Raw genomic sequence first — 288,358 nt, 5'->3', positions numbered from 1 at the left:
GAGAGAGCAACCTGCAAGTGAAAAAGTCACATTGGCAGCTGTAAGCCTTTTGGTCAGCGCCTCCATTTTTTAAAAGCAATTCCTTCAAAACATACTGTTCCTGGATTCCTTTTTATGAGCTCTGTTATCAGTTATTATGTTGGTATGTTCCCCGCTCTTTGTGAGCAGCAAGTGGGGAGAATATAAACCAAAGTGCTGCTTCTGAGCCCCTGCCCTTAGTCAATCAGTTTTTTACATCAGTTTTCTGCCTATTCACTTTCAGGTCTTTTTTTTCTAAAAGAGTATCTTGCTACAGCTCACACTAAAAAATTCACTGTTCCATTGCTGGTGCTTTGGCACAGCCTCCAGCCTCCTGCAGTGAATTGTGTCTGATGCAGCTTCGATCCACAATATATCTCCTATTTTCCTTCAGTTGCTCTCCACTCTCTTTTAAGCTGTGAGCCAATAATCACAATTCTTGGAAGGACTTTTACACACATGCTAAAAGTATGCTTTTAACCAGGGACTTCTCTCTGCATGTGTCGTGAAAGACAGTGAAAAGGGGGACAGGGAAACACGGTGGGAATTTTCTCTCCCTTTTGAATGTGCTGCTTTGGAGAGATAGTACTGCCCAGTATTGAGGGAGTGTGTTGGGTTGGATGGGGGGGGGGTGTGTGTGTCTGTATGCAAACAAAGATGCTCCCCTTCCTTTGGCAGCTGTCTAGTAAGGAATCCAGCCACCACTGCCAATGGCACTGCCATCAGATCATTTTTATACAAGATGCAGGTAGGGGAAGGGTAAAACCACATTATCTCTGTAGACTGTAATTGCATCAGTTTTGTAGTTGCTTTAAGTTGCACAAGTATGCAATCTCATTTAAATCCTTTATACTTATCCACATGTGCTGCTTCTGAAGACACTACTGCTGCCTCTTACTGTGTCATAAAATTGCATTTATCTTAAAATAGAAATTCAAATTTTGTTCTAAGCACCTTTGCAGGTGTTAAAATTGGTGTTTTAAATACCAATTCATCAAGTATTGAAAAGTCTGCCTCTCCTAACCAGCATGTTATGAGGATTGTGAGCCACTTGGAGGGATTTGTGGGAGGTGTGTGGTGTTTTGAGCATGTGCAAAATTATATGAGAGATTTGGGGCAGCATTTCCTTTTTACTGCCCGGACCCACAACACTTTGGTATCCTGTTGGCTGCCTTCAAGTCTTGCACCAAGTAACTCCCTACAGTGAAAGCTGATGTTGGGGGAGATAATAACAAGCTAGGGCACTCTTTATACTCTTGGGTATACTCTTTATACTCATCCTTCTGAGGATGAGATTTTTTTATTTCCCAGGACTTTTCTGGATGGTTCTCAGCTAGAGACATGATTGTTTAGCAGTAAAGACCCAAACTGTGCATAAGGACACTCCCACCTGGAGCTTGTGCTCTCTCTGTTTGTCCAAAATGAAGAGAATAGCCAAAACAATTGTTTTGAAAGATTTAGGATCTTTAGTACTGTGCTGAGCTTGACAGGCCATTTCCATCCCATGTAAATATAAACACTCATCATATATGGAAAAATATGCAAGGACTACAGATTAGGAACATAAACTGTTAACTTGTTTGGTTTCATGTCCCCCCTCTCCAACAGAGAAGGAAGAGCCATATAATGGATGTGAACAAAGTAAATGTCAAGTAAAGGGAGAAAAATGAGTGCATGAATATTTGCATATGTACAGGAGAGAAAATCTTGGGCAATTTTCTTATGGCATTTCTTTGCTCTTGAGATGAATTTCAAATAACAGGAACTAATTCCTTCTAGGGTTTTCCATAAATGATGATTTATATAATTTTGCCTCAAAGCAATTCCTGTGATATATAGATAAAAAATATATCAATATTTGTGCAGATATATCTGCTTTAGATGAGTCATGTTTCTTCAATTAAAAAAGTATTCTTGATTCAAACATTTTCTAAAAGTTGTCATGTTCTTCCATTCATCTACCGTTGCATCCTCCAGTTTTCCTACACTTAAAAAGTTATTTTTGTTAAAAGAAAACGTTTGCAAATGTCCTGCAGATTTTTGTTAAGTAATTAAGAGATTTATTGAAGATCTGCACCCTTTCCTTCATGGGAGGGATTTGTGGTAAAGAAGAGCAATCCTATTCATAACACAGTGCACCTATTCCATTTCCATACATCTGTGCTATTGAAAGCAAATCCGCTGTTCCTCTTTAGTGGGACACACAGCCAGTCTGGAATGAAATGATGTCTTATAGAAATCTGGCAGGAATCTGTAAATATACTTTTAATGCCCTAAATCTAAAGAGGACATTATTCAACTCTACAGCTAAATATGAGAATAGGTTGATCAGTGGCTCCCACCTTTGGTATTTGTTTGTACTTTTGGCCATTGTTCTTGAAGTATATTCTTGCATTTTCTTGACTTTCTGTATGCTTTAAAATCAGGTACATACATAATTCAGACTCAGAAAAACACAGGCTGACTAGGATCAAAGAATAATAAATTTCTAAGGATTTCTCAAGCTCATAGCAATTTCCTCAAATGAATGCATAGCATAAACAGAGAGGTTAAAAAACCTTACATGTTTTGATTACAAGAGGCTGGATGTTGTACAACCTTTTTTGCTGGTGTTTTCAAGTGACTTTGAAAAATTTTCGTTCACTAAAATTGGGTTTTTTATCAGGAATATTTTAGTTTATTTGAAAGTAAAGCTTGGGGAAATTGATGAGAAGCCTACATACTATCCCAGAAAATAAAACAATAAACCATTGGAAATATTCAAATTTCAGTCTTTCATACAAAGCTGTTTTCTGAACACACTGCATTCTGTCTTTCTGTTTCCCTTGTCTTTTTATAGATCACCATATTATGCTTCTGTGTAGAGTTAAAATATTTACTTCTCACTCTTGTGTGATAAATAAAAGAATCAGCTTCCTACTTCCATTAATTCTGCTTCCTCAGTAATTTCCAACTGTTAATTAATGAGTGCAACCAAATAATTTCTGTGGCATTACTTTAAGCCATTGCTCAGTGTAATTTTGAACTCAGAAGTCATACTAGTTCTGCAGCAACCCATCAGATGGATGCTGAAGGGATTGGGTCACTCAGAGATAATCCCTGTTGTCACCACGAGTCCCTGTTGTCACCATGAGTCCCTGTCAACAGAGCACAGTTGGTCACACCAGCTCCTTGCTAAACTAGAGAGTAAAACAAGGATCATGGAAAAGGAGTGAAACCCTGGTAGAAATAAAGTAAAACATCATTAAAACCTTGTAAGCCTCTGTTTCTTCTGGGTGTTGCTAATGGGAATTTTACTCACTGTGACAAATGACCCTGCCAGTGAGGTAAGGCAGGGTCATTGTGCCTCCTGCCCAGCTGTGCTGCTGGAGCAGACAGGCTGCAGACAGCTCCTGGCCAGCCAGGATCCTGGGCTGTCCATCAGATGGTGTCTGAAGGGATGAGTTTGCCAAGTGTTTTGGGAAGGAGTCATTGGAAGGAATGGGGCATTCAGTTCTCAAAGGACAGGGTTTGTGACTTACGAAGTTTCTCGCTATTACAGATAATCATGAGTTTTAGTTTCTTTTCTTTCCAAGGTAACTTAGGAAGAGCTAAAATGCACCATAAATTGAAATAAGGAGCATGTCTCCAGGTTCTTCACAGGATAGATATTGCTGTTGTGCACAGGATAGAATGCGCTGTACTTTCCCTTTTCTCCTTCCATGAGCCTTTGGTGATGAACAGACATATATCTTAAAACTATTGCCTTTGCTTCAGTAAAGCTAGATGTAGTGATACCAGAAATGGGTACTGCAGGCTGTTGAACAGATTCTTCATTGAAACTGGCAGTCACATTGGGAACCAGCTGTTGGATGTAGGTAGATAATTTTAAAGTATTTTTGAAAAAGCTAGAGCATAATTCTAAATTTCTATAGCACAAGCCAAGATAATTCCCTGAGCAGTCTAACCAAGAAAATTGCACAGGTTCTTGACACAGTACTACCAGATTTGATACAGCTTGTTCTCTGTGATCCCTTGTACTGGAGAATTAAAGAAAATGTAATGAATTCTGTGTGGGTATTGTAATTGGTACGCAGGGTGTGAAGGAAAAGAATATATAGAGTATGTTCTGTTACAGTCTCAGGAAATAGTAAAAGCTCCCTGGTATATAGAGCCTGTAAAGGTGCTCTACTGCAGCTGGCCATCATAATAATAAAATACATTTTATGTGATCACAGGCAAGTTCTCCCCGTGTGTTGAGCAAATCCCTCTGAGCTTCTACTTTATAGATACAGTTGTATTTATCTACATTAAAGGTTGCTCAGAGACTTTGAGGTCTTTGTGTGAAACTTGTTATTGTAGAAAGTCAAAATAGTATTATGCAATCTTAAGAATAAAACCTAACTTCCAACTCCCAGGGTGTTACTAGCTGAGAGAACTTTACCCAGGTGAGTGACATTGAGGTGTTGTGAATACAATTTTGCTGATAAAGTAAATAAGCTACCCCCTTTGCGGTTTAAGAAGGATTTAAACAAGTAAGGTGCCAGCTTCTCATATTCCAATCAGCTTAACAGGAAAGCAGAAGCTGCTCCCCACCTTTCAGGAAAGTCAAAGTATATTATATAGTGTGTTTTGAGTCACAATTATTCACAGCTTTGGCAAATACAAATAGGGTAGCCATAATTTTGTATGAAACATGTTCCAAGTAAATACTAATCTTATTGTTAGAAATTTCTTTGCTTGGCCTTTCTCGTAGATGTCTACTTCTTGTACGTGACTAAGACACAGAATTTTCAAAAATTAATATTAAAATAGCTGTATGTTTTGGAATAATAAATTAGGATCTATGGTATAATATAATAAAAATAGTCTTCATTTGCATGTGCTAATTAATTTCTACTTTATTACATCAACATTTGGGAGTAGTAGCCTTATTAACAGGAATGAGTTTGCTTATAGTCTGAAACTAAACACTGAACAAACTCAGTGAAGGTGACCCTTTTTCCTTTCAATTATCAAGGTTAATTATAAAATTAATTAGGTCATTTTTTTACCTTTGATTAGGAGACTTTACCTTCTTTTAGCTTTGAGACAGAATCTGGATCTGCAGTGAAAGATTTTGCCTTCTGTACTTAACTCAGTAGTTTTGTGACATTCTTTTTAAAAACTCTTCCATGGTTTTGCTGCTCAGATGATGTCAGATTACTGAACTCAAATTAGAGACTGTGTATTTGTTTTATCTTGTCATTATTCTTTTCCTGGTCTAATTCAATAATGAAATCTGCTTTTATGAAATAGTTTAACAATTTAACAGGAAACAGATTAAAAATTAATTGGTTTCTGTTCTTTTCATGTACTGCCCCTTAGAGTTGCAGTTATAATCTAGAGCACAGACATGAGTCATCAGTAGAATATTACCTTTATTTCTGATTTGCTTTTCCCCATAATTAGCCTGATTTCTGTTCTTTGGCTCTTATAAATATAATGAGGAATAGCTGAGGACATAAATTTTGCTCAAATATTCTGTTGCTGTCTGGCACATTCTAAAAGCATTAACTATGGTTTAATCTTGAATGGCACAAAGGCCCCAACATCATAGATGTGCTCAGGCTGAGCACAGGCATTCTCCTCTAGAGCTTGCAGGCTAAATAAACATGGGTTAATTGGCAAATACAAAAAGGTCTGGAGAACAAATAATTATCTCATTTACTGGTGGGTAACAGAAATTTTAATTGATTTGCCCTCCGTGACAAATCTGGGCCTGGATCAATAGTTTAATCTGAGTCTGAAATTTATTGCCTTAATGAGAAGGACATCTTATTTCAGCTGTAATATGACCCTGTCCTGATTAAGCAGACTGAGAAAGCATTAGTAGTTAACTTCTGCAACCTGCTGCCTCTTAGCAATTAACAGAGGGACTAATTCTGCAAGGTAAGGAAGCCTTTCTGGGTGGTGGCAAATATTTCTTCTTCATTGCCAAGGAATTTGAAGTTTTGATAATTAATAATACAGAAATTCTGATGTATTGTCTGCTTAAACATGAGAAGTGAAAGTGGAAAGGATTAGGAATGGTTTGCATCCAGATCATAAAAGATAATTAAGCAGCTGGGCTCTACTTTGTCATTGGAGGGTATAAAGATGTCCTGATGGGACACCTTCCAATGGACAGTTCTGCTTGGTCTCCTTTTACTCTGATGATTCCACTTGTTTTCTCTGCTTGCACACTTTCACTGTTCCCACATTTTATATTTCTTCTCATTATTATTTCAGACACAGGCCTCCTTTATGTGTTTCTGTTTCCAAAGCATTTCAGATGGCCTCTGTCAGGAGTACACCAACAGTGCATTTGTAACCCTGTCTCCCTGTTCTGTGCAGCTCCAGCCTCCAGGGCCTTACTGGTGCTTTACTGCAGGTGCTTCACACTCATCATCGGCCTAAAGGGGTGTGTGCCACTTCTCAATATTTCCCACAGAAGCACTTCTCAGCTGCACCTTTTACAAGTGTGATAATCAGCCCCCTACATCAGAAACTAGTTCAGAGAAGGAAAATGGACCCTGTTCTCCTCATGTGACTGGGAGCATGTGACTCCAAAACCAAAGTCTGTGTCTGCAAGGGTCTCATTCCTTGGTGAGTAGCTCCTTTTGTTTAACCTGTCATAGTCATTTCAGGGGCAGAATGGCCTTTTTTATTTTAGCATGACTGACAGGCAGCCAGCATGCTCATCAGCCTCAGTGAACTCTGCTTCTAAATGAAGATCCATTTGACATCAACCATGAACTCTTTCAGCATAACAAAAGTCACTAAAATATTTTACCCTCTGCCTATAGTGGGAGGGGCCATCCAGAAAGCACCAACATTGCTGCTGGGCTTAATGGAAAATAGATCCAACTAAATATGATTGTTTTCCTTATCTCAAGGCTATCAGACACAGGGATCTTTAGTCATCATAATTATCCTATAAGCAGTTAGAAGAGGAGAATTAGGAGGATTATATATATATAAAGAAAGTTGCAACAAAAGTCTAAATAGAACTCTTAAAATTTCCTTTTCCCCTTTTCTTATCAGTGTTTGCCATATAAAGAAATATTATTTTTTAAAAAATTAAAGGATCATCAAAATCTCCTTTCCCACTCTAATTATCACATCTTAGCTGGCTTTTAGCTATTGAGCAATCTGTTTTTCCTTTATCTACTAGTTTGCACCTTCATATTATTTCCTGCTTTCATGTCATCACTCATATTTGCACTCCTGTGCGTTCCTGTGGTTTCTCAATGTCATATATTCAACACAAGAATATCCACTGGCTTTCTCCTTGTCTGTTATAAACTCCATATGTAATTCCCTTTGAGTATTAAAAGCAGGGGTGTAATAAATTTCAAATATTTGTTACTTCATTGGAGATGAAGACCAAATAAATACCTCCATAACTATGCCCTTACATTTCATTGCCCATAGCTATGGGCAGTAAAAAAAGATAGAGCAAGTTGTTTTCTTTTGTGAGCAATAGTCAAGAAAGTCACACTCAGTAAAACGCTGCAAACTGGCAGGTAGTTGCTTGGAATTTCATTGGGAAGTATCTCAGATGCAGCTTTCTTTACAGTGAGGTGAGAGCCTGTCTGCCCTGTGCCTCAAGCTCAAGCAGCCTGCAGGTGTTATGTGAGGAATTCCAGCTGAGGAGGCTCCGCACAGCTTTGGTGCCACTGGTTCTGGTCACCTGCTTCCTTTTGCTGCAGGAGATCAGGGTACACTGCACACCATGTAACCACAGGGCTCTGTCTGTGCACTACAAGCCACAGGAAAGGAGCTTACATTTTTCTTTTAATAAGTCCAACTTGTTTAAGCATGTGCAGTCCCAGCTTGTCAGCTCCCTGATGCTGTGGCTTAGCTCTTGTGCCTTGCCTCATCCTCAGATGAGTCCCAAAGATCCCTTGCCTACACCTCAAGCAAATGTTTTACCTGTTTATTAGCAGAAGTGGAACAGCTCTGCTGAACTGCTGTGAACCCTAAAAATGGAGCTAGAGGTAATCAAATAATGATAATTTCAGTCACTGTTTTACCCTTGCACTGAGCATTTAGCAAGAACTTTGAGGCTTGGAAATATTCTTGCCAAGACAGTCACTTCTTGCCATATTAAAAACATTTTTGAATGCAGTAAACAAAACACTTCCAAAAGCATTCTAAAAACTCAGAGGAAATAAACATTTACTTTTATTTATGAAATTGCAATGGGTATATTCCATTTTCCCCATCTACAGATGTAGAAAGTGATGATCACAGTAATACTGGTATGGGTCAAATATTTGTGTATTGACAAGAGAAGGGGAGCCTCCAGCATCAATGTATAGTGACCAAACCTGGGAACAGATTTGGGTATGATTTGGAGTGAAGATGAACCCAGTGGCCTGGGCACCACTGCCTAACTCTACCAACACAACTGAATTAAGGTGGAGGGAGCTGTAGGATCAACAGTACATGGACAACACTAAAATGAACACATTCATATATAAGCCTCCCAATCATAGCCAACGTTTTTTTCCCCCTGTAATTAAACCTTTGTTTTATGGTTTAACTCACCATGCCCACAGAGAGGTGCTTTAGAAGGAAAAGCCACCAAGAATTACAACTGTGTGACGAGAGTGCATTTTTAAAATAGAAGTCAAGGTAATTTTGCAAATGGACAGTGCCTTCTCATTGAAAATTTAATCACCCTGTACATGGGGTTGATGGCAGAGCTAATGTCTCCATTCATTTATCCTTTCATCTTGGGAGGTTGTGGCTCAGTATGGAAGAGCAGCAGAAACCAGTGCGGTGACTTTGGCAATTATCACAGTATTTACTGTGCTTCATGTGAACGAAGCTGATTTATATGGCCTGCAGGTAGCCTGAAGGAATGGTCATTCAATTTCCTTTCCCCTGATTCAAGTTCAGGATCAATGCAGCAGACAAAGGGACTTCTACTACCCCAGTACCCTGCATTCATTCTTCAGCAGACTGAAGCTCCAGTTTGCTTCAGGGTACCAAAGAGCTGGCAGCAGGTACTGCACTAGAACAGTGTTCACGAACTCAGTCAAGTTTCCTTTTTTGCTGGATTTCTCTGAGAAATGATGACCCAGAAGTAGCGATGAAGATTTTCTCTATCCAGTGAATATTCCCTGTTCCTTTGGATATGTATTTTAAAGTCAGAAGTTAATAGGAAATTTTACAGCATTTTCCTTAAATTGCCTTGTCTTAAATCTGAAAGAATGCTTCACCATGTGAGCTACATTGCAAAATCACAGGCACTTGCATGACATTCAGTGTTCTTTTTACTATCTCTTCTTGGCTGACTGCATTTACCTAGTTTTATTTATGACTACTAGAAGGTTCAGACATTTTATCACTTCACTTCCAGTCTAAGATCCCTTTTTTTTTTCCAACTCATAGTAATTGTGTGAAACGGCTTTCCATTCACTTTTATCATGAGATGAGGCCCTGCTGGGGCAGCAGCAGATCAGCAACATGAGTGATCTCTCTGGCCTCTGCTCCTCATGCCCTCATCCTTCAACTCAGTCAAAGGGGGACAGCAGAAAACTCCACTAATACACAAATACAGCTTGTTCATCCTGGAGAGTGGAGCTTGCTTGTGGTTTATTGTTGTTGTTGCTGTTGTTTTGAAAGGCAAAACAAAGCAACACAGCCTGAGGGAGCACCAGAATTCAAATGCAGAATTCTTGTCAATTAGCCCCCCTTGGAGCAATGCACAGCAATTTGTTTCTTTAGTGAGATCCTACTAGTTTTGAGGAATCTTAGCTAAGAGAATGGCCTCATTTTTGTGTAGCAACACATCCAGGAAGGAAAGTTGTATTGCAAATACAGTAGAGTGATACCTCATGAGTGACAAGCCTGGACAACCTGAGTCTCTGCATGAGAGAGGGAAAGATGAAGAGACAAACACAAAGTCACCCTGAGCCTGTAGAAAGCTGGCTATAATCTGGTCAGACAAGTCTGTGCATAGGTGGACAAATTTGGCAGAAAAATTAATGTACTTAATCTAAAGACTAGGAGTCCTTAAAGAGAACTAGATATCTTCATTAGGGAAGAAAAACATTCCTGAAAATGTTTAATGGGCACATCGAGAGACTGGAATTATAAAACATTTCTGACTAACTCACCAGGATATTGAGAAGAATTTGTATTCTGCAACAGAACTCAGGACAAATTGTGCTGCTTTCTTGTAATAAGACACCATAAAGAAAGAAATGGTAATTATGTACACTTTCTTTATATGCAGCATATAGACATCTTTAAGTACTGCAACAGCTTGCTAATGTACCCCTAGTATTTGAATAAATACCTGAAGTAAAATACGATGATGAAACCTCTCATAAACTGCCAGGTGGGTAAGGGGCTATTATGAAAGTACCGTAACTTGCTCAGTTTTTTCTTTGTACCAGCTGTTCCTGGGCAGGTCTGTAGGTGACAGGGTCAGAGATCACAGGCAGACACAGAGGTTCAAGGAAAACCGCAATTAAGTCACGATGAAAATCCACATAGGCTGTACCAGAATATGAAGACCAAATACACCAAGGTAAATTCCTGTGAGCTGCAATTTAGTTTTCAGTAATTAATCTGGGACTACTAAAACTATAACCTTCCTCACCAATTTCCTTGGAGGTCATTTGGAGACCAACCTGAAGAACTATTTGTTGCTAACTCAAATACCTAAATGTGGAAGTCTTACCATTCAGTTTTACATGATTAAAAGGTACTGCTATCAATCAGAGGACAAATTTCATAATTTAAAAAAAATCCCATGGTGAAACCTATAAATGATTTGCAATTGTATGAAGTAATTCTCAGGGCAGACAGCATGCTAGAGCAGACTATGCTGTATTTCTCCTATCTCCTAAGGGAGCCAGCACCGAACTGAGCACCTTTTGCATTCTAGGTTTCTCAGAAATTCAACAATGATCCTAATCTGATTTATTTTCTTCCTCTCCACTCCCCTCCCCTCCCACCCCACCTCCCCCAAACATCATAGCAATCTTACAATTTAATGTCTCAAAGCCTCATTATTCTTCTGAGAGAGTGACAATTTTCCCATGTCATGGTAACTTACAAGGCTGATTGTTTCCTTGGAGGGGACGGGCACCCAGACTTGGCAGGGCAACATGCTCAGGTAACTTTGTCAGTGACAGGGTGGCTGGAGGAGCAAGAACCACGTGGCAGTGCAGCTTCTCCTTCTCCTAATGTGCCATCTCCAAGGTCTTTTCCCATGGATCCAGCCCCAGCATTCTAGATCTGAGAGAGCAGTCAAAATAGCACTCAGTTTTCCTTCAGAGGTATGATTTTCACTCCTCATCTGCTGATTAAACATTTTTGTAATGTTATTTATTTAAAGTACTTTTTCCTGGCACGAGATGTTTGTTTGTTATCTAAATGCAAGTGGAGCTGTGGATGCTCTCAAAAGAACACTGACCTTTAAGCATATGCACAACATCTGTAGGAAACAGCTGGAAAACCTATCATGTGCTTCTCCAGGTAAAAGTGCAAAGTAGTGCTCCTGCAAAGCTTTTCTCAAAGCCCTTCTTTTCACATCCTGCATCACACAGCAGTGCTATTCATTAAAAGCTGAACAAAAAAAAAAAAAAAAAAAAATCCTCTCTTGGCCTGAATATTCTAACACAGAAGGTAAGGTGCCCATAGGTGAAATTGGTAGTGCAAAAAAGAAAAACACCCAATGAACCTTTTTTTCCTTTACTTTTAGCTTTCAAGCACTCATTTGCTAAATAACCTCCTTTTTAGCAACCATTTTCCTCCCTGCTAAATATGTGCCACTAAAATGACTCCACCTGGCTAATCATTCCTCAAGCATTTAAACACATTAGCTAATTGGTTTGCAGGGGTCAAAATAAGTGGTTGGTAAACCTCAGATAATGCTGGCAACATTCCGAGATTCAGATGATTATCCAAAATTTACCCAAATTCATCTCAGCCTCCTCTGGCTAAAAGCTCAGTGAGGATTGCCATTTTTTATCATTTCAGGTTGGCCATAAAAAGCAGCATTTTGCTTCTGTTGCTGCCTTCTAGTTTTTCTTTAAGACACTTCCTATATAGACAAACATTTCCTTCATACATTTCAGATTATATGGGTGAAAAATCTACCTGAATGAATGGCAGATTGAAAATGGCTTAGGGTCCTGGGTTTAGGGCATCATATTCTGGACTTGCTTATGCAACTGTGTCATGTGGCCATGGCAAGGCACCCATGGGTGTGCACACTGTCACAAGTTCCTGACCTTGAGGGCAGCCACTGTAAGAGCACCCACTCAATGCTGGTGCCTGGGCTTATAGATATTTTCCTTGCAGGAAATAGCTTGTGACACGTGAGCCCTGCATGGGGACTAAACCAGGCGAGTCTTAGGCCAGGAGAAAGTTCTAAAGATTTGAATAAAAGGACAAGCCCTGAGCCTCTTCAGCTCCCATTTTCTCTGGTATGTTCTTTTGGCTGGGCTGAATATCCAGAAAATGTAAGCATGGCTCAAAGCACAGAGCGTGGGTCACACTCCACGTCTTGCACTCACACCCTTTGCCCCTGCTGCTAAAGTGGGGCTAAAAGACTCTAAAGGATTTGACTGCCCCCTTTGGAAATAGGTGAGCACTCTCCCCCCTTCCCCTCTCCCCCAGGCTCTGGGATGGTATTTCACTATCTGAGCGATCATAGAAAGTTTAACCTGCAAAAATTATGCACTGTAAATGACAACCATTTTACTCTCAAGGTGAAAGACTTGGAGACAAAGAGGAAGAAAGAAAAAGAGAGAGCCAGTTTCCATGACAACCCAAGGAAACTTATACACCATAGGAAAATGTCATTTTCCGAAAAAGACAGAACTTCATGGACAAGAGGTACAGTACATCAGAAAGGAAATTGCACTTTTAAATGAAAAGCTCATTTGCATTTATGGTTTTGAGTTTCATTCTCTAGTTACAAGACCCAATTGTAGACAATTTAGTAGTGAAAATTATATTCAATATTTCAGGTGAATAATGTAGATTACGATCTAGTTCAGGCAGAAGTTCACTGTGGCAGACTTGGGTTCAGAGAACACAGATGTGGATGGACTCTGCTTTAGCTGGGCTTGTGCTGCAGCATCAGAGAAGCTATTGACATTTTACACCCTCTAAGAGACCTTGCAGAGCCAGGATCTGTCCATAGCTGTTGAGATTCCTGCCACAGCTTGCAATTTCAGCAGCTGAAGTTATACCTCCTAGACTCCATGTTACCTGTGGTACCGTCAATCACCATCCATTGTAAGCCACATTGCAGAGGAGAGCATTTTATGATGAGCATTAGCGTCGTAATACAGCAAAGAGCATTGTTAATGAAGCATGGAAAAAGAATAAATTCAGCTAATGGGTATATGTGTCAAATTTCAATTAGGGATACGTTGGAAAGTGAAAGGGAGCGACGAGCATACAAATTAAACCTTTGACCTTCAGAGTAAAGGGAGAAAAGCCTGAGAGAAAAGGGGGATGTTCAGAGATGTTTTCCTAGCTGAATGTTGAAAAGTCTGAGTACAAACTTTGAAGTACTCTTTTCTCTTTAATTACCATTATTTAAAAAGTGACTCAGAAAAAATCTGTTTTGATTCAGCTGGTTTGTTGACAGGTCTATTACTGTTTGTGCTATTTTCTGCATGGGGGAGAGGTAAAGACTGGGAGCAGTCTATGGTGATGGCAGACAAAATCTCACCTTTGTGAAGCCTAGGCAGAGGACATTAAAGCTTATCTTTCCCTGCCTGGGAAGTGCTACTGGAAAGAACCTCCTTGCTCACTCCTCTTAGGCTTTCAAACAGGTCTTAAGTTGAGTCAAAGCCTATTTAAGTGCATTATCTGATGTGCATGGCTTCTGAGCGCAAATAAACAGTGATGGGGGGGTTGCAGCAGGAGCAAAGCTGAGCAAGCTGCAAGGGTTGGACACAGCTCAAGGCACCTGGCAATTGGTACCTCACATTTGCTGTGATGGTGAAGGGAGCAGTTGTTCATACACACAGCAGTGGGTACCTACAGGTGCTACTGCAGCCCTGCACACGTTTTAACATCAGCTGCTCTACTAAAGCAGTGGAGGATGAATTCAGCTTGAGTGTAATAAGCAAAATTGCCATTCCGTGTACATATGTCAGGGTTTAATTCAACTCATTTTTCTGCATGAGGAGTGAGGGTCTGTTCCACAGAGGCTTGTGTGGAAAACTGTTAAGACCTGAACCCACGTCCATTGCCCCGGCAAAAGCCAATGTGCTGATGCTTTTCTGACTTGTTGACTGCTAGAGAAATCTTCCTGGGATACTTGTGTGTGAAGCACACCTGAGGACAGTGCTGGATCTGTCTGGACACCTCTGCCTGGGCTCTGTCAGATTAAAACCAGCAGGCAGGAAGTCACCTCTCATTGCCAGCCCCGCAAGGAAAGAAACATCCACTTGTATTATTTCTCCACAATCAATTAATACTTCAAGGTTCCAAAAACAGTTGAACATTTGGCCAGGAGACCAACCCTTCATAGATCTTGAAGTGTTACTGCTGTGATTCTCGAGTTGTTGCCATGGGATTCCATTTCCCACAAAAGTCCATCATTTTGAGGATATCCCTTATCTTTATTTTGCCCATTTTAATCACAAAAGGGTCCTCAGGATCCTTGACAGTGCAAGTCTTTCCTCTCATCTCTAGACATCCCTCTTGCCACCCCACTGCTCTGTGGGTGTTTGCAGCCAGTGGCAGGTCTAAACACAGCACAGGGCTCTAGTTGGTATCAAATTCAACACAGAAGGCAAGGTTATAGTTACCTGCTGGGTAGTAAAACCCTGAAAGCTCAAGGGAAATGAATCCCTGTCTCTTTAGGACAGTTCAGTGTCAAGCAACCCCAGTCTCACCAGGAGGAGCCCACATGGGCCTGGAAAGACCTTGATGCCCTCTAGCCCGGTCTTTCAGCTGTACATTTGGTCTCATCTACAAACATGGAGCAGATTTTTCAAACATCCCAATCCCTCTTTACTGAATACTTTTTGAGTTTGTAGTAAGCATATGTAAATGACTGCTATCAAAAGCATATATTACATAGAAAACTGTGTTTTGCTTCTTCAAAAGCTCATGTAAAGACTAGAGAAATGCTGAATTTATCCTTCATTCAGAATTACTAACATTTTTCTTTGTAAGTTTTCAACTATGACAGGTACCTCAGAAATATTGCATGATTATTCTTGGCATCTGATAATGGATATATGGGTAGCTAATTATCCTGTTAACTCATATGACATCACTTTTGTTTCATGACTGAATGATGTATGTCCCTGTAAGTAGGTAATACAGGAGTATTTCTAAATGACAAAATTTGCTTTGACAAATCCTGCAGCCTGAAACCTTATATTCTCCTAATTCCCCTATGGCAGCACATATTTAAAGCAGTTTTTCCATCTTTTGTATTTACTTTCAGTAGCTAGAAAGAAAATATTTTCAGAAGAGTGTCTTCTCTAGTCTAATGAACATCTACATGTTTATTTATGACTGTATTGATTGGTTTTACTGGCATAAATAGGTAACATTACTGTTATGGGATAAGTATTATTCTGTGGAAGCATATTTCCAGTCTTAACATTCTCATTTACAGGTTAGAGAAGGAGGAATCTTCTGTGAACTTCCTGCAATATTTGTTTTCAGGTTCTGTTTAAATGAAAATCCTTGCCAGAGAACTCATCAATAAAATATTCAGGGAAGCTTTATTCGCTCTAGTTTACCGAACCATAGGAAAATATAATCCTATTTTTTAACTTTTAAGAGCAAGCCCCCTCAATGAATAAGGGATTTCTTTAAGAAAAACCCCACATAAGCTGATGTTTTCCAGGCACTGCAATGGAAGTCTGATATCTGTGGGTAGATACTGCAGGTTGGCACAGGGGAGTGAGGTTCTCCAGTGTCTCATCTGGACCTGAGACACAGATGGAGCAAGGCAAGCAGGTGAAGGATGCAGCACTGTATTAACTCAAGAGTTTTAACTGCCTGTGTTGGTTATTGGGGGGAATTTTTCCCTGTTTTGGCAGATTTTATCCAAATACCTTCAAGCTTCAGATAATTCCTTTTCCTTTCCACAAGCAGCAGAGATATCAGCTGGGGGCTACAGGTTTAGTCCTGTCAGGTAAATTGCCCACAACTACACCACTTGCTAAAGTCAGGGCTGGAAATCTTGACCCAAAGCTACAGCTCATTTCTCTCTTGCTAGAGAAGATGGAACCTGCCCTACCTGCCAGCTAAGGATTTCCTCTCTGATTAGAAACAATACTTAATGCAATTTAAATCTGACACTGGGGTGGTGTCACCAGACACAGAGACATTCCTCAGTACATTAGAAGGAGGAGTTGGGTGAGTCAGAGAAGAAATTAGCCTGCTTTAATTTAGGGCTGGGTATGCACACTACACCAACAGCTCAGTATGCTCAGAGAGTCAAATAGATTAAATGCAGCAATTCATTGCCAAGATGAAGGATTTAAGCACAGTGGATATGTGTTTATGTTTCACATCTCTAACCTTGCTTCTGTTGTGCAGACTTTAAAATTGCACCAGTGAGAAGAGGACAAGTATGGCTATCTTCAGGTACAAAATAGAGGGCTTGGGAAATTTAAAAGACAGAAGAAATGAAGACTATGAAGGGTCCTTCTATCACTCAAGGAATTTTTCAGGACCTTTCTGCTTTTGATGCAATATAGATTTCTACAGTACATTGTTAGGAGAATGTCATAAAACATAGATTAATGATTGCATTTTCATCCTTTTGATGTGCCATTTAATGAGGTGTATTCCCTTTCATACTCAACATCAAAAAGACAACCGCTGGAATTCTTCACATATACATCAAATAAGTTTTTGTTTTAACAGATACAATCATCCAGGCAATAGAATAGTGCTTTTATATCCACTGTTTTACAGCTGATTTGATACAGACAATCTAGTACTAGTGTTTACTCACTAGAGTAATTGAAAATGTGTGTGCAAGTACCACAGCTCAAGCCCAGTCTGCTTCCCAACCCCAAATAAAAGGGAGCAAGGTCTCCCTCTCTGTAAGTTAGATTAAATTTGCAATTTAAAGAGCTTTTAAGCATGTCCAGCATAGTTTTACTTTACAGAATCTGTAGCTTTCATTTTAATCAATATTCTCTTTAAAGGGTCCTACTTGTAACACTTGCAGCTTTTATGGTTGTCTCTAAAGTGAATACAATTATTCTGAAAGCACTTGTTAGGTGGCACGTTGAAAAGGTGTCCAGCTTTTCATAAGAGTGGGTTTGCTTCTGCAGGCAACTATGATTTTTACAAAACAATCACGCCACAAGTATCTTGAGCAAGTTTGGGCTTGAGGAAAAAAATTACCTCTTAGAAAGACTGAATTACCTCCTAGATATATCAAATCTGGCTCTGCTGTTGAAATTATTTCATTTTACTCAACACCCATGAGCATATTGGTTTTTCAGTTCAGACAAGTTCTACAACTTCTATCACTGATTGTGCCCTTGTGCTGGTCCAGTCACCTATCACTGTTGGGAGGACAAGGAGAGACCTCCTTCCTTCAAAGTCTTTGTTCCCATTGCCTTCAAGCAGTTTTTTAGCCGTTGGTTGATTACAAGTGCAAAGTTTGATTTTTACACAACTTTCCAGTGGAGGTTCTGATACACAACCCTCTGTGGGGTCAGGCTCTCACCCATCCAGGCACTGTCTTGGACTTGTTGCCACGTTTGCTGCCATGAGAGTTTTATTCCCTGCCATTTCTGAGGGCTTCAATATGGTTTGAACAAGAGTCCCAGTAGATAGCAGTGTTGCCTAAAAGTGCTGGGAATTTGTATGAAGAAAGCTTTCTACTATATATTCCTAAAATTTATGCTATACCTTAAGACTATTCATTCAAACACAATATGGGCAAATTGCAGGATGTCTCCCAAAATATAAGCTGTAACAAATATGGATTTTGACATTCATTCCTACACATTTCTGCATTTAATCAACCTGTTCTTCTCTACGCCACTCAGTCATTTAGTGCTTAAATTCCAAATACATTTTACAAAACCTGTGGAATGGAATCTTTTTTTAAAATATAATGAGAGAGAAAGCTCTGTTTTGTTTCAGAAAAAGACAAATTCAAATAATGCTCTCTAGTTCTGTTTATAATGATTTGATATGCAAAAGCTGATTTTAAATACTGTTACTCATCTCCATCAGCAGGCTCAGCTGAAGGAACACAGGAGAGTTCTGTACAGAGTTCTGCAGATACATCATTTTCCTGAACTAAGGTGAAGGTTGGTTTGCATAGAGCTGTGTGCAAGTGAATAAGCACAGCCACCAGTACTGCTGTGCAATTTGTTTTTCTGCTGTTCCAGGAGACAGCACAAATGCTTTCCTTTATTTTTTAACAAATACTGGGATTATGTTAATACATGCCTATTTGTCCCTGACTAATTGCTCACCTCTGACCATAGCTTCAGGTCCTAAATTTAACTATTGCTTTCCCAAGGTGTAATAGGAAGGTGGTACACGTCCAAAAAATGTCTCATGTCTATTTATGAGCAAACCATACTCATAAATAAGGTAAAGAATTGTTTACTTGTTGCTTTGGTAAACATTCCCCAATTTTCTTAAGTTTACTATCAACAAGTCCTCTTGCCATGACAATGTCTTTATATCTATCTATTTGTATCTCTTATATGTATATATCTATCTATATCTCCTCCATGTATATATTTATACATATATATATCTTATATGTATATACCTATACATATATATCTCTTAGATGTATATATCTGTACATATATAAAAATGTAATATATGAAATCCTGAAATGTTACACTGAGAATTAATGCTATCCACGGTGTTTGAAGATTTGAGCTAGAAGTCCATTCTTCTCACAGACCTTAGAGTGACAGGTGGCTTTGAATGAGTTTTTAAATATATCTTTGGAGATTTAAAAATAGTTTTATACCACAAGGCAAATATACAGTAGCTTCTCCTGTGAAACTTATCTTTCAATTGGCAATAAATAGTGTATGGCTCAGGGATTTTTGATCTAGTTTGGCCTATCCATTCTGTTATACCTGAATGGATTGCTTTAATATGCTATTGAGATGAGCTCCCACTCTGGAAGGTCATTAAATGGTAATGAATTACCTGCTTTCCTTATCCTGAATGAAACCCAGCAGCTCTCTCAGAATGCAATGCCATCACCAGGGGTCTGCAGGGAGAGGCTGGGGGAAGCATTTCAGCTGTGAGCACGGGCAGCCAGGGAACCTTCCCTTTATCAGCCAGGCCACCTCTTTATCACACAATGGACTGCAAGACTATCTTTCCCCTGTGACTTTCTATTCTGACTTCATTGAGAAGGATGACATTTAAACTCTCACATCTTTGTTTTTTTAATTTTCTTTGAGATACTTTCCTTCCCACACCCTCAAAATTTTATTTACTTTTTAAAAAGCACCCTATATGAATACTGTCTAGGTAAAAGTGATTTAAGAGAGAAACACAGTTTTGTTTTGTTACTTTTTTCTCCTAAAAGATTAAACTATATAAAAAACATAGAACATAAAGAACAATGAAATATGGTTATTCTAAACTGTACATAATGGCCTCTAATCAAAAATTTTGTGTACTCCCTGTCTCCCTTTCTAAGTGTAAATGGATACTTAATGAATAAGATGTCTGACTTGAACTGAAACAAAAATTAAGGTGAATCTTGGTGAGCCAGGACCCTGTATTGCATATTGATTGAAGTATTTCATTATTTGATGTAGGCAAAATAGCTTCTATTTCAGGATAACTATTTATCTTGAAAAAAAAATTACATATTTATTTATTCTTCAGGGCAATATGTGTTCTGAGGAAGAGAGTCTGTGGTGTTAAGAAATGCCAGCTAATACATGGCATAGAAGACGGAAGGTGAACTACATGTGAATTTCTTTTACACAGAACTCTTCAAATGCTGGCAGTAACACAATCATTCTGATAAATAAGCCAAAGAGTAATTACTGAGCACTGGGATGGTTAGCTACCACCTGAAGGCATAATTCCACAAGACAAATGCACATGGACTTTGACAACAGATAAGATTTCTGATTTCCTACACAGCAAAAAACTCTCCCCACCTTGCCACTTTACAATAACATTACTTCTTTGATTATTATCATTAATCTTTTGCATTATACAGAAAATTAGTGGAGGCAAAATACCTTTGAAATTACCCACTCTTTCTTTTTTATAAGTAAAAGCTATTTGTCCTTATACTCAGCTCTCATACAAAACCCTTTCAGTCTGAGACATGGGCTGAGCCATAGGGCTCACTTTCAACTCCAAAGAAAATTTCTGTGGGTGATCTCTCTTATTACAAGAGAGAAACCGAGCTGGCTGCAGACATCTCACCAAAGGTGAAATTCGTCAGGTTTCTTCTATTCTGAGTTAAGCTACTGTATCTGATTTAGGAAATAAGCTGGAGAAAAAAAAAAATCATGTTTTGCTCGTTCAGATACCACCAATAAATATAGTTAATTTTATACAGGTTAAGCATGGTTGTAAGGTGCCAGGAAAGTACATGATGCATAAAACAGGCCTTCCAGAAAATAATTCTACAGTGAATTGTACTGTTGCTTATAATGAAGCTATATATAAGCTACACAATGAGGCAAGTCATGCCCATATTGAACTGTTGAGTAGCGTGCCAAACCTGCAATTATTACTTCATTTTTCTTGATTCCCTTATTTCCCACATAATTCTTTTGTTTTCCACCTTAAAAATGCTATTTTCTCTACAAAGCTCATGAAGGTCAAGAAAAATATTACTATCAGTATATACAGTGAATAGACTGAATTTTTTATCTTGTTCTTTCTGTCTTACAGTGTAACAGCAGGATCAAGTTTTCAAGATCCACAGATCTTGAAACTGAGAGCACCCATTAAAGGCTTGCTGTGATGAGCAGGTAGTCTGCATTTTCACTTCTGCTTCCTCTCTGGTGGTGGGAATTTTTAAAAAACTTAAATATGGGGTTTATTATCCAACCTAAGGAGGTGAATGGATTGACATTCTCCATTTCCATTCTGTCTCATTGCATGAAAATGAGTGAGGCCTTAAGGAAAGGAGAGGGGAAAGGGCTGGTCACTGCAGCCACTTTGCAGCTGTTCCTGGTAAACTCTGCTCCTCCTGGCAGATCAAGTTTGCTTTTCATAATGCCATGTGCCTGTTTATGTAACAAAGATTAAAGACACATTTTAACAGCTGTTTGCTTTCTAAACTTGCTTATTAAAAGGAAACAATGACTTTTTTTACTCCACTTGATATTTTAACATAATGGGAAGCATCATAACGAGCAATCACTTTCTCAACAAGTGCTTAGATTCATTAACCCTGTATTAGGAAATGTAAAGACATGGTATATAAAAATGAATCTCTGGTTATTATGTTATTCTAGTAAATGAAAAATAACTCCCCTCCTGTCCCCTCCCTAAGTTAAGCTTACCAACATTAAATTAGCACAAATGAGGTCAGAATCAGACCCAGAGTTTATTCAATATATTGAAAAAGAGATAGGGAAGTGTTTTACCTGTTACTTATTTAATTCTGTGTTTCTCCAAACTACTCTTATTGGCATCAAGCACATGGAATATATTTTAAATATAAATACCAAATTATGGACCTGAGTACATTTCATCTCTGCAAGCCATGAGCTAGAACTTGCTTTCACTGCTAGGACTGGAATTAGAAAGGTATTTAAATAAAGGAAAAATGATTATAGGATGACTAAAGAAAACAGTGGCAAAATATGCACAGCTAGAAGACCTCACATTAAGGAAACAGTGGACAAAAGCAAAAGGAGACCCTAAGTAATTGTTGTTGGAGCAATGTGCATGCTGAAAGGATATTCTCTCTTTAACACCATAAATCCAAAACCAAACTATTTTCTTGCTAAATTACCTTCAAAGACAATAACTCTTAAAATCATTTTGATGTAAAAATGAATTGTACAGTAGTTTATATTCTTAGATTTCATCTTGGTGTGTCTGTTCTTGATTATTGCTTGCTTGCTTGAATACAAATTTCTATTAAACACAAGAACATAGCTGACACACAAAATTCACATTTATATATAGTTTCTTATTCCCACAAACTCCAACAATCCTTGGGAGAACTCTGGCCTCAAACTGTTAGCCATGCAATTAATTGTTTTTCTGTGGTGATTGGAAGCCTCAACACATTTTGGAGTTTTTTAATCAGAAGCTGTTTCCAAATTAAGGATTCCTGCTCAGAATTCGTGTACTTTGTGCTTTCCAAGAAATTAATCTTAATAGGAAACAATCAAATAAATGTACATGTGTTTCAAAATCCATGTAGTTTAGGAGCTGTGGAGATTTTTCATGTGAAAAGCTGCAGCTTAAATTAATTTGACACATTAAAATGTTTCCCACTATTTTCCCTGTCCAGAACTGTTTGGGCAAGATGGTGTAAGACAGAACAACATTTCTTTTAAAATGAGGTTTTGACTGCATGGATGCCAGGGCAGCCTCACATAAGGCTGTTTTTATCTTTTACTCTGGTGACAAGGTGCTAGTCTGACCGCTGTAATTAGGGATTCAACACATTTTAATATTGGAAAGCAAATAGCATCCTTAGTGCAAACCTTTAGTCAGGGAAAAAAAGGAAACAAACCATACTAAGCTATAATTCCCAGAAGTCTGAGAGAAAAGATTTTAAAGCAGGCAGAGCAGAGATAAATGAAAATACTTTGAAAGGATATTTCAAGCAGAACATTTCAAAGTGCTACCAACAGACAACCAATAAAGACTCCCATTACCGCATTACTTCCCAGTTGTAAACCTGTGCATATAATTTTTCTTAAAAAACACTCAACCTCCTCTGGGGAGTCACCACCCAAGCCACCTCAGTAGCAGCTGCCTGGGAGTTCAAGAGTTTAGGTGACAAATAAAGGAAATTCTGCAGCTGCTGACTCACTTCCCACAAAGGTAATTGCAGATGACCTGAGCAAGGTCCTGTCTTCAACAAAATCAAGAAAGTCAGAGAAACGCTCTGAGACAGCTTCTGTTTCTCAGTGTAGAACAAAGTTAACTATCTCTTGGGTTTTAAGCCATTGGTGAAGGGAAGAAGGTCCAGCAAAATGTGTGTACCTCTGGCCAATCAGAAGTGAGAAGATGGTATCTGAAAATACAAGAGAGCAAGTCTAAAGAGCAGTCTGCAAGGTGGGTGGGGGAAAGTCCTTTAATTAGGGCAGACATGCTGACTTTTGGAAGAAAAAGGGTCAGGTCCCATTTTTTCCTCAAATGGTGTGTGGTCCTGTGCAGCAGCAAGACCTTACAAGGAGATCAGTCAGCAACACAGAAGCTGCTAGTTGGGGAAACCATAAATATTGCAAAAAGCATTGCCAGAGAGCATTTATTTTTCATATATTCCTACAACTGATAGGGTTATCTCCTCCAAGCCTGCTTTCACAGTTAAGCACCAAGACTTTCAAGAATAGCAGAGAAAAAGCAGCACACAAGAAGATACAGCTTTAGATTCTTCCAACTACCCTCACAGTAAAACTTCATACACGTTAAAATGGCATCACATAAGTCAAAATCACATCAGCCAGGAATGCATTCTTCTCTTTTCTTAGAGAAAGGATGGATTCAAAAGAACTAGTTCAGCTAGGGTACTAATTGGGTGTTTTGGAATCTTTGAAGTGATAATCTAAAACCATCAGAAAATACAGGCCTCCTCTAAAAAAATAGTAGGATCACAACAATACAAATGGTTCGGGGACTTTAAAGGGGCAAAAAATAGCTGGATTCTGTAGAGGAGTGTAATTTTTGCATGCATTATCCAGAGACCTTCTATCTTAGGAAAATATCTTTTCAAAACCAAAAGGAAATTAGGATTTTCCATGGCAGTTTAGAAGTGCTTGGAGCTGCTACTTCCATTAGCACACAAAAGCTGAAAAAAACCCAAAAAACAGGTGGAATAGCAAAATATTTTGTGAATTAGATAGCTGCTAGCATTGCATAAGTGCCCCTGATGTTGCTTTCCAAACCCAGTTGTCTGCACCTGGTCCTGAATGTTGCAAAACATAGAAGCCCAGGATTGCCTGGGTTGGAAGGGACTTTAAAGGGCATCTAATTCCAACTCCCTGGCCATGAGCAGGGATGCCACCCTCTCAACCAGGTGACTCAGGGCTCCATATAACCTGGCCTTGAACAAATCTCTTTGTGTATTAACAGGTTTCTCCCTCTTCAACACGCAGGATACAAGTCACAGTTTTATGGACCTTAGGTGTCACAATATTGAGGGCAACATCTCGAAAATCCCACTGAGAGATGTCAGTTCCTGATTTCCCCAAGGTGAAGACACACTGCACTTAGGGTATTTATTGAGACTTTTAGCCTCAGGGTAGGATTTAGTACAATGGCTTTAAGATGAAGGCAACTGCATAAAGGTAAATTCCCTCCCAGATTTGAACTGTCTTGATGAAGGGAATTATTGATTACTGATGAAATGCTAATACCATTCAAAATGTAATTTATTCAAGAGGTAGCTAGGCTGTTAATGAACAGAAACATTACTATGCCTGAAAATTACAGGATGATGTAAAAAGTAAAGTGTATGCCCGAGGTGGTTTTACAAGGTATCTGAAGATATTTTTTAGTCAAAAGAGTAGATGAAAATTCAGAGCTGCCATTTTTAACACTGTATGGTTCCAAATTCTTTATTTGGTTGGAATGCAGTAAAGAAGTAGCAGGGGAAACAGTGATCAGCCTGGTGTGGGGCCATCCACAGAGCCTGGGGCAGGGGTTGGGATGCACTCCCTGGGTTTGCAGCAGAGAGCCCTGAGATGGGACTGGGAGCCCAAATCCTGGGATGTGAGCTGTGCCAGGGGATTAAGTCAGCCCTTGAAAGGGAGAGAAGAGCAGCTGGCTTGCTGAACAATGTGGTTTTCAAGGGAAACTTCTAGGTTTTGTGAGAGCCACAAAACAGTCAAACTGAGCTCAGAAAGGTCGAGGAACTTGAGGCAGCAAAGTCAAGCCTCCTCTGTGGTACTAAAACTTTACATGGAAATTTTTGCAGATGACTTTTACTTCTCTGAAAATAGAAGCTGATAATGAAACTGTGGACTTGAATTTAATGATCCTAATGTGAAAGGGCACCTATAAAATGATTTCTCCTTTTGTTGGCTGCTTGTAACCAACAGTTTATGAAAACATAAACAATTTACAGCAACAAAAGGCTTTTTTTTTTCCTGACCTGAATGCAGTAATTGCTACATTTATTTTATGATTCTCTTTTTGGAAAGAAATAAAATAAAATCCATAATGAGCAGAGCAGAGGGCATTTGGAGCCAAAGAAGATAAGTGACAGATGGTCACTGAATGACCACACAAAGTCATAACATCAGAGATCCTGGAAAGGACTCTGGTCCAGGCAACGAATAACATGGCATAGTTTCCTAAACTTAAATAGGTACTTTTGAAGCATAACTCTAAAATCACCCTGAAGTATTTTTAAAACTCCTCAGTAGTGTGCCTGTGGGGGGATGCTATTTTTTGTGTGTTGGTGATGATTTCAGGAGTGAATTTTGGCAAGCTCAGCTGAGTTCCCTCACTGCTCAGTATGTAGTAATGTTCATTATGATTATATCAAATACTATCCATTTTGTGCAGGATTAAATTTGATCTATTTTTGAAATGAATTCAAACTCCTAATATCCAGGTGCATCCTGGAATCAGATTTTCCTTGGTAATTAGTCCATGACTCCTTGATGGTTAATTTTTTTTAATTTTGTACAAAACTCTTATTGCATTTTACATCCCTGCTTTTTGTATGGAAAATATTTAACAGAGCAACAAATGGGTCCTCTATTCTATCCTTTTTTTTAGAGGCCAAGAAACCAAAACAGTGGACCACAAAGATTCCCCAAGCTCGCTCAGTGCTTTGTTTCCTGAAGAAGCTTCAACCTCCAGGGCTGAAGCTCTGGAGAGTTTTGAGTGTTAAAAGTTTCTAATCTTTTATTCTGCTTCACTTATCTGGCAATACATATTCATGAGGAAGGTCATTATAGCAGCACCCAGTAGTGTGGCTCCAGTTTAGAGCGGCAGCACTCGGCACTCAACAGCCAAACTCACAGAAGCTCAGCAGTCAGGAGAAAGCAATATTCTGAAACCTAATGAAACCAGAAAAGTTTTCACCTACATCATTGGGCTACCAGGGGGAAAAGAGCTTTCGAACTTATTTGTGTCTGTCTTCCTGGAGATTTTAAAAAGGTATTTTGCCTTGAGAGTGCTCTGGCAAGTGCTGCATATTTGTATTTTTCAACTGCCAGAGGAGTGCTGCACAGGGTAAGTGGGGACAGGGGGACAAATGTCATGGATTCGAAGAGCCTGGTCACCAAATTTAAGAGAAGAATGGGCTGAAAAACCAGTGCAAGGATCAGGTTTGCTGTTCTACAGTTGTGGTCTGCGACCACTCCAGATGTTGGTAACAACCTTGACGATACCAAAAATTCGGTGTAAGACAAACTAGCAGCAAAATGAGCTTTCATAACAATTAGATGCAGAGCTGAAATTTTACAGGAAGCTCCTGGAGACTCCCTCAGGCCACCTGAGCTTGAAGGAACTCAGCATTTACTGGATTTACCCCAATCCTGTCTGCTGGCCCCAAATACAAGCACATACAAATGCAACATTACAGCATCCCTCCTGTAAATGGCACTTCTCAAATACCCAAAAAACCCAGCTACCTTTCAGTTCCCTGCCTCACATCAATTTATTTGTATCCTCAGTGCAGTATTTAAACATTTTTTGGAGTGATTTATAGTTTCACGATAGTAAAACTGTATGCAGATTACTTAAAGACTAATATATGCTAGATAAAATGTTTCTAGCATTCAAATAGGTGCACTTTTAAACATTTCAATTAAGCACTTAATTCAAATTACTTTATCATTACTTATATCAATGTCAACACATTTCAATGTATATAACTGTATGTTTGGATAAGTGGGTGACAGTAAATGTATAACCAGTGTATTTCAATACCACAATCTGAATATTGATTTCTTATCACCTTGCCAAAGCAAACAGTTATTTCGAGTCAAACATTAGTTTGACTCAGTAGATTCAAGTGCCTGTGAATCTACTAGGGTCAAAGAATAACACGGTGAGACAAAGGAGGGCATTCCCACTCCCCAGCACAGAGGAGGAGGGCCATTTCCTCCCATTCTATCGTATTTGTGCCTCGACAGGAGAAACAGCTAATGCTGCAATACATTTTCCTGCACGTGGCTACAGAAGCAAGTGAAAAGGAAAAAAAATGGCAGTGAGTTCCTTATATGCAGTCCGGGGCTACTAGGGTGAGACTAGTGATCTCATTCCCACTGCCTTTCTAGGACCGGGCAGCTTCTGGAGGAATCCTGCCCTGTGTTGGTATCTCTCTCTCATTTTGGAATGGAGGATCTGGTGTCCTGAGTGTTTTTTCCTCTCTTTATTGTCAGCTTGTATCTTCTCTGCTCTGTGGGGTTGTCTGCCTCTGCACTGCAGTCAGGTCCCCACCTTTTATTTCTGTGATTTCAAGGTAAGGTTTTATTTAATCCCTATCACTACTGTGGTCCTGGAGACAGTTTCTGTACCTTCCCTGACTTCCCTGTATTCTGCTGTATTTATCTGAAAGTTTGTTTCTCCTCTAAACATCACCTCCCCTGCCCTTGTCTGTGCCAGGTGACTGTGTCTGGCACATCTGTCCTTGGCCTCTGCACCCATCCTGGGCATTGACCAGCTCACTGCAGGCTTACCTGAGCTGCCCCTGGAGCATCCCTACCAGCCTTGTGGCAACTTAACTTTAGGTGTTTTTGAAGGAAGAAGTAAGTGATTTTCCATAGCTCAGATAGCTTTTATCAGAATATTCTTAATATTAAACAATGATGCCATTCAACGAGTTAAAACTACCACCCTCTAGAGACTATTCAAAATTCAGTAACCTTGGCAACAAAATAAAAAGCAATTCTGATTGAGTTGTTTAAAATGGAGAAAATACACCCTTACATATGTGAACACATTGTTAACAGATTGGTTCAGGTTTTTCTTATTTTCCTAATTGTATGGCTTCCTTAAACATTCCAGTATAAGAAAATAACACATTTTATTCGTATAAGATTTATCCTACATTAAAGAACACCTGATCAGGAAAAATAAACAAACACATCTCTCTGAAACAGAGTCAGAAAATGGTGCAGGAGCCTACAGACATTCTTGTCAACTGACTAGAAACAAATGCACTCAGGTGATTTTTCAGGGCAAATTGAGTAGTCACTCATTATTATTTTCATATTTTATGTTTTGGAGAGTCTCTAAACTTGCTCTATCCCCTGGAGAGATGTGCATTTCAGGGTAGGGATCAAAACAGGAACAATTCTCCCAAAGCTGAAGTCTTGTAGAGCTCCAGAAGATGAGCTGTGTGCTAAGAGACAAGTTGATGAGTCTGGACAGTGCTGCATGGAAATATCTGGAGCTGATGGAAAAGGCTGGGTGGCTCTGTGCCCCAGCACCACCGAGGTCCCTGCTGCTCTGCATCCTCCACAGGGCTTCACAATTGAATTGGGCTGCCTGAGATTTTCTTTCTGCTTTTGCAAATTATACCAAAGTACTACCCTCATTCACTTACGAGGCCTGAGGCTGTAAGCTCAGGCCATCTAACAGCAAACTGCTGAAAGTGTTGTATATTTTCTTTTTTTAAGTTTGTGAAATAATTTGTTTCCCCAAGCTAGTGATAATATGGATTTGGAGCACAGCTTTCCCAGATTTATTTAATAAAGGGTTACCATTTTTCTTCTAGCAGAAACAATCAGAGAAAAGAAAGCTATTCTCCTCCACACAATGGAAAGTAGGATTATAGAATAAACGTAAGGGAGATAAGAAAGGTGAATCAATTTAAATGACCTTTACTCAAGCTTCATTGAAACAAATGAATAAGAGGATTTATCTACCAGAAAATAAAACAGAAATAAGAAAATAATGGCTAAACAGCAAACTAAAGGAAAAATTCTAATTATATTGAAAGAGATTTGCCAGGGTTTCTTAGTTTAAAATTAAAAACAGCTTAGAGTATGTTAAAACATGTATAGATTAAAGCTGAGCAAACATAATAAACCCACTTGGACAGCTAAGCTAGGAGTAGGATAGAATGCAGTACTTGCAGCTGAGAGAGGGCTTTGCCTATTTGCACCATTAACTTTCTAAAATTTAGTCCTCCTGCCCTATGGATCAACTGTTTTAGAGATTAATTGGTTTGCTAATACCATAAAATCCTATTTTTTTATTTCTCACTTTAGGATAGGAGCCTAAATAGCCCATTGCACAGCTAGGAAAAAGAGCATATGAGTGGAATTTTAATGGTGGATGAGCAGTAGCTGTGGGGCTGAAGGTCCCGAGTGTTGAATAAGCCCTGTCCTGGTGCACAGGGTCCTCAGCCTGACATTGGCCTGGCTGTGCCAAGCAGAGGCATCCCTGGGACAAGTGCCAAGGATCAAATCCTGCTGTCCAGCAGCTCCTGGAGCCCACCCAGAGCCTTTGCTGCCCACAGCCAGCTCAACACTGCTGCTGAGCACCCTGAAGAGCATCTGCCTTCCAGTGCCCACAGAACCTTATGTGGGTTGTTTTTTCCCCATAAATATTTTTTCATATTTGTAAAAAACCTCACCTTAAATAAGCAAACTGCATATGTAGTTCTTCTGGTGCCTTTTTTTTGTTTGTTTAGCTTAAACCTTATATCTTTGCCTCCTTTTGATATGACGATCAACCAACTAAGACCATTAATTACATGGTGATAAATTTCTTTCAGTGCACAGATACCAGGGTAATAGGTTTAAGCAAAGTCATGGAATTTGGCAGCTTTCCTTTCCTAGCAAGATTATGTCAGTGCTCCTAAATCCATCGATCCAGTGAGACAGTAATTAGTTAATTTAATGAGAATCAAAGGATTTTAGCCTGCAGAATTTACAGTACTAACAAGACAGGTTATTTTTGGAAGCTATTTCCAATAAAAACACTTCAATCAGGCAGCAAGAATATTGTCTCTTGATTAAAAAACCAGAGCATCGTTTATCGCTATCACCACAGGGTTTGGCTAATGCTGGAAAATATCCTGTGCTTACCCTGGGTTTGGCTACTGCTAGAGAGTGCCTGTTTTGTTTAAAGAACACTATTATGGATCACCTTTGTGAACATCTTTTTAGGGTGCAGCCATGTGCATGGATGGTTCTGCTTCTTCTTGTTAATTATTTTTCCCCCAGAGAGGAGATTTCTGCTGGTGCCTGATTGCTGTGGCTGCCAGGGGCAATACAGTGGGCAGGCAAAACAGAGCCCAACTGCAAGAGGCAGATTTGCTTCACAGCAAGATATGCCCAAGAAATATTGGTTTCAGCTGAGGGGCTCCACACAAGCCAAAAAGTGCAGGAAGACTCTGTTGAGCTTGCACCAGCCTGGAGACTGCCTTTGCCATATCTCTAAAGCATGATTAATTGTTCTGAAGAGACATCCTAAGCCCGGCATTTAATTTAACTTCACAGAGACATAGCACTTCTGCTGTTAGCACAATCAAGCAAAGAAACCCAAACTGTTCCACAACAGAGGAAACCAAATAAAGCCAACCAAGAGCCAAGTAAAGGAAAAATGCAGCCCACGAGCCTCTGTTCACTCACCTGTGCTAAACCCAGGTATAAAAGCATCTGAGACTGACAGACAGCTGGACATCCCCCACATCCCCCCATTCCCTGACTCCCCTCCCCGATTTTTTCTGGTAAGATTAAACATTCTGTGGAGAAGTGTCTCCTGCAACTGCAAGAAGTCAGGTATTAGGTGGTCTCCAAAAAAAGTGAATTATTGGAAATGCATACCTTTGCTTTTGTGGACCATGTTTGCAACACACCAGCTGTGCCTAGAGGTGCTGTGGAAAGTAAAAATATCACTCATCTCTGGAAATGCTTCCAATTCTGGCTTTCACCACAGACTTCATGGCTCCTTTTCTGGATGATTTTGCTTATTCTTCAGCACACACATTGCAAACAGCCTGAGCACTTCAGATGGCTCTGAGGAAGAAAGGTGAAGATGAGAAATACTTTGTGGCAAAACTTTCCTTATGAGATAATTATTTAGAGGGGCATGAGTTCCTGAGGTGTTTATTTAAAAGCATATTCAATTTACAGTCAGCTCCAGAATCACTATATAATATCCCCCTCATGGAAGTAGTCAGTTTACACACAAATATAACAACTTTTTCTCTTTTGCTTACATAAAATAGACATTTGAGTATAAAAATATTGTGATTAAACTGGAGAATTTGTTGGCTGAGTACTTAAACAATTCCCTTTCCACAGAAACAAGAACTGTTTAAATAAAAGAATCAAATGTCTTCTCTGAGGATGCTTTAAAAGATTATTTAAATCTTATAAATATTTAAAGACCTGCACAGAAGTTAATGGATTTTTAAAGAAAAACAAAACAACAATGTGTTTATGAGCAACATTATCTTATCTTCTACTAAACCAATTAAATGAAAGAGTAAATCCTATGTTGTGACTGTATTTTGAAAATTACCTTGGTTGAACTGGATTGTATCTCTGTTGAGATGCAGTGTGGATTTTGCTGAAAATAACACTGATGTTTTTCAGCTTAAACAGGTGAAGCTCCTGCTGTAGGAACATCACGGGGCCTTCAAGAATCAATGTGGGGGTGCAGGTTTCCCATCCTTCCCTTTCTTTGCTGTCAATAGCAGGCCCTGCTATTTACAGTCAGTAAATCAGTGTCTGATTTCCATGCTCATTTCACATGACTGAAGACCAGATCTTCATGGTTTAAAAGAGTAGTCATGACTTTTCTGAGGGGGTTAAAAAAGAAGCTAAATCTGATTAACTTTGTAAATAAAACTGCTCAGTGCAATCACTTGTTTCTCCCTGATGGTAGTGATGGAGTATGTTGAATATATAAAAGTTTGTTTTTACACAGACCCTTGGGCATTTGAAGGTGAGCACATATTCAAGCCTGTGGAGAGGTGATTGGTTAGATGGGGCCTCACATGGTGTATATTGGTCACTTGTGAGGAAAGCTCCTGAATTTCTACAAAATCTCAGCTCTGACAGAAGGAAAATAAATCCAAACGCCGCCAAATTTTGTCATTCAAAACCACCAATTTTGTTACTGCTTTCTGTGCTAAATAAGCATTTTCCACTTGGTAATTAAGCTTGACCATGAAGACAAAAACATCATTTGCACATTTTTAAAGACAAAATAGTGGTCTGATTTCATTAACTTCACCACAAAGCTGGTGTGCAGCATATCTAAGGGAGAGGAGAGCAAAGGCCTTTTTGCCATTACCCTTGATTCTGTAGAAAGTTTGAAGTGATGTGAATAATGGGGGGGTGGGGGTTGGTTTTTCTTTTTCCACTGCTCAGCTTTATTCTCCCTGAATGCATTGAGAAATGTTAAGATGAAGCCTCAGCTGAAGGAGGCTCTGCAGAAATACTGGCCCCCTAGCAACACCGTTACTATGCACAAGGAGTACATAAAACCCTATTCCCCTAAAAGACTGCGTTGGAGGAGGGAATAAAATTTTATTTTCTTTTAAAATAAAGATAAGGTGCTTGCAAATATTTCACGTACCTCTAAATATACTGTAAGCAGTATTCAAATAGAGGCAGGATTCACAATATAGACTTGCAATGACGGCCATGGTGCAGAAGCAGATAACTCAGGAAACTGAGATACAGATCTTTTCTGTGAAAGGCAGGTTTCAACCACTATGAATCAGGAGAAACAGAGTGTTTGATTTTGAGTCCAGAGAAACAGAAGTAAAGAGGACAAAAGCATCCACAAAGGGGAGCTGGTATAATAAGGGAGGGCAGGTGGATGGGGAAGGCTTTCGGCAGCCTGGTTATCGCCATGGAGGGGCCTCGGACTGCACGGAGAGGTGCTCCACAAAAGGCAGTCCTGCAAGAAAGCAAAGGGAATAGGAGAGGAAGATTAATCTTTTCACTGGCCAGATGAAGGATGCGCTCAGAATAATGTGCCTCTAGGAATAAATCCTCTTTCTCCTCTCTCAGCAGCTTACTCAGGAGCCAGAGCCCACAGAGTACTAATGATTGCAGAGAGTTAATGAACATGTGCTGTAGAAGTGCAGCTTATGAAGCATCCAGAAATTTTTTTAAAACTATGATTTATCCTCCAAACTCTTGCTAAGGAAGAATCCTATCACTATAAATCTCTAAGCAAATTCTTTGAATGTGTTGCTTTTAGTGATTGCTTATTTTCTCTTTGACCAAAGCTTTTGTGGGTTGGCGTACAATGCAGTACAGGTCTCACCATGCATGTGAGAACAGCTTCACTCAGAAACATAGGGTTGTATCCTTATACATTTGGCTACCTGGAATAAGGGGGCTCTTTCTCTTCCAAGAGCACAAATGCACACAAAAAGCAGACTGAGCTGCTGAGAGCTTAACTAAGGGTCCTCCATGCTGATCTCCTGGGGAGGAAGACACAAGCTCTGCTGCCCTCCATCTCTGTGAAACTGGCAGGGCTCTGGTACTGACCAGCTGTAGTGCACAGTAAATAATTTTGATATTCAGAAATGGTTATTTTGCACCAATATTTCCCATGGAAGCAGAGGTCTGAGCCCCAAATAGCTGTAACTGTAGAATCCCAGCACTGCTGCCATCACCACCTGACAGGAACATGTGCCCAACAGGGTCATCAGCAGAAGGAATATGAACAAGCCTTAGGAAAAATGCAGGATTTTTTTTCCTCACTAAAAAAACACCTTTTCCAGCAGCAGGCTTTGTAGCTTGTTTTACTTTTCCAGCTGAGCACACACCCAGTGCAGATGCAGCTTAAGGTAGTGCTTTTTCATTTTGTACACCCACATTCACAAGTCTCTCTCATTGTTCATGCTTTCGATAGAGGTTACCAATTATACTTTGTGTCGTACATGGCAACTGTTTACAAGAAAATTACATTGTTTATATATTTTTCCTACAGTTAACAAATTATCTTAAATGTCAAGTTGCTTGATACAGAAATAAGGGAGCCTACTGTATGCTTTAAAGCACTGCAATTGTTGGTAAATTGCACTCAGCACAGAATTAGAGACATCATTTGGAAGGAAAATACCTTCCCAAGGGATCCATCTGACATCATAAACTATGAAAATGAAGGCTTAACCATTTGTAAATGTCAGCAGAACAAAACAACCTCATTTTTTTGAACACAATTAGTCACGTGCAGTTAACTGTTTAACACTTGCACTGTACTGCTATTGATCTCTGATTGCTTTCATGACATTAATTTGATAGCTGTTCATTTATCATTAATTGTGCTGTGAGCATCAGAGGGGATTGAGAGCATGAAGGAGGTTGGCTCACAGACTGGACCTGGTAGTTTTTGACATAATGAGTAAAAGCGAGCCACATCTCTCATTCTGCATGTACGAACCATCCATAACAATCATGCTTGTCCTCATCACTGTCTTCTGTGTCACTCTGGCAGCAGTTTTTGTCAGCTAGGCCATTAGACACCGAAAAAAAATCAGTGTTTTCTGTTTTCATACAGAGGTGTTGCAGTCAGGGGCTGTGGCTGCCTTGCAGGTGCAGTTCAGGGCAGCACTGAGCTAGCACTCACTCCTCTGCTCAGCCTCTGCTGTGTGCTGGGAGCATCAGCATAGCAGGTCCAGCTCTCTCAGCTCCACAGGAAGGTTGGTGAATCCCAGCTGCTTCAGATAACACTCACCACTCCAGGAAGTTGTTGTTGGTACACTTGTTTCACTGAGCAGTGCCTTATCTCCTCAAGGCTGGTTCCCTGTTGGAAGCTGTTGACCCATCTGGAAACCTGCCATACTACATGGCTGTATGTACAGCTGACACTTCCCCTCACTATCCTACTAGCCTTCTATAAAAATCCAGCTCTGGTGGGCAAAAGTGCCTCATTTCAATGCCCTTGTTTTCCTCCTGGAATCTCCCTTGATCACATAATATACATGAGAAGAGATGGTCTCCTGCTTCCATGCCTGTCACTTTGCTTTCTGACACTGCACTGCTACATTTCAGCACATGGAGACTATGGCCTCTTCTGTAAAGTAAAAACTTGCTGGTACTTGGTACTTCCAAAATAAATCCTTGTTTTTTTCCAGAGTTGCAATGACAAATCGTAAATATTTGCTCTGGTCTTAATAACAAGTATCATCGTAACATTTCAGAAGAGCCTCAGTGCTCTTGCCTCTATTCACCCTGTTTCTGTGGAGTAGCAAATGGGACAGACAATTCACACAAAATTACACTGGCAAACCACTACCCACCCCGGTACCACACTTTAGTGGTGTCTTTCTGTGCCTTTCCAGCAGCAGTAGATCATCAGCCAACACAAAAGGAGCTTTACTATTAATTATGATGGTAATATAGTATGATTTGCACTTGCTTCATAACATATCACATATTTCAGATGGATAATAAGGGGAACAGTGTAAATACCCAAAGAAAAGGCATAATACGTTATAAAACCTAGACAAGGATTCCAGAAAGAGAAAGAAAAATATAGCTGTTGAGAAATATTTTGGGAAAATCTGAACCAAAGAGTCTTAACAAAACTGACTGCAGAAAAAGGAATTAGAACATCCCCAAGAAGCATGTCATTTCTGAGTATTTCCTTTCAACTAACTTGTGATTTAGAAGATGAGCATCCTATGCAGACTGGCATCAGAAATGAGATTAAATTGGACGGAGAGAAAGAAGAAAGGAGGGAAAATGTTAAAAATGAGGGAGAGGTTAAAGATATGCATGTATTAAAAGCATTAAATTGTCACTCAAGAGACAGTGACAGGACTATGACAGGTAAATAGAAGGATTTTTTCCCCAACACAACCATTTCAAGAATGTTTCACTGTCTCTTCTTATTTATATTAAAATGTATTTGATCAGTACAAACTATGAAAAAATGACAGTAACAATGTTCTTCAGCCACAAGGACAGTCAGTGTTTATGAGGAAAGATTGGGCTACAGCATCCCAAAGTCCACAAACAGCTGATGACAACTGGATGGTCCCAGTCAAACCCCTTCACTCCATGTGTGCCTTTTCTACAAAGTGAAGATTGCATTCATCATAGCTTCTTTTCTCTGAGTGTTTTATATGAGATACCAGCTCATATATCAGATCATATTTCATTATCTTTTATGGTAATGCTTGGGCCATACATCATATTCTCTAATAAATCTTAGCTTTGCCAGCCCAGCAGAGTATCATAATGTTACCTTTCAAAACACTGCTTTCAGCAGTGGATACACAGGACTGCATCTTTCACATGGGTTTTTTTTGCAGTTTATCAAAATGAAACATGACATCTACTGTAAATGATATTCCCATTTAGTGCTTAATGATACATCTGCTTCCTCTCATCCATGAATTCTGATGGTTTGCTAAACAGATATTTTGTTTAGTGACAACCTGTATGCCAAACTGAGGGTTCATCATCTTCAGCCTATTAACAATGGAAGCTGATGCAATTATGAGTTGGGACCATGGGTTAAGGTAGCTCAGGTATTACAACAGCAACAACAAAAAATCACTTACAAATAGTGGATTTAACACCAAGCTGACTTCAGGAAAAAAAAAAAGCTTTAAAATCTTGGGCCCATCTAGCTCTGCTTTTCCAATCTAAGGGAAAAAAAAAAAAAGAAAAAAAAAGAAAAAAAAAGAAAAAAAAGAAAAAAAAGAAAGGTGCTCTACCAACAATAACTTGACCAAGAAGCAACCATAATTGGCATGGGAAATGTGAGAGAGAACATAATAATATTTTTCCATTAGATTCTGGTGTACTTGAATAGCCATGTGGACACATTCAGAATTTCATGGGATTTGAAGGTAACAGAGCACACAAAAATTTGTTGCTGCAGCCCCAGTCTGTGCCCTGTTCCACAGTCTCTGGGCTGGTATCACTCTCTGCTGTCCAATGAGCAGCAAAGCTCAACATCCAACATTTAGGCAATGCGTTTCCAAGGGTTTTTGACAGGCAGAACGTGCGACTTAGAGTAGACTGACAGCAAGGTATAATTTTTGCAAGTTAAGCTAAAAAAGGCTAAATACAGTTTATTAATTTCTGTCTAAAATAACTTTATGTTTTTTATTTGTGTTTTTCTCTAAGACTCTATAATTTTTCAAATAATTTTTCAGAACTTTGATAGACTCAGCAGGCATCTCAGTGGTGTAGATTAGCTCTTACCTCCACTGAGACAATAACCTGAAGGAATTAAATATACATGGTTTTGTTGTCAGGCATACTCAGTAAAAAAACCCCCACGTTTATTTTGTGATTGATATCATGACTGTACATGCACAAAAAAGAAAAACCCTCCACTTTCTTCACTGGCTTTTGGCCAGGCTGGTGTGTAAGAAGTGGGCATGGCCTTATTTCTCCATTGCACTGACTCTGGAGGTCATCCTAGGGAGCAGATGGCTCTCTGGGCATCACTCACAAGCCTTGCTCACACACCTCTCTGACAATACATTAAGCTGTTACAGACTGACCATGATCCCAAGCATCCCAGGGACATGGCCTTGTCAAAACAAACCTGACTTCTGGATGACACTCCAAATATTAAGATATCTGAGGTGCTACTGGAAGAAGGCAGAAAGTTTATTTAATGTGAGCCTTTCACCTGAATTTTCAACCATTGCCATGCTGACATCCAGTTAAAGGAAGGAGAAAATCATTATTCTTTATCTTACCTGTCACTCAGTACATTTTCTCCTTAGAAAGCTGATAGCTCAAGAGTCCCACCCTTAGAACAATGTTTTGGCTCCTGTTCCAATGAAGAAAGTACCAATCCATTATTTTGAAGATTGTTTGATACTTAAAGAGAAATTAACGGCTTTTTAAATATTACATTTTCTAAGTGAAAACTCTATGGCCACTTGAGAAAACCATATCTAGCTCTGCTAAGTTCTCTTTCTGCCAGGATGATCTCTTCCTTCCTGGCACCCCAGGAAAGCCAGGAATGAGGTGGCCATGATGAGTGCAGCCATTTCTACACAACCTGAAAACCTGGAGACTGAAAGCTGGATCCTCTTTTCAGTCCCACCCAGGCACCAAAATGATGCTCATTTCCCTGTGCTGTGGCTCCCTGTGTCTCCACAGTGACATTGGTGTTTTATCTGCCACCTGAATGCCATCCCTCAGCCCTCTGCCACCACTCCAGCCCCACTGCTGTGTGCCAGACCACAGGAATGCTGCTTGAAGCTCAATCATCATGCTAACATTGCCTTCATTTTCCACTTGCTGTTCTCCAAACTGGTTTACTTCTCTCCCTCCAGTTCAGCTGGCAAATGAAGAAAAAAAAGTAATAAAAACATCCATTACCTCAGACATCCCATGTGACTCTAGTTCTTTGCTCCATTCTCAGACCCATCCTGGAATTGCACGAAAACCTCTGTAGTTATTAGTGGAAATTCACTTCACAGGGACAAAAGTCTCCAACTCAGCAGCAGAAGTTATATTAAAAAGAGTTTGTCCATGTAAAGCTCTTGATGAAAGGAAAATGTGACAGCCAAATTGCCTTGTCTCATCTGTGTTCCTCCTTGGCCTGGCATAGACTTCATGAGGTCAATGGGAGGGCTCCCATTGATGTCAGTGGGCTGGGGATCCTGTTCTTGATGTTCATGCTTTGAGGGGCAGGAGAGCAAAGAGCACCTTTGTACTGCCTCTATCCAGGTAATTTTAATTGTGGCAGTGGAGCAAAAACAGCACCTGTACCTAAAGGATAGAAAAGGGAATGTTAAAAAGGGGCTGAAAAGTGCTGCAAGACAGGAGGAGCTGCCTGTCAGTGAAAATAATGAGACAAGGAGGTGTGTTTGGTGTGTTTTTTAGAGAATGTTTAAAGAGCTGCTGGCTCTTCTCTATGTAAGTGTGGGGTTGATTTTAGTTAATATGTCCAGTGGACATGTATGCCCTTCCTCACTGGGATGGAGATATCTGCTCCTCCCCAGCTCTCTTCCTCACTGGCCAGCAGCTTTTGCTGGACACAGCTCTCAGCCTCTCTGCTCCCAAGAGCAGGGCCTAACCACCATCCATCTGCCAGACACACCTTTTCTCCTCTGAAAGACCTCTCCTGCCTTCTCTGTGCTGAGAGGTTCCCTAGGGATGCAGGACAATTTTCCCCTTTCAGTCTCCTACAGGAGTTGCCCCCACATAAATTATCTGCAGGCCCAGCCTCAACACACTGCACATCCCTGACGATACAAGGAGCACATGCCTAGAGGATTAGCAAGGGCTTCCTGCCACAGGCAGCTGCAACCACTGCAATTTTCCCTCAGGACAGGAGATCCAGTCTATCCTGCTGTTTGATCCTTAAAATAACCTCTGTATTTTCCTGCTTGCAAACTAGTTCAATTTTCTGAAGATTAAATCCTCTCTGCATTTAATGATGAAGGAAATCAGCTTTCTTGCAAGATTTTTCTTTAATATTTTCCCCAGCCACAAACAAACGTAAGCTTTGAGAAGCTGTTTTTTAGCAGGAATGCCTGAGACTTGGAAATTCTCATACTCTTACTGGTATTACAGGTCACTGCCCTTCTCAGCACCTAGCAGAGCTGAAACACTAAATAGCTTGTTATTTCTGTTTAGAAACGTGTTTGTGCTTGCACCTGCTAGTAACCCTAGTGTAGCAAGGAGAGATTAAACATTCAAGCAATTTAGCTTAGTTCCAGTTCATTTTCAATTAACAGGAGAAAATCCCCTCAGACATAATAGGCTATGTCTGGTTGGAGGTTAGTTTATTTGTCTGACTAAAGTAAGTATTTAGGCTTACAAGTTAAACTCACTAATGTTGTTACAAATGTAGTTTATTAAATAAAAAGCTTTCAGGAAAAGCACAGGAAATTAAAACACTGATTTCAAAGGTATTTCCCCTTTTCAGAAGGTTTTAAACTAGTAAATACCCTTAAATGAAATCCATTCCAGCCATTTCAGGGAATAAATTGTAGTACCATTATACAAAGTTTAATTTCCTCTAACCTTTTATTTCCTCTAATCTTTCTATATGTTCATTTGCCTTACTTAGAATGTAAAACCTGCTATGGACCAATTCAGCTTGTCTTTTCTGATACTACAACAAGCTGGGAAGGGTTTATCCAAAATCCCATTTTCCCTAACATATTAGGCAAGATGATGTCTTCTGAAAACATCTTCCTGGCTTTATAGGCAAGCCCAATCCAAGGAAATAAGGAGGTTGGCTGGCCAACACTTTCCATTGAGGTTAGTATTGTCATCAAACAAAAGCCAAAAATTAGCCTCTTCACAAACTGATGTTAATTTGCTAAGGAAGGCAAAGATTCCTCTTCATGTGGCAAATGAAATCCAGCAGTTTCCTCAGGTAGATGAACAGAAAGTGTAAGGGTGGAGAGGAGAGCAGATGCACATCAGGATTTTTGAGTAAAATCTCATATAAATACCTGAACTGGAAAACATACATATCTCTATTTAACTGGGTTTTCTATCAGGAATCCTTTCCAAATGACCTTTCCCCAAAGCAAAAGAACTCAGACTGGAACTTCCTGCTTCACCCATTCCCAAGCTGCTAACCTTTATGCTTTTATGTGTTTCTTGTGTTTTTCCCTGTCTTTGCAAATTTATAAAACCATCCTTTAAATTTTTTTTCCCATGGAATCATAATGTCTTCTGTAAAAGACAAAAGTCATTGATGGGCACATACCAGTGAGCTGCATTTAGAAAGGTGCAATGAAAGAAAGAGGATAAGGAAAAAGCATGAAAAATGCAGAAAGTCCCAGAGCATTTATAAGCTGTCTGATACACTTTTGATTTACACACCTGGCAGGAACTCTGGTAAGAAGTAATGAAAGTTACAGAGGTACGAGGAGTCAGCAGTGCAGAGGATATTTTGCATCTATGAGAAATGCAGGAAAAAATCCCACCACTCTCATTCAAGCTGTTTTGCCAGAATTAAAAAGGAACACTTTCACAAAACAAGAAATCATCACAGTCACCTTTCCTCCAGCAGTTCTCATTGACCAAGCATTTCCTCATTTCTGGTGACAGAAGGAAAAACTGTGTATCCATCTCCTCAGAGACACAATATGCTCCAGTTCCAGGGCAACATGTATTTAGGAAATCAATTGAAATGAGAACGATAAACACTTAAGATCACTGGGGAGCTAATGATCCTCTTACAGCCCAAAGACACCACAATCACAGTAATCTTTACACAGGACTGAGGACTGCAGCTCCCACCCTGAGCACACACTGGGAAACCTCCTGGGGGGCTGAGTGCTCCTGACAAGCCAAGGTGACACCAGAGAGCTGTATCAGAAATGTAGGACAGCCACTTTTCTGGGGTAAAAGGGAGGTCTGCTTGGCACCATGCTTATGATAAATGGACACATCTTGTCTGGAAAGTGTTTGAGTCCTGTTTTTGTTCTTTATTTCTGACTCACCTGTACATTGTTCTGTCATCTTTGTACTTTGCCGTCCCCCACTACAAAATGGAAAGATGAGGACACGGGAAAATAACCACTCTGGGGCATGGCTGGCTGCATCTAGGTACAAAACCTTGTTGTGGGGAAAGGTTTGTCCTATAGAAAACTGTTTCTTTGGGGTGGGGTTTCCCATAAAAGCTGCCTCGGTGCCCTGAGACCCAGCCTCTCCCATCAGCTCCCCATGCCTGGCCATTTCCCAGACTCGAATAAGGAAATGCTGGTAAGGTTCAGATGTGGAGTTGGCAGCCATAAGTCCCAGTCATGCTGTGCCTGCCAGAAAGCTCCAGAAAACCAAACATACTGAGATGTAAAAGATTTCCAGTGACAGAAGTTTGTTTTTTTTTTCCTTAGCAAACCTATTTAATCTTAGTTGTTCTGGATAGATAAACACCAGTTAGAATCACACACTTTTGGATTCACACCTGAGTCAGAGATGTTGCTCTATTTTCTAATTTTATCCACTTGTCCTGCACAGCTTGTTTATCTTCTGTATTCTTCCAGCCCACTTCTGTTTGCTTCGTGATTTGTCTCAGCACACTGCTATTCCACCTTCCTAAAAATAAAAACTCTTAATTTTCCTATGGAGTGCTCTGCCACCCACCACTGCAATTTATAAAGAGCTGCCACCACATTCAAGTGCCAATCTTCCTCGGTGAACAAGTGCTATACATCCTTCTGAAACTGCAGATTCTGCACCAGTCTGACACACCCAGGTTAGGATAAGAACATTTTGAAGTTAAAATCGGATGGGTCAAATTGAAATAATCTCTTTCTGGCAGAGTCTATATGTCCCATGGACTGATACTTCTGTCTGCTGTCCCATAATCCACATTCACCCTTTATACAAGAATTCATCTCTGTTTTGCATCTGCAGAAACAAAATGCCATAAATAATTTACCACCTCCCCGCTTGCAAGTCGGCCTCTTTCGGGAACTCTGTGCAAAAAAGAGCCATTATCAGGTGCTTGATATATGTTTTCCTCCTTATTCTACTTGTTCAGAGTCTGCCTCCTCTCTCCCAAGCAGAACCAAAAAAACAAGTGACATACTTAGTCCAACAGGAAATTTCTATTATTTACTTCAAAGAGCATCAAATATGATTTTGGAGCCTGAATACTAAGGTGGCCCATTCTTGATGAAAATATTTCACTTGAGTAACTGTTTTACAGAGTTATACTAAAAGAATTAGCCAAAGCTTCCTCTCCTCTCACTCTTTAAATGTACAAATCATAGAAACTCTGGTTAAAATTATGGTGTCACACTGCTTTTGTCTCTATTTCTAATATAAGTTAAGAGTTACATAGTAAGTTATTTTTAGCAGTGAGCAGACTTAAGTCAAAACTGATGCAGCTGGTCTTTCCTAATCAAAAAACCTCACAGAAAATCCAATGACAATCACCACTGCAAAACCCCTGTACTATGCTTGTGAAAGGAAACCAAATGACTTCTCAGAAAAGAAGATGGGCATCTCAGCAGAACCATTTTAATCTGAAGAGCAGCAAATTGTGTGACTGAGTGATTTGACTCCAAAGCAAAATTTATGCAGTGAGGACTTCTGGGAACAGCTGGGTAATGCTCAGTTCCAGAGCCCAACTACTGGGACTGAGGTGATTTTTTTCCCCTCAGATTCTTTTGAAAAAACCACAAACCACCCCAAATCTGAGACAGAAATCTTAATTTTTCATTTGTAAGAGGATATTCTACAATTTTCTGATTGGTTTTCTCACTTTAACCTTCTTGCAGGATTTCCATCCTTTGACCTCTATTAGATTTTGCACATGGAGTTTTCTTTATTGCAACTTGAAAATACTGAAATTCATCAGGAGAAGAGATTTGAGGTTTCCTTTTACAAAGGAAAAAGTTGAGATGGAAAATGTTTTTTTGACTCAACCAGAGCTCTTTTTTATGTGAAGAATTTGAGTCTGATGTTACTCTCGTGCTGGAAAAAAATGTAGTCTTTGAAGTCACTCCATCAAAGTCAAAAACTACACAGTAATAAAGAAAAAAATGAGCTCTTTATGTCTTCTTTTTTGTTTGTTTCTTGCCTTAATCTGAAAAAAAAAATAAAAATCACCTGATTTATGTTTGTTCTTTGTGTATATAAGGCATGACAAATACATTCAAATATGCAGACCAAACACAGTTCTGATAAAAAATTCAGGATTCTTTCCTTTCATTTTCATGGACTGAGTTTCAGCTTTTCATTTTGATTTCTTTTTTTTTTGAATTCACATTTTCCAGTGTAGTCCCCTTTATCTGGTTGATTAATATTTCTCATGTCTTGAACAGAAATAACAAGTTCTGCTGCACTTTTGACACTGAGAATCAGAAACATATCTTGAGTCAAAGTAAATGAGGCTCACAAGTTTCTTTCCATTCTGTATCTTATGACATAAATGTGAGTCATAGCTTTGAAGCAATTGTGAAATTGGATGCAGAGACTGTAAGAAACACATAAATAAAGGGTGAAAATTAAACTCTGAAGAGGATTGAATTAATTAAAATGAATTAACAATTTTCCAAGAAATTAGATTAAATTAATTCTTACAGAAAGAATTGGCAAGTGATTTCAAGTGTATAAATACAGTAGTAAAAGTGGAATACTGGTGTTTTACTCTAGAATGTTGATTCACTGGGAAAAAATCAGAGTATTTAAAGTCTGAGTGTTTTGGTTTGATTGTTTTGTTGTGTGTGGTTTTCTTTTTTTTAATTGTGTAAAATTAAATTACAGTGATTATGTTGAGAAAAACAAAGAGATGAACAAGGCACACATTTTGGCAGAGGCTGAATGTAACTGTGCCAAATTTTTTTACACAGAAAGATCATACAAGCAAATTTTAAACTGAGAAAAAAAGTCAGAGTAGGCTGCAAGGGTCACCATGAACTTGGTTCCTCCTTCACTTTGGGTTTGAGGCTCAGGCTGGACTTTCCTTGCTTTGCTCTGTTAATTCTGTGCTCACAGTTAAGCGTGCAGACAGCACCTGGAATACTTGTCAGTGACTTCTGGTGTCTCCGTGGAGGATCCCCCAAACTTCTGCTGGCTGAACTCAAATTTCCTTCCTCATGCCATCCTGGAGGCTTTCCTGCCCTGTGAGGCTGATTTAAGTTTTTTAAATGTACCACTAGCAGCAAATTATCCTCAACATGCTGTTTTCAAGGCTTTATGAATCAAGGCATGTGTTTTCATTAACAAAATATCTTTCCCTGCAGAAGAGTGGAGTTCCAGGCATTCTGTGAGTTCAAATAGACATGGAACAAGTGGTTTCCCATGGCCCCTCATATCTTTTGACTCTTATATTGTGCCCTTGAGAGCAGCTTTCCCCTTTCTGTCATGACAAGGTACCAGCAAGGACACAAAAGTGCCAGCAGGAAGGTTACTGCAGCTGTACCCAGAGCAGCCTCATTTCACCCACCTGCACAGCTGGAGAGGTGGCACTAGCCAAATGCAGAGTCCCTGACTGTGCCTGGACTCCGGACTGGTTTGGGGACACCAAGAGCAACTGTGCAGTCAGTGTGATGGAGGAAAGGTTGAGAGAGGCTTTGCTGGATTCAAATATAAAAAATATTATCCATCTGAATAAACAATAAACATACTCCCAGAAAAAGCAAGGGGGAAAGGATCAGCTGCTGCACTCACAAGAATAGAAGCAATGGAGATCGCAGTGATGTAATGGTTAAAACCATGAGGGACAAAGTGGTGGGATATCTGCAAGAACATTTACAGTGGACATATCCTCATTTCTGACAAATCTGTCCCTCTCAAGGGCTCAGCAGTACTTTTAGTGCTTGGCATGCTGACCTAAATCAAATTGACTAGAGAAGTCAATTTGCTTTCATTTAGGTAGGGAGAAAGGACACGTTTTCATATCCCAAATCTCTTTGGGGACCTGAATTCTCTTTCTTCCCTTGCAAGTCTGAAGAAATATGTGTTCATTTCCTATGCCTGTGCGTGGTTAGTGGCTCCTAGGGGAAGGAAAAAGATGTTCTCCTTGTTGCTTGGCTAGCATTTTAGGAGTCCCCTGGGGTGTTGCACTCCTGTGCATCCTCAGGAGGACAACTGCCACGCGTGAGCATGAGCAGATCAGTGAAAGACGCTGTTCAGAGGGAGGGGAGCTTTGAAAATGATCTCTCCTCATCACACACAGTACCCAGAGCTGCTTTTGCCAGCAAGACGCAAGCAGCACGACTTTTGGGAGGGAACAGTCATGAAGCAGCAGTGCTGAAGGCAAACACATCTGCCCTGCAACAGGGGTGGTGGTACAGCAGGAGCAGGAGAAAAAAGTGCAAGTTTTGTTACTTCTCCTAAAAGGATATTTAAAGGAAAAAGAAGAGGCAGAAATGTCAAAGAAGTGCCTTTTAATTATGATAGGGAAAAGGATTATAGCTATATCAGCGTGGAAGGTGTAAAACCTATTTTGCAAAAGTGATTATTAAAAATCTGACTTCACATACAAAAATGTTGAAAAGCCTCTCCCATTTCAAGATTTCCTAAAAATAAGCTGAGAGGAAGTTTTATTTAAGAGAACAAGGCTTAAGTGCAATATAATTGAAAGAAGATTTGATTTCTAAGAATATAAAGGATAACGAAAATTAAAGAAAATCTAACCATCTATTAACTCCAAATATACTTAATGATTTCAAAACATAACTTCCTACATCACCATGCTGGCCCATCCTCCAGTTATGATATCAGTGGAATGTTTGCAAAGACTATGGAGGCTTCAGTGAAATTACCTCCTCTGATCAAAACAAAGGTTTCCCACTCTTCCCAAGTCTTGCTCCATCCACGGTGATAAACAGACAATATAAATAGACTGATCCCTTTCACTCTGCTATCGCTGACTAAAATGCAATCAATACCTCATCATCCTTCCTCGTGCACAGCAGTGCACAGGTTATTTAGCTTCTAAACACAACTATTGAGGCTGTCAGCATCCAAGGAAACAGCAGGATTGTCCTACACTAATGCAATTCTGGCCCTAATGTGATGCCCTATGAAAAAAAGTTGCCTCCATCCTTCTGACACCCAAACTGCATCAAGCCTTTATCAATTCTTCCCTTCTGTCCTGTAATTGCTTTCTTCTCTTGTGGGAACTGAAGAGGCTAAATATTTCTTTAATAATCCCTAACTGAAGACCTCCAACAGTTCCTTCAGCAGCTCATGTCTGAGAGGATCTCCTAGCAGGATTCACCCAACACATCACAGCCAGAGCTGTGGCAAAAGGAACAGGGACTCTGGAATCATGTGCCTCCTCCATTGTGCCCAGAGGAGGTTCTGAGGAGAGGAGGGCCTGGAGCTCAGACTACATTTAGAAATTTTTCTGTGAACTCCTTCCACTGCAGACCAAATGTTAATTTTTGTGATGTGGGGAATTGGCAGCAACCAGATCATTATATGTTCTTGGAAAAAAGAAGCAGCCCCCCCACTTCCAAATGGCTTACTCTTGCCTAATCTCAGTTTCAGAGTGAAGAAGAAATTTAACAGGTGTAGTCCTGCTTAATTTGACTCAAGCTCTGTTAAAGCTGTGAGATTTTCACTGAAGACCAGCTCTGTTGTGCTCCTTCCTCACAAAGAACACACATTTCTAGTGTTCAGTGCTATTACACTTCCTGGCAGTTTCTGTGTTCTCCAAAACATCTGCAAAGCAGGTCAGGTGATCTTGTCCCACTGTGTAAAATATAATTGCAAGATGCACAACTCAGATGCATAAACCCATGCTCAGAGAACCTCAAAGTTTGTGTGATGGCGTTATCATACTCTGCAAAGCTGTTGACAACTGCCAAATACATTTCATTTATACTGAAGTCTGAGAAAAACATAATTAGCACCTCATATTAAAAAGAAAGCAGCATGCTGTTGACAGTAATCCAGGAAGTTGATAAACACAACTTCCTCAAATTAAATTTTCCCGAAAAACCTAGATGAGCACATAAATTCTAAAGAGGCTGGTGTTAGCAGCTGTGCAGCACAATCACGATGAAACTCCAAACCCTAACATTATCACTTACTCTTATAACATATATTTCAGAAGATTTTCAAATTACATCAAGCAAATATAGTGTTTTGGGTTGAGGGCCTCTGAGTAAGGGATGGTTTGCTAAAATTAACACCACTTAAACAAGAAGCACATAGTTGCTGACAAACTCTTGTAATTCCGGATTTGGTTGCCATCCGAGTGTACTGCTCAATTCAACATCTGCTGTGACTTTTTGGAGCTATGTGGAAATGTAGCTTTTCAAAATTGAGATTCCTTTAGCAGGCACAGCTCATAAATCTGCGAGAAGATGAAGAGACTGATTCCTACAAGTACACCAGAAGGAATGACTATTTTCTTTGTCTTGGTCCTAAATGTTAGCCCCATTTATACAAACACAAGGTTATAGTGGGTGCAAGTGCAGTCAGTGATGACAACTGCCCCGGCAGAATGTTACATTTCTTCTAAAACTGAGAGTTGAAAGGACTAAGGGAAACATTAGGAACAGAAATTCCCATTATCATTAATTCCAACAATTCTTGTGGATATCTAGGTACACCTGATACTGTGGTGCAGCTCAGCAGTGATTGCACAGAACTGTCTGTTGGCAGTTGGTGCAGAGGGTGAATAAGGATTTTTCATTTCATGCATCATTTGCAACTCCCTTCAATAATTCAGCAAAGTCAATACGTAGCCTCGATGCACAGTTAGGAGAAAAAGCCTGAAGCAAACAAAAGTAAGTAATCCAGAGAGTGACCGAGCATAGCTAAATCCTTTTAAGCTCTGCTCCCCCCTGCCTCCCTGCCCTTTTGCTACATACTACATGAGAGCATGCAATTGTTTGCTCAAAGTTCATCATAGTCATGGAATTTCATTGACACAAATACATAAGGAACAGACTCCCCTGTATCTCAGTTATATTAAGGGATTTAGTAGTCCCTTTATTTGCTCAGACCATTCAGGGTTCAGACTGCTCATTCCCTTATAGCAGAGACCAGAGAGTAGTCTTGGGAGAGCATTTAATCCCCAAGAATAAGATGGGAACTGTCACTCAGACAAGTGTCTTTGCCCTGACCTCTGCTTCTCAAAAAGGAGCCAGAGATGCCAGGAAAAAATGGCATAATACAGAAACCAGGAATCACTACAGAATGACCCCACAGCCCATAGTCTCAGGTCAAACAGGTCAGGACTGACTTCCACTGAATGATCAAAAGCCCAAATTTGATACATATCATACTTCTCAGGTGTGAAATTCCATCCTCAAGGCTGGGCATGCCATGTAGCCATCCTAGAGCAGGCAAAGGGCTCCATCAACCAAGTCAGACCTCCTGTGAGACAAAGCACTTCTTTATCCTCTGTAGATTACTTCCTTTAATTCAGCAGTATGACATTCAGCCCGCCATAGCATCAAGTACATGGATAGTCTTGTGACCTTGACAGCCTTCATAACTACTGAAAAAATTACTAATGCTACAGATTTAGAAAGGGAGAAAATCATCCCATGAACATGACAAGCAGCTCTAGAAACCCCACAGAACAGACAAGAGGAGGAGTGAGTCTGGGATGCAACAAAGCTGTGCTTCTATGTGGAGAGGAGAGTAAACTTACTCATCACAACACTGAATTACTAATGGTTTTATTTCATTCTCAACCTGCTTTCCAGACACTGCTGGTAAAACAAGGCTTTCACTGCTGGGACAATAGAAAGGAAAGCCTTGGTCAGCCACTGCAAGCAGGAGTCTCAGAGACTGCTCAAGAAAAGACTCCTGGAGAAAAATGCAGGCAGTGATCTGGGGGTTAATTTTTCTCAAGGTTTTCTTTTGAAAGAGGTTTTCTTTCCTGATAAGAATTCAGATTTTTTTTTTTTTTCGGCTCCTGCTCCATTCTCTTGCTTCAGCAGAACACAGCAAACACATTTCATTTCCTTTCCTGCCTAGTGGGATGCTGAGGAGATGTGATCTCTGAATTGGTATATGTTTCAGCTGGCCCACATTCACAGCAGAATTTATGACACATGCCAGTGCCTCCAGTAGCTGATTGGATACGGCCAGGGAAATGGAGAAAGCCTCAACTCGCCGAGCTTCAAAAAATGAACTTCACTTAAATGATGTATTGTTGTTTTGCAGGAAAAAGGAACACCTGGCTTGTACAGTGGGGAAAAAGAACAAAATGCAACATTCATAAAAATGACTGAAAAGGGACTGGAGAATAAGGTTATTTTTGCTTCCACATGAGAGAACAAGCCACAAAACAGGGTTTGCAATTATAACCTGGTGTATCTGTTGCTTTTGTTTGACATGGTTGCATTGGTATGTCCACTAATTTGGTTTTAATCTTCATTAACACCTCCTGCATTTTTCAGAACAGATTCAGACTCTCTGATGTTTCCCATGTCACTTGGAAGAAGTATCAGGAAATTATTATTGCTTTTCTTATGACACTACATAATTACCTCTGCAGATATAAAAGTCATTTATATTGAATGAGTGAGATTTTGGTGTTGCTTTTCCCACTGTACATTTTCAGTGCAGATGTACTGGCTATACTCAAATAAGTGAGACAAACTGACTCTAGGAAGAAAAAGATTCAAATGATTTGCAAAGATTTTTAGGTAAGTTGGAGTTTAAAATGTTGAATAATTCAGCTAAAAATAGGAGTTAACCCAACTTGTAGCTGGGCAAAGAGAAGCAGAGAGGCATGAGAAGAGAGTGAGTGAGAAGAAAGGTAACCCCTTATCTACTGAGCTCCAAGCAGAATATCAAATGCAAAGTCTGTGTGTGTGTGTATGTGCTGGATGGATCTGTATTTGTGTATACATACACAGAAGAATATGTAAATCATGGCATATATTTTTAGCAACGGGATATGCCGTGCTACAACATTCACTAATTCGCCTTTTCCTAAATGCTACAGAAAAGCAAATCCTGTAGCAAATTCAGCATGAAAATATAGATGCCATACCATTCATTAAAGCCAGACCAGCTCTTTGCTAGTAGGTAAATAAACACAGCTGACTCGGAGTCCTATTTACATGTAGGCTCCTGCACTCTGCACTGAGCAATAAAAAAGAAAAAAAAATTAGATTACTTTTAATGCTTGGTAAGTGTGTTAGGAGATCCTAACACCAACAAGAGTGATGTTCCTGGGAGGGCAGGGGCACCTTATGGCTGTCCATTACAAGCATGTAAATAAATGGTTCTGGCACAGGAGCTACTGCCTGGGAGCATTAATAGAGTTACTGCCCAGAAATCCTAATTGTAAATTAACAGCTTCATCTAATTGGTCCAGCAGCACCAATACAATCAAAGTACACCCATCTTCACTGGGAAAAAGTGATGCCCATTTTGGTCTGTGCTGTTCTTGGAGATATAATTTGAACCTTGTTTCTTGGGAAGCAGAATCCATCATGACATTTATCTCATAAAGAATAATTGCTTGCCAATAAGTGCTGGTCCTAAAAGAAATATATTCTGAATTGATTAGTACTCAATCACCCATCCCTGCAGAGAGTTGGGGAGTTCTGTAACACCTTTCACAACTTTTCAATTAGATTTTGATTTGGGAGCATTTTTGCCTCCTGTCATGGAGGGAATTGTCTGGCAGAGTGCAGTGAGGAGCAGAAAGGAATTGTGAATCCTCCCAACCCACTGCTGTATGGGGCTATGGCAGGCTGTGGTGCCCAACACCATGGGTTTAAAAACTGCTCACATGATATTTGCAAAATAAAAAGGGAATTTAAACAGTGCTGCCAAATGCAAGGCATTACATGTGTCCCTTGGTTGTTAGTTTCAAACATTTGGTACATAGGTTCCTCCACATTCTGGTGCCTGGGGAGACACCCTTGCTGAGATAATGCAGTGATTGCAAGCACCACTGCTCTCCTATTTCCCTGGCTACAGTTGAATGATCTGCTAAGAACAATTCCTGAGACTTCTTTGGGCAATCCTACTCTGTACATTAGTCTGTATAAACCAGGAGACATCCAAATTCCCGTCAGTCTGAGGTTGGGGCCAGTAGTTTCAGAGAATTACTAAGAATGAGCCAAGTATTCCAATGCAAAAAACAAACTCAGTTTCAAAATTATCTGCCAGTCACAAAATAAAATAAGCTGGCTGGATAATTTGTTCACAAAAATTAATTCTACCAATTTTACCACTTAATCTCCTGACTCTCAAAAGGAGTCTAGAAAACTCAGTGCATCAATGTACACATTTTTTGAGAAGTATTATATGAGAAATCATCATAACATACCATCAACAAAGTTATAAAAGCACCTTGAATTTGTATTTCACTAGAAGAAAGGAGATGGGCATACGCAAATTACACTAAAATATAATAACAGTGATTTCTGTGTATTATAGAGAAAACAAGACACTTTCAAGAGGCAATTGGAAAATAGGATGCCAGGCACACTGCTTTCATCAAACCAAAGATGGATTGTTTAACAAAGGCCTGATGGGCAGACCAAAAATTAGCTGCTGTTTCATCATGGTAATTACAGTGAAATTTTGAAAAAAAAACATATACTGATAAAGAATCAGTACAAGCAAAGAAAATTCCTGACCTGCTGATTCCAAACCAGTAGCCTATTTCTGTCTTTTTCAAACAGCAACTTGGTATAGCAGTTTCAAGACACTTTCAGGATAAAAGCCTGTTTCTTTCACAAGCAATTACAAATATTTCATTACCTTTGGGAGAGAAGGAAAATGAAGGACTACTATTTTACCTTTATTTCTGTCTCTGTATTGATTATGACAGCTTTTAAAACCCCTTTCAAATGTGAATAAATTTTCCCAAATAGCCTGATTCCTTCACACAGTCTCCCTATGATGTGCATGTGCAAAAGGATAACACAGTGTTGAAGATTGGGAGAACACATTCTGTTCAGCCATAATTCCCATTTGATTTTCTCTGAAATGGAGTGATTGCTTTCAGGAAAAAGCAAACTCCCTATCACTGCCTTCAGCAGCTCAGCTCTTCAGGGAAGTGGCTTCACTGCCAGGATCTCTTCCAGACTTGAAGCAGCCAGAGTGGGACACACCTTCTGAAGGATAGAAGGGTTGCCTTGGGTTTTTTTGCCTCCACAAAATATAACACCCATGTTGCATTTAGCAAATATCAGCTGCATACAAAAAATTATTTTGTACAAACGGCAAACAGCATTGCCAACCCCTACAAAAGGGCTGGAAATGAAACCTGTGTATCTTTCAGCCTGTGGCCCAGCTCTCTGGCTACAGCACTCCTGCTCCAGCCAACATGAGGTCTCCCAAGAGGAGAATTTGGCAGATTCAGCTTCCTCTCCTCCCACCTGCCCTGGTCTGGCTGTGAACTGAGCCTCCCTGTCCCTTCCCTCTGGCCTGATAATGGTCTTGACCATTCACTCTTGTTTCAAAAGGGGCTTGATTTATTGGCCAGACTACAAGGTGACTGCATAGATGTCTCCCAAAGCAGTTGTAGAGTTGTTTGGGTCTTTTAGTAGTGGCGTAGTGAAGATGCACTTTACGTTTGAGGAGGGATGAAAAGCTTGTAAAAGTGGCAACTTAGAGAGAAATTAGGGAAAAAAACCCTGAACAAACTCAGATTTTGTGCAGAGTGGGAAATATATTGCTCCACTTCTGTCACGTAAGTAAAAGCCTAATCCTGGATATAAAGACACCTTCCTTCATTCCAAACACTAAAGCCACAACAGGTTGTTTCAGCCTTGGGATCAGTACATCCTTGGATTTTCATGGCAGTTGTCCCTCCCCAGTCCCTGCTGTGCTCTGTGCAACTGAATTGTTCCTTGCATTGCTCATGCTTTCCCAAGGAAAATACTAAAAGTGCAATAATCAAAATAACTTTTTCTACAAGCAGTGAAAACATGACTTTTTCTCTATTTGGCATTCAGCTTCATAGCCTAATTAATTAGCATTTGTACAGCACTTTGAAAATATGAGATGCAATTGAAGTGCTAAGTATTATTATTAATATTAGCAGCACCACCATTTTGCTCAACTGAATGCATTTTCCAACAGATTTGCCACAGAACTGACGTGCTATAAACTTGAAATGCACTTAGAGCTCCTTCACCATGTTTGATTACATTAAGCGAAGTGGCTGGCACATCTGCATGGCTGTGCAATTTTTTTTTGTCTATTAAAGAAATTAAATCTCATCTAGCACAATTTGTTCTGAATCTGTCAGCAAGGTAGATAGATAATGCTTTGCAGGGCAGTTCTGGGATTGTTTATGAAAAGGACTCTGAGGTACTTGACTGCCCTAGGCTACCTCTCATTTGTATGTATCCAAATATGCCATCCAGAGGAAAAAACTGCTTCATGAGCTCTTGTAATTGTATCTCTCCCATTTAGCACAGGAACTGCTGGTAGTTAGAAGGCACAAACACTTCTAAATAGGTGACTGATCCCTGTTGCCCTCAATTTAAAATATAGCTGTAACTTGTAAACTCAAGAGCTCCCAGGACACATCTTTCTTGATTTCCATTTTGGTAGCTGCTGTTTTCGGCCGTGCCAAGAGGATATCGGGCCTTAACCTTCTGAATCAGTTTCATTTCAAAATCAATGACTTTTACCCCATGCTGCCTATTTGCTGCTCTCATGCTTGCTAACACATGCCCAGGGAAGTGGCTGCAGTCATCATTTCCTCACCCAGCTGCTTATACCCACCACATTTTTATTTCTGAGTGAGCCAACCTGCTCTGCTTGAGGTAATTTGTGAGAGCTGAGTAGCTCTTGGCTGCCTTAGGCCAAAGAGAGTCTGCAAACGACTGAGAGACTAAACCATTAATTCCCTGTGGTCTGCTTGTTGTGGTGGTCCCAGAGGCTGCCACAGAAGGGGACACACACCTGGGCTGGGCTGGGGCAAGGCTGACTGCAGAGGAGCTGCAGCTGCCAGGCTTGTGCAGGAGCACCTCAGGAGCACTCTGGGAATCTCTGCTGACAGTCCTGCCCAGGAGTGCTGCCTACCTCTAAGGGCAGAGCTGGCTGGGGGCAGCAGTGACTCTCTTTGGGTCTCACCTCTAAGGGCAGAGTTAGCTGGTAGCAGCAGTGACTCTCTTTGGGTCTGCTTTGGTCCCACAGAGCCCATTCCTGCCTGGCTTTCATTTCTGCCTGGTGGGAAGCACAACCCCTGGACTTGCAGGAGATGGAGCTCCCAAGGCCTTACCTAGCTCATGTGTGCTGCTGCAGGAGAAGGCATGAGGAGAGAGAGCAGGGCTCTGAACAGAAACTTTTTTTGGACATTTAGGGCATGTCTAAATCTAAATATTTTGCTTATTACACTGCAAGAATTTCTACATGCATTGATGCTGATTTCATTCCATACATTCTTGCCCATACATTCTCAGAGCCCACCTAACTTCAATTGTTATTGCCATGGTGGTAGGAGAGGGGATTTTCACAGTTGTAAGGAAGAATGAGAGGGGAGTTTCATAGTTGCAAGGAAGCAATAAATGCAATTTAATTAAAAAAAAAAAAATGAAAATAGGGCACCAAGGCAGAAAAATGAGTAACAAAACTGGAAATCCTGAAGCCACAGAAGTTTTGGGGCCCAAGATTGCATCCCAGACTGTAGAAACTGCCTATTGTAATTAACAGGGAGGCACACATCCACAGCACAGCCAGTAGATGGGGCAAAGAAAAGACTTTTTGGGATGAGTTAATGGGTATGAGTCCAGGAAACCTGACAGCAGTTCTGTCTCTGAAAGTCTTGAGCTGCTGATGGATCACAACAGACAGATAGCATCCCTCACAGCAATAGCAAATCAGAGCAACCTTGAACTAGGAGAGGCTGACAATTGTCATTAAAAGGATGGTATTCAATCATAAAAATATTTTGTGGTTTTAGTTCTTGTGAGTGTTTCACCCTCCTCTTCCAAATCCCCTGAGACAACAGTCCCCTTCAAGATGCATAAGAGTGAAATACAAAGGCCTTTCAAACATCAAAGCTGTGTGGTGCATCATGCAGCCAGCACTAAAGTGCTGATGAAGATTTGTTTGATAGCCTTCTGAATTCTGGGGATATATCCAGAGCTAGAAGACATATTAGAGAGGCTGACTCATAAAGCAAAACCCAGATACTTCATTCATTTCATGTGCAGGGTTCAAAGGAAAGACCCTGTGAAAATGTTACAAAGTACTAATAATACAGACCTCATGAAAATGAAGGAGAAAAGTAAAAATATCCAAGAAACAAAAAGCCTCCAGAAAAACACATAATAGAACATAAACCCTGCAAAGCTGGTCTTTGAATACAAGATTGGCATAATGCATTTTGAATCTTCAGTTGTACAAAAATGTCTTTTTGCATATGAAAGGTCTTTGTAATTTTTGCTATCATCACTATAAGCCTCAGATGCATTTGCTTTGATTTAGTAAACAATAAAAAAGAAAGAAAAAATCCTAAGTGCTTTTCTATAGATGTGTAAGGATGCTCTTTAAAAAATGTTATTGCTTCTCCCCCCACACCAGTTGCAGAGGGAACTGCCATCCATGACTGGATTTTGATTGTTCTTTTTTCTTTTTATTTTTCTTTAAAAACTCCCACAAGCCCCAGACTCTCAGCCTTGATGACTGAGCTTTTCTAAGGAGAAAAGGAAGGGAGTGAGGAAGGACAGACAGAAGTGAAAAGAAGTTTTAAACTCCCTAAAAACAGGGGCAGTGGGATATATTTAATAGCAGAATATGAAGTAATTTAAAAATTAATAAAATAAAATATATGTCACTTCCAAACTCAGCCAGGAGAAACTATTAATCATATTTTTAAAAGTGTGTTTTGAAACCAGTGGAGAATATGAGTTTTGTAGGCTCAGATTTTCTCATTTGAAAATCACTGGTCTTTGTAGTTGTTCAATAATTGTTTTCTGATTATTTTTCCACCTATTTGTATTTAGTTAGTGTTTGAAAGAGGCATGAAAATTCTGCCCATAAGAAAGGCTGTTCAGTTTTACACTCCTTTAAAGAAAAACCTATAAAATGAAAGCCTGAACTTCAGGTGCCAGCAGAATCCCACCCAGGTGCCAGCAGCCAAGGGCAGATCCAGGATGCTCCCATCTGTACCCTGCAGCTTCTTCCTGCTCCTCGGGCACCAAACGATGGAGCAAGACACACGGAGAGGGCTGGAACTGAGGTGGAGAGCAGCAAATGGATCCCATACTCTCAATGTGCCCAAATGCCACAGCCCTCACCCAAGGAATTTGCCTGGGCTGTGACAGAAAGGCTGGACTACAACTGTTTTATGGTCAGCTGCACAAAATAACTATCATGCTTCTTCAATGTGTTTTCCCTCCTTGATATGATATCTTAAAGCCCAAGCAGAGTTCAAGAAGCTCATTTAATTTTAATGTATTTTATCGCTCTAACCAGAACAATTTTTTCTTCAATTACCTTTAACAGAAATCTAATCTAACAAACAAGAACAGCAACAAAATATGTCATTACAAATGATTTTTACAATTTTGCTGTTGCTCTGATTTATTATGGTGTCAAGTTTTTCTAATTTTGTTTGCTGATCGCACTTTTAGGGAAAAGTGCCTTTGATTTTCAACAATTGCCAGCAACACCTATGTAAATATTCAGATGTAAAGAGGCAATTTCAATGGACATTTAAACAGGGTAAAACACCTGCTTAGATACACAGAGTAATGAACTCAGGTCTGTTTACCAATGGCTTACAAAAAATAATACAATGTTCTACAAGGCTATTACAATGTACAGCTGATAGCCAGAATTTAAAGTGGGATAAATGCTTTCTGGCAAGGTCATAAAAGGAATCAATGCTGGAAATGTAGCCTTTCATCACAGAACTATGCAGATAATTGCCAGGCAACAAACAATATGCTGGCAATGACCATTTTTTCTGTCCTTAAGAGATACAGGCATATCTACCCTTGCAAATGCTGCAGTGCATGAGCAAAGGGTCTATGGAGGCAAACAGTTCATGGGCCTGGGATTTATGTTTAGGTTGTGCATTATCCAGCCCTTGGATGTGGATGAATGCTCCTCAGGGATAGGATGGCTTCAGGACCCCTCCTGCAGGAGATCTCCAAGGTCAGCTCCCCACAAAAGGCACCTGGAGGGTGCAGCCCTGACTGCCTGCCTGAGGCAAGAGGGAGAGATCCCATGATTTCCTTCACAAGCACTGTCTTATCCAAAAAGGAGACGTGAAGGAAAGTTCTCCTGCCTACAAAGCCAGCCCTGCCCAGCACTGCAGTGCCCAGCTGTGACAGCCAGGTCATCTCTGTGGAGGTCAGCAGCATCACAGTTGTGCCTGGCCCATCCTGGAGAGGGAAAACCCTCAGCTTGGTCTCACATACAGCCCCACATGCCACTGATCAGCCATAATGAACATTTCTGGGGCCATTTCAGGGGCTCCCAGTGGATGAGTTAACCAGGCTGGTACTAAACTCCTATTGCTCCCACTGTGACCACCAGACTGGAAGCATCTCTCCTCCAGCCAAACAAACATTTAATTAAAAGGAAGATTCTAAAGGCTCCATTTGCTGGAGGTCATCTACTACAGATATACATACAACTTTTCAGGTTGTTTTTCTGGCCTTGATTTCTGCTACTGTGTCTCAACTGCAATAGAAATAATATATTGACTTTCATTTCAGATCCTGAAGAAATACAGAATGCAAAAAACCAGGACAAATTACTTTTTCTTCAGACGTAAATTTCAGTTCCAAAATGGATATTGATAAAAAGAAAATATTTCATTGACTGCTGGTGACTGCTTTCAAATTTTACCTCACAGGAAATACTACTTTAAATATAGTGTCGAGCATACAGTATGGAAAGAAAGGGAGAAGGGAAAGCCATGGATAGCTCCAAGAACCTCCTGCTTCCTCTGAGGGTAACATCACACAGTACCATTGGAGGACATGCAACACTTACTAGAAAATGCTTTTCTAAAATACACCTGGCTCAAGGCTTGGGACATGGGGGTTTCCCAGCCCTTCCAGTACTCAGCCACAGCTCACTCCACTTAACTGCTCAACTCAAATAAAACCAAACAAAAAAAATGCACCATAGTTTCTTTAGGGTTTTAAATAATTTAATTTCCATGATGGCCAAAGACAATGTAGAGGAATGCCAAAATAACTGTGCAACACTTGCAGTGAATTATCAATTAACAGAGACTTGACTAAATTAAAGTCTGCTAAGCACTTTTTAGTGACTTTGTCAAGCTCTGTTTGTATCAAATGGATGATTTTTGTTTTGAAAGATTGAGGGAAATGATTAATAAAATCAGCTGGAGCTTGAATTTCTTTATTCAAAAACTTCTTTGATTTTGTTAGGGCTAAAAATCAAAGTTGAAATCTTATTTCAGAGGAGTCTTTGCATTTCTACTTCTAGACTTAAATTAAATAGCAGTTATCAAAATTTTACTTCAACAACTTGTCAGGAATTTTCTTTGTTCTTCCCCAAACCTCCAGAGTCTGTTTCTAACTATCCACATTTGGTAAATAACTTATATAAACAGTTTCTAGTATGAAAAATATAAAAGAATATAAATATTTTACATTCAGACAACTTCTTTTATTTCTACCTAGGTATATCAAGGTAATTTTATTCTGTATTTATTCATAAAGCAATCATTACTAGTCCCATGGGAGGAGCACCAGCAAGGCCATACCAGAGGCTTCCAAGCAGAGATAAAAAAAGAAACCAAACCATAATGCATCTCAAAGGTCTCTCCTTTGTTTATTCCCTAAGTGAAAATGTGGGGCCAGAAGCCATGTTTTTGAACTATACCCATTTTCCTTAAATCAGATGAACGCAAAGGTTCAAGAGAAAATACTCTTGTGGAAAACAATTCATCTACAGTCACTCTGCACTCTCTGAAAATTGAAACACAGGAGACAAGAAGGGTGACAGAAGGCCAGTGGATACTTTTAGCTTCTCTTTCAGATTCAGAAAAAGCCTAAACCCAGCTTCTCCAGGAAAAAGCAGGAAAAGAGGGTGTTTATAGAAGTTTGTTACCATGCAAAATAGGGTAAGAGTTGTGTTTCTTAGAGTCTCTACAACCAACGGGAAAGGTAAGCACACATTTGGTAAAGTGGAAGGGACTTTCATGTCCTACTTCTTGGAGGTAAATCGGTTTTTCCTACAAATGTCCTTAAATAGGCAAAATGTTTCACTTTGTAAGCAGAGACTCTGAACACAAGGTAGGACATCCCCCAAGGTTCACACAGGCAAATGCAATTTAGTAGCTCTTCATATTCATTAACGACCACCTCTAAATGCTTTTTCATGCATATGTGGATTTGTTACTCACATCAGTATATCACACTGATGATTTTTAAACCTTCAGAGAGTAAAAAGCAATAGGAAAGACTCTTTAGAAAGCAACAAGAAAATCTGTCAAAATCATAAGCCATGGATTTTTGCTGCTGGCTTTTAACTGCTAAGCAGCGGGAGGGAATTTTCTGTTTGCAAGCCAAAGCCCTTCTCAGTCCTGCAATCTAGGGAAATGCAAAGCCTTGGGATAGAGCATCAAGCCTTTTTGCAGCTAAAATTAATATGAAACAACACAGAACCAAGCTTCCAGTTACCTTCTGCTTAAGCTAAAACGCTCATCAGTGGATGGAAGTTTCTACCCACTTCTGAACTTGCTATTCAGCTTCCCAAAGGGAGGTTCAGCACCCCCAGTATTTACTGCCCTCAAGGCAGACAGGCCCCTGGGTGCCTTTTGTCCCTTCTACTTAAGTCACCTGCTGGGCTCCCCACATCCAGGCAGGGAAACCAGCGAGTGCCGCCTCTCCACTGCGCCACTGTGATGTCGCTCTCTGAGCAGGCACCACGCAGACAGGGCCATATGTTGGCCCTTTTCCACTAAGTTGAGTTTAATGCTCCCAGGCTTTTCTTAAAATACACTGAACAGAGAGAGTGTAGAGGACATTTGGAAACGCCTGATGGCAAAGTGGGAGTGTTCAATCCTTTTTGGCTTCACGCCGTGTGTGTGATGTTGATGCCACTCTATATTGCAGATTTCTTTTAAGGTCAGTGGTTTTTTTTGGAGGGGAGGTCACATTTTCCTTCCCCTAACAGTGTTGTTCTTGTAAAACAAATACATATGACATACACAAGCTCAGCGTACGGTCTGGATGCTGTTGCACAGAAGAAAACGGGTTAAGGCACTGAGCATGGGACTACTCTAGGTACTTTGCCTTTCAGAAAATGCTCTGACCTTTAAACAAATTTTCACTTGTAACATGTTCAGCCACACTTTGTAGCCACTGATGATTGGCTTGACTTCTCCATTTTGCTTAAAGAGAAACAGAATGTTCACATCTATTTGAACATAATGTATGAAAATAATTAGGATGACCTGACACATTGTTGTTGCTTTCTGAACTAGAAGATCTAAGCTCTGGTGAATTTACACAATGCCTAACTTGATGGGCTGATGATTTGAGGTTTTTAATCACAATTCCACTGCTCAGAGTGGAAAAAATAGTTTCATTCTGAAATGATATTAAGAATTTGTGGGTTTGGGGGAGAAAAAGCAAAAGAAAGCATACTGGCTATGACATAATGTGACCCAGCATATCACAAATTGCATAATCATGACATGGGGTTACAAACTGGACGCTGCATATGAAGCAAGCACTCAATCAGACCTGCCCTGCAAGATCATATTAGCAAAGCAAAAATTCTGAAAAAGCTGAGATTCAAATTTACTGAGAAACCACTGCATTGAGTCTCAGCAACATATCTTTTTTTCCTAAGCTAGACTATAGACAGGCTGTAATAGTGGTTTTTGAATGCCATCATTTGAACTTGACAGGCAACTGCTAGGTAAAATGAAAGGAGATTATCTTTTGGCAACTGCCCTCTCCATTTCCCAAAGTAAATGACCTTCAACCAGAGCAGCAGTGAAAATCAGAGCAATCTAATCTTGAATGTGAACCCTGTGCTGAAAGAGCAGTGGTTCATATTGTAAGTAGGATGCTAAAAGAGCAGCGGTTTGTATTAGAAGTAGGATGCAAAAATGCTTTGAATCATCATCAGATTAGATGAAAAATGCCATTGTGTTAAAAAAACCAGCTACTACACAAAGAAATGTAATAGAAAAAGGCTTAACAATGTCATAGAGACAAGCTAATGGGCTTCCCCATTTCTCTAAGATTCATGAAGATATTGTTTCCCTTGTTCACTTTTTCAATGCAGATAATTTTCCATAGATTAGCTTTTGATCTACTTTAATTAAAAAAAAAAAAAAAAAAGAAAGGCATGCATTGGCTGACACACAAAAGCAACTGTAATTTCTGTATGTTCTCTTTGCACCCCTCTCTAGCCATCAACTGCACCTCTTCTATGACCTACATCATACAGCTTGAAATCATTTCCTTGACATCCTTCTTCCAGTTCTCCTGAGTGTCAATGTCACACATCGGTCACCCATTTTCACCTGCTTGCAAATTAGTTTTATGGCTTTCACCTGCCATCTTGCTTTCATCAATTATTTCTGTGTAGTAGGAATTTTTGGGGATCTCTGTCCAGACCAGAGGACTCATCCTCTCAATTCTTCAATCTCTATTGCAATTTGGAGCACTTGTGCCCTTCCTAGTTGCTGGAATTTCACTGTCAGCTGGAAACCACTTCTTATTTTATCAAAGGACAACCCATCTGCTGTGCAAGTGAGGCAGCAGTTGATGACGTTTGTTGCAGTAACTACAAAAATGCCCTACACCATTTGTGGAGACTGAGCCTCTGTGGTTTTCCCTCTGCAGCCACTGTTAATAAGGCTGGTGATCCCCTGTCCCTCGTCAGGTGACAGGTATGTGTTCTGTATATCAGCTTGAGCTAAGCTGGCCAAGCAGAAATCTTGAACCTACAGCCACCCTGAGGAGCTACTGGGCTAGCCACATGCATCACTGCTTTTAAGGGAATACTCCATTCTTTTTCCAAGTTAAATGATCCCTGTACCTTTGCAAAGTTTGGATTTAAAAGACAGAGCAGAAAGCAGTGCTGGGTTCTGTGCTGCATCCCAAAGCATCCCAGCAGCTGGTGTGCAGCAGGGCCTCTCCTCCCTGCCCTCCCTGCTCAGATGTGTGCCTGCTAAACCCTGCAGCAAGGAAAGGGGTCATTCCCTGTGCCAGGGGAGCAAATATTGTTCTTGTGTGTCCCTCTGAACACACTGACATCCTGTCTTTAAATCAGAGACTGAGCAAGTTTCTCATGTCAAGGGCCACAGTGGGCACCTGAGTGGAGCAAGACAAACACAGGGCTGCCTTCTGTTCCTAACTCTGCTGAACGCAAGCACAGTAAAAAACTAAAAGATGGGAAAGGCTTTATTCCACAGCTTTACTTCCAACAGCACATTAATGACCAAATTAGGACTGAACAGAGAACATGGCAAATCATTAAAATGCAAATGACATCACTGAAAGACATAAAAGATGAAGGATGCCAGTTTTGTGCGTGGTTCAGTGATAGACACATTGACAGAAGCAATACTAAGCACAGACTGGTGGAGTCTTTCTAATGTGATTTTAAATGCCTGATTTTTTTGGTAGGAGTTTTCTGCCTCTGCTCTATGAAATATGATCTTTGTTGTTTCTCTATAACATAATTGCCTTTAAGTTCTCTAGCAGACAAAACTTTGGTGAAGCAAGCACAGCGTAGCAAGACATGTTATTAAAACCTGAACTGCACCAAGGAACTTCCAATAGTGACAGTTTTTCTGGGGAAGGATCATTGCATGGGAAGGGGTGATGGGACTCTGTCACCTTCTGGAACATCAGTCACAAGTCTGTGCCAAGGCAGGTTTGAAATGGGGTGTAAATTCCCAGAGTGGAAGCATCACTGTGAACACAATACAGGGTGGAAGTGCCAGTGCAGGACTGTTCAAAGCACTCCTCCAGGTTGTGGTGGCGCACTGTTATGCTCTAGTTTAATAAGTTTTGTTCACATTTATATGGTTTCCATTTGTACAAAATGGCTTCCCCTTCCCTCACCCCTTCCCGCCAAAACCCCGTTCCTATAGTTACGCCTATCCCATAATAGTTGTTTACAGGTTAAGGTTGTGTTGTCAATCATTTAAGTTATATAACTTCAGGCTTTGTCAATCATTTGTACCCTACCTTCATTTCCAGAGAGTTCTCCAGTTCTACGGTTGCGATTTGTTCAAATATAATGTATTCATCACCCCAAGTTATCCCATTGGTCGTTGTTAAAGAGACCACTCCTCCCTGTTCTCTCATTGGATGTCTGTATACCCACCCCTTTCCTGTTTAAAAGTTGCTGCACACTCAGCTCGGGGTCTCTCTTGGGACCTGAGCTGGGGAATAAACTTCTCTGGTTCTGCATCCCCGAGAGTCCTCTCTCTCTTATTCTCCTGCTCCCTTGACTCTGGCTGAGACTGCCCACCATCAAGAGCCTCTGGTTGCGGGTATTAAGGGGCTGCTGACACTGGCGACCTTGGGGATCGCTGGACGGGGTGGGTCTGCCCCTCAAGGAGGACTAACCCCCGCACCAGGTGGCTGGGAACCCACCTCCACCAAATGTTCTTTCACATCACAAAACCAATGCTCTGCGTCAATTTTGCACCACAAGCAAGGGAGAGCACAACTACTTATCTCTGCACCATCTAGCATTTTGAGTTAATGGCATAACACCTTCTACTGGGCACCTGATCTGATGCCACACTGTACACTGGAGATGAGAGCTCTGTCCGTGAGATTGCTAATTTCTTTAATGCAGGTCAATATGTCATAGCTAGCCAGTATATTACTTTCTAATCTGCTAGACACACAAGCTTTCTGGCATTCAGAGCAGCCCCAGCCCAGAGCTGCTGAAGGAATGCAAGTCTCAGTAGCCATAAACAGGCATCACATAGGAGAAAAAGGTGCCCTGTCTGGTACCTCAGGCACAGTAGCACTGAAATATCAACTGCAGCACTTTTTGCTTGGAAAGTGGTGAAGCATCAGGGCAGGTTCAGTGTAGAAAGGAATAAAGAGCCAGGGGAAAAAATATTCAGGATGTTTGTGTACTTATGGCTGCCCTGCTTGTGTGTTGGGTGATGGACGGTTGTGTGCCTGAGCCCCTGTTTCCCCAAGCAGCACCCACCTTCTCAAGACCTGGGCAGTGACAGTCCCTGCCACTTGTGCTGACACTCATTAGAACATCTAATTAGGATTATTTCACCATTTTTTTGACTCAGACTGGAGGGAGTCAGGAATTTTGGTGTCTCTCAGACCCCACTGGATTAAGAACAGCAGCCTGGTGTCAGGCAAAAACCCCTTTGGCTGCACATAGTCACAGCACTACGGGACTCCCTTTGCACCAAGACATATAAGCGCTCTATTTGCAAGACAAAGAGGGAATGCAAAAAGTATTACTTCCACATACTCATTCCCTGAAAAAAAGTTACCTCCTAGTACTGCTTTATCTTCTTTGAAAAGAATTACACATATTTTTCTTCATTACAAAAAGCTAAATCTTTGTATCCTCCCAGCTTTAAACTCTCCCATGCAGCAAGAGATAAAGGACGTTCAGAAATTAAAATATGTGACTTGTATAAATACATAATGAAACAATTGGCAAAACATTACAAAAACTAATATCCCTACTGATAGAATACAGAATTTGAAGTCCCCTTTAATAAAACTAAACATTTGGTTTCTTCAGAAGAAAAAGATTCTAAGAGGCTTAACAGCATTAAGAGAAGAGAATAAACTATTGTTAACTTAATTTACTTTATAAAGAAAGTTAATCCTGCAAGAGTCATTTATATTTTTCTGACTCAAAGGTGCTACTATGATTCACTTTCATTCCCAACTCCATTTCAGTATAATGGAGTTTAGCTGTGCCTGTGAGACTGTTGATTTATCAAGCTGTAAGTTGCACATTCTACATTTTTAGACCAGTCACTCAAACCCTTTGCAATGGTACCTTGTTCTGGGAGTGAGGTTTTTTTTTTTTTTTCCCCTCTTTTTGGAAAGGCAGAAGAAACCATATGGCAAAAACTACATACAAGCCTCCCATAACAGTTCCAAAAAGCACAAGGACTTCTCTTGTGATATTTTTAGGTATTTACTAATTGTAAAAGAGTTGTCAAATCCACTTTTCCAGTGCTGTTGCTGAAAGAATTGCTAGCTTTTCCAAGGGTACTTCAGCTAAGCAGTGATTTTTGGCTTGAATTTTTTTGGCTTATAAAGACCCACTACCTACCAGATGTCAATTTTTTAGTTTTTCACTAGAAAATCAAAACCAATGGCTATAGACTTTGTCATATTTCAAAGTACGGAGCACCACTATGAGATGGATATTCAAACATGGTGTGGAAACAGCCTTCAAAGAGTAGAAAATATTTTTTAGTTCTGTTGGCTGCAGTGCTGCTCCTCACCTTCAGATTGTCTGGAATAAACATCTAGCTTTTCCACAGCACGAATTGAAATTGCAAATTAAATTGCTTCCTATTTGCTTCATATTAAGCTACCCAGATACACCCAGAAACTTATCGCATTTAAGAACAAATTTCTCAAGACATCCACGATAGCTTTTAAGAGACACAAAAAGAAATTTTACAGATGTCATATTACTTTTGAGAGACGAAAGAAATATACTCAGTAGAATCATTTGAGACTCAATACAAATCCCATCCACGGTGCACTGGGATGAAATGTTGCTTTTCTGAACTCTGCATGGCCATCCCAAAGGTCCTCATTTGCTAACTTATTCCATTCCACAGGGAAAATGCACTTGGCAAAACATCTAACTCTTATCTCACGATTTCAATTCTTCTCTTGCTCTTATCTCACAGAAAGTATCCTACAGCTTAGATCCCTCAGCAACACTTTCACAGCAAGTGTAAGACACAGGCAGATACAAGGAGTGAAGCTTATTACAGTCTAAGTATCATAAATCCTGGCTTTTGATTTATTTTTACACGTCTGCAGCAGAAGCCAGAAAAAGGGAAAAAGCTTGGAAAAAAAGTTTTTGGTATGAAATATTTCAAAGTACATTTGAGACATAATCTACATAAAAATTAAAAATAAAACAAAGAGAAAAATGTTGACTTTGAGAAGCATAATCCTCTCTCTCCCAAAAGAGACATTACTGTCACATTTGAAAAAATATATAAATAGGCAGTTTCTTAAACAAGTTGGTATTATTAAAGCCTTTCCCCTACCCCTAAAAAACTAGTGCAGTTTCAGGAAGTAACACGCTGGGGTTTCTTCTAATTTGCACAATGACTCCAACACTTTACCCTACAACTTATTTCTGTCACATAAATAGAGAGATGTGATCTGTCTACCAGTCTGTGCCTAGCCAAGACTAGGATGAGGAAATCTCAACTTTGTTTCAGAAATTGCTGGTATCAATGAAATATTTTTTATTCCTCTTTAATACTTAGCCTAGAGTGAAGAGCCTGAGATAACCAGTGGCCAATCAAGAAGGGATTGAAAAATTCTTGTTGTTCGTGCTTAATACTTCATCTGATCAATTTAATCAGTTGCAAATTTACAACATTTCTTCCTCCCTGACAAGAGAGGGAACAAATTCCTAGCTCTCCTAGAGGCCATATAAAAATTTAATATGACTGCTTCCTGAGCACCCATCTGCCTCAGTACAAACAGTAAAAATGTGAAGAGGAAAAAAACAAGCTGTAATGCTGCTCCTGTTCTGATTTAAACGTGACACTTATAAAAATAACAATGCGAAAATCAGTTATGACATGGCCTTTGTCTCCATTTTTTTTGTCTCACCTTGTAAGCAGATGTACCACTTTTACTAAACAGAGACTAAAAATCTTCAAACCTATCACTGGAAAAAGAATTTTTCTTCCATTAGGACTCCATGTGTTTCCACTTCTAATAACCCACGCAGCTGTATGCTAAACAAAAAGCTGTGAAACCCTTGACTAGCTCAAAACTAAGATGTTTCATTCTGTATGTCCTAATTATCTGCCTGCAAATCTTCAGATTTCACTGAATTCAGCTATTAAAAGTTAGGGAAGACAGAAGAGTCTCTCTTTGCACTCCATGACTCGTGCTGAAGTCTTGCTTCCAGAAGGATTTCTGAATTACTGTCCACACTGAGAACTTTTTCTTTCAACAAAGGAAAAGCTGAGATTAACCTTAAATTTTGCAACTTTTCTAAGACAATGATTGAACCAAATCTACATAATAATTTTGTAGGACATCAACCTACTTTAAATGCTTCAAGAAAATTAAAACTCTTGTACTTCCCACATTAGAGATTCTTTTGCTCTTTGGATTCAGAGAGTGTCTAAAGCCTTTAACCCAGAAAATCTTAAATGACGATAGAAAGCACTACTGCCCTTGATAAACAACACTTAAAAGAGTTCTGTGGGGTTTTATTTCTTTTCTAAAGGAAGAAAGATTAAAACAGTAATTTAGTTGGTTCATGAACACAAGAAGAACATCCAAACCCAAGAAAAAACAGACAGAGAAAAGTTAATCTTCTAAACACTTAAGCTTTAGGCCACTACTAATGCTGTAAATGCAAAACTCACAGGAAAAGGAAGAGACCTTCAGTCAGAGAGAACCATTGCAGCCTACATTTCCAGCACAATTTCCATCTTCCCTTCCATCAGCCCTCATTGGGCTGTGGGACTCTCCTTTACAGCCCTCATCATTCACATACTCATCTTTTGCACCTGGTTTCCCTCCTCCCTGCAAACCGGCAGCATGACTTGCCCACAGGTGCACGTATTTCTTGTTTGGGCTTTGCCTGTTTTCTAAGGCAGCATCACCTTGGGGAGTCAATTTACAAGTGAGTCTATATCTGCCTCACCTCTGTTAAACACTTTTCCCCTTTTTTGATTTTTTTTTTTTTCTTTTGGTATGTGGGACAAGCAGCAAACAATATTCTTTTAATCTAATTTTTACTGGATCTTCTGTGTTTGGTATTTAACTTGTTACAATTCCTTGCAGAAGGCACTTTTCTTCCCCCTCACTCCAGAAATGCATTTCCCATTTCCCACACAGATAAGTGCTCTTCTGCTCCAGCGTTCTTGGCACGTTGGCTGAAAACTTTGGATGAAAAATAAATGAATATGAGAGAGCAGAATGCTCTATTTCTGACACACTTGAGCAATTTTTCCCCAGAAGCCCTTGTGTGCTGGCTCCAGGCTAAGGCCACACACCACACCAGGCAAAAGCCACCTCCATTCCTTTTTCCTGGAACACCATTATTTTTACACAAGAAATATTTCATTTTGTTTTATAGGCCCCTCCCCTGCACCAGTCTCCAGTGAAGATAAGTTTTGTCAGCCCAACATCAGCAAAGTGACAAATAAGGGCACAGGCTGCTTCAGCACGAGGCTGGTGCAGAGGCAGAGGCTTGCTCAGCAGCGCAGCCAAGTGCTTCGGCAGCTGATGATTGAAAGTGGAAGCTCAATGGAGTGAATGTGAACAAAGAATTAGAACAAACACCACCTTTTGAAATAGAAAGCAAGCAGCTAAATGGCTTGGGTGAGACAGGAAAGCAGATGTGGAGCAGAGAAGCAGTTCTGCAAAGCCAGCCTGGGTTCCAGATTCTAGTTGAGTCGTCTTTGTCAGCCAGGACATTGACAGTCTCTGTCTGGGTGGCCTCCCTTGCGTCAGCAGGTGATGGGGGGAACACATGCTCCTCCTGCAAGAGCTGATTTACTGCAGGAAATGGTTGTTTTCTGCTCTCCTGCAGAAATCTTCCTCTAATTAACCATTTCCCTTTAGAACATGTCACTCCAATTACCTGTAGACACATACCAATAATCTTCAGACTGATGGATCTGTGGGCAGCAGCAGGATAAGAGTAATCATCTATGAAAGCTAGTCCCAGATAAAGGAGAAGGGAAGGATTTTGTCCTTCTACAATTAAAGCAGCTACGAAGTCTGGGAAGAGATTTTGCACTGGTGCAACTGAGTTGAACCGTGGCAAATATTATGTTACAAATATTATGGCATTTCAAGAGAACTGAAGCATGTGGCTCTGCACATCCTCCTGCAGAATTCCTTCCCTGGTGGGGCTGCTCCCTGAACCCACACAGCCAGAAAGGACCATTGGGAAAGGAATGAGTTGGACAGACTGACCCCTGAAGCATCATGATCTGAGACAAGGACTGGGTTTGCTCTGAACTGGGGATTAACAGCAGGCTGCATGCACAGGGCACAGGGGAGGGTGAGTCCTCGCTGTTTGCCAAAGGAGGCTGTCCCTTGGAAGGAGAAATGAAAGGCCAAACTGTCCAAGGGAAAAGTCCAGGGGGAACCAGGCTACTGGTGAAGGGATGTGTGAGAAGTCTGACCTGCTGGGCTCAGTGAGCCTTGAGGATAAATGCCAGCATTGGGAGGTGATGTTGGATTTGTGCAAGAGCCTGGAGCAGAGGCTGTGGTGTGACTGGAGAATGTGAATCTCTGAACCTCAGCCACACACCAAGGATGAGGCACACAGGCCCTGATACAGCTGGGACTAACAGGACATAACCAGTAAAGTGTCTCTCTGTCATTTTTCTCCCAGCAGTCGCCTTGTAGAGTGTGTTTGATGAATATGAACAACCATGAGCCAAGAAGCGAACAGACCTTTGTGCAGCTTGAAGGCTGTCCATGAAAATAATGGGCCAAATTTTAGTATAGATGAATGCTCAAGTAGACTTCTTCATACTTTGCTAGCACAAAATATTTGGCTGCTGTCTCTGGCAGTGAGGGTAGGGGCGGTGCCAGCTGCCACTCAGATAAGGCAGAGAATAATGGATTTCACCATCAAACAACCCTCACTGAAAGCTGTCCAGAGATGCCTGGATAGACAACATTCATTAGACAAAAAAAGAGGAATTTCTTTTCTAGAAGGGTGAGTTGGAAAGCACATCATTCCTGCACAGCTGAAGGAACACAGATACTGCTCTGGCCTGACTTCTCTTCCCTGCCTTTGAACACAGCAGCAGAGCTGCTGCCTTGTCTTGGCTGTGTGGACAAGTGGTAATTATAAATATCTGTCAGACCTTTGGTGTTAATGCTTGCAGATAGCCACCTGATCACATTTTGGAAACAACAGAGCATGTTCTGTACTCAGTGTTTTAAAATGGATTAAAAAATCTCCTTGGGAAATCAAATACAAGTCAAGAGACTGAAGTCAAGTCCAGTCCTTATTAATTATGATTATAACACCATTTGACTTGGCACAGAGGAGAAATTGCATTCAAATAACTTCCTAATTGTTTGCAGCATGGATGAATCTAACCAAAACTAGTGAGGTACCTTTGCATATTTGAGGAGGGAATTACTGTCTACATACCAATGCCCAGCCACAGGTAATACACAGACATTCTTTTTAATGGCCAGGTTTATGCAGCTAATTCCTCACATTCAGCATCGAGTGTACAATAATCCTTTTGACAAATGAGTCAAGAGGCAGGGTGCTGCTGAGCATAATATGCCTTATTGCCTTGCACACATCTAGGACACAGAGATGAGTGAGGATTAATAGTCACAATTAGGAACGTAAGAGCAGACTGTGGATTGTAAAAATAATTAGCAGGTTCTGAAAAGAATTTCCAGCCCCACAAAAATGTTTTAGTGCGGAATACATTTGAAACGGAAACAATAAAAGAGACTCAGAAATGCTCTTCCCATAATGATACTTTTGGGATTGTTAGGACAGGATTTGAAAGCTTGCTGGCTCCTTAGCACAGATGGCTCAATGCCCACAGACAGCCAGGCACTGTGGCCTGTTCAGAAGGTGGCAGGCAGCAACACGGCTTCCCAGGGCAGTCAGTTGTACCTGTGCTCCTGCTCTAAGAGTTGTAGCACTTCACAGTCCCCCAGGGCTTATGGTCCCCAGGCTCATAGGGGAAAATGCTTGCCTGACCCACAGCAAGGATTGGCAGGGTTCTCCATGCAGCACTTGGGCAGGTGTGTGGAAGGAGCTGCCCTCGGCTCTGGGACCAGGGCTGCCCCTGCTTTTTAGGGAGAGAGTGGCTGGAAAAATCTCCTGTGCTTTGCTGAGTGTTTCCAGCATCCCAGTTTGGTCTGGCTTTGAACTTTGCTAATAAGGGAAAACATGGATACTCATCAGTTTCAATAATCCTGAAACTGGATTATAAATTTATATTTTTAAAATACAGTAAGTGCTATATTATGTCTGTTGGACTTTTGGCATTAGAGGAATGTGGGATTTCTTCTTAAAATGACAACTGAGATGCCTCCATCTGTCAGGAATTCTGGGTTTCAGCAGAGACCCTATGGATTCAGAAGCCTTCAGTAAGGTGCAGAAGCTAGGGAAAGAAAGAGCAGTACGGAAGCAGCCAAATTTCGGGGCCATGCTGAAGCTTCCTGGCAAGAAGCAATGCTGGCTGAAGGCTGAGCTGCAGGGTACCAGAGCTGCACTGCTCAATGCTGAGGCACCTCCAGAGCAGAGCCCTGAGCTCCTGCCCTTGGCAGATCAGCCACTCTGCAGCTGCTTCCCAGGTGGGCTGGCTCTGGGATTTAAATAGCTAAAATGTCATTAATAAGATCATGAATCATTCTCGCTCAGAGTATTTGCCTTTCTCTTTGAATAGGTGACTGTTGACTATAATTCCTTAAGAAACTGCAGTCCATAATTTATCTTTCCAGAAAACCTTCCTCTCATGGCTATCCTTTCACACTTTCCAGAAGACAGGAATGGTGAAAATACTCTGAGAAAGAGTTAAGAAATTCCAGGGTATCTCTCAAATGACAGATTTTAACAGTAAAATGAGGGCTCACTGCCAGTAATTTCCCTCAGGTGTGCCTTGCTTCTGGCAGGAGACAACATCCCTCCAGCCACAGACTGGGCAGGGATGTCTTTGCAAACTTTGCAAGTCTCTAACTTGGCAATGAATAAAAATTTCTGGCAGGAGAGGAGCGTATAATGATCAAGTGTAATGAAATGATGACAATACATCTTGCCAATCAATAGAAGTACTCTCTTTGTAAGAACGTATTCCTTATTTATAGATCAGCTAGTCCGTCTGCAGAGGGGAGTCAACAGCTTTCAGTCTGATTTAGAAGAAAGACTAACTGATGATGTGAAATTACCTGGAATACCTAATTACAGAGATCAAAAAGGTTGGTTTGGGTTTGGTTTTTGTCTGTGTGCATGTAAGTTCAGCTTTAATAATCATATTATTCCAATATAATTCCCATTGTTGCTGTCAGTGTGGAGTGTCTAAGTGCCTAATATATCTAACACAGATGTGCCAAAGGGCTACAATTAAATCACTCTGCAGTCATCTTCTGGTACCAATCAACTTTTTCTCCTCCTAATGAACAGACACATGCTGTTTTATACAGTCTGATTGACTGGTTGATATGAAAACATAAAGTGGCAGAAGCTGGTGAAAAGTATTCATTATTCTCTGTGTTTGGAGCTGCAATAGAGTGAGTAATTGTTTCTGATTGTGGCAGCCACTCTTGTGCTGACTGATGAGTGCTACAGCACTGGCACAGAGGTTGTGCTAGACAGGATGGAAACTCATTTGTGAGACCTTCATGGAAGTTAAAGCATCCTCAATGTTTCATTTTAAATGGCAAATATGCTTTAAATTAGTAATTTTCCACAGAAAATGGTCCACAGAAGTAATCTTCACACCTTTGGCAGATTTCTAAGGAGCCCCAATCCAATGTTATAGCTCAGAAAACAGACAGAGAGGGGAAAAGCAGGTTTGTCAGTACCTTGAGGCAGCCAAGCCAGTGACCCACACACCACAGGAAGCATCTGTCACACTCACACTTGCTACATCAGGAGACTCTGCTTGTTCATGTCAATGTAAGGAGAATTTTTTCCAGGGCTCAAATATGGTGCATTAAAAAAGGAAGGTTGGTGACAGGACCAGATGAGGAAAGAGGCTCTCATCTGATGAAACACCCCTCCTCAATATCTAGGTGCCCTAGAGAGGCAGTAAATGACCATGAGCCTGTACTACTGCTCTGAAATCTCTGTGGGTCCCTGGGATGGGGGCAAACCTGTCCTGTTTATTCCTTGCTCTTAAACAACACTGTGCCTTGGGAGCCAGCTGAGTTTGCCTGAGAATAAGGGTGTCTGTAGGCAGCTGAAGCAGTGCCCAGTATCCAAATACCCGACACAGAGTAAAAAGCAGGAGGAGAAAACATTGCTGCTGAAGCAAGGGAGGGCTCTTGCCATAGGAGGGTGATACTTGCTCTGGAGGGAAGAAGATTGACTAAATTATGGTCCTCAAATGCAAAAAGGACATCAAAACCAAAATCACTCTTTGGAAATTCCTGGAAATTGCAGTAATTTATGAAGTTAACATAGTAAAGAGCAAATGCAGTGAGAATTGAGCGGGCTCTAATTTGGGCAGTCATTTCCTGGTGAAGATGGAAGTGGGAACATGTGCCCACACTCAGCACTCCCGTGTGAGGGCAGCACATCCCCATGGATGCTGCTTTTTGGAACTAGGCAAAAGATGAAACAAAACCAACAGCAAAAGCAAACCACACCTTTTCATCCTGAAAGAGGATGAGAGAAAACATTGGAATTGAATCTCAGTGTTGGTTGAGCACCTACATTTTGGTTGCAACTACTCAACTTGCTTTTCCTGAATAGTAGTAAACTTTCCTTGAGCAAAACACTCAGAACAAGTGCTGGGATCAAATTAGAAACCTGTGCCTCTTGTGAAGGAATTATAAAAAGGAAATAAAAAAAAATTCCACTCATAATTTTCATTTGACAATCAGTGGTTCCCAGAGAGGCTGTTTTAATACCATGCTGCAATGACACAATCACATTAAATTCCTTAGTAGATAATCACAGTTTTAAATTAGTTAAAAATATTGCTGTGTTCTTTGGAGGGCTTTGCAAGTTGAACCGCAATTTTTCTCCTTTGCTTTTTTTTTCATCTATTTTTGTTTGTTGGTGGGGACTGCCAAAGTTTGTGTAGATATTTAAGCCCAAGACAGCATCTTAGCTTAGCCATCTGTGAAAACAAAACCGAGTAAAAATATAGCTTTGAATAAATGAAGCACTGAGGGAATTTCATACTTGATATAAATAATTGCAGATATAGCTTGTTGCTATGCAGTTAAGAAAAACATTTCTGCTTGGTGAGGACTCATTTCTCTAAAAGGTTCCAATTCCAAACATGAAGACACAGAAACATTAATATTTTTCCATCTTCCACTTAAAAGTGTACACGCGAGATTGATGCCTTCCTGTCTGGTTTGATAAAAAAGAGCACAAAGGATCTGGAGAGAGGAAGCAGGAGCTCCCAGCAGCTGATTCTCACTGACACCAACACTTCTCATGGCCTCAGACAAAGGCCAGAGGCTTCCAACTTGGGGCCCAGTCCAGTGGAGCTTAAAATTTGGGTTCCCGTGGAAGGTCCAAGCATGAGAAACGAAGGTTTCTGATTTTTGGGCAGGTAGAGGAGAGCTGAGAGGCATAAGCTTTGTGAAAGGGGCACTCACTTCCCAGGTGCTGCAAGAAAAGTTCAGTTTTTAGTTAGCACATGGGAAAAAGCCTGAGGACACAGAAAGGCAGGGAAAGCAAAGGCTTTTTCATTTCAGCTCTTGGAAAGTGACACATTTTGTTGCAGGGCAATGTTTGTAAAGAAGGGATGGTTTAGGAATCTGTCTTTGAGCAATTCATCACAACTATGTGTTTAACCATGATCCTGAGCCATAATCCTCAGCTCCAAACCTAAGCAAAGCACAGACTTCCTAGACATAATACACAGAAATTACAAGCTTGGCTGTTTTGCACGAAAAGGTGCCTTGTGTTGACCACCCCAAAAACACAAAACCAGAGACACTCTGCTGCTTTTGAAGCTTTACAGGGCAAGGGTTCCCATACCCTGGCTGCCACCCACAGCCCCTGCCTGTGCCCAAACCCCCTCATCTCCATGGAGCTGGGAGCACACACAGCTCTGCTGGGGGCTGCCTGGTGCTACTGCAGAAACCCCAAACAGCAGAAAGGCTTAAATAATGCAGCACAGCTCCTTCCCCACATGCTGCCTTCATTTCAAGCCTGAGAAGGAAGGCTGTGAGGATCAGAGCACCTGTGTAATAAGGCATAAAACCAACAGCTATTCTGCTTGCATCCATTCTGTGTTTCCATTTCAAGTCCTGAAGGATCTTTTCTGATCATTGCTTTAGACCTGCTTTGTAACAGTACACGGGGCTTTGCTCTCATTGAGCCCACAGCTCTCTGCATGAATGCTTATAGTGCATATATGTGAGTACATTTATGCATATGCACAGGGGGAAGGGCAAAATCAACAGCTTTTTTCAGCCCCCGAAAGGCTCAACATTTTTTGCTCCCTTGTTTGTCATTTCCCTGAGGAAAAAAACCCCAACACGTTGGACTTTCTTGGCTGAAAGCTGTCATCTTCAATGAAAAGCTGATTATACCATGGAAGTAAATAATAAAAGCATGATTCTGTCTGCTTGTCTGGACTAAATTCTTGAAAAAAATGCCCCTCAGTTGGCACTCAATAATTTCCTCATGAAAAGCAGTGTTTTCTTAAAGAAATTGTGACAATTTGCTCTGGACCAAATTAATGAAGATATAATCCGTCTTCCCATTGAAGACGTCGGATTTGCATGCAAATAATTGTGGTGTGAGAACTGGTGGTGTCACACAGCTTTAATGATGGTTTGCAGTAAAAATGCCAGGAGAACAAACACGGGCTCTACAGCTCCTGCAGGTTGCCAGTGCCTTGTTATTGGTTCTGACCTTCTAATTGCCTCTCTATTTTCTGCTCCTGGCTGCATGGTGAATAACACGAGTGTTCTTTCAACTCCTACGTGTTCCCTGGCTGCTCCCCCCACTCTCTCCTCTCTCTCAGAAAGAAATAAACTACCAATTTAATGACTAACTAGCTTGTACTCTCGGAAGACTTTCCCGAGCTTTTGTAAAAAAACCTTGGAGCTTTGAACATCTTTCAAACAGAAATCACGATTTTTGTCTCTCTTAACTCCGTGTACAGGCCGGTGAGGAGCATTTTAGTTAGAGCCCTGTCAGCCCCACTGCCTCCTTCCTGCTGCCAGCCAGGAGAAAACGCTGCCTCTGTGCAGTTAGAGCAGTAAACATCTGATGGAGATGGAGCCATGCTAAAGGCCAGGGCGGGACACGGTGCGGGTCAGGCACCCGGGACTGCTGCGGGTGGGATGCTGCACCGCTCCCGGGGGGACAAGCACCGTGTCTCTGAAAGGGAGCCCTTGGGGACTGCGGGAGGCTCTTCCAAGGCATTACGGTCGTGAGCGAGTCCCAGGCGGGGCGGGAGCGGCGGAGGCCCCCCCTCGGTGTGTGGCCGGGCCGGTGCAGTGCGGGCCCGCAGCCGTGAGGTGTCGCTGCGGCCCCGCGCAAAACCGCCGCCCGCCTCCTTTGTCAGACGGGCCAGAAAGGCCGGGACGCCGCCGCTTCCCTCCCAGGAGTGCCTGGCTGTGGCCCTGGTGCCTTTCCCGACGCTCCAGGTCGGCCCCGGCAGCGCTGTCCCTGTCACAGGCGGTGCCGCGGACAGAAATGCACGGCACTGATTGCTGCGGCTCCAAACCGGGACTGCTTCATATCCCCCCTTCTGCTGAAAAGAGACCACCAAGCCTCAGACGTTCATTTCTCTGAGAGCCTTCAGTGAAAATTATGCGGAGTCCTTCCCTTTAGATTTCTAGCCTGGCCTGACATTTTTAGAAGCGGTAACGAGGGACGTTAAGCAGTGCTCTAATGCACCTGTCATGCCCCGCCTGCTCCAGTGCAGTTTTCAGTCTGTCTACAAACTTTCTGATTCAGCAACTCGATTTAGTTGGAAGAGCAGGATCCTCAGTACTATTTTTGACCTATCTAGAGCTAGGCTGGATGTTGTTCAGCTCTTCAGCATTCAAAATAAATGTAAAAGTATGCTGGCAGGGAGAAGACTTCATTTTCTGCCGAGTTAAATAACTGCTTTCCTGACATCTGAATCCCATGTGCTACCCCGAATGAAAAGTTCCATCCCAAGTAACTCAGGGACAGGTGTGCTTCATCAGCACTCAGAAATTCCTCCCTTGTCCAACTCTCAGGGCAATCGCATGCTTTTCACCCCAGGTGGAAAGTAAATGAGGTTTATCCCTGCAGCAAATCCTTCCGAAGGCTGGCACTGGCTGCCATTACACGAGGACTGCAGAGATACAGATAAGGAAAAGCAAGCCTAGGAAGCCTTACCAAGGCACATAAATATGCCTTGTATTAATAGCTGCTTATTAAAACAGGTTATAAAACACATTTTCAAAGTTCAGATAGCGACCACCTTAGCCACGAATGTCCGAGGAACGTACTTAGATCAAAGTTTTATGACCTCTATTTATTACAGCAGATAGCACTACCCAAAAATACCCACTTTTAAAATCTTATTACTGCAAATCCCTTATTTAGACCAGTGACTTGACATTCTTGCATGAGTGAACATTAAAGTTTTTGCCTTTTTAACCTCCTAATCCTGGTGCATAAATCTTTTATACCCGATTCTATTCTGTGTGTCTTTTTGGTGTTATTGGATTCTTATCTTTCATTCCAGTCTAGGTTTCTGATTTAATATATTAAAAACTTCAGCTCAGCTTTACTTTCTTTATTAAGATACAAAAGAGGTAGAAGCTTATAGAATGCTGAATGAAAAGGACAATTCTTTTTTTTCTTAAAGGAAAAATGAAAAAGTTTTAGTTTAAAAAGAAGGTTTTATCACCCTCTCGTGTGGCACCCCCTTATGACTGTCACACAAGTGGAGAGAATTACTTCTGATTTTGAGCAAGTACATTTTGCTCTCTCTTAGCTGTTTCTGCTCAGAGAGCAAAGTCAAGCCTTGCAGCTCTAGTTCTGCTGGGAGGTCTCAGCAAGCTGTTCCTTCTCCAGAGTGCTGCCAGAAAATCTCCCCTTGGGGACCCACTGACAAGGGTCAGAGTATGGAAGGACACAGACCCAAAATTCTCCTTCACTGTATCCTGTGATACCTTCTCCTACAACTTACACTACAGTTGGGTGAAAAGGCAAAATCAGAGCCCATTTAACCAGCAGAAAAAAACCCAAAAAATTAACCCAAACCCTAAATATTCCTATGAGTAGCAAAACCAGGTAAGTCTGCTTTGTGTCTCAGGAATGGTCTGTTTTAAAGGTTTTCTTATGACAAAGAAGGGCTGAAAGGCTGAAAAGGCTTAAAAGTAGTGAGAGAACTGATGGTACCACTCTGATTATAGGGTTGTATTTGAAAAATCCTGGCTATACCCATGACAGTAGCACGTCAGACTGACAGCCTGCCAGATTAGCTTACAAAAGGCAGGTCTTACATGGGTACAAGGTGCCTAAGGGATGGATGAACTTGCAATGATAGCAGGATCACACTTCAAATTAAAAAATTATCTGTATAGAATTAGATGCTTGAGCCACTACTGGACATAGAAAGAGGGGTGGTTAAAATACTTATTTTCTGAAAAGATAAAAGTATAGAATAGAGAGATTTTTATCCACATTTAAATTAAATTGACCTGCTTTAAATAAAAAGATCTTGTTCATGCCTGAAGTACACCTGCAATCACATAAATTTGAACATCAAGAAGTTTTCCTTCCCTTTAAACAGGGAGACTGTTCAAGATTTTACGTGTGTGTGTATATATACACACACACACACACACTCAATCCCCTTGTACCCTGCCTTTCTGTTTTGTGACTTGGCCACACCTTCCTCAAGGACCCTGGCAGCAGATGGAAAGAGCAAGATTGGGAAGCTCATATAAACTTCACTTTTTATTTGGATATGCAGAGCATAACTGAGACACAAACAGTAATAGAGTACTACTCAGTATTAGTGCCTTAGACCCAGATTTAGCTGAAAGTGATCTGTACTCAGGCTAAAGGGAAGGAGTTGGCAAAAGGGGTTTGTTTGCAGGAAGAGCTGCAAACCCAGGGTGAGAGGGCAGCCAGGTGCCTCGGGGTGTAGGAGGGAAATGTTCCCATGGCACTGCCATGCTGAGTGCTGGGACACAGCCACCCCAACGCTGGCTGCCTCATGCGCCTTTCCAAGACCACTTGTAAGAACCTCTGGAAATCAATCTGACAAATGTCCACCAGAGGTTTTTAGGTTACCTTACTTATTTTCTGATTTGTGATTCCTCCCTGTAAAAAAAGTAAATCTGTGGCACACCTGGGTGACTCTTATCTCTGCACAGCTGCAGCAAACCCAGGTTGTTTGAATGGGCTGTGGGAGACAACTGAGTCCTAGGATACAGGCTTCCCAAATGAAACCCAACTGTGATCTGATCCAAAAAGTGGGATTCTACCAGCTTGGTTGTGCTTCACACCCAGGGTGGTAAAATCCTGACAGATCTCACCATCATTCCATGTGGTGCTGCTATAATTAATCCCTGGTTCAGCTGCCAGTTACTGCAGATGCTCTTCTGCAGATAAAAGGGGACTTCCTCCCCACCCTCACCCCTCTTTTAATTTTGTGCAAGTTCCCTGACCTGGAACCTGACATTTTCTAGTTCACACTCATGCACATTTCAGCTCTCCCCCTTGAGTCCTCTCTGGAATCTGTACTGACAGGAAAATGGCACAGACGGTAGAGTCTGTACCCACCCAGAGGAAATGCAAACAACACAGCCTTGTCAGGATGGTCAGCCTCAGTTATTCCCCCTTTACTACCTTGACTAATTTATTCCAGTATCCACTTCAAACACTTTTCTAAACAGCATTTTCTGTATGATCTCAGCTCCACTACTGCCTAGGACAGCAAACTGAAAGATTCCCCCCTGCTTTGACATAGAAGGAATACTGAGTGTCTTAAAAAACCCCCGGACTCCAACATGAGTTTTCCCTTGCTTCTTGAAAGAAAGGGGGAGAAAAACAGGGAGTAAGTTCTCTACAAGCTGACAAGCCTGCCTGCGTTCAGAGCACTGCAGAAACTGCCAGATAATACTGGATTTGCAGGAGAATAATTCTGACATATGGCTGCCAAGGTCAGCCAGCCTTGTGCACTGGGCTGGCAAGCCAAACTTACTTACATAAGTAATGGCCCTCGGCAGTCAACTTCAAATTTGGCACACAGTTCTCCCCCTTCACCCCAGCGTAAAAGGAAAAAACATATTAAACTTGTTCTGCCTTGAGCTGTTTTTCCCTCACTTGTTTATTTTCTCCATCTCTTCCAGGCCGATATGCTCACAACTAAACCGCTACAGGCGTAAAATTCAGCTTTCAGCAAGGGCCTGATGGCTCTCCCGGTTTCTCTGCAGGCTGCTAGGATGTTATCTCATTAATGGTGTAGACATGCCAATAGGAAAGGTCATGAAAATAAGTTGGGTCATCACAATCGAATGCTCTGATTTCATCATGCATTCCTTGTGTCCATCTCTTGCCAAAACCTGAGGGATATTTCATGCTCTTAACCAGCAGCTGCTTACAGTGGGATCACCATGGGGTGAGTTGGATGGCTCTGTTGTCACCTGGGTTAGTCCAGGGCATGGCAGACACAGGGCACAGCCCTGTCCCTTGCAAGGCAGCAGCACACAGGGGGCTCTTGCAGAAAGCCCTGCACGCCCCCAGGGAGCTGGGGAAGGGCTGAGCACACTGGGCTGGGCTCAAGTGGGGGTCTAGCCCAGGATGGGTCAGGGCAGGTCCCACCTGGGCCTGCTTTGGGCCATTGGCCCCATCCCCAAGAAGTATTTTCAAACTACAAACTCTCTCTCCCCGGAGATGGCAAGTTGCAAATGAAATAGCAGAGATAGTGAAAAAGTGTTTAACAGGAGCTTTAGGAGAAGAATAGAAGAATGTGGAAATAAGCCCCCGCCATTTCTTACATTATCTGAGAGCTGTTCAGCCATGAATTGTCTGTAATAATTAGCATGAGAATATCTCCTTGATGACATTCATACTGCATAAAAGGGTCTGCATTTCCTCCATCAAAGTGCATATTTATGAACTGAATCTCCGAAAGACTACGAGCCTTTGATAGTATTATTTGAATATTTTTTGCATATGATTTAGAAGCTTAAACTTCAAGAAACCCTAATAATAAAAAAGACTATCAGGTTTCTCCTAGTCACCTCTGTTCCTAGTAAACACAAACACATAGATGGAAGTCAGTGTTTAAATATGAAAGTGATAGACTATGCAAGATAGAATGGCATGAATAAATTTACTTTTGCTCTTTAATGATCCTGAGAAGAGTGGCTTCAAAAACTCAGCCTTGAATACTGAAGCCATTACGTGGCATTTGGTGTTCTCAGTTCTCATTTGTTTCTTGACCTTGGCACCAAACTATTTGAGTCACCCTAAAAGCTCCTGCTTTCTTTGTACACTTATGAATGTGGATGCTACTGCCCCTTTGCTGCTCAATACATCCTATTTTATACACCCCATTAGTACAATTCTTCATAACAATCTTGATGCAAAGCTGAACTCATCAAGGACGGGATCATAGGGCTGTGAGGACATACATGTGTCAGCAGCTTGAGTAGCTGGAGTATGGCACCTCTTCTCAGGTGTCAGACTTTCTGGAGGCTTGTCAGCACAGCCTGCCCAAAGCTCACACACTTGGAGGTGCTTCTGCTTTGTCCTGGTGCTATTTCCAGCCCTTTATTTCAGCACCTACACCAAGTAAGTGCCTGCAAGTTTAAAGACTTGAAATCTGAAAGGCAGTTGGCAGTTATTGAAGTGTTTATAGAGAAAATGTTCCCTTTGGTTACTGATGTTCCAGCAAAAATGTGCAAGTGTGTGACAGCTGAGGCTGAAGGGGCAGCCAGGGAGGGACTGTGTGTGTGCAGTTGTGTTCAAGAGGTGATGGGCCACCAAACCTACTGCCATGGGATCCTTCCCAACTGGTTGGCAATGCCCATTAGAAAATATTTCCCCTATTTGCTCCCCCTTTGGTTTGCAAGGCCCTGGTGCCACTGGTGAAAACGTGGATCTGTCCATGGTGGCACTGGAGCTGCACATCTGTGAATGGCAATGTGAAGAAGGTTCTGTTTCTCACTAGTTTTTAAAGGCTGCCAATGAAAAGCTTGGAAAGTTGAGGGGAAAACATAAGGAAACATTAGTGAGGCTTGGTCTCTTCAAGAGAGAAAAACCTTTTAGAGTGATATTGGAAACAGTGTTGTTTGTTACTACGTGGCACTGCCTGAAAATCTTCCCACAAGGTTTCCACAAAGAAAAGTTTCAAAGCTGTCAGAATTAGGAAATTACAATTCCTGTACCTAAAGTCTTGTTTTGTTAAAAAAGCCAACTATTTTAACTTGTGTACTTTCAACACTTAGACAAATCCTTTGACATTTGGCATGTATCGCTAAAGCTACATTTCTAAAATAACATATTTTTTATTATTAACAATAAATAATCTGCTTTTAATTCTTGAATGCAGATACCACTACATTTTAGGCACCAACAAAATAATAAGTAGTACATTTCTTACTCCTAGGGATGAGAACAGTCTGGATGAATACTGGCTAAATCTCCATGTTAAAGAAAAGAACCAATATTTGCTAAACAGGTAGCTATTCAAGATATCTCAATTTTTTTGATAATTAAACAGAATATCCTGTATTAAACAAATCCACAAAAAATCTCCTAATGCTTAAAAAAAATCTGGAAATATTAAAACTTTAGCTAGCATACTCAAAATAGTACGAATAATAAATGCTGTTTAGATAACTCCATTGTTTGGAGTGAGTTAAAAATACAGAAATTTAGCACATCTCCACTTTTTTTTTTTTTTTTTTTTCTTTATTTCTCCATTTTAAAGCAATGTAAGAAATGAATGGGTGAAATCAGTCAGAGAATGGATAATAAGGAGAAAATGTTGGCCTGGGCACCACAAACACAAACCCTGTAAAATGCTTGTCCTGATCAGAAAACAACCACATCATTCAGAATGTGCACAAGTGACTGGGTGTTTTCAGAAAATGTTAATTCTTTATCACCAGAAATTCATCTGGGAACACACACATCATTTTTGAAGGATGGCTTTTCTTGGATCTGAAACCAAGTTTCTGATCAGAAAAAAGAAAGGATAATTGATGGTTCAGGTGTTTTTCAGGGCACCTGGGAATCACCCCCACTCTATTCAAGTCTCCATTTTGCTTCTCAAAGGAAACTTCAATGTGAAGCTCCCAGGTGAACATTTTAGCTATTGTCTAATCTGAGATGGGTGGGATCTCACAAAAAGAGCTTCACAGAGTTTTAATTGCATCCTGACTTTGTGCAGGACATCTTTTGGATGCCTCAAAGAGCTGCTGTGACATGAGAAGGTGATTTTGAAGACTGCCACAAGTCCCTGCTCCAGTCCTCTCCTCACCCCTCCTCCTTCAGCAAAGTGAGCAAGAACCAGGAACAAGCTCATAATCTCATGCTTATGAGGTTATCAGAATAAAAATTCACCAACATGAAAGAAGGAAAATAAATCCTATTACCGTTAGGACTGATTCAAAAATCACAGTTGTTTTACTGATCATTCTTATTCATAATTCAGCTTATAACTATAAAAGATGAAGGGGAATATGCCCTACTTTTCCCTTTGTGATTTGACAGCACCTCTGTTGAGTGGCTTTGCCATGAAAACCAAAGGTTTCTCAGTTTCCCCTGCTGTGTTTTTGGGTCCTCCCCAACACAAAGAGAAGAAAATCTGGATAAGGGGGAGGAGAACACAAATGAAGTGCCTCAGGCAATTACAGCCCTCAGAGTGACTTGTGCCAACCCTTTTCTTGATGTTTGCATAGAAAATGATCAGTTGACAATGTGTTTTTCAATTAAAAGGAAGTATTTGCTCTCATCAATGACTAGAAGACAAATCTATCCTCTAATGGCTGTGACTAAAAGTCCAAAGTCTGCAATCTCCACGGAGCAGGAGCCTTCAGACCATGTGAAAAGGAGACAATTGTCAAGTCAGAGCTGTGGAGGCAGAGAATGAGGGTGAGGTCTTTAATCACTCATGCTGTCACTAGCACACGTTTATTCTGCTAAGGACACAAGCTCTGGAGGTAATTCTGAGGCCTGGGAATGCCAGTGTGACTCCACATGCACACATGCTGTGTACACCTGTGTGGCCTCTGCCACCTCTGTAACTTATGTCATTCCAGCTGCATCTACAAACCTTCCCAGTCCCCAGCCCCTACCAGGCAGGGTGTCTGCACAGAGGCACAGGTCAGGCTGCAGTGCAGAGCCATATGGAAATAACCTGCCAAAAAGCCCCTGTTCACTTATTCCTCTGCCCATGTATCAAAAGAGAAGCTGAAAAATACATATTCCCCTCTCAAAAGCTTCCTGGCTTCCTACCCTTTTGATTAATGCATCCCAGTGAGATCAGCCACGTCTCTGTGGGTTTTTTGTTTGCATATCCTTAGCCATTTCCAAAGATGTTGCTGCTTCCCATAAATGGGTCTGTTGTACCTTTTTTTGTGATTCATGACCATTCCCTGCTGCTGCTCAGTGCATTTGTGTGTGGGCAGACCCTTGCTGCCCCAGAAACCTGTGCTTGCCCCCCTGTCTGAGTGCCACTGTACTCTATTTCTTAGGACTTTACAGAGATACAAAGTCACCCTGGAGCCTTTCCTCACACTGTTTTATTTCCTGCTGTACTTTGGCAGCTATCAATAAACATCCTTAGCTGCACAGAACCCAGAGCAGTAAATATCTCCTGACAGGCAGGACACACCCTCTCCTCTGCTCAAATCACCTGAAGCAGTGAGGCTCAGCTTGCTGCCACCCACCTGGGATGCTCTTGCCTGTTCTCCCTGTTTGCTGAACCTTTGCTTTGTACTGATTTCACTCACATTTTTCTTCAATTATGGAATCATTCTACCTGACAACGCTGCTCATTCAGTGTCTCCCTCTCTGTAATTTCACGTGAATGCTCTCCATACCAAGTAGGATCTACTTTAAAGGTCTTTTGCTCTGTGTTGTTTTCCATTTGTTTCTCTTGTGTATTCTGGCCAGGAAAAATCAAACAGAGACAGATTCTGCTACTTGCTCTTACTCATGCTACAAAACAGCTTATTCAGGAAGGAGCATTCTGCATGCATAAAACCACTGAAAATCTGTGCTTTTATCAGGAAACAGAATTGGAATACATAGTACTGGGGTGTTTCACATATCCTGTGTGGTCTAAACAAAATATACAGCAGTGAGCTATTAAAATGCAGTCAGTAGTGCAGTTCTGTGTGTTGTTGTTTTCATTTTTTTTTAAAGTAGTGTCCATTTAACTGTTGATCCACAGCAATTGACTTACCCATTTTGACATCTCACAGCTAAAACCAGTAATTTCATTTTTTTGGTGAGCAGTTTTCCCAGTCAGGCAGTGAGGGCTGCTCCCAGGAACTCCTGCACCACAGAACAGCTCTCCAGCAGGAATAGTTCATGGCCCCTCAGCAATGGGATTATTAATCCCTCAGCAGTGGGATTATTTAGCACACACACTCCAACACACACCTTCCAGTTGAGGTACCCACCTGACCCTCTGGGCTGGAGACCAGCCCACGTAGATGCAAGGTCCCCCCTCTCCTGCTGAATCTAAACTGATACGACACACTTCTCTGTCCTTCAGCTCTCTGATAGAATTTGGGGTCCCTTATATCTATAATAATATGGCATTGCCAAAACTGACCCCAGCCCTGAAATATTCCAGGCTATCTCTAGAGAGTATTCCACCAGGATGGAAATGGGCACTCCTTCACCCACACCACAGACATTGGCATCATTTATTCCTGCCTATTCCTGGGAGGGACATATCCACAGAAGCTCCCTCCTCCCATGGAGGGGGCTGCTCCATGCAGGGCAGCCTTTATCCCCTCACTCTGGGAGGTTGGTGCTCCTCACTGCCCTGAGCCCACCACACAGCTCTGCATCATTCCCAGCGAGGGCTCAGCTCCTCGACAGGATTTCCCAAACCTCGGTGCATTATTGAAAACCTTTGGAGGAGATGTGTGTTCCCAAGCCCACACGTTGGTCTCTCCCACTCCCATCCACATAATAGATGACACCATTTAACTGCTAGAGCACACGATCCATCATTCCTTGCAGCACCACAGGTGCACTGGCTGTGCCATATGGCAACTTCTTAGACTTGAACAGCCTCTTTTTGCATGTGCTCACAGCAAAGGGTATTTATTATTAATCTGCATCTGGTGGCACGTGCTGATGTGCTTAAGACAGGTCAAGTTTTTTAAGCCTCTCCCCACCTGTCATTTTGAAAGTCATGGTTTAAGCTCTGCTGACAATCAGCTGTCAGGGGTTTATGGTCTGCATATGCCAAGCTTCCATCTTTCATCTGAGCTGTGGCAATAAAATTTTAAATAAAAATTAGTCGTAGGAATAAGACCTTTCTCAATTAACTGTAGAAGGTTTTGACTTTTTTTTTTTTTTTTTTTTTTTTTTTTTTTTTTTTTTTTTTTTTTTTTTTTAGTGCAGGAACATTTCTCTCCGTGAATTTCATAACAGGGAGGGAGCAAGCTCATCCTGACCTATATAGTGCCCTCACCATTGATCCAGGTCCCAGAGCAAAGGGGCAGCACTATAAAGAGTGGCCAAGTCCCTGCTCCCAACAACAAGGGTGGAACTGGACACCCCAACATCCCAGAAGCAATATTGGTAATGCTTCAGACAGCTCTTCACTGCACCTTCTGTTCTCAGTCTCCCTTAGGACTTGAAAAATTAACTTCCTGCAGGAAGGCTTGCCCTGGGAGATTTGTACTCTGATGTGGGAGTCTTGAGGGGGTCAGAGAAGCATCAAACCACAAACACTTCAACCAAAGGCAGTGAGCTCATATTCCTCTAGAGCTCCATCCCATCAGAAAAGAAACCTGTCAGACTCACTTAAAACCCTCCCAACACGTCAACCTCTCCCCAAGAAGTACCCCCAAAGCAATATTAATAGGTCTGATTTTTATTCCATTGGAGACCTGCAGTGTTCTAATTTTTAAAAGCACCGTTTCCTCACACAACATGAAATAAAGGACATCTACTTAGTCCTTTTGCTTTTTGAAGTTATAAATTGCCCATCTCCTTCTTGGAAATTAAAACTGGGCACTGGTGATCATTTATTGTTTTACAACAACACACATCTCTTTGATTTAGGCAGCATTCTTCATTGTGGTTTAGGCACTGATCATAATTCTGTGAAAGAATCAAGCAGAGGTGAGCTCTGCTGAAAACCTGAAGAGATTTAAAACAAAAAATTACTTTTCCATTTTACGGCAGATCTTTATTAAAGTGGTATTTCCCCTCATCCTCTGAAACCTGCTGGAATTTTAAACTTTATTTCTCCTTTTTTATTTAAATGGACACTTACTTCAACATCTTTAAAGCTATTTAAAGTGCAGATATTAAACATGAATAATTGCCTTCTGATTTCAGTGCATGATGAAATAAAAACTGACAATGCATGTCTTCTGGTGACATTCACACCTGCATCTGTGACAGAGACTTGTAATTTGATGAAAATTAACTTTACTCTGGGCTAGAAGGGCAAGTTTTTAAACCAGCTTCAGTATCATATTCTGCATCACTTTTCTCCCTTACATGGGTCATGGGCTAGCAGGAGGAAAAGGAGTGGATGAATAGATGAAATCTGAACACTTTTCAGTCTTTTATCAGCTTGAAGCATCTCACTGATTGAAAAAAAAAAAAAGTAGAATATGGATGCCTGAGCAACTTATCATGAAATTCTTTAGAGAAGCATTAGGAAGGGAGAAGCTCATTGATCTCCATCATTAAAAAACCCAAGTCCCTCTCCTACCTCCTGAAACAATTCGCAAAAAAAAAAACCCCAAAAATTCCTCCTTGAGTCTTCCTCAGCTTCTTTCTTCCAGGCTAAGCACAGCTCACTAAAGAGTTGCAAAGCTTGTGCTGGGGAAGAAGTGAACCTGAGAAGTCCAGGCTCTGGTGAGCAGGGCAGGCAAGAGAAACAACAACGGTGACATTGCTGTGTAAATGAGCCGTGAATTATTCAGGCCCTTTTGTGAACACAGTCAAGACCTGGGGGAGTTAAAGGATGGCTACCAAAGTAAAACGTGTATTTTGATGAAATATAAATATTAGATGATATATTGCATGGAAATACTCCGGAGTCTTACACATCATTTCCAGGGAAGGAAAAAGCACATTTTTGATTCTCTTGAGGTGCCAATTCATTAATTAGTACGGATATGAAAGATATATGCTGAAATGCATCAGTCAAGCAATTATCAAGGAAGTATATTTTAAAGAGCATAGTCTGGCAATGATAAGTCACTTTTCTGCTCATTTATATTCACTTCATTGACAATTTATTTAGGAGGATATAAACAAGTAGAAGCAAAGAAGGATCAAGTGGCTCCTGAACAAGGTCACTAAGGATTTTTCTGGGGACATGGCACATTCCCCTTGCAGAGCACTGCTGTGGCACAGACCCTGCTGCAAGACCCAGGGCTCCACCACTGGTGCCCAACCTCCAGATCTCTGTGTGTGCCCTTTTTTGTCCTCATTCCCTGTCTGCTGCCAGGGCTGCTCAGCAAACCTCATCCCTTGGGCAGACTGTGAGCAGAACAGTAGAGAGGATGGTAGTGCTGCTGCCATGATGAGACTGTGCCTTCTCTTTAAAATGTATTTCTCTGAGGTTTGGAAAACTGGGAGTTCTCACATCCTCTAGCAGCCACTCCCACTTCCAGAAATTCCACGCAATAAAGGCTGTAGAAGTCAGGTCAGGCTTTATTCCCTAAAATTTCTCTATATATTGGCTATGTAAAAGCAGTTTGAATAAAGTTGATGTAAAAGACTTTGTCCCTTTCCATGAGATTCTGCCTAATGTAGTTAATTTACCTAAAATCTGAATAAGAGAATTTCAGTCTTTGAAACTTGCCAAGGTTAGAATAGTTCATATTTATGTTATGTTTGATACCCAGTATAAATATCTGCCTTACAGTTACTGATGTAGTTATTTTGTACCAGTTCCTCAGACAAGACAAAGCAGTTAATTTGACTCTTTTATTATTATTCATTTGCTGTAAATGTCCCAACTGCCATCTAAAATATCTTTTCTCTTATGACTAGACCAGAAGGACATTTGTTAAAGTTATTTCCTTGCCAAGAATAAGCCCATTGTTATATTGCTTTTTCATGCACCACTATTGGTAAGAAGGGTATGGGGTGAAGACACTTTCACTCCCATTCTCATCAGGATCAGGTACTTAGAGACCCTTATTGTGCATCTGTGACAGTACCTACATTTTCAGTGCACTCTTTCAAGTGTGCTGTAAGTGCTGTCCCATCAGTTTAACTTTCTCTTTCAGCTTCTGAAGTGATTTTTAAGGACCTTTCACACCTACCCCCTCAAGAGAAATGTGCATTTCTTAATATTTTCAGCATTGCATATTGCTTACAACAACATGGAGCGCTAAAACAATGTGTAGGCTGAAGAGAAGCCTTCTTAATTCAGAATCTTCTGTGAGGCAGTATTTCTTTTTTGTACAGCTTTGCCAGAAGAAATCAAATGACTTCTCCCACTGACTTCCCTCATTCACTCCTTGAACTTTTCCATACATTTGCTGCAGCCTGATTTCCTGATCTACATTTTCCTTTGATACTTACAAAAGAGGATCACAAAGTGAGGCTTCCCTGCAAAGCAGAGTCAAGCAAAGGTTTCAGCTCTCTGTCACATGGCACTTTCTATTTCATCACATTTGGCAGCCCAAGGTGTCACAGTCAAACATGACTCATCATCATGCCCCATAACACATGCAATAAATCATTGCTTAACTTTCTCTTTTAGCACCCTCAAGGTAAAATGTGCTGCAGAATAGGTTATCTTGCATAATTACCACTACAAAATTGAGACCACTTCCCAACTTTTTCTTTTAATAACCTGTGCTTTTCAATCTCTACATTTGACTTTGTTTGGAATTTGTCACTCTGTTTCCTGAAGAACTGAAAGCAAAGCATCTTTTCAAACGGAGTGCCTGCTGTTTGCTATATTTGTGGCTGAGGAGAAAGGTACTCTGGTATTTTGTGCCTGCAAACTACTGAGAGTGAATGACCTTGGTGCTGAGAGAAGCATCTCCCTATTTTCTGGTGAACTTAGGACGCTGAGGGTCCTGTACTCAGCTCTCTTTCAAAACCAGCTGAGTAGTCTGAACATAAGAGAATTGGGTCTCGCGATGTTGTGAACAGAAACAGGCTCAGGAAAGGAGTTATTCCCCCTGCTTTTCAGGAATATCTCGTTTCTGTTCTCTGAGGTATGGGTTAGTTTAGGTCTTTTGTAGTGCTGCATTCAATGTAAGTGAGGAAGGCAATTCAGCTGGTGAGAATTCGGGCAATAGCAGCAGGATGCAGCAAGTCATTGAGAGAGGAGAAACTCAGCCAGACCTCTCTGGTGCATCTGTAACACAATTAAATCTCCATAACGACCTTTATTAGGCTCAGCGTGTAAGTCAATACAAACAACTTTCGACTTGACAAACGTTTTCCCTCTAAAAAGTAACATTTCAGTTCTATTACTTTTGTAGCGTTTTAGCCATATGCTAAATATTAGAATGCCTCTTTCTCATTTACCCTTCACATATTAAGGTGAAAACTCTGACCTAGTGCATTCTAATTACTTGGCTTATTAGCTTCACATTATATCAGTAATGGTGCGATAGCCAACATAATTACTGGGACTTGAAAAATTATACTTTGCTGTACTATTTCATGAACTGTGAGACGGTTCTCCCTTCTTATTAACTTTCTTATTTAATGGGTTGGCCAGATTTTTCATCTACCTAGACCATTGATCAAACTGATAATTTTAGATTTTTAACTGCAATTGAGAAATTGCCCCCAAAACCAGTGAGATATATGTTTTTTCAGAGGAAAATACACTAGTTTATTATTCGTCTGTGTTTGTTATTTACAGGCCACCACAATTAGGTAGTTGCTGCATGCTGCTTGAGTGCTGTTTTTAACTTCAAAAGCTTGATGAAATTTAGAGGGAAATTATTTTTGGTCCTTTTATTCTTTCAAATTTTTACTTTTGTGGTCACTAAAATTCTGTTTTCCCCCTTTTTTTTGTAATTAAAAACTTTTTTTTCTCTTTCTGGAAGCAAATACAACTTCCACACCCTTTACTTGTTTAAGTAAAATGCTGACTTCCAATCCAAACCTGGCAGGACTGGCAATTAATCGTTCACCAGTTCAGCCTAGGAGGTGAATCTGAGTATTGTTCAGATCTCAAATACTTTTAGCTTAGATTATGAAGATACAGAAGAGGTTGGTTTGTTGTGTTGGGCTGTTTTTAATGGAGACTTCTGCTGTGTGAGTGGTCACACAGCTGCCCTGAGGTGTTTTAAGCAGATTGTTGTCGCCAGGCCATCCTGAAGGAAGCATCCCTGGTCCTGGCTGGCTGGGGCCTGCAGTGCCTCCTGTGGAATGTGCTTTTTTTTGTCCTGAATGAGGCTCATCCAGTGACTCTGCCACTAACCCAGTGTTTCTGCCCAGCAGGGAGAAATCCCAGGCAGCCCCACTAATGCCCCTGTGTCCCTGACAGAGCAGCAGCTCTGAGGCATCTCTGGAATATTCTCCCCCAGACCACAGAAGCAGAGGGTCAGTGCACAAATGTCAGCCAGTCATTTGCAAGGAAACCATCTCAGAAGCCCCTGGACTGAATTAATCACTGAACCATCACTCCTGTGCTTTTTGGAAGCAGCCCCTGTAACCTCCTGGCTTTTGGCAGATGGACCTGCACTTCTGCAATGCCGTGACAGCTGGAAGAGTTTGATGCTGTCTTGACTCAACATATCAGTCAGAAGCTTTCCCTATGGGGAAACCTATGTGTGTTTTAGGCTTGTTTAGTTGGAAAAGAAAGCAAAGATGAGTCTCCAGTAGTTTTTTAGTTTGTTTTCCCCCTCTTTTTTTCCTAAGCAGGAAAATACATCTTTCATAGCTTCCTAAATGAAAGGGAGAGTTGTGGGGAGAGAGAATGACACAGGACTTTAAGGTTCCCTCTGAGAATGTCAGTGAAGGGATAAATCCTTTCATGTCTCCTCCACCTGACCAGAAGATAAAGTGAAATTGTGCATCATTACCCATTTAAAAAAATAAATAAATTCATTCTCCCTATCAAAAACACCTCCCCATTTTCACAACTGCACCTTTAAGCCAAGAGGAGATGGTGTAGAAATGGCCAGTGATTATTTAATAAATAATAGGAAATTACTTTTTTAATGTAGCAGAGGGCCCCTGGAAATGTATTCTTCCTGCAAGGTTTTAATGGGGTGCTACTTAATTCTTTTGTGCTTGGTGCAATCAGTTTAATAGTTCTGATTTTTCTTGACCTCTCTGCATGAGGAATATTATTATAAAAGGAAGTATAATAAAAAAAAAACTTCCAAAGGTAATAGTAAGACAAAAAGGGTAAGAGGCAGTGTGAGCCTGAATGTGAGGCACCAGTGTTAGTGCGGATCTACAGGTGGGCCTGAGACATTCCTGCTTGAGTGATTAGGGCTCAGCTCATGCTGCATTTGAGATTACTGGAGGTATTAAAGCCACAGCCCTCAATATTAAAGAGATGGAGGTGAAGGTTGAGAAATTTCAGTCCCAAATTGGATAAATTTGCCAAGTCTCTGGCTGCAGTGCAACACTCATTTATTTGCAGGTGAATTTAACAGACAGGGTGTTGAATGAGGAATTACTTCCCAGAGTGCTGTATTGAGTTAGGGAGAATCTGCCTAAAGCCAGAACAATGGGTTGCTTTTGTGCTAATTTCTGCTTTAAAAATGATTAAATGCACCTGACATTTTATGTAATCTTATATATTTAAATTCATATGAAACTCAAACTGTTTTTTGGAGTGCTTTTTTCACTAGTGTATGCCTATGCTATAATGTGCATTGTGTAATCTATAACTGTATCTTGTGGTTTCTTGATAATTTCAGCGAGAGAGGCTTTTAAATTAGCTATTAAATTGCCATTCAGAGATTTGATCATCTTCTAATTTCCGTACAAAGCCCTCCACAGGGGATAAATCTAGTTTAAATGTTCTCTTCTTCTCATGATTTTATACTCTAGCTGTAAGATGATACAACATTCCTGCATTTCTAACTCAAATACATTACAAGAACCAGAAAGGTTTTAGCTCAGTCTTGTCAAATAAGTCTATATTTCAATTGTAAATGTAACCAGAACTAGGAAGAAAAACACGATTTCTGGTGTTGTTCAGTTCTCTTACCCTTAGCCACAGGTGTGAGAGCTGAGTAATTTAGAAAAGTAAAAATGGTGCTGGGTTTTTAGATATTACTTAATGCTAATTGTCTCCCCAAGTTCCCTTACTAGAAGGATTGAAATTCTGCATTTTATTTCTTATATTTTTTGGGGCAGATAAATGTTCACTGCTTTTTTGGGGCAGGAAATTTACAGATTTTCCAAGGGCTGAATTCCCTTCCTTCTCTGCATGGAACTATGGGAAAACCTGAAGGATAAAAATGAGGATAACCCAGTTCTTATCTGCTGTGTGAGTTTTGCCTTGCAAGATGCTCTCAAACAAAGCTATTTGGGTTCTATTTCCTACTGCAAACACCTTTTAGTGATGTGCTAATGACAGAGAGCAGGGAATTATCATCTTCTTAAAAGAATGAATATAAATAGAAAATACAATATATCAAGGTTGACCTAAGCCTATAACAGTTAAAGTAGTAATGGAAACCCAAAAATATTGTATCTGAAACTAGACTCATCTTGTGCCCTTCTTTTGCAGCTTTATTTAGTTCATTTAGTAAAAATAGAGATTTATGCTGTTGCTAAGTGTGTGAGCCTATAATTGCAGACTCAACATGCAAGTTCACTATATACTTTTTTCCTGGTTCCCATGGATATTCAAAACTTACAACTTAAATATCTTTTCATGATGTGTGAACTTTTCTCCAGTACCTGCATTAGCCCAGCAGAACTGTCTCAAGTGATAGGACAAAGCTATAATGTTGATACTGTTCTCCCTTGAGAACAAAGCAGCATTCAAAACTGCTTTTCAAATATGCTTCCTTTCTCTGGATTTACCACTCTGTGTTGCCCTGACCATTCACCAGAGGCACGTGGTCTATTCTTTTTTCATTCCAGCTGCACAAAAAAAAGTAGAATTCCACATACTGTAAGCTGTGTTCCACTGCTAGAGCAGAAAGATAAGGATGCTTTTTTCTGTCTCTATAATAGACTAATCTATTCCTGGGCAGGTTCCAGAGTGTATTTCCAATAAATTCTCACTATCAAAAATTACCCAGACACATGTAACCCCCAAGGCTACCATTAATTTTGCTTTTATACAGATTATAGCAGACTAATTATTTGTTCCTCTTGAGGTTACCACAGACAGGGTGTATCTACATCCATTGTTAAAGACAAGCATGTGCCTCTCCAAGAAGAGTATTTACCTCTCAAGCTTTCCTTTTCTCCCTTTGTTCTTCTCTTGTCCTCTAACACTCTCAGAAGCTATTGTTATTGGGTACTAATTTAATAAAAATGCAGGAGATTCTGACTGAAATGATAACCACCAAAGCTATTCAATTGTTTTTCTGTGTAACGACTCTGATTGAAATTCTGGTTGCAGCAAAGGCGAAGGCAAAATTTCCTTGGCTTCTGCAGGGGACTGGAATTTCATCTAAGGTGAATATTGTTTTTGATTTAGACACAAATCTCTTATAACAGTTTCTGATTCACAAGTCTCGTCTACCATTATACCATATTAAACAAGCCAAGAAACCATAATCTAAGGGATATTGTCAAGTAGAGGCAGAACATATATTCATTTCAGGTGCTGTATGCTAAACACAAATCCCTTTGCTTGGCATGTGACATCTACCAGGAGATAACGTTATCAGGTGTGTCCTGTGTGCTGTAGAGATCATCACTTTTGAGGCAGAGAAGGACAGCAGAAGAAACAGCAACACACCAGGAATGAAAGCAGCAGTGGAAGAGGAGAAAAGCTGACACAGGGAATACCTTGTAAATGATCTAGAGATACCTCAAAAATACTTGAATTCATTTCGAATGCAGCCCTCCCCATAAGCAGGACCCATCCTTTCCAACAGACTCTTCAAGCAAAACACGTGCAAATAAAATCCAAGTTTTACTTTTTTACATTTTGCATTTCCCTATGTACCTATGAGGGAAAATGACCAAAATACTCCGGTGAAAACCCTTACAGCTTAACCAGCTAGTTAGCTCTCACTGTTTCTGTAAACAGGTGAGAGTGACCTCTTTTGAATAGGACCCATTTCCTTGCAGCAGGAAGAGCTATCTTAGTACTGCCCTTTAAAAAAAGGCGTGAAGTGATTTAAAATACATACCTACATATAGGCAACTGTATATATGTGCATGTATCTACCTACCTATTTATATATTTAGGTTATGTGTGGGAGCAGAGGAAGGGATTTTTCCTGTCCTAAGCAATTATCTACCCTATCAATATGTATATATTTCAGCACTTACTCTTTTTCTCCCCATGAAGCCAGACCTTGAATATACATGTTTATTTTTAAGTAATTGCAAGTTACCCATGAAATGTTAAATAGGATAATGAACTCATTAAGCATTAATTGCTAAGGCGAGCAGCTCTGGTGCCAGCATGGATCTGTAGCAGAGCTCTCACAGAGGGGTATTCCCAAACTAGGGGAAACTTCGGAGAAGTAAAGAGAGCCAGCAGGAGCCTGCAAGCTGATGGAGCCAGGAGCAATAGCAGCCAAACCCTCAACATGAATAGAAGCAGCTCCTTGTGGAGTAAAACCAGGGTATGGCACAGCAGGGTGGGTGCTGAAGCTGTGCCAGCTCCACCAGAGCAAGGGGACCTGCACAGCAGAAAGCCATGGCCCCTCCAAACCTGCTCCCACCACAGCTGGAGCAGGCCCAACTAAACACGCTGCTGTGGAGGTGTGCTGGTAACTTCCCACGTTTATTATTAGAGTTCATGCAGTTTATTATTGTTAAAATTAATATTTTACATGAATGGTTTATCTCTATTCACCCCTTTCCTTCTCCTATGTCGGTATTTTCCTGTACTTGTTTACCAGTTATTCGTTAACTGTCAATCATTGTGTTATATAACCTTAAGTTATGTCCATCATTTGCAGGTCTCTCCTCCCTCTAGAAAGTTCGGTGAGTGGCTTGCAGTGATTGGGTGATTTTAATGTATTCCCCCTCCCTGTTCTATGTTATTGGATAATAAGTTAACTGACACTAATGGAGCCACACCCTTGTTGTACCTGATTGGTCCTTTCTTTACCCACCCCCTGTTACCACCCCTGAGATAAAAAGTCTGTGCAAGAGCTAGTCGGGGTCTCTTCGGAGCCTCGACCAGTGGGAATAAATCTCCTCTGCGTTGAACTCTGAAGAGTCCCGTCCTTTATTCACCTGCATCTTAGTGGTGACTCTGCTCACCGAGCTAAAAGACCCCCGTGTTGCGGTGGAGGCAGGGCTGTCCTGTGCCGGAGCACTTGGGCGACAGCCACCCCTCAAGGGAGGGAAGCCGGGAGCGACCGCACGCTGCCACTAACCAAACCAAAAAATCCCTCTATAAACACACCAGCAACAAGAGGGTCTGAGGGGGATTTCCAGCCTTTATGGGATCTGGGGAAAACAGTGACAAAGGACAAGGGGAAAAGCCCAAATTACTTAATGCTACCTTTGACTCTGTGCTGACTAGTAAGACACTAAATTGAGTCAGTTCTCAGTAGGCACTGGGTAGGAGCAGAGGAGGACCTGCTGGAGGGTAGAAAGGCTCTGCTGAAAGATCTGGATTGATGGTCTGAGGACAGTGGTATGAGGTTCAAGAAGGCAAAGTGCTGGATCCTGAGCCTGGGTCACACTAACCTCACACAATGCTACAGGCTTGAGGCAGAGTGGCTGGGAAACATCCCAGTGGAAAAAGACCCTGTGGTGCTGCTGGACAGCTGGCTAAACAGGAACCAGCCTGTGCCCAGGTGGCCAAGAAGGCCAGGGGCATCCTGACATATCAAAAAGTGTGTCCAGCAGGACTAGGGCTGTCCCACATGGGAAGGGGCTGCCCAGGCCAGTGGTGGAGCCACCATCCCGCTGGAGGTATTTAAAATACAGCAGATGTGGTACTTGATGACATGGTTTAGTGGTGGGGTTGGCAGTGTTAGGTTAATGCTTAAAGGCCTCTTCTAATGTAAATGATTCTACAATTTTAAACATGCAATATACTTCAAGCAGGAGAGCAATCTTTTCAACACGTATTTCTTGTGAGTTACCACCAAACGTGGAGCGATTTGAGGGAACTGGGAAGACCAGCAGTTCAGGTGGTTGCACAGGACCTGGGGATGAGCACATTTCATCATCCCCCTGCAGCCGTGTCGGTGTGGCTGCTGAAGGATCCTGCCTCCCTCCACATCATTAGAGGAGTGATAAAACATCTCAGTGGGAGGGGAGGACAATGAGCATGAGGGGATGGTGGGTGACACATCTAATGAAGGCCATTAACGTATCACAGATTTTCATGGAGCAAGGGAAAAGTCATTAGTCTTTTGTGTGTGTCAGCTAGCAGAAAGACTGTGGAGCAAAGTCACTTTTCCTCCAGGAATTTAAAATCCCACAGAAGAGACATCTTATTTTAAGGCTCTTTCTTCACTTCTCCACAAAACCCAAGGGGAGCAGTTACAGCAGCACTTGTCTATTTGAAGATGCAGATAAACTGCATGCACTTGTCAAGTTAGGCATATTAGTTTGGGTTAAAATTGCTAAAGCTTAAAAGTTGGTGTAAATATTTTCCTTTAAAACACGATCACTTTGTTAAACTCTGAGTTTGGAATCGTTCAGCAGGACAGGAAAAAAAAACTTGACACAAAAATAATCCGGTCAGGGAGAGAGTTCTGTTTGACACAAAGCCTTTTCTTGGTGAGAAAGATTACTTTAGTGAGGGGTATTAACAGTATGAGCTGATCAAATTTAGAAAGAAACTGTTAAGATTTGTTGAAATTTACTTTGTATAGTTCTAGTGGCAGAAAGCATTTATTTCACCAGAAATCCTGCACATATTTAGGATCCTATCCTTGCAGACAATAGTTAGGTCAATAACATATTTTGTTAGTTCTTGCTTCTTTTACAAAACTTACTGAAGTTTTACTTAGGAACTTACTTGTCATTCTCTGTGACCAAAATAGTCTTCTGAACACTTTTAATACCAAAAAGAACAATTTTAATAATTAACTGCTTAACAACCATCCTAAAATAAATTCTGAGTTACTGTAAGGTAGTATCTTTCTATTAGACAATAGTTTTCTTTTCTCTGTATTTCATAAAGTAAGGGAATTAAATGACCAGTCTCTGACTTGAAATCTCAGCTATCCTGAAGCCATACTTCCTGCTTCATCTGTGTCATGAAATCACATCAACCAGGAAAGATCCCTGACAACTCAGAAGGGTGCAGGATTTGCACTTCTCTGTAGCCATTCAAAGCAAGACAGACTGAGTCAATTTGTGAACATCAAAAATGGACTGTTATTGAAGTAGGATGGTAAATTCAATCATATCCACATGAGTGTATAACATCCCAGTGCAGAGAGATGTGTGTTGTAACTACAGCTTTTTTAATTTTCTGTAAGACTATGTATTCAAAATTATGGACAATTCATTGATTTTTTTTTTTGTTTGTTTGTTGTTTGTTTTGTTTTTTGGTTTGATTTTTTTGGTGGTTTTGGAGTTTTTTGGTTGGGTTTTTTTTTTTGTGTATGTGCAATAACTGCCAGTGCTTTGGTATTATCTTCTATAAACAAGCAATAATAGCAGACCAAAAGGGCGCTGCCATGGAGTTCAGGTTGGGTTGCTTAATCTTAATCTCACCTTTTTCTAAAGACAAGCAGTAATTAAATACAAATCCTTGACATATAAGAGAGCACTCAGGATTTGGAGCTGCACATCACTTCCAGTCCTAGGGATAGCTTTGGGTGCCCTTCTGTCCCAAGCTACCTTAGCCAGGTCCATCTTAAGAGACATTTTACCTCAAAACCCTGGGAAATGAAAGTATTGTTGGACAAGATCCAATGCTCTCCCCTCACCATTGCTTTGTCATCTAGGAATGCTTCAATCCTGCACATCACCACACACCTTATATAAAATACCCAACCAATCCTATTGATCTCAATGACACTGTTCTCACCCACAGAGAAAACCAGCACCTCACTAATTTATGAGATCTGTGCCAAGATGAAATTAATGATATTGGACCAAATTCTCTGAGGCATCAATTCAGTAGAGGTCAACATAGTTTCTATAGCCTGCACTGAGTATTATATGGTAGAAATGCAATGCTTCAAACTCAAATCTTAATATGGAAAATTGTCCTGCAATTTTGAGGCTGGAAAGTGTCAAGAAGCAGCAAAAATAGTCTTAATGCAGAGGACCCCCATGATCCTGTCTGGGAGATGTAACATATGATGGTACCAGTTATTCATCCTCATTTGGCTTATAAGACACCTCAAAACACAAATAATTCTGCTCCCTCCTCCTGATGGTCAGTGTATGTTATAGCAATATATTTGGCACATGCTCTACAGATTTCAGCATTAAAAATGCTTTTTTAATAGTTTCCAGTAGTCAAACAGTGTGAGAAAGCAACTCACTTATGGTAATCAGTGTTAATAACAATACATTTATATTCATAAAGAATTTATACATGTTAATTCTTAGCATAAGTACTATACAGTTTTAATAAAAAAATTTAAGGAACTGGAGTCAATTTCTGAAATCATATTCTGCTAATCCAGACTGCAGAAAAGCTCTTTGTTTGCTGATCAAAACATGTTTGACCAGGCAGGTTGTGAGGTGTATTTGTTTTTCCTTGAAGGAAGGGGATATTGCTTCTCTTATGCTTAGAGTATGGGACAGTCCAGGTTTTCACTTTGCATTCAGTTTGCTCTGCTAAAATTCTGAAAAAAAATCCCTTATACAAACATGAAGAAGCAGATACTTTGACTTTTATCACTCATTTCTTATCTAATGCAAATTCACTAAAAAGAGAAAGAAATAATAACTTCTTCTAAGAATTGCTGAGAAGTTGTTTATTTTCTAAAACCCCAATTGAGTCTATTCAAAGCTGGGCTCAGAATCTAGAGATACAAATATACAGATGGCAAATTTTTGTAGTTGATGGATTATCTAACCCAATAGTGCTGGGGAAGAACTAACTACAAAGAATAAACAGCTTTGCCTCAAGAAATTTTTTTTCTCCTCCCAAGGAATTAATACAGTTCTTCAAAAATACTGAAAAACTGAAAATAGCAGTAGCCACAAAAATTGAAACGTACTTTATAGGAACAGACTTATTTTCCTAGACCTCTTTTTCATAAGCAAAGTGCTATCAGATGGCATTTGTTACCAAATGTAAGTATGAGTAGCTGAAAGTGACCTCTCAGCCATACAATCTGCTCACTGAAAAATGAAAAAAACTGATTCCCTTCCATCTTGCCATCTTCCCTTACTGCAGAAATGGAGGTGCACATATTAAATACCACTCTCCAGTGACAGGCAGAAAGAATATTAATATCCCAGCAGAGAGGGTATTGCTGCCATGGTTTGGGGTCCTTTATAATGAGAGAATCAGCTGCAAATGATAACACTTGTGAGGAAGGAGATAGCAGCCAGCCTGTCCCATCTTATTCCCCATATGTTCCTGTAAATGTTTCTCCTTCACTTGTTAGTGCACTTATTCTTGTCTGCAAAGACTGGCCATGGTCAAGCCCCATCCTCACAGCAGGGCTCAGAGGGAATGCGTCCTCTGCCTTCAGACATCCTCCAGAACTGGGAAGAGATGCTTCAAGAGGCCAAAATGAAGACGTAGAAATGTTTTTATTACAAAGCTCTAAAAATGTTTTGCTTGCCACCCTTCCATTCTCTCTCAGTCAACAAGACAACATCTGCATTTCCCTTTATCCCTCCAAGTCAGTTATAGCAGTAACAGCCCTGTCTGCCATCATCTCCAAAACTGATTAGGAAAAGAAATTACAGAAGCATCGTGACAGGGACTGCTCCATGCAGCTGATAGCCTATAATTTCTAAGAAAGCCCTCAGCTCAGTATTTGAAGGAATGAACTTGAAATAAAAATAGACCCATTGAAGAATGTGTAATCTTGCTTAGGAAGGAAAAAAGGTGGAGGAAATACAATCACCCATAAAAAGAGCCTTAAACTGTCTGAAATAAAATGTTTTGAATGAAAGGCTCGAGCTGGTAAACATACTGAAAAGGGCAGAGAGCAGAGCTCTACCTGTCTCGGGAAGACAATTTGATAGGGAAGATAAAGACTGGAAGCTGCTTTAGTCCACTCTAAGTGTGGCATCCTGCAGGGGGTTCAGAATACAAGTATGATCCTAACAATGTGAAACCTGTACAAGACATCAGCTCACAAAATTATCTTAATAGGAGATTCACAGGTTTCAAAAGGAGCTCATCTTACTGGGAAGGCAGCATTCAAACCAGCACTTCAGCTCCTTGCTGCATCCATTGGGTGGGAAATGAGCAGGAATGATTATTCCAGCATTGCCATTTGTATCTCTGCAGCAAGGCCTGTATCAGCACTTACCCTGCAGAACCAGGATTTTGAAGAGTTTTATTACTTCAACAGCAAAAAGGTTTTTTCAGGGCTACATTTGATTCATACAACCTGTGTGTGAGAGAAATCCTTTTTCACAAGTTTGGAAGATGCAAAACTGACTCTATTTTAGGTTATGGATATAAATATTAAATAATTGGACATTTACAGGTTTTGGAGATTGCCACATTGCTCTAAATCAGTAGTGACTTCATAAATGAATTTGTAGAATAGTCAAGTTACTACCATGGTCTAAATCAATGTTGATATAAATTAAACCAATAAATATTTATGGTATCATCATGCTCTCGAATCCAGTATGACTTAATCAATAAATAGGGTTGTGATTTGTGCCAGGTGGCTAAAGAACAGAGACACTTTCTGCCCTGAACATTTTACTACACATAATGAAAAGAATTTACCAACTAGTCTATAATTACTCAGCTGCTTGGTTGGGTTGAACTGGTAGAATATTTTTTTTAACCCAGGTAGGAATTACACCTAATTGCTACCACAGCACAGGCAGCTCTGCCACAGATATTTGCCCTTACCCATCGCTATTCAAGCAGGTATGGCCAAAATATCAATCTCCTGACTTTAAGAAAGCAAACACAAAAAACCAAGCAAAATACGGGTCTCTTACAGTTTCACATTCTTTCAAATGACACTGAAAGCATCTATTTAGAATACAGCTCACATATATGTCAATACATATTTCTCTGCATGAAAACCTTGCAATGAGTTCAGTTATCCTTTTAGTTATTTGTTACAGTTTCAGGTCTAGTTCCACAGAAATCCCTCCAAAAGACACAGCTTTGAGAATGAAGGTGCTAATTTAAACATGTATCACACCATGATGCTAATTAAGTTCCAAAATGCAATTTTTCACGAGAAAAGTATTCACAGTTATTGACCATTTCAAGTCACTGCCAAATCCCCAAAGTGATCAATTTAAAATAATAATGAAAGTATCTGCCAAAATTAGGGACTGGAGGCTAAATATATTTAGAATGTACAGAACAAGGAGCAAAGACATAATTTGAATGATTTATTTGCTCTGTAGCAGTACCTATAAGTACCACGACAGTCCTTGCCCCAAGCACTGAGCAATTACAGTGCTATTAAAGCAAAATGCATTTAGTGGACGACACAAGTCAGGCCTGTGGGGGGAGAGCACGTTGTAGCACTACTCTTAAAGTACTGTCAAAATACTTCTCAAAATACCCCTTGAGCCACAAGAAAAAGCAATCCTCCCTCAAGTCCTACCCAATCACAGCATGGAGCCCTGAGAAATGCACAGGAATAAAGCCTGGGGTTAATCTGTTCAACATTTTCCTAAAGCTCAGATTAGCTAATTGTGTGCCTCTGATGAGACTTGTTTATCTCTTTAAGCCACATAGTCTTTTATTTATTAAACCACCACCCATATTGCCACTTTTTAATTTTCCTTTTGACACTAGACCTTCACACTCCTGACTATTTCTTTTCTGGAACAACCTTTCATCACTTTTATTACCTTGCTAAGAGAGGACATTCTTTCCCTTCAGATCGTCTGCAGGCGGTCTTCACGCACATTTTTTAACCAGATTCATGCAATCTTAGTAATGTATCAGTCATTCCCTGGCATCTCTGACAGCCTGTGAATTTATTGGGCACATAGTCTGGTCTGTGACTGGCAGACAAAAATACATGAAAACCATTTGCACAATTTAATGCACGGTACATTCATACATTGGATAACAAGCAGTGGTTTCTAAAACTCAACAGGGGGAAAGATGCCAAAACCTGGGAACGCACATTGGGCACAGTGAGGGATGTTGAGCATCTTGCTCCAGTCCTGTGTTTGTGTCAGGGATCATTTGTGTCTGGTGAACAAGTGCCTTGCAAAGCCATTGGTGAGTCAGCCCCAATCACACGTTCAGCTGGCTGTGGTCCTGAGGATATTTGGGAATTTCACTGAAACGTTCTCTATGGGCTCCTGCTGCTGTTACTAAAGAGTCCCACTGCTGGCAGTGTCCAGCTAATGCCTCATGCTGACAGACATTCCTGCTCTCAGCCAAGGGTGAACTGCTCAGTTTCTGGCCTAGGCAAATTTTTTCACTCATCCCTTCTGTAAAGAGATCTTTTCTTGTTACTTTTATCTTCCCACATGAGCTTGAAGTCTTGCTTAATATTCTGTTTTATTTCTGTCTCCTTCACTGGCCAAGGGGACAAGCCTGAGAGGAGTGATTTTTTAATAGGTGTTTCTGTCATCCCAGCCACATCCCTTGCCTGAATAAATCACTGCAGTTGAGAGTTACTATCTTTGACTCTGTATAGATTCTTCCATTCTGAATTCCATATTTTTCTCTGTTGAACATTTCCTAATGCAAACTCTAAATTTATTTCAGTGCTTTATTTTTGCAAGCATTTATTTGCTGTTTCTTCTTGGTAATGCCCTTTATCAGTTTCCATCTAAAATCGGTGCATGTTATAACATTTTTCTAAATCTGACCTTTATTTGGAGCTTGAATACCACCAGTAATTAGGAGCTGAAATTGTTTTATTGGGAAAAACAAAAGATCGACTCTGCATATCTTAACTTTCCTAACTTTCCTTTTCCCTCTTCTTTCAGTCTGCCAGATTTAAGTGAAATTACTAATCCCTACACCATGAACAGACACTTGTCCATGACTGGCTCATTATCTATACTCTTGGCTTTCTTTTTTCCACCACTTTCTCCAAGGGACTGTGTCTTGCTTGTATTGTCTGTATCATTTGACAATCAAGCTACTTGTTTGTCTGGTAAAGATTGTATAAACTGTTTAAATTTATGTGTGTACTGGACAGAAATCATGCCACGTTTTCCAGAGCTATATTAAACACTGGTAGGAGTACTCACTTACCCTAAACTCACAGTGTTCACCCAGGGCAAAAAATTTTAACTGTATGCAATATTTTTTTAAAAAAAGAGTAGGAGCACTATTTATTGTAGGATATAGACTATTGTTATTGTAACTGTCTAAAATAATGCATGTTTCATGGATGCTAAAGAGAAATCAGCAGTATCTTTATGATTTAAAAGTGTAATATAAAATGAATATTTAGGTGACAGTTTGCTGGTTGCTGTCCTATAACATAAGCTTCAGAAAATATCCTCCATATTTCTCATTAAAGAGCTGGTAGTAACAGAAATGACACAAACATCACAGGGATGTTGTCATATCTTATATTAATTTTTTACTCTGGCAACAGTTCACAAGTTAATGTATTCTCCCCATGGACGCAGGAACTCTAAAGCAGTGTCACTCACAGACCCCAATGCAATATATGCAGCCTGCAATGTAGCTGGTAAAGCCTCAGGATATAGTTTCTAGGGGAAAAAAACCCCAAAGAAAGAGATTGGGAATACTGGGTAAACTACCTGCCATGAGTCAGCACCTAACCAGGCCAGGAAAATAATGATGCTTTGGGCCACACCAAAGGAAAATGGAATAAAGGAATTGGGGTTTCATGAGATGATTCAGGCTGCTTGTACTTGGGAATAAGGCTGACTGCTCTCCCAGCTAAGGGATAAGCAATAACACAAAGAAGTCTAATGGAGCCTTGCCAAAACTCATCTTTCTAAATGGCAACCTGAAAGCTCACTTCACATGAAAATCAATATATCACTGTTCAAGATGAAATACAGTCAATTACCAAACAAACAGAGACACTTTTTTTGAACGTGGGGGATTGTACTTAAGGAAAATAGAGAAACAATCTTGCAAGAAAATCATATGCTAAGAGTAGAGAATGTTTAACCTTTGAAAAAATAATTAGCTAACAGGCCAAACTACCAATCAGCATATATTGGCAAATAGAAGCACATCGTCAGGCAAGAAGGAAATGTCAGCATTTAGGGATAATAAAAACTGAGAAAGGTCTCGGCCTGAGGTACAAACTCTGTGATGCTCAGTATATTGCTGAGATATTTGACCCAACAGCCTTCTGTTTATAGGCTCCAGACCAAGAAGAGTCTCCTTTATTCAACAGAATAAAGTATGCATTTCTGCTTATTCAAAAAACATTTTCCTCCTGTAAGTACATTCATAAATGCACCATGGTCCACACCAACTATATTGTTTGCCACACCAGTCCAAATAGGAGATTGTTCAGACCTTTTCTTAATTGTGGAGTTGCTTTTCTAATTCCCAGTCTCAGTTTGTGACTGATCTTTTGCTTGTGTTGCCTCTCCATGAGAAGATTCTGCAAGTACCTGGTATTTTTAACTCAAAAAATTATTTTACATTCTCTATTAGATCTTTCACTGCCAGACTGAAGCCCTCTTCTGATAAGAAATCCTTCCACTTCCAAAAGAAATGCTGCAGATGAACCCCCCACAGGGTATTATGCAGTGCCTCTATTGATAAAAATCTCCCTCAGTCTACCCCACATTTAACTTGCCTCTGTTCAGAGCTTCATCCCATAAGATCCTGCTCTGATCTGCCTGTCCTGCCTTCAGTTGCTGTTCTCTGCTCATGGCAAAAAAAAAACTCTCACAGCAAAAAACTCTTGCACTGCAGCTCAGTACAATGATCTTCAGTCACCCATCCTTTCTTCTATAGTAATCTCTCCCTTTTTATTGTCAATGCTGCTGTCAATCCTCACCCAGGCCTGGGACATGTCAGGAGATGGCTGGGGAGAAGCACAGGCTGCCTATCATGGACTTGAGCAGGGATGCATCCAGGAGCAGAGCAGGAAGGGTGCAGAAAGGAGAGGAGCACAGAAAACAGGCATCCTAGGATGCACAGTGGAAATGCTGCCAAAATATGATAATGTTCTCAGAAATAAAGAGTTGCACAGGTTTCTGAGGCAGATCAATGTTCAAACCTCTAGCTTTCATTGCTGGAAACACAAACCCATGGGCAATTTCGGGCCAAGTGACCGTTCTCAACCCAGCTCTAAAGGAAGTGTTTCCTTACTTTACTCTGGGGTTGTTTTTGCACTGCCTGGATTTGTTGGTGGCTGTTTCTTCAGTCTGCCCTCATCTCCTGCAAAGCCACACAAAGGAGGCTCCCCAGGATCTCCAGGAAGGGAAGCAGCTCCAACATCAGACCATGTTTCCCACCTTGGCTGCTCTGGGCAGGAGCCACTAGGCATGCTCTCCTATACAGCCAACAAGGATGGGAACCTGTTCCATTAGAAATCCATGCCCCAACAAACCCCTCAGTTTTCCTTTTGATTCTGCTATTATAAGGTAAGAATCAGAGATAGACCCTTTTCTTGAATACCAACAAGAAGTCCTCTGATGATGGATTCTTACTTCACCCAGACCTCAGATGTTTCTGATGAATACATTTTGGGTTTGTTTCTAAAAGGAAAACCTAAGCACTCAGAAGGCTTTGAAGGCAGGGGTGAATTGTGTCAAGCTTTATTGTGATTTATAGACAAGACTATTCAGTTTTATCACTGTCTGGTTATATGGCTCTGCAGTACGTGGCAGCCTGGCACGACGTTTTCCCTCACCCATAGGTAAGTCCAACCCATTTTTTTTCCTTGTAGATTACAGGTGTGAAAGACAGGAAATGTAAAATTACTGAGAGCTTGGCACTAAAAAATAATGATCCATTATAGTGACATCATTAACTACTTCTATCTGCCTGTTATGAAACTCAAAAATACATTTGGACAAAGATGTCTGACATAATTCAGGGCATGTGGAGAGGCTGGAATAATGAGGAGCTGCACCATGCACACACACACACAAAAGATTTCACCTTTCTTCTTGAGTTAATTATCTCTGAGAGAAGAGACAAGCTCAGAATTGGTATTTGCTCTTGTATGCAAGTATTTCATATCTCCTTAAAGACTCAGATTTGAAAATAAATAAGCAATTTGACAAAATTAAATTCTAAGCACCGATTTTGTCAGCAAAATTCCTTTTAAGACTTTTAAGTTTGTTTTCAATTAAGCATGAACACAACCCCAGTGAGTGTCAAAGATCCATGGAGAACATTGAAGGTACTGCAGAGCCTGTGCCTTTCTTATAAGGAGAAAGTCTCTAGAGAAGGTTCTACACAGAGCTCTTACAAAAAAAACGTTGGCCTCATATATAACTTCTATCCAATGGGAAAGTTTGGCCATACTTCCTGAAACAGAAAACAGTAGAATGAGTACAAAATATCAGTATTGAGCTTTATAATGAATAACTGAAATGTGTCTTTTTCAGAGATTAGTACTTTAAGCTGTATGAACAACAGAAAGAAATAGTCCATCATGTTTTTCAAATACCACCCTCACTTTTCTGGTGCATTCAGCCATTTATATCTCTGTACATTCTAGGAGCTAATCAAATTCAGCCAAAAATGAATTTGACAGAAAGTATTTACTCTGATAAGACCCATTTAGTGATGAAATAATGTAGTTGCTGGGTAGTTAGAACACCCTTTCTCAGCATGTCCTATTCACTCTTGTCATCCTGGTATTTTCTCCTCATACTTTTGCTCTTGCCTTTATGTGCCTGCAACAGACCATGGCTCACTCCTGAGTCACAAGTTTCCTCCTGTCTATGCCTCTCATTTTTCTCTGGCTCTACCACAATCTTAACTTTTTATTTTGTCTCTGCAGTGCTGTTTGGCTTGCTTTGCTCTCCTTTTTTTATCTCATTTCTTATTTCAGAAGCTTCTCTCAAAATCCTTGTTGTCTTTTTCACAACTTATCAATCTTCTCTTCACTTTCCCTTCTGCACATCTGTCTGCCTCCACATGTCCCCTGGTATTTTTATGAAACATTCACATATGAGCTTCAGAAAGGCTGCGGGCAGAGCATCCCTGAGGGAGGAGGAGTGCAGGCCCTGGTACATATGGCTGGGAGCCAGAGGGGTCTCAGCCCTCCTGGAAAAGCAGTTTAGCCATTTGTCTTATACCACACCTCCCCACAGTGCCCTCTTCTTGCCTATAAACTGTAGGCACATGCTCTCTTTTACCTGACACAGCAATGTGCTTCTGAGATATATCTGTGCAGATGCACCCCATGGATTGAGCTGGGAGCCCCCTCTGACCTCCTGTCTCAGCTTCTCTGCAGCAGTGGTGCTTGTGAAGGCACACCAGGTACCATTCCTCAGTCCCCAAGCCACAGCACCAGGACCATGAAGAGTCAGAGACTATTTGCAACCCGAGAATAAAAATAAGCACCACCAAGAACAAAAGTATGTAAGTTATATATATAGTGTACCAAACTTATCCAAGTAGCAAGGACCTTTATTTCAGGCCTGACCCTCAATCTTCCTGTATTTACATTTTTAAGATCAGAAACAACTGAATCAGTTCAAAATAGTGATTTAATCACAACTTTTCTTGTGTGGTCTATTCTGTTTGACAATTAGCTCACTCACTGGCCAAATTTCAGCAGCCTCCAGCAAGGGGCCAAAGTGCTGTTCAATTTATAGTGAGAACTTTCTGTACTGTGTTTATTTTTACCATTGCATTATTTTCCTTTCTGCCTATTTGTTTACACTCCCTGAGCACGGATAGGCACTTTACTGAGATGTGTCTTGACAGTCAGCTTTCTCTGTTATGTCCATTTGTGTTGGCTTGCTTTTTTTCCTAGAGTGATTATAGCAGCTTATGCCTGGAACTTGCCATCAATGACATGTCTAATCTCTAGGCTGTTTTTTCCATGCTCTGATACGACAGGAGGCAGAGTTGTCTTTCTCTGGAGCAGATCACTGACTCTTCCTATCATTTATTTATGCATGATCTGTTCAAGAATAACAATAAAATAAACCTAACAGAACAGTTTCTGAGAAATGCCAGGATTTTGTTTCCAGTTCTGTCCATAGATTTTCCTCTATATTTTCACATTGTGTTAAATCCATACAGAACATCACCCAAAGAAAGAAATATGATTATTATTCTTATAAATGAATCTTTACCTCCATGAAGGTTAAAATCCCTCCCATCAAGGTTAAGCTCTGTCTATAATAGGCAATACATATTTGTACAGTAAGAATTCATCCATGGCTTAAAGAGTTTTTAACAAAAATAGGACATATAAAGACAAAGAGAGGAAGAAAATGTTATTAACCCCACTGTATCCCTCAATGGGAAAAGCAGAGGGAAAGACCAGGTAGCACAAGACAAATTGTAAGGGGGTTTGGTGGCAGAGAAGACTTTTCCTGGGCACCCTGAAGGTCCTCACCACTAGGGTCAGCCCCCTCCACAGCCACCAGAGATTATATTAGTTTTACTCCATCATAGGAAGGCACCAGTCTGAATTCCACCCCCCCCCCCCCTTTTTTTTTTTTTTTTTTTTTGAGTGATACAGTGTTGTGGTGACATGTCTCAGACACCTTTCCCCACAGTTTGTAAGCGGAGGGGAAAACACCATGACAAGACTGTAAATCACACTCCCAGCCAGACATGCCACTTAACAGATATTGAGCAGATCCATAATACGTGCTGTTTAGCTGGAAAGACCATCATCCTCAAGTACTTTTGAAATGAAATCTCAGATCTCAGGGGGTAATAGGAGTCTGAATAGGGGTGTTGTAGTAAAAAAAAAGAGGCAGCACTCATTAATTCTCTCCTGAACCACCCAGTTCTGCTCCCTCCAGCCAGAGCCCCTCCACACACTGCCCTTTCCCAGCCACCCCAATATTCATCACGACTCTGTTCCCACAGTCCTGGCACTGACATTCTGAAAGCAAATCATCAGCTCCCTGGCATCTCCATTCTGTTTGACATCCGGCAAGACAATGAACCACTGTGACAAATTACTAACATCAGAAATCCCATCAAGGAATATTGTGACAAATAGAAACTCTGCAATTACTTCTTTCATAGCCCTCGACATCGTGTCTGCAAGTAGCATCAATCAGACCATTCAAGATACGATTAGACAGCCTCTGAAACTCCTCTGCACTCTCCAGATGTGCCATTACATGCATTACTTGAGGAGAACTGTTACTAATTTTAATATAGGTCTTCTAATCTTGGATGATATTTTGATCTTTTTTCCCGTTTCGTCATCATGGCTCTTTTTGTCAGGAGAGAATCACAGAAAGTCTCTAAGGTGCATCTTTTCAAGGGGAGCCTCAAGTAATTCTACTGAACAATGTAAAAAAAACCCCACTTATCATCAATAACATCCCTTATCTCCACTAAAACTTTTATATAAATGTTGACAATGTATCTAAACCAGATTGTGCTTTCAAAAGAACACACACAATGTTCAAGGACAGATATATGGTAAAAGTCTGTAGGGTTAAAGTATAGTACAGTTATGGTACCTTATGTCAAATAAGTTCCAAGAAAGTTTAAGAGAAATAAATACTATATTAATGCTAATATTTGAGCTATTTTAAAAAATATTTGATAAAGCATTAAAATAAGTATTCAAATTTTTAAAAGTTAAACTGTCAAAAAAAAAAAACACAAACAAAAGTATAGTTTATTCCTTGAGAAACCCAAATGTTCCATTTTTTTTAAGCCTTCAGAGAGCCCTCAGTGAAGTCAAATTTACCAACAGAAATGGAAGCCTTGTGGCTGTTTATTAAGACCTGACAGAGCTAAATAGACCTTCTTCAAAAGCAACTCTGAGCTCCTGCTTGCACAAGGTATTAATTTACAACATAAGGACTATATAATGATGTTTAAGAGACACAGATCAGGTTTTGTGATGGAACTGCATTAGTGCACTGACAGATGAATTTCTCTCCAGTTACTTCTAAAACAGAACAACTTAAAACTGCTAAATCTGTGCATCCTGGGAAACCATAATAGCTTAGAGAGTTATTTACTAGTTCAGTTTAGGTGTGATCCTAACACACTTCTGGTACTCAGATTTGAGTAATACCACCAAAGATGTCAAGGAGTTGAAGCTGAGATAACTTATCCAATCTGTACTTGGCCATCCCACGTTTGGATCCACTAAAGCCTAATTCTAGAGGAATCACGAATGTTCCAGATTTTGTCCAAGCAGCAAGCTACACACAATCCAAACAGGCAGTGAAAATTAACTGTTAACAAGTGCCACAACATGAGATATTAACGTGACTATATATGCTCCTACTAAGAATTAAAAATTCTATTAAGAATTAACAATACTTTAAGTTTCATGAGATGATTTTACCAGTTAACAGCATTTGTAATTTTCAGCTGCTTAATGCTCTGCAATAGAAAACACACTACAAAAACAACAGGCTAGTTACTAATATTCTTTGTATCAAATACAGAAAATCATTTCACGCGAACAACAACACGGGCTTGCTTCATGTTTTCACACTTCATTTCCACCGAGCTGAAACCACTCCAGACATTTCCAGCTGTCAGTTCCTGTCCCACTGGGGATCTGGAATGTGCACTGAGATGCCTGAAGAGTTTTGGAGATAAAAGCAGTTGTGTGGAAAAGAGGGGCTTGGTACACACTGGCAGAAAAGACTTTCTGGCAGCAACAGGGACTGTGGTCTGGTGTGCACAGCGAATGTATAGAGGTTATACAGGCCTTATAGATAATTTTTTTGGAGCTTGTTTCCTTAAACTCATTTATATGTGTTGACCTCTTGAAGAGCTATATTGGTGACTGTCTAGCACATATTTTAAAGAGATCAATTAGGAAGCTCTTTTAGTGTAGGTAGGAAATTAACTCCCTCAATAACAGGATCTCCCAGAGGGCTTGGCATGGCCATGCAATAAAGTCAGGCCTGTGCTTCTCCACTTGTCAGGACCATCTAACAAAAAAGAAGAAATGATAGGTGGTGGGGAATCTCCTAAAGTTCAAAGAGGTTTACAATTTCAGAGCAAAAGTTACCCTTCTCTTTTCAAACCTCTGTCACAGACTTGTGGCTAAGCTCATTTCTGCTCATGTGGTCCTGAATCATTACAGGCTGTTATAGCATTCTCTGAGAAACTGCATTTATCAGGAAGGGATTTGTGTTATCTGATGGGAAAGAGCCCATTGATTTTTTCAACCTGCTACAACTGCTCTTGAAGCTGAAGAGACCCTTTTTAATGCATTAAAATGACACAGATGACCAGTAATAATTCAATGAATAATATTTTATGCATTCAGTAACAGCTTACACACAGCCTAAGATATTTGAGGGATGAACCAAGCCAGTGGTTTAATTGAGTGTAACCATTGCATTCTAAGTATATTAAAGTACTTTGGTGGGGAAGGGATCAGGTAGGAGTTGGATGAAAAGGACATGGGAGTGTCATGGGAACCTTAATTTCACTTGCACCAGCAAAGTGAGGGTATTCTGAATGCTAGAGAGGGAAACTGGGTCAGAAGCTTTTAGAAGATAATCCCATTCACAAAGTCACCGAAGCTGGAAGGATGAATTTGAAGCTAAGGGAGTAACTCCATTAGTTGGTGGTATTGGGGAGCTTTATGCATCTTATGAGCTTTGAGTAAAGCATGAAAACCTGCTAACTTTTCTCAGGCTTTATAAGGAAATAACTGGGACAATTAAAATCTTTTAGCCTTACACAGTTAGATTATCAAAAAACTACACATTTTTCTTTAAACTGCTAAAGCCAAAGATAGCAGGGTCTCTCACTAAGGTCTGATATTTTTCTTCTCAGCCAGATGAAATGAAGAGCTGGAAGAAAGAACAATGGAAAGAGAGAGCCAAATTATCTGAGAACAGACAGGTACAGCATAATGTAATGGTTGTATGATAAAGGATGTGTGGCAATGCTTTAGGCTTCCATATTTTCTACTGACTTCCACTCTCATTAGCCCTCCTCCTGTACACTGACACATGTCCTAGCACCTCACTTGTAATTTTACTAGAAAGATGTGGAATATGCCTGAAATCCTCTTGTGTTGTGGTGAAACAGAGCTTTCTGGCCTTCTGGATCACATCAGTTTAAACCTCTCTTAGAGATGTTACCAATCTGGATGTTAGCAGTCTGGCTTGAGCCAAAACTGAGCTTCAGCTTTTGCTTTCTGCCTTATACTCTTTGGAGGACTAGAGGGACAGAGAAACAAACCACACATCTACAATAAAATGTAATGAGATTGACCCCTATAGTAAATACGCCTCTTAACAATATTTGGTTGCTTAAACATTCTTTAGTAAAGTCATTGCTGCTTATATGAAGTACTGTTGTATCCCTCTGGGTAACCGATGTTTTCAGTATGTGCTCCACTATTTCCTTAAAAATAAGGGCTTGTCTACCCCATCATCCTGATGCCACAGTGACAGTAGGGGGTAAAGGAGTTAGGAGGAGGCTGATGGAAGAGTTTCTCACTGACAGTGTGCTGGATCCCAGCATAAAATGAATTTTTTGCTTATTTGGAAGGCAGTCATCAGACCTTAATAAGGCCACACCACCTGAACAACCAAAGAAGGGCACAAATCTAGAGTGTGATAGGAAAGAAAGTGGAAGGCTTCATCAAAGTCATGTACTACACCATGGTCAATCAGCTCAACTATGCACACCTCAGCTACCAGGGGCTAACAAACTTTGCCTCAAGAATGCCTTTGGATTTAAAATGCTTCACTGCAACAGAAGAGGCAGCAAATGTTTGATATTTACTCAACATGTAAAAGAACCATTTCCTTTATACTTAAAACCACAGGAAAATCCTTCCTCTTTTCTACTGATAGAAACATTAAAAAGGCATCTATGATTATGTGAACTCCCATTTTCTGCTGCAGCAAATGGGCATGTCTCCAACGAGCTGTTGAAGGTCTATCTGTGGTGCATAGATTCATTTTTGAATGCCATCAGCCATAACCAGATTTTTCTTTTCTTTAATTGCGGAGTTTGGCGTCCAAGGCAACCCAAGACAAACCAACTGAATTTGGTCTGTGTGTGAGATGAACTTCTCATATTTTAGGTCTTTTCACACTCCCATACCTCATCTATCCTTTCATCCTGCCCTCGTTATCTGCTTCTATCTTAAAGCTTAACCTAAGGCTTATCAAACCGAAATGTAAACCTTCATTGGCAACAGACTTTGGATCAGGCCTGTAGGGATTAATCAGCACAGAAATGGATCCCTTCTGTGAGCTGCCCAGTGCCTTCAGGGCTCAGCAGCACCAACAAACCTCACAGGACCATGCCCAGAGCTGGTGGCACCAGGACTGATGGCAGCCTGAGACAGCTTTTGAGTTCCAGAAATTGTGGCACATTGATCTAACAGGCAGAGGAGCTACTGTGTAGGTATGGGGAGGCTCTAGGGAAATATTTCACAGGGTGAGAAGCTTCTTAGGCCCATCTAAAATTCTCATTTGAGTTATCTTAATAAGCTTTCCCCCTCAAGCCTCCTGGGGTCTAAGGGAAAAAAAACAGGGATAAAAAATTAATTCAGGTTCATGTTCTTTTGTGACTGCTCCTACTGAGCACAATAAACTGACATGCTGCTTTTAATTAGCATTTAGTTAACTGCTCATTTTTGTGCAGAAACTATGCACCAACTCCAGTTAACACAAAGGTGCTGAACTGAGGACAGGGAGATTCTGCCTGTGAAAGATTCTGGCAAGGTGGAATTATTTGAATAACAACCCTTTAGATTCAGTGCTTGGGCACTGATTCTGTCTGATTTGAAGCCATACAGGTAACAACAAAATTTGAGCAGAAATGTGCCTGAGAACACTGTCCTAATACTTCTTGAGCTCTGCCAGGCTTGGTGCTGAGACCACTTCTGTGGGGAGCTGTTCCAGTGCTCAGCCACACTCAGAGTGAAGAACATTTTTCTAAAATCCAGCCTAAACCTCCTCTGACACAGCTGCAGGCCATTTTCTGGTCACTGCAGAGCAGAGATCAGTGCCTGCCCCTCCTCTTCCCCTGACGAGGAGGTTTGACCAGCCCTGGGCTCTCCCCTCGGCCTCCTCCGGGCTGAACAGACCCAGTGACCTCAGCCATTCCTCATACAGCTTCTCCCCAAGGCCCTTCACCATCTTCATGGCTCCCCTTTGGACACATTCTAGTAGTTCAATGTCTTTCCTACATCCTGGCACCTAAAACTCCCCCAGCACTTGAGGCGAGGCTGCCCCAGTGCAGAGCACAGTGGGACAGTCCCCTCCCTTGCCCAGCTGGCCATGCTGTGCCTGATGCACCCCAGGACATGGTTGACCCTCCTGGCTGCCAGGGCACTGCTGGCTCATGTTCAACTTGCCACAGATGAGCATCTCCAGGCCCCTTTGCTCATCTGCTCCCCAGCCTGTCCATACATCCAGACTTGCCCCATCGCAGGTGCAGAATCCAAGACTTCTTTGCTAAACTTCCTATGGTGACTGCCCATCTCATTTGTTGAGGCCTCATCTGCCTTTGGGGAGCCAACAACTCCTCCCAGTCCTGTATTATCTGCAAACTTACTCAACAGACTTTCAAGTCCTGCATGCAAGTTGTTTATGAGATGTTGAAGAGCCCTGGGCCCAGGGTAGAGCCCTGCAGGACCCCAGTAATGGCTGTTCAGTAAAAAAACAGGGTCCTACCCCAGTGCAACCCAAAACTGAGCTCAGCAGTCAGTGCCTCAAACCACAACAAACAAATTAATGATTAACAAAATATTAAAGATCCTCTTGGCAAAAGAGGGAATGAATCCAGCTGTTAGCTGAATTAATAAATAGGGCAGTAAAACTTCTCCACAGACTTGCAGATGGGCATGTGCATAAAATGAACTCCCAGCATGTGAAACTTGCACACCTTTTCAGCTGAGGAAAAAAATTACAGCTCTTGGCATTTCTTTCAAGAGCTGGGAAATCCTGAAACAGTATCTTCTTTCCCAGGTTTTAAGAAAATATTGAAAATATTGGCCTCCTTGTTTGTCCCACCTGCTGTTCTTTGTCAGTATTCTCCAGACAGCAGCCTGAACTTGATGGTGAGCTGCATTAGTTGGAAGCCACTGATAATTTTCCTACACCTTGTCTTTATTATCATGGGAAATTCAACCACACTAGCTGTCTTTGAAGAAAAAGTTTAACAATTTCTTCCAGGTAGAATCAAGGTGTTTATGCTTTTAAACTTAAGGAGGAGTTTAGAAACCAGGAATTTTTAACCATTATTTCAGTATTATTACTGCTAAGCATAGCTTGGTGTACCTGAGAAAGTCTGAGCCATAACCATCCCTGACACAACTCTCTACCTGTCTTGTAAAATCAGGGCATTTTTGAGCACTGAAAGGTTGCTGGAAAGTCACTCAGCACTACCAGGGTATCATTTCATTATTATAGGCTTGGTTGTATTACTTTCATAAAGGGAAAAAAATGCAAAATGGACTAAAAGAGGGATGCACTATTGCAGAATAGTAAAAATTGTATTTCAAGATATTAATCACACTGAATCCTGTGAGGTTTTGGCAGACAATAAACGTGTGATAGATTGATCTGTAAAATCACATGCATATTATGAGCATAATCCTCACTTTAATGCAGGGTCATAGATTTTTACAGCCTCATAAGCTTGCAAGGTTTCACCTGGAACATCAAAACAATTGCTAAAAGCATAATAAATTCTACAGCTAGCCATCTGCTTACCCTCCTGACCTTTCAAATCTTATATAAACCCGAGCTCATAATTTTTCACTCTATAAATTTCAACCTTTTTTTTTTTGTTTAATACAGTATATTCAGAAGGTTACTTCATCTCTTCTGTGTAATAAAGGGGATCCATTCCATTTGATAATATTTTGTGGCAATAGACATTTTTTCTTGAAAGGATTTTGAGTGCTGCCTCTGGAGCTAATGGGATTGTGGGGCATTGCCAGTTGTTTTATTTGGTTGGAAACATTTATTTTGAGTCATGCTCTTCAAATATGGGTTCACCCATCAGTCCCTATTGGAAATTACATCCAGCAAGTGCTCTGGAAGAAAGTTAAATAGCACCAGTGTCTGTTCCTGCCTTAATCTCTGGAACTGTGAATCACTCTGCTTTGTTTTTCAGAAAGTCATAAAGGTTAAGGTTTCCTATTTCTCAGCCCTGAAATATTATATCTTCCCCTGATGTTAATATTTCTATTCCAGATACACAACTGGGAATATAAAACCCATTGATACAGTTTTTTAAGACATTGTAGCACACCAATACATTTATATTGCCAAAACTCCTTTCTCCAAAAGTGATCCCCATTTTTTAGGACTTCTTAAAAAATTCTTTCCCTATACCAGTGGCAACTGCAATATGCATGCTCCTATGGGTATCAAAGAGTCACTACTTAATATTCAGAAATACAAAGTGAAAAAAAATCTTGTTATTCACTCAAATTAGTTTTGACAGTTCTTTCAAAGACTCCACATTTATCCTCATCAATGAATCACTACAAGAATTACAAATCCACATGTAATTCTGAAAGTTTTGATTTTCTAACAACAACGACAAACTTTTTTAGATTACCATTACCAATTCTCCCCTGCCCCAAGATTCAGTTATAGTCATGTTATTTTGTGCAGTTTCCTGACAAGGGGAAATCTGTGCAGTCTCTCCATATGGCTGTCTCCCTTAATAACCCTTGAACTTCCTGGCCACTTTTAAAAAGCTTTCAGAGGTGTGAAACCACTGCAAATATAATGAAAACAGTTGACTGTTGAAAAAGGATCCAAATTATTGCCTCAGCTGAGGGAAAGATCTTTTCCCATTCTCAGAGATAAGAGCCAGCAAATCAGCACACATGTGCTCTGAGTGAGCCACAGCAATTTGTCCAGCCAAATGAACTGGGGATGCTGCAGGGAGATAGGCTTCCTGCAAGAGGGAGATTGTCAAGGAATAATGAAAGAACCAGAGGAAACTGGTTGTAACTGGCAATAAGATATTAGGGAATATAAGGTAAAAATCCTGGAAAGAACAATTTTTAAAACCAGGTTCTGCTCACAGAACATATTTCTTTAAAATAATAATTAGGCTAGAGTACATGAGTTCATCTCTTTATGAGCTTTACTTCACAATACTTTTAAATTAAAGGTGTGAGTCGGTGTTTAAAAGAAATAGGCGAGTACTTGCCATTGCACCGTATTGTGATGTGCAGGACATAGGAATCAATTTCTGGGAACCATGCAGCCAGAGGATGTCAGGAGAAAGAGCTCTCAATTTGAATTCTTGACACATTCAGTCAATTAAGGTAGCCCATGGTTCTGCCTGACAGCAGAACGATTGTTTGCTAATAAATCTGCCAGTTGTATTGTGTTAATGAAGCACTAAAGGCAAACTCCTCCATGAGAAAACGTGGACACTGCCAGAGGCTCTCCCAGCACAGGAGAAGGACAGCTGAAGAGAACTACCAGGAATACTTTGGAAGAGGAAGAAACAATGGGTTAAACATGCATTATCTCCTGCCCACTATAGCCAGTGAAATGCCATCTCTCCTTTGTCACACTTGCAGTCACAAAGCTGAGGCACCTGGCCTCAGTTTGTCTTGCTCTCTGTAATGTGTTGCCAGATTTTGTATTTTAATTTCTTTTAATTTTTTTGTTAATTTGATTGGGACCTCACTCTCTTGTCACAGTAAATGTGGTCAGAGGCAATCTTATCCCACATATTTCTTATGCCACCTGTCCAAGTCACCAGCACCAAGGTGATTTCAGAATGGGTAATTCCCGTGCACATGCAGTACCTGAAGGCACATTGCCCCATTATTTACCTGCTATCTTTCTGCAGCCGGAACTGCATTCATTAGCAGGAGCTGAAATTTGGTCATTTCTAGAACATCACTCTTCTAAAACTGACATTATTTGCCTTAGTGCAAAATTTATCTATTCCAAAGCTTATTTTCATCTTGGCTTGAACCTAAAACATAGGCCCAGAATCCTTTCTTTTGTTTCTTTTCTATGAACAATAAATAACCAGTTCCAAAATTACTTAAAACCCCTGTTCTCACATCTTTGGGGTAAAACTGTGACCTGGATAAAAGTGTACCTGAGCCTAACTCATAACCTCCTCTTCATCATGGTCAGATGATCCCAGGCCATGCAGAAGATCAGGGGAGGTCTGGATGGTTGAAAATCAGGTCAGTAGTTTCTATTGGATACAGACAGATATCGTATTGCAATGTGCATTTTGGGTTTTCTAAAGTTCTGTATGATTTTTGTTATTAAGTTCCTGTAATGGTTCGTTCCTACCCCCACCCTTTTCCTTAATCCCTGTTGTTATCCACATAATAGGCCTTGCCCTCTCCATTGTACCTCCTCAATAGCCTGTCCCAGTGTATTGTATCTCCTGTTGTACCTTACCTGTAGACACATCTTGGTACTTAAGTGCCCTGGCTAAGCCAGATGCTCAGCCAAGGTTTCAGGTATCTCCACAACCCTTTTGCCCCAAAATGGCAATGTAAATACCCCCTGTACCTAAATCACTCCCCCTCATTTTCATCAGTAATGCCACTGAACTTTAAGGGAAGGTAAGAACCAAAAATCCTCACTCTCACGCTCTTTGACACCAGGGCCTTCGCCCTGAATAAACACCTTCTTTACCACCCAGTGTGAGTCCACTCCTTGTTCCAGGCAAGGCCACATCTCTGAAATCTGGACCCAAAGAAATAACTCATTTATATGGTATCTGAAGAGCAAGCTAGCCAGGAAACCAGCTCGGAAGAACCATAAGATTATTCACTGCCATTTCATTTTTTTCATAGTTTAGGTTTGCTTCTTTCCAGAACATCCATTGGAGAAGACAATTCTTGGCTTCCTACAACAACCAACATTTTTCTGGTGTAATTATTATCATGGAAGAGAACAAACAGAAGCACTTTAACCTCTTTTCTTCATAATTAAAATGCAAATATCTCCTAGAAAAGATCCCACTTGAGGAGAAAGAAGCCCTCCAGAGTAGCACAGGGGGGAAAAAATGGCACTTGGGAAGAAGAATCTTTCAGGATAATCCAAACCAGCTCTCGCATTGTCCTTTTTGCTGACACAGCCTTCAATAAGGAAATGTAGTGGCTGGGAAAGGACAAGTAGTCTTGGAAATTAATAAACACCCTGAATTATCAGCAACAGTTACCATAGCACATGCAATATGACATGAAGCATGCAGGTCACTGCACTCTTTTGATCTGTTAATTACTGACAACAGCTTCAGCTGATAATTCTGAAAGACACAGGAAATTGTGTTCATAAAGAAATACCATTAAAAATTTAGTAAGAGGGGGTTTGAAACCGAGAAGAATGGATACTAATGGTGCAGTAATTAGGTAAAGCAGAGATGAGGAAAGCTAAAGAGAAAATTAATGCTTAAATACCTAGAAAAGGAAGCAAAGTTCAAATTATGATTACTTATAATTTCAGTCATTCCACTTTTCATTTAATCAGCTGGGGGGAATGGATAGCAGTCAAGATCTATTTAATAGCACAGTAAGAAACTGGGCTTCATCCTTCTCCATCTTAGATATGAGTGAGATGGTTTCTAACATTTAGTTCTAAGAAAGCAGAACCTTAATTCAGGATTCCGAACATAAAAAGACTGAGTAGAGGTTCCATTTCTAGTGGAAAAAACTCCTGTGCCACATGCAAACAGGATGACACTGAGATTTGGAAAGTGACAGAAGGGATTGCTCAGTCAAAGTGATCTCACTGGCACTGTGTGTGACCCACTAGCACTGCACCTTCAGTGGGATAAACTCAGTTTAGCAGGAGAATATGCTGAGTGTTTGGCACACTTGGGCAGAGGTTCCTTCAGCGTGCTTCCCTCACTCCTCCTTACAAGCAGGGTCCCTTTCTGTCCCAGGGAACTAAGCTCATGCTTACATAAATATTCTGAGAAAGAATCACACACTCAGAGAGCAGCACAGGTGCAGCAGCCCTGAGACACAAAACCATAAAAGAAGAGCTCATCAGAACTGCCTGGGCAATAAGTGCACCTCACATTTCAGACCTGTGTGTGCTGACATTAAACAGACTCCAGAAACATGCTCTACCTGCACCTTCTTTCATTCTGTGTCTTCAGCCTAATCTGAATAATTCCTGTTCTACCACACTGATACCAGGTTTGCTTAAAGGAAAATTATTTTATATGCAGAGGAGAAAAATCACTATTGTAACTCAACCAGAATACAGCTGATCAAGTAGCATGATAATACCTTGTTACATTGTGAACAAATACAGTACCATAGTCACACATGCTTAAAAAAAAAAAAAAATCAAACCCATATTACACATCTTTTATACTTATTCCACATCAGTTTCATAATATTTTCTATTCCTTTGGTTTTATCCTTCAATGACATAATTCCTACACATTGGAAATTCTTACACATCGTCCAGTAGCCACTGTATAGAACAAAATCTTAAAGACCAGATCCAACATCAAAGCCTGACTTCTAGGAATTACATCCTTAAAGGGGAGAAGGAAATGAGAAAAACTGAATAAACCATTGAGGTGAATGATTATTGTTGAAGGAAATACCAGTTATTATTTTCTTCTGGTCTGTTTTTTGCCACAGTTGAGAAGCTCAATAATCAATACAAATTGTTATTAAACCAAAGAGTAGATTTAGAATAATGCAAAAAATTAGAAATAATCCAACTGTTGATTTTCAAAAATGCTAACTACTTAAACAGTCTTGGAAAACATCAGCAAAATCACATTCTCATACAACCTCCTAATGTCATCTGGGGCTGCCCCCTCCCTCTCCAAATTTCAAAACTGAAGGTTTGATTCACAAAGATGCATGTGCCCTCCACAAAGGCCAGTGCTTTCCAAAAACAATTTTAACAAAGTCTCTCCACAGTAAAATAAACCAGATCTCCTCAGAAACAATTTTACTTTGAGATGAGATGAAGTTGAATTGAAAGTGGATGAGATGGATCTAATCCCAAGGCCTCATCAGTCTCCAAGGTTGGAACACAGCATTTTGTTTTTCAGCCACACTCTTTGCACCAACTGAGAGGATCCTCACCACAAATGACTCAGAGAAGGTTGTCCAGCAAGGTGAAGTGCTTACAGAAATCTGGAATGTAATGCCAAGTTCCATTTGCAGGGTTTATGAAAGGAGTATTACGAAGTAGAGTGCTAGTATGATAGATTGCTCTTCTAAAGTATGGTTTACACTAAACACAATGATTTTGTGTTTGCAGACTGAGTAGTAGAGGGGGACAGGATGGCAGCAATAATACTCTTTACATTATCCTTAATGACATTCACCCCAAAGGCCAGCAGCAAGCTTACTCACTGAATCCTTGATCTGGGATCTGTTTCCTGGCACAAAATGACAGCTTGTGCTACCTGCTGCTTCTCTATTAACACTTTAAATGGTCCTCATTCTCCAAGAAAAGGAATACCAGAAACCAAAGAATTCTCAGATCTGAAGTCACATCACCAACACTAGCTAAGCAAGGGAAAGAAGATATGTTAGTATCTCTGCAAGAGCCTAATTATGAGAAAAAGAAAATGGAGTATTCTCCTTGTCAAAACATTAAGCACTACCTGTGCAGATACATGTACAAAATCATCCCCTCTAATAAAACATGGCAGCACTCTCCTGGAGAAGTAAAACACCTAGAGAAGTTTCAGGATGGGGAAAACTTTCCACCTTTCCACTGAGACATCCATCTTGTCAGGGTTATTTCTTCTACACTTTCTTGGGGTAATACAAACAACTAGCCAAAATATAGCATAGACTATTTTGGTTTCTGTTAATTGGAAATCCTCCTTACTATCTTTTCTTGTCCTTGACCCTCCTTTTCTCCTCATTATTCTCCAAGTTAATTTCCTTCTGACTTAAAATATTAAAAATGGGGATGGGGAAATTTGTCAGCTTGCTGAAGGGGAAAACATAAATCTTGAGGGTAAGATCCTCAGGCAATATAAACGTATCAGAGCTGTAAATAAGGATTTCCCCAGTGATGTACCAGTGAGAGCAGCTCCCACCTCCTTCCAGTTGTCCATGAGGCATCAGGGCTGGCATGTTTGGGGTTGAGGTTTTTTTGGGAATCTATGTTGTTCTAATTAGCTATTAATCAGTGCCATTAGATGAACTATGTAGGGTAACAGATGCATAAGCAAATGAATTATGGATAGAGAGCTGCCATCACGTTATTTATCTTTTTAAATATCTACTTGCAGGATATAGACCCCTGGAACAGCAATGATGAGAACATCCTGGTATTCAATAATACATTAAATGCAAGATGTACTCTGCCCCTGGAATATGTATGTGAGTGAGCAGTAGCACTTATTTACAAATACTTATGTTGGAGAGCCAATATTGAATATTGGGTACATTTGCCAAGTGTCTGTCCAAGGCCACACCACATGAGGTGCCGAGTTGTGAAAGAGTTGTAAAAGAGATCAAGACTTAATTTGCTTAAATTCTTGGGTCTGTAAGTCCTTATTCAAAGACTGGAAAAACCACACACTCTTTGTAGATGCTGTGACAATCTAGCCCAACCAATGAATAAAACAGCAGCAGAACTGAACACTGTAAATTAGTGTGACAAGTAACAACCTTCAGAGCAGAGATTTCACTATCTACAGGCTACAGCAGAGCAAGACAAACTTTGCTCTTGACTGCATAGCTCACATGATTAGTCATTTTCAATGGCCTGTAAAAATTAATTTTCCTTTTAAAAAAAAGTATTTTTATTTCCTATTTTCTGTATTGGCTTACAGCTATTTATTTCTTTTAAACTTTAAAACACAATTCCACAAATCACAGTTATTTACTTTGAGAGAAAAATTGTTATACATTTGTTCATATTTATTGTTATTCCAAGAGCTTTATAATCATTATGGTAGTCACCATCGACCATATTATTGTAGTACACAATTGTTTCCTCAGTACTTGACATCTTTGATTAATAAAGTTAAATGGTTGTAGATGGCCTCTAATTTCCCAGCCCATTGCTGGCTTTCCTTTGCATGGAGTGTATCCTATCTAAATCTTCATGTTCCTCATTCTGCTGCCTGCAGGAGACAGAAGCTATGAGCAGCAGAAAGACCACGTTCCCTAGTAACTTGTACCTTCCCAGACTGCATTCCTAGCCTTGTCGTGGGGATTTTTCCTGGCAGAGATGCCATTACTGCTTTTTCACATGGCCTCTCCTCTCGTGCAGGGCAGGAGCCCTCACTTTTGGCAGCTATTTCCTATTAACCAGTGTTGCTGACCAGTAACATCCTCCTTTTCACCCAGCACACCTGCTTGCCACCCTGTAGTTTCACATGTTGAGACCCAATACATCCTCAATTTCCTACTGCACATCACTCACAAACGCCTAGTCAAGTATCTTAAAGCTAAACACGTTAAAGGTCACATTTACTCATATTTTCCAGGTTTAGTTCATGATATCCTTTTGCATCATCCTAAATGATCATTCTGTTTTCACACTTCTCTGCAGTGAAATGACAACCTGGGGTCTTCTGAGGATCTCCAAAGTAGTGAGCTTTCACAAGGTGCTGCTAGAGATGTATAAACTATGCCCCTGATTTTTTGTCTGTCTAGAAGACCAGTTATGCTATACATAATGGCTGAAGGAACAATTAAAGCTCTACTTTGCATTCTCAGTCAGGTTAATTATCGTCAAGACATATCCTTTATGTTGCTGTAGAAATCAGAAACAAGCACATCATTTTTTCTCATTTGAAAATAAACACAGACCATTTTATGTGGCCTTTAACTCACTGTTATTATCCCAGGCCGAAAATCCGAACATGAAAGGACAGATAAGGTGAGAGGAATCAAAGGAAGGACAGAAACACAGATGTGTGGGTGCAAAGCACTCTCCAAGTTTTCAGACTAACAGGTATCCACAGGACACATGGAATTACAAATGTTTGAGTGATACTGAGATCTTTAGCCTGTTAAAGTTTTTTGTTTTTTAAAAAAGAATATTTTTGGGAGGATGCACCATCAAAAAATAACAGCACCCCCAAGCCTTACTAGTGGGTGCTCCCTATGACCCTACAGAAATACCATTTTTTCCCCAGAACAGACTCATCATAGCCATTATTAAGTCCTGAGAGTGAGGAAAGCAAAGACATTTTCCCATCAGGTTCCTATTGCAAATTGTGCATGAAAATAACTGAGGCAAGAAGGGTTTGGCATCAGTGTGGGTTGAAGCAAAGATCTGTCCCAAGAATTCAAATCTGTGATCTTTGATTCAAGAAACTATATCCAATATGAGAAAATCTTTTGGCTACAAGTTTTCTTCACAGATATGAGCAGAATAGTTTGAGCCTTTTGTCCAAAATATTTTAATGGACAGTATTGGCAGAGGTTAAATTAGCATTGCTAGTACTGTGTGTATTTATAAATGTTAGTGTTGATTTCAATCTCACACTCCTCACACATCATGCCATTTTTTCCCAGATGGAGATTACTTGCAACACAGTGGGTTTGTGTGTCATTATCTTGTACTTCTCAATCCCCTCAGAAACCCTTCACTTGAAAGATTTTGTGTTTTGGTTGTTTTGGTTGTTTTTTTTTTTTTTTTTTTTTTTTTTTATTCTCTAGGACAAAGCAGTATGGGGAGCCTTCTCTGTCACTAAATGATGTTATTTAACTAGAGTTTATCACTCTTAGCTACCAGGACAACAAAGGACAACTTAAGGGGGGAAAAAATGAAATACCAAAACCAAGGGAGAAGTGATGGATTATTCTGAATGTTTTGTATCCCAGATAGACCCACTGAACCTGCCAGTTTTTCCAGGGCACATTTGAAGACTGTGAGGATGGATGGTAACAGGTTTTCACAACACAGGGTGCAGGGAAAAGAAGTATCACAAGCAGGGGAAAAAAACCAACTCTCTTCAATGACAAATGACCCAATTTGTTCCTCCCCAGTAACTGTGGCAACTTGGTAGAGCTTTGCAAATCTCTGTCATTGCTGCTGCGAATTGGTTGCTTTAAATGGATCCTCACTTTTCTTAAAGCCAGGCATGGCAAATTGCCTTTAAGTAGTTTTGGGTCAGGTACACCAATTTTCAGCCTGGAGTTGCAATTATTTTTTCCAGCCTCCGTTTACTCTCACATAGCCTCTGCTCAGCTTTAAGAGAGTCAGCAGAGATAATAATTTGCATTGCAAGGAATGTGATACAGCAATTAGAGAGGATGAACATTTCAGATCAGCTTTCCTTTGGTTTGAATCTCTTCTGATACTTTTACTGTGCTGCTCCAGATCACACTCAGCTCCTGCATTTTGTAGAATCTGGGCAGCCTTTCAATTGTCTGACCTTTCAGTAAGCCATGCTTTCTCCAGATACTAAAATTGAATATAATTTCACCCTATTCACTATTAATAAACTGTAAACAACATCATTGCCTATTCTTGGCAAAGTGCCTGAATTAAATAGCTTTCTTAATGTATCTTCTATCTGTATTAGAGCTATTTAAAAGCAATATGCCAAGTGTGCTGATGATAAAAAGACCATTTTTCATTCATCTGTTTGCTTTTAAGCTCCACATATTCCTTGTGAATATTTTCCTTAGCATAAACAGTTGCCAATAGGAGCCTTTGTACATAAAATAACTAAATTACTATCTAGTTTTACAAAGAAACTACTATTTTCCTGAGCAAGATTGTCAATTCTCCTTAGATGGTAAAAGCCACATTTCTCTCCACTCAAATGAAAAATACCCAGTTGGACAATTGATGTGATAGAAGTTTTCTGTGAACTACTTGTACAGATCTGATCACTTTTGGTAAATACCAATTATAATTCATATAGTTGCCCAGGAGAATTTTTAAGTGAACAGATGCTAGCTAGAAAACTTGGAAGAAATGAGTATGAAATCTTTTTATTAATGTTGATTATAAAACCAGATAATATTCAGTAACCATCCATAATCAACAGTTAAGCTCATTTATTACAGCTCTCTAATGAGCTGAATAGTCAAATCCTAAATCTTCTATCTTGTGATTATTTTAATATAAACTCTGAACCAGAGAGATTCAGTTTTGAAGCACAGAGAAGCCCCTTTTCCCACTTGGTTAACAGAATTATGTCAAGAGTGAGTTTTCTGTTGTATACTCAACAGATATTTTCAACATGGGTTCCAAATTCATATCTTTCTGTATGAGGGAGAAAGAAAAATTAAGATGCAATAAATATTCTGTCTAAAGAGTAGAAGATGCCCACTGCCCAATTTTAGAAGGTGATACAAACACTAAAAACAACCAACACTAACCATTCATCAATCTGGAGCCCAACAAGGCAAATGCTGAAGAACAAAAATATAATTTCAGCCCTTTTACATCCTTTTCTGAAAAATCTGGAAACACTTCAGTGCTTAAGAGCCCAGACCTTGGGTTTCAGATGGCAGCTTGGGAGGACCTGAGGCTGACTGTGCAGCACGTGGCACACACTGGAGACAGCCAGGGCTCTTCCTACAGTGCAGTCACGTTGTTAAGTAATGAAATACTGATTTGCATCTTTACCCAGTAAAATTTCATATAAATATAGGTGCTGATAACATAACATTATTTATGGATAACAGCTGTCATATTCCCCAGCTGTTTGCTTGTTGTCTGCTGTAACATATGTTAATTTAAACTTTCACCAAATGCCATGGATTGTTTGTAGTCCTCCAGCTGCAGCTTGGCAATTTTTTTCCTTTAGGTTTCTGTTGGCTCTGGAAGTGATTACACAGACAGCCCATAACAACATAAACAAGCCTTGTGTGGCTGCTGAGCTCTTCGTTAACTCGGCTAAGTGAATGTTTGCTGGAACAAGCAAAACAGGGAGAGAATATATCTCACTTATTTTCATTTTTTGGAAGTATTTCTGGATGCTGTCTGTAGAGAAAACACAGGGGACACTGAAATCAAAGAAATGCATAAGGAAAAAAAAAATGCATCACACAGAACAGACTATTATTTCCTCAAGGGTCCTGAATTAAACTAAATATAATCTACATTTTTAGATAAATTATGTTCCAAACACCATGTTAAAAGTAACGCCCTCAGTTTACAAAGGCAACCACAAAAATTTAATTGACCTAACATAGCAGGACTGTGTGACAAACTCCACAATCAATAAAAGGTTGCCACATGAAATGAAGGGGAAAAGTAGTACAAACTGAATATCACAGCCTGTGCACAACTTCTAATGCACTGCACAGTAGGGAAAATACATCACACAGCAATGAGGAGTCTAAAGCAGAACACAAGGTGGAGAAGGAAACAGCAAGGAGGATTGACAGGACTAGCCAGGCAGCTTGGGTTTCTTCCTCACGGGAAGCTTTCAATCAGAACAAATACCATCTGCAGGCTGGAAGCAAGGGGAGGGGAGGCTCTGATTTCCTGCACAAGAGCTTTCCCACCCCTCCTGCACCATGTGCTGCCTCTTCCACAGCAGGACACCGGCATTTCTCTGAAATGTACAAACACCAAAACACCTCCTGCTTTCAGGGCTGAGAAATCTTTAAATTACCCTAAAAGTCAGCCTTGGCAGGCATAACGTATACCTTCTTTTCAGAGCAGGGTAAGGATCAATCTACAGAAATGGGACTTACACAAATGTACAAGTGATAAGATGATGCCAGCAAGCACAATACAAATATTGATCAATTTAAATATGAGAGTGAGTAGAAAAGGAGAAAACATCATCTGTGGTGACAAACTGACAAAGAAGCTAGCAGATAATAAAATGGATGGTGAGATGGGAAATCATCTTTTACTTATTATCTTTCCTTAATTCCATCTTGTATTACCTCTCAGCTTTTCATCCCCTTTTCAAATCATATTTTAAACTTACCACAGAACAAAATCTCAATACACAGATAATGTTTTAGGAGTCATGATGCCAAACCTCTGTAGAAGTAAAGGATAATGGAAAAACAGAATTCCTGTATTAATTACACTAGAATCTAGGTGTTTCATGGCGGGAGTAACTATGCCTCTCTTAAAGCAGCTTGAGAGGGCTAGTTACTAACTGGGCATAGCTGCAGAAGTCACACCTCCTCGTGGTCCTGCTGGGTGCCCGTAAAGGGCAGCTGAGTTGACTTTTGCCCCAGTGAGAGCAAGGGGTACCCCATACCTCTCCCTATCGTTTGGACTCGCCACCCAGGGGTAGCTTCACAAATTGCTAAAAATAAGTTATTGGCGCAGCCCTTCGCTGTTGCCCAAGGCCTTGTCCACAGGCTAAGTTGGACGCAGTCCACAGTTGGGTCCAGGGTTCCGACTGTGGACTTGGACTACTCTCACTTGAATTTGACTTTGACCAAATGCCATCTGGGTCTGACTGTGGTGCAGACAGCGATTTTATGGTATGTGTCCACAGCCACTCAGACTGACCCTTTAGATCTAAGGGTCTTGGCTGAAATTCCATCTTCATCTCCGGTGTTTAGTGAGGAGAGATTCATTCTTGTGCCTCTGGAGTTTTGTAACTCCAATTTGGTGTCTTTGAGTGGGGTACATCTGGATAATGCCAGGGAGTGTTTGGCCAATCTTCCCAAACCATATGAGATCTTGCCCCTGAGGGTGGTAAGGGAGGAGCAGGCTGAGTGCGAAGTGAGAGAATCTGATGAGCCCAAGATACCTGAGTCTCAGCCGGGAACTAGCAGAGTTCCGTCACCTCCTAAAACACCTGTAGTGTTGGTTCCGGACAAAAGTCCATCATCTCCACGCTGTGCTGACCGGTTTAATCGGATGCTGGGTTTGATTGAACATCTTAAAAGGGCACATGGGCAAAGTAAGATCTTTTTTAAGTGCTCCAAGTGTGGTAGACAAAATCTTAAGTACCACAGTATCATTTGTCACGTCCCTCGGTGCAAAGGGAGAGTGTCTGTGGTTCCTTCAGGAGAATGGGTCTGTGAGGTGTGTTCTTGTGGTTTTGCTACCAAGGTGGGTTTGGCCCAGCACAAGAGATTTAAGCATCCTCTTGTGCGAAATCAGGAAAGGATCGAGGCCTCCCGCTCCAAGGTAACGTCTTTGCGAGGGGCCCGCAAAAGACTGTGGACTGAGGAGGAGGAAGGTCTCCTGAGGCAGTTGGAGGCAAGGTTTGCTGGTAGCAAGAACATCAATCAGCTAATTATGGAGTATTTACCATCTAAGACGGCCAAGCAGATCAGTGATAAGAGACGCCGCCTGGGGGGAGGTCCCTCAAGGAAAGATCTGGGAATGGAGGGCGGTGAGTCAGGGAGAGGAGAACCTCCCCAGTCTGCTGAAGGGCCATGTGAGGGACATTTAGAGCTCTATTATCAAAACATTGTTGGGCTGAGGCTATCAGCAGGCGGACTCTCTGGCTGCCAGGCCTTCAAAAAGATACTTGAAGGGTATGATCCACAGGTGGTGGTGAATAAGGTTTATGGGTCATTTCTCGAGGGCTTGAGTAGGCTTAGCCCTAAAAGTCCCAAGGGTTCCAAGTTGCAAAGGTCCCGTGGCCAGGATGCATCCAGAGCAACAACTAAGTGGATGCAAAAAAGATCTAGAAAGAGGGGGAAATATCTTCGCTATCAGAAACTGTTTCAGTTTCACAGAGGGCGGTTGGCACAGGTCATTTTGGATAACACGGAAGCCCTTCAATGCCAAATACCATCTAACATTGTCCACAACGGGTTTAAGGTGAGATGGGAAACATCCGGTGGTTTTTCTGGGTCTTGGAACCTTCCCTGTATATAGGGAAGCAGATAACACCTTGTTTCAGGACCTGATTACAGAAAAGGAGGTTGATAAGAACATGGATGAGATGAGGAAAACCTCCGCTCCTGGGCCAGATGAGATTACTTTGGGTCATCTTCTTAAACTGGACCCAAAGTTTTCCGGTTATGTGCGATCTTTAACCTCTGGCTAGTCACGGGAACTATACCGGATGCGCTGCGGGACTGCAGGACAGTTTTGATACCCAAGTCCTTAAGTGAGGAGAAGCTTGGTGATATCAATAACTGGAGGCCTATCACCATTGCGTTGGTGGTGTTTCGGCTGTTTTCCAGGATCGCTAATGCAAGGCTGTCGCATGCACGTCCCATTCACCCCAGACAGCGGGGTTTTATCAGTGCATCCGGCTGTTCCGAAAACCTTAAGCTGTTACAGCTTTTAGTGAGAAGTGCTAAACAGGAGCACTGTCATATGGGGGTTGTATTCGTGGACATTGCTAAGGCTTTTGACGCTGTATCTCATAGACACATATACACCTCATAGCACGTTATACCCCTCTCTGACCCAGAGAGGGGTAGATCCCCATGTTGTCCATCTGGTTAGTGAGATATACAAGGGTATCACCACGTACATTGTCACTAGAGACGGGAAAACAGACCCAATTAACATCAGCTCTGGTTCAAACAGGGCGACCCTATGTCGCCTCTGTTGTTCAATCTGGCCCTGGACCCTCTTTTGTGTAAGCTGGAGGCAGAGGATAAGGGGTTCCATCGGGGTGGTTTCCGCATTATGACCATGGCCTTTGCTGATGATCTGGTGCTGGTGAGCGATTCCTGGGAAGGCATGTGCCATAACATCAAGATCCTGGAGACCTTTTGTGATCTTACTGGTCTCCGGCCGCAGGGTGAGAAGTGCCACGGCTTTTACATCAAGCTGACTAAGGACTCATATACCATCAATGATTGTCCGGTTTGGCAGATTAATGGTTCTCCCCTCCACATGATCGACCCGGGATGCTCCAAGAAATAGCTTGGTATCCAGATTGATCCTTGGGTGGGCTTTGCTGATCAAGGCCTAGTTGAGAAACTGGAGGATTGGCTCCATCGGATTGGGCAAGCACCACTAAAACCTCTTCAGAAGATTGATATACTCAGGACATATACCATCCCTAGACTGGTATATCTGGCCGGCCATACCGAAATAAGATCTGGGCCCCTGGAGACCCTTGACTTGTCCATTAGAAGGGCAGTTAAGGAATGGCTTCACCTTCCACCTAATATGTGTGATGCCATCTTGTACTCAAGACTTAGAGACAGTGGGTTGAAACTCATTAAACTGGCGGCGCTAATCCCAAGTATACAAGCACGAAGGCTGCATAAATTGGCTCAGTCTTCGGATGAGGCATTGGTGTCATTTTTAAAGAGGGAACATCTGGAGATTATGTATGAGAAGTTGTGGCTGCGAGCTGGAGGTGTGAAAGAGTCCATCCCACCAATTTGGGAGCCCCTACCTGTGAGAGAAGTTGTGGTTGAGGAAGGTAAGGCCTTGTCTGAGTGGTAGGTGCCTCGTTCCAGAACCATCCTTCCTAAACCTTGCAATTGGAGGAAGGTTGAGTTCATGAAATGGAAACAGCTGGTTACCCAGGGCCATGGTATAGCAAACTTTGAGAATGATACCATCAGCAGTGGTTGGTTGGTACGTTACCGCGGCATCCCTCACAGGAAACTCATTACCGCGTTGCAATTGTGAACTAATGTATACCCTACTTGTGAGTTCCTGGCAAGGGGTAGGCACGGTGCTCGGGTTCAATTGTGTAGGCATTGTGACGCGGAGTTTGAAACATCAGCCCATATCATCAGGAATTGTCCAATTACTCAAGACGCCAGGATTAAAAGACACAGTTCCATCTGTGAAACTTAGTAACGAGGCTAAGAAGGAGAATTGGACTGTGTACCAGGAACCACATTTGAGGGATGATAAGAATGAGCTGTATAAACCGGACTTGATCTTGGTGAAGGGAAACAAGGCATTTGTGGTGGACGTGACAGTTCAATACGAGCACAACAACTCGTCCTTAAAGGAGGCAGCCGCAGAGAAAGCCAAGAAATATCAAGGCCTTCTCCTCCAAATTAAGGAGTTGACTAATACCGAGGCTGTCGAGTTTGTTGGTTTTCCCTTAGGAGCGCGCGGGAAATGGTTCGAGAAGAACTCCGAGTTGCTATTGGCCTTGGGCCTCTCTAAGGCGAGGCTAGGGAGGGTTGCCCGGGCCCTGGCATCTAGAGCACTCTTCTCTTCCGTGGACATTGTGCATATCTTTGCTAGTAAAATTCATTCTCTGTTACCTCATAATAAATAAAGGCCCCTCCCCTCGTGGGTTCAAGCTGGATAGTGGGAATTGGTTTTGGACGGTAGGGGTTCATCTTTCATACTGCGTCTTGCCCAACTTTGGGCACCAAATTCTGATTTGACCAGGTGGACGGGCCACCTCTACTTAACCTGGAAAAGAAACATATATAATTGTATGTGTTTTGTAAAGTAGCAAGAAAAAAAGTTGAAGATTAGAAAGTTGCCTGGTGCTGTGGGGTACAACTTTCCACAGCCTGACATTATTTATTTTAAGCAGTACCTGTAGAAAAAAATATGCTTAATGTTGGTGTAAGAGGCTTCCATCTCAGTTTGGGTAAATCAATGGACCTATATGTGCCATAGGACCTCAGGTTTCTCCTGCAGAGGTGGCTCTGTGTCACTGACAGGGTTACAGGACCAGCCTGTGGGAATCCCTGTGACAAGTGGGATTTGCCTGCAATGCACCCAGGGAACAAACAGTCCCCACTCTTACTCCAGCCAGGGACATTCCTTCACTCACTAAAATTACGGGGCATTTTAACTTCTCTGTAGCAAGGCCACTTGCCCCAAAAAATTCAATGTTGATCAATACAGAGAGGGCTAGTATCCTCCCCACTTCTCTTGCAGACTTCTGCAAGGAATTTTACAAAATACTGAACTGCTCTAAGGTAAAACTCTTCCCTTCAGCACCATATGCAGAGGCTGGAGCACTTAATCCCTCTTTTCAGCAGCGCTTCTTTGCCAAAAATTGCTGAATTAGAAAAGGCTTCAAGCTTGTTAATATCCTGCCAACTGACACAAAAATTAAATTTTATCCAGTTGAATAAGCCTCATTTAGTCAAGGGCCATTTACAATTTTTTGGAAAAGCTTGATTGCACCACCACAGTTAAATACAACAGCTTATCTCTGATAGAGTCACCATGTTCTTAATATTGACTTAATCCCTGAGCACAAAGCTTAAAGGAATGGATATTGCTGAAAAACTGATTCTACAAAATGGCTGTGGAAAGAAACTCATTAGAAAATACTTTTTTTTTAAATTCTGTCTTTTAAATTCTTCAATCTTGAAGACTAAGTCTGCTGAAATGCCGTCTTAACCTTCCACCAGAATATTTAGATCTCAGATTATCTGGGATGGTTTTGTTTCTCCCAAACTGAAGTTTGTGTTCATAATTGCCTGATTAGTGTCCATAATGAAATTATCACCAGTAGAACAAAGAACGTAACTGCAAATGAGGTGCAGTGTGTTCAGAGATGACTTCTTCCTGGAGATACAGTAACTTTAACCTGAATCTGAGCACCTTGTTGGCTCCCAGATAATCATCCCTTAAGAGGTAAAGGCTTTCCAGATTATGTTACAGCACCCTTTACCAAACACAGTGGGAAATGTGATATTTTGTTGATACAATCTGTAATAGAGATAGAGAGGAAGGACAAGAAAAAGAGTTTGTTTACACTAGTACTCACAACAGAAATCTGTCCTGCCCTTGCTGGGCAATCCAAACTTTGACAGTGCTCCTGTTACAGGCTCAGACAAATTTCATTGAATATGTAAAGACTAATGGAATTCTTAAATATTCAGCTACTTTATCACAGAAACATTTTCATGCATGTATTTTTATATACAAATTATTCAAAAAATATTTCCAGATTGAAAATGTTAAAAGCACTCAAGTAACTGCAGAGTTTTTAAAGCTGTAGAATGTGTTACGGGTTTCAGAAAAGTTCCATTACTACAAACTTACTCTAAAAAAATCATAATTTGACATAATAATCAGGCACTGACACATTACTAGACCTTTGATGCTCTTTATCAGAGCATCAAAATTCAATTGAAAAAAAACAGACAAAAAAAAATCATTGACAGTCAAAAAGGAAGTGTGAGTGGGAAGAGATGAATATCTGAAGGAGTTTGTTATTTGCATTATAATAAAATACGAGTTTTTGTGAAAGCAGCTAGTGAATGTGCATGGAGGGGGGTGTCAAGAACACCTGAAATCCTTTCACTGAAAACCTTTGAGGTATCTCACAAATAGTGCTGGTTAGAGATGTCAGGATTAGTTCTTATGGGGTAATGAAAACAAAGGAGAAAGACTGGAGCTGCTGCTGCAATGTGAGGATCCTGCCCTACATCTGCCAAACCTTCCCTGACTTGCCTGTCTTGTCTTGCAGGATATGAACAAGACAAAGCCTTTGTTTGTGGAAATAACCACACACCTGTAACCATCTCTGGTGGGCAGCATCACTGTCATGAGTCCTGCATCTCTCTCCTGGCATGTGTCAGCAGGGACAGGGACCTCTCCACAACACCTGCCACCATCTGCAGGGACCTTCCAATTCAGCCAGGGCAGCAGCCTCAGCCACGTGGCACTGGTACAATCAAACTCCCTGAAGCCAGGGGCACACTGGTGCTGGGTATTTCAATACTAGTTCTGGATGTGCCTTTTGCCAGTGCCCACGTGTCACAAGAAAAGCTTCCCTGGGTTCTTTGGCTCAGAGTGTGCTCAGGATGCAAACCACAGTGGCCTCAGTGAGGGATATCACAGGCAGATGTGGGACACTGCAGGCACCCCCTGCCCTCTGCACTGGCCAGCAGCAGCTAACAGAGAACACAAATATCACAAACATCAGCAACTGTGCATGGCCAAACACTAATCCAGGTCAGACCCCACAAATAATGGCAAAAGAGGAAATAAGACATTGTTTATCAAAAATAGGGAAAAAAAAAAAATACAAACCAAAATATTTTGTACAGCAATCAGGTACCTGAGATGAGCATGTACTAATGGAACCTGAAAATGTATTTGCTCCAGAAAATACTCTGAATTAATGATAAAAATATGTGCTATACAGCCAGCTACGCAGCCAAGGAGAATTTGGTATTGAATATCTAAACCTGTTTTTCTTGCAGAAGGTCTAAGCACACCCTTGAAATGGTTTAAGTTACAACATATTTGTCACCTTTCTTCATAGGATGATCTCTACAGGTGAGAAATAGTCTTCTCCAAAAAACCCTTTCTAACTTGCCATAAACAAGTAAATTTTCTAGACTAATACCTCAGCCCATTTTTCTAAAGAACTTCCATTGAGTACATCATTTAACAATCCTGACAGCTCCTGAAAGTAGCTTAGATTTTACTTTTTCCTTCCTAAGTAATTTGACTTCAAATATTTTACTATTTGTGAATTTCATCAAGGAGGCATTAACAGACAAACAAGTAATTGCTCTCAAATTACCCTGATTAAAAAACCCCAAAACCTTAGTCTCACAAGAACGCAATAGAAGATAGCCACATACATTATAAACACAGAAATGCTCCAAAAAATGCCACTTTCCCCTTGATAGTCAGGCACTCTCATCTTGCCTTTCCCTGGAGAGAAATTGCAATAGATCTGAGCACAGTCAGTGCCCTTCCCACCCTCACCTCCTGTGGCCAGCTGCTCACTTGTCCCACAATCACCCCACAGTACCAGGTATTTTCAGGCTACCAAGGATTTCAGCCAGTCCCTGCTCTGACCCAGTTATCATCAACAGATTATTGCCAAAGTCTTGTCCAGAAGTTTCATTCCTTGTGAGCTCTGTAAAGATGCCTGGTGGTGTGTTTGAAGATGCCTGAATAATTAATTAACTCCTTGAGCGCACAGTGAGGTGCATCGTGTAAAAACATATGGGCTGACAGGATCCTTTTCTTTGTGTCTCTGTAGGTGGTTTCTTATGTTGGCTGAAAGTCAATCCAATATTAAACTATATCCCAAGATTAGATTTTTCCATGGTAAATAATTCAAGTTAAATCAAATGGCTGCTCCTTTATAGCTCTTGGGACACTCCAGTTAGTTTCTTCCTACAGAATAGCAGCAATCTACATTAGCTCAGTAGCCAAAGGTGGGATGACAACTGCATCTGACACCTGAAGAGACATTATACAAAGGAGCAGCAGGGGAAAGCCAGCAGAGTTAGTTCTGTATCCATGTCCATGGGAATAAAGATGGAAATCAGCCTCCACAGATGGATCAGAAAGGACTGGATGGCTAAGATCTAAGGAAGAGGTAAATGGATAGCATCCCAAAAGGATAGAACAAGTGTTAAAGGGGGCCAAGGCTCCAGAAGAAACAGCCTTTTACTGAAAGAGAAAGGGTCCCCGAATAATTGAGCAAATATCCAAACAATATAACAAATTCCATCCCTAAATGCCTTTGTATGAGTACTTTTGAGGTTTTCCAGAATAAATCTTCTGTTCCCAGCAGCACTCAGAGCAAAAGATATAAAGGGTTAAAAATTGAAGCAGTGATTCCTATTCCTGTATAATTCCTCTAAACACTGAGTTTGGTTATTCCTAAAATGTCGTCCCTACTTTAGTAGCATATCATGACTATTTATTTCAGGCTTCTTTTGTGTTTTCCCTTCTAACACTGTATTTAAAACAGAGGGTTTGAGGATGAATTATTTAGCTGGCTGCAGAAAACGTGCTTTAAAACCTTATTCTTGGGGATACTGAATGCATATATTACCCTGGAAAAATTCAAATCCAGCATCTGTTGTCCTGTGTGTTTTACTGGCTAATGATGAGAACCTGGTGGGTTTATTTACAGTAGGGATTTCTTTTTTTGACTGTTTTCTTTTCTTTCACTCAAAGACAATAGGAAATCAAAAAACAATAATATTGTAATGAAACTACTTACAGGTTTTTGACAATTTGCTGATTAGTTCAGGTGGTTTCCAAATTACAGTCCTTTACTTTTGTTTCTCCAAGTTGCCTATAATTTGATTTTGTAATTTGACTTCTTTGGGACAGGAATCCTGAAGAATATTTTCCATTCCTGTGTAGGAGAAAATATAATGAATTCTAAATCCACAGAAGAAATAGGTGAAGCTGTAGTTCACAGGATGTGTTTGAAAGCAGGGAGGCTGGCTGTGTGCGCATGGGTGTTTAGGACAAGGTTGTATTTATTAAGAGAAATGGTTTCTTACACATTGGTTAAGAGCAGATTTTTGATTTCCCTCTGAAACCAAAAGAAAGGCCAAGCATACAAAAATGACACTTGGCATTTTCTGCCCTTCAGGACACAGGGAAGGGCAGCTGCTCTGTGTTTGCTCCAGAGGCAGAGCCATGCCTAACAAGAAGAGGTCAAAGAGTTGCTTTTGTGTTTTCCCTGCCTTTTTTTGTCCACACAGGGACCACAGAGCACTCAGGGCTGGTGGGGAGGGGAGCACAGAATGGTCCCAGGTCTGGTACCTCAACAGAGCAGGACACAGCCAACTCCTTGCAAAACAGAGGATGCTTGTGGCTATGTGAGGCCCCATTGGCTTCCTTTTCCTTCTTTCAAGTTGTCTTTGGTGTTGTTTTTTTTTTCCCTAAGCCATCCTGGACACCTTTCAGTAGTGTTTATGTAAAGAACACCACACTAATTCCAAGAGGAATTTATTAAATGCCCCACAAATCAAGCCAAACATCTGCAGAGCTAAAAGGACTTGAACAAATCTGAGGGAATGAATCCCCACTCTCTAAGACACTCCAGGGCCTTCATGGTTAACCTCTGTTCCTCCTACTGTAGTGATTTTGGAGAAGATGAGAAGATTCTGAAATCAAACCAGTAAAAAAAAGAAAATAAAAAGGTATCCACAGAGGAAAAAAAGTTTTAAGAAGTTCTGTAGGTTACAGTTGCCAGGGAAACCACTTTGCAACAGCCATATGGTCAGAAAAACTATTTTCTTTGTTCTCTAGGGAGGGAAAGAAAAAGGAAGTATTTTGGTGCAGAGGAGAAGAAAAATCCTACAAAAGCTACAGAGAAAAATATTTGCACAGATAAACTTAATCACTAATGAGAAAAGATAAATGATTTGCCAAACTAAGCTACAGAGATCCAGCACTAACTAGAACATTAATAAGAGGATGCAAGATCCTTTCTGCTTTACGTTCACACTTTGAAATGAGCGGCTTCCCTTGGTATCAAAGCACTTTACTGTAGGTGTGAACTCTACAGACCAAAAGATGATCCCAGCACTGGCTTTAATTTCCTTTGTCTCCATTTTTCCTGTTGCCCTGTGCTGTCAGCATAGGCCCTGCTGCTCTAGCAGGGACTATAGTCCATAGATGTGCCTTTTAAAAGCATTTACCTTTCAACCTTCCACATTACCAGGTTTAAGCAGAAAAACTGAGGGAATGGCTGGAGGGAACCTGTGGCAGCATGTTCCTTTTTCCAGCCCAGCTTTTGACTGCCTGCATCCCCTGCCAGCATTGAGGACCAGAAGAGATTCCATTGGCAGAAAGCCTTGATGACCAGAAGTGGTCAAGGGGCTCTCTGGCACCTGCCTCCACACCTGACCCCAGAGAGGAAACCACATTTCAGCTTCAAAAATTGCACCACAACCAGCTTTTCCTGTGCAGTGATGCAGGAGTCCCAGAGACCCTCACAGATCTGCAGAAAGAGATGAAGAACCTGTTTTTTTCTCATAAAAAGAAATAATGTTATTGGACTGGATCTCTTTCAGCTCCCAAAGGGTTTCCCAGTAGAATTACTTTCAATACTATCCTTGCTAAGATGTTTGGAAAAGTTTAGTCCCCTAATAATAGCTTGGAGAAGGGAGGAAGTCTTTGAAAATTAATAACCTGCAAAACACCAAAGATGCAATCTGGTTGTACTCTGACCACAACTATTCAGAAACAGGTTGTCCTTCTGTTCAAACTGCTTTACTCTTATAGCAATATGTTAATGATAACAAACCTAACAGTTCCTGCTCATTATGAATAATGGATATTTACATGCTCTTAACAGTGCTACCGAGTTGTTCTCCAAAGCCAGGCTTGGATACATGCACAGCCACAACTTATGCTTTAAATCATGGGCCACACTGACTTGGCTGGTGTTACAGACCTGCCAAAGAAAAGTCTGAAGTGAAAACAAATGCAGACTACACCTTGGATCTATTTCTGATTCTCTGTTTGCCCCTGTGTCAGGCAGCAATAAATGAAATCCTTACTTCCTTATAAAGTTGGTGACTCTGAGATTTACTGTATCAGTAATGCAATGATATTCTTTCCTTCCCAAGCAGGGTTTTTGTGGGACACTGAGACGCAGCTTTCAGAGAAAGCGATAAAAGGTATATGGGTACCAGGACATTGGGGATTTGTCCTGTCAAATCTGCAAATATTTGCAGGAATAAAACAATTGAGGCCAAGGCTGGAACCAGGATGAAAGCATGTTCCCTTTCCTCTTGACTCACACTGATATTCCATCTGAACCCTGCACCAAGCAAGCTGCAGTGCTGAGTGAATTAATCATGGCACAAATGTCCCAAGGTACCCTGCTGCCTGCTGTGAGACTATTGATAGGCCTTAGGAAGGATGCTGAGAGCAGGAAACTTGGATTCACAATAGACACCTACACTCTGCAAGCAGGGAAATGTTTATCTACATTTTTAGAAAGAGGTGGCTAAAAATCAGGCATCTTCAGAAGCAAAGGAATCTGTAATTGAAATGTGGATTTTCTATCATCATCTCTTTGAGCTAGGATTACTATCTTTTTAAACCATCTCCTGTTTTCCTGGAAAGCCTCCATCTCAGCCTCTCACTCATGGCCTTGACCCAGGAACTGAGCAGCTCACAGCCATCCTTGGCACTTGGCAGCTGCTGTCACCTCTTGCACCCTGAGCCAGCATTGAGGGGCAGAGGACAGAAGAGTTTCCCAAAATGGCACCAACACTTGACCCATCCTCCTCAAGGATCTCTGTAGCAGGGTAGACTACTCCCAATAAGGACACTAAAAATATTTTCGCTGGATTTTAAGCTTCCATCTGTGAAATTAAAGCCTCTAAAGGTTATGGTTAAAATTATCACCTGAAAGAACACCCTGGGGACCATCCTTGTATCCAAATATTCCCTGGTTAAAGTCAACCAAGTGGCAAAGTGAGAGCAAGGACCAGCCAACAGTGGTTGAAGTTTTTAGGCAACATAATTAGAAAAATCACCTCAAATAACCCTGTTATTCACCATACCAGTCACTTCAGTTTCAAAAGAAATCTTTTCTACCTACTTACTCCAGCCATTTACTGTGGCTTTCTGTTCTGTAACAGAGAACATAATTTTTCCAAGAGCACATCTAAAGGTCTGATAGCTTCAAGAGGCTTTGCTGCCAAAGGAGATCATGGATTAACAAATAACAAAAGATACAGGTGTACTGAATTGCTTCTTGTTTACTCAGACCTTTCCTCAGGCCTACTGCCAGCTTACCCAGTCTGCAAAAGGAGCTACTTGGCAGCAGCTTTGTCCCTCTTAACATTTATTCTGGCAAATTTAGCAACTGATCTTCTCTTTACCTGGTGCTTTTGCATTAAAGTCCCAGTTGAGGCTTCCAACTGAGAGCAGTTTGCATAAGTTCCTGAATTCCTGCTCTGCAATCTTTGCATCTCGTTCTTCTGACAAACATGAAGATTGCTCCTAGCGATACCTGAACCTAAAATGAACCGAAAAATGTATTACAACTTTAAAGCTTGCCAGGCAGTGGAGGAGAAAGTCACACCAATCCCAGTTCTCAGAACAGCTGTTGTGACAAGGTGATACTGCTAAGGAGTCTCAAAATAGAAGCCAAGGCAACTACTCTCCCTGTAAGGGTTCTGCTGTGTTTTGCAGTCTCCAGCTGGAATCTAATTGCAATTTAAACCCACAGCACAAACCCCACAATATTTCCCACATTTAAAAGTTCTTTCAAAGAAACAGAAAATTAAAAAGAAACTCATAATCTAGATTTTCTTTGAATCAACATGGACTCTCCAGAGATATAGCAATTCAATTATCTTTTCAGCTGAATTTAGTGAAACACTTTTCTTAAATAAGGTGTCAAGGAAAAATAATACTTTATTTCTATACTTCCCATTATGCTCTGTGGGGTTTTTTTTCAAGTCAAGAGCAGATGCTAGGTATAGCTGAAAATCTAACACACATTTTCACAGATATGTGTTATTTGAAACCATTTCATATTTGAACTTCAGGAATTCTTCCACATCTTTCTCAGTGAATTATCTCAAATGACATTCTGATAATAAAGATGATTGACAATTGTATTTATACTTGCTGCCTGCCTACATTCCACTCTCAGGGGTTGAAGGGTGCTGCTAAAAGTATTGTGAGCAGATTGGTTCATTCAAACACAATATCCTTGTCTTGCATGAATGTATTTTCCTATTTATTTTGAAACAGGCTATGTTATTTGCATCCATCTGTATTAGCAAGGTAACATCTACATATTTCCTTGTGGCTCTGATGGATGTTTCTTGAGGAAGGACTGCATGTTTCTGCTTCCTGATTACATGCTGGGGGTAATCTACTCATGCAAGACAGAAAAGTTCATTTTTCCTGTCCCAATTTGCCATATCAAACACAAAGTACAAGCTACTGATGGTGGCAGAAGTCTCAGGGTTTGGGAGTTCTGTGGGTCAGATCACACTTCCTGTGCCCATTTTAAAATTTTCTTCCTAATATGAGTTGAAATTATGTGGTTTACCCCATCAAAATGTATCTATGCAGTCTCATATTTATTTTTTCCCCCACCATCTCTGTCAGTATTGATTATGATTCCTTAACTATGCACCATGATCAATAACCAGAAAGAGGAACACAAAATAACCATAAAACCATAACCAATCAATTACCATGAAGTGTTACCTTTCCACCCTTCCCAAACCACAGAGGTGTATGACCCTGGAGCATAAACCATCTCTTCCTAATAAAGAGCTTCTGTCTCCTTCAAAAAGGAGATCTCCTGGGAATTTAACCTCTCAGCTGTTAGAGGAACCTGGTAAAAACAGGCTCATTTTAAAGCCCAAACATAGTTTTTAAAAGCTCTTAAGTATTCAAAATATTCAAGAAAACACCACCACACAGAGGACATTGGTCAGAATTTACCTGAATGTTTTATTTTCCCAATTTTGTCTGTTACACACTTCCTTACTGAAAATATTGCTCTAAGGCATAATGAAAAGTAAGATTTAGCCAGAGCAGATTTTGCTTTGAAGTAAATTTAGGCATTTTCTTCTTTCATAAATACGTAAGAAAATTTATTGCAGCATGCACCTTTGGTGAACTTCATCTCTGCTCTGTTCTCTTGTAACCTGTGCTCTTTTGCTAGGATTATATTGGGATATGCATTTTATTTGGTAATGGATATTATTAAGCATAAGGGAAGATGTCAATTTAAAATCTCACCTTGTATTCCTTTCTACATAGTGCAAGTTTGCCAGTATAATCAAATTTAGAACTTCTGATGCTTTCCTTCATGTTAGTTCAGAAGTTACCAGGCCAATGCCTTTGCCATCATCCACACCAAACACTCTCTTAGGTCTTTTCCTCTACAGGCAGAAATATCTAGTTTTCTTCATCTAAACCCACATATTTCACTATCATTCAGGTTTTAAAGACAGGTGTTAAAGTCTCCATTGAAAAGAACAGAAGTGATTGAAGTCTACAGGTTATTTTTGCTTCAGTGAAACAACTTGATTGACAATTTGCTACAATTAATCCAGCTCATTCCAGCAACATTAAATGTCTCAAAACAAGTTTCTGAAAGGAGGATTATTTTTAGCTGAGTGAGCCTAATTACCTGTTCTAGATAAATTGACTACTTAAAGAGATCTCAGTTTCCTCCTTCACAGAGCTACACATAAGGAAAAAGTAAAACTCATACAAATTTTTATTGATGAAAGAGACATTTCAGGCTGCAATTATTATTTTTATACCATTACTAATAACAAAACAGGAGTCATGATCCCTTCTCTATTATCATTATGGCAATGTTACTTCTCAAAGCCTCACCTGTAGCTCTCACTGTACAAGTGACAAATACCCCTGAAATGATAGTTTTAAGTACAAGCCCTGCAGTGACACCTGAGACTGAGCAGAGGACTAACCTACTTTCACATTGTAGCTCTCCCTTTGATCATGATACATCTCTACAGAAGTACACCACAACCTTTTGCTCTCTTCATGCTCTAATGAGGGCTAAACTCATTTGTATTATTACCTTAATACCACATGATGGCAATGGTAATAGTTTAATCAGTCTGTACCTCTTCTTGACTAGCCACATTAATTCTTTCCCATTCAAATGAACCCTAATTGAATTATCACTTTTTAGATGGTGATCATTATTAGCCTTCTATTTTTTTATTTCTCCTATAGACTCACTCCCAAAACTGCCTTTCAAAAAGTGTCAGTGCCAGCAGGAGCCCGTAGAAACAGCCTTTTCAGATTAACAAAGGTGAAGACTGGGAATTTTGCTGTGTCCATCCCCAGCCCAAGGAGATCCTGCTGAAAGCACAGAACTGGGATAAGTAATGCAAACACTGCACTGTTTCCTTCACTGTGCCCATTTGATCAGGACTGTTGACTCGTTATATGGATTAAATAAGGAAGCAAACACAAGTGGTGAGGCACTGCCTTGACCCTGGATTTATATCTGATCCTCAGGCACAGATAGGGGCCATCACAGGCTTAGCTCCTCTGTACACAGCTCTGAAAAAACCACATGGTAATAGACAGCCCCTGAGCCCCAGCTACCACTCTCTGCATTGGAGTGCATAAAATCAAAATGTTCAGGGCAAACAGAAACAGCACAAAGGTCACCCAGCACCTGGACAGAATTCAGCTCAACTCCCCACATCCATTTGGCTGGGTAAGCTTTCACAGGTTTTCCTTTTAATCTAACCTACCCCAATTTTGCTTCAGCCTGTGCTTCCAGATACTTTCCCCCACACCCTGCTTTGGGGTTATAGTTATTTCTGGCAAACTTAGAGAATGCAGAAATTGAAATGGAAATCCTGAAACATGCTGAAGCTTTACGTAACAGGTGCAAAAAGGGTTATTGCTCATGAGAACAATAATTACAGGAAAATACACAAAATAGACCTACAAAGGGCCTCAAATCCACACAGTCCCTTCCTTTACCTCAAGGCAGTAGCATTTTAATCACACAACTGCTGACAGGCATTTGTCTACCTTATTTTAAAAGGCTCCTCAAAAAAGCCTTGGGAACTCTTGGCTGTTTGAAATGACTCTCCCACCACCTTTCAGATGTACAGCTTTCCTCCAGTCTATGTAACAAACATTAATGCTCATCCATTACAGACTGGACATAGAGAACACTGTTATCCACTTCTTTTTTACCCAGCCTTTAAGTGTTTTGAGGATTATTTTATTTTATTCCCATCTCCTTTTAGATATTTTTACCTTACTGGAGGGACCTTATAGCAGAGCAATCAATACTCCTGTCAAAAACCAGCCACGCTATTGAAAATCCTGCTTATTCCACCTCCACTCAGCTAATGTATCTCCAAAATCCTGCAGTTCCTAAAGCAAAGCTAATCTGTACACAAGACAGCACATATTCAGGGCACCATTCATAATCACTGCATTCTGTAATCAAAGATAATGTGCAGGGGGCTTAAAAAAAGCTTTCAAAACCCATGATCAAATAGATGCAAAACTAGCAACCCTCATTGCTTCCTCCTTCCCCCAGCGTGTTACTCAAGTGCATACGAAAGGAAGGCTGGAGAGCTGACAGGAGATGTGGTTTGCATTAATTTGAGGAAGCAGCCCATTGCTTTGGTGACTAACACACACATTTAATTCATGTAGCCTCTCCCAGGGTCTGAAATACAACACCTGGCTGCAGCTGAGGGCTGTTTCACAGTCACAGTGTCTAACACAGTTTGCTGTATTTGCACGTGGGGATAATGAGCTTGGTTCCCATCACTTTGTATCTTCCAGGATCTATAATTTTAATGTGCTGGACTGTGGCACAAGTCAAGTGAAAAGAGTGCTTGACACAGTGAACCAGATGTTTTGAGATGCCTTTAAACAAAGTGTGCATCTAACATCTCTGACAACATCAGGGTGCAGCTTTAAAAGCAGCTCAGAGATACTGAGACCTTTGGCGCTCACAGAAATGGATTCAAGTTCTGCACCCATTTGGGAGCCACAAAAGCCAAGCACCTGGCCAGATATAGGAGTTTTAACCTGTTCTCTCAAGATGCTGCAATTGACAGATCACAAACCCTTTTATTCTGGTGGACACCCATCCTTGTTCCTGGAATGCTCCCAGCAGCATCTTCTGTGGCAAGACTGTATTATGATAATTGCAAAGTTACATTAGCCTGTGTGGAGTGTGTGTAGCAACGTTAAATTAAATTTCTCATTGGCTTCAAGGCTTGCTATCTGTAATTAGTGGCTTCTGTTCTTTATTACACTGATCAGTAGTGCAGTGCTATTCATCACCACAGTCTTAGTTAATTATCCTTGCTAATGATTTTCACTGCGAAAATAATCGACAGGTCCCATTTGCAAAGATTGTTCTGTGTTAAAGTGATTGGCTGGTGAGGCACCATCGTGTGCTGACAAGCTGGAGGCAGGAAGTCACTTAGCCTGTGAGATGGCAGCTTAGTTGAAGCAGTCAAGAGAGGAAGAAAGCATTATGATTCCAATTTGGCATTAAGGTTGTTACTATTGTCTGCCAGATGTGTGAGGAGGCAGGAGTGAGATGATGTAACAGAGTGCTGAGGGGAGCAAAACAGAAATATAAAAGACTTTATACTTCCCTGCAGTTTTAAGCGAGCACTGCTGGTCCTCCTACAAGAGCCAAAACACCTTTATGGTAAATCTGTACTAATGTTTAACAAGATGGACAGCATCTACTCTGAGGTTTAAAGCAGAGGTGTTCTCTCCCTGCTGAGTGATTTTTGCCCTGCAGATGGGAGGTTTAGCCATGGGATGTAGTTTGGTAGACCAACTATCTCAGAAAACTGAGATGTGACAACATTTTCTCAGGCTAGAGGAAACTGGCACAGAGAATGGAGCCAGCAGAGGACAGCCAGGCTTTACTCTTCATCCAAATATAGATAATTTTACCTTTCCCGAGGATCTTCTATCAGAATCAAACAAGTTTTGTTCAACACTTGCTTTTGATTACCTAAACCCTTTAACAGCTATAAAAATCCAAAGATAAAATTTTTTACGCAACGAAAAACCCAGACTGTGAAATGACACAACAGTATTTGTTCTGCACTTGGGGACAGGAACAGCACACACCAATTCACAGTGCACCCTGCACATGCAGCACACCCAACAGCCCCACCAATGCAGGGAGGAAAGAGGTGAAAGGACTTGCACAGAACCAATGTCATTTGTCTCTGGAAATGACACCATTATTACAGGGGCTATCAGAAATATACATTTCACCAAGAAAACAGAACCTGCTGGGGGGAGGAGAAAATGAAAAGGACAAAGCTCAGTGACAGATGTTTTTCAGAAGGAAGGTGCCTCTTGTGGCTTTACTGGGTAAAGCCAGTAAAGGTGAGGAAGGCCAAGGCACAACTGGGGCTGAACCTGACAAGAGATGCAAAGAACAACAGGAGCTTCTACAGGTATCTCAGCCAGAAAAGGAAGATGAAAGAAAGAATTTGTCTCTGATGAGCAAGACTGGGAAACTGGTAGCAATGGATGAGCAGAAGACTGCTCAGCTTTGTCTCTGCAGGCAGCAGTACAGACCTTTTAGGGTATCACATACTTATTCAACAATGGGGAGAATCCTACAAACTGCACAAGTTGTATCTAGCAGAAATACCAAGAGAAGGAGCTCTCAGCTCTTTACAAGGGAAATGCCATTTTCTTATCAAATGGAGTTTCACAGGCTGCAAATCATGAGTGCCCATTTTTAGAACTTGGAGCTCTTGTAACATTTAACAGAAGTTATTAGCAAACACCTTCAAATACATTATCAGTGAGGTTTTTACTAGCACAGACCTGTGAAATTCCTGCAAGTACTTTATAGCTGAACACATGACAGAAAATCCTCCTTTCTTGTCTGTGATAGGAGTCAGGGAATTTACAGTGTAGAAGTTTGGGTGACAACTCCTCTGTGGTAGTCATAACACCCTTTATGGGTTAGGAGCAAACTACACTGTAGTGTTTTTTTTAACCCCACAGGTACTGAGGTTTTTGTGTTTGTGTAATTGCTTATTGCAAATCTGACAAAACTGCAGCTTGGAATATGTAGTGACTTTTTCATTCTAAATGTGCCCAGTGCCCAAACCCGCTGCTTTCCTTCAGGTGTTTTATTTTCCCTGTTGAAAAATACTCCAAAATAAATATGTTTATATTTCTATGTGTTTTCTCTCTTCAACTGCTGGGAGCCAAATGAAGTGTGATGTTGACTTCAGTCTGCTTTGCATAAAATACACAGAACAGACCTTTGCATTTCTAATGCTGGGAAGAGCATCAAGTGAAAACTGCTTTCAGGGGAGGCTCAGGGTCTGCATTTCCCTGGTAAATGGATAACTGGGTGTTTCCAATGGTAGCAAGATGTCCAGTTTGCTTCTCCTCTCTGTGCTAGACAGTAACACACAGTCACAGAGGGCTCAGGTGCTAGAGAACCACCAAAGGCTCAAGGGTTCTTTGGACAGCCCTCAGACACATACCAATACATAAATATTTCTCAGCTTTCATCCTAAAGAGTCAGCTGGCATTTTTTTTTTTTCTCCCACAGGTGCCCCTGGGAGCCCATCTAGAGCTTCCGGGCGTTCACTGAAATGCAGCTGGACATGCACATGCCAGGATCACCCTGGGACACATCTGCCTTTTGCCTTCCTGTACTTAACTCACCAGGCCTTTTATGCCAGAGCATCACCCTTCCTCAGCTCAGACCTGGAGCTCAGGCTGCAGTGACTTTCAAACCAGTCTCAAAGCCCACAAATAGCTTCTTCCTACAAAGTGTACCTCAGGCAATGCTTTTGAATGATGCAAAGACATAGACAATAAATTACAGGAATGCACATGGGAAGATCTGAGAGCAGCAAAGGTGGCTTGCACAGGGGGAAAAGGAAACTATGAGAGAGACCCTGTAGTTGCAACAGCAATGGATGTCAAGCAAGATGTGAGTATGAACATTTTTAACATGTTGTGAATAAGGGTGAGAAGCTAACTTGCTTTCCCTTCAAAGAAAGGGAAGAGATTAAGAATAAAAACTACACAGAACACCCAGTGGCTCTGTGTCTTGGCAGGACTAACTTGAATACACTGCTTTGGGAGTCACACACAACACTTCTGCTTGCAATGACATATGGGCTGAATAAACATTCCTGAGAAACTACTGAATCATGATGCTGGAAGTGATTTTCTGCAAGTATTTCTACTTGCAGTGCTCTCTAATACCTGGGTATGAGGCTTTTTAACTGCCATTCACCAGTAAATTAAGCTACAACATTAAACCCCGTGAAAGAAAGAGGGCTCAACAATCCATTTAACGACGCTCAAGTAATAGTTCAGATACATGAACAATCCATTTAACGATCACATACAACAGCTACTCCTAAGTTCCCGATTTCACTACATTTGCATCTCTAAAGCTAAACAAACTGCCACCTGAATATTAGTATTGCTTCAAAGTTACACACCCTCAGCCCTCCCCTTCTTCCTTATTTCTCAACCTGAAAAATTACCCTCTAGTCTAGGATCAGAAGTCCAGAAGGAAGGATTATAGATTTCACACTAAGATTTTGCCTTCCTGAAGGCCTTCATTGTTAATGAGCCTTTTTATTTCCTGGCTCTCAAGCAATGTCAAAGACTATGGAGTGTAGTTAAGCCATAATAACTCCATGCAAAACCCAGCACAAACAGTTTCAGCTAGACATTAAGTCAGGTCCTAGACAGTTATATTGCTGGATTCCTTCGGATTATGAGAAAAATATGATTCATTTTACTAGTGTGTTATTTATTTTGGTTTTCCATTAGCCAAGAATTTAACTACTCTCTAATACCACTCAGGACCAGCACATCTGCTGAGGGGTATACAAGTCACCAGAAGAAATAAAAGTGAAGGGAAAGCAATACTTAAAGTGTTATTTACATCTTGGTTATTTATCAATAAATGGCAGACATGCCCAATAAAGAAGGCGTGAGCATTTCAGAAGACAACTGGTGGCTTCCACTATTGAGAAGTGAGGTGCGAGGGATTCTCAGTAAGACTACAAAGATTGTGGAAGTTATTACCTTCCCTGCTCCCAGTAAGCCATGGAAGGAGGCTGCCATTGACAACACAGCAGATGAAAACGCAAGGAAAGTGACAAGGTGGAAAACCAGCAAGCAGCCAGGAGAATCAATTTGCTGCAGGGGGTCTAGAGACTGGAGTGCCACACATCAAATCATCTTCCTCCTGCCTGCAGGGAGGAGATAACCTTCCCCACCCCGCTCTCCTCATTATATCTTTAAGTAATAAATTTTGAGCTGCATGTAGCACAAAAAATAGGCTGCTTTCTGTTGTCTTCCTTTTAATATATAAGAAGAACAGGGCCATTTAATTTATCTTACTCTGGCCATTGTGCTCAGCTTAGAAACTTTCTGCCTGGAGATAGCCAGGCAAGGTTTCACACTGGAGAGCTCCCCCAACCAACCCCTCCCTACCTCGGCTGGGTTGCATGAACACACCAGAGCATTCCAGAACCAGAGCACTTACTGAAATCAGAAAACAAAGCCATTTTATTCTACTCTAAACATGCAGAAAACCTTCTCAAAAGGAGAAAAGAAACATTTTCCCACGCTTCAACTCTCACTTGTAACTTGGGATTGGAATCAACTTTTTCTGTACATGAAAAAAGCACATTCCAACTGCAGAGCTGTTTTCCTCCTCAGCTGCAGCAAACCTGCACATCCCTTCCCAAGCAAGGGAAGCAGTGCCAGCTCCCACCAGCTGGAGAGCTGTCCCAGACGTTCTCACCCAGGGAAGAACATCACAGGCTGCACTTTAAATAGATCACACACCTCAATATTTTATTGAACTTGAGCAGTTATGCCGTTCTTTGAAGCAGAGCTAGTGATGGCAATTTGTTTTTCCAACTTCCTGTGGTACCATAAACTCCCAATGACAGCTTCATTTAAAGCCTGGCTCATAGCAAGGCTTAGAGCACAGGGACGTCCATGGCAAAGGAAGGACACAGCCAGCTGAGTGGCAAGCCTAGGACACATTAATATCTTACATTTAATATATCAGGAATATATTTATGCAGTGACAAGGGTTTTAGAGCATAAACCCCAGTTCAAGTCCCTGTTCAGCAGGGTTATTATTTTCATCCTTATTCATGAAAGGGTGATACAGGACTGTCTGGGCTTCTGTAAGTGCTGAGCAGTTGAGAGAAAAGGACTTTGGGCATGAAGGAACCTGGTGGTTCTTACACCACAGATACATCTGTGCCAGCCACCCACTGCCACACTGCTCTCAGATGACAGAAACAAAACAGATTAAAGCTGCTTTTGTTTTGAACTGTCTTCTGCCTGAACATTACCCTTCACGCTTTCCAAGGTTTCAGATAAACATTATTGGAAGCGTAATTATTGTTATTGAAAAGAGGTTTAATGTGTGTGAAGGAAAAAAAATAGGTTTTGTAGTGATAAGGTAATAGCTCATTTTTGGTAACATTACAAATTATTAGCATCCCAATGATTATTTTCCCTTCAAAGTAAGTCTAATGTGAAGTTCTTGAGAAAATTAATCCTTATTATTCTTACATGCATAGGAGACATGAGCTCTGCTTTAGTAAATTGGGTTTTGTTAAGTTTACTATGTTTTTAGCAAATCTGCTTATTTTCATCTTTCCAGGCCACTTTCCTTTCATTCTGAATTAATATCTAGTAGCAGGTAATGCAGACAGAATGCCAGAGTGTCACAATAAATTGTTATTTAATTGTGTATAGATTGGTGATAGGGTTTCATATCCATCTTCTATCAGATGTACCAGCAACTGGAATTATAAGCAGGGTTTCTAGCTCTTAAAAGGAAAAAAAAAAACAAACCTCAAAAAACCCATAACAAATCCTCAAGACACTGGGAATCTCCACACTTATTACTGCACTGGAGAAAAGGATTCCTCAGATTTTGCCCTCTCTTGCAGGTAGATTTTGTATTTGGATAGCAAAGAAAGGGAAGTCAACAGAGGACAAGAGCCAACAGGAGGTGTTGGTTGACCCACACTTGAGCCAGCTCTGTCACAGGGAGCACCAAAGCGTATTTTCCTTGGAGAAACGCCCCAGATCTCCTGCTTAGGCAGAAGAACAGCTCCTCCCCTGGAAGAGGGGAAATTAACATGGCACAACATTTGAACCCTCTGAGACAGATCTCAGAATTAGGCTTATAGTAATATTTCTTCTAGTTGAAATAGAACATTTTCAGCTCTTCCAGAACATAGAGGCACCAGGACAGAAAGCAGTGTGCTAACAAGGAAGACCCTGAAGCATGGCTGGCTTAATTAAGATGACAAACCTTGCCTTTCAGCAGGAGAAAGCAAGAGTAGATGTGGCTGAAAGAAACACCAGTGAGAGCTCAGATTTTGCCTCTGAAATGAGAGCCAATGTCACCTTCCCTGTTTGCAGCCAGAGGAGGTTTGGGCACTGCTGCCATCCAGCAATGGGCACCCTCCAGTCTCTGACAAGTTCCAAAATACTTCAGTAGAAAACCAGCTTGCTCCATGCTGAAAGATAAATGTTTTTTAAAATTAGATCTTCCAGCCATGAGAAGGTTGAGAACATTAGGGAGTGATCTGGGCTGGAATGCATTTCCTTAACACTGTAATGTAAATTTAAACTAAGCTGTGTTATAACAAAGACAAACATTTATGCGTCACAAAAATTTGAAATTTTTCTAGTAGTTCTCTAGACAAAAGAGCTGCCATATTATTGGGCAGAATCTTTTAAATTTTCTTGGAAACCTTTCACATCATTAGATAACATATCTGCAAGTCAGTGGTAGAGCCAAATTAAATTAAAACTAATCATAGAACTGAACTTTTTTTTTACAGTCTTTGAAAAAGAGAAAGAAATATTTGTCAAAACTAACCCTGTAGGAATAATTTTATTTCTTGAAAATCCATATTCCAAGATACACCTGAAGTATTAAGTGACTGAATAGCAAAGTGTTTCCCTAGGTAACATTTCCAAAATATGCCTGACTAATAACATGCTTCCCTTTAACACCTTCCTGTGCTTTTCTGAAGTTATTGAGTATAATGACATTAAATCTAACCATGCCTTGCATGTCAAGACATCAAGAACTAACACAAGTATATATACACACACTAGCAGATTGGTAAAATAATTCATGCTTGATGTTAGAACAAAGCCCTTGAAATTTTTATTGAATTAACATTAAATTACAAAATTCTAAGCTACAACCAGAAAAGCAAATTCTTTTTTCAATGCTTTAGGTGTTTGACAGCTGTACTTGGTTTCCTTGTTTAAGTAAGACTAGATAAAACAGAGGAGAGGAAGTGTATTAGAGGAGACCAGGAAATAAATTCTCTTCATATTACCAATGAAAGATATACCCTGTTTACAAGAGATACTTTCATGGCCTGGTTAGCAGGTTTTCCTGCTCTTCTCAAAACTTTGCACTTCCTCAATAGATAACAAGCTAGGCAATTCTTTCAGCTGAAGTTGTGAGTCTAACACTGCCAGGAACATTAAAAGTCATCGTCCTCAGGAAGCCACACAAAAATTCAGAAGATCAGCACCAAAAAGAAAAACATGGATGTGTCTAGATGGCAAAGTATTTCACTGATTCTAAGATATAAATTTCAAGCAACAGTGATGCTCCCATATCAACATCTAAGAAATAGCATATAATGATCTGTGCTTTCAGAGATGAAAGAAAAACAAATGTAAGAGATACCAAATAAAAGGAGGATGACACAGGAAACTTGTTAAGTGTTGCTTAGCAAAGATGCATTTGTGCTATTTGTATGGATGATACACACATTATCTGCTTCGATAGAAGAATCACATTTATGTTTACCCAGAAAAACCTGAAGGCTTTAACTGAAGCACTGCTGGCTGGTTTACAGCAAACTGGTCTCCCTTGAACTTCTAGTTCAGTACAAAGCAAGTACTGACACACAAACAAAAATATAGGAAAAACCACCAAGAAGCTTTACTCAAACACTAGTTTTGCTTTATTTTCCCTTCTTTTATTATTGTTAGAATAACATAGTGGGGATGTTGAAAGAGTGGCTTGTTTCCTGCTGCCTCTTCTTTAGCCAATACTTTCTATTTTTTCCACAGCTTACCATTCTGCAAACACTGGGACCAAAAATAATACAAGATGTTCTACACTTCCAGCTTTTATTTTCCACACTAAACTTTTAAAAAGCCTCCAGGTAAAATCCAGGAGTTAAATCACTAAGTATTTTGAGGATCTGGGCATTTTTCCAGAGCTGCTTAGAACCAGTAATTGAAATACAAACAGAAATACATCCTAACTGAACACAAGACAATGAGATTTTATTGGTGTGGCATGCTAAATGAGGGCCATGTAAGAAGGAACAGACCTCCTGGTTATTTGTCTGAAATGACAGCATGATCTTGGGACAGGCTCTCTGCTGCAGATCTGATCCTGTACTTACCTGTTGTTACACCACATTCCAAGCCAGCAGGACTCTGTGCATGGCATGGGGGTGTCTCTCACACACACCTCTGCTCTGAGGCAGTAGGGAGAAATCACCTCAAATCACCTAATTTCACTGAAATTAGACATCTAGTGGCTTAAAATAACATTTTGTTTGGTTTTATCTCTTCCTCCCATGGGAGCACAGCATAAACTCAGACAAATGTAAGACAGAGTTCATCAAGAACTACACTGATGCAACCCATCACAGAATTTATCTATCTTATTATACAGGTGGTCCCCTTTTATTTTGGTGGGCTTTGGAATGACATTGAATTTTTATGCCTGAGTCAGCCATGTCATTGTAAACCATGTCCTCAGTGCCAGCATTAAATCAGTACAAGATTATATATCAAAACAGTAAATAGCTCAGTCAAGTCACTCACAGATAGTGACAAGACAGACTCCCCTTTTACAGGCCAAAAAATAAGAAAAGTGATTCTTCATTAAGCATTAGCTCCATTTGTTCAGCACTCCAAAGAGTAAAGTGTACAGAAATATGTAGTGCTGAAAAATATTCTATTCAGACTAAAAATACCTCACACTCAATCATTAAGACTATGAAAAAGCACAAAGATTTTTTCCTATCAATTAGAAATTTATATTAGATCTTCGCAATTAGACAGCTCTCTCCTGTTCTCACTGTAGACCTACAGCATTCTCTCCCTCTTAGGAAGGTTCACAAAGAGCACAAAACACCTTGCATGAATCAAGAGCTTTGGAAGAAACAGGATTACCAAATACTGCTGTGCCTCAGGACACACTGGAAGATTGTGTTTGTCAGCATCAAGTGGTCTGCTCTCAGATACTCCTGTTGATACACATCTTTAGGAATAAATGTCCCAAACCACGAAATGGGGAAAACACACCTCTATTTAGGTCTTTATCACTTCTCCAGTCTGGTATCTTTCACCTGTCCTCCTGCTAATTAACAGAGCTGCTACAAGTTGCCAGGGCAAGGATGGCAAAGTTAGCTGCTTCCCCCACCCCTGAGTGGTGGCTACAGAGCAAAAGATAGATATTTTATGCCCGCTAAATGAAACAGCATTCCCTGTGGTGCAAAACCCCCACATCGCTCCTGCCTCCAGCAGCACAGAGAGCACAGCCCCCAGGAGCTGACCCAGCCAAGGGCAGGGAGCAGCCACAGCTCATGGCTAAACAGCAGAAGACATGCTGTTCTCTCCCAAAGACACTTCCACATGTCCCCAAACATGAGCTGCTGTACATCAAGAGGGTTAATGCAGCAAGTGCAGGCTGGCCCCTTCCAAATCCTCAAACAGGTCTCTCTTCTTGTAAGCCAAATCCATCCCCTAAAACCAGCTGCATCTTCCCTAAGAAACACCTCCCTGCCAGCCTGGCCCCAGCATGCTCCCACACAAGCTCATCATCACTGATGATGTTTCTGTGTTCACCTCTTTTCATTCTGTCTGCCATGGGTTTGTTTTTTTTTAATTGCTCTGACAGAAAGCTCAGCAGCCTGTGAGGGATACACCCACAGCATTGTTATTTGCACATTTCCTTCCATGTATGCTTAACATAGCAATGTGTTTATTACAGTCTTGCTGTTTATTATGTGTTGCTGCCTGAGTGACTGTGCCTCCAACTTCTATTAAATTAACAAACTCAGCAGTAACAGTAGTACCCCCTACCCTGCTAAGTAAAAAGAAATTAGAGTAAGGAAAAAACCCCAAACACATAACATGGAGTAGTCTCACTCAAAAAACTCTTCTTGTTCAATAAATATAATTCATTCACAAGTTTGAAATATAACACAACTGCTTAGATAGAAACCATACAAACAATTTTTGGACATGCTTTATCAGATGGTTATCATTGGATATCAATTCCCTGCAATGGAAGACTCTTGTAAATATGAGGACTTCAGTAGCATTCTCAAGTCAGTAGAACCTGCTCCCTTTCTGAAGGCTTCATGCTCCATTTTCACACCTAGTATTAAATGTGCTTCAGTTTAATATTCTCAAGTTCACTTGGAGAAAAGATTTTGATTCAGATTTTAAATGACTCCAAGCCTTGTTATACTGCATCCTCTCCCTTTTCAGCTGACTCTGATTTTTCAACCCTTCATGCCAAAAACATATTTTGAATTTAATATTTTTCACAAGTTCACAGGTGTAGTTTACTATGGCTGCAAGCTAAAAAGCTTCAGTGGATGATGCCAAATGTGAAGAATTTGGCACAACAAACTAAACATTTCTGACACTCCAGGGTAGTTATAATGATCAAGAGAGTTTAAAAGCTGCTACATAAAATCAGTGGAGTTTTGAACTCTCCTTCCATCACAGTAGCATTGGGCAGTGCCTGACAAAAAGCCTTTAAACAAATTCTTTTTGATAGTAAAATGTATGAACTTCACAGTCACATACAGAGACATCAGCAAGCTTCAGTTAGAAATTCAAATGCCCACTGTGCACCTCAAGTCCAGATGTGTCACTGCTTTACTGAAACTGTCCACTTCACACAACTGTGCCACACAGAATCACCTCTCAGGAAGCAATGTCAGGTAGAATGCTCTAACACTTTCATGCCTCCACTTGCATAGTGTTTTGCTAACTTTTGTGATTTTGGTGTTCAGGATGAGCCAAGATGAGCTTTGAAAAAAAAAAAAAAAAAATCCTGGAATACTTGTTTGGAAGCATGTCAAATAATGGGATTGTCAATACTCATATTGTGATGACAATGGATCAAGGACAATCACAGTAAACATAGAGCTAAACTTTATCAAGCTTAAAGGCAGCCTGCACAGGAAGGGAAAGTCAGCAAACTGTCTGATCCACCTGGAGCACCTACAGAGCTGACTTTTAAAGCAGGGAGTACAAGAAGTTCTGCTGAAAGCTGTGTTTTACTGCCTCCAGCTACAGACATCACCTTCAGTCAAACCCAGGCAGATTTTGCTGAGGCTGATGCAGCCTCCATGAACAAAGAGATCACCTTCAAAGGGTGCAGAGCTGGGGGATCCCACACAGGCACTGAACCCAGGTGATGCATGCACTGTAAATATTGCCATATTAAGCTGGAACTGTTCAGGCAAACAAGCTGCTCCACCACTTCTTCAGATTGTTGATGGCTGAAGTATCATATGTCAAATTTAAACAAACACATGCTGCATTTGTTACCCAGGTATATTATCTTCCCCATTAAATTTAACAAGTCTTGATTGCTATTCTTCATCACATTAAGTTTTGAATCCATGTAACCATTTCAAGATTGCATCCCAGCTTAATTAGAAGTGATGGAACTGCTGTGTGAGATTTCTGTGGTGTAGATAAAGCAGAAAGCCTGAGCAGTTGATATTCATAGTTCCTCCTGACCTCAAACCCAGTGGCATCTCTAAACTCATGTAATGAGTGCACATGTAACATTACATTTGTTTGTCACCAGGTTTAAGATTTCAGATACAGTCAGCAAGCCTCTCTCACAGGCCTTTTACATACAAAACACAGTTAGAATCTGACCTTATTATAACAGGATTTATTTTGAACATATCCATAAAAGATCATTAACAAAGTACTGCTTGTGGTTTTCACACTAGCATATGCTTTTAGTTTAACTGTGTGCAGATAAGACACCCATGCCTGGTAGATAATCCTGTGTACCATATTGCTAAAGGAAAAGCTCCAGTGTGCTTGCTGATACTCCCCAAAAGAGTTAATGAAAAGATTCCTGACATATGGGAGTGGTCAGGGTTCACTCTAACAGGAGGAGGCTCAAAAGATGAAAGCAGTTATTTGTGAAGATACTAATTTCACCTGATAGCAGCTTTAATAACAGCACAATTTTCCCTCTTAATGTCACTTCTGCTGCATTACTTTCTTTTCATTGCACAAAGAGGTTAATTGCTAAAATTACACTTCAGGATAGAAAATAAGGTTAAAGATGCTCTGTATCTTGTGATACTCTGTTCAGCCACCAATACAAGCTGGTTGAGTTTTACTAAGAAAGAAAGAAGAGAATTTTGGGGGCAATGCATAGGAAAGCCTAAACATGAAAGAAGAGGTTGGTAAAAAAAAAAAGACAGTAAATTAGAAAAGTCACACACAACTAACTTTAAAAACCCACAGCACTACAATAAGCCAAATACAGTGTTGCCTTCTACACAATTAAACACAGAAACAGCTCAAAACCACTGCTTTATTTGTCTTTCAACACACTTCTGACATTAGTACACTTTTCTCTTGGTTTTGTTCAACTCCACAAAGAAAGTCCACTGGGATAATAAGATATATGAAAACCAAATAGATCACTTATGTCAGGCAGGATTCTCTCCCTGGTGGGACTGGTGGAAAAGCAGAGTTGCTCACTCAAGTTCTACTAATGCCAAGTGGTGTAAAGAAGAAAAAAAGATACTCTCCCCCTTTCTGATTCACCCTGTGACAAGAAATGAATGACAAAAGACAACTTCATGGAACATTTTTTTATTTCTCCATTTCCAACTTGCCAATTATCTGCCTCCACTACCCCTTTTTTGTTACTTTACATCTCTCCCATTCTTTGCTGCCTTCACTATCAGCTTCGTCCTATCAGCTTTCTTTCAGTTACAGCTCCATTTATCCCAATACTTGGAACAGAATTCTTGGTGCAATTTTACATGCCTAAAGGCTCAAATTAAGGTAGATTGTTGCTCTTGCCACTCAGATGTGCTGTGCACTCCTACTCTTCAGCCCAGCTCTGGGGATGTTCTGTAAGTGTCAAACCATGTTTTCTTCTTTCCACCAGAATCTTTCAACTGTTCTGTCCTTACCCTGTATTTATCACCTTTATGTTTTATGAAGCTCTTGAAAAGAAAAAAGCCACCCACAGCACTGTATGAATTCCCTTTTTCTTCCTCTTCTGCCTCCCACAGTCTCCTTTCACTTTAATCATTAATACAGTTTCAAACTACTTATCTTGATGACAAGCTTTAAGATATTCATCCATGGTCAAAAGCCAGGGAAAAACATTCCTGCCTCTATACATACTACTTGCCATTATTCATCCAGATTCTCCAAATTCTTTCATCAAAACGAGCTTTTTCCTTTATCATCTGCCAACCCTAAGAAACTAAGCCCCTTGGGAGCTCATCTGCTCTGAAAAATGCTGTCTTAAATGTGCCTTTATTCTGTATTCTCACAAAAATGAAAAGAAAGTTTCAGGAGCTTTATCAGGGAAAAATCATGAACCCTTGTGAGTGTTGTCAGACAAAGAGAGAGGAAAAAACCCAATCAACTTAATTGTTAAAGTGTTCAAGATGCAACATATTGACAGCTTTGTTTACCAGATGCTCCCAGCGCCTCTCAACACACTTGCATATAATATATATTTCCAGCCACAGTCCTGCTATTTAACTGGATACAATCACCATGAGCCTGGCTTTTACCTCACAAAGAGGTGCTCAGTTAGAAAACATCCTTATGTTGCTACATGAGCAAAAGAAACAGAACCAAAAGACAACAACAAACCCCAAAGAGTGCAGTTTAAAATATGTTTTTCTTCAGAAACAGAAACTTAATCTGAATTTCAGGGGGGGGGGGGGGGGCAAAGATAATTAGCTTAAGAAAACACGGGCTTTTATTATTAAATATAGCCACAGGATCTGTCAGCAGCATCACCTGAGTGTTTTATATGCAGAGAAAAAAAAGCCAAGCAAATACCAACAGATTCATTAAGCAGGTATGGATTTCACTCATATGAACAGCCATGAGGTAAAGCACTCCACCAGAAAGGAGCAGACACAAGAGCTGTACCAATTTCACTGTTTGGTGATAATCTTTAAAGATTTTATCATCTCTCTACCTCCTAAATTTGAGCCTCAATTCCACCTTCAAAGCTGAATAAAACAGAACCCCCAGAGTCCTCCTATTGATGCCTTGAGAGGTTACCTAGAACAGAGCTAGACAGTGTTAAAGGAATAAAGTAGGTATTTATTAAAAAGGCCTTCAAAGGATACACCTTGGGCAGTACAAGAGCCTGGCCGAGGCTACACCCAAGATGGATGGCATGTCATGAGTTTTCACACTTTTATGAGTTTTGGTCCATTTCCATATTGGGGTTAATTGTCCAATTACAGCTTCAGGTTATGGAGTCCCATCCTCCCAGTCTGCTCTCCTCAACTCACTGTTGTTTATACTTTTTGAGCCTGAAGCTGTAACAATGTCTTTGGTTCTCAGATTAGGAAAGGATTGTTTTTCTAACTACACTGTGAGGACATAACTGAACTTCATATTAAGTGCTAGCACTTTATATGAAGTTCGGAGTTATATCTGAATGCCATACAGAATCTGGAAAATATGAAAGCTAAAACTTAAGGCATCACCGAGTTCCCTTTCCCCAGATCCCAGGAGGAGCAGGGAGCACAGAACCCACGTGGGGAGCTCTCCCCATACACTCTACTCTGCAAATAGACAACTCTACATTACTTCTCACATTTATCACTGACCCTAGGAGGGGTGAGACAGTCACAGAGGCAGCACCAGCAGCCTAGGAATTACCATTAGAGAGGTCACCTTATGAGGCAAACAGGAAACCCTAAAATGAGCATAAAGATGCTCTGCAATTCCCTATCTGCAATTCAGTCAACAGTCAGGCTGGAGCTAGGCTAGACTGCACAGTGTATAAGTCACATCACATAACTTTTCTAAACCACAATTAAAAACATAAACAACCAAACAAGGACAATAAAGTCTACCATTTTTCTTAAAACAGCCTTTCCATATTTTTTCAGCACTATCTCACAAAACCCTTTCAAAACGACTAATTTATGAAGTAGCAATACTGAATCCAGAACGAGGAATCCATAAATAAAACCAGTACAAAAATACCTTTAGAGAACAACAGAGACTCCTTCCACCACAGAAATCCGGAAGACCCCTCTTGTTGCTGGTTCTTTTATAATTTGGATGTGATTGGTGAAATCTTTCAGCTGAGGGACCTAGATTTGGCTCATTGGCAGCAGCTGCAGGTAGTGAACACCAGATTAAATGAGAAGGCACAGCTGACTTGCAGTGTCCAATCAGGGGAACCAACAAAGAAAGGAATGAGCAAGGTAAATGCTCACAGGTGCATTTGGGAACTTCACAGAGTGACACTTCTATGACCAGAGACAGCCTGTGGGTCAGTTTCCCCCCCCTCCATTAAGAAATATGTTGCCTTGTTGAATTTCAGCTATTTCATCTGCATAAATGTAGAAAGATGTTATTGCAACACCAGGATGACTGCCTGTGGACTACAAGAGCTGCATAACCATCAGCTTTGTATTCACAGTTTTCTTTCAAGGAAATCTCTTACAGCCAGCTTTCCAGTCTGTGTTTCACTTTCTGTTCCAGATTAGCACCGAGGGCAATGGATGCCAAATGTAAATTTCTATTTGTTGCTGTCAGAGCACTCCCAGTGCCCAAGAGCCCTGATTCAGTGGTGTCAGCAATGAATTTTTGATGTAGATGTTCAGAGCTGCTTTTCCACTGGCTCTCAGAAAGTAGGAACTGGTGAGATATCTGGGGGCAAGGATGGCCCTGAGTGCACAGCTGAGGTGTCTTCAGCCTTTGCAGCTGCAGGAACTTAAACTCCTCATTAGCACAGCAGCCTCAGAGCAGCCTGATTGGGATTACACCAAAGCCAAGTGAAGTGCCCTGCCCCAGGTATCATTACAGCTTTGGTGAGAATTGGTTAGTGTTGGGCACAAAATGTCCTTGGGGCTGTCTGCTCCTTACAGCTTAGAGAAAACCCATCTGAGTGAGACAAAGAGGATGTTCTTTTCAGCAATGATATACAGTTAATAATGTCAGTAGTGGAGGCTAATGTGCAACCATTAAAATGAGATGCAGAGTTTCATAGCTGCAGCTATTGTCTAACCATCAAATTTAACTTTTTTTCTTTTCTTCCAATATCTATCTCTATAATTATACATCTAATCTCTCCACTATGGATTATTTATGAGGTGAGTTTTCCACTGATTTTCTGTAGGACACACTGGCAGTCAATTGCTAATTTAAGAACAGTGTCTCAGCCTGTAGGAAACATGGAAAATTTTGCCCCAAGTACAAGAGTACATGTTATTATTTCTTTTTTTAGAGTAACTCAACTTTACCAGCCCTAATGTCTTTCTTCATTTATTTTGCAGTTATATTTAGACCTTTTACTTCACAGGAAATCTAAAAAAGAGAATGTATGCTCCAGTTTGTGGACAGTGATGAATAGCACTCATCCAGCCTCCTAATACACCCTGAGGTGTCAAAAATATTTGCACATGTGTTTCATTAATAGATAAATTAGAGTCTAACTTGCAAGGAAAGTGAGACTAGCAGAGAGGCAGGATAGGAAAACTAAACCCATTTCTTTCTGTGATAGAAAACCTAATACTCTGGGTTTTTTATATTGACTGTATTGTATCTTCTTATTAAACATTACTGAATCTCCATATTAAGAGAGATCTCGTGCTCTTCCTTTTTTTCAATGCTGCCTTGTCCAGTGTTGGGCTCTTTTTTTTGCTACATGCATTTCTCTCTTTCTTTTAAAAGGAGAAAGAGTGATTTTCTTACCCACTCTAACACTCTGTCAGCTGAAATGCTGAATGAGAACCCATTTTTAGCAGTTTGCTCATTTAACTGTCTGCCCATAGGTTTATTTCATAAACTACATCGTAAATGAGCTGAAAACGCTCACATCTTTTTAACTCCTTCCACTTTCTGCTGAGTTAGGCAACCCAAAATCTAGACCTGAGGATGTTTATTCAGCACTAAAGTCCTCTATCAAAAAGCTTTTTCTACTTCTTAAGTAGTCCAAGTGCTGAAATAATGCTCGGTCTCAAATTAACAGACCTGGTGTGCACACAAGGTTATACTCTGCTTGCAGAAATGAACAATTCCTTGCTTCCAAAGCACTAATTATAACAGCACCTGGCAGCATCACTGCAGATAGGAGCCTGTCAGCATTTTCTCCAGACCCTCTGATGCAGACATTTATAGCTCAGGCATTTATATTTCCTTCAGCTTAAAACTTTATAGAGAATTTTTAGTGCCACTTTTGTCAGGTATGTTTTGTATGGCCAAATTCATTTATTCAGTCCATAAAATAGTGGTTTCAATGAAATTGCAGAGGTGGACTGAAATTGGGTATTTTCCCCTGAGTATCTTTAAAGAATAAGAATTGATAATGAATTTTTCAGAAAAAGAACTGATTTTATGTGTGTACACTTGCCAAATATATTCTTTGAAGTTTTGAGGGGTTTGAAGAGCTAGGAGTAACATCTTGTTCAAAATGACTGGATCATATTTAAAAATACATTTTTATAAATAGGTATCAATATCAAACAATATAATTTAAAAAAGCACAAGCACACCAACTCTACACCCTAATTATTCACTTTTTATCCCACATGTGATTTGAGAAATTACACAGTGGATCTCTCCTCTTAGGCTGTAAAATGGGGCCATTTCTGTGAAACCCAATAAACCTTTTCTAACCATAGGACTGCATTAGGGCAGAATTATATATCCTTCCTCCTGTATCCATCCGTATTTTTTAAAAGAAGAAATGAAATGAATTCAATTATCTCTTTTAGACTGATACACTATAATCAATTCAGCCTTCAAGCTTGAAGAGAATTCATGTCATCCAACTTGGCTTAATCCATGTGACCTCTCCTTAATGAGAAAGCATTTTTAACACTAGAGAAATATTTTACAAAATCTAGATAAATAAATGGTACCAACTGGCTGCTACCTCATGGTACACCTTGTTAGTTTTGTTTATGTAATTTCTGGTTCTCTTAAAAATATACAGTTAATATTTTATGTAATTCTAGTTCCGTGTGCCGATTCAGTTGCTTGCCAGAGTTTTTGTCATGCCCCACTAGAAAATGAAACAAAACAAAGAATAATATTTAAATAATAATAATAATTAAAAAGCCCCCACAACACTATCAAGGTTAAAACTTATGCATTTCCATAGAAGGTTAATCTGTTAAGTTTATGTCTAAGGCCCTGTTCTAGTGCTTCTCTGGCAGTTATTGTCATTCTACATCTTGCAAGCAGAAATATATAAAATGTGTGTCAATTCTAGAGCTAACAAACAAAATATCCCCTCAAAATTACTCCCCAGCTCCAAGTTATGAAAAACAAAAGCCAGGATTTGACTTCAAAACAAAAAACCAAACAACCAAGCAAACAAAAACCCCAAACCAAAAAAACTAAATGAAAAACCAAGTCACAACAACAATAAAACAACCTGAAACCCTGAGTTTCTTTATGGAGCAGTATTTGTGTTAGTTTTCCTGCCCCTGGACATGCCTACCTTTGGCAGAATCAGCTTCTTGTGTGATGTTTATGGCATTGTCTTGCAAAGGAGAGAGACAGAGGGAAAATTTTACCTCACAGTGTGTTTTGAGTTTTCTTATGAAAAAAGGACCAATATGCAAAATGACATAAACATGAAAATTATCCTATTAAATTGTTATCCTGTTTAATTGTCCCATTAGACCTCCAGAAGTTTCCAGTAGACCCTCTCCAGTGACAGTGAATTGCCTCAGTTTCTGGTGTTTGAGGAATGAGAGAGACGTGTGGAGGTGAGGCTCAGTTGTCTGGAAGGACTGGCTAGGAGAAAAAGAGGCAAATGGGTGACATCAGATGTCCCCTAAAGGCTGACACTGCCCTTGTCCCACACTGGTCATAAGACACTCCCTGAGCTTCACATGGAGCAGAGAGCTGTGGTGAACATCCAAGAGACTTGAATGCATCTATGTTTTAATTAAAAAGTCTATGTTAACCTAACTGCAGAAGTAGGAAAAAAAATTAAGAATTATGCCAATTGTGATAAAAATAGGGTAAAAATTCGTGTATAAAATAATAATTCGATGTATAATGAAATAAAGCTAAAGTAAAATTGTAAAATCCAGTAGAAGGGTAACCGTTCTCTCTCAGCCTGCTAATCTCAGTTGCAAAGACAGGACGAAGATCATCAACTTAGACAAAGACACTGGCCAACCCTGATAAGAATCACTTCCTCGCCAAGGCAAGGAGAAATTCCTTCCTGACGACGATGCCAATCTCATCAACCTTCTGGTGCCACAAGCGGAATGAAATCAACATAAGACAGACTCTTGGAATTGACATAAGAAAGGAGCCTTCCCGGAATGAGCCAACTAGACTTGATGAGATCCGGGAGGGCCATAGAAAAGAAATCCGGACTATTCAACCCACCTTGGACACCTGGACTGCCTAAGGGCAGAAAAATCCTATAAAACGGTGGACTGAAAGCTGCACCGGCGTGGACTAGGGCGTCTTGTACATCGGTGCGGACCTCTATCCACCCAGCGCGGCGCTGACAATTTCCTATTTTTGTGGTTTTTCTCTTTTTCAGGTGCTCGATATTCTGTTGTTAATAAATTGTCATTTATTAACCTGAAATTTGCCTTTGCATTTATAACACCAATACAGAAGAGGCTAGCTGTGGAAACAAAAACCACTCGAATTAACCACTTCAGGATGTAATGAATAAATGAGAAAGTTAGATTGAGTTCTCTTGTTGCCAGATGATCAAGGAGAAATTCTCTCTTTTCCAAAAAGCCTAAATTCTACTGAATGATAATTGTGCCTACAAGCTCAAAGCTCTTCCAAAGTGCCCCAGTCCCTACACAAGGAAAAAGACCAGCATTGCTGGAGGGAGGGAAGAAGGGCTTGTTGTGTGGTTTAGAAAGCCCTGCTCCCTGTATTACCCTCCTCTGTGGTCCCTGAGGTCAGGTCGAACCTTCCTCCAGCCAGGGAGCACAAGAACTCAGGTGCAGTGACCCAGACCCCTCCCAGCTGGGCTCAGGCCTGCCCTGGGATGTTGCGGTGTGTATTTTGGATTTTCTAAAGTTCTGTATGATTTTTGTTATTGAGTTTCTGTAAAAGGTTCATTCCTACCCCCACTCCCTTTTCCTTAATCACTGTTGTTAACCCACATAATAGGCCTGTCTCCCCTCATTGTGTCTCCTCAATAGCCTCTCCCAGGGTATTGTATCCCTATTGTATCTTACCTATTGACACACCCCGGTGTCTGATGGCCCTGGCTGAGCCAGGTGGCTCAGCCAAGGTTTCAGGTATCTCCACACTCCTTTTGCCCCAAAATGGCAATGTAAATCCCCCTGTACCTAAATCATTCCTCCTCATTTCCATCAGTAATGCCCCTGTACTTAAGGGCAAGTAAGAGCCAAAATCCTCACCCACACTTTGACCACCTGGGCCTTTGCCCTGGATAAACACTTTCCAAAGTAACACCAAGTGTGAGCCGTTCCTTCTTCCAAGCAAAGTCACGTCTCTGTCTGAAATCTGGACCCAAAGGAATAACTCGTTTATATGGTATCTGAAGAGCAGAGCTAGGCAGGAGACAAGCTCGGAAAGACCATACTGGGGGGGCTGATGTGACCTGATTACACAGAACAGGAGTCTCTGGAAGGGGATGGGAAGGACCACACAGGGAATGAACACACGCTGAACATCTATGACTGTCTCCAAGATTATATTAATCAGGCTCCTTGTAATCCTTCTGGTAGCCTGATAACTGTCTCAGTATTCCCATTATGAGTTTTTTAATTATTAATTCATTAGGACAGGGGTTACAGCACTGGGTGATACATCAAGAGCCTTCAGCTCAGCTGTGACAGAAGAATCTTTGGAGTCCTATGTTGAAGCTCTGTGTGTGATGAGGTTTTCTGTCTTTTGCCCTGAGGCAGAGTCAATTGTTTTTTACTGGCAAGAGTTTTCTGCTAACCCTGTGGATAAAATTTATTGGATTTGGACCACTGGTTGTTAAGCCTCTGGTCAAGAATCCATCTATTGCATTGTTACAGTTTCATGCTCTTCTTTCTTATCCCCTCTTAGGCCTTGCTCTGTCCAATTGACATCTTTTATTTCCCAGCTAAACCAGGCCCCAGCATGTTTTAATTTCTTCTTGAGTAACAAAATGTATTAATTTGAAATGATATTTTAAACTAAATTCCTTTCTGAAACTAATAGGTATTATATATGTACCAAGGGCATCCAAAATGAACACAGCAGAAGATTCTGTTTTTCAGGGTGTACAGTATGAAAACAATGCACAAAGTGTAGGACAGAATAGGCAGAGCTACCCAGTGGTGGTGAGGGATGACAGATGTTTGAGAGCAGGAGCCCTGGCTGAGCCCCGGGAGGAGGCTCACAGGCAGTGCTTGCCAAGCTCAGCAGCCTGTGGGACACCAAGGAGATGTGTTCCAAGGTTATCCTTGAATTCAGGCAGTGCCACAGCCCAGCCCTTCCCTTCCAAAGATCCCAGTGCTGAATTCCTCCTTTTGGAATCCAAGAGTGCCTGAAGAACATGGCAGCCCAAGGGAGGAGTACAAAACCACAGAGTTCTAACCCAGGCTCTGTCATTCACATGTACAACATTTAGATTTTTGGTGATAAGTACCATTATTTACTAACTATTATCTACTATTTACTAAACACTATTTGCTGCTGTTTGCTAAATACTGCTGCCATTTTTTTCCCCAGAAGAATTAACTAAGAGATAGTTCCTGACTTTGTAGCCTGAGTCTCTTGCCTGGAGGTAATCTGCTTTAATCACCAGTACAGGACCTCCAGGCTCCCTGCTCACACCTCAGTGACAACATAAACACAGGCAGCGAAATCTGTGGTGTGTCTCTACTGATTTGGGGTTGCTCAGAAAGCAGCCAGGCCCTTCAAGCATTAGCATGTGGTAATTATCAGCTACACCTAGTCATACAACATATTATATTCCCTAACCCTTTCCTTAACCATGATATTCGCTTTTTAATGAGCCATTAGAAAAGTAAATTAAAACCTCCAGGTGTGAATGCTAAATGAAAAAGTTTAATAGAAAAAGATATATAACAAGAAATTATTGTCTATTAACAGTGTTGGGAGAATTATGTGGTGGAAATGCTTTAAAATCTCAGCTAGAGAACAAGGTGAAGTGACATTTCCTTTAGCAAGTTGAGCCAGAAGGATGTGTGCTTCATAATCCATCTGAATGATGGACAGGACAGTCAATAAAGCAGCAGCAGATGCACAGGGACAGAGCTGGCCCAGGAAAGGCCAGGAGCGAGGACACAGCCCTGCATCCCCAGCGGGACAGACCTTCATGGGCAGGAGAGCTGAGGCAGCTCCTGCTCCCTCCCCTCCCACCAGTGCTCAGCACCAGAGACCCACGAGTGGTGGTGTCACAGAAGAGACCAGAAAGTTTAAGTGGAGACCTGTGTGAGAAATGTGAAGCAATGTCTCCATACAGGTGCTGTGTGGAAGGTGTTCAGAGGTGTATGTAATACATATTTGTTTGTTGTTATGAGCATTCCTGGCTAGAGTCTTACTGTCTCGGCTGTTACATAAATTAGTTGGGAAGTACAAGGAATTCATGATCCAGTGTATACTTAGGACATGTCAACACACACCAGGACACAAACACATCTCTATATGACAGGAGAAGCAAAGCAGATACATCCCAGACAACCAGCAGATCTTGCTGTTCCATTCAGGAGTGGGCTGAGCACAAAAACTCAATACAGGTAGGAAAACAGATATATTTCCTTGTGTGGGAGGTAAAAAAAAAACCACCAAAAAACAACAAAAACAAAAAAACCAAAAACAAACAACAAAACGTAACAACAAGAAGAAAGACATTTTAGAACATTTCCAAGTAAATTCTAGGCAATTTCTCTAAACTCAGTTTATTCAAGTTTTCCCTCAGTAGGTATTTGTTACTCTGTGTGCTCCTGAGATTCCATTGCAGATCTCCAGTGAGGCAACTCAGGCTGTAATGGATTCTGCATTTAACTTGGACATCCCCAGTCTGGGCTCCAAGAGGATGGTTATTGCTTATCAAAGGATATAAATAAGACTGTGTGACTAATGAAGCCAGCCTTGTTGACCAGATGGCAAGGAATGATTGGAAGATTTGAGGAAATTCCACAGGCAATAATTTGTTCACATAAGTGACCTGACAAACACTTATGAATAAGGAATGAAGTAATAAAAGTCACATTCTTCTTATGGATATTTTGTAGAGCTGGAAAAAAGGGCTAAATTATTTCAATAAATGATTTTTTTTAGGAACAGTTTGACCAGATGCAGATGTAATAAATAAGGTGATATATGACCCCATTGGGTGGCCATTAAAAGAGCTAGTGGAGAGCAAATGACACATGCTCACTAGTGAGATAGGAATCATATGACAAAAATCCTCAGAAAAAAAATGGTGCTTATAGTTGGGAAAAAAAGCAATTTGCTACATTTAGGTTGAAATAATGGTTTAGTACCAAGTTACATATTGAATAAAATGTCTTTAAGTATATTCATTTGCCTTTTCTGGTCATTACCTGCTCTAATACTTATATTTCAAAAGAAAAGTATAAGATGCAGCCCTCAAAAACTATTTTTTAATCAAACTAAAATCATCCCAAAGACTGGAAAAGTGCAGTGTTGTGACTGGAATGAGAGTTAGGGACTTTAGACTGATTTATTCCCTATACCAACTTGTTTTGCCTTTGAGACTATTTAACATAAATACGTGATGAGTAAATACTGAGTAAATCTAAACAGAAACAGTTTGTTAAAAGGAACTGGAGGTTTCTGACATGACTCAGCTCATGTTAGTAAAACAGAAGTTTGCAAGCAGAACTCACCTGGAATCATTTTGAAGATGGTTTTCAGGAGAAACCTGCAGCTTTAACACCTGCAGTTAGCCCAAAGACATGTGGTTGTTCCCCAAGCATTTCTTATCATTCTCTCTTTGATCAACACAAAATAAATTGTATCAGCTAAACAAGCTGATAGCAGTGGCAGAAATGTCCTGACTTTGCTGAGGGAATGCTGAAATCCCCTGAAGAACTTTCTGTTGACAAGCTTGCTCTACCTCAGGGGCATAATTCCACAATGAAGTTTGTTTGGCAAAAATGTTCTTTACCTGCATCTGTGATGGCCTAGAGGAAGAGACTTAGGAATTAAATTGGGAGTTTTGACTTAGAAAATTTCCCTGCTTATTGTCAATGATTGCTTTTATGCTTCCCAAGGAAATGAGTCCCTTCAGAGTTTTATGAGGAAAAACAAAACAGAGAGGAGCAGGTGTCTGTGAGTCAGGCCTTGGATCTGCTGTTTCCCACATCCCTCTGTGTGAGTAACTGTATGTACAGCCTGCTGATGGATAGTTTGGTGTGCAAAGCACTACAGAGCTCCTCCACTGCTCCATCTTTGCTGTCTCAAGTGCTTTATTTAGGAGGTTCTTACACTGGTTTCTATCTCCTGTTTCATGTGAAACACCGTTTAAGCCAATGGCCATTTTAGCAAATCAGATTAAAAAAAAACACCTGAAAAACCACCCCAGCAACCTCTGCTGAAGATGCCATTTCCTGCTACTGAGTAAGACTGTTCTGAAAGCCTGTTCTCAGATTCAAGATAAACATGGGCTTGTTTTGGGAAGAACTCACAGCAATCCAGCAGCCAGATGGAGAAGCGTTCTGGTTTCAGCTGTTACTGTTTTACCTTTTGGCTATTCCAATGCTGTATTTTGGATTTAGAATGAGAATGAGGTTGGTAACATACTGATGTTTTAGATGTTGCTGAGCAGAGCTTACACTAAGTCAAGGGCTTTTCAGGCCTGGCAGGGACAGGGCTGGAGGGCACAAGAACTTGGGGGAGACACAGTCAGAGCCAGGACAGCTGATCCCAGCTGGATGAAGGGATATCCTGTACCATATGGTGCCACAATCAGTATATAAAGTCAGGGAATTGGCTGGGGGTTGCAGCCCACAGTTCAGGACTGGCTGCACATTGGTCAGCAGGTGATGAGCAACTGATTGCACATCCCTCATTTTGTATATTTATTTTCATTACAATTATTTTTCTTTGAGCTGCCTTAATCTCAGCCCCTGGGAGTCACCTTTTTCCAATTCTCTTCCCATGCCACATGTGTGTGTGTGAGAGCAAACAGCTGTTTAAACCACCACAAAAATAAAACACTGCTGTTCTTCTTCATATGGACTGAGAGGCTGTCAGAAGTGGAGAACCAAAAGCAAAAATATGGGATTGCTCTGATTTCTTTTGGAGGCATCAGAAGTGTTCCCTTTGTCTGCTAAGTGAGCAGGGGCAGGCTTGAGACACAACTAAGCACCAGCTCCACAGTGATGCTCTCAAGGGTCACAGATTCTGTGCTTCATAAAGGCAGTCTGAGATTTTAATTAACATGGTATGGTTGCCTCCATCAAACATGTTTGCTGTCTTTCACCTCTAAGATTTTTCTTCTAGAAGTTTAAACTAAGGGTAATTCTTGTCTTGAAGCCTATATTCTTCACTGAGTCATGTTTATCAAATTCATGAGATGATCTTGAAAGTAAGGCCAAGCCCTTTTGGCTGTATAAATTAAACATGTTTTTCTCCCTGCAAGAATAGCAGAGCAGTGACTGTTCTAAACATAATGGTTGCAGCAACGGAGAAAAAAAATTCAGTTGCATCTATAATCTAATCTAAATGCTGTGATTAGTATCCTTCTCTTTTCATAGCCAGCCATGTGACACTTATCCATGTTATACATTTTTAAAGGCTACCAACTGCATAGGTTTATTTTTTCTAGGAAAATTAATCACTGCCCTGAATACATGGGTATTGTTAGAAAAGAATCAGTCCTAACAGCCCGAGAGCATTGGAGCTGTTAGACTTGGTGGAAGAAGGCCAATCTAGCAAACAAATTGTTAAAAAACCCCCACAGCTTTTGATTTCTGTATCTATAAGAAAATTAATCAGAGGCAGAACTAAGTGGAAAACTAAATGTAAAAGCAAATAATAAGGAGAATGTTAAAAAAATTGTTACTAGAAGGACTGAGGAGGTGAATTATTCTTCCTCTGTGGTTACAGTTCAGGCCTATTTTTGTATCCATTCTCTCTATTCTCTCTATGTAACTCTGTGTACACAGACTCTCAGGACTTAAATCTTGCACTTCTCTGTCTGATGCTGGAATGGAGCAGAAGGAAGTTCAGGAATCCTACAGATGGTAAGAGTGGGTAGGATAGGTACACACAGGCAGAATACATATACAGATAAATAACAGACTGCAGAATATCAGAATACATGTACAGATAAATGACAGAACACATGTACAGATCAATAACATCTGATTTGGAGGGACTGAGTGGTCACTGGGATACTCAGCTCTAAGGAAAGGACTGACCACACAAACAAAGACATGGAGACTTTCCAGATTCCTCTCTGAGATATTGTCAGAGCACTGGACTGATAATTCAGACCTCTGCACCCAATCTTGCTGTGGAAAAAGATTTTTAAGAAGATTAACTTCAGGGTTTTTTTGAATACAGCTCCTCCTCCTCTGTGTATTCATCCCTTCTCACCATCACCCTCAGCCCTCTCTCTGATTTGATGCAATTAATGAATAGAAGATGCTCTGATAATCAAACCAATCTGGTAATTCTATAACAATGTACTAATGAAACATTGCAAGAACATCAGGCCCTAGTGAAAAGATAAATTTTGTTATGCATTGTCCCAACACCAACTCACACCTTCATTTGGGCCTCTTTCTGGCTCTGCTGCATGCAGGAGGCCCAATAAACTCGTTCAGATATAGAGTTTGCAGTCTGAGGCCTTGCAGATGCACAGATATAAATTTAATCAATTGTTTATCCCCAGATAGAATGATCTGGCTCTTAGCAAGTATCAGCATGAAGAAGAAACAATTTAAAATCAAAATAAAATGAACAGTTGGTTAATGAAACTGCTGGTTAATTTTGAGTGGCTGGATTTTATTCTACTGGGGAGAGAAATTTCCATACAAGTGTACTGCAAGAAAAAGCAGTCCAAGAAAAATTTTATAAGAAAATATTACTTTCACAAATTTCTGCATCTCCAAAGCAAAGCATGGTCAATTTAAATGGTGCCTATATTTTACTTTTGGCTCAACCTCTAGTTAATTTGCTAAGGTGATCATATGTTGTTGTTGAAGTACAGTGTGATAAGAATTAAATAGAAAATTCTAGGGATGACTTTAGGGTATAAAAAGCCACAGCAAACAGACATTTTTGGATTGCTTCCTTCTTCATACAACACACTACTGAGGCTCTCCATGCTTTAAAATCTCCTTAAGCTGGCAAAGCTCTGTTCATTTTCTTAATTCAACCTCAAACTCAGAAATGTTTGACTTCCTTTTATTCTGCTTATCCAAACAGAAATGCTCTTCAAATCACCAATGAATTTAGAGGTTTTTCCCCCCATGTTATCAGTAAGTGTTTTTGTCTCCTGGTTTAACAAAGGCTTTCATTCTGCACAGCAAGTTGTAGGTTTTTTGCCCCCATTGCACTCAGGAAAAACACTACCTTTAGCTCATCAGCAGTGCTAATAGAGGTTGTCCAGGCTGCTCACAGAGCATACTATTGAACTGTCAGACAGATCCATTTTCCCTCTACAACAGGCATTTTTAATCCCCTCACTCTTTTCCTCCCTGCTTTCAGTGGGATTTTCATCTGGTATGTCACTGCATATGGGATTTTTGCCCATTTATTGCCAAACATTCCAGATTTTACTTCCTCTGGCACAAAGTCAGGACACGAAACTGTGCAGGTAATTTAGATCTGAATTTTGTTTGAACTTTTGATATAATAAATACCACGTTATGTAAGTTATATATATATATAAGTTATATCCTTATCACTGTGATCCTTGTTTTCTGAGTCTTAAAACACAGAACATGGCCAACAACTACTTGCATGGAAGTGGTTTTGAAGAGATTAACTTCTTCATATAGTCTGTAGGGAATGTTTAAGCTCCAATTTCCAGAGAAAAGAAACGGGTAGGAATTCATCATGGATGATAGGTTATTTGCCTAATTATTGCCTCTGTACCTCATTATGAGCACAGATTTAAAAAGCATGAAATTTAAGAAATTAACGAATGAGTAAAAAAATAGGCAGCTTTGTTGGTCTGAACTTACTCTTTCTGTTCTCCTTATGTCTCCCATGCTCTTGTTTCTGAGTCCTCATTGCTCAGATGGAGCAACAGATCTATTTCCTGCAACAGATCTATGTCCTGCAAAAATATTTACCATCATTTAAATCTTAGAAATGCTTATTCTGTTATTTTGTCATAATAGAGAAATATATGGGAACAAATTAGTGGCAGCAGTTCAGAAAGCAGGAAAAGTTTCTTCCTCTGGGGATCCTAATTTTCATAAATGGGCACGTGTGCTGAAAGGCTCCTTATTCTATTCTTTTGAAAGTCACAGTGTGTGACCTGCAACTGCTGCATTTAACCATGACTGAACAAAAAGAATGACAAAAGGTGCTTTATGATTCAGTCCAACCCAATCTATGTATTTCTAATGCAAATGGAGACATTCAGGAAAGCACATTCTTAAAAAGCTTTTTTGAAAGGTTTCCTATCTGTAGAGATAGATCTTTTTACTGTGGGTGCTTTGGGTTTTTGTTTAGGTTTTTTTTACTTATTCCTTTTTTTTTTTTTTTTCTTTTTCAGTTTTTTTTTTCTTTTTCATTTTTTTTTCTTTTTTTTTATTTTTTGTAATTTCTAGTATACTGGTAAGGAAGTTTATATTACTTACTAAAAGCTGAGCACTGGTGAATTATGGGTGTAATCACATAAAGTATCCATTTTTCTATGCTGATTCTTTGTCTTACTATGTCACAAGAGTGCTCTTTGATTCATAATACCAAATTTCTCTTTGAAAAATAAATTATCCTTCAATTGTAAGCCTTAAGTTTCTCAAATTTACAAGCTCTACAAGCAGTACTGACACTTGTCCACTAAACTTCCATGCCATGCAAGCTCATTTCCAAATAAGCTTGTGCTGCCAGGAAAAAGGAGAATAAAAATTCCCAAGTTCATGGGCTATAATATACCAAGAGCTACTCTCTTAGAAGTAGGTTCCATTCCCTTTGTTAAATTCTCATTAAGGAACCCTGGAATAGTACCATTTCTTGGTTTTGTTTCTCATGCTCATCAAGACAAATGCTTTTGATTACTGCTAGACCAGACTTTGCTACTAATGCTCAACAATTGCATTATCAGTCATTTTACTATCACTCTTTACACCTCATCAGTTAAAATACATTTTGTCCCCACAGTGTAATTACCTGGACTTTGTTTGCTGACTTTTTCCAGAATTAAATTAATGACTTCTGCTTGCTGAAAGAAAACACTACATCCACAGCTCCATTTATTTGATGAATCCAACTAAACACAGCTCAGCAATTTGACTCGACTAAATGGTGTCTGACAAGATGTTGGAATTACAATGAAAGAGGCACTTGGCATCCTATGGCATCTTCTATCCCGTGCCTGTAAGGTGATTGCATTAAAAACCCCACAGTTTGTTTTTACAACATCCTGTGTTAATTTTAGTAATTCCAACATGACCAAGAACATTAAAAAGTCATTTTCTGTGTATGCTTTTCATTTTCACTAGGCCTTTAAAATAAAATTAACTTCATCAGTCAATCTCAAAACCCGGCATTCATATATTAAATGATAAAATCTCAATAGACACAGTATATGTTTTTCTCAGCCTCATGGTTCTTGTCATTAATTCTTACATAAAACTTGAGAACAAGAGGTCATTTAAATAGCTTGAGCATATTTAAAAAGTCTCCAATCATCTGCCAAGTGGGTTATACTGGTGTGTAAGTGTACAGCCTGTGCACAGAGTGTATTATTTATCATAACACCAGTGAGAATTATTACAATTTATGTGCCTGGGCAAAGTTTCTTGGTCTGCCTGGCGCTGTAGGACTAAGTAATGAATGTATCAGCATCATGTATTTTCCTGTAGTTTCAAATTTCCAGGTTTTTTTTTCAGCAATGAAGTCAGCTTTGTGTATAAATCTGACTTTTTCCTTCTAGTTCTTGGTGCATAGTATATCACTGCTGAGGGACAGAGGAACCTCTTTCCAAACACAACACTCAGAAGGGAGCCCCTTTCCCAGAACTGCTCTTCTGCTCCTTTTCCATAATGGGATGTTCAGCTCTCCTTGTGGGACCGCAGGCTGGGCTCACGCCAGACAGCTTTGGATACATTAATGCAAATTATCAAGTCTGTGCAGCCATTTAATGAAAAGGCTTTTGAGAATAATCCAGTGTAATGAAAACACTACTCTCTACATAAAGCTATGTGATCAAGCAATTATTTTCCTTCAGACTTTGCAGGTGATTTCCAAGACACTCCCTCTGCCACACTTCGGCATGGTTTTATTTAAAGATTTACTGATGAGTTTTTGGAAAACTCAGAGTGGAGACATCCTGCCTGCCATCACATGGATGAATCAAAGGTGGTGGGCAAACAAGTGAAGAGAAGCACCTTGGCATTTTATTTGACACATCCTCAGGAAAATTTCTAGATAAATGACAAGAGAGTTGCACGGATTTAGTGCAGAGTGGGGACACTTCGTGTCATGGAAGAGGCACTGGGAGAACCCATGAGAGAACATCTCTGAGAGCTCTGGAGCTTTCAGGTACATGTTTTGGGGACATAAGACAGAGAGAATGAATCAAACCCCAAATCTTAGACATCTCTTTCCTTGCTCCAGCCTGCTGAGATGCTTCTTTTGCTACTGTTAACTTTTCACTCTCTGTTGCACAGATCCTTATGGGTCCCCAGCCTCTTGCCTTCCTGGTGCCATCCCTGCCTTTGCAAGATTCCCTGGGGAAGCAGCAAGTCTCCAAAGTAAAATAAATTGTCCACTTTCTCCAAGACTTTCCCATTAATTTTAACTCACTGTAGCACACAGTTCATATCTCTCTTTGCACAGAAGAGCTAATGAACTGATAGGAAATTTGACCTTTTAGGTCTGTCAGGATGTAAGTAACTGGGAATTCATCACACTTCATCAGACCCCGTGGTGCAGGCATTGCTATCACAGACAAAGTCATGTGCCACAGGCCAGTAATAGAAGACAAGAGTTTCATTAGTACTCACTACAACTAGGATCAAAATGCTATTGATTTATGTAAAAAAAATCCATAGTTTCCTAAAGCCTTTGGGGTCTTTTATTTGTCTTTTTAAGAAAAGGAAAATTGTATTGCTGGAACACAGCAGCCCTTTCTGGTGTCACTACATGTGCTTTACAATGCTGATATTAAGATTTGAGAGGGAACATACACGAATGAAGGATGTAATCTAATCTCTACATAAAGCAAAATATCATCTCTCCAATGTTTGCAGCCATCTAGATGTTATTGAGCTTTATTTCTCTCCCTGATTTTATCCAAAACATGCAGTTATGGGATTTTCTACTATGGTATTTTCTCATTCCACCTTACATTGTTTTGAAATCACTTGATTAAATAGTTGCCATACTAATATTTTTAATTTTCTGCAGCAAATTAGATAAGATTGAATTTGAGGCAAGTATATTTACTAATTCTGCAACAAGAGCAGACCTTAAGTTACACAAAAATGTCTCTCTGCCGGTGTAATACAGGCTAGTAAATCATCTCTGTGACATCTCTGCCTTTGTTTCTATGGAGCAGACAGTGTTTCAGGGGTTTCTGTCAATCACAAGAGCATCTGTTTTTCCTTGTGGATATTTCAACCCACAATTCATGGGGTGTGTGTTCAGAGATAACAGCTGATCTAATTTCATGCAGGAAAATGCATTTAGATAAGGTGAGAGGGGAGTAATTGAGTTAAAATCTGTCTGCTGTGTGACAGCAGAGATCAGATACACTCTTCATACATTTTGCTAAAATTGCCATTAATAACCTAGCATGAGTGAGAAATGGACTTCCGTGTATTTTCCTCTGAATGGTTCTCCAAAACAATGACTTGCAGTGCTAATTACCTCACAGGAGGAGGTGCAAGTTTCTTTGTGGTATAGTGGCATCCTTCACAGAAAGTAATGTAAGTGCACTTCTGTGAGGTCCAATAGACAATTCAAACAGGAAAAATGCTGTGGGTTTCTGTACTGTTAGTTTTCTGTGAATCAGGAGTGGATGGAATTTGTTTTGAGATGTGTTTTTCTCACTGACATCAACATAGCTAGGTGAAAAGCTTGCTAGGTTTCTTTTTTTTTCCCTCAAGATCCTGAGGATCACAACATGCAATTTCTTATTTCTGTTGCCAACTTCAGTACCCACAGGGCAGCAGATGGGTGTTCCTGTCTTATCATAAAACAGAACTCAAGATCTATTGCTCTCCTAATTGGACTGAACGAGACATCTGTATTTTTTTTCTGGCCTCTTTTTTTTCAGGTAGAAGGTCAGCATTGTGTACAATTACTGTAAAACGGCCAGCCCCCAATGAATGAGGTGTCCCTAGAGCTGAGCAGCAAGAGATTGGACTTGTCCATGCCACTGTCACCGATGGTGGGATGGAGTGAGAGGTGGAAGAGGAGTGTGCAGAAATAAGATTCTGCTGCACTGGGGACTCACAGTGACCCCAGCCAGAGAGGAAAGTCTCATTATCCTGCAGATCAAACTGATTTCATGCATGCTCTGAATCCAATAAAGGCTGCATCTAGAATCCCTCTTCAGCATCTACCTCCCACAGAAACAAACAAAAAACCAACCAACCAAAAAACCCAACGATCCCCCCCCAAACAGTTCCTAACGCCTCAGTGCATCTTTTGTCCCTTTTTTCTGCAACATAGCCAGGTTTCAGTATAACATATTGGGACTAACCTGGACTCATGCTAAGCAAGGGAGCTCAGAGCCAAGTTCTCAGCAGGGGAAATGAATTCCCACAGATTTCCAAGTACACTTAGCAGGATGATTTTGATCCCACTGTTCCTTGTGCACAACTAGTGGTTTCCCATGGGATGCAGTCCAATACACTGGGTGTAGGAAACTCCTAAACTGCAGATTTCAGGAAGCTGTAGAGGGAGGATTCAGAGAATTGCACTATATACTTAAGGTACTCTTTTGGCATTCTTGAGACACCCACTGATTCTTTTTCAGGGCCACTTTAAAGAAGAGGTAGGGGGCCAGATGGGCCAGGATGGCCATGCCTGTGTCAGGTGGAGCACTGATCTCTTCTTCATCACAGTGTGAGCCATCCCTTCCCTTCTGCTGTGCAGTCTCCCTTGAAATCATTTGTCAGAGGTCACACCCTGAGGCAAAGGATAGCTGAGAATAGATACAAAGAATCTGAACCTCAGTTTGTACCTACCCACAGATGTGGTTTCCTGAAATATTCTTAGATTTGAGACTTGGAGGTAACGTTCCTTCTTTATATTTGACACACAAAATATTCCACCCATTCAGTTTCTGTTATTTTTCTGAAGAGAAGGATATTATTACTTTCAAATGTAACTTTATGGTTGGTTCTGTTTGTTAAGCTATCTGAGAACCTGCAAGCTATAATGGACAAATTAATATACACTAGGAATATTTAAATGTACCTGCAGGTTGAATGATAAGTGAACTTGCATTATCATGTATCTTTTATAACAACACAGGAATTTTATCACCAAAACTTGCACTTGGCAGAATCCAAATATGGATTCTCTGTATATAGATATTAGCCCTGAAGGCCTCCAGCAAACCCAAGAGACATTTGAACCACAGTAAATGTTGACTACCTAAACTGATCTCTACATCTATCTTGATCTGCTTTAGCCCATGACAGACTCTCTGCATGAAACCAACTGCTGATATTTTTTAGATTTACTCTTGTTTTTCACTGGTGATTAAAAAAAATTGTATTTAGGTGTTTTTTGGGAATTTCTTGTTTGTTTGTTTATGGAAATTAGGATTGATTTTTTTTTTCTACTTAAAGGCTCCATTTTTAAAGCTATTTTTTCCCACTTCACCCTAAATAAAAGTACGTTCTGCCACACATTTATCTGAATTTTGTGATCTAAATGCATTATTCATTAATATGTGTGAGCGGTAGCATTTTCAGGAACACTTCACACTGGCCTGACATTTTTACTATAGGTTTCTGATATTTAGACTTTTTAAAACAATGTACACTCACGTATTTTGGCTGCAAGGCTGAAATACTTAAAACCGCCCACTTTAATGTTTTGCACTTCTACAAGTGAATGTAATTTCTTTATAACTCTGATGGATCAGACTAGTTTAGTGATCTCATACCAGTTTATGCTATGAAAGGGCTATTCATTCCTAACCAGCATCAGCAACAAAAGAAGTCTTGATTCTGTAGCTTCCTGAATCTTTTGGGGTTATTTACCCTCTCCTCCTTTCCAGGCTCACAGTGAACATTTCATTTTATTTTCCAAAGGCTCCTCACTAGTTTACCTTGCTAGTCCCATCTTAACTATTCTGTCATAAATCCACTGGCATCAGGTGAATTTTAATTCTTTCCTTGACACCTTATCTACTCAGGAGTCATTTCAAAGCCTTTTAACACTGTCTCTTCATTTCCCTCCCTGTCCCTGCCACCAGCCCCTCTAGTAATCTGTCCCTGAGTCATGACTCCCTCAGCTTCTTCCACGAAGTCTGAAACAAAGAAATGAACTCGAGCTTCCAGGGATATCAACCTTATCTCTGTTATTAATGTGTTTTTCATCACTTCTTGGCTCCCTGTCCTCACTGATGTGGGCCTGGATCTTTGCTGCTTATGCTGCTCACATGCTCCTTGTTGCCTGCCTTTTGTATTTCCTGTGCTGTATTTATGCACTTTTTCTACTTTAGTTCCTTATCAGGTTTCTACACAGGTTTAGCTTCTAGCTTTGTATACCTTTTCTATTCTTTTGGCATTTTTAAGTTTTCCTAAGCTGCTCTCTACTCTTACAAATCACCTTGCTAAGCTCTTGACTGAGCTGAATAAATCTTTCCTTAGACATCTTTTCTCTTGTGGAGACTTGTCTCCAAACAGCAGCTCCTTGGCTGTGCTGGCCACCAGAGGAGCAGTGAATGCCTCTGTACATAAATCTGGAGAGATGGGATTGTCCAAGTCCGTGGGTGAGCTTTATGACTGTGGTGTGACTGGGCAGACTGGCTTTGCAGGCAGGCTTTGTCCTCAGGGATTATATCATGACACTCTGCAGGTTCACATCCTCTGCCTTACTGTAAGGCAAGGAAGATAAACCTTCCTCCCCTGAAGTTTAGCCAGCCAGAGGATAAATTCCAATTCAGGTTAAAAAAGGGGAAAATGGTGAACCTGAATTCCCACAGTGACTGCAAACAGCCCATCTCCAACACAGCTTTCTGTGAGACGTGGTGGGTGGGCTCCAGGAAGAAGCAAATGCTCTTGCAGGGTTCCTGTGTTTTGACAGAGAAGGCTGGAGCCAATAATTCCTTCAGGAAGGGGAGGAAGTGTCTAGTTACACCTTGTGCATTGCTACACTACATTTACATGCACTAAAGTTTCTGGGTTTATGCTGACTTATTGGAGGTCTCCTCCTCAGCTTCAGCCTGCTGTGCAGGCTTGGACAAGTTATATTCTAATATAAGCAATACAGTTTTTTTTAACCTTTAATCACTTGACATTTCCCTTGGTATCCTTTCCTGTATTTTCTCCTGTTAGAGAGATTCCTGTTTAAAATAAAAGCTGATACCAGCCTGACAGGAGAGAAGCCAAATGAATCCATAAAATCTCAGGCATCCTGCTGGACAGATTCCAGTGCCGTTCAGCTCCTGCAATCTGAACCACTACCAGTACACTGCAAAGACCAGCAGATAACTCCTCACCATTCCTGAAAAGCCTCTGTTTTGGCAAAAAACATGGCTGCTGGTACATTGCAAAGTTATGATAAATGTAGAACTTCCCAACATGTCATATGGCAAATTTAGAGTGAGCAAAACAGGTGCAGTTTCATTACCTGGTCAGACTCAGGGTATTGGGTCTTCTCCTCTGTCTGGGTCATGCTGTCTCTGCAAACACAGTCACCAAGGGTTGCTGTAGTGCAGTTCTCAATGGACAGTGCAAAAACTGGGCAGACACAAGATTCTAGGAGATGAAAATGGAGATGCCAAAGCTGAGGAAGAGAGAATGGATACTGAACAGAGGAAGAAATATGGAAAGGAGAAAAAAATTCCACATCAGTGGAGAATAGGGTTGTATTTTCCCCCTTAGTTCCAGACTCAAGGCAAGAACCCTGAACTTTGATTAAGAAGAGGGACAGGGATTCTGAAAACTAGCAATTTTTGTAACCTTCTTCCTGGTGGTTGCTTTTTTAATTGGCACACATCTGAGCAAGTAAATCCACACTATCCCACGGGCTGTTAGCACTTCAGCATGGGAGAAAATAGTTCCCTGTGTTTCTTCACTGCTTATCTGTGTGATTGTGGATGCATGAGACCCTGGGACACAGGGGACAAAGGCATGGCACTGCCTTGGCCTCACTGTTATGGGTCCTGCTGCTCACCAGAATAAAATTCTTCCCTGCTCAAGGTGAAGAAAAACACAGAAATGAAACCTTCAAACAAAAAGCGACCCTTCTATTCTCTCACTCCCATCTGTTGCTTCTTTACCTTTCTTTTGCTTTTCTCTAGTGCCAGTGCTGGCAGACACAGCAGGATGGAAAGAAATTAATCTTCACCCACTAAAATATGTTTTCTCAGAGTGAAATCTGTGACTTGAAAACCAACTCGACTTAAAAAACCCCAAACACACATACACAGGAGGTTTTCACAGTTGTCTGATATATTTTTCAAATGTTTACTGAGCCACCGTTTCTTTCTCCCCATCTTTCTAACAAACAGGACCCTGTCAGCAGCTAGGCAATAATGAATGGCTCTGGGTGAAAAACAAACCTCTCTGAAAAGTGGTCCACTGAAAAGCAGTTACTTTTCCTAGGCACTGCTGTGTGGTCAGCTTGTTAAACCAACTGCCTTCTGTGGATCATCCACTTTGCATTCTTTTATAAGCAGCATACCTCATCAAAACATGTCAAGTTAAAAATTTTAGTATTTTAGTTGATTTCTAATTTGAAGTGGCGGGAGTTTGTTCAGTGACTGTGTAACCATGGTGCCCCTCCTAGTCTCCCTCAGCTTGGGTATCTACTTCTTTTTAATTGCAAGTATTATGGCTTCATTAGTTGGTTTTATATTTCTGTACTGCTTGCTTTCACTCTCCTGACTAGAGCAGGATATATGCAGAACAGTTAAATTTTCCATTTTATTGGTACAAATCACCAAAGAGTTTTCCTAGACTACTTACTGTGACTGCGGACTTTTTTAACACTTCTATATTGTGTGTTCTGCCCTAATAACTTTTAAACTACTTGGATAATTCCAGCAAAATTTGGCAAAGAGAGAGTATTTTCAAGCATTTCAAATTGTGATTAGTCTAATGAAAATAGAGTAGCCAGAACCTATTAGTACTTTTACTGAGGATGGGTGATTAATTTGAGTTGGAGAGAGACCCTGAAAGCCTTGTGTCTTCAGAGGAAAAACTGTAACACAAATCCAAAGGAAACGAAACTATTCACTGAGTTATACATTTTTTCTTATCATAGCCAACATTGTTGGACACTGTTATTTTTTGTTCAACTCATGTTTCACACAGTAATTCTTATCTACCAAGTACAACATAAAAATGCTTCAAAAGGCAAAAAGGAGAATTTTTTTTATCTTGCAAACTCTACAACCTACAGACACTGGACAATGACATTTGGAATAAAGTGGTTACATCTGTAAAAAGGCTAATCCAATCTCCTTTCACATATTGTCTTTGGGACAATATTTATTTTAGAAGCTGCTAAAGCCCTTAATTAGCTGCAGCCAGGTAGTTTGTGGCAACTGGATTCCAGCTGAATTTAGCATGGGCCTGCTGTGCAGTGCATTAACATCTGCACACCAAAAAGTGCATGTCCTCCCCCAGCAGCCTGCCCATCACAGGGTAGCAAGGAAACACAAGGAAAAAAGCTCCTCAGCATGGGATATTCTGAGCAAACACTTCTTCTTTCACATTGTTGTTTCAGTATTTACCTGTCAACCCCCTTCCCTCACACATTTCCTGTAATAAATACATTAAACCAGCAATAATCCCACCTCATCCATTTATTTTCAATGGATTTTTTCACACAGGCTTCAGTTGCCTTTGTAGGAAATCCTTGATTCAGCTGCCTACAAACTCACAGTTGGTTATTAGCATGCTATTAGCAAGCATATCCTGAGCAACAGTTAAAAGCTGCTGAGTTATATGTTCTTATTTTCTCTTTTTATATTCTTTATAAAATATCTTTGTTTTAGACTGCTGGATGGTAAGCCAGCAATTCCTTGACAGTTAGCTGGGGTTTGAATGGCCAAGAACTGCCTAATTGGTATCGAGCTGTGAGCAAATGACATCATTAAAAACATACAACTGTTTTTCTGTATAACTGCTTGTAGTTTCAGTGCTATGGAATGCCTGAAAAGCTAGAGATTAGTAAAATATATGGCTGGTATAACAAGAAGTTGAAAGAGTTCCTTTTTTTTTTAAGCACTTCTCACTTGAGAGGAGCTGTGAATGAAATTCTTCCAGGTTAATGGCAGTGATTTTAAATTTTGAACACCCTGATTCATACTTGGCTTGCTTTAATCATGTGTTATTTATCTAATAATTTCATCAAGAGCATAAAGATGTGTGCACAAACACTACACTGATGCACTTCTGATCACTCTCTTTCAAACCCATATAGATGTGCTTTTAAAGGAGGCAGATGTTTATTTTTGACTTTTCCTTGTGTGGCACGTGCAGCATGTGCTTTGTGAGCACGCAGTAATTTTCTGACTCAGGAGCTCATAACCAAACACATCTGCAAAGAGTTACATGCTAAAGAAGCCGCGTGTTTGAGTAGGAACTTGGACTTTGGCAGGTGGGAAGAGAAAGGCTCTTTTAAGTGTCTGAGAAAGCCTTAAGGAAGTTGCTACATCAAGTGCAGGGCACTTGAAGAAAGCCATTTTAAAAAGTGAGTGAAAAAAAAAAAGAAAATTTGGAATAAAAGAGTAGAAATTAAGACAGAAAGAAATTTGTCAGGATTTTGAGAACAAGTGTCAAAGATGTTTGTCAGAAAAAACCCTGATATCAAGTCTTGAACCTTCTGTTTGCTCACAGAAATAGATTCCTTTATTATAAAATTTTCTGCTGATTTAAAAGGGAGCCTGATGCATCTTGACAGATACAGAGGATTTAAGTTTCATTTGTGAGGTCTCAACTTAGAAAGAAGAGGGGAGAAAGCTGCAGATGAACATTATATTCAATCTCTGCTAACCAAAGCCCATCTCTGAAATCTGCTTTATTTTCTTGCTATTGCTTTTAACTACAATCCGGTTTAACATCAAATCAAGAGTAGTTACCTACTTGCAGGGATGTTAAGCGGTGGAAAGAGAAAGAATAAAGATTTGGAGCAATGATGCCTTTACTTATGTATTCTACTTGCCATCATTGCTTCTACTCCCTATTTTAATTTCCTGTTACACCTGTTTAGCTGACTTTGCCACCTACAGAAAGAGACATTAATTTTACGAGTGCATCCAAACCAAGTCTGTGAGGTGACTCGATAATGCTGCAGGAAGCTCTGGTGGCAGATGCAAGGATACAGCTGCAGTATGGAGCACACAACTCAGCTTTGTTACCCACTCGTTATTTCCTAATTTGTGTGTACATAAAACAGAGGCTTTAATTCTATCTCCACTGAAAACCTTGAAAGTCAGTAAAAGTTGTAAAAAAGCTTTGTGGGGTAGAACATTGCCTAGGCACAACTTTTTAAGCAGCTGTACTGAGCACCATTAGGGCTGTGCTATGATGAGCTGCAAACATTTCAACTTTTCAAAATAAAAACATCATGGCTAATGTTATGCAAATTACAACAACGCTGAGTAACTTTCAGTACCATCAAGAGCCTCTGCTTGGAAATGGAAACATCTGTGAAACTAAATTGACAGAACGGGGTTGTTTTTATTTTTTTTTAGAAAACAGATTTGTTTCACTTGCATTAGAAGGTAGCAAAAACAAAGAAAAAAAAAGGGTTAAAACAGAACCCCCCCAAAACTAAAAAGCAGCTAATCTATTAATCCCATTGTAATAGATAGAAAATATAAATTTGCATATAAAATTGTTGTATTAAAAAGTATGGACTATTAAAAAAACTACCAGGGACATCTCTAAAGTTCCTGGACCTGTTTTGCAACTGTAGAGTACCTCATTTGCAACAGAAACAGCAGGACCTGGCTGGAGATGGCCCATACATCTAGGAGGAATGTCTACTTTACATCCACTTAAGAGCCTGATATCAATTTCGAAGGACAAACTACACCCGCACCTTGAGAAAGAACTCAGGAAGATCCTCTGGACTCACAGGGAACCAAAGTTCAGGACCACATGAATAATTTGGATTTTCATCTGCACCCCAAAGAAGAAGTCCAGGAAACTTTTGAGACTTACAGGAAATCCTTTCAAACCAAGCCCAGGAATACAAGAAATACATGAATATTCGGACTTTCTCAATAATCATAGCCTCCAGACGAAAAAAAAAACTGTATAAAACTGCACCTCAGAAACCCAGCATTTGTGGGCAAGATTGGAGAGCACCGTTGATGCTGTCAGCCTGTCCACCCGACATACGATCGATGTCATCAGTTTTTATTGTGGCCTTACAATTCAATTTTAGTAAAATTGTTAAATAAATTCTTTTATTTTGAATTGGCTTTTAATAATTTATAACACTGTAATAAATATGGGTGGAGATAATATTAATCTCCTTAAAATGCCTTTATTAATCAGCTCTTACAATAGTTGCTCGAGGGGTTTTTGGCCGCCCGGTGTGCCGTGGAGGAGGAGGGTCTTTTCAGCCCTGCAGCAGGACAGCAGGGCTGGAGAACTCTTCCCTCGCTGGGAGCATACCCAAAGTTCTGAATTTCCTTTGTTTCTCTCGGGGTCTCACTTCTGGCTTGGTACCTTCAAGTCACAGCGAGTCACAGAAACTGGAAAAATCAGTTCCCCTGATACTAGGGTTTACACGGCTTAGTATTGGTTTTTGTGTGTTTTAATTTTACTTAGTTTTATTTTTATAAGGGGTTTTTGGTGTTAAAAGAGTCCCGAGATGCACCTCGGATTTTTAATTTACATGTACAAGGTCTCCCCCTGGGAAGCAGGGGCTGCAGGCTTCTCATGGCAGTTTCGCAACTAGATATGGCGTCTTGGAAGTTTTGATGGTGGGCAGCACCGGGGCTGTGAGTTGGGGATGGAACGTGGCGGGCATGAGTTCCCTTTTTTTTTGGAGCGGGGCGGCGGTCTGGGCGCGGGGACGCGGGGAGCTTGTGGACGCGTCATCCAGCAGCAGCGGCTAGCTGCCCGGCGGCAGCACCACGTGGTGGTTTTGCGGGCTTTGGGGTTTTTTGCGCCGGGCTCGGGCTGGGCGGCCGGCTGCTCGGCGGCTGGAGCCACGCCGGGGGTCGCCGCGCCGGGGCGGGCAGCTCGGTGGGGACCACGGGGACACCGGGAGCCAGCCCCGCGGCGGCGACGGGGGTCCGGGCCGGGATGCCGGGCTTCTTTGAATGGAGCTCTGTTTTTAAGGTGGTCTGGGGGGGGCAGACTCTTTCTCTTTCAGGGCGGCAGGCAGTCTACTTTGGGGTCGGTGAGAGAGTGCCTGCGGGCAGTTTCTAAGCGACTAGGCAACTCCCCCTTCACTGCCCGCCCCCCCCCCCCCCCCCCTCCTTGGGGAGGGGGACCACGGAGGTGGCTTTTTTACTGTTATATTACAAGATAAACATTTCAAATTTCATTTTTATCAACACCATGGCAGCCCTACATATAGAATTCAGTTTGCCCCAGACTTCAATTTCTTGAGTAAGGCATCCTGAAAGAAGTTTACAAAGGTTCATGGTCTGGATGTTCTCTGATGCACCTACAGTCCAAGGCACCAGCTCATGTGACTGTCTCTCCTGAGCCGGGCCCATTCAGAGATATTTTTTTTATTCAGAGCAGCTGAGGCCATTGATAGAAACTGTGTCATACATAAGGTCGAGCAATTTAAAGAATTTTTAAGGGGAGCTTGGAAAGTTATCAAGAAGAGATTTTTATGCCATACAAGTGTATTTTATTTTCACATCCAGTCTCTGATGATGTGAAAAAGGGAAGAGACAGATATTGAAGACAGACGTATTTTTAAACTTGGAATGATTCAAGCTGTCCTCTGTATTTTGTGGCTCAGATCAATTCTTGTTTTATCTTGCTGTATATTTTAATCTCAAACTGACTTCCTTCTACATTTTGTTGTGCTGTGCTTTTTTTTTATTGGCATATTGTTAGCAAATGGGGAAAGAATAAAAAAATCTCTAGCAAAGACTTAAACATTTTTTTGATTTCAGTATCCATTCCACAAAATAATTCCCCCTAATGCAGAGGCCATGATAAAAAGGGACATCTTTACAATATTTTTGGCTGGGAGCTGTTTTTGACATTGAGAAATTCAGCTCATATGTTTTATTTTCTTTATTGGCCGAAGATGTGCTTTGTGCTGATGAGGTTTGGGAACCATAATTTCATGCTCTGTCTCAAAGCAAGAGGCTGAATTCAGTCGATTTTGTGCCTGTTTATCTGTCAGTGCCATTAGAAACTTAATCCCAACCCCACGGTTTGTTTTGTGAACTGAGGAGATGCTCAGGAATGAGGGCTCCCACAGGGCTCTGCTCCACCTGGGGACACCCCCCAGGAACAATGCCCACCTCCCTAAAATCTTTGTTCTTCTGTCTGAGCACTGAGAATGTGTGGGAGAAGGTTGTGAGGCCCCTCAAAAGGCAATGACAAGTCTTTTTTCTGTTTTTCCCCATATCATCCTGACTGTGAGTAACCTATACTTGTCTTGTACAATATTGCTCTCCAACACATAAACACACACAAACACACACACACATCTCCAGCAGAATTTTCTGTTGGAATTTCCTATGAGCTAAAAGACACCAGACCTGGTAATGAATGGCTCTTTCTTCTTAGATATTAGAAAAAACACTTTGAAGATCTTTTAATTACGCAAGTTATCAAGAATGTGATATTTATTTCCGCGCTTTCTCATCGCTGTATGTCCTTCTGCTGTTGTATCTGAACACATCCCTGCAGCTTTTTATCCCTCTAAGTCAAAACTGCTGCATATTTATCACAGGAAGATGCTTATGCCTCAATTATAAAATCATGAATTATGCTACTTAGCTCTACTTTGGAAGCACCCAAAGAGCTCAAGTTTTGCTCTTTCTGCATTTCTACAAACTGGTTTATTTTCCCTAAATAAATTGTCTTAATTATTATGTATGGAAAATGACTGATTGATATTAGCTTTGCCCCAAGAACATAAAATAGATTCAGTGATGGAGTGATGGAGCAATGCCACTTACTGAGTGTTTTGCTCTTAACAGCACAGAAATCAGCAGTTTATAATAAACTTCTGTCTGGATCATCAGCTGAAACAGACATCAATGGGACTGTCCTCCATGAATCTGTCTGATTTGCCTTTTTGGAGGCATTTTTAGATTCTGTAATTTATGATAACAAGTTCCAGAGTTTATCTGTATGCTAGATGAAAAGGTTTGTTCTTTAATTTGTCCCAAGCCTATTTTCTTTTATTGCCTTTAGTTTGATACCATGAAAATCATTGAATGCCTTCTTTATTCATGATGCATCACTTATTTTTATTTTAAGACTAAGAATTCTCAAAACACATGAAGAGCAGCAGCAGCAGATGTAATCTCTTTTTTTTCCCTAAATAAGCATAACAAATATTACTTTTAAATACGTCTTCTCCTGCTGAATTCTGAATATTTGATACTCTAAGTTTGAATCCAATTCATATATCTTGGATAACCTGAGCTGCACAGTTTGGGAGGAAGTACAGCTAGTGTTTATTTGCTGTTAAAAAAAAACCTGAATAACTTTTCTGGCAACCAGAGAATAAATTATATACTCATAATGCCTTACACAGGAAGTTTGAAACACACAGCTTCATAAGAAAGTTGAACCTACCAAATCCTCTTTCTAAAACCATGGCACATTCTGAGCCATTTCACCCTTTTTAAAGTGGTGTGTGAGAACACAACTTGCTGACAACCAGCAGCATTTCTCCCACTGTCTTGGGCAGTGTCAGCAATTTTGCCAATTGTTCATTTAAGATCAAGATTATTTGTACCATGAACTGAAAACTGGAATTGGCAATCAGCTCTCCATTTCTGTTATTAAAAGAAAAAAAAAAAGAAAAAAGAAAAAAAGAAATTTAATGACCACACTACTTTGCTAAAGAAGAGAAATAACCTATCCTACTGCTGGAACGAGTTGAAGGATATTGCACAAAGCAAAAAATTATTTAGCTGCTGGTTATTTGACTGGAAGACAATAATTCTGCATTTGTTAATCCCACTTTGTTGTTACTAATGCCTTATTTCTATTGGTCTTGCATTGCAGAGTGCTGATTTATTGATAAATTTTTGCCATTGAGTGTGATATTTATTTTCCCTAAGAGGTAAACATACTAGGTAAGTGTCCTAATATGGAATGCCATGTTTACATCTTCCTTGAACTATTAGTTCTGTGGCAAACAGTAAAATAACATTTTTAAGCTTATTCCACTGGTTTTGAAAGCAAGCAATTAAAATATTTTACTAAGAAATCCAAAGCCAAAGTAGAAGGCAACAGTGCATGCAGTCACAAATCAGTGGTGCAAGCTCACACACAAAACCCAGAGTTACTTAACACCATATTATTGCAGCTAATTAACATAAAAAGTGCACCAAATACTATATAGAACAGCAAAAAAAAAAAAAAAAAAAAAAAGGTGCCTCCTTAAAGAATAACAAACCTGTGTAAATAAAAATGATTCTTCAAAAAACCCTCTGAACAACAATTCTCTTGTATTTATTAATACTTATGTGTGTATATGCTTGTATGAGTGTACTTAGATACACACAAACCCATGTATTTTCCCTGATTACACTAATCTTGGTGCACACACTTTTCTGTGCACATAGAAGTCTCTTTTGTGCCCTGTTGGTATCTTTCTGCATATATTACTAAGCACTGGGCTAAGAAAAAATTCAATTAGCAATGAAAGAGTTACTGTGAGGAAGAAACTGAATGCTTATCATACTCCTAAGGAGACATTGGATTACTGAATTTACAGAACATCCAGAAAATACCATGCAGTGAATAAACATTAGCTATTTATTTAATTTTTTTTTTTTTCAATTCAAAAATGTTACATTGTGCCTTGTGCAGAAAGCTTATAATAGAAACACGTTCTACTGATGTTGAAATTACATTTCTCAAACTGACTATATTAAGCCCTCTGCTGGAGAAGAGTTATACAAATGCAACATGATTAAAGTCATGATAAACAAAAAAGAGAACTTATGGGGACATATGCAATAGATATGTATAAGCATTAAATGAGTCAAAAACCAGAAATAAATATATTTTTCTTTACATCCCTGTTTCTTGGGTTTTTTAAATGCATGAAACCATATTCTTGTTTCACAGACATTACTTGAGGTACTTGGCTCTTTGGCTCTAGGAATAGAGCTTTTTATATTTTCTTTCTCAAACACTCTGTGAAGAAGACAAATACTGCTCTTCCCACTTGTAACAGGAATATAATTAATATTCAGAATTATCCTGAACTCTAGAGCATACAAAGACTCAAAACTGATTTACCATAACAATCTTAAGATCTCTGTGGAAATTAATGTTCCTTCTGTCCTCTCACTTTGCAGCTGTTGGATGAAAAATCCCCACATTGTCTGTGGAAATTCTTCAGAAGGAGAAATGGATGGAAAGTGTGACAAGAGAACTTTTACAAAGTGCAGATGGCTAAAATGAGGTTGGTCATCAAGTCCATTACTCTCCAGTATAAGGTCTGAACATATGAGGAGGATTTTTAAAACTTTCACAAATTACAGAAAGAAGGGAGAGAAAATATCATGTTCAGCTATATAGGCATAAACTGACCCCAGCCTCTGCTTTTGGGTGTTTTTTTCTGCCCATTTCTAGTTTCTTTGCCCTATGCAGAATTATTCTGGATGAAGAGTTGGCCCCAGAGAGACTTTGGAATAGATTTCTGGTTAGAACAGGCAGATGAGCTCACTTTTGGGTTTTTTCAGACTGAATGAACATGGGGAACTAGGAGGGAAGAGAGAATTTTAGAGAAGAAATGGAAATTGTTACCTTGATTGACTGACTGATTGCATGCCTTTGGCTCCCAAAGACAGGGAACGACTTGTGGTCTGTGCAGATGATTCAGCTCACAAAATATATTTACAGGTGAGGAAGATATCATGAGACTGTGTTGTATATTATACTTAAAATGCATGTAGAATCTACAAGTCCATCTACAACATTATTTTTGTAGGATGAGAAACGAACTAAGCAGAAGCAGAATAGTAGTATCAGAACTGTCTAAAACTGTATTTCTGTGACACTTTCATCTTTCAGCCCTTTGGCTCAAGTCGAGTTATAGGCATTAAAAGACATGCCAGAACATAAACTGAAAGTTCATATTTTTTAACAAGCTTTGCTATTTTTTTTTCAATTTTAAGTTGACTTTTTTTCTCATAGAATTTCTTACTAACGATGTTACTGTGCAAACCCCTGTCTTAGGGCATTGCCTGAATTCCAGCAATCACATGATCTTCACTTGTTTTGACACTCTTTCCTTCAGCTGTCTGGTTTCTGAGTGACAGTGACCACTTACAAATAGTGCCAATGAGGTGAAAAATAACCCATTTACAACCTGAGAACGTCCTGTCCTTGCAGACCAAATGTGTCCCTTACGAGACAACATTTCACTTGCACAGTGAAAGCCAGTGAAGTGTAGCTCATTGACGTTGCATATATTTTTGACCAGGCTATATACAGGCAATAACCACAGCCCCTTTTGCCCTTTGGTCTTATAAAAGAAGGCAGAAGATGATAGAAAATTGAATTAGATCAAATATATGCACACATTATGAGAATTCTCAACGTGAGGATTCTCCTTAGTACATATTACATATGAACGAAGCATTCTTTTCCACTGCAAATTAGTATGAATTTGATATGAGTGTAAGAAACAGGGCTGCAGGGAGTCTAGAAGTGTATTGGCCTGGTAGTCAAAATCCAAGCACATAACCTTGTGTCAAAATTAAAATATGCAAATATTTTCAATGGAAAATCTGTGAAGATTTTGTTTAGATTTTTTGTTGTTGCTGTTCATTAAGCAAGAAGGAAAGAAGCTGCAGGATTTCTTCAAAACTTCCAAAATAACACATAGAATCTGCAGAGGTGCTTCAGGGTTTGATAATGGCTTTAGGTGTTTCGACCTCCCCAGACCTCAAACTGTGTGAACATACTGTAAATTTGCGGTTGCTATTTATTGTTGGTAGGCAACAGCCAGTGCAGAGCAAGTGTAATGAAGGGGTGCTGCAGTGCAACAGAGGGAATGCTCTCCTCTGCCTAAAGGAATTAATTCACCCTCAGGTAAGGGAGAGCAACTTCTATAGCTTACTCTGGCTATGAGTAATAATTACCAGCCTTGATAAACTCCTGAGTCCTGCCCATTAACATCAGCAGCCTTTCACAGATCTGGCATCACACTGCACTTGCCCACTGAGGGACACACAGATGTGTGCCTGGAAACATCATTTGGGACACTGTGTGGATCATGTCCCCTACCATTTGCCACTCTGAGAGGTAGCTATAAATAAATACTTGGAATGTAGGTACATCTGAGGGAAACTTATGGATATACAGGGTAGAGATTGATGAGAACCAATGAATTAATGCACTGACAATTTCAGTTCCTGTTCGTACATGCACTAAACCAGAAAACACTGTGGGGGGAAAAAAAAAGTGCAGTAAATATGACCTAGGCATTAATTAAGAAAGCCCTGTAATGACCCCTGATTCTCTTCTCTGCAAGAACTTAGAGATTCTTACTACCATGCCAGGTTATAGGACATACTATATCAGGACTGCCTAAACTGCCTTCAGGAGCATGCAGAGATAGGATGAAGGGGAATGGCTGCAAACTGACTGAGGGCAGGTTTAAGACTGGATGGAGGGGAGAAATTCTTTCCTGTGTGTGTGGTGAGGCACTGGAACAGGCTGCCTAGAAAAGATGTGGATGCCCCATGCCTGGAAGTGTTCAAGGCCAGGCTGGTTGTAGCTCTGAACAACCTGGGCTAGTGGAAGATGTCCCTGCCCATGGCAGGGATTTTGAAATGAGATGATCTTTAAAGTGCCTTCCAACCCAAGCCATTCTATGATTTTATCACCCATGAAATACCTCCCTCACTGCCCCTCATACTAATGTAGGCTTTCTGGCACCCTCACAGCAAAAGCATTTATATTGCCATGGGAACTAATCCAGCTACAGAGAAATCTTTCTTTCATAAAGATTTCTTGGCCACAATAACCTCTTGATCTTCTTCACAGCACCACTCTTAAAGGCACAACATGTAGGTGAAAATGAGTGACCAATGGCTTTTGCCACCAGTGAGACACAAATCAAACATCTGCCACTGCCACATCCTGTTGTACAGTCTTCTGAAATCATGCTATGGCTCATAGTATATGAAAAGAACAAAACTGATGCAGATTACTCATTTTGGTAAGGAAACCAACCAGCCATACCTGAAACTCTATAAATGAGCTCTCCAAAGTGCCCAAGAAAGAGGTGAGATAGCTCTGAGGAACGAACATATCTGCAGCAAATGGGACTGTCTGTGCTTCCTTGCTTCCTGTGAACACTGTTGCCAGAATGGTGATTTATTGGTTTCTTGTGTGAAACTCAAACAATGAGCATGAGAGACTCTTTTTCCATAGGAACTCTTCTAATGACCATCTTCATGACATGGGTGGATAGTATAGCAGCCAGGAACAGCAGCATCCTTTTTAAACAATTCAGACATGAGATGGCTGATTTCTTTTTCCTGACACTGTTTTGGAAACATAAACACAAGAGTCATTTTTCTGACATACTGCCAAGACAGCTCCAGGCTTGGAAAAGTTTTTAAGAAATAAGGATGTCTTTTCCATGCTCCTCATTATATAACTTCTTCTTAGTTAGGTATCACAGAGAGCAATACAGCAAGAGACCCAATTATAAGTTAAGAAGAAAAGTGAAATTTCATGGAGGGAGATTAAAAGAAAAGGTGATTTTTTTGTCCTGGGGTGAATAAAGAAAAAGGGAGTTTCTGATAAATAGGGAGAAAAAAAACCCAACCACAAATTAAAAAGTGACTTCTGACCTCAGACTTAGGAAAAGGGACAGAAGGGACTAGAGGAAAGATCTGGATTGGACAGACTATACTGACTAGTGCTTTTTATTATAACCAGAAAAAAAAAATCTTAGTCCTCCTTAGAGATAAGAAAAGATCTATTATTCTAAACATGCTATGTGTCCTAAAGTCAGCAAATTACTGAGGGTAAGGTAAATCATCAGTTCCTTTATTTCGCATGTCCTACAATGGGTAAGAAACTGTATTTTCATCTCTTTGACTGTAAGATTGTATCTGAACAGCAATGCACATTTTAAGAGGCTGTACTGCGAGCATTGATTTGAAAGTCTTTGCTCTGAGACCTCTCAAAGCAAGTAAAAAAGAAGTTGTAAAGTACCAAATATCAAGTTCTCCTCTCAAGCTTTTTTATTTGAAGTTGTCATGGACATTAAAGATGCTGACGAATCAAGCATCTTTTCTTTTTACAGGGTGCCATTTCTGTAGAAAGTAGGAATATGCACAAGAGATTATATTTTTTTCAAGTAGCTTATTTATTTACCATGGTCTGCAAGACCTAATGCCTTCAGGGTGTTGCCCAGAAAGAAAAGTTAGCACTAAATGGACTTATAATGAATAAGGTTTTTTAGGGTTACAGGATCAGTCAGAAGTACAGACCTCCAACAGGGTTTATGGTGAGTCAGTTGTTTGTAAACCTATTTCCAAGAATCCTGAAATCTCATCACAGCCAGGGAATCCCACAACTGAGAACTGACTTGTATTTCTGATGTGCATCTTTACCCTGGAAACTGTAAAAATTCTCACTACACGTCCTCCCTTTCTGAGAAATTCCTAAGTCATAGTTGACAACTTCTATGATCTGCCTCAGAGTAGTGACCCTTCAGTACTGAGGAGCTTTGAGTGAGGACATTGTTCCTTCATGTTAACATTCAGAGTAAGGGAAATTTTGACTTCAGGACTACAATCTTGCAGACTGTGCCAGGAGAGGAGCTGATGTTATGATAATTGCCCATTCTGAAGGATGTGTTTTGTCCTTGCTATTGCTATCCAAAAACTATCAGTGCTTCTACCCATGAGCCTTACCTCTGTCAAAAGTGGGTAAAACACAGGAGAAGGTAAGATTTATTTTTGTAAAGGGAATGAAGGAAGTGAGGTCTGTTGTTTCAAGGACCTCCATAATTTGCTTATGTTTATTTATCAGATTCTTTATTCAATAGAGCACGGGACACCTGGGACCGTGGAAAAGATGAAAAAAAGGACAGGAAGTGGTGACAGCACCAAATGTACCAGAGTTCAAGGAGTGCTTGGATGATATGCTCTAAGGTACATGGTGGGTTTCTTGGGGCTGTCTTGTGCACCCCTTCCAATGCAGGATATTCTGTGATTTTATGATTAATTGTGATAAAACAACTGCAAAGAAAGGGTGAGAATTCACTCTTACATAGTGAAACACTGTACTTTAAAGAACTGTCACCGCTGCAAGAAACTGCTCAGAGACAAATTGATCTCACTCTCTCTCCTGTAAGTTTTCACATTCTATCTCACCCAATAATTTTTAAAAACCTCTGTAAAAAGCTAAGACTCAGAGCAGCTTTAATAATCGTAACAGGGAAGGACAAGGAAAGAAAAAAAAATTTGATCCCTTCATGTTTAGCTGCACTGAACATTCTTTTTGCAGAGTACATTTGCATTCTATACAAAGGAAAATTACATGAAATGTAGAAAGGTGGAAATATGAAAATGGCTCTGAGAGGCTTTACTCTAGTAAAACTCTTAAGAGGCCACCAATGGTAAAACTTGAAAAAAAGAGCTGAGCATGTCCAGAGTCCGGCAAAGCAAATCAGTTTATGCATAACGTTTCCACGAGATTGAAGACTGCAAATCCTACATATCCAAAATGAAAATCCCATCATGAAATCACCACACATTTCATACATGGTAGCAGATAACTAACTGTAATCAGTCACAAACAGGACATTCAGCACAGTCCTGCTGCGAGGTAAGATTCCTTCTTCTGTTGCCAAGACAACTCAATAGATGCTAATGGTGTAAGTTTATTTGGCAGCACTGCTCTATACTACAGTGTGGATATTAATAGGGGGCCTTCGGGCATTCATAAAACATTTAGATTTTTTTATTTTTGCCATTTAAAGCAGGCATAATACACGCACAGGTATAAAATGAACACTGCTGTCCAGGGAAAATTAGGGTACTATTAAAAAAAAAAAAAAAAAAAGGTAATAAAAAGAAGTGCATAGATCAAGTGAAGGATGGATTCCGGACCACAGTGTCCCAGAAAGGCAAGAAAGTACTTTGTCTTTACGCGCTTTTTTTGTGTGGACTCTCAGTTGCTGGGACACTGACTTGCTATGCAACAAAAGTCTTAACCCAACTGCTTCCTCATTTAGCAATACTGTGGAATTATTCCTTTGAGCAGAGGATAGAAATGTGGAAGGTGATTAAAAACACTTGCAAAATATTTGAAAAGCTGCCTTGCATCACCTTGCATGTTCAGCACAGCAAGCAGCTGAGTCTCACAAAAGCTTTTAAAACTTAAGTGCCAAACTACACTTCTCACGTTTACAAAAGTCAAAATAGAAGACCACAGAAACACCACCTGGCACCTGGACTTGCTGACTTAGTTTTCCCTCTTTCTCGACAGTGACTGAAAAGCCAGATAGTGGGATGATGGAGACATTGCTCAGGCTGTTCAAAGGGCCTGCAGCTGCCCCAGCACAGCAGCCTGAAAGCACAGCAACGCTCCATCCCTACACACGGACAGGAGGAGGGCAGAACCAGAGGCCACGAGGGCCTGCCTGTGAGCTTTGGCTGTGCCTAAAAGCAAATGAAGCAGCAGCAGCCGGGTGGCTGAGACTCAGAGGCACGGCCATCCCGGCGGATGGACAGACGGACAGAGCGCTGTCAGGCAGTGCCCGCACGCTGGGGCTGCGCTTCTGGCGCTTGGCAGAGGGGCGTGGGAAGGCAGAAGGCTGTGAAGAGCAGCTTTGGCACCTGCCTGGGCCTGCGGAGACCAACCCAAGCACCTGCAGCAGGGTGTGTTCCCCCACTCTGAGCACAGGTCTGATGGATCATCTCTGTCCAGCCAAGAGCCCCAAAGCTCTCTCGGGGCTTTGAGTTCAAAGGCCTTTAGGCACCCACCAATGCCATCTTCCCTATCTGGTGTGTTTTAATTCTTGGCAAGATGCCTTTGCCTCTTGCTTGCTGGAAGCTGCTCTGCTCCAGGGCCAGCACCGAGCTGGGCTGTGTGGGCCAGGCACCGTGGAGAGCCCTTCCTTCCCTGAGCACTTGGCCGGTCCAGGTGTGTCCCGGGCTGCCTTGGACACTCGGGGCAAGGGATTCCTTCATACCTGGGGTGCTTTGGGCAGGACGGGGCTGGCCCCAGGGCACGTGGCAGCCTGTCCAAGGGCCCTTTGTGACATGGTGCAGCACGGTCACTGTGGCACAGGCTGTCCCAGCAGCCCTTTGTGACACGCACTGACACAGGCGCTGGCAGCGAGGCGGCCGCGCCACAGCGCCCGGTGCACGCGACGAGACAGGAGGTGAGAGAGTGGCGCTGTGAGGATTTGCCCGCACAGCAGGCTCATTCCTTGCACACCCAGAGCTTTTCCCAGGCGTTACTCCTGCAGCCGGTCTCGCGGCCACGCTGCAGGACTTGGTGACCCCAATCGTTCACCAGGAGTCTCCTGTCAGTGTGGCAGGAGCCCTCGGGAGCAGAGCGCAGGACTTGCTGTCCTGCAGCCTTCCTGAGGCTTCTGTGTCGCAGCTGCCTTCCAGGTGCCACTGCGGCACTCCTTGACTGGGACCTTTCCCGAGGCCCCTGCCTCCAAGGTGCCCTTGAGACAGCGGGATGGCGGGCAGAGTGCTCAGCCTGTCCAAGCTGTTTCGGGGCAAGAACAGGAGCGGCCCTGCAGCTGCCCCGGCACAGCAGCCTGAGGAGCCGGGGCGGCTACAGACACTGCAGGACGGTGAGTGGCAGAGCTGGGTGCAGGGAGGATCTGCAGGGTCCCAGCCCCTGTGGACCTGCCCACGGACAGGACGGAACAAGGGCTGGGGCTGCCCCCCAAGTGTCCGTGCTCTGTCCCCTGGCCATCCAGTGGCTGCCCCTGCCTGGGAAGTGCAGGGCTGGGCTGGGTCTTCCTGCCTCTCCCCCGGCCCCTCAGCTCTGGCTGCGCTCACTCTTTGACAGATGCAGCCACGGATTGGACACCAGAGCAGGACCCTGCCCGTGGCCGCCTCCACAGAGCAGCTCAGGTACCTGTGGCCATTCCCACCTGGGCCGGGCCTGCTGCCCCTGCTTGGCCAAGCACCGCGCTCGGAGCACAGCACAGAACGTCCCTCTCTTCCCACCCTTCCCTCTGCTGCAGATCTTGCGGAGGTTCCTGTGCGTTTGGCGTAGGGAGACGGTGGCCGTGGCGACCGAGGCCACAGCCCAGCCCGACTCCAGGCTGGCTGAGCTGCGGGCAAAGCCTGGTGCCAGCAAAGCGTCCACACAGGGCGCAGCCAACTCTGCCAGGGCGATGGCTGAGCGCAGGGCAAAGGCTGACCTGGCCCTGACTGAGGCCATGGCCACCACCAACACCTGCACGTGGCGCATCTCCAAGAGGGACATTGTGCCCATTTGGGCTATGAGTCCATCTCTCCCTCTGGAGTTTTTCAAGACGGGTGGCCCCTATCAGCAGCAGGTAAGAAGCCTGGGGCCAGGGCTGAAGGGCTCCCAGGATCATGTGGCCCCTCAAGCCACGTCCTCTGGGCCCTCTCAGCCTTTGAGGCCAGCACAACATGGTGGAAAGGCAAGCGCTTCTTGGGGGAAGCTTCCTTGGACAGCACTCCAAGTCTCCCCCACTCCTCCGCCAGGTGCCTACCATGGTGAGGGACATTCACCAGAGACTCGTGTCCCATCTCACCGTGGACACCAGCCTGAAACTGGACATTCTGAGGCTGGCTGAAGAACACCCTGCTCATCTGGTGATGAGCCTCCTGCGCTGTGCCCCAGCGTGCGACAGGTACGGGGCACTTGAGAGCTCAGGGCTCTCAGGTGTGTAGGGCCCATTGCCCTGTAGAGCCTGTCCAGCAGGGTCTGCCGGGCAGGCGGAGAGCTCCAGAACCCTTGGGCCCCTCCGCTTCCTGAGCCTGCTGTCACACTCCCTGCCTGCCCCTCAGGGCACCGAGGCTCTGTCCCCTGGCCCCGCGCAGCTGCAGGAGGCATGGTGGTGACACGCGGCTCTGGTCCCACAGAGGGGCAGCGCTGATGTGGAGAACTGTCGGCTTGTCGAGACGAGCAGTGGAGAAGGTGCTTCCAGCCCTGCTCTCGGTGGTGCAGGAGGGGCCACTGCACGGCATCTACTTCTGCAGAGGGGACAACGAGTCCATCTTTGCCCTGGCTGTGAGTCTCTGCAGCTGGCTTTGCTCGCCCTCCAGTCACCTCTCCAGCAGCTCTCAATGCCCTCCCCGCCCTGCAGCTCCCTGCCTCAGGGCCCAAAGCTGGGCTATGGGCAGGCTAGGGGACAGCAGGCCGGGTGCTCTCCCTGCATCTTCCCTCGGGCCCCCGCGGATACCTCAGCACTGAGCACTGCCTCGGGCTGCTTTGTCTTTTGCAGGCAACTGTGGTGCTGTGGTGGGTGATTGCCCACGTGCCCAAGTGGCTCGAGGCCATCGTCCTTCATTCCGCCCACCTCTTCGTGGCTCTGCTCTTCCAAATTTTCAGCACCTCACAGCAGATGCCATGGGACATAAAAAACTTCTGGAGAGCATGCCGGCAGAACCACCGCCTTCCCTCCAACCCCAACAGGTCCCAGTCGTCCCATCCTTCCCCTGCCCCTGCGGCCAGGGCCAGCGCTCCCAGCGTGACCTGTGGCCTTGTCTCTGCACACAGGTTTGCAGTGCAGGCCGTGAAGGCTCTGCTGCGCCAACTGGGCTGGCACAAGGGGCTGGTGGCCCTGGAGCGCAAGCGCGTCTGGGACACCCTGCTCTGTGCCCACACCCGGCACTATGCAGCGGGGCTGCTGGCCAGGTGAGACCCCTTCTCCCCACTGCTGCCGGCGGCAGTGTTTGTGCCCTGTGCCCGGAGGGCCCCACACAGTCCCCCCGTGGTTGTGGGCGAGAGGGCCTTGGCACCGAGGGACGGCCGAGCAGACTGGAAAGGGCTGGGGCAGGAGGGTGCCCGGGAGCAGCCGCCTCCCGACGGGCCCACGTCCCCTCGCAGGGTGCTGGGCAAAGGTCAGACCTCTGCCACGCGGTCCTGGGACAGGTTTGCCTGCCCAGCTCAGGGCCTTGGTGCCTTTCTCCCTCTGCCAGGGAGATGCGCCGTGGCTTGACCCCCTTGTGTTCCCGCATCGCCTTGCACCTGCTCAGCCTGTTCCTCGGGGAACAGCCACGCTGGGATCTGCCTGTCCTGGCCTTCTTTGTGGAGGTGAGCCCGAGGGCCAGTGCTGCCTGGCTGAGCTGCCTCCCAGCTCTCCAGCCTCTTGCAGCTGCAGCCGCCTGGGACGGTGCCTGTGCCCGGTGCTGCTGCCGGGGGCTTGGCCCTATGCGGTTCTGGGCTCCTGCTGGCCAGGTCCCCATCACTGCCCTGTGCCTTCCAGGTCCTGGAGTGTCTGGACTTGAGAACACATGGTCACAGTGCCCTGATGGTCATGTCCAGGCACCTGCCCAGCCAGTGTAGGGACAGGCTGCGCCTGGAGCTCAGAGGCCTCGTGGTGCTCAGCAAGGAGCCCTCGCTGGTGAGAAGGGGCACCGGCGGAAGCTGGGCTGGCAGCGTGGGGCTGGGGAAGGCAGCCCCTTGGGCTTGGCTGGGCGTCAGGAGCTGAGGCAGCTGCTCCCAGCTCTCCTGCCTCCCGCTTCAGCTGCCCCAGTGCCTTGGGACAGGCGTTTGGCCGCTGGGCCCTGCGGCAGCTGGGTGGGGTGGCAGGGCCAGGGCGCTGCTGGTGCTGCAGCCCTTCAGGACTTCACAGCACAGCCTCGTGCTGCGCACAGGGCGGAAGAATACGTGGCGTGTATCGACACCTGGTGGAGCAGCTGGCTGATCCAGACGTGGAGCTGGTGGGGATGAGCCTCACTGTGCTCACGCACATGCTCCAGGAGAAAGACCTCAGGATACCCAGTGTCACTGCCCCGAAGCTGGCTGAGCCACTCCTGCCACACTTTGAGAATGTAAGGCTCTGCGCCCCCAGCCACGGGCACTGGACGCCGCCCGCAATCTTTGTGCCCTGTGTGCTTTTAGGCCTTTGCCCCCGTGGGCCCGGAGTAGTTGGTGCTGAGGTCTTCTCCTTTCCTCCAGAACAACAGCCATGTGCAGCTGCTGTCCATCCAGCTCTTCTGCAAGGTGATGGAGCTGGTAGTGGAACAGGGGGAAAATCCTCTCACGGGAATCGTGAGCCAGAGCCTGTTCCCGCTCTTCTTGCGCTGGCACGATGAGAACCGGCGTGTGGCAGAGGTGAGCTCTTGTGGGATGCTGCTGCTGCTTCCCCGGGAGGGGGCACGGCCGCCTCCGACCCTGGGCCTGGTGGGCCCGGCCTCCCGCCGGCCTCGGCCCGGGGACGTGTGTCCGTGCCCTGGGCTCCGGTGCCAGCTCCGGCTGCCCGCTGCCCTCCAGGCCTCTCGCGAAGCCCTGCTTTGTGCGGCACGCTTCTTGAGGAGGAGGGATCTCGAGGAGCTGCTGACCAAGGAGCAGCGGATGCAGTTCCTTGAGTGCCTGGTAAGGACAGTCTGGAAGCCGCAGCCGGGAGAAGCCCCTGGCCCCGGCGCTGGGCGTGTGGGGCTGGCAGCTGTGCCCCTGCCCGGCGCCGCACTCGCTGCTCCCTTCCCTGGGCCCCGCGGCTCTTGCCCGGGCAGCAGCCGGCCCTGTGCCCCCTGCAAAGCCCGGCCCAGGGGGGCAGAGCCCGCGCCAAGCCTTCCCTTCCCTCCTGGCGCTCTCCGCAGCTGCTGCAGGACCAGAGCCGAGCGGCCGAGCACCTGCGCCGGGCCCTGCCGTACCTGCAGAGCCCGCAGAAGCGCCTGCGACAGGCGGCCGTCAGGTGCATCGGTGAGCCCCGACCCGGCGGCCCTGCCCGCCTCCCCCCTCGGTGCTGCCCCCGCACGGGAGCCGGGCCCGGGCCCGGGCCCCGCCGGGGGACGGGGGCGTGCGGCCACAGGGCCAGGACCCGCCGGGGGACGGGGGCGTGCGGCCACAGGGCCGGGCCGGCAGCGCCCGGGCGGGGCAGCTGTGCCGCCTGCGGCCGCCACGTGCTCTATGTTGACAGGGCTTGCCGGAACGCTCATGATGGGGCAGAAGGAGGAGCTCCAGGCCCTCAGTGAGGGTGAGTCGGGGCAGCCGTGCCGCAGCGGCGGCCGCCGGGGCCCGCTGCAAACCCCGGGCACGGAGCGACAATCCCTGCCCGGGCTGTGGAGGGCTCCGCTCCGCTCCGCTCCGCTCCCTGTACGGACCAGGGGCGGCGTGGGCAGAGCCCCGAGAGCTCTCAGGGACACGGGGGGATCCCTGGCCAGCACCTTCCGGCCCGTGCCCTCGTCTCCCGCTCCCTCCTGGCCGTGGCAAGAGCTGGGTGGGATGGCCCTGGCAGGAGGGTTTCCTTGGATTCCCGCAATCCAGCCTCTGACCTGGCTCTGTTCCTCTCTTGCAGCCCTTCAAGCCCTGAGGGAATACGAGAGCCCCTCCTTCTCCATCAGCCAGTTTATCCAGCTGAAGTTCCAGAGGAGATTTGCCGAACTTCGTCTGCTGGATCAGAAGAACTGGTGTCGTTCAGCGACCTCCACTCCCCACTGAAGATGGGACCAGCTGCAGAGCAGAGGGACCAGCCCGAGCTCCAGGCAGAGCTGTTGCTGCTCACAGCTGAGCCTGGGGGAAGCTCCAGGAGCTCCTGCCCTCCTCCCTCCCTCCAGCCCTCAGAGCCTTGTTTGCCCATCCCACTTTTTGCCTCCCAGCTCACCCCTTGGCTTCGCCTTCTCTCAATAAACATTTGGTTTGTTCACTTGACCCGCGTCTCTGCGGGAGCTGAAGCGGCGCAAACCCCAAGGCCTGGGACAGGCAGGGCCCTGCTGCCGCTTCCTCCGCACCGTGTTCTGTGCAGAGAGGAGCAGGGGCAGCTCAGGCTGCAAAGGCCCCTGTCCTGCACGTCCTGTTGTTGCACAGCACTGAGCGCTTCAAGGTTGTGCCGAGCACACTGAAGGGGACAAAGAGCCTGGCTTTTAGAGGAGCCAACTTGAGTGTGCTCCGAAGGCAGCCGTGAGGAATTCCAGGGCAAGCGTCCATAGAGGGCAAAGGAGCTGGCAATGCTGGATGTTTTCACCAGGAGCTTCCTGAAAGCACAGCAATACTCCATCCCTGCACGGGGACAGGAGGAGGGCAGAACCAGAGGCCACGGGGGCCTGCCCATGAGCTTTGGCCGTACCTAAAAGCAAATGAAGCAGCAGCAGCCGAGTGGCGGAGACTCAGAGGCGCAGCCATCCCGGTGGACGGACGGACAGACAGACGGAGCGCTGTCAGGCAGTGCCCACACGCCGCCTGCGCTTGAGGGATGGCAGCTCCTGCCTCAGACCCAGCCAGAAACGCAGCCAAGGGAGAGCAGAGGCAGGGGACCCTTCCCATCTCTGGTGGGCACGGCTGAAAACAGCCGCCGTGTCTCCCTGGGCCTGGGCTCTGCTGACCCCAGAGCCGGCCGGCTTGTGCTCTGTCCTCCCAAGAGGTGAAGGAGAACCGCTCTGTCCAGACATATTTCTCACCATTACAGATTATTGTGTTTTTGCAGTAGCTAGGTAACCAGAAACACTTCCCTTCAGCTTCTTGGCCTTTGGACTCCTTCGTTTTAAGTAGAGGAAAAGTAAGAAAGAAGAAATTGGGTTAATGGATGTCTGTGCTAGAGAGACATGTGCACAACTTTTTCTCCTCAAGGGTGGGCCAGCCCCTGCAGTTAGTATGCACTGTGTGAGGGCTCTTGAAGCCACTGAAACTTGCTTTGTTCTGTTGCCGGACTGCTTTGGAATTCTGCTTAGGAAAGCCTTCACCAACCCTTTTGAGGCCACAAGTGGGCTGAACTGCATCTTTAGTCACTGAAGTGCACAGGAAAATGCAACTAGATCCTCAATTTGACGTTGAAAAATGAAATGCTTTGAAGTGTAGGATTTGCTTCACAGCAGCAATGTAAGAACTGTGTCTGCTGGGCTTTAATTTGGTATTGTCTGAAGCTCTTTTATCTTGCCAGATTTCCAAAGGACATTTACTTTCAAATCTCTAGGGAAATCCAGATTTCCAGAGGACATTTATTTTCAAATATCTGAGGAAAAGGAACTAATTTTCTATTCCAAATACATTGAAAGGCAACAGGACATAATTCTGTGAGTTTGCCACTGACATTACCTGATGAAGTAATAATGAATATTTTTAATAAGAACAGAGGAGAGATTTTCAGCTGCAATGAGAACCAGAATAATTCCATCATAATTGTCCTTAGATTTCTGAATGGTTTTGCAGAGAAAAAGATGCAAGTGATTCCAGAGATTTCTAAGTTTAGTGCTAGGAAGGGAAGATGTTCATAGAAGAGCATATGATGAGATTTTAATGTGATATATTGTTTTATGCAATATCTTTTACTTGTATTTTAATAAACACTTTAAAATGTGGTTGTAGGGCATCTCTGCTTGTATATCTCACTTCTATTAACTGTAAAAATAATGGATCTTCTTCTATTAGTTCTGTGTACTAATTTGCTGTCTTTATAGACAGCAATAAATATTTACATTATCAATAACATTAGCAAGAGAAACATTGGTTTGGAAATAAATTAATGAAAATAAATTCAAATATACAGCCATTTTTAAAAGTTCAGATGTAAATCAACCCATCCTGAAAAAGAAAGGACTCAACTTCCCTAGAAATTGAATATCAAATTCACTTTCCAACTTTTATTGGGTATTGCTTTTCCTTTTCCCTCTGACATTTTAGGCTTTCTGTAAGAGGCACTGATGTGTTTTCTACCCAGTCTTTTCTATTTGGCAGAACTTTTATCACAGATGTACAAACCTTTTCTCCCCAGAAAATGTTTCCAGATCAATGTTTCCAAGTGATCTGTTCAGAGTCCACAGGTGCCAGAATATTGATTTCCTGCTCAGGACCAGGGAAGAAGCAAATCGGGATAAAGTAGGAGAATAGGGTTGATGTGATGTAGTGAAGCTCTTCCACCAGGGGAGCAGCAAGGGCTGCAGACAGCAGGGATATTTGGAGGTGTGTCTGGGAAGGGTGAGGATGGCAACTGTCCAAGAGGGGAGCAGGTCACTGCCCTTGCAGAAGCACATGGTCTTTCCAAACTACATCCCAAAAGGATTGCTTTGAACTGGGAACCCAATAAGGTTTCAGAGTCTATCGACATGAAACACAAAGTCAGCCACCACCATTCTTGTCACAGCAGCCTTAAAACCAGGGCTCTGCTCTGCCTCTCCTACCATCCTGCTTCCAGCCCATTCCAACTCACAATCTGCCCCAATGTGTGTGATGAGCTGGTATTTGAGTTTATCGACAGTAGGAAACATTGTGGTCTTCCACACTGAGCTTATGAAGCCTCACAGCTTTTATTTAAACAATCTTCATTGTTTCCAAATAATTTCAGAGCATAAGTCTTCTGCTGCTGCCAGACTGAGAGCTAAATAGTTCATCTTACATAGCTTAAGGAGTTCTCACATTTTCACATGGTTTGGCTACTGAAGATTGGAATCTGTGCTCTACTTCCCTTTAACACACTCTGTAAAACATAGTCTTAGCTTTGCTGGTTATTTTCTGTGGGCTTGGAGCAAGCAGTCAGATAAACTTCTGACTTGGACCAAGAAATTTGCAGTGGACATGAGTTCAAAGAAACAATTTCTTTCAAGCTTCAGGCTGAATGCAAAATTAAATTTTTATCTTAGAATCCTTTGCAGTGTGGGTGAAATCAGTGGTGTCCTCTTGCATGTGCAAAACGATACAGCCACCAAAAATGACACATTTTCCTAGCAGCAGTTGAGTCATGAGCAACAAGTAACAAACAGCAGCAAACAAACCCCCACATATATTCCAGCCCTTTTTCCCTGTAAACATGCCCATGGCTGAAGTTATAGGATGGTCCACTGCAAAGAAATAAACAATGAAATTGCATAAAAGACAGCTCAGATGTTTGAGAAGACATGGGCCAATTTAGAATGAGTTTTGATAACAGCAGTGCAACTGGTGTAAAATACACTGTGTAGCACTAAATGGCTTGACCCTGCTTAATCTTGCTTTCATAGCTGTTGCTCTAATCTTTGGACAAAGGAACATGTTGTAATCTGAATTATTATCTTTAGTTACAAAAACAGTAGGAAAACAAAGGATTCACCCTTAATGATTTACCACTGGAACCAGATTGGAAAATGCATGGATTTTTCGTGATACCCCAGTGGTTCTCCAGTAGAACTTAGGTAGAAGATTAATGTATCAGTTTGATGGAAGTTCTTGTATATACACATCACAAGCACTAGCAAGTAACAAAACCAAGCTGGTAATGAGTTCTTTAGAACCTCCTCATACAACAGAGGCCAGGCTGTAAACTGAATTTCTAGTGTCTTTATTGCTAGAGCATGCAGAAGTTCCCAATTCATTAACGCTCATATCCACCCTCAGTGTAAGGTTGGGGGAAGTCAGGATGTCAGCCTTGGAGAGCAGAATTCCCAGCAGAATGTTGTCATCCGTGGAGTGGATGGCAAGAGGTGATTTAAATGGCAATTACTGCAACACAGCCAACCATGCCAGCATTTACAAGTCAGGCTTAAGGGCCCTGAGAACACATTTCCCCTTTGGAAACCAAGGTCAGGATGCTGCCGTCCTTCCACAGCAACCTCATCTCTATCACATCCCCACCCCAGCAGAGCTTTCAGGCATACAGGTACTCCTTTCCCTTGCCTTTATGGGAAATGCAGAGAGGAAGGAAGAAGGGAGCTGGAATGCCTGCTCGTACCTCTCACATCACATTAACACTGTTTTTTGGCACTGAATGTGGCTAGCTAGCAAAGGGGATGGGAATGCTGCCCTCTTATTTGGTAAGGCCTCATTGTCTTGCAGCTTCTCTGGCCACAAGAAAGAAAGAGAAGAAAACAAAAACAGCAAGAGGAAAAAAGGAAATGAAAAAGAAAGGAGTAAAACAAAGAACATTGGGAAAAGGGAGAAGCAAAGGCAAATCTGTTTCTCTGAACTCCTTCATTTCTCTGTAGAGCCAGATCTGCTGCAAGTTGGCAGAAGGTGTTGCACAACTCTGTAGCTAATCAACAGAACCAACATCTTTTTTATTTAATTGCTCATAAAAAAAGCAAAATTAAATAGTTTGCCTGGTACGTTGTCCCCAGTCCAGCTGTTTTCAAATCAGCATTTTCCAAGGAATCAAAAGATTAAATGTATTTTCCTTGTAACTGAGCAGACAAGCAACACATCTAACACTCACTGTTATGCTGCTAACCACCACCACGTATATGTAGCTCTTTCTATGTTATCTTTACTACCTATTCTTGACAATAACTGATTTCTAGCTGAAAAGTCCGTGTTTCTGACACTTTTCTTTTTTCCTTGTATTATCATACTTCAGACACAAGTATTATCACACTTCCCTTATATTATCATACAAGTCTTTTTATGGCTATTGTTTTGTGTGTTATTGGGCAAAGTACCCTGAACCCTGGAGAATGCCATGACTTCCACTGGCAGAGATCCTAGAGGGAACCTCAGAGCCCCAGGATGGATGTGGAAGCTCCTGGGAGCTGAGGAGGGTGCCCGTGGCCACCCATCACCACCTGTCCTGGAGCAGGAACACCACAGACACAGAGAGCCCAGCCCATACTGCTGCCCTGAGCACTGGGGAAGTGTGTGTCTGCCACTGCTGACTGAAAATTAGGGTAATCAACTGCAGGGTGCATTTCTGCTCTTCTAATACACGCAGCTAATTACATTGAGCTATAATCACCTAATGCTAATTTCAACATGATACGGTGAATGAAGTTACATAGAATGTTAACACTGGCTTGAGGTACTTAGAAGATCTATTTCCTGGGGAATCAATACGAAGTAGAAGCATTTCCCCCAGCATATATATATATATATATGAGATAAAATTATTTTTTCATGCTTTAAGACAGAGATTGGTACAGATTTCACCAATGTCAGCTACATATTAGTGCCTAAACTGTTGCAGTAGTACCTGTGCCATTTGTGTGTTTTATAGATGCTAGTTATTTTTTGGATAACTGGAAAAAAAATGAATGCCATAGTTACAATCAGATAGGCTCACTGGAATGCATTGTTCAAGCATAATATTCCTCTAGACATCCTTTCAAAGTAGCAATATAATAGGATATTGACTGCATATGAATTGATGGAAGGAATAAGGGCTAGTTGTGACCAAATCATTGAACTTTTCTGATTCAAGTTTTGATCAATAATGTATTAATTTAGAACCCTGAGCAGAAACCTTTTACCTTTTTCTCTCACACACACCTTCTATCTTTCTTTTATCAGTCTCTTATCTCTCAGCATTTAAAAGGGACCCCATCATGGTTCTGTGCAGTGAAATGGAGGCAGTGAATTTGTGAAAGGTTACCAAATTGTAACTTTTATATAAAATGTGTTATTGTGTTGCTGTGAAAAGACTTTTTAGTTATTGCAAGATACCAGAGAATTGTGAGCCAACTTTGGAGCACTCACCCTTATATTATCAAACTGACAGCAAACACCATCTTTTCATCTGCTGCTGTCTGCCTTGGCTGACATCTTTCATGTCCCAGCCAAGCTGTAGGATTCTCAGCTCTAGGCACCCTCTCAGAAATGCTCAGCTATATATTTTTGGATTATTGGATTCTAGAAAATGTAATTTCTGTCTGATGGTAGCAAACAAAATGGCAGGGATTAGATTAGATACTGTTTTACATGTAACTATGTACTTAGTTATTACAGGAATTATCAAGAGTATCTAATATCTAAATAAGCTATTTTTCACTTGTTTTCATGGAAGATAGGGAAATCTCAGAGCTCACAAACTCCTCTGTGATTTAAGAAATCCTATATCCTGTATATCATAAATTCCTCGTATGACTGTGTACAAGTCATTGTGATTGCCAGTGAAGAAATCCCTAGAGAACCATGTTTAATCTCAAAAATATGTCCTTGTTTATTAAGAGCAACATCTGCTTAATGTGAAACTAATGCCTTTGTCTTCCTGACCAGGAAGGGGACTCTTTCTGTGCCTATAACAATTATATCACTTCAGTTCACAAGATCACATTATTAGCCAGGTTTATTTTTTTCTTGCTGCTGGAAATGAGGAATTCTGAGTAATTCCCTGATCCGTCTTTTCACTTCAGACTGTAATCTATGTAAGGTTCCTAATTTGTTATATAATGGAAATGTCATCCAATGTGAGGTAGCCTGGTGCCACTGTAATACAAGTAATAAACAGCAATATCTCATAATCTAATGGCTTTTTTCTTCTACAAACAAAGTCAGTGGCAAGGTTTCTATAAAGATTCAAAGGGAAAAAATACGTCATGGTTCATATATTTTTGTAATTGTCTCACAATGACCTGCAAACATGGTTTAATTTATGTGATTACCTGATCAAGTGAAATAGATCTTTCTAAAGACTGTGATCTGCAATTACTGGAGACAAAAGTGCAGTGTGTTTGCCATGCCTGCTTTAGCTTGCAATGAAGAGATTGTTTCAATGGGTTTTTGTCCAAACTTCTTAAGCATTTTGCATAGAATTCATAACCATTAGGAAAGAATTGGAGAATTGGAAAGGATTCTTTCACACAAAATACCCCAAAGCACATGTGAATTTTTAATTAATACTGTATTCCTATAAATACAGTTACAGCTGCCATTCACTTTGAAGTTAATGGATCTGCTCACATCACATTGTCAGACTGGGAATGTATTTATGTACAAATGTCCATAAATGAAATCATCCTGAGCTGGTAGATTCTTTTTATCCTATTTATCTAAAATAGCTTCAAATCTCTAAGTGCAAGAATGAATCATGGAGAGGGCAGGGAGAGATGCTTTGAAGTATTTTGGTGTTCTGTTTCTGGTCAGAAATACATTTTTCAAGTAAATTCTATGAAACATTATGCCAACCACATGCTGGAAGTGACATTTTTCAGCGAACACAGTGCTCTATCTGTCTCTGCTTGGGAGGAGGTGAAAGCAATTAGTGCAGTTCAGATCCAAAGCCAGACAAGACATGCCTTGCCATGTTCCAGTGCTGATGGGAATAAAACAGGGAGCTGCATTCAAGCAGATTTGTTTGGTGTAGCTGAGGAGAGAACAAAACTCACCTATTGGCATGACTTTAGAGCACTGATCCCATATGTCCATTTCCCCCTTTAAAAGTAAGACACTGCTATTTGATTTGAATAGAAAATATTAAAGTTGAAGGACTTGGAAGGGGAGCTGGACCTGATCTTAACAATGAGAGTTGTTCCTCCTGCCCTACACCGCTCATCAAGGCAGCAGGGGAGGGAGTCAGAGATCCTTCTAGGAAACCTCTTTTCCAAAACTCAGTTTCCACAGTGCAGTTAGAGGTCCTGGGCTCTTTCTACACCTAAAGGCATTGCTGCAGAGTGATTAACATGGATGTATAAAGCTCCGTTAGACTCCTGAGGATCAGGACACTTTGGATGAAATTTGAGTAACTCTCCAACATCAGCATTCAGATGTGGTACTTGGTCAGATGAACCAAATTTTCCTCTTTGGAAAGGTTGCTACCATTTTCCTGTGTCACAAGAGAAAATGAATGAGAGGAAGGACCTCTGCAGATCATTATCACCTTTGAGCACAATTTACAGAGGTCTATGTGGGTATTTTTGAAATGTTTTCAAATATTTTTATGAATTTATAATGGAGTCAATGTTCCTGTCTTTACATCAAGGCTTCATACTAAAATTAATTCTCTTGTGTTTTGCTCTGCTTTGCACTTTATCCCATTCTGAATGTAACGTCAGCCAGGAGTGCCAGTCAGTGCCTTTCTTCCTCCTGATGTGAGGCTGCAGGCAGGAAGGGGCCTGCCAGGAGGGCTCCTGTGAGCACAGGACCTGCTGGATCAGGCTGGGCTCCTGTTGGACTTGTGGGAAGGAGAAACTTCCCCACCATCAGCTCCATGCCTGTGTGCCATGGCCAGCCTTCCTGGGGCTGTGCTCAGGTTATTCTCCCAGCCTTCCTGCACTCCTCCTGGGCATCAACACAGAAGTGTGTCAAAGTCAGTCCTTGCTTTTTGCAAGGTATTTTGAGAGCCTAACACTGAGAGCACAAGAGACAAACAGAACATTAATCAAAATATCTTGCTGTTGGTAAATTTTGCACCCACTGCACGCTAAAAGTGTGCTGAAGGAAGGTGAAAAGGTTTTGTTTCCTCTGTGTGATTTAGTAAATAAGATGCAGTTTGTAAAAGATGATAGTCTGTTGCGGTGCACCTCTTCACCCGGCCAACCCTGGCACACCGAACAGCACCGTGTGTTGTGGGATCTTTTGCCACGCTTCACCTCCAGGAACAGTCGCAATGGGGTCGGAAAGAAAGAGAAGGGACTCTTGGTAGGGTGGAACAGGGAACTTTTATTCCTTGTCCCGAGCCCTCAGGACGAGAGACCCCGAACGGTCCGAAACACGAGCTTTTAAACCGGGCTAACTCAGGGGCGGGGACAACCAGCACAGCCAATGGTAACACAGCAGGGAGTGGCAAACTCATCAACAGGACCAATTACTGAGAACGGGGAGGAGAGAGGGTCAGGGCCCAGCCAATCCCTAGGCTCAGGCCTCAGGGTGATTGGCATGGGGGGTGGGGGTGATGGACAGGGCAGGTGGCAGGAAGGGACAGCCAATGGAGAGCCGTCTCCAAGGGCCGCCAAGGGGGAAAGTAACAAATGAGGGTCTAAAAATAACCGAGAGGGAGACGAACAACAAAATGGAACCCGAGGGGAAGGACCTTGGAAGCCATTTTAACAGGGGTACAAAGAACTGTGAAATACATTAAACTTGAAAACACCCACAATAGTCAGTCATAGTGGGTCTGGCTGACCCAGAGGTAGTGTTAGGCAAAGAGATCACTCCAGAAGTTCAGCTGCCACAGTAAAGCCTGCATAAAGATCTTACGTTTACTCCACTTCTGTTGCTTCTGTAAATACAGATCACTAGGAAAAAAGTGAGAAACAATGAGAGACTGAACACAAAAACAAGAAGTATGAGAAATTCAGAACATGAGGAAAATCACTGAAAAATAGTATCATTCCATTGTATTTTCTTCTTTTCAGTTGATGTAAATCTGCTTCTCAAGCCAGGAAGGGAGGAACATTTTGAAAAAAACCTGCGCAACAGACTTTTTATGTCAGGTTAGCCAGCAGAAATGCAAAAGTCATCTGAATAAAATAGATCCTAAAAACTAGCCTAAAACCCCAACAGAACAGTAATGTGTTAAACTGACTTCAAACCTCCCCTCCCAAACCCCCAGCTTATCAGTGAGAAAAGCAGATATCAGACTTCCACTGGACAGAGTGAGATAAGTGCTTCTTCCATTTTGGTGTGTTTTTCTTTTCTTTTCTTTCCTTTTTTTTTTTTTTTTTTTTTTTTTTTTTTTTTTTTTTTTTTTTTTTTTTTTTTTTTCCCCTGCTGTGAGGCATCCAATGCCAAAAGGAAGATGACTTACAAACAAACGTGTTCTGCTCTAAACACTTTGAATTTGGCTCCTGGGAGTCAGTGAGGAGTTTACTGAGGAAAAAAGGGGATCAAAAAAATTTTCCTATTTCAATTGTTACAAAGTAGTGACCCAGCAAAAGCTAATTCCTGCCATTTAAGTCTTTCCTTGTTTCTTAATCCTCAGGTCGGTCTCAGCTCTTAACTCATCATGTCAAGTAGATTGGGAGAAATTTATTGGCCTTGCCTATACAAGGAGTAGAGTTTTAGGCTGAATGCACACCGGACAACTGAAATAGAACTAAAATAAACCACGGGTAGACAAAGAAACTAGGAAAAATTCCAAGATATTTGCCCATAAATAGTGTCCAAAGTCCTCAACTCTGTGAAATGAAGTAGATATACTTCTTTGAGTAGTTATTTTACACCTTTGAACGTGATCCTGAAAATTGAGTTATTTTTGATTCTTCCATTTTTGTTAAATTGCAATTGTAGAGAAGACATGAATATGTTAGTGGTGTGCAATAAAATCTGAAATTTGAAACAGATTATATATTCCAAGTGGAGAACACTGCAATTGATTTATTCAAAATGCAACCTGTCATTAGGAGTCAAGGACTCTCAGAAACATAAGGGTTCTGAATTAAATGTCATTTTTTTTCCTTTAAAAATAGATATTAACCATCTTTCCTTTCTCTATAAATGGTCTGACTTAATTTGCACAAGCCTTATATTAAATAATACACCTTAATGAAGATAGTTTCTTGCTAGGAGTGTTAACTCATTTTGCCATTGCCCTAGGCAACACTGGCTCTGCCTCCACTGTTGAAAAAGGCTCTCTTTTCTAAGACAAGGAACTGGCATATTTCATTTTACCTGCAACACTTCTATATATAGGGAATAATTTTTAGAGTGATCTCTGTTTAAATATATATATTTATCACATTTGCAGAAAGGGGGAGGGTGGGCACATGAAGGCTGTGCTAATGCAAGGCTTTAAGAGATCTAGGGTTAATTTGGTGACTTCTGCTTTATTTATGTAATTATCTTCAAAAACGATTGGCACTCAAAGTGTGGCACGAGTAGGATTTCGGTGTTGAATTCCAGAACCACAATCCCCAAAATCTTGGCTTACTCTCTGCAGGATCTTCATGTCGTTGTCTCAAAAGAAATATTGGGCAAAGGCTGCTTTCAGATGTTTCTCACTTGTCTCTAGAGCTCGTGCCAAATGATGAATACACAGAAATAAGTCCTAAAACCAACATGCTTTTTGAAGGACTTCCACCAGAAGCTCTAGGACCATTTAAAAAACTATCAGATCAGGAGACACCTAGCTATTATTTGGAATTTGGTTACAGTTCCAAGCATTTTTTTACCCTCCACTAACGTAACTATTACTTTTCATAAAGGAACATTGTACAGTAAATCTTACTTGAATTAGTTTTTTGCATAGATTTTTACTACATCTGATTCACTTTTCTAAAACATTGTGTTTGTTTTTCCTTGTTGATGCATTAACATTATTAAGAGATTTTCAATGCATTTCAATTTTGTGCATCGGAAATTGTTATTTTTTAAAATTACCTTTTAAATGTTCAGCATCTGTTTAGCATTGAAATGCTAAATACTCAGGAGACTGGATTTGCTTTCCCAAGTATATTATTATGAGACATAATAAATCATAATTAGAATTTTAGTCTAATATATTATTAAAGCAGTGCTGCTTAACTTTTCTGGCAAATGCCATTGCTGCTGTCTTAGGTCTTCAATGGGCAGTATCTCAATTTAATGGGCTCCTCATAAACCAGTTGGGAATTTAAAATTTATTTTTCTTCTACATTTCCTAAGTAATTTTAAGCTTCTGGTTCTGTGAAACCAAAGCCTTTTTCCCTTCCATAAAGCTTCAATTGAACCAGACTAATTTTTAAAAAAATTAATCACCAATTAATTAAATTTTCAGAAAACACATCCTTGAAGGAGTAAAAGGAAAACCAGAATTACCTGGAAATGTTGGCATTTTTACATGCATTTAAATTAAGCTTTTGGAAGCTGGGGGTTGTATCATCAGGATTTGCAGTGGACTAGGGTAAAAAGTTACAAAACTTTGTGTCAGGAGGAGGCATTTTTCTCCCCTCTGCATTTCCTAAAGATGAGAAAGCTGCAGACATGTGGCACTTTGACAGAAACCCGTGTGGCCCCCAGGGTGTTGTTTTCCTTGCTTGGCTTTCAGTGAGACACAGGATCCTGACTCAGTTAGGCTGTTTCAAACACCCAACTGATGCAATTTGTTTGCCAGAGATTTTTGGTAATAGAGAGTGGTTTATACTGAACCAGACACTCATTTTCTCTTGGCTGCTATTCAGAAGCATAATTGTTTACACAAAATATTTTTTTTCAGTTTTTTTTTTTTTTTTCCTGTGCATTTTAAAGATTCCCTTCACCATATGTAGAGACAAGGAAAGCAAATGATGCTGACAGCTACTGGTCTATAGAGGTTAATCTCTTTTAAATGAAATGTAAGGCCAGACCTTTCTTGTTAGCTATAAAATATTATTCCCACAGGTTTGCCTATTTTCAGTCTTAAATATCAGGTTTTCACTTAATTGCTTGAGAATATGTGTGCTGGAAACACCTATTCAGGAGAAATGTTCTGCAGACCTCCTGCATGCACTGATCTGCTGTAGCACACCTCATCCATTTAGAGCTGATAATGCCTCAAGCAAATTCCTGTGAAAGATTTTGTACTGCAAGGTCCAAAGAGGTTTTTTTTTACACTTGTTAGGATTATCTACTACAGCTTTTGTTTAATGCTCTTAGCAGTTTGGTGTTCCTAAATAATCCTAAAAGCCATGTTGGGATTCCTTTGCTTATTTAGCTGTACATAAAGTTTGAGGAACTAAGCTCAGATTTTTATAGGGAGATTATATACCAGGCATTTTATTCCTCTTTTTCACATCCTGAGTATTTCCAGGATAAGATACTATAAATCAAACCAATTCAAACAGTGATCATATGTAAAAATAAGGAAAATTTGGCTGTATGAAATAGATAAACTAATGTTATTGCAGTTAGACAGGGGGTATGCATGCACTCAACTCCAGGGAGACAACCAAAATGCAATGCAAAACAGGGTCTTCCAGTCTAAATTACTTATGCTTTCACCTAAATACATTCTCACACAGCATGCACTACTCTACTGCAAATTCTTTCCACTGTGTTTGCTCATTTTTCATTCACCCTTTTTAATAAAGAAAACTCCTCGTAGCTACAAGAAGGAACCTGCACAGCCTCTCCAGGCAGGCAGGGCTGAATGAGCTGGGAGGGAGAGGTCTGTTCCACTCATTCATTGAGAACTTTCAGTACAGAGTCACACAGAGAACCCAAAAGGGACCCCTATATAAAGGCATTGTCACAAGGCCAGTACAGAACAGAGCTTTGAGGGATTTGGGGGCAGTGCCTGGGAGCTGATTTCAGGGCTACCCAGGACTCTGAATTTACAAACACTGCCTGTACAGAAGCCTAGGAAACTTCACCAGGACAAAAAAATAACTAAACAACCAAAAACCAGGAAGCATCAGAAGATATCCAGCACCTCAAAGGCATAGGTTTTACACTTTATCTGCACTTGTTCTCTTTTAATACTTAGATTTTCCATGTATATTTAATACTGGCATTTTAGCCTGTTCTGGTAATTGTATTTCATTATGAATAGTCCACCTTTGATTGATAGATGGAGCTGACACTATTAATTAGGATTTTGACCCCACTTCCTCTAAAGTCAATTGCTGAGGTGTCTTTTTCTGCCTCGGCTAGCCCTGACACCTCAACAGTAAAGGGGGCAGCTCGGTAGCAGGGTGAACCTCACCGACCCTGTGAGTTCTTGCTTGGTTGAAGGAGTGAAGCAACGACGGCAGGAAAAAAGAGGAGGCTGTTCTGGGTTAACTGCTGGCTTTATTCGTCAGGGTATCTGCCCCAGCAGACACCCCTCAGCAGAAGCAGCGGGGGAAAAACGAGGGAAAAGAATCTCTCCGAATCCCCCCAATGCAGCACCTTTTATTGGGGGGAGGAACTCAGGGATGGGTCTAACTGGGGACAAATCAGGGGCCAAAGGGGCATGGCTCTCTGGATAAATGACATACATAGTAACAAATTAATAACTCAGGTGGGGAGACAGCTGAAGTCTTGTCCAATCACTTGGGGTTTTTCATGGAACTTTCCAGACTTTTGGGAGAGACCCCAAAGTGACAGACAAGGCCCAGGGGCTGGATAACTTACGATTGACATAAAACTGGGGTTGGGATGAAACCAATGAGGGTGGAACATGGGTGCATGGGGCAAACCATTATAACTTATAAAAATGAACTTAATACAAGGAACAAATACATACACAAAACTGATAAAACCAAACCCACACCACTACAGTCAATGACAAAAATCCCATTGACTTCAAACAGCAGAGGATAAAGCTTTAAAGAATAAGTTTTTCTTGTATTTATATCAAATAAATTGCTAATACCTAGACACTGCTGGAAGATGATGAGTGTTTATGGGGACACACTGGGAGTCAAGGATGCTTTAACTCTTGCTACAGAGGCTTCAGATTTCTTTGCTGTTGTAAACTGAAAAGATGCTGTGGAGGGTTGACCCTGGCTGGATGCCAGGTGCCCACCAAAGCCACTCTATCCCTCCCCTCCTCATCTGGACAGGGGAGAGAAAATATAACCAAAGATGGTGGGCTGGGATTAGGGCAGGGAGAGATCACTCAGCAACTGCTGCCTTGGGCAGCACAGCCTGGACTTCAGGACAGTTGTTTGTGTCCCACGCTCTCACTGCTCTCTCCCCTGGCTGCAGCTGACCAGGGTTTCCCCTCTGTTATCCCACAGGAGCTCTCACCCTCACTAGTGGGCTCAGCCTGAGACGGGTCCATCCTGGAGCTCACTGTCTCCATCACACATGGGGGAAGCTTCTGGCAGCTTCTCACAGAAGGCAGCCCCGTGGTGTCCCCTCTACCAAAACCTTGCCACACAAACCCATTTACAGACACCAGCTTTCATAAGCACAGGCTTGCTGTTTGAAATAAGATCTGTGTCAAATGAAATGAAACTATTTTACAGAGGCATGTTCATTTTCTATTGCTATGCATTCCAAAGTATCATGGGACCTTTGCTACTGGCTTCAGCACGTCCCTGAACTAATTCCAGAAAACCGACAGATTTATGGAGAGTAGATTTCAATATGTTGTTCCTTCTCCCCTTATTTCATAGAACAACAATATTGTATTTATAACATCTTGCTTTCTGTATGCACATATTTCCTTTTGCACAGAGGAAAAACTCTATAAACAATGGCCCTACTGGGATGTGGATAAGGAATTGTCCTCCATCAGTGGGACAATTAATTATTCCATGTCAGAGATGAGAAAGGAAAAGATGCAGGGCTGACGCATACAGGGCACTTCCCATCAGCACAAAACTGCTGGGGGATTGTTCAGTGGGACTAATGTGGAAAAATTAAATTAATAGGTACTCTAAGCATGGAAAAACCTGACTTTGGAGTTGCAAATACATATATTTTTCCCACAAAAAAAGATGGTACCCAGGTCCTAACCTGCTTTGGCCCATGTCACCATTCACTTTCCCTCAGTTTTATAGGTATGCTTTTATGTGGTGTTGTTACAGCCCAGTGTCATTCAGAGGCAGGAACAAACAGAACTTCTAAGATACTGGAGGAGAGAGAGAATATTTAAAGCAGATTTATTCATGGAGACATACTTTAAAATATAGAGAGAAGAATCATTTATGTGTAAATCATTGACTCATATAGTTTGCATGTATAAGTTGAATTGAGTATAATGAATCATGAATCCTGAAGTGTGAGTCCCCTCACACTCAAAATAACAACTCTCAGTATTCCAGCCCTAGAATTAATTTGACATCAGTTTTTATGCAAGAGCTGTTTTCTAAAATATCAAAAATCTTTTAAAATAACACTGACATGTGCAAAGTGGTTGTTTTTGGTTTTTTAACCATGGGGTTTTAGAGGGTTATTGGACCACAGCATTTTAGGGAGTTATTGGAGCAGAGCTGGGCTCGTGCTGCTGCAGTTGGCAGGTGTCAGGTACCTAGTGGAGTTCACTATTGGGTTTTGGGCCCCTGATAAATTGTGCTTGAAATGAGCCCTGGTGGGAGGCACACCTTCAAGAGGCTGGAGCTAAACTGCAGGACCAAGCTGACAATCCCTTTTCCAGGCTGTGGCTTTAGCATGGTGGCTTGGAAAGTTCCTGTTTTGCACTCCTGAACACCTCCAGCTTTTGCTGTCCTTGGGATGCTCTCAGGCACTGGTTTGACATGGGTATTGTCCAGGGGAGGTCGTGCCCCTTGCCTGCCCACGCCTCTGAGAGGAGCATCTACTGCTACAGCCTGAATTTCTCTTCTGCAAACAGGCACAGGACCTGCCACAGAGGGCAGGGAGTCATCACCTCCTACCACGTGGAAATGATTAAAGAAATAATCATGATCTGCACTGTCCAAGTTATGGCCCTTCGCTTCCCAGATGAGTTAAATTAGTACAATCACAGCCTGATTAAACCACATCTCTTGCATCTTAATTTCCTTCTGGTGTGTCTGGTTCAATCAGGCTCCTTCCAATAGAGTCACATTTCCATTTAGAGTATCACACCAGCCTTGCAGATCAAAGTGGACATTTATCAGAGTCCTTTTCAATGAACAGTTATAATGGAGCTCTCAAAACCTAATTTAGGATACCGCAGCCTACATAGATCTTATTTTCATAGCAAGTTGCTTTTAAATAAATGTCTGATAATGCTAAGAAAATGAAAAATGAATTTGCATAGGATGGTGTTTTTTTAAAGTCTGCTAAATGTAGGCAGAAATATATTTATCTGATGGGATATATGAGGGAATTGGATGAACAAAAAGGTTTATTCTATCTATAAAGATACGTGGTGGTAACCAATTTATGAGAAATTATATATAGTGCTATGTACTTACTGATAGAAACTTAAGAACATAAGTCAATGATAAAATCGCAATTAAAATCTCCTTAGATTATATTTCAGGGAAATGTAATTGTATTGTTAAGTAGGTTTTAATTTCTACACTACTTAGGCACATAGAAAAAAAAAAATGTTTTTAACACATATAGAAAGAAGTAGAATTACCCTAGGAGTATGTAGAAATGCTCTTCTAGGGCCCTGACTACTTCATTTTGTTAGATTGTTGAGGATTTTTTTACCAAAATAAATCACAAAGGTTTGATTTGGGAGATTATTTCTTAGTTTGTGAGAGAGAAGTAACACAAATACCTTAGGTGTTTAAAAGTATGAATGAAGCCAAGGAGACACATAGCTACAGCAAAGAGTCAATATTTTGTTGGTTGGTTTGCTTCTCAAAAAGGATGGGGTGAACCAGAACTTCACATGAGGTAAGAGTCCACTGTAAAATCTTGGTAAATATAAATCTGCAACAGCAAGAATATTCCAATGCTACTGATCAGCTTAGCTTTGAAACAAGCAGAAAAGGATGCTCCAGGATAACAGGAGAGTATAATTAAGTTACACAGATTTAACATATTAATTACAAGCTAATCATAATGATTTACCTATACCATAGCTGGAGGCTTACAGAGATGTTAGAAAATGCATTGTTGTTGTTATGTTTGCTACTACCAAAAAATTCTGAAATATTCTGTGTCTGCTTTTGAAGGGTTCTGACTTTTCTATTACCTATTTCAAAGTCAGGATGAGATTTTACAAATAAAAATATATTGCTAACAACTAGCAATCAGTTAGAAAACAGTTAACAGGGAAATGTTTTGCTAAAATTAAAATGTATTTTTGCCATTATTCTATCACTTCTACCTTCTCTGAATTCCAGCTGATCTTTTCTGTTCCCTTCTAACTGGGAAGCAAATTTTCAAAGAATAGCAACTGGGCAGCTAAAATTAGATGTTCAGTTTTAGAGGCTGAGTTTGTTATATGCCATCAGTGTATGCTGCTCACATGGTGAGGATGGCTTTGTTTTTTATGTACCTTAAATGTAAAGCTGTCCCTTTCTACACTGTCATATAATGGATCATCTCCAATTTGCAGTTTCACCCTGTTTCAGGAATTTCTAAATTGAGAAGTTGAATGGTTCTCAATAATGTCCATAGTGTTGATTTCTTTTTTCTGTGTGTGTCCAGGTCTGATCTCATGCTATTCTAATATTTTTATTGACTCTAATAAAAGAAACAGATGTTTTCACTTTTTGTCTTAATTTGGTAAGATCAAAGGTCACACAGCTTTTTACCATGAGGCTGAAATTCAGTTTCATTTCTAATAAATAAGTTAAAGAAATTAAGATTGTCTCTGTGATCCAGACAACCTTTTAAACAGAAACATCATACACAATAATTAAAAAAAAAACCAAACAAAAACTCTACCGAATTCAGCAGAAGAAATCAGAATCTCCACAGTCCATGGAGGTCATCCAACCAAAGTGAGTCACTTGACAAGCTGTTTATCCCATCGTATTCCTGACTTGTGTCTGCCCGGTAAGGTTCAGGGACATCCAGGATTTATTAGAAACAGAGGTCATTCCCTACAGTATATGACATGCTATTTTCAGGCCACTTGTGTTGAAACAGAGAAAGATGTTGTCTCAGGTGAGTCAGGGATTTAAAAGCCAGGTAATATGTCAGAGAGGATCTGTGAAGTTTGTCTCCACTGAAGAATTATTGCAGGGGTAGAAGCATTTGTTTGGTGTTATGGTCAGGTAGTGAACATTACTGAGATCCTCTGAAGATAGTCTTTGCCTTTGGCAGCAGTTCACACCTTGCTTCTCACCTAATATCACATTTTAAAATCAGTAGGCCCAGCAAGAATCTTATAATGAATTATTTGTCATTGTCAAAACAGCCTCTGGTGCAATACCCAGGAAACATCAGTAAATAACTCTGAAATACAGCCACAAGTTTTAATGGGTAGTAACACGTGGTGGTAACCAGCTGTGCCATATTTGACAATGACTGCCTTAAGTCAAGCTCTTTGCCTAAGACATGTATAGTATTAAATAATTTGGCTAATTATACTCATGCCTTTACGTTCATGTTCTCAATTAATTAAGTAATTCTGTCCTGAACTGATTGAGTTTCCATTGGGCTGTTCTTCAGATAAGAACAGTTTTCAGAATAAAATTGGGACATACATCTTTTATGAACTTCAGTGATTTTATTTTAAGAGAAAGAGAAGGAACTAATGATGGTTGAGTCACTTTTTGTTTGCCAGTACTTATATCCATGAGATCGACTTTGCCTAAGTATTAGTGCTGGATACCACAGTAGATTGCATAGTTCTTTTTTTTTTTCATAAATGACCTTATAAAGTACATGTTTCTGGGATGCTGAAAATAAATTCTATTGCTTGCCTACAAGAATTTTGAAGATTTGACTCACAGATACATTCCTGATACACCAGGGAATGTTGGGAATTACACTAGAAATTAAGAAAAAGATGGTAAAGGTATGTTGAATCACTACCCTGTACAGAATAAATTTTAATCACATATTTTTATGTTTTGTTAACATAAATTTCTCCTGACCTTTGTCTCTCAGATATACCTAAGTTAATAATTTAATGTTTACTGGTATTAATATTGATGGTATCACACCTTCTGCAATCAGGGGATAAACCAAGGTCTTCCAAACTGATCGGTAGATTTTGTGCTTTCAAGAGGATTTAGGGAGACCTGTCCATCAGATAATGGTAAATGCTTAACTCTGCCTGTGTAAAGATTACTAAATTAAGCATCCAAAGAAGTACTCATAAGTATTGCTCCTTTCTTAAAAAAATCTTGACCCCCATGTGACTGCAGGGTAGATATCAGAGCTGACAAGGTGCTAAAATGTGAAGTACCTGAGCCTCTCGAGAAGACCACAAGGGGAGAGAAGCAGTGACACCTAATTTTACTGGGCAGTTTTACTGTGTAGAAATTCATGCACAACACTGAATTGATAATGACACAGTCTTTGCATCTGATTAGTCATGATACAAAAGCCACAGGGAAAAATGTGTAGGCATAAGGATGAAGTTCCCAAGTGCCTTACTTTTGCAGCATTAGTGGTATTTCTGCAGATTCAAAAGGGATTACTCTTGAATTATTGCAAATGCATCAACAGCATTAAAGCTGAGAGTCCAACACAAACCAAAGGACTACATGTAGATTCCCCTCATATTTACACAAACAAACCCACATGCTTCATCCTAAATTCAGCTTTAATTGTAAACTATTCAATAACCAACTGGTGTTTTGTCCGCGCTTACAGACACTAAAGTCAATAAATTTGCCATTCCCTAAGAGCAGTGTCTCACTGTGCAAGAAAAAAGAGCTGCTGTTTTCAAACCTTATGAGCTGACATAAACCACTAAATTAATATTCAGATGCTATATTTATTATACCTGACAAGAGGTAATAAGGTGTTATTAATACATAATAAGTATCATATATTAGGAATGTAATGAAGAAGCAGTCTCTGACTTTAAACCAATTACATAATTTCATTGCTTTATGTTGCAAAATTTGCCCAAATTTCCTAAAGAGTTCAAAAGGAATAGAATCAATAAGTCTTGAATATTTTGTTTTGTAGATCTGATAAAAATGCTGCCAGTCTTTCTTGTGAGTCTCAGTAGTGTTTTTTAACTGAACTTGGAGAGAAATACATTGCAAACCCTTCTTTGCCTTTAACAGAAGGATGTTTTTGCAAAAAAAGAAAACTCGACATAGGACCATCCCTGCAGCCCAGAAGGTCTGAAAGCCAAAAGGTGAATTCAAAGCTACACACAGTGTCTTATGGAAGCCTTATTCCTGCAACTTCTGTGCTTGAAAATGCCAGTATTGTGGATGAGAGAGAATACCCTGTTTCCCCACTTCTTGTTCCTTGTGTAGATTTTTCAGTATTTTCTTTCATTAACCTTTAATTAAGATTTTAAGACTCTGTAGTTCAATGAAGCAGCTCCAGATTCCAATAGTAGGTAAATATTAATATTATTCATCACTGTCATTCAAACCTAATATTCTTTCCTACCTCTGTTGGTGTCCATTTAAAAAAAGCATCCAATAGAAAGTGTTATATTTAACTAACAAACAAGCTTGCCTGTGGTAGCTCAAGCTAACTATTGAGAGGAGGATTTATCAAGCCTGCTATATTGAAAATTTGCTGGAAAGGAAGATGCTGCTTGAAATAAGACCTAGAACAAAAATATGTGACAGGCTAGACTTGCTGTTAATAATTATTTTAAAAATTGTACATTAGTACATCACACATTTATAAGCACAGTCATAATACCATGACAGCTGGGAGGAGCAGCAATGTCTCAGACTGTGCGGGAACTTTATCCTGAAAGATTTCAAATATGTCATGGATGGAACAGACTCTTGGAAAAGAATGTATCCCCTTGTTTTCTTGCACAAAAGGAGTGTTTAGAGAAAAGAACCTCTTCCTAGCCCAGAGGTGCATAGTTAGTCCAGAAATGGGATTAACTGGAGGTGTCCCTCAGGGCACACAGATGATTTAAGGTCCTAGGAGTAATTTCTGGGCTGTGTTATATCTGAGCTGTGTCACTGTTTTTGACCAACTTTTTTGACCAATGAATAATTCGTACATGTACTGACCTTCATGGATTTCTCTCTCATATATAGAGGAAAGACAAAGCATTCCCAAATAGTTCCCAGTGCCATAAATATTCCCTATGATCAGATCAGCACACATTGTCAATCAGAAGAAAGAAGGAAATGTAAGAAGCAACCAGGATATCATTTAACTGGTCTAATGAATTTTAGGCTTTTCCAAACCTACATAATCACCAAAATTTAAACCTGATCCACCTTCTCTGTTACACATGAACATAATTGTCTGATTGTGGCATTTTGTGCATTGGAAGCCTCTATTTGAGCTTCAAAAAGAGTAACTGCCTTATTTCAGTTCATACACATAACTTGAGCTGAAAGCAGCTGAAAATACACCACATGCTACAATGCCTTTCTTTCTTTAGGGAGGGGAGGAGATATTTTCTTTCAGCCATGGGCTGCAGTAGCTCTCCTAGAACAGTCTGGCACTGGTGGGAAGTGAGAGGGGAAAATGAGAGAGAATATTGCAAGACAGAGACAGCCAGGGCATTTTCTGTCACTGAATCAAACTTCTCTACCTCCTCCTGTACCTACTGCCTAAGAATCTGAGAGAAAAAAAAAATTATCAATTAAAAACTGTGCTATGCAAAGTAATCTCCAACTGATGCCGAAAATGTCTGAGATGCTGCAAAGCTACAGAAAAAGAAACATGGTAATTTAAAACAAGCTATAGAAGGAGTGTGGAGTGATTCAGAAGTCTCTTGTAGATCAAAGGTCTCACTCTTCTGAATAGATGACTTTCATAATTTTTTTTCCTGCATGACTTTAAAACAAATGAGTCAGCCTATTAAGATCAAACAAGGGAAAGGAGGTACTGTGTGCTTACCTTTCTCTGCTATCTATGCATTTATTAATCCAGTGCAGAAAATAAAATCTTCACAAAACCTACTTGAGACACACAACATTAGACAACGCTATGTTTTGAATTAGACAATATTCTATTATTAGACAACACTGTGTTTTGAATTTTAATTTATTTTAACTTTTGATTTGAAATTTTAGCAGAAATAGTTTGAATAACTGAATAAATGAATTTTTAACTCTTCCCTAAAACCCATTGTCTTGCATAAATAGAAAAATATTTTAAAAGGATGTTAGTATTTAGGTTCCCTAAAACTTCTCTCTTAATGAAAACTTCAATGGCCTTCAGTAGAGTCTATCCACAGAACAGAGTCAAACAGTTCCAGTATCTGCTTTTCCCTCCATTTGTGGAAATATATGCCTGGGAACAGCTTCTGTCAAGAGAAATAAACCTCACCAGCCAGATAAAAGTGGGCAAGCAGGAAGCACATTAAAAGCAGCATCTTGCACTGTGAAAGAAAAGTGATAAGAGCTGATCCTGGCTTTCTATGGCAGATGATATGCCTGTAAACGAGCATTTGGTTAATAGCACCTTATCTCATCTCCAGAGAACCTGTCTGGACAATGTGATTGCAGGGGTTGTTTTTTTTGCTTTGTAGCAGTATTTTCTGTTTTAAAGGAAAAAGAAACAGTTTTCTGCATTGGCAGCAATTACGAAGAAGGTTGGCATCACTGCATTTAAGCAGTGGGTTCATTTGTAAGGGCTTGCATGTGCAGGAGGAGTCCTTGCCCCTCCAGGGAAACTCACCCAGCCTGGATGGGCACCTGCTGCCTGAAGCCTCACTGTCTGCTGGTACCTGCTCTGGGAATACAGGGGTGCTCAGCATCACTCCCCTCAGCATGGAGGCAGAGCACAGCAAAGATTTCTGAACAGCCAGCAGTGTGTAAATGGGAAGAAAACCTCGTACCACTCTGCACATGGTCAAAGAGCTGCCCATGATCCTGGTCAGTTGTGCAGCCATTTTTAATTTGGCACCTTTTGGATACAAAGCCATGGAAATGACATACTACACAGATGTGGACCACAGCCTTTGTGTGCCACTGCCAATTTTCAGAGGAATCCTTGCTGCCTGTGGTAGTTTGAAGTGCTGAGGCTCTGAACTCTGAGCCAAGGCAGAGTGCCTCGTGATCCCCCACTGGGGATCCCCACCAACAGCCTGCTGCTGCAGCTCAGCAGGACACTGTCTGTGCTCTGCATTCTGGAGTTTCTGAGTGATTGGATTCATAACCCCACTGAAGTCTTCTTGGAAAACAAGATCTCATTTTGTAGCACATAATATATCTCAGAAATGGGCTGTTGGGAATTCTTTGTAAACTAAAGGGGTTTGCCATGTTGTGAACAGTGCCACGTGACGTATTTAAAACCACATCTGGCTTAAGTTTTCCTGAGTTTTCCTCTTAGTCCTTTGGAAAAAACTCCTGATGTCTGGGCAATGAATAATGAAGTCAGATGACCAACAGCAACCTTCCCAATTGCTGAAATTAACCAGAGGTATATAATATACGACTACTCAGGGTGTCTGGCTTTTAAACTGGTACCAACAAGAATTATTCTTGTCCCTTTGGAGAGATAGATAACATCATAGCTGGGATTTTTAAATCTATGCCCTGCTCATCTCTCACTGCAATTTGTGCTGCTCTGGTTTTCTGTCTAGACCCTTCTGAGCAGAGTCCAGCTCACTGAGCATTAGTCACTTAATGTCATCTCTGGCTCTCTGGACTGAGTTTTGTCTTGAAATGCACGTGAAAAAGTAGACAGTGTGAGCTAACCTATACCTATCAAGGCTGACAAAGCAAGAGGAAATTCTGTTGAAGGAAGACATGGAAATTTAGCATGCAGATGACAGGCAGAAGATATATTAAATTCCCACGGTTGTATGGCCAGGGATGTCTCTCTTTCTCTGACAGATCCCCATTTGTTATTTTGCTTGTTGCCCTTTTGACGGTAATTTGCTTCTTCATTTTGGTCATTCTCAGGCCTCCTGATGACAGGCACATGAGAAGAGGAGTGCAGAATAGTTTTCTTAGCCTTTTTGGACTCCCGGGCACTTTTCAAGGAGAAAAGAGTAATGAGAATTCAGCCTTTTTTTTTTTTTTTTTTTTTTTTTTTTTTTTTTTTTTTTTTTTTTTTTCCCCTCTGAAAGTGCTACTTGAATACTATGAGGAGGAAAAGCAAGTGCCTTTCAATTTCACACACTCACATATGTGCATGCAGACACAGACACACACACACACAGACTCTCACAGAAGCAAGAGAGTTATGCCTGCAGGCTTCAGGCTGAGCTGAAGAACAAACTGTTTTAATGAATATTTTGATCAATCTTGCCAAATTGATTTAGAGTGTGAGTACAACCTGGGAGTTTTTCTCATTAGTAGTGAACTTCATGTTGGAGGAACATGGAGTGGTGAGCTCATTAGTATCAGTCTGCCTGTGTCTGGAGGAGCACACAGTGACAGGGTGACACGAGTGACAAGAGACAGGGGCTGCACTGCTGCATTTTAAAAATATCCCTCGCAGGGCTCCTCTGAAATATTAATTTTACTAACACAGTTCTTACAATCAGTTACCAAGAATTAATAGAAGAGTGAGTTGAGTTGAAAGCATTTCCCTAAAAGGAAATCTGCTGGCTCCTTGGGCGAAGAGTGAAACAAACACTGGAACATCTGGATCAGCAGCTTGTTTGCTCCAGAAAGATGTGTTACACAGGAAATCACAGCTATTTCTCTTTACTGAGCAGAAGCATACACAGGATTGCCAGGCTGGCTTTGCCTGTAATACACCCGTGCTAGCAAAACAGTGCTGCAAGGAAATAAATGAGTAAGAATAAAAGCAGCAGTAGGAGCACAGGTGAAACAGGCAGAGCTGTGATGCCATGATGGACTGGCAGCCAACCTCACCTTCCCTTGACTGCAGCCAAAGCATGGCAGCAGCTCCAAGGAGCCATTAGGGGCCATGACAGAACAACCTGCCAGCTGAGAACATTCCCTCCTAACCCCCCTGAGTTAGTGCTTGCCTTATGGCCTGAAGCACTGGACTTTATGTCCTCTATAAAAGCACTTTATGCTCTCTAATGTAACGAGGTAACTTCTGATTGTACATAAAAACGTCCACTCTTTGTAAATCCTGCTACAGCCTTGACCCCAGTGATACCATATGGCACCAAGTTCCTAAGGTTAATTATAAGTTTTGTAAGAATGTCTTCATACATTTTAAATCTGTTGCATTTAAATACTTGGAATATCCTCTTCTTCTTCTGTTTTAGGAAAATTTATATAGAAGTAGAGACACTCTACAATATGCAATTTTTACGTATATCTCAGTATTTCTCTTCTGTTATGCTTGAAATAGCCCCAAACTCACCATGAATTGAGTGTCTCTTAACACCAGTTTTTTAATCTCACTGCCTCTGTCCTGTCTTTGAAACAGGTAGCTCAGTAATCAGTGTGTCATCCCAAGAAAAGTTCTTTATTTCAGCCATTTTTATCACTGGCATTATATATAAAGATCTTTTTTGCTACATCCTAAAATTTTTGTCTTCCCTTATACTGACTAAGACACTCAGAGCAATATTCAGGATGTTGCCTTATTTTATTTATTTTTTCTTCCTTTTTTCCTAAATAGCTGTTTTGAATTTTGAAATTCCAGGTGTGAATTTATGACGGGGATGCAAAAATTATTTTATCAAGGTTAAGGAAGTGTATTGGTCTTTCTGTTCCAAGATCAATGTAGCAAACAAAGAACAACCCTTATACTTAATGTCAGTGATGAAAATGGTTAAATTTTGTAGAGGAATTATTTCAGAGGTAGTTGCTTGTTTGGGATGACAACCTGTGGGTCTCAGCTTGTTGTTGAAGAGAGATGGAGAAATAAACTTCAATTTTTCCAGTCATCTGCAAATCAAAGGTAGCTCTTGAATTGTTAGGATGGCACTGATTTCACTCTTCAATTAAATGTCTCCTGATCTTTCTGAAATAATATTTCTTATATTTTAGTAATCAAAATTAATTACTGCTACTGAGTGTTCCTTGACTATTATTCTGACTTTTTTGGTTTTAATTTTAATAAAAATTTAACATTGTCACCATTTTCTGGTTTTTCACTGTATAATAATCCTCATTCTCTTTTATCTCTGTTGCTGTGCTGTAATGCTGTGCAGTTTTGCAATGTTTCACTACTCAAATTATTTGCAGTTGTTAGTCTCTGTGTAGGTTCTGGTGCAACTCCATTTCTTGTTCTCTTTGTGACAGATGCCTTTCTCCCCCCCAACAGACAGGGTGGGGGTTTTTGTGTGTGTTATTAGCTTTGCATTAGACCTGTTTTAAGAGCACCATAAAAAGTTATGTGCTAGTTTTCAACAGTAAAAAATTTATGCGTGCTGGAATTATTTATGTACTGTTAATTGACGTGAAACAATTTGCAATTCTTTTTTTTTTTTTTTAATAGTCAAATCAGTAATTATGTTGTAAACAACCAAATCATCTGCACTAATAACTTAAACATAACTGTATATACTTTTAATGATCAAAGATTTTTTTTCATCTAATTTAATTCCCTGAGATTTTAGACACTTACTTTCCAATACAACCAGGTTTAAGAGAACACAGCAATAATTAATTTTGAGACAGGATCCAAATCATTAGCTTTGACTTATAAGTAAAACTATCTGGGTTTAAGGATATACAGAATGAACCATTTTCTTAATAAAGTATTTTTTTCTATAAGAAGCTTTCCTGATGAATTTTTTGCCTCTGTACTACTTAATGTGAAGATATCAGTATGAATTCAGACATGCTCTGCATTCTCCTTTCACCTGTCAACAGACTAGTTGATGTGTTTGCTCAATGCAGCTATGTCTTTAATCAGGGTAAAAAGATGTAGCTTGACAGAGTGTAATTATTTTAATTGCTGTGGAAAGACAGAGAACTAAATTATAGGAGAAATTTGATTTTCAGACTTAAGTGTGTTCTAGAACTGAAATAAGATTTCAGACACCTAACAAAATTTTGAACTCCAAGGGTTGTTGTTTTAAAACTACAATAACTTTTTCTAAAAGGGCCCATGACAAAAAATTCCTCCACATGTGAACACTTCTAATTTTGGAAAGATTTGGTTTTACAGCACTTTTAGGATTTCTATCATGGAAAATAAATGCCAAGCAGCTTGTTCAAAAACGATGAAATTTTTTCATTCCTGTTTGTCTGCCCTTAAACATTTTCTGTCACGAGTGGACCTAAGTTCATTTCACCATCACGCTAAAATGAAAATAATTTTGATGGCTGACATCCCTCCACCCCTCCAAGATGTTTTAAATTGTCAGAAACAAAACTAGAAAGGAGTCCTTGGGCTTCAGGTTGCAAACAGTCATTGTTGAATGGTGGGATTTTTGATAAACCTAATATTTATTTCAGACTGGGACATTGGAGCCTTTGTCAGACAGCCAAAGCTGTGCACCACTTTCCTGTGTTTGCTAGAAGCAGAGCCATCCTCTTGCAGCCATAACCCAGGAGATTTCTCAGGTGTATTTCTGGCTAGAGCATGGACATGTAAGGGCTGAGCAAGGCCAGCATTTGTACATGGAAGGCAGCAGCCCTTGGCTGCCCAGGGGCTGTGACCCAGCCCTGCCACGCTGAGTGAGTGACTCATTTACATCCAGGGCTCTCCAAACCCACCAGCCAGCTGCAGCCCTCTAAGGGCACTTGTGGCATCTTTGTTTATATTCCTATACCCTAAATCAGTGTGAATTGTTTTCACTTTTTGGCAGCTTTAAAAAAAACCCACAATGTTAAACAAAAGATGACTGTTCTCAAGGCTTTTCCTGCCTGCAAATATTTGCTCTGAGCTCCTGCTCTCACCCAGCCCACAGAGGGCTTGGCCCTCAGCTAGCAGGAGGCTTTGTAGCTCTATTAGTTGGCACCATCAGAAGACACAAACAGGTTTTATTTTTTGTCTTTTCCGCGCTGTTTTGTATGAAAAGAGAAGCTCTGGGAATTTGTTGTTTGACATCCTCAGACGCCAAGGCAGGCACCATTTCCAGGCTTTATGGCACAGAGTTTAGGGTGTCACTTAGGTCACACAGCTCAGCATTTTAGTAGTCTTTTCCTCTGAGAAAAAAATTATTTTGAAATCTCTGCATTCAGAAATATAAGAGAAAGGCAGAAAAGCACAGAAATCTAGCCCAAAGAGCTTATTCCCCTAAGTGAAATGGAGCAGGTGGGATATATTTTTGATTCTCTTTGACACTCTCCCACCAATTTCTTTGATTTATCATCTATTCATGAGAAGACAGGGCCTGATACTGTGTTAAGGCAGGCTGCACAGAGCAAAGGTTTACTTCTAAGTAAAGCTGACATAATTTAAATAAGTACAGTTGGGGAAAAAACCAAAACCCAAACTAAATCAAAAGCAGACAGATTTTTAGATGCAATAGTTTTGGTTTGGGGTTTTTGTTTGGTGGTGGTTTTTTTTTTCCTCACAGCTATATTTCTAATCAATACTTCTTATAGAAGGGCTGTAATTTCTTTATATATTGCTCCAGATAGATAACAACCACAAAAGTTCTAACATTCTTGGGAGACTATTTCCACAATTGTGTGGACTGAAATTGGCTGCAAAAATAATCTTGAAGCCATTTGAGTAATCTTGCAACTGTTAGGTGATTACTTGGTACAGGGGCTGATGGAAAAGGTAGCACTTTTGTTCAAGTCGTCAAGTGACATCTGGAATCCCTAAAGTACTTGTTAAAAATCAGTTTCACTGCAGATGCTGCCATATAAAAGTGGTTGTTTTTTTTGTGTGTGTTTTTTTTTATTTTTTTTTTTTGTTTTTTTTTTTTTTTTTTTTTTTTTGTTTTTTTTTGTTTTAGAGAAATGGATCATAAACCCTGTACATATTATCCAGTCACAGAAAGAGTCACTGCTATAATTATTAGCTTTTCCCTGTGCAGAAACGTAGTATGGAACATTGTTTGAGGCTTTAGAATTGTCAGTGCCATTTTCAGTGACAAAGGTGGAATAATCTCAGTAGAAGTATCTGTATGTACTTACTTTGTGGTGGGAGGCAGGAGCATAAGTAAAAAGTCAGCACATTGGCGGGGGAGGAGTGTCTCATTACAGATTGGTTAGACCCTCTGGAACTCAGCTGGCAAATAGAAGAGCATTCATGAAGGTGATTTTTGAAACCAAGATGCAGCAAGCAGACAGGTGGTGGTGGTGAATACTCCAGTATCTTTCATGGAAATATAGTCTCAAATCCTGTGAGGAGTCTCAATCAGTAGGTGAGGTGAACACTAATTGCTAGAAAAGGTCCATTGTAACTAATTAAACACTAAGCACTCTCTGTTCAGGGGTAGCTGGGCTGAATCAGGATAACTCCCTTGAAATGAAATAGTCCTATATCTGATGTTATTGTACAAAAGTGTTCCCTGTCTTTGCCTTTCCCTGACTCTTCCACATACTTTTCTGGAGTTCCTTGGGCATGTCTGGCTGAAACTCATCAAGAATTACAAGTGATTCAGGCTGTGATAACACTTAGTGGAAATCACCCCTCAGTGAGCATGGCAGAGAGTTCTCATGACTGGACACCTGGGCACCAGACCATGAAAGCCTTAGAGGAAGCAGCCAAGAAATTACTACCTCTGCAAGAAGTTTGAAATGTTTCATTCTATTTCTTTCACATATTCATGTTGCTTTTAAAGCTGCTGAAGCTTACAACATCTTTAATTGAAAGGTTAAATGAGATACATAGAAAGATCCCAAGAAAAGGTATATCTCTCTTTATAGTTATGTCATATGAGTATGTGTTACCCAGTTGCAAGTCTTTCTAGATGCAATTTATTCACAGTGAGTACTTAAAGCTTCTTGTAACATTTACTTCCTTTTATTTATGCAAGACTATTCAATACAACATCTGCATCCATGTCTGCTAATAGCTTCATCTGTGGATCTCTGTAAGTAGATTTTTTCTGCATTGTAAGATGTACACAAAGGTTTGTTGTTGGTTACACATATAATTTCTTACAAGTCAACACTTCTGTTGTAAAAGAGGTTCTATAGCAACACATATTTTAAACTCTTTTTTCAGGCCCTAATTTTAAGACATGCTTTTAAAATTATAATGTATCAACTATTTGGGTTTTTTCTTAAAAAAACACCCAAACAACAACAAAGAAAAGGCATACACAATCCTTTAGCTTTAATGAATAACTGAGCAATATGGGTCAGGAGAGGAGCTGAAATACATATTACAGAAAAATGACTGCCGTGGGGTTGGAGATTTCACAGTGTTCCACCCCTACCTTTCAGAACATTTAATTATGTCTCTCAGGCAATAGAAAGGACTTTTTAGGATTATTAGACATGTCATTATATTATTAGATGTGGTTTTAAATATATGGGCAGAGCTGTCATTTTGTAAGTTTGTCAGATGGCAGGAAACAACAGAGGATAAAGGGGAAAACATCAGTTCCTACCTCCATAGAGCTCATATTGCTCAACTAATTACCCACCACTTGTAACTGGGAATTTAGAAGGAGAATGAGTATTGCTAAAAAAGCCTTGGCAGTGTCTAGAGCAACCTTCAGCTGCCATTTGAAAGCTGTGAGCAATCCAGGACATCCTACACTGGAAGTTTGGATAGAGATCCCAAAGAGCTCTGGGCTTAACACCAAGTTCAGGATTTCCAGTCTGCACTCAGTGCTGGTGAATGGATATTTGCAGAGCCTGAACAACAGCTTCTTTATAAATTAAGCAATAAATAAAAATGTGATTCATAATCTTTGTGTATTCTTCAATTCAGAATTAAAATTGTCATGTCTTTTCCACTTGTATAGCTTCTACTTCTACCACAGTCAGTGATGTTGTAGCACTACAGAAAGACATCTCTTACAATTGTATTTTACAAGGCAACTGAGTGCCAGTGTCACTGTGCAGAGTCCCTTGACAATTGTAGAGACATTTTCCTCCAGAATATTGAAATATTCACTTTTACATGTGCATTTTCCTGGAAGCTTATCCCCTAGAATTTTTAAATTAATTTGCTGTTCTGATCACCAGGTGTACAATTTGGTAATGTCCTGTTGTATTCACTGAATGTGAAGGCACATGAGTGAAAATGTGACTCCCTGTCCTGTGAAGAAGAGTTCTGTGTGTGAAATATTAGGACCTGAGTTAGTTTACACCAAGGCAGAACAGAAACCTGTCAGGACGTGACACACAATAGATTCTGCAGGGTAGAGCCATTTCCACCAGACCTGCTCCACATCTTTTCCATGCTATGACTCTGATAGCCAAACATTGCAGCACATCCCTCACCACAAGGAGCACTATTTCATTCTAGAAACATTCCATCCTGCACTAAAGGATGGCACTGAGAAACTTCACTGACAGTCGTTCTAAATTTCTCTTTCCATTCCATTGTTCCACCATGTTGGTTTTGGTCTCCTTAATCCCATCTCACAGATTTATTTTTTTACTCACTGAGAAGTTAAATAGGGGGGTAGTTTTTTTGCAGGCAGTGCAAAAGATGAATTATAAACATACACTAGAAACATAGTCTGGACAGATATTCGTATCAATAGCAGATAAACATGAACAGATCCTAGATCAAACAAGGAGTTCAGGGTATTTGAGGTTCAGTTGTTTTGGTTTAATTATCAGCTTGTCTACGGGAACAAATCAACTGTGAATAACAAAAGTTTTTAGCAGAGTTTTTTATTTTGGGCCCCTGAAACGCTCTAAATTTATTTTTGTCCCTTACCATAGTATTTCCTGTAAGCTGACCAGACTGTGTCACAAAAATTGCAGGCAGAAAATTGATGAACACCAAAAATTCATGGATACTCTCTCTCAACTATGGAACCACCGCACATGCTGTTGATCCAGCCTTTGGTAAGGAGTGGGCATGGTGCCACCACAGTGATGTTTGCATAACCAAGGGGCAGATGTGAGATGAATGGCCAAGATGAAGGCACTGCAGTGCCTCAAGAGTGAAGTAAACTGCAAATCACTGGGAAAAGAAAGAAAAAATACCCAGGTATGTTCATGCACAGGCACGTACACTGATATTTCTCAAGGTGGACTGGTTGGGTAAAAATTATGACCTTTTCTCCTCTACCCTATTTTATTTTCCAGTACTAAAAATATTGCAAGTGCCTGAGGCGTAAGTCAGAGCAAACCTCCATTATCACTCCAGAGAGTTGGCACTTTGCTCGTTAGGCTTCTTAGGATCTGACTGAGTGACCTTGTTTGGTGGGAAGGCACAGATGGAGTCTGTCAGTAAATCTTGTTAATGTAGCAAGTATTCCTACTGCTAGATGAGGTTTGCACCTCATAGCAGCACTTCTAGCCCAGGTAAACAACCACTGCTCCCTCCTTCCAATGTCAGCCCCCTTATTTCATGCCACCAGCTACTCCAGCATTTGTCTTACTGTGAATTACCAAAGAACATCTTTCTGTGAATGTAGGATGATCTTTCTCTCAAAGGCAGTCGAGTGCCTCACTCCCAGAGAAACTAAAGTCAAACTCAGACAGTTGTACTATACAATATAAATAACTAATATATAAATAATAAATAAAAAGTTTACCTATGAACCAATTTTAAGTGGTCTACAATTTCAGGATGTAGCCTATTTACTGTCAGTGAGAAAATAAAAAGTTCTTTTTAAAGTACATTCAGCTTCTAAAGGGCAATGCTAAAAATGTGACACCACCTTGGTTCAATGAATGCCTTTGGGTAGAAGAAGAGGGATACAACGGTAACTGAAATATTTAAGTAAAATTCAGTGTTGTGACCCTGAACACCAGGACAAAATTCACTGAATAAGCAGCCACATTTTCTAACTGTTTTGCACTGTTGGAATATAGCAGGAAAGTAAAGAGTGGTTGAATTTGGGACTCCCATTTTTCAGTTTTGTCTTCAGATTTATTTATGACATTTCCCATCCAAAGGCAATTGTGAAGACATCAGCTTTGCATATTTTGAAATGATATTCCATCCTGGTTTGCAGGTAAAAGAATCAAGCCAATCAGAAACTGGGATGAATCTCCATTGTCTCTTCCTCAACTAGTTGGTTCTAGGGGCTAGTTCAGGGCTCCAGCACTCAGAATTTTGAGCCTGACTAACGGAAAAAGAAATGTCCTGCTTGCCAATGCCCATCCCTACAGGAATGGCTGGCTGCAGTGGGGTCTGTAAAACCTGATGGCTTGGATTGCTGAGAAGGAAGAAAGAGAGCAGACAGAAGCAATCAAGCTGCTTTTACTTCTGCCTTTCCACCCCTCATTCTTCTGCTAAAAGCCAGCAAGGTTCTGCAATGGAAAGCCAGCACTGGTCACAGCCTTACTAAAGCTTATAGTGCCTGCTTATTTGTTTTTAAATACGATAATTTTTCTTATTACGTGTGTATTTCTGCCAAGTTCTTATTGCTTCCAAGGTTCCAACACATTTTTATTAGTTAAAACTCCTCTGTGCTACTTGCTACTGTAGGGATTATAAAAAGAAATTAAATTTAGGACACCAAAGATCATCACAGGCAGAGGAATAAAACCTCCCTGCAAACTTAATTAAAACAAGAAGATGGTGGGATAACAGATAATACGTTGCTAACTAGGCACCAAAGGTAGGAGTAGGCCTGAAGAAAAGGGCTTATTATTAGTATTAAAATCTTTAAGTTGCATGGAAGCTGATGGCCAAATCCTGATACCACAGGAATAGTAAAGGCTTCTCAGGATCCAATGGGAAAGAAATGTGCAGAGCATGTTAAACAGATAAATGGGACAGAGGAAGCTATTCCAGGCAGAAAAATGCTGGAAATGTTTCGAAGCAGAGCCCTGGGTAAAGTGTTTTCAACATAAGTTTGAATAACACTGGCGTATCTTGATCTTGGCTTCAGGTTTTTAAACAAGTGAAATTATGCACTGGTATGATCCATGACTTCAGAGATGTGTCACTTTTCTATGCCTGTGCTGAGGGGCTAAAAAATCACCTAATCTGTGTTGCTTGATCATTTGAAACTACTCAGTGGTGTAAGAGATAACTACATCTGTTTTCAGACAATACAACTTTAGATAATTCCTTGGGTAAAATCCTCCCTCAGTGTGCATGTAGGTTCTGCACTCTTGACAGGAAATATAAGCTGGTCAGCATAAATTCTGTAAATGAAATAATAATAATTAAAAAATGTAGGAAAATATATTTTAGCTTTGCCTTTTCCTCAGTGAGGACTAATTGGGACTTGCATGTTATGAAGACTTTTGAAAGACGTGAGCTGATATTTGTGCCAATTTTACACACTGGAGTGCAAAATCAGGTTTATTATTTCTGGGATTGGTAGGTCAGGATTATGAAGCCCTTTCTTTCACTTCTCCTTGTGCACTTGAGCTATTTTCTGGTGAGAGTGGCTCTGTATTGCAGTGATCAGTGTATTCCAGGTGTCCTGTCCTGCATTACTATTACTGTAGGTGCCTGCAGTAATGAAACAGCAAGCCTTAGCAATTCTTCCTGGTAATAGTTTGTTCTCATAGTTAATTGACCCAGCCATGGAGGTTGAGCCTCGGATTGCTTCTGCATCTCTGCGGACACACTTGCAGAGAAAATATTCTGGTCCTAGGAAAACATCATTCCCTTCAACTGATAGGCCCTGCAATGAAAGCCTGGGGCAGCTGGAATAAGTGGAGCCTGAAATTCAGATTGCCTTCATTTTATCAAAGCAAAACTACTTTTTTTTTTTTTTTTTTTTTTTTTACCCCAGGAAATTCGTAAGATATTTCCATTGCTAGTTGATTTTACCCAATTCATCCTAAACCACCCAGATTTTTTGGTGAGGTGTTGTTTTTCATTACTGGCAAATGCAAATTTCCCTGAATAAAAATTCTGCATTTGTACTATCTTATTGTTGTTGCTATTTTTTTAGCCATCTTGCTAAATTTAGAAATGAAAACGTTCAGCAATGACTAAACTATTCTCAGACCGAAAACTTTATTGCTTAAAATGACTTTACTTTTTATTTCTCTGTTGTGTTTCTGCATTGAGCTATACTTGGCAAGTACTTGAATGATTATTTTGGTTTCTCAAATGCCAGAGCAAGTTTGCTACTGATTATGTTCACCTGGAATTGTCCTGGAGCAAGATTTTGGCTGGATTTGCTGCTAACAGTACAAACTTATTTATTGTTTATTTGTTGAAACAACTGTGCTTATCTCTGTAAATTGGGATTAGGACTAGTGTATTTCACATCAGTAATTGGTAGCTCACAAAATACCCATTAAATGTTTTCAGATTATTAAAAATAATAAAAGGGAAATTAAAAGTTATCAGGACGTCATTAATTTAACCATCTTTCTTTACCTTCCTACAGGCCACTGTCAACACCTTTAAAGCAAACTCTGAGAGCAAATTCAATGAATTGCTGTTTTGGAAGGTTTCTAATTTCATTTACATCCATGCAAATCCAGTGTGACAGCATTGAAATGTATTGATAATTGAAAACTTTTGACTGAAACTAGTTTTATATGTGAGAAAAATAATATTTTTTTACAAAACTAGTTGTCCACCTTAAAAAAACTCCAGCCAAAGAAAAAAAAAGAACAATGGTCTGATTTTCATGGGAAATTTTAACAAAAAGTGATCTAATATTACTTCTCTATAGTCTCACACAATATGTAAAATAATCCCACCAGGAATGTGGAGCTTGTTAATGACTGGCATCAGCTCCAATGTCCTTGATATGTGTCATGGCATGGATTATTGCTCAAATCAATACAAAGCAATCTCCAGTCAAGGAAAACAAGTATCCACTGGTTTGTTCTGATCCATTTCCAGATAGTATCCCTACAGCCTCCCATGGATTTGCAGCTGCTCAATTACAGTCTAATTGCATGACCCCTGTAGAGCAACACCCAAGGAGTGTTCATGGTACGTGGTGACATTCAGAACAAAGCAAAAAAAAAAAGCAAATACAGTGAAGATTGCAGTTCACACAGGAAGGGAAAGCAGAACATGTGAAAGTAAAGATGTCATGGTAAAATATGGTTGTCAACATATGTTCTTGTTTACAAAAACTCAAGGATGTTTGTATGGCTCTAAAGTGCCTGCTCTGCCCCATCAACTTATTTTAAGACACACAGAAATACTGCTTGTTTCTTATCTATAGGAGAAAGAATAAACCAGAAGAAAAGAAAATAGCTAGTTGCTTTCACAGCAAAGTTCCTGGAGAATCTCCTTGTTAAAACCAAGCAAACATTTTTGGCAAGGGTAGTGTGCTAGACAGCATCACAAATCACTGGGGAAATTGGAAGGCACCCTCAATATTCTAGATATTCCAGATTTGGGAATATTTACTATAATAGAAACTGGCCAAGAGTAGCAATTTTATGGCAGGGAGCCTTCAGGCCTCACCATACACTACTAAATACACCTGGTCCAAGGAATAATCCTTTTTGTCACATATAATTGTATTGTTGAGTTACAGGAAATCAGTTGGACAGAGAATTTCAGGTCTGTCTCCTGTGAGGCTTCAAATCAGGTTTAATTATTCCATTTGTTTCTGGCAGGATGTTGTGATGGTTCTGTGCCAAAAGGTTTGAAGAAAGCTCACTTATAATGCGACATTTATTGGTGGCTTTAGATATTTTGCTGCTTATTTGAAACAATATTTGGACATTTTGCTATCCACTTTGGAAAACCATTTTATATACATTTAATATTACATCCACCTCAAGGAATGTCTTAAAGCAATTCCTGTAACTTAAGGAGCCAACAGATAATATATACAAAAATGATGTATGCATAAATAAGACAATGGAGAGCTAAGAAAATCATTCCACCAGTTTATATCATCTTTTTCTAGAATAACATTTTAAAAGAGCAGCACGTTTCTTTGTGGCAAGGCTTTTCCCCTTGCCCAATAAGATTCTTATATGTCCTTGGCATAATCTATGCAATTTGAAGAAAGAGGTGAAACACAAAAAATGGCATAATGAAAGTCACAGACTGACAGGGAAAGAAAGGGTCTCTAAAACAGACCTGTCAGTTCTCATTGTTATCATAATTTCTATCACTGATCTAATATACAACATGGTTTTTCAAAATATTAACCATAAGCCACACTTTAAGTACAGGAGCCAATCCCTCTTTCTTAGAAAATGTGTTTATTGCTTTTGTAGTTGCTAAGATTCAAGCATACACTTCAGATGCTTTCCTAAGTGAGATTACAGTGGAAAACAGTCTATTCTAGAGATCTTGCTTCAAGTGTTTCCACTTTTGATTATACCTCCTCTCCCTCTCTTAAGAAACCCTCATTATTCAGAAATAAATCCCTCCAGAGCTTTCTTGGAGGTTTTTTTTTATTTTTTAAATTATAAATGTTATAGAAGTACAGATGTGTGCCAGGTCAGGTTGTTGTAAAAGCACTGCTGCCAGGAGCTGGAGTTTAGAACAGGAACTGCATCCTCAGATATCACAGGAGAAGACAACATTTTTGGTATCTTGGCAAGTTTATTTTAAAGCTAAGGAAGTTGTTTATGTAAAAAGCACTGAAATACTATAACTGACAAAAAACAAACAAACAAACAAAAAAAACCACCACAAAAACAAACAAAAAAACCCAACCCAAACCAAACCAAACAAAAAAACCAAAACAAAAAACCCCCCACACTCTGTCGTATTAAACATTCTGAGCCAGCTTCAGATTTAACACAGAATTTTCAATTATTGCTGTATGGAATATGACAACCTCAGTAGTGCTGACCACTTCCAGTCCTGCCTAAGAGATATGGGAAAAACAGATGGGAACATGATTTCTTTTTCCAGGTGTCACCCCATACCTTAAGTTTGCAAATGCTTCAAACTTTTGGAAATAGAAATAATAATGTGTCATATCTATTTCTTTCTCGTCCTGCAGCTAAACAAGTTTGATTATCTTATATGTTCTTGCCTCTTTTCTCCTTGCTTGCAGTGTGGAAGAATGAGGAAATGTGGCTTCCTTGGAAAGAGCTGATAGTAATGCTTCCTCTCCAACTTGACCTTCTTCCTAGAAATATTCTGTTCCCCAGTCACCTGGGGGACAAGCTGAGTGTCTCTTTGAGCCCCCAGGGTTTCTGTCTCCTATCAAGAACTGAGACCACAACTGAAAGGATGGAGCACAGGCAACAATAGACACCCTCAAAATACAGTTTGAGTGTTGGTGCACTTTCCTTGGGCAGGATTTGACACTACAAGAGAGTGCAGAGACTGGAAGAGAGATCAGAAGTGATTACAGCAGGCTGCATGGCTAAACAGCCACTCACATTCCACCAGCCTCAGTCCTGTATTTCCAGTTAGCTGAAATTACAATTCCTATGCCTGGAATACAAAATCTCTTAACACAAAGACAGTAGTACAATCTCCCCATGTTCTGGAGGGCATTCCACAAACCACTTGGCAATTGCTTTATTCTTTCCTGTGCAAACGTTCAGGATAACCCCAGCAGGCATGAGCTTTCCATGCCTGCTCTGGGAGTCCATTCTGCCCATGGAGATAAGGATTTCTATTTAAAATTGTACTGTGGGCAGGACATCCTGGATTCCTTTCCCTCTGTGCATGGGCTACAGGAAATGTGATTTGACCACTTCCAATTTTGAAAACTTAGTCAGGATCCTAAGACAGAAATCATAAAGCCAGTCCTGAATGCTGGGGAAAAAACCAAACAAAAAAACCAAACCAAAAACACCACCACCACCACCACCAAAAAAAAAAAAAAAAAAAAAAAGGGCACCACCCAAAAACAAAACAAAAAAAACAACCCAGGCTGCATATACATGCTGAAATGAAAGTTTGCAGTTCTGTCCAGTGACAGAGAACCTGTGGGAGCTCTTATATCAATTGCATTTGGACAAAGCAGAGAAGCACTCTTTCCTAGTGATAGAGAAACCATTTATAGCCTCCATCTGCTGCTGAACACACAGCCCAGGCTTTCAGCCTTTTGCTCTCTCTGCAGGGAGCTGGTACAAGTCAGTCACCTTAGACTGAGGCAGATCAAAGGTGACAGTCTGGAGTCCTTTCCATCACTCTTCAGGAACCAGCAGTGAGCCAGCCAGGAGTTAACACACAGTGCTTCCAGACTGTGTACAGTTCCAGTAATTCCTTTGATTTTGCATAAACACACATAAACATCCATACCTGTGTAAGTCTGGCTTTGACATATCCATTCAGGACTCTGCCTCATGCTTCCCTAGCCTCTCCCTCCAGCTTTCATGGGCAAAGCACCATCTGACTCCCTGGCATTCTGCAGAGCCACACTCACCAGCCTGCTGAGCCTGTTAAAACAACTCTTTTGTTGTTGTACCAAGAATATGTTTTTCTCTCTCCATGGGGAAAATCTCAGAGACACGAGGAGATTTCTGAGTTTCAAATGGTACTAGATAGAGGAGGTTTTACAGAAGGTCATCCATTGCTGAATAACAAGACTAGCTTTCCTTCTATGCTATAATTTAATCCATTGTTCCTTGCCAGTCCTGTACCTCCACTTGCTAGGCCTGTTATTACCTTTTCCCCAACCCTTTTCTACAACATTCTTCTATCCTACAGATAGGAATGCAAATACAATTGCTGATGCCATTATACGATTTTCTTATGAATAGGGAAAATGTTTTGATTAAAAACCTTGACATTATGTTTAGAATAATCTACCAATCAGTTTCTCAGATGACAAACTGATAGAAGGCAGCATGTATCTAAAGAGTTTACAATCATATCCCTGTGTTATCTTAATTAATGCAGTAAGATCTGTGCACATAATTCACTATTCTCATAAGATATTGACAGCTGACCTCATTTCTTCATGGCATTTTAAAAATGCATTTATTGTGCTGCAGCCAGTGTGCAAACTTAGAGAAATCCTTTGTTACAGAAGAAATTCACATATTGTAATATTTACCTACAGTAATTAGTCTCAAGGTGTTCTCAAAGACATAAACCAAAGGAATAGAACGAGAGTCCATGAAGACAACAAATGAGTGTGGTACAAAACATTATGCTGGTAGTATCTTTCACACTTTTCATGCATCAAAAGGAAATAAAAGTCTTCTACATCAACCATTCCTGTTGCTACTCCTTTTTTAAAATTTGCTTTCCTCTGGCCAGTGGTTTCAGTTTGGTTAGGATAGATAGAAACAGAAGAAGGAGAGGAGAGGAGAGGAGAGGAGGGGAGGGGAGAGAGCAGAAACTTCTGCTTCTTACTAATTCAAATTTTTAGTGAGGAGTCCATAGCGTTTTCTGGACTAAGGTGATGCACATTTTGAATTGCATGAGCAATAAAAACACATTACTGTGGACACTGGCAACTCATATAATTTTAGAGTTGTAAAAAATACTTGAATATGAGAAGCTGGAAAGTACTCTTGCTGTAATTTATTGATTTGAGTAAAGATTTCTGCTTCAAAATGGCCATTCCACTAGCCAAAGCTCTGATCTGACTGGTAACCAAAGCAAACAGAACAAGGTATCTCAACATCAGTAAGATGAGCTCCTTTTGTTTTGTTCTTCTGTGGGTTTTTAGCTTATGCAGTAGACATGCAATCACAAACAGGCCCAAATCCATTAAGTGTAGTTATATCATCCACACAGACTGCTGGACAATCTTGTAACACTACTCTCTGGTACTAAGAACTGTGAAGACATGAGAGATTTTGCCACTCTATTAGACTTTTCCCATCTGAGTCAGATAATTTGGTGTGAAGGAGGGCAGCACATCCACAGACCATGGGCATGAATCAGCCCCACCTGTGCAGCTCCTGGTGAGGCACAGGTGGGAGTGAAATCGCTCCCACTGTGACCACACAGGCTCTGGCTTGGCTTCACAGGGAGCCCCAGCTCCTCCCTCCAAGCTGAGCACCAAGATTTCAAGCTTGAGAGCTGTTCTGGGCTGTTATTTGTGGCCAGGTGGAGTTTGCTTGTGTGAGGTGGGCCAGCTCACAGCCTGGCTGCTGATCAGCTTCCTGGTTTCCACTAAGTCAGCTTCTTTTCCATCTGTCTCTTGGGGCTCTCTCTTGTCTTTCATGCTTCACAGAGGGACGTTTTTAACATGGCCATTAACCCAAAGGCTGCCTCAAAAACTGTGCTTTTCTGTGGAGCATGAAAAGCAGCAGGGAAGAGCAAAGCACCTATAGTTCCTGGGGAAAACCTGGCAGGTGGTGAGAAGCTGAATCCTCTGTGCACTGAGGTTAAATATCTCAGATGGAGTGAAAGGGCAGATGGAGAAAGACAGGAAAGCAGTTCCAATGTTGTACAGCTCTGAAGTTTAGAAAAGACTGACACAGAATTTAGCAAGAAGCAACCAGTGTGACTGTAGACATCAAGGGAGGGTCATAATTTTAAATCTACATCCTCACTCAAGATGATGTGAGTATCTTGAAGGCAGTATAAGTCTGAATTCTTCTAACAGTGTAAATTCTAAGGTGTATCATACCATGGAAATGTCCCTTAGCACTTGGGATTGTGACCAACATATGGACTGAAAAAATAAGAATGATTCTCTCACACCTTGCAGTGTTCCACAGGAATCAGCAATAATGTGTTACACAAGGAAAAAAAAGGAGAATACACATTTCAGCCAACACCTTGTCCTCCATTTTAACTGCAACAGCCTCCCAGAAGATTTGCTCTTTAAAATGCATATTTTCATGCATTTCACCACACTTCATATTGCTTTCACTGCTCTCTTCTTCAACAGCTTCCTGAACACTTAATAATCTTGACTCTTGACATTTAAGAATCTGTTTTGCTTCAGAAAAATGCCAAACCCACCACACTAATCTCCGTCTTATCCACCTCACTGCTCCCTCTCCCACTTATGCTCCAGATGGGCCCAGGAAAAAATTCTCTATGATTTTTTTATTTTTTTCTTTTTAAGCTTCCTTATCTAAAAAAATCCAACCAATTCTTTATATGAAAATCTCAAATTTTCTCCCAATTTTCAAGTCCCAAACAGTGCATGCCACATACTAGTTCTTAAAACTGCATTTAGTTTACCCTGTCACACAGCTATTCTCCAAAGCTGCTGTTCACCTGCTTCTCAACCTTCTGCATACTTTTGCTCTCAGCTTTTACAAGTCTGGATGCTTTTCCATAGTACCCTCATTATTATCTATATTTCTCAGGCATGTTTGGTGATTCCTCTTCCAGCAAAATGCTGACAGTGGGACAGGGGAAAAAGAAAAGGCCAGGGCAGATGTTCCAGTCTCCTCCCACCCCATTCCCTGGTGTTATTCACACCTTCCTCTCTTCACAGAGGAGACTTTCAAGTCTGTTTTTTCCAAAACATCATCAGATGGTTGCTTGTGAATACAGGAAGACTCTATGGAAAATCCTATGGGATATGCTGCAATAACAGTTTATCTTTTCTAGGATTTAGGAAGATCTCCCTTACCACACAGGATGTTTTGGTCCATTACAAATACAGTTATGAGAAATATGTGTGTGCTCCTGTGACTGAAGCTGCTAGAGGTCAGGCAAACTTGTCTCCTCAGTCTCAGATAGTAGGAATCAAGACCAGGACAGAATTTTGAATCATCACCTTTCAGAGTGTTTTGGTTTCAATCTATGCCTGAATCCAATCTCAGACCAATTGAACTATTTTCAAACAGGAAATCCCTGTGACCCACTACACCACTCTTGCAACCTGCCCAGTAAATTAGAGCAAAATAATAATGGTAAAAAAACAAGTGAAAAACGTTACCTCTCAACACACTCAGATATTAACTTGCCTACTACTGAAACACCCAATTAGGTTGCTAGTAATGCTAAAATGTTATATTTATCTACATACTTGTGCCTACATCTAATCATATGTATTTGTATAAATATATTTGCACATACAGAATTCTATATAGGTATAATAAATGTACGCAGAAGGTATCTTATTCACTGGTTCAAACAAAATATTGGGGTGTGCCAGAGTCAATAGACAGAGCAGGGGAAGCTGTGTTTTGTGTTGAGGAAGGATTTGTTCCTCCTTTGTTCCTGTTTCTGGTGGGAGTGGTTATTATTTGTTAGTTCACCTTGATCCTACATAAAAACAAGTGAAACTTGTGAAAATGAAAACGAAAAACCAATTCTTTACAAGTTTAGACATATTTGGTTGCTTGTGCTCTGTTAGCCAAACCATATAATATTTAATTTTGCCAGTGTTTGCAGGCTTATTTCTATATTTGTGTTTTGAAAATACGATTACAAAACCCAATTCACTGGCTGTGAATATTTAATCAAAATTTTGTTTTTCAGAAGCAGTGAGTCCATGCCCAGAACTTGATGGATTCCAGTAGGAGCTGAAGGATCAGGTTCTAAATCACCAAAAAGTGAAAACCAAACCAGGTACCAATAGCACCTTGCCAATGTTTAATTTTTCGCATCTCCCATTTTAACCAATTTTGTTTTGTTCTATTGTGGATGAATAAAAGCAGCCTTGTATTTTGTACAGAGGATGCTTTCTACTGGACATGCACGTGGGGAAAACACAAATGGTATTTCCCTCATTCATTTTGGAATTGCTGTGAATTACACAACTAAACTTTATGTGTTCCAAATATAATCAAACTAAAATGAGCCAAACAAACTCTTTGGGGATGGTCCTCATCTTTATGAGCTGGTTTTACAGATATAACTGGCAGTGTGGTGCTGAGACAGCCACTGGAGGTTGAGGAAATGTTTAGCCAAAAAGTTTAAGAAGGAGAAACCAATCACCTTGCATTTAACTAACATTGCTAAAAGGTTACAAGGAGATCAGGCTCCTTCAGAGAACACAGCTCTGCACCTATTATCCTATAGCCTACATAATTTAGTAAAAGATACATTATAATCTTAGGAAGAAAAAGTCCTTTTAATTTTCCCTTCTCTCTAACAAAAATAAAATAAAAATCCCTTGCTACTGATAGCTGGAATTTGCCCTCCTGCTGCTAAGGTAGAATAATATCTGTTTGATGAGATCAGAGTTTGCTGTAGGCTGCCATCCCTACACTAGCTAAAGGAAAATCTACAAGTAAATAGACATAAAAATAAACAGCCATGTTAATCTGTCTGTGTCTCCTCACCAAACCCTCTCAAATGGGAGAAATTGAAGACCATGGCATGCCCTGAGTAAATAAAGCTGCAAAGCTCAGGGGCAGACCAAAATCTTCCTTCTCCTTGTGTTGCATCTACTGCAGCAGTTTCATTTGAAGCAAAAAGGCAAAACCTCCAAGCCCAGCTGTTGTCAGTGCTCTTTCTGAGTCACTGAGCAGCAGATGCTGAAATTGCTGTGTTTCTAAAGGCAACACCTGCTGCTGAACCTGAATTTCCAAGCTACAGCATTATACACACACAGAAAGAGCAGCTGACCAGGTATGTGTCACTAACAGCCACTCTCAGGGTAAAATCAGAGAGAGATTGCTAGCAGGAAATGGTAACTAAAAGCTCTGGAGCCACTACAAAGTTTGCAGTAGTCCAATGGCACGGAGTTTCTTCAGAAAGCAAAAGAATTGCAATTATTTAACTTACTTGAAGACCACCATAACTTTCTCAAGACATACAAATCAGATTCAAATTCAGTGCTTTCTTAGGCAGAAATTTCAGAAAAATGCTGCTTCTGGTTGCAAAAGCAACATATAAAATAATTAATTCCCCCCTTCCTTATGTACACAATGGGTTTACAAGGTTATCATATAAAACTGTTTACTGAACAAAGTCTGTGTAAACCGAAATATTTCTCTCTTTTTGAAAGGAGGGGAAGAAAGCAAAGATTTTTTCTGAACTGGAATAAATTTGTTCTTCTGACCTACAGTGCCATGTTCAAGAAATTTATATTAATAACATTTATATTATTTTTTTAATTAAACAATGTTGAAGTAATTAAATTTAGTACCTGTCAGAAAAAGAAAATGGCAACACAGGCACTGCTTTAAGGGACTCAGATTCAAAACACATGGATTATAAACTATGGCCCTACTTGCATGTGCTCCTGAGGGTCCCATTGTCCACCCAGCCTCCCTGCTTGCCTGGGGACCAAGTGGAAAAGCACAGATCCTGGGTAGACTTTTCAGAGTGGCTTCTTATTTCAAAATTTCCAAGCATTTGTTGTATTTTTGTTTACAAACCACTACGGCTACCTAATCCTGGCAGCTGTGCACATCCAGAAAGTACAGCAGAGTAACCAAGTGACAACATGTCACCACAGCTTAGGAAAAAAGCTTGGCTCAAACAAAATACTCCTAATCCTCAGGAAGATGGTTCCTTGTGATCAAAGTAGAGAACAGTGCAGTGTCACAGCTAAATCTCCTCCCCACCTTTCAATACTGTGGTTTGCCTGCATCTCCTTTTTTCCTCCAAGTGTTTTTCTCCCCAGACTTATTCCTCCCCTTCATCTTTGTTGGTCTGTAATGTTCCAGTGCATTTTGTAGCTATTTACATCCATGTGAGGTGTGTGGCAAACAATGCTGAAGGTAAAGATCTCTTGGTACAGGAGGTGACTTTGTACATTTAACATCAGCTCTGGTTTATGTGTCTGCTCCTGGGGGGTTCCTTGTGCATTCAGCATTGGAGGAACAGACATATTTTTGTACCCAGGCAAGAAATTGAATACAAAAAAAACAAAACCCAAATTTTTAAAGTTGTCTGAAATACTGAATTCATAATCTGATTCCATCCAGTGAAAGGTGGCATTGTAAAACAGAAGCCAGGCAGAATGTGCAGAATTTAGCAAACTTGACGTGTTTTCTCACCTCTGCATGCTGGGAAAACTGTAACACTTAGCACATTTATCTCCTGAGTGGTGTGTTTCACCTTTTAATGTCACACAATGCACTAACATACCCAGAGCTGTAGTGTATCTGCACTTATGTTTACACTCCCTGCAATACTTTTTGTATGTGGCCTGACATAATAACTGTACCAGTTGCTCAAAACTATGGTCCAAAAAAAAGTGTATGGTTTTCTTCTGGATTTTTTTGTGTGTTTTTTTTTTCATTTTTGGTGTTTTTATTTTCAGATGGGGAGGACCTTCTGACAATCTCAATTGTAAATTAATTTCTCCTTTTCATAAAATTTATCATTGTAACTGCATATGGCTTTAATAATATTCTTTTAATGCTGTAGCTCAGTTTTATGCTCCTAAAATGTCTACCTGGGTTTTTCATTCCATGTACAGCATTAAGAACAAATAAGGTGAATTTACAGACCAAAGCCATTCCTCATAAGACCATTGTAATGAATCTAACTCAAATACTTCTGTGGCAATGTGCCCCTAGTTCTAAATGCATTGCTCATAGTGATTTCTGTCAGATCGATTTACTGATTCCACAGAAGCAGCCTGTATTGTTATTTCATAAATTCAGTTTACAGGTTTCTTTCAGCAGGTTTTTATTGTGTTGCCTACTTACCCCACAGTAACAAAACCCCAGTACCAACATCACCTGAGGTACCAATTAAAGCATCATGAAAGGCTAAAGTACACATGGGAGAGTGTTGCTGAGCAGAAGAATGGTAATTAACGTGGTAACTTGATGTGCCTGCTCAGCTCTCCTGTGAACCTTGAACTTTGCCTGTCCACTGATTCTTCACTGCAAGAGATTATAATACAGGTTAGGAAGCATAGCCCCACTGATCTCAATACACTCTGTGATGCACTCCTGACTTAGGGAATGCTAATTACCACAGCAAAGTGGTCTCTATGGTAACCACAAGGTTTATCCCCCAGTAAGTACAGCCCATTACAGTCAGTGCCTGCTAAGGCACTTACCCTTACACTCTGAATGGAGTTGTTTCTGTGTGAAAACAACAGCAGCAAACATCCCTGTCTCACTGCTGTTGTGCAGCTGTGTTCCTCAATTCCCTTTAAAAATCATGTCCCTCCTACATCTGATAAATTATTTATTTCTTTAATTTGACCTTTAAAAAAAATGAAACAATAATTTGCTAAAACTGCACATAAGTTTTCTGCCTCTGTAAGCAGAGAAAAATCAGATGTCATGTATCTGATCTGGAGGGAGCTGGAGACACAACAGTTTTTCCAACTCTGGCCTCTAAAAAGACATTTTTGAGAGCTAAGAAGAATGTTTATGGCATATTCACAGGTATGGGTGTCTATTCAAGTCTTAAGTCTTGCAGAATTACTAAAATAGAAGATTAATTTTGCCTTTTTTCATTTATGTGTTCTAAAGGGAAAAGATGAGAATTTTAAGAGAAGAGACTTGTTTCCACTGAAGGTTTAGTAACTCAACTGATTCTCCTGTTCAGTTTTCACTCAGAGGATCCCCAGCTACAAGAAGGCTCAAGTGACCTGAGATGACTCCTGAACTCTCAAGCTCAGGCATGTTTCTGCCCACACCCCTTTGTGTATCAGCTCTCTTCCCCTGTGCCCTCATTTCCACACTGGGGACTGAAACCCAGGGGCTGGGGACACGGTCACTTACAATTGCAGGAAATACCTCAAAATTGGGATTTCCTCTCTGACTGAGAGGTGGCTTTGCTGCTGCTAAAAGAGAACCTTGTGAGCTAAAACTTGGATGCACTGTCTCTTAAAGCCTTCTGTCCTGGTTATATCTGGGCGACTTCTGAGAGTGGAAAGGAATTTTTTTTCAGTGTAAAGTGTTCTGATCCTTCTATGAAATTCAGTGGTAAATCCAACAGCAGCAGATGAATGCATCCATACCCTTCAAGCCCTACACATTCACAGCTTGAAGTGTGGGCACAGGAAGCCACAGTGCATTAGGTTTCAGAGTCTGAGGGTCATCCTGATTGGGACTGTTCAGCTTCTTTCCCTGTCTGTTCAAAACAAATTGTACGTACTTCAATCTCTTGCTGGTTTTCAAACCTGGCCCATGCACTGTGAATGACAGTGCACTAAGAGGTTACCTTGGGCAAGCTTATTACCTTTTTTCTGTTTGTTTTTAAAGCATTTTGGGGTTTCTTAAAAATCTTTGAAATATGTAATGATCCAAACCAGTAATTTCTACAGACATTGCACGAACTCTCTGTTTGCTAACATGTCTCAGTTTATGGAGTCACTGCACATTGTTTAGAAGGTGACAGTGCCAAGGTGGCTTTTTCCAAAGAATCCTGTCAGTTTTAAGGACATATGGGCCTTGGAGTGGCTGCATATGTCTGAATGGGAATATGCATCTGCACTGAGTCAGCTTTAAGATTATCCAATAGATTTTGTTCCCAGTTGCTTAAAAACATGAGTACACAAACAGAAGCTCATTGTGATGAGCTAATTTCAACTTCTGTTATAATATTTCTAGGCTTATTTTTAATTTTCAGAAAGAAGCATTGTGATGCCCCAGGCCCCTACTGGAGTTACACACAACACCACAGCTCTGCTGAGAATACCTGAATCCTGGGAGAAACTGGCATGCCATGGCCCTGATAAGAGTCATAAAAAAATCTTCCACCAGTCTGACATAAACAAACCCCTCTCCTGCCTCAGCCATTCTTTCCCAAGTTTTCTCCTAGCTAGGAACTGTGAAGTTACAGTGAATTTTACTCTCAGTAAAACCATAAATTGGAAAGAATTGGAAAGATACAACCTCTTTTTGCTAGTTATCAGCCAAGAGATGGCCTTACAACTATTGGTTTGTTTAATGATTTTATATACATTATTGTCAGGCTGAGTGACAATAACAAAGATAAAGCAGCAAACAAAAGATAAATAACAGGACACAGAAAATGAAGGAAATAGTACAAACACTATTAGGAGCTCCAATGGACCACAGACTAAGACTGAGAATGATGAATGTGATAACCTGAATACAAATGAGTTCCAAATAATTCTTCCTTGTTGCTCACACTTGCATTTATCTACTTGATTTGGGTAATTTGTATAACTGGAAGGTAATTTCCTGTTAAAAAATGTGATAAAATGCTTTCATTCCAGCATGTGTATCTCCATGCCTGAGCTAGTCTGGAAAAGTCAGAAGTATGGTAATGAAGTAAAATTTTGAAGTCTATGTACAAATAAGGAATAAATAAAATACTGGAGAGAAAGCAACTGAGACTGCTGCTTTCCATGAACTATCCTGTTTAAGAATCCCTGGTGAATGTAACTCCAGGAATGTAACTCCAATTCATAAAATATCAAGCACTCTTATCTTATTCAACTTTTGAATAAGTTATACAACCAAAGCCTTGACCAAGAAGGATTATTAAATAATCCATGATCAATTTGGTAATATACTTTTTAAATATGAAAGAAAGTTGGAAACAGCTTTTGCACAGAGGGCTCAAAGGCCATGAGAAGACACCCCACCGTGTTCAGTTTACTAAAGAAGAAAAGACTTAACTACAATCCCACATCAGATGGACTTTTACAGTGGGTGAAGGCTACAGTCTCTCTTGCACTAATTTTCATCAGATTTATGCTCTCTTTTAACTGCCGAACCTTGGCATTACTAAAGTGGAATCCCTTACAGATCTACTATCTCAATTTATGTTGCATAGAGAGTCAACTGCTCCGTGCAAGTCTGATGAGAAGAGGAAACAGAAACCTACTGTTTCAGATTGAGCAATATAAATTTGGGTTTGTAACAGCTGAAGCTGCATGATGCTCAGCTCCAGGTCTTTTTCAGAGGTTTTGTTTACTGGCCATAAATGTTCACAACTATTAGTCACTGAAATCTCAGCATGGCTTTATTTCACACATGTAAGAGCCACCTCTGGTCCTGCTCAGACTTTGTGATGGGATGTTAACCTTTTGCACAGATTGAAGTCCATATTAGTTCATCACCTGTAAATCCTCATTTTAAAGGAATTCCTGTGTCCTGGGTTGCAGTGTAGGATGTACACAAAGTATTTATTCTATCACCATCTTCATGAACTTTTGAAACCAGATGGGGCAGTGTTTTCCCAGGCCCCCTGCCTTTGGGGTGTCTTCTGCTAATGGCCCATCAACGCCTGGCCCATGACTCACAGGTAACTCCCTCCAGGGGTTATCTCTGTTAATGGACCATCAAGGACCCACTTCACACTCCTCATCCCATTGTGAGATGCTCCACCCAGGGGGAGGAGCCAAGCATTCTCACCTGGATATAATCTGGGATTTGGGACAGTGCAAGCAGCCCTTACCCACTGGATTCCCAGAGGAGCAGAGCTACCAGACCTTTCTACAGGATCACTGCCTCAAGAAGAGCACCTCATCTGGACTGCTTCCACCATCCTGCTCAGGTTGTATTCTGCCTCTGTCAGTGGTCCTGTGTGTTATGGCATTTATTTCATTTTTACCTTTTTTATCTTTTTTTCTTATTAAACTATATTTCTGACTTGGAGCCTCTCACTTGTTTTGCTTTCAAACCATGACATCCTGAAAGAAGTTGCCTGCCCTGGGGCCAGTAGCTGTGGGATACCTCACACCAAACATTAGCAAGTGAAATATCAGCTCATATTAGTGACCCTCTTTATGAGCAGATCTTTTGGTTGCCTCAGACCAAAGGCACAGCGATGGCACTTCTTCCTCTCCTCTAACAGCAGGGAACAGTAACTTAGGAAGATTGGTACCCAAGGACCAAGGGAATTTAAACTGGGGCTGCCCTGAAGGTTCCTGTCCTAGAGATAAACAGTGGCTGTCAGTCTCCAGAATGAGTCTCTTACTACATCAATACTAATTGCCTCTTTGGGTGCTTAAAACCACTGAGACCACATTCCATAGCTGGAGATCCAACCCATAGGTGAGTGATCCAAGAGCTGAGCAAACCATTGTGGAATGAGCAGATACTGCCTTAGGAGCTTGAAATTAAATCTGGGTCCACTGAAACACAAGTTAAAGGTCTCATTGAAATCAAGGGTCTAATTTCTTTTCAGATGGAATTTTCCAGTGTAAAAAGCACAAAACTCTTTCAACTAGTACTACTTTTGCTACGTTACTGTGGATAAACCATTTTTCACTGCAAAATGAAACACTTTCCTTTCCCCCTTTAATTTATGGCACCAGTGAAATTGCTTTCATGCAAAATCAGTATGTATGAAAACAGAATGAACCACAGGCCCAGAATTTTTTTTTTTCTTGTCTGTAGGCTTGCACAAAACTCTGAAGTTTACAGAAGAAATCTAAAAATTTCTAAGGTTTGTGAGATTCTTTAGACCAAGACTCCATGGTCTAAATATAAGACCTAGGTTTGCTTCAATTTAACAAAAGATTTAGATGTTAAAATTACAATAAAATTGAAAGAAAATCCAAATTTAAAAATTAGTTAAAATCCTTCAAAATGTGCATTTTTTTTCTAAAAAGATATTGAAATGAACAATAATTTAAAGAAAAAAATATTTTAAGCTATTGTTTTTCTTCAACTGCAATCAAACCAATTTCATACACTATATACATTTATGGTGCCTGTTGGAATAAGAATTTAATTAAAACGTGGTATGGTAACACAAAGTAGTTTCAGTTTCAGCACCTCTGGTTTTCCTGTTGGTTCTTCCATTTTTCCCTATCCCTTATTTTTGCCATGGTAAAAATGATATTTGTTCAGAAATAGCCATACAAACAGTGGATATGTTATAATCACTTCCAAGGAGCAAAGAAAACTCAACTGCTGAAGTCATAGTGTAAGGGACATAATTGTGGCTTTCTTCCATCATAACTATTCCAGTCAAGAACAAAACCTCTTCTTATCCTAACAGCAGAAGGAAAAAAAGATGAACTTATTTTGTCACAAATCAATCTGAAAGTCACCAAAAGTTTCCTGTTATAACTTTAACTGGTGTATGCTACAGTCCTTCCAGAAGTATCTCAGCCTTCCTTTGGTCAGAAGACTCAGTTGTCTAATAAAGACTTATCTACATAATAATAACTATATTATATCTTTCATGTAATAGCTTAGAAATACTTGATAGCAATATGGAGCTAATTAAAAAAGGAACAGTTGGCCTAATTTAACTTTAGCATGAATACAAACTGGGGTTTACACTCTTGCATGTGAAAGCTCTTTGTGTATGGAGATGTTTGCAGGTTAGGAAGACAGAGAGTTTAGTTGTGTTATTATTTGTTGACTGGAGACAAATTAAATAATAAAATATGATCTCATTATTATAGACTACTAATTTTCACCTGAAGTATTCATATGTTTCTGTTTTTATGAAAGTACTCAGAGCTAAGGGTTAGCAGAAATTTTGAAAGCCTGGTCAGCTGTTTGACATAAACAACATTCTTACTAGAGATGTGTTGGAAAGTCACAACCACAGCTCCACAAAGTCTTGTCTGCACTGACCTTGCCACTGACCTGCTGGTTAATATACAAAATTAAAACTGTTGGAAAAATTGCTTCAAGGTGCCTGGCAACTGCAAAGGCATTGTGAACCTTCATACCTCAGACCTGGTAGTCTTGTCAAGTGAGGTGCACCCTGTCCAAAGTAGGTTTATGATAAGTTAAAGATTCACAAAACCTCCTCTTTCCCAAGCCAACTTAATGGATTAACTAGGTCACAACCTTTCCACACAGGACCTATCTTGGGTGTACACCCCTGCTTTAGTCAGGATTAAAACATATAGCGATGACTGAAGTCTAGAAACCTTCTAAGCTAATGATTGTAAGCCTGCAAAAAACAGTGATAGTTCCTAAATTTCAGTGCAACACTTTCTGTAGTTTGGTTACTCCAAGGTAGGTTTAAAAATCTGTGGATCAACGTTATCATGTTGTGTAGTAATCATTTGATGTGTATAATTTACATAATTAACATAATTTCTTAAGAAAAGAAATTATTTCCATGATTTAACTTTTAGCACATTACACTTCAATATAGGGACCATTGCATTTTCTTGAAGAAGAGGCAGATTTCCCATATTTGCTGTTTCTGTTGAAGTCGGGAAATCATCAGAACTGCTTCTCATCACTACCTTTGTGAAGCTTGGGGTGAGAAATTTGAAGAATGAAGTGAGTTTTGAGTGAGAAAGGAAGAGAAAGGAGAACGAATTTTATCCAACTGCCTCAGGCCTTGGCAAACACTGTTTGGGATTCATTGTGAGGACAAGCCAAGATCTTTATTTTCTTTATTGTAAAGCCGTGAACCTGCCTTCCTTTTATTTACCTGACTCTTCAAATAAGAGAACTACCCAAGCACACTGCACCTCAGAGCCACATGAGTTCAGCAGAATCAGACCAGGCTGTTGACTCCATCAAGCTCCCAAGCCATGGAGCCAGGATAAATGCAGGGGATGGCTGCCAGCACTCACTGATGCATTATCATTACGTGCAGCGCAGGGAGGGATCGCCTTGCATGCAGACAAACCATTTTTCTGCTTTACATCCTTTAGAAATCTCTTACTCAATTGCCCTCTTCTCCTGGGAAGTACAGGGTTTTCAAAACAGAGCCAGCACACTCTGAGGCCATCCAAAGAAGATAAACAATTATTGATATTTCACTTCATTCTTTGTAAATAAAATGCTTTGCTACAACGCACAAGAGCATGCTGAGTACACACTGGAGAGCAAAGAGGAAATGCTGCCCTGTTTATTTTTCATAAATGATTGAATATGATATTTCTTTTATGTTACTGTACATTTTTCTCTTTGAAAGACATTCTAGCTGGCCGTGCTGTATTGCACATTTAGATGGCCACTATTGCTCCATTTTCACTGCACAGACCTACTGGCACCACATCATTTGCAACCCATGGGCTATAGCAGTCTAAGACATGGCTAACATGGATTAGAAGATGACACAAAATTATGGAAGAATGCATTTAATAAAGCACATTTCTTTTTAGAGTTGATGCTAAACAAAATTCCTAATTTTTACTAGTGAGGGCTATAAACCTGACAATGTTGCTATTTTACTGTTCATATGAACTATAATTCCATGTCATTAATTCACGTTTCATTAACAATACTAATAGAAGCTAGGACCATTACCAAAAAGAAAGTTTCTCAGCCACCATACTAACACTCAAGTAATAAAGAAAGTCCTCGTTTCAAAGATTGTTAAATAACTACCTAAATTTATTGAAGTAATATGTGGTTCAGTTAAAGCCTGGCTTAAATTTGCTAGGAAAAAAAAATCTGATTTGAATTGTGCTGGGTCACACAATAAAATTATAAATCCATCAGTCATATTAGGTAGGATTAGCAATACAGCATTGCTGCATTCCATAAGTTCTCTGTCGTGTTGGGTTGAATATATACACTATATGTCTCTTGAAAGCACTTTGGACTGTTTCACAATGAATTTAGTATCTTGTTGGCTCTAATTCAGCAAAACTCATAAATAGAATTTAGGTAGGTGAACAATCCCTCTCAGCTCCAGTAGGATTTCTAACATGCTGAGAATTAATTACACAGTTAAATCTTTATCTGTTTGGAAGTCAACTGCCACAGAACTACCTGCTTGGTGTCCTTACTACAATGCACAGTAGTTTTAAAATGGTCAATATATTTGAAGCTGGACAATTTCATTTTATGAGGGAAATCATTCAATTAAAGTAAAAGACAGTGAATTATTGGAAATTATTTTAAAGAAGAAGCCTTATCATGTTTTTCTCATTTATCTTCTTTAACTTCATATTATTATCTTAAAGGCTCTTCCCCAATTACCATTGCTAACAGGGAAAAGTTGCCCCTTTTGCAATACCATCTGATGAATCTATGTGACAGTATTCCACCTGAGCTTTACAATTTCAGGACATGATAATAAGTTCATAAACATCCCAGGAACAAAAAAATTCATAAATAGGCTAAGTTTCAAAACTGATTTTACCATCTATAGAACAGGAAACTGAATAAGGAAATTTGATTCTCATTTATAAGTGCTCTAAGAAAAGAAATGGCAAATAAAGAAAAGACCAGCATTACTTAGGATTGTCTGAAGGGCTGTGAATAGGGAACACAGGCTTGAAAGAAAAGGGAAAAGTCAGCTGGAGAACTGCACACTAGGCCTGTTATGTGCATATCTGTATTTCTTTGTCTTTTTCCCTTTCAGGAATGCTGATCTGACCAAGCTACTTAAATGCAGGCTGAGATACACTGCAATAATTCTCGATGAAAAGTTTGACTTGCAATTATTCCGGGTAGATTTCTTTACAAGGCTCAGTGTCTCTTGTCTGGCAGCAAGCCCAGAGCCATGGTAGTTCACCTGAGGCTGCGAGCCTGTCAAATTCTCCTGCACTAAAAGAGGTTGAGCCAGGTCTCTGCTTAAATAAGAGAACATGACAGATTTGAGTCACTGCTCTACTAACACTGTCATCCTTTGGATGATGCAGAAAAAGAGTTCCTTTTGCCACTGACAATACCATAGCAGTTGTGAAATGATGGTCTAATAGCCTCTGTGTTCTGGCCAAATTCCAGTGGACATGATTGCCTTTACATTGTGCAAAAATCCTTGGGATTTCAATTTGGTATGGGTTCACTCCCTGGCAGTCCATTCCAGTGGTGGGTGAAAACCCTGCATACAGAGGTCAGAGATATCTGTGAAAGTGAGCTTATTGGGTGATATTTATTTATTGAGTGTATTATTAAGTTCTTTCACCTTAATTTCTTGTGAAGGGGTTGGTTTGGTTTTTTGTTTTTTTCTTTTTTTTTCTGAAAAGCTGCTGAAGCAGACTGGGTCTGCACTATTAACTCTGGGAGAAGGATAACAGTTCTCAAAAAGCTTCTACATCCAGTTATTGAATTGGAAAATGTTAGGATTACGTGTTCTCATTTTTCAGGAAAATGTCTGTTCTACTTTTCAGGTTCTTATTCCTTCATCCTCTAAAAACATATAGCCTATGTATGCCATTCAATAGCTTTACTCCAGCTTTTTTTTCTCTTTTCTCCCTTCTTTTCTTTAAGACTTTTTTGAACATGATTTTGAAGCCTTACGTTAAACTATGTTGAATATTCTTTCCTTTCCTTCTACATCTCTGAGAAAATAGGCAGACATGATGGAACTTTGCTTGCATAAAGACTTTGAAGTAAGGGCACAGAATTCTCCTTCTAACAACTAGCATTTAAACCCATTTTTAGAGAGTGTACCAAGGGCAAAAAATAGCAGAGGGGGGCACACCCCAGATATTGCTCTCAGTCAATGATTTCTTGTCATCCAGGCTGCAGCGAGATACAAACCTGGGGCTATTGCAAATTATATCAAAGACCAGGTTTCTGATGCTCTAGGATCAATGAAGAATAAAGATTAGTTCAGGTTGCCCTCAAGGACAACGGAGGCAGGCTTGAGTATTAGATAAGCAAGCAAGGTACAGCTTTCTGCAGAGGATCTGGTGCTAAAATTTGGTTTAGTTTGGTCTTTCTCTCACAGATGTCCTCTGCCACATTCAGCACAGCACCCTCCTGCCTCACCTTTTTCTTGTTTACAGCCTGGTGGAAGCAGTTTACTTCATTTCATACCGTGAAACTAAATGGTTTTGCTGCCCTGAGTGATGCAGCATCCCTAAAGTACAGAGATGTGAGCTTCTAGGAACTCGTAGCTCTGCTGAGGAGTTTTCTGTAGCTTTATTTTTGCCATTGTTATTTGCTGAAACATTTTCAACCAGCACTGCACAGGAGCAAATGTGCTCTGGTGTCCAACACTCAGCCCCTGCTCTTGCTCCCAGTATGACTGGAGGATGCTCTCATGGCCTTATCAAGCTTCACAAGGACTCACAGAGACTTGGCCCAACTCTAAGGTTTTAAAAATCCAAAATAATTTAATGCAGCCTGGAAATTTCTTTATATCCTTTGTATGTTCTCATGCCTTATTGAATGTAAGTGATTTCAGAAATTTTCAGAAGTGGCTTTATAAGGACTTCCACAGGCAAGGAACATTTGACATCACGAAATGATTGCTTACCTTAAAGGGAAAATATGCATCTGGAAAGAACAATAGGCAGTGATCATGTCAGGATGGAACAATACTTTACACCTAACAGCAAAATGCAATCAAAGGGAACGTTTGCTCTTGAGAGATTTAGAACATTCTCTGCTGGCATGAATTAGCATAAATTCATTAAAAACTGCAGAATATATTGATTTAAAGTCACAAAGACTCTTTAAGTACTTCAGCTCTCTGTGTATGTGAGAAAGAAAAGCAGACCTGGAACTCACATATGAGTATCTTGCACTTTAGTAAGACAATATCTGGGGAGCGGAAATGTAGAAAAAATAGAAGCTTTTTCTGCTGACTTGTATGTCCTTTCTAGGAATGTCAGAAAGAAAAGAAATGCACATTTTTCTGCTGGCATTGACAAATTAAAAAAAAAAAAAAAAAAAAAAAAGAGCTAAAGTGAAGCTTATTTCTGCAGTACCTTAAAGGCATATTTTGATAACTCAGAGAGTTTTCTGGTATTGTGTTCTAGTAGCTTTAGGTAAGAATGTGAATTTTGGTGGCTTTGCAATTGTATGTGACATTATTTGCAGCAAAACAGAGGGTTTTTTTAATAGAAAAGCAGATTAACTTGATTGCAAGCTGCATAGCACGTATATTCAACATTCAAACTATGGGTAATCTCTGGACAGTTCTTGCATTTATTTATTTGAATCTCATTTATCTGTACAATTATTGAAAAAAAGAGACAGAGCCTCTAAGAACAGGCAAAATGCTTAATGGATTTATCTGATGTACACTTTCCTTCACAGCTTAACTTTACATATCAAACCTAACCCAGTCCCAAGGACTACAAGAGGGATGGGAAAGATTTGACCCAACCTTCCAGCTGATGCTGAAGAAACCACCCATGCAAGACAGTCACATAAGGACTTAAAAGTTCAAAATGCCAGCACATCATTTTCCTGATACAGGTGAGGTTAAAAATATTAAGAGAGATGGAGAAGGAACTTAAATGTAAGCTGGGAAATTCCTGCAAAAGCAATATTAAAGTTGTGATTTAAACCTTTATATAATCTGATTTTTTTTGCTTCCTTGAGATGAGACCAGATTTATCAGCTGGACATGGAAGTTAATAACATGCAGAAAGGACTATGATGGGAATGGGTGGAGTTTTACACTCCAGAAGAGCGCTGTGAGACAGATTAATCTTAAGGCAGAAAGTAAAACTAAATCATTAAATTAACATCTCTGTAGTAATTTGAGTAACATCAATTACTTCAGCCTAAATTTTAGCTCTTGAAATACATGGGAATAAAAAACCCTTCAGACTTTTTCCACTACAAAAACTTGTGAAGTTCCCTTGCCAAATCCTTGCCCTGGTTAGGGTAAATCAAAAGAGAAAAAGACCTTTGCTTATGATCTGGAAAGAGTTTGTTCCTCAGTTTACTTTAGGTTCCTTTCCATTCCTATTCACTGTTCAGAGGAACTCTAAGTCCAGCAGGCTGTGTATGTCTTTGCAGTAGTATCTGATAGGTCCAGATATTGTCTCAAGCTCCAAAATTCTCCTAATTGATGTGGTAAGCCTTCTATTTGAACCCTTTTAAAAGATATTTCTTTTCTGTGACACCCACCGTCAGATTTCTGACGGATGAAGGCAGCCATCCCTTCCTTTGATACAGTGGATCCCACTGAGTAGAAAAGGCTCAACAATCAGTTCAGACTCTTTCTAAATTCTGCCAGACATTTGTCTACAAAACTGTGACTTAAGTCTGGTTTTCCTTTTTACACACAGAACCAGCCAAACTGCCTGAACCATCTGGGAGCTGTTCTCTCTGACCGCTCACTACTTGCTATTTGTGCTGCCACGTTACAAGACAAGTTTTTATTAAAACTGAAATAAGACCAACTCCTTTATTTTATCATAGCAGAAGCTTATCAAACAGCTGTGTGGTATTTGTTCTCATGCTCTTTCTTTGAGCGCTGAGGGGTTTTATGTTTATAAACCTAATCATTTTTTACCAGAAACATAGAAGTGTTTAGTAGACCTTTGCAGCAAAAATGAACAAAGCCATTGAGCTCTTAAAAACTCCATGGGAAGGGACACAGTCATAACCACTCAGGCTCCATTTGATATAACAGAATTGGATTTGAATGGCCTTGACTGCAGAGGTCTGGGAAGGATGAGATCAGTACTGTAGGAAAATCACAGAGACTTTTATTTTATTACTGGTACCACAGAAACTCTTATAGGGGTGGGATTGCTTCTTTGAGAACCATGCCTGAAGCAGGGAACTGGTTCTTTCAACATTTTGGCATAATGTTTGGTGATGCATTCAGCTATTCTGTTTGATGAGCTGTCAGCATCTTCATCTTATCCAAAAAAGAACTTCTCAACGTGATTTCAGCAGTGCTCTGGAGAGGAGGATCCCATGAAAAGCATTTAAGTGCATCAGACAGCACCAAAAGGGCCCCAGCTGGGATGCTGTGGTTGATGTGGGACACTGTAATTTAAAGACATGGACCAAAATTCAAGTTCAGAAGAGAGTCATGAGAAGTGATCAGCAGCCTAGAAATTTGTATTTATGTACCCTAAAAGCCATGGGATTGAGTAACAATTTTAAAAGAAGAATAATATATATAAACTGGTGCTAAGAAAAAGTGGGATAATCTTCCTAACACATCAGGCAAGAAATAAAGGTGTAGACAGCTTTTTAGAAAACTGCTTCCTCCTATCTCAGCAGAAGAAGGAAATAGATAGAAACTTTAATCAGAGGAAAATTGAAATCACAAGTTAAATCTGCCAGTATTCTCATTGCTTAAATTAATTTGGGGAGGATTGCATCATTGATTTCCTGAAACTCTCAAGCTTATTTTCAGTAATGTTAGCAGGATGGTGCTGCTAATCATTCCAACTTGGATTAATGATTTCAAGGAAGAGGATGCCCCTATTTCTTATTCTGAGAACAAGATGGAGGAGATGGAGAAAACAGAAATTTGCAATTGTTTAGCAAAGCAACAGAGTACTCTTGCACTGCACTGAATAATAAAGATACAGACCTGCATGACACGTTGCTTCTTTGCCCTTGTGTTCTTGTCACTCAGTGGAAAAGCAGAGTGAAAACAAGAGCTGAGCCAAAGAGAGAAACAGAAACATAGAATTTATAAGGGTCTTTATAAGGCTTAGGTCTTGTTGGGTTCTTTAACCTACTGGAAGCTTTAGCAGTGTATTTCCTGCAAGGAAAGATTTCTTCATAAAAAAATTTAAGAAATTTTCAATATAATTGAAAATGTAGCATAATTTAATGAAATTTTCTTTTCAGAAGGCAGAACTAGAGCATTTCTATTCCCAGTTTTGAATTTGCTCTTTTCAATGACTCTATTAAATTACTTTCCCTGTGCCTGTATTAGTTTCCACTTTATACGGATGCTTTATGGAATGTCACAATAAAAACCACAAAGGCTACAGGATGTCCTGCTGAAAGGCAGGAAAAGGCAAACCATTGGCAATAGATAATTCTAATTATTATCATCCTGTAGTGGCCAGAGCCTATCAGCTGCCCTCCTCCAGAAGCAGACAGTTATTTACCATGGGAATTTCAAGAATGTTCAGAATGCTTTAGTTTCCACTGACTGAAGCCACCACAGAAGGAGCAAAAAGAGAAGATGTAATATCTCCTGATGAAATTGGAAAAGCCTGACCCAGGCTGCACTGGAATGGCTCTGCCAGGCCCATGGACACAGCAGGGGATGCCCAAGGAAGGGCTGCTAAGGGCACTCATGGCCAGAAGGGCTGATGCTGAGAATTTAGGAAATCTGTAATAGTGTGTTACTGCTATGTTTAACCAGAATTTGCTCACCTATTTCAGCTGTGATCTTTTCCTCTTAAATGGAGTGCTTTGCTCTGGGAAACTGCAAGGTTTCTCAAGGGCATGAGAAAGCAGCTACCTTAGCTGGATGAAGAAATTCAGAAGAATTGTAATCTGGACCATTAACTATTTTTAATACTTCACAATGTTTTACTGATGCATTTGGGTTTTCTATTATAAGAGAATCCTCCCCTCATCCCCTCTCCAGGATGTGACTCCAGTTTTATTAGATCATGAAAAATAAGTCCTCTTCTTGCAGTTGATGTGGCTGAGAGGAATAAAGGATGGCTCTGATGATATATATTCTCAATTGCACTAATAACATCTCATTTTCCCCCAACTTATCCTGTTGCTGCTGATAGAAGTGTTTCTGTTACTGCTGTGAGGCGTCACTGTGATTATTGCTGTTCCCTTAGTGTCTTTTATGCTCTGGGATCCAATCCAGAAAAGCATTCTGTTAGAGGAGATTTACGTGGCCAGATTGCACAAAGAAAAATGATAACGTGAACAGCAGCCCTATTTTTTACAAGAACATATTTACAAGTCTAAGGCATCATGCCAGAAATAGCTCTCCTTGTAACACATAGCTCACTAAATCTAAAACCTAGCCCAGCCTTTGGGTTTTCTTAAATCTGAATTGAAGAAGTTTCAATGTGATCATACCTACCAATCAACTGAAGAAAGCAAAACTTTCCTCCAACAAACAGAAAAACAAATAAAAAAATCCACCAGCAAAATAAACAACAACACCCCTACATACACACATTTATAAGCATTTTGACACATTTAACCTCTCTGCATCAGCTGACACAAAAGTCAGTAACCTCCTAGATAAGAATGCTTTTGCTGGAGCAATATTACAATGTTTTCTGTGAAGTTACTAGTTTAGTTATTATTTTGTGCTTTGTTGCCAGTATTTTGGTAAGAAACAGATTTTTAAAATATACTTTTTAGAACTTTTAGTAGTTTTGAAATATTTCTAAATGCTCCCTGGCAGCCCTTGTGATTGCAAAGCTGACAGTCTTAAGTGCCCTTACACCATTCACAGATATCTGTCACTTCACACCTGGCTTCCATTTTTGATCTGCATTTTAATTACATCAGGCTGTTTTGATAAACAAATAATAGAGATCTCATTTCTTACAGAATGGCTAATGTTTCTTATGCATACACAATGCTATTCTTTTTCTAGCCCTGCACAAGTTTTAAGATCTTCTCTCACCAATGGATTGCCATAAGATGCCATTTTTGTCCTTTGGAAAACGATAAACCCCATCGATATCTTTTTTAATGTTTTAAACTCAGACTAGAACATTATCTTGGCCAGAATTAGACTGTGATCTTTATTACAGCCATCAGCATGCTATGCTCATCTGAATAAATACACATGTAAACCCCTTCTTGCAAATAGTGTACCAACAATCATAAATATATATTCCAAATTCCTGTCCTAGTTAAACCGGTGTAAATTAGAATGAACTGAATTGACTGCATCATTCATCATTGTTACAGGATTAATGTCTTTCACTGTTGTAAAACCAAAGCAATGACATTAGTCCTTCAGCATCTTATCCTTCTCCATAATAGAATAGAAGAGAGAGAGCACAACTAGTGTGGATTCTGTATTTTATACAATAGTACCTAATCAATATACCAGTCATACCTCAACATGTTGTTGTCCCAGGACATTCTAAACTGACACTATCAAAATCTGGCTACAAAGCAGCAGCACCAGCAGTAAAAGGGGTAAAAGGAGCAAGAGCTGTCTCATCTAATGCAGCCCTAGCAAAGGTAACTGAAGCTGAGGAGCTCAGGAGAACAGGACCTGTACTAAAGCACATCACCACCTGTGGCACTGCTCTCTTGTTTGTGTTCTGCCCCAGTGAAACATTCACTGTGCACCTGTATCCTGGCCTCAGGGAAGGATTTGACATGATCTGGTACGTATCTGATGGCACACCATTATATCTGCAGTTTCAGTTCAGGAGCTGGGAAATGCCCATGAACCTCAGCTTACTTTGAGATCAAATAATGCATTTCCCACAGGTACTGAGGGTCTGTGTGCTGAAGGACAGCAGCCCTTCTTCAGCTGGGCACACACTGACACAGTCAGCCCCTCATTCCCTGGCAGGTGCTCTGCTCCTGCACTCCCATCTCTTTGAAGGGGAGCTGTGTAAAGGAATCTCCTTTCAGAATAACACTTGCTCTCACTGCTTTCTTTATGAGTTTAACTCTCAGCAGCTAGCAGGATTTTGAAAAACTCACAAGGCCACTGGCACGCCAGGAAGGTGCAATTAGTTCTGATTTATAATAAATTATCTGTGAATTCACAGTAGTTAACATTATGTTTACATTCCTGGGAGTTGTTATTGCTAATACAGGAACAGTTGGAGAATATATATTTTTCCCATCACTAAGTAATTGCATTGAATAACTCCTATAGTGTCACTGTAGGTGCATGAAAAATCAAATATAGAGGAAAAAAAATCTACCTGTGTACATCTCTCCATTCAGGAAAAGAAAAAGGACTATTTTAACAAATAATTATCCTCCCTTTCCTTTTCCAGAACTAATTCTAATGAAAGCTAACATGGCTAATAAAGTAATTATAATTGAATGATACATTTCAGGTGTGTCAGAGTCCTCCCAGAAACTCAGACAAAGAGTTCAGGTTTGAGTCTCCACGTTTTCAATTACTTCTTTAATCGGATGTGCCGTGGCATGGCTGATTTGCAGCACATCATCCAGGATGTCATGGAGCTGCAGGAACATGTGTGATGGCTTTTAAGAGAGCTCTGGAGAAGTGTTCTACAAAGGGTAGATCAGTGGAGCAGAATAGTGCAAATTCATTGCTGTCATCCCAGGCTGCTCCTCAGCCCCAAGGAGCCCAGGGAGCTGGTTTTGAAGGGGTAGTGCCAGGTAAGTGTTTCATTAGCTGTACAGCCTTCCTCAGCAGGGCTGGATAAAGGACAAATTAAATGGCAACAAAAAAGTCCAAGCTTATTTGTCTTCTAAAGGACCTGTATGTATACCCTAAATAAAACCAGGCAGTTTACCAAAGGGGAGCTGAAGATTAGAGATTTGGGAACTCTCTCCATGGGTACCTATTGTCTGGGATGCTATTTATAGATTTTATCTACTGGGTCCAAAATATGTCTATATGGGTCCAAAATACATGAAACAAGGAGGGAGCAGAACCTGGGACTCTCTCTTGCTCACAGATCACCATGTAATAAACTGTAGCTGTCTGAGGACTTTCCCTGAGACTCCAGAACTCCCAGAGAGCGCAGCTCTTTTCCCCAGAGCCTGGAATTAGCTGCAGTTTAAAAAGTCCTGCTACAGGTGAAGAATTGACTGTGATCCTTCCCAAAGACAAGTGGTAATTAAGTTCTGCATCCTGGGGAAGTGCTCAGCCAATAAGTTATTGTACAAAAGCACAGCAGCAGCAATGCTTCCTCTGGCCACATTTCAGAAGGGAAAACCGGCAACTTCCCACTTCTCCAGTGTTCTTCCTAGCTTTGTTCTCAAAATAAAATGCAATCCCAAAGTTCCCAGAGTCCTAAGATTCCTGGACTAAATTTTATTTGGGAGTCTCAAAGTTTTATATTAAACAATGCAGAGTTTAGGTCCCTCAGGTCTAATCCTTCATGTACCAGCTAAAAATAAAAACAATATGTAATGTGCCACAAAACACAAATGAGAATCTTCCGTAAGCAAAATTCTGGCTGGGATGAATAAAATTCCCCACCTAGTCCAGAAAGGACAATGAATCCAGTAGTCTAATTTAGTGCTCAGAACTCATCACATTTTACTCTTTGCTCACACATCTCATTCTGGACCAGTGCAAAGAACAGAATGATAAACTTCACTGGAGACACAGAAGGAAGAAGGGCACAAGGAACATCACACTGGGACCAGAGCAGAAGCCTGACAAATGGAACTGGCTGGTTCAGGAAGATCTACTTAATAGAGTAGAACTATAGGAAATGAATGAAGATGGAGGCCTAAGGGTAAAAAATGAGCAATATCAGGAAAATGGAGATGAAGTGTGAGTTTGGCAGGCTCTTACAGGATTAGGCTGCAAATATTCAGGGATTGTCAACTAATCCCTAATTATTCTATTATGGATGTTTCCTGCTATGCATTAGGTACTACTGCTATCATTACCTTTTCATCTGAGTGGTTTTTGGACTACCAAGATAACTGTCAGAAACTACAGCATCCAATGCAATTTAAAACAGAAGGGCTAAAGGAGAAAGTGCTTCAAATCTTTCCTTCCCAGCAGAGTATTTATTCCCAGAGGTTTAAATGAATGAAGATTTTATTCTGGCGACAGTTTGGTTTTAAGCATTTAGAGCAATTTCTCTGGTGCAAACCAAGAGTAGCAAGGCACCAACATAATTTATTCCCCAGAATGTATTTGTACCAATGATCTTGTAAGATAGATCAATGCAGAAGATGTCATTCACCTTGAAAAGTAAAAGCATTTATTATACACCAAGTAAATTCAAGTCACCAGTCTAACATCTCAGTTTTAGAAACCTTTAAGTATCCACCGTTTTCTAGCTGAAAAAAGACAAATAACTGTTCCCTCCTTCTACTTAAAGTGTATTATTCACAGTCCTGAGATTCTAAGTATTAATTTAATCTCATATTACCTTAGTGGAAAAGGGAAAGTATGTCATTAGAAAACCTTTAAAAGCAGTAACTTGTTCCTAGTCTTTCATAGACAGGTTGAAGGCTAAATACTTTTGGATTTGGAAACTAATTTTAGGTTGCTTATGCATTTGGAAATGACATTTCCAAAATGCATTACTTAAAGTGGCTTTCCTGTATGAGCTTGTGTTTATTTACCTAGTAAACAGGGATAGTTAGGCAGTAAAAAATATAATTTTTTATTTTTCATTCCTTTCTAATAATAACTAATGGGCAGAAAAAAGAATAAGAGGTGGCATTAACAACCGAAACTGTTTTCTGTGTGGCTTCAAGCAATTACAGCAGACTAAGTAAAAATAATCGGTATCTGTTATGGTTAGAAGTATGTTACTGTTCATTTTAACACATGTTCATGCTTACTCAAAAGCACAAAACCAGATTAATTTCTCTGTGCTTTGTGTAAAGTAGCCCAGATATTATCCTGAGGAGAGTATATCACTTTAGTGTTCCTTGGAAGGAGTGAATCTATGCATGTATTCCAAGTCCATAGAAATACACACTGAAGTTTTCTACAACACTAAAATCTGCTATGGTGGTGCCACAGAAATATAAAAAGTTTTCATTCCTCTTGCTGGGCCTTAGTTACTATGCAAGCTGGAATGAAAGAAACTTCAAGAAAAAGAGGAACAATGAGAAAAGAGTAAGATTGTGTAGCCTTTTCTATCAGGTAGGTGCCTCACCTCAAGTAGTTTCTGGGGAAGATACAAAAACTTTTGCGGGCTTTGCTGCAGAGCAAATCACACTGGCATGCACTGAGTTTCTTCTGTTTCTAAACATTGTTAATTCTGTCCCCAATATTATCTATGAATATTAATTTTCTGTGTGTTGGGGAATAGGCAAACCAAAATAACAGAGAGTTCCCTACATTCCTTTGTAGCACAACATCTCAGGAATATTTTCCTCTCTCACACTCTGCACGTAGCCCCTAGCACACAGAACAAGGAGTAGCTTCTTAAAGCTCCGCTTTGAGCAGAAAAAAATGTATCCAGAGGCTTCAACACTGTGGAAAAGCTTGTTATGAGAACACTAAGATGGGCTTGGTGTAACAATTTATTATTTGTTGTGATCCCATTGGGCAAGTTATGGGCAGCATGGTTCCCCTGCAACCTGTGAAGGTCTCTCACAAAGACAAAGGGGAGAAAACTGATTTTCAGAATCAAAAGGAAGAAAAGTTAGTAGGAAGCTCTTGTATGCTCTCAAAAAGAGGTGTTTTCCATTTGAATGCTACAAATTACCTATTCCTTTGAAACTACTTGAAAACATTTTCTTGAGAAAGAATTAAAGTATTTGAGTGGTGGACTTATTGGGGAACTCTTAGATGAGATCTACAATACAGACTTCTGTCAGTCTAGATCTCTGAGTCAGAGCTCCAAGGGGGGGTGTGTGCTCTCAGTGACACTGCAGGCAGAAAAACCCTCTAGCTGCATTTCCTGCTTCTTTTACTTCTTGGAAGGCTGAAGGGAACAGATGGAATTAATTATACACTGTAAAGCACAATTTTGTTAAAATAATCTATGCTAGGAATGTTTTGCCTAGATCAGCTGCAGTGTCAGTTTGATATTAATCTAAGTCTTAGGTTAAACCAATTTAAGGCAATTCTTTAATTTGTTTGAAGGCTTCTGAGCACAGAGCTGGGTTAACACCACAAAAACCTTTTTGTTGTATGTATTTAGTTCAGTTTTTTTTAACTTTTGCTCTCCTCTCCTTTGCTTTACTTCTCCACAAAATTATGTTATTTTTAGTTCCTTGTTGGCAACACACAATAATTATTTGTGCAGACATATTTATATCTTTGTTGCCCACCCTCACAACATTTGCAGCAGTACTGGTGTGAAGTGAGGAAATTTCTGACAATTTCAGACAGGGTTGGAAGGGACCTTAAAGTTCATCCAATTCCAACCCCCTGCCATGGGCAGGGACACCTTCCACTAGCCCAGGTTGCTCAGAGCCCTGTCTGACCCAGCCTTGAACACTTCCAGGGATAGCTTATGAAATACATTTTCTAAACATGGCTCAGGCTTCAAAAATGATCAGAACAGGTCTAAGACATTATATGTTATACGAAAGGAATAATTGGTGATTATTTTCCAGAAATGAATTTTTTTCCTTTATATTAGATTTGAATGGGACTATCTTTTGAGATGAGAAGTAGGTCCAGCCTAATGATGCCTTGGTTGGCACTGTCATCATAAAAACCCTAGGAATTCTAATAATAATGAAAATGGTCTTACTTTGTTAATATATTACTACAAGATTTTAACAGCATGTCTAAAGTTTTTAGATGAAGCAATAAGAACAATGTGAAGTCACAGTTTAAAATTAGAGCTTCTCAAATTCATACACCTTTGCCTGTCTCCTATGCATTCAGAGAAAGAAAAATCTGCAAAATGTGTAGCAGGACTAATAGAACAGAGAGGAGTATCATCTATATTTGTATTCAGTTGTAATTTTTAGATTATCTGATTATCTAATCTAGTCCTAAAATACCATGGCCAGCAACAGAACATAACTCTTTCAAGCTGTGTGATGGATGCATGTATGTCAGCATGTCTGCGTGGGGCTAAATGGAGAGTGACTGACCTGGGAGAGTGGCTCCTACACTCATCCTGAGCATGAACTTGGAACAAGGGGCTTTGGTTTAATGTAAAACAGTTTTACATAGAACACTTTACTTTTAAAACTTCTTGTCATGCTGCTGTCAAAACAAAAAAAAGGCAGAGGAAGATGTGAAACTCCTGAACCAAAGGCAGGATGCTCAGGAGCAGTGTAATCCATCACTTTCACCAATCTCCTCTAGTTAGGCTCAATTTTAGGTGCACTCCTTTCGATTTTTGACCTCCAGGGCAGAAGCCTTGCAAAAAAAGTCTGACTCAGTAGAGGGGAGTCATCCCTAATCAATTTAATTGTGGTTTCTTAGTAAACAATTCTGCTCTTCCCCTGTGCCCCAGTGGTGCCCAAAGGATGCATCTGTTGTATCTCCTTTTCCTGCAGTTCCATCATGACATGCTCTGCAGCCTGGAACTGTGCTGCTCCTTTATGCACAGCTGCTGGGTCCTGAGCTCACCAAACCCTCCTGACACAAAGTCAGGACACAAACTGCTGCCACCTCCTTTGAACCTGCCTTGTGATGCTCAAGTTCCCTGGGGAGCAGGCACTCTAATAAAGGTGTCTGCATTTTTATCTCTGAGGAAATGACAGAAAACAGGTAATTTTTCCTGTCAAAACGACACCTTTAAGGAATGAAAGAAAGATTAAATAACTATAACCACACTTCAGCAATGTTATGCCTTCTGCAGCCCAGGCTCTCATTTTAATTTCCAATTGGAACAGAACACAAAAACTTTAATTGCTTGACAATGATCTAGAAGGAATGAAGAAAGGTTTAAAGGGCAGAACCAATATAATCTAAATACTACATAGTTGTTTTAGACTTTGAACTGTACAACCATTAATATGAAAATATGAAAATTCATTGAGGTCTTATTTTTCTCAATTTACATATTTCTTAATTATATACTTTGTCCTCAGGTGATCTGAGGGCGTACAAGTTGTAATGTTATCTGCCTGCTTTGCAGATAGAAGCCTGAGGTATGGATTACCTTATTTATTTCAGTTGAGGGTTGGGATTTTTTTGGGTTGCTTGAGTTTGTTAGGTTTTTTTAGTTTGAAAACTGTAACATATAATGAATATGTTAGAAACATCAAGCCTTCATGGTTGAATATTTAAAGGGGGGGGAAGGAAAATAATTTTGTTATCTAGATAATTTTCTCAAGTTTCTATTACTTTAAATACTATTATTGCATTTATTCAGAAAAAGCTCTTTTAAAAAAGAGGAACTACACATTTTTTTCTGAATAAGAACAGAGTTGCTCAAGGGAGCTTGCAGCTGAATTAGGTCAAGCTTGACCATAGATGACGTCTCATTATTGCCTTGAAATTCTGATCCTAGGCTTTTATGCCATGGAATCTTCAGGGCCTTTAGAAGAAGAAACAGAGACATAAAAAAGAAAGTAAAATGCTTTCAGGTTCCATAAAGAATTAAAAGTTGTAAAAGCAAAGAACTTATAAGTTTACAGCTTGGAAATGTTTCACCATCAATCATAATAATTAGTAGTTGTTATCCTGCTCTGTTTGATAATGATGAACAAAGCTAAGCCCCTTCTGTCCTGACAGGATTTGAAGCCTCATTTCTGAACTAAAAACAGCAGAAAAAAAATGCAAATCTTCCTAAAGCCTTGTGCACAGTGCATTGCAAATTCAAACATGGGAGGTGTTTGAATCTAGCAAATCTTCCCAAAAGGAGATGGACAGTTGGAGGGAAAATTCAGATCCTCTCCATTCCCATGTGTAAATTGTGCTGGTTGGGAATGCTACCTTTGTACCTCCCTGGATGCTGAAATGGATTCAGAGCCCAAATCCAGCCAAAACAGGCAAGTCAAGCCCACGAGATCTTGCCACTCAAACTACACAAAGCACTTTCTGTAAAGAGAATGTGCTCTCTAGCCTGTAAGTAGAGGACTGGGACAGAAGCTGTAATAATATGTGGCAACTTTAAATTAAGAACAATGTGCTTTCTCTTTTTGATGTCTATTGTGATTTCTTCTTGGGTGTCTACTGCTAATGGTAGAAAATAAATAAATATTGGTCTAGACAGTGCTTAGTGACAATACATGTAATTTCTTTCAATCTGAGGATTTTTAATTTGATCTTGCAAGCTTTAAAAAGATTGTGTTGAATTTATAGCATCTGTTGTCATTATTGTTATTCAGTATAACGTGAACTCCACAATACAGTTAAATGATCTCAGTTCTGAGCATGATGCAGACAAAGTGCAATGAGGAGTTCCTAATCAGAATTAGGTTCTTCACAGATGCAAAATGAATGCATTCATAGTCAAACAGTAAAATTAAATTGAAGGTTACCAGGGGAATTAATCTTGATTTGCAGCTATTTATGATAAATAGGATTGAGGATGCTGGTGTCAATGAACTGCTCCTTACTGAAGGGAGAGATAAACAGCAGCAGCAGGACTTCAGGAAAATTAGCTAGCAGACTTGTTAAAATAACTGAATGATGAGGTGCGCCAATTAAAAATCGTTTAGCAATTTGCATATAGGTAACTCACTAGAAGATCACAGATACCTCAGTTTCAAATTTGCATTTTATCTCTTTGAAGCACATAATAATTAAAATGGCCATTAGTGATAACAAGGAATAATCACATAAATCCTCTCATTCATTTAATTGACATAATAGAACCCAAAGTCTTCTTATGTTGTTTTCTCTCTTATTATAATCAACTTTATAACTCTACAAATTATGAAAATAAAATGCCCTAAATTCCTAGAAAGTCAGAGAAAATTGTTGTTTATGCATCATGCCATGGGGGTGTGGAGAAATGCCTGTGTGTGTATGAATTTACTTGGCTCTTAAAGAGTACACAGAGGATTGGGAATTTATATCTAGACTATGTCTGAAAGATACACCAGCCTGGAAACCAGTACCTAATTCTCTGTCTCTGTTATGTAAGGCAATTAAATGGCTTAATGAAGAAATTCTTCAAGGAGACCAATTTCTTATAAACCACAGAGTTCTGATGATTATCAGAAAGGTAATATACTGCTTTTGAAGATCCAGAGGAGGACAGATGACCTTAATCTATGAACCAAATAATACAATATCAAATATATAAGATAGTTTTAGGTAGACATATATTAATGAAAAATGTCTTAAAAGGTAATGATCTAGAGCACAGGCTTGAAACCTCAGCCATCTATTGCTTTCACATCTGAATACAACTTTCATACTCTGAGTAAACAATAATTTTGCCTTTCCTTTATGCATTTCTAGAATGCTTCTGCTGCAACTTATGATAGTATTTGCTTATGACTAGAGACAGTATTTTACCAGAACACCAAAGCTCATGAGTTTAACAGCCACAAAAATGTTCACCAGATTTTTTGGCATTTGCCTCAGAATTTATTTTTCATGGGAAAATAAGGTAGCAGATGTTGATGCACATATCATTACTAAACAAGAACTGTTAATTTTAAAGAAGAATTTAAAGGCAACAGACTGGCATATTGCTAGGTACCTGCTAAATAACAGTCATTTAGAGTGCTACCAGAATTGAGCTCTGTTGCACAAATAATTGAAAAATGAAGTTTCAATGAGACAAGACAAGAACCAAACTTTTACACATCAATCTACATTCAGGGAAGAACACCTTTCCTCATTAAGGAGCTGAATCAGATGTATATTTAGGCAGGGATGAAAGTTTCATACCAAAATAAATGTTTGCATGTGTGCCGGCATGTTCTATGTCTGGCTCAGGAACATTCCCATAAAAGTGAGGCCGTATTTTAAAACTAACTCCATTATTCAGGTGTTTATGCGAGTTTCCAATTCACAGCATTGACTCTTCCCCTTGAAGCAGCGTTTTTATTGTTGTGTCTCCTCTCTAATTTAATTGATATCCTCCTCTCTAAGGTAGACTATTTGCAGATATGCTTAGAAAAAAGAGAATTGTGTGTACAGAGGCTTCCATGCCAGGGCTCAGCCTGTGAATGCTGTGGCCTTTTGCAGACTCACTAATTGCATGACAAAACTTGAAATCTTCCCTCACAGGTGAATGGCTGACAGTTGCTTAAAGGCTGCTTGAAAATTCTGATGGATGCTTGCAACCGAGTTGGGAAAGAAACACACTTTACTCCCTTTATGATCAATAAGAAAATTCTTAATTGGAAGTCTTTCCCACTTCAAAATAAGCTTTGAAACACAGGTAAAACAGAAGCTAAAATTATGCAAACAGCAACAAAATCCAATCTGTGTGTTTAAAATATGGAAGACCAAGGGGGGGAAGCTGGAGCTTTAGTGAAACCTTCTGCTCATAATAGAGTAATATTTAATAAAGATGAATGGGTTGAAGAAAATATTAGTGGCCCCAGAGACAATTTCTTGGAGTCCAAGAGCACCCTGCACAGAAAATATCTACTAAAGCATATGTAGTGCAGGATTCAGAGTAACTTTCCTGTGGGAGAAATTATTGTCCTAGGTTCTGCATGTACATTAAAAGACATGAACTGAAATTTTCCAATTTGAACATTTGAAACATTTTTGTATAAATCTTGCCATTGCTAAGCTTGTCACATGAGCATGAATGTTACAAAGAACAAAGCCCAGCCCCAAAATATTTGAAAATACGTGTCGGCTTTCTGCACATCTCTTCTGCATTGTGCCTCTTGTTTTGACTTCTGTTAGACTCAGGTGAATGAGGTAATGCCATCTCAGGCAAATTTCAAGAATTTGTACCCACCACCAGAGGCTACAAGCCACGTTTCAAGCCAGGTAAGGGAAGTGCTGCAAGGTGAGGAAATATTTTTTTATCATACCAACGTGATCAACACTGCAACCCCCATCAGACATTGAAATTACAACAATCAAGACTGGTCATTGCCTTCATGGGTGGTGGTATCTTTCTACCCTTATTCTTTCTTTTCCTGACACATTTTCTTAAGTATTATTTTTATGTATTTCTATTGCTATATTTCTACAGATAATAACCAAAATGGCTACATGATGTAACACAACTTTATTAAAAATATTTTTTAATATCTGACAGGTGATAGACACTGTGAGGTTGATCCTACATTTAAAATGACAACCCATCAGATTAAATGGCCTGGTGCACATCGTGGCAGCAAAAAAAATAAAGACAAAAAGAAAAAGAAGAAAGAACTCTCAGCAGTAGTGTAAGTATAAGACATAATATAATAAATTCATATTCTTACAAACATCCTCAGAGGCAACTTGCATCAGTAATGGAAAAGCAACAGGTACAGAGTGCTGAAGTGGCACAGACAGGGTATTCAAATACAGACTCTATGCTTATATTTAATAACCACAGCAGGTGAACAATTGGATTTGAAAGGGAAATTAAATAGGCTGACCTAAGAGCAAAGGCATTTATTGTCTAGCTCTGTACTTTCTATTCCATGATTACTCTAAAGCTCTTTTGTAAACCAATATGAAGGAACACATTACTGTGACTGTGCATCAGCTAAGCACAGTAGCCACAGCAGGAAATACAAAAACATTTTTAAAAGTCAAATTCAATCAGGTTTTACCTCCAAGCTTTTATATTCCCTTTTATTTTAATCTCTTTTCCTACATGATGCCTGCTTTAAGCCTAACTTTGTTTGCATTAATGCTGTTCCTAAACGCTTGATAACACAATAAGGCAGAAAAAATTAGCAAAGACTAAGAGGAAGACAGAACTCTCATCCTAGCCCCCTTTAAATTAAACCAGAAATCACCATTTATCTGGAACCATAAACAGCCAGCTACTCTCAAATTGCTAGATTAATTCAAAATTAAATAAGGACCAAAAACCTTCATGAGTTATACAATTTTGCAGATGAAAAAATAGCTTTATGAGTTGAGACCATCAGCATAACTGAATATGAGATGTATCCACAGAAAAAAAATTATGAAGTTTCCCCTACCTGAAGACCAAACTCCAGAAACCAAGAAAATAAAAATACTTAAACTGGGAAAACATGTCAAAATCCTCGTGGAAGTACCAGTGACTAGTTTTGCCTTCTCTCCTGAATAAATGATTTGTAGCATTTAGCCACTGAACATTACAATTCTACTCCTTAATGCAACTGGCAGAAGCTTCCATGAGAAGCTTCACAGACATAAGCACACGTTTCAAAACAGAATGCAAATCATTGAAACCACAAGCAAAATAAAACAGATTATCTAAGTGAGGAACAGAGGATATGAAAGCAGGACAATGGGTGTCACAGGTAATTATAAAGATGCATCTGGTCCCTAGTTACTTTTGACAAAGCTGGTTTTGTGATTTATGGCAGGTGCTTGTTTATAAACCTATTTCAGCGCAGACACACTGAAGCACATTCATCATTCTGCCTGGTCTTCATTATTGGATAAATGTCATTTAAACAGAACCTGAATCCAGACTTCTGCTACCTTGACATAAAAATCAGGATCTCCTATTTGCCTCCATTTATTTATATATTTCCATTGACCTACAGAGGTGGGGTGTGTCTGACAAAGGTTCTACACTTACCCCACAAGGAAAGCAAGTTCAGCTTTCCTTCTTCAGGAACTTCAGGAAAAATTGCTGGCAAGCAGGACTTCTTTTAATATTGGTATTTATTTTTGTGCCCTGCAGTTGTGTTTTGTGGAAATGCAGGATAACCAACGTGCAAGTTCAAGCAACTACATGTCTGACAAAAAACCGGAATGCTTTTGGGGTTGTTTTGGGGCAGGTGTGGACAGGGGGAGGTTGGGGTTTTTTTGGCTTATTTTGATGCCTTTTTTAAAGCACTTTTCAAACTGTGAAATTTGACATAGTCTAACGTTTTTCTTACCCTGTACAAGGGAAATCTGGACCTGAGGAATTGCTCCATTATTGTGGCATAGGGTTGTGCAATCATCTTACTTGAACAGCACAATTTTACTTTCTTGATTTTTATCTCACGGAATATTTCTTGCTGGAAACAAAGCTAAACAAAGAAGTCCAGCAAAAACTAGTGAGAACAGAACCCTTTGTAGATTGCTACAATAAATTCCTAGAGCCCACTTTGCTAGGAAAAATAAAGTTATACAACAGTATGACCTGGTTTTGTAAGTTTCAACTGTCGATAAACAGCTAAATGTAGGAAAGGAAGTTGAACAATTTAGAAATTGTGCAAAACACAAAGCATATATTGAGGTTTTCAGGAAAAGTTATGGTCGTACAGAACATGGGGCTTTTTATAGTTATGGGTTTAATGCAGAAACTTTGAGGCAGCATATTTTCATGGAAGGAGGAATGAAAATATAAAGGCAATAAAAGCTGAATGTATAAAACTCAACTGCATCATATTCTTCTTTTGCTCAGTGCATTAAGCTATAATTCCATGTAGTTTCCCAACTGTTAATCATTACAGAACTTAAATAACTTATTATGGAAAAAAGACTTTAAGGAATATATTTGCAAAAGAACAAACAAAAAAGCCTTTTAGTCACAAATAAATCTTCAGAAATTTCTCATTGCGAAAGTCAAGCCAATATAATTATATTCTTCAAATCTGAGCACTGATTTCAATAAGCAGAATAGAGATACATTTTCTGAATGGAAACAAAACATACCTCAAATACTATCTGCTGTGAAGAAAATCTTGGTCATCAGCACACAAAAATCAAAACTTTGAGAGAATTTCTAGAAATAGTTATACATTTATAGACCATCCTCAAGATGGAATGAACCACATGACTTATTGCCTGGCTCTGGAGCTGTTTTGCTGAATGCTGACAGATTGACAACATGACTACTGGAAACTTATAGGAATCAGAAAGAAACTCACAGGAAGTATAAAGTAAAAATAAAAGACTGTATTTCATTTTACTTTCAAAGTATCTCCACGTATTGGACTAACACAGAAAAATAACTCCCACTATAAGGTTTAACGAAAAACCTTGTTGACAACAATGAGGCCAGATATTGCAAGATTAATTTTTGGTCTAAGTCATTTCCTCACTTCCCATTAAAGATTGTCCATACAGTTTCAGCTGTTACCTCCTTCCTGTAATTTGGTTGCTGAATGCAAGTCAGCTGGAATACTGCTTATCTGTAAATAAAGATATGCAATAACTTCTTGTTTCAAGATATGTAATAACATCTTGTTTCAGCAACACAGCAGAGTCACTTACAACATTTATTCATCATGAAATTGCATATTCAGCACATGAATACACATTTTGTGACACTGATCTAATGACAACCCATGCATCTCTCAATAATTTCAGTCTATCTACCATAACATTATTTGCTAGCAGATATGAACAATTAATCCTTTGCCTGTGAGCTGTTATTCAACTTACTGTACATGTCCAATGTTTGAAATTCATACTAAATCCATATGCTTTTGAAGGAACACAAAGCCTACTTTAGCACAGCACTACTGGAAAGAGAATCACTGAAAGAGCATCAAGAATTCTTGTTGGCTCTTTCCCTGCCCCAGCACAGGATTAAATGTATTTATATTGTTCCAGAAAGACACTTATTCTTCCTGCCTGTAAGGATCTTTAGTGTTGGTGTGAAGTGGCCCGAAGCCAAAATTAGAGTCTTCAAGTCAGGCTATATTGCTTTTCATTAAAGAGAGCCTGTCATCTGGAAAATTATTTCCAATTTCTACTCTAAGGGGGTTTTGTTGTTACTATTATTGCCTCGAACAAGGTAACCCCTGAGACGGAGAAAACTTAAAAGAAGAGGCTTGAAACAAATCTCTCCGAAGTCCTTTGTGTCTTTACAAGGTAGGTCTGTCCCTTCAGGTTTGCCTTCAATCCAAGAAGCCAGTCTTTTCCTGAAGTGTGCAGTCTCAAATTAAACTGAGCAGCATACAACCACTCCATCCTGTTTTTCCTAGTCAGAGGCAGGCATCACAAATGTGTTTTTCATTTTCCTGATCCCTTGCCAACCCTCCACATGTCCGCAAAAATGACAACTGCAGACCTCAAGTATCCACAGACAAAATTCATCAGGCTCACCAGATTTAAGAGCAATTAAAGATTCTGTTTTTTATTCTTTCCTTCATCAAGATTGAAAGGCTCTTTGGTTGTTCATTTTCTCCTCCTCTACTTTTCTCTGCTCAGTTTAATTTTTTGTGAAGGTTGATGTGGGGGGAAAAAAAAAAGTGTTCAGTGCACTAAAAACTCACTTTCTTTGCATCATCTGTCAACAGCCTTCATTCACTCAGCAGCAAGTGCACAGATTGCAACTTTGAGTTGGCCACTACACGTGCTGTGCAAGGGAGAGAGGAGGGTTTTTTCACTTTGATACACTGCTCTACCTCCTTGGAAGTGCCGGGTACTCCAGCCAAATTTTACTGACAAGTTGTACATACCAAGCTCCCTTTGGCATTAGTGGCAGCACTGATTTTTACGTTGCTAACTAAAACTCGTGTGCCCTCTGCAACGTTTCTAAATAAAGAACAGTAGCAAGATGACCTATTTTCCAACATACAGAAAGGCCAGAACCACTCAGTCACAACTCTTACCACAAAATCCAGGTACACAAGCAATTTAGTCATGTGTTAAGCTTTTATAAATCCCGTTTCCCACATTTTTCAGAGACAGTTGTTAAGGTGATGGACAAAGGGCCACATGAGTAAGAGCTATAGAGCTATAATGACCACTTTATTTTCATTTCCTCTCCTTTTATTTTTTAGGATTTCTTTTTCTGCTTATTTCACTGGATTTTTAAAATTCTCTTTCTTTTCAGGTCTTGCTGTATTGGATGTTTCTTTAGGGATTTCAGTTTCTAGGTTACAGAAGGAGCACTCCCCTTTCCTTAAGGTCTCATGTCTATTTTTAAACCTAACCTCTATCCAAATCACATTTTTCACTTTCTGATGTGGAAAGAACCTTCTTTCTTTCAGCTTTACAATGAAAAACAACTCAAAAGAAAATTCCCTCATCTTTTAGTCATATTTCAGTCATCAGCAGTAGTTACCTGCCATTATTGCTACGGCAATGGGTGTGAAGGGACCTAAATAGGTTGTCCTGCTGTTACCTATTTAAATTCTTATAAAAGGCACTTCAGCATGGATATAGCCTGAAGGTACTACAGCAAAAAGAATGCAAAAAAAATTTACATTATTCTGCAAATGGTTTGTATGTAGGAAATCTGCTAAGGATGAGCTTGCATATTTTCTATGCTCAGAAGGCCAGAGAAGGAAGTGAGGGACACACTGTGGGGACTGGGACATTACTGTGAAGGAACAGTTGTGAGGTGTTTAAGCCTGGAAGGGAATGGCCTTCTATTTGTTTATTTTAGCAGTGCAGGGTGCCTCAGCATGCCCACGGCCCAAACAAACTGCCCAGATCAGAGGACACCACCTGTATGGGACAGGGAGAGGATGATTTGCCAGATGATCTTAAAACTTTCTAAAAAATTGCAAGAATTGTGAATTGGAGAGATATCTATTCTAAAATATTCAGGAATCCTTTCTGAAATATTCTCATTGATATAACCAACCAGGAGCAGAGAACTAAAGGCAGATATTACAAAGAGGGAAAAAAACATACCCTTAACAATCCAACAGTTCACTTAATATGCTTGAGAATCTGATCCTCACCAGGAACCAAAAGTTTAAACATTAACTTTCCCCATCCAGCATGTTGGGCATAAGAGAAAAAGATGCAGTCAGGGAACCTGACAGATAAAATGAAATTAAAAGAAATGAAGTGAAGGCAGAAAACACGACCTGCTGCAGCACGTGGGGAAAAGTTATTGTCAGGTCAGTAACAAGTGTTTGTACCAACCTCTCCCCGAGGGACTGGGTGCTCAGAAATACTTAGATAATTCACACAATTCTTTGTTAAGTAAGGCTAAGCTTGTATGAGCTGTTCAAATCCCCCCTTTCTTTTTTCTTGATGACTCAAGGCATCCTACATGGCCCTCATTTTAGTTATGGGTTTTATATGGCAATATTATTTTCAGTTCAACAAGTGTTTAGCTCACATTTAAGCTATGATAAATACAGATTCTTTGTTCCTTTTTTTTCCCACCTTTACTTTGAGGTGCAAACAGTCCTTTGTGTCTGCAAGGCTGCTGATTTTAATGGTCTGCTCTCTGGTACTAGCCCAAGAGAATAGTTGTTGAGGTGGCAGACAGAAGTACCAAATGCTGGGTGTAATGCAGCTCATCCTTTCTCCTGGTCTTTCTAATTTTAGATGGCAAGGACGGAGCAACTAGTTAAATCTATAATTTTTCTGCCTTACAGATTCAAGTCAATCTTTTTAAGATTGCCAAAAGAGGATGGATACATTTCTGCAAGAATAACAGAAAATATCAATTGCATTTGTGAAATATACACTTGTAAAATTGCAAAGTTAAGTGTACAAATCAGAATAAATGTGCTCAATATATGACTATAGAGTACACTACCATTGCTTGACACACAGTGGCTTTCACAGATGTTACTGAAACCTCTCACAGTTCTGCAACAGAGCAATCATCCTCCTTATAACACTCAAACTCCTTCTAAACCTTCAAGGAGAATGCATGTAGTAACTCTAAATCTCAGATATTAGTTTTTACAGGTTGATAGTGTAACTTTCAGAAGTAAATGCAAGTTATATGAATGGACAGATGGAATCAATAAATAAAAAGAACATTAATAATTTCAGATCTGTTTAGATACAAAGATGCTTTTACCAATTTTTATGGGAAATGCTGTTTGTAAAATACTCCTGGATACTTGTAGAAGTTTGTTTCTCTTCTCTCCTCCCCACCCTACCAAAAAAAAAACCCAAAATGGGGAAATCAAAATTTGTATCCTCAGCTGCTTTATCCATACTCTAAGATTTTTATGGAAAATAATTTGCAAGAATATTAACTTATTTAAAAAAACTTAGAGAATTTAGACAAGTCTAACAGCATGAATTCTATAGAAATTCTGTAAGGAAAATATTTTGTAGTCAGACTATGTCCAGTCATTTATATTTTTATTTAATGGTCCAAAGATGGTGTGATGACCTGGTGCTGTCCAGCCTTAAAATACCCAAATTTTCCACCCCAGTCCTACCAGTAAGGTCCCGGACAGGTTGTCCCCCATCCTAGGAAGCAGAACATGCCCACACTGTGCATTTTGTGCGGCACAACTCCCAGATTCTCTGAAGGGACTCATGTCACCTCCTGCTCTGAGGCTCCTCTGTGACCCACAGTTCAGGGAATGGCAAGGGGAAAGCCCCAGCTGCGGAGATAAAAAGCCCTGTCCATTTCAGCACTGCCCTTGTGGCCCAAGGAGGCAGGAGGACACATGGGAATGAGGGAAGCAGTGAGAAATCTTTGCCCTAGAACAAGCTGTCACTGTCTCTTCTCTTGTTTGTAGAGATTTACTATGGAGACAAAACTCAAAAATTAGTTTAAAATTTGCTAATGAAACTGAAATTGGACAATAATCTCTGTTGGCCACACCAATCCCTGCGAGCCTCAAAGGCAGGATCAATAACTCAGGATCAAAATGTCTTGGAGAAACAAACACCTGATAAAAAAAAAAAAAAAATATTTTGAAAATTAGGCTGAATGAACTTTGTGAACTTCAGAACACAGTCACAATCTGGACTACTTTAACAAGCTGTCCTGGATGCACAACCTCAGAATCTGTGTGGCTGTAAGGGAGGGTCAAGAGGAGGAGTCAGCTGATGGAAATCTGAATAAAATGTACTGTAACTCAACACACATTATTGCCACAGTGGATACTCAAACAGGCACCTTATTGAGGAAAACCTTCTATATTTATAAGCCATAGCTGGTAATCAGACCTTTGAAAGCTGCATGCATTAAGAAGTTTGCCTGCAAGCCTGAGAGAAATTAACTGACCGTGCAAACACAACCACAATGCTCACGAGCTTCCCTTACAGTAAATTCTTAGGAAATACAGCCAGCTCTCTTCATGTAAGCTCAGCCTGGAAGGCTTTAATAAATGTGACTCCATGGCATCTTAAATAGCCTATTAACAGGAGCAGAAGATCAGAGAAAGCCTTCATGGCAAACAGCCTGTGTGACAGGCAACAATACCGCACACATGTTCTGAATGCTCAGCTGGAATTATCATAAACAGCTTCGGGAGAAAAGGCAGCCAAGGTGCTAGGGTGGATTCTGCTTACTGCAAGCAGCTACACAGCAAGCCTGCCTCAAGTAACCCATTTAGTGGAAAATGTCAGCCACAGGACGAGGCACAGGGTGGAATTGGTAAGAAATGCACGTCATGTCTGTATACATGTATTTTACTTGGACTGATAATCAACATAATCTAAGATATAGCTCCAAACTATCTGCCTATATTAATGATCTAAAAGCAATCATAATAAAATAAGATAATCTTAACTATTCTTAGGCTGCCAGAGAGCTCTCTAATTGCTCTATTTAAATTGTTCCATTTCAATTAAATTGAGGAGAAAAAAAAGTAATAGAATTAAGTGCTTCACTATTTACAGTCCTTGAGTGAATACAATTTACGTAATCTGTGTAGGATCCCTATTAGCAGGGCTCACAGTAAGAAACCACAGTGATTAAATCATTAAATCATATCTAGGAAGAGAGAACATTCCCATTGATATAGGAAGCCTTGATGAGATGTTAAAACAATTAGAACCATCAAGTACTTTTATGAATAGCAAGGATTGTGAAGGCAGAAAAGGTTTTCAAAACTCGGGGATTCACACTACTTTTACCCTAATACATTTCACTTTCTCTTTGGTTCATTATCACTGATACAATTTGCATCCATTTTCAGTCATTAAATACTAGTTCAGCTCTTCAGTATTTCAAGCCCTGGTCATTAATGTGAATTCATACAACTTATTCCCTCTGCCCCTCCTATCTTTTCCTCAAAGAGAGCACCCTTTTCAATAAATGACTCTCAAATTGCTGTTAGGATAGTAATTTCTAATTTCCATGGTTACATTTCCCAAAAGAGCTGCTGCTGCTGCTAAGAAAAACACATTGGAGGGTTGGAGAACAAAGCTGGCTCTTAGTTCTCATTCAGAGGAGGGGGATGGAGGTGTTGGTTGCAATTCTTTAATTTTTTTTCCCTTTTTTAGCAGCTTGGTAGATCACACCCAAGGCCAGTAAATGCACCCATCAAAACATGGGTCTTGCTGCACAGATCTTGAAGATAGTGACTTGTTCTTTTGTTTTGGAGCTATTAGAATAGATGGAAAAGTTTATCAGGAACAGCAAACTGCCCAGTGCCAAAAGTAGCACTGTGAGATCAGGTTGTGGTGTCACACACCACAAATGAGAACAGCCCCAGCTACAAGATCAGCCATGGCCATCTCACAGACACGAGGTTATAAAGCAACCTGCAGAGTTGTTACTTTCACAGGATGTATTTTATAGCACAATGGACAATTGTTACACATTTTAATTCAACTTAATTTTTTTCAAATAAAAATTAAAGATGCACAATTATTCACACTGAGGATGAAAGTTACAAAGTAATTTTGTATAGAGGTCTGGGTTTGCATTATAACATCCTTGTTTTCTTTAAAAACATAGATCAATCCTGCAAAAGACTCTCTAATTTAACTTTTAGCTTTGCTTTTACATTTTAAGCTGGGCAGCTGAAGCTGTTGGTCAGCCAGAGGATACAATAAGACATTGCTTATACTACCCTTGTAAAAGATCACACTGACTTCAGGTTTATCACAGAAATTATGCAGCTCAATATGACGTGTCCTGTTAAAAACTGCAACATTATTTCAGATGTGCCTGTTGACACAACAGACAAAAAGCTCCTTTGAAGCTTCCATTGGCTTATTTGGAAATCCTTCCTCGTTCATGGATCATTGACCAGAAAGACAGGTTTATCAGAGAAATACTGATTTTCCCCAGTGGCATAAAAACACTGCTACAGTTTTAGAGGT

This window comes from Zosterops lateralis, assembly GCF_965231275.1.
Source record: "Zosterops lateralis genome assembly, chromosome: 7".
In the NCBI taxonomy this organism is placed as follows: domain Eukaryota; kingdom Metazoa; phylum Chordata; class Aves; order Passeriformes; family Zosteropidae; genus Zosterops; species Zosterops lateralis.
This window is presented reverse-complemented; position numbering follows the sequence as displayed.